The following is a 288,358-nucleotide window of genomic DNA, read 5'->3' as shown; positions in this document are numbered from 1 at the left end:
GTGTCGCTTACGGGCCAATTATGAGGATTCAGACTGTCAGAATCTGACCCAAATACACCCTCGAATCAGGAGAAATGTCCCACACATGTCTATGTACTTGTGGCCCTGATCGAGTGACTGTAACCGTTGAACTGAAACTGGTCTGCCACAGCTGATCTGTAAATCCGATCGGAACGAAAACTCAGCCTAACCTAGATCCATGGTCAGAGAGCTTAAGTCCGACCGCAAGTGGAAAAGGGGCCACCAGAAGTACTCCGTTGGACCAGAACGGTTCATATTTGGATATAACCTAAGTATACCTTGGTCCCGGGGCCATTCCCATCAAACCTGGGTCTATATAAGGACCTTAAACCCTCTCCCTCTCACCCCATACGAATTTGATAAAACCCTAGGAGAGAGAAAAGAGAAAAGAGAAGGGAAAAGAGAGAAAGTGAGAGTGAGAGTTGGAGATTCTTCCTAGGATTCGATCCCGCTACTCCACGCACTTAACCGCCACTCCTGTGTCACTATACGGGCGATACTAATCCCGTTCTTAGGTAAGAAAACCTAACTCTAATCTGTTTTAGGGTTTCAGATGGTGTAAGTTATGAATTAGCTAACCTAATTTATGCTATAGGTTGCCAATCTGTCATAGACAAAGACTTAACTTTAAAACTGAGTTCGTTATGAGTCTACCGGCGAAAGGTGCGGACTATAAACGTATAGGTTATGGCTTTCAAGGCTTTCAAAGTCGGTTAATGGTTTATTACTAATGTGGGTGCAATTTCACATGCCAAATGCGATGTTTGTATCGCGTTTCTGATTTATATAAACTATATTGAGTTTAGTGTATTCCATGTATATGTAGAAAGTATCGTATACGTATGAAATTTGAACTTGTGCTTGCCATGATTAATTGTCGTGTGTTTATGCTAGTTGTAGGTGTAATAACTCCTTGGTAAAAGGATTTGCCCTAAGTCGTGCTATCACCAACATACGGCATGTATGTTAGAATGTGTAGTCTAAGTATTTGTAGAAATGTCTGAATGAACAAGTGTGTAATAAGTTGTACTTTATATGGGCGTTGAGAAGAGATTCTCAACTATCTTAACGATGTGTATGATTTCCTCCATGTAACTTACATCCTGTTTTACTTAGACACTGCTTATGTGTGAATTCATGTTTAAGTTGAAATCCATCAAATGCTCACATGCTTATATGATTGGAATTGTTGATCCATTACTGTTCTGATTAGCTTGTATGATTATCTATTATCATTGAATGTGTTTGGGACTATGGAATAGTCTAGGCAATCGGTAATAAGTTCTGATTTGGTGGCTGAGGTTGTTTCGCCACATAGGACGTGATCAATGAATCCGAGCCGTACTTGGGATGTCGGCAGTGGTTAGGCCACACGGAGTGCTTACGCACTTCATGTCAATCAACTCAACGTGCGCTCGTACTAATCGAGCTCGTCAAGTAACCCGATTGACCCGATGTATGTTCACCATGTATGAACACTACTGCTTGAATCTAAGGTACCAAACTCACCAGTGAAAATCCCTTTAAACCTTGGTACCTCGATCCGCTAAGACTCATGAGCCGGGCATGGTGGTATGGGACACCGTGGTCGAGCTGTCGGCCTACGCTGGGGTGACGAGCCTCCCCGTAGTGACTAGTGAGCAACCCAGACTCGTGAGCCGAATACGGTGGTATGGGACACTGTATTCGAGCTGTCGGCCTACACTGATAAGGTGACGAGCCCTTTGTAGTGACCTCGAGCGTACACTAAGACTGCGTAGAGGCGACGAGCCCTTACGTAGCAACAAGAGTACACTAGGCCTGCACTGATAAGGTGACGAGCCCTTTGCAGCGACCTAGAACCGTATCATCGTATGAGATTTACTAGGACTGACGACCCTAGAATGGATCATTGTTTGGGAATTGATATAAGGGAGGTACCTTAGCTTCCCAATCCTGCTGTATGAAAAGGACTAATAATAACTCAGTAATCACGCTCATTTCATTGCACTGCATGTGCCCTGGGTTGAAGAGCAAAGAGGGAAGAAAGCATGCCACGACCGTAAGATGGTGTCGCACGAGAGAGTATAGGTGAAGGCATGTATCATGCTTACAATTCATCCTTGCATTAATAAGAGTATCTAGGAATGTCTGATATGTCTGCTTTATCATTACTGCTTGACTGAATTGAGAACATGTTAACCTTTGCTTTATTGTTCTACTGAGTTGATCACTCACTCCCATGTTCTGGGACGGTGTTCCGAACACCCACCAGACTCTGTCTTAGTTGCAGATGATGATGCGACTCAGGATGCAAAGCCCAATTACCATGACGATCAAGATGAGTTCTCATATATGCAGTTCTCCGGTAGTTTCGCTTAGGCCATCCGGATCGACAGGGCTACAGGGTTTATTATTGTAGTTGAACTATTTTGAACTATTACATGTATATAGTGACTCAGTGATGTATCATACTCTGGAGGCCGATCGTGATCCTTTTGACTCATACACGTCTATATACATTTTTCAGTCTTCCGCTTGCGTTATATGAATTGATCTGGAGTATGAATTACTATTTTGGTATAATCCCACTCATGATTAATGCACTAACACAGACAACATTAATCATCATTAAATATGTTGCATAAGTGATGCGTTGGAACTCGTGGGTTGGACTTTTACTCGACCCCCGATTTTCAGGGCGTTACATCATGCCACACACGGGCAGAGGTGGAATCCGCTACATCCACTGCGGCTCTACCTTTTGAAGTGCTCCTGATCAACCTATACAAGTTACCAAGTCATTGCGCTTTCATGATTACCCGTGCCCCCTTAGATACTTTAAGAGCACCATCAACACTTGTGTACTTGCATCCTTTTGCCTCAAGTACACCAAGAGAAATCAGATTCTGCTTTAAATCAGGAACGTGCCTGACATCAGTAAAGGTACGCTCCACCCCATCAAAAATCTTGATGCGCACCATACCAATAGCCATAATATTACAGGCAAAGCCATTGCCCATAACCACATGTCCACCATCGCACTTCCTGTACGAAGCCTCAGAATCTTCTCTCTTTGATTTATAATTTTCACAATCCTTCTTCACATGTCCTTCCTTCCCACAATTCCAGCACTTTACCTTTCCTTTGCCCTTGCCATTGGATTTAGATCCAGAACCTGAAGAACCTGTACCTTGTTCAGAATTCTTACCCTTTATCAACAGTGCATCAGAAGATGTCCTTATGTCACCGTTTAGCTTTCTCATTGCCTTCCCTTGAAGGGCTGAGATAACGGTGTCAACACTTAGGATTTTATTTGTGCTGCACATAGTGTCCTTGAATGACTCATATGACTCTGGAAGAGAATTCAGTAACATACGTGCTTGTTCTTCATCTTTCATCACTTCCTCCATATCCAGCAATTTGCAAACTAATTTATTAAAGTTGTTGATGTGAGACTCCAGATCTCCACCCTCTGTCATTTTGAAGTTATACCACTTCCGCTTCAAGTGTAGGCGATTTTTCAATGATTTTTTCGCATTGACATCCTTTAACTTTGCCCATAACTTAGCCATAGTTTTCTCCATCATGAAATTGTAGAGAACCTCATCCGTGAGACATAAATAGATCGATGATAATGCCTTCTTATCAAGAGTATTCCATTCATGATCAGTCATAGTAGACTTTCGCTCCTCAAGAGTACCATCTTTGCCTTGCTTGATTAAGGAACTCATCATCTTGATCTTTCATAACTCAAAATTATTTTTCCCTGAGTACTTCTCAATCTCATACCTAGTGCTTCCCATTATTACTAATCCCTCAGATTCAGATCTGTGCCCCAACGATTGCTCTGATACCACTTTTTGAGATTTTGGCTTGCGGAATCACACAGATCTAGATCTAGGATAGCAATACAATGATACCAAGCAAACACAAGAGAGCACACAGATTTAATGTGGAAAACCCTTTTGAGAAAAAACCACGGCACAAAGCGACAAAATTCTACTATGAAAGCATCAATTACAAAGAGACGGGACTTACCCGATTCGAACAACCTCAAATCTCACCCTTGTTATACACTTTGATAACCCTAAAACTCTTTAGAATACCTTTAGGAAGCCTTGGAATACCTTATAATAGCCCTAGGGACCCCTAATTATAGTTTAGGAAACTTCACTTTCACACCCTTGCGAAACCGCCTCAGATTTCCACAATCCGCACAAGATCCAGACTCGAATCTGCGTAACCTCGACCGGTCGAGCCATCCCCTTGACTGGTCGAGCAGCCCGGACACCAAAAATCTGAGCTCACTGGACTTTGAGTCCGTTCTCGACTAGTCGAGCAGCTCCCTCTACTGGTCAAGCAGCCTTGAAGATTTAAGGCATCAACTCTAACAACATATACAACTCACATCTACAGCATATGTGTATGATAGTCTGAATCATTCATTAGCCAGCTAGGTGGTCCCAAATTGAAAAATATGATTGGACAATTTTACTATATTTCATTTGTATCAATGTCATATGTGTATAAACACTTTCATAGTAAAAAAATCTACCGATGAAAATTGCTTTCCTATGTTTTTCTATGCTATAATGCAAGCGTGAAAATCGGTATTAGGAGCATGCACCACTAGTACATTTTTTATGTGAATACTCATAGACCGTTCATCTAAGCTGATGAAAAAAAAGGGGCCCCACCATACGCTTGTAACATATGTGGGGCCTACTTTTTTTTCGTAGAAAGGGACCTACACCTCTCTATTTGTTTGAGGCAATCACATTCATAAATAGACAATAATTCATGCACTCATAATTCATCCAAACCAACAAAAAATGCGCTCCACCACACACATATAACATATGTGCAGGCCTTTTGGGTTAAAAAAATTAATTTTTTTTAAAAAAAAAGACTTGCACCTATTTATACCTATTTAAAGCAATCGCATTCGAGGAAAAAAGTCACATGTGAACTTGTAATCCATTCAAATCAATTAAAAAATGAACCAACTTGTATATGTCCAAAAAAAATTTGTATCTTGTATCTATTTTAAGGAATCACATTCAGAAATAGAAAATCAGTTATACACTAATAATGCATCCAAAAAATCCCCAGTTCAACACCTTTGACGTGTAAGACCCATAATAATATTGGAACCCTAATTTTGATAATGACATTGTTATAAGAAACTCTCTGATATGATATTGTATCCTATGAGGCTATATGACTATTTGAAGACTACACTTAGGATGCACGTAATTTTCTAGTATTCTCATACCCAACTGACCATAGGACACACTTAAACGCCATGTGCTGTCTCACTTATGAAGCAATGGCATGCTCTAACTTGATCTAAGATCTTAATACACCAGAGATGAAAGACATATATTAAAATTTTTATGCATCGTTTGTATATGCTATTGTGTACTATGCAACATGTTACTTTTTTTTATTCAATCTCTTAATCGAGAGTATTTGCCCAATGAATGTAGTTGAGAGATTATGCTAAATTATGGCCTGAAATGTATTATTTACATTCTCGGCTCATGAGGCAGGTTCCGATCCTGGGATCCTACAAGGAGGATTTTCATAATAGTATAATAATTTTCAATACGAGCATACCTAAGATCTTAGCAAGTACATTTGAGAATAATAAAGACACACATTGCAAAATCCACTATAAATTTGAACTTTTACAATCATCCATAAGGTCCAAAAGGACATACATGAGAATAAAAGTAAAAGAGAGAGAAATCAGCAACATTGGAGTCCTCACTGCTCAACTCTACTCCACGCTCTACTACTACGGTGCCTACCTAGAGTCTCCTGCACGCATCAATCGTGCATAAGCTTATAGAAGCTTAGAGGGTGGTGAAAGTGTGTGTCAATGGTGCACAGAAGAATAGAAAGAGGTATAAGGAGAGAAGCATGATCAATGAGCATATCACTAGCCTTACCAAGGCTTACCATGAACGCAATGCAATGAGTAATGGGTGCCATATCAAGGCAATGCATGAAGGGACTTGTACAGCCAATGCTGATGCAATGCAAGTAATGTCAGTGCTCATATTCAAACCATAAGCCAAGTACATTTTCAATCATAAGAAAATCACCGGGTCCATTACACTTCTAAATGACTGCCGCTCTAGACCCGCATAGCCAAACGAGCGTAAGAGACCTCACTCCCCGCCCGTGGACAACCAATCACCAACAAGGCCTGAAGGTAGCGGACCCATTTACGAGCTGATCAGACTCAGCCTAGCAATGCCTCCTCACACCATGAAGGTAAGGCCACACCCCTATCCAACCGACTACACGACAGTGGGAGTCGCGGCCTAACGGTATAAGGCCCTCGTGCGCTCATGTATTCCACCCGGTCACGGCGTTGGAGCAGATCCTTGGTACCATGGAAGTTTTGAGAATTTCACCCATGGGCATCCTATGCACCCGGTATGCTCAACTAATATTTCCGGTGTCCACACATACGGCCATCCACGAATACCCCTGTGGAGGCAAGGCCCTGATGAAGTAAGGGCGGATATCCACAAGCTATGCAATGCCAGATGCATGAATCACACAATCACCCATGCATCAATTCCAGGCATCCATCTCTTGGGGAGATAGCAACATGTCCTATACAATGACACAGCCATGGCCAATCATACCTTAACCAAGCATGCATATGATGCATATGGGAGTAGCCCATGAAGATGAATAGGGGTGCCAATGAGGTGAAGATGAACTCTCTACCTAACTATGAAGGGTCTAGGTACTTAACCAATTCCTCATAAGGAATACAACCTCTAGTGGGGGCCCATACACCTGGGGTAGCCCACGAGACTAAGGACCTAGACTAAGGACCACGAGACTAATGGTATAGGCCTACATAGATGAAACGGGCCTAGCAAGGGTCTATGGTGGGCCTTTAACCACCTATAGAAGCCCATGGGCCTACCTTAGGGCCACCAATGTGGACATCCAACCACAATTGGTCCCCAAGAGTTAGCCCATCTCTAATTGATCATGGATCAAGGCCCAAGGCCCACGCAACATCAGAAATAAGAAACGGGCAGCCATAATCATATCACAAATACTCATGTTGGGCTTCAGAAAGGCGGCCCAAGGCCTATCTACAACATGGGTCCAAGGGAAACACACATAGCCCAACCCATATATATCATTATGGGCCCAACATAAAGGCCACTAATCCCATATATTGTGGTGGCCTAGTGGGCAGCCCATTGCTCAAACCATATGGGTAAATGTCCTACTCTTAGTCAAGTAAGTTGGGCCTACAACCCGGCCCAAGTATTAAAGTTGATTTGGTGGGCAACCAAGGGCCCATCTACTTGTGTAATCCAGCCCACTAACCCAACACAATAGTATGGTAAAAATGGCCCAAGAGTTCAATGGGCCTATCTGGAAAGTTCTAGCCCAATTGGGCCTAAAGAATTCAACAACCAGCTACATTCATGGACCCGATTAAATTCAACTGTGGTGGACCTCAAAAGTGCATTTATCAAGCCCAACATTTAAGGAACCAAAGGTATAAATTATTCTCTCTAAGATCTTTACAATGTGGTGGGCCCCACTCTTCAACCCAAAGGCCCAAAGGCCAATCATAATTATAACAAGTTGCTGGATTTTTAACCCAACAGGTTTATGGGCTTATTGGAGTCCAGTAATTGTTTCATTTGATTAGGACATCAGCCCAAGTGGTCCAGCTATCAAGTCAGAGGGCCCCACCACATAGGGTTACATCATACTACACAAGGGAGTAGGTGGGCCACACTGCTAGACCAAAGTCCAGCATTTGGCCCAAACTGACCCGAATTTGCAGGCCGCACCACAGTCAGCTCGATTGTCCGTTGGGCCTAAAATTTTGTAGAGTGACACTTCTATAGGTGAGTCACATCCTCACAAAATTTTAGAATTTTTGAACACTTAAAAATATTTTAATTTATTTAAATGAAACAGACTGTCCAGAAAATCGGACTGATCTGGACACCATATTGTAATGGGCCGGTCCAGCCACCACCATGGTGTGTACAGGTGTCCATTGGCTCCCAAATTTTGTAGGTGTGTCATAACATGAGTGAAACACCCCTCTAGAAAATTTTATGATTTTTGGATACTCATAAATATTTTAATTAAATTAGGAGTTTCAATCTATCCAGGAAGAGATGTTGCTGTCCATGCATTGTTTACCCAATAAGGTGGGCCCAACCTTCATCCAAGAGGGGGAAAATGGAGGTTTAGTATTTTCTTCATAAAATAAAGTAAGGTGGGGTCCATAAAAGTGGCCCATCCTTCAGAGAAACCAAGCTGAAGTGTATGTTTTCCCTCCATACATGTGGGTTGGACAGCCCAACAAGGTGGACCGCCCACCCCTATGGGCCTCCTTTTTGGGTACCATATCATGGACCATCTGAGGTATGACCCATCACACCTCATGGTGGGGTCCACACCTTCTCATTACACCCCATACTTATAAAGAAAATAATGACAATCATGATCCAAAAATCCATGCCAAAGATTGAACATGACAATCCATGCAACAATCCAAGTTTTTGGACAGCAATACATGGCTGGACACATCAGCCTATATTTCAATAATCTCAGCCATAAAAAGGGTGTGTAGCCTTCCTCAGTGGGCCCCACATAAATCCAGATCACATACTAGGACTAGGACACTTGCATGCATTGATTAAGGTGTCCAATGATCATGGAGTTGGGTGGTAAGGGCATCCCACCTTGCTGGATTTTTATTTTTTATTTATTTTGGGACATCCAAGGCCCACTAAATGGGCTACACACACATTATCATCCATACATCAGAGAAAAGAGAAGAAGAAAAGAGAGTAATCCGGCCATGGGGGTAGGGCCCCGCCACTAGTGGGCCCTCCCAAGAGTGAATCATACCCATACAACTACATTGATTGTACATGCAACATAAAATCACTACATGCATGATCTATAATTGCTATGGATGGTTGGGATGCCATCCCAACATGATCCTTAGGGTCTAGATGACCTTAAGATGGAGTGGATCATTAAATACATCATGATGGGGTCCATGGAGAATGGCCCCATCATGGATCATGACATGCATGTAGGATGGGCCAAAGGGCCACATCCATGGGATCAAATGGGATCCCCACCATGGATTGGTGGGTCCCACATGATCCATCTAGGAAGAAAAATAAGATCAAAGGATAGAAAACAAGATTAAAAATTATAGTCACCCACCTTAATGGATCCCACTCCAAAGTTACATCAATCTTCTCTTTATGCTCCAAGGGACATGTTTCAATGGGTGAGATGAATTGTTAAAGGTTATATGGGAGGGGATTTGAGGGAGAAGGGGCTGGAGAAGAGGGAAAATGGGGCTGAATTTTTTTGTAAGAGAGAAAGAAAGAGAGAAGAGAGTAGAAAGAAATGAGAGGGAGAGTATGAAAATTTTCTAGAAAAGAGAGAGAGGGAAAGTAATCATCACTCTCTCTCCTAGATAAGAGAAAAATCATCATAGCCTATGGTGATATAAACTATGTTGCTAGGCTAGAGTAGGGATGGGTAGTGTGTGGGTGGTGGGTGGTGTAGGATTTGGGGGTTTAGGTAGTGTATGGGTAGTGTGTGTTGGAATTTGCACAAAAGAGGGTGGCCACCTTGAAAAATGTGCCCTCCACACTAGGTGGGCCACATGATCATGCTCAAAGGCTACAAATGAGATGCACATAACTTATGATCCACACATCGGATGGACACACAAGACGCATTATTGGAACCGCGATGACGATGCGGTCACAATGTCATAGGTCTCAACTTGATCCGAGTTGGGTCTTCACGACTGGGCTCACGAATGACCGCAAACACTATTCAAGGGTTACCGGTCACCGAGATTCGACCAGTAGGATCGCGGGATCAAGATGGACGGAATGCATACTCACACACACATATGCACACCTGCGAACTCGGGTCGGGTCTCAAGTATTTGCCCAATGAATGTAGTTGAGAGATTATGCTAAATTATGGCCTGAAATGTATTATTTACATAATTAATAAAAGCCTTTTAACAAGGAAATTTTGGTACAAATATTATTTCATTAACATGATAATAAAAAACCATACTGAAGTGCCATGCCTAGGAGTTCCAAGAGAGGGAGGGAAAAACGATCCCTATTATTATATTGTAATAGGATACGCAACCTATTAGTAAGTGGCAAGTGGCATATAAGTTACATTTTTAAAATTTTATGAGAATATTATTCTCCTCAGGTGAGACATGATGTAGTAGGCTGAATGCACAGGAACTTTTCCATCAACCTAGCTGAAAATCACAACAATCCAATGGTCACAAATGCTACTGATGAAATTTATCTCTAGCAAATGATCTTTTCAGATGCCATTGATTACATGGTTTGAATCATCCAATCATTATGACCTTTTAAATAGGTATTACGATGAGTGAAGTGGATTTAAAGGATAGTTTTATGGGAAAAACCGATCTAACCAGCCATATGAGTCATGTGGCGAAGAATCGGTAGAGCAACTTTCCTGAGTCCTCAATGCATCAACCACCTAGGAAGGTGAGCTAAGCTTCTATGAAAGACTCGCCTATCGAGCTAAATTGGTCAAGCTGAGAACTTGGTAATGAGACTCACCGACCGACCTGACCATCTTGACCAAGTTGTCTGAACAACTCGACCATGAGATAGAAATATTCAGAGAATATTTCGCATCATACTAGGCCAAGATTGATCCGACGAGATCATAGTAAAAAATTATGCCAATCAAAGCAGAATCGAAGATATTCCTATAAACATATCCCTACTCTAATACAGGATCCTCCAGCATATCTGACAGATCTGCTGAGATACGCAGACTGCCTAAAGAACCTATAAATATGCTCCTCATGTTCCCTGCCTTAGGTAAAAGGTACGGGCAAAATCCTAACTCCAGCTACACCTGTTATAGGCTCATCTACCTTACTTGGGCATTGGAGGGTCCCTGGCCACAACCGACACCCCCATTGTCATTTATTCTCTACTGGTGTAAGTACTCAAGAGCCTACAGGTGAAGTTGCGAGTTCAACCAAATTCGAGTGATAACAATTTTGGCGCCGTTTGTGGGAACGACAATAGAGCCATAACAGTTGCTCCCAACACCACCGATCCTGACCGCCTTTCTCCTTCTCCCATGTTGATGGCTAAGGGAAGAAGAAGTGCATTGGCCGCCGCCGCTGAGTCAGTACAGAAAGAACAGTCTAAAAACCCTCAAGCTTCACAATCATGCCCCCAGCCCGACCCTTCATCCCTACTTTTAGGAGTTTCATATCCAAACGTTTCACTATATTCTGAAGTACTGACTATGACTATTTCCATAAATGCATTATATTCTTTTACATCTTCTTAATCTGATTCATCGATTTTTTAATCAGTTTCAGATTTTAATGATTCAACCCAAGTAGCACTCATGCCTTTTCTTTTTTAATTTATCCTTTTTAGGACATTTTGAAGCAAAATGCCCAAACTCAGAGCAATTGTAGCACTAAGTGTCTTTGGATTTGGATTTTTAATGACTTGAATCTCCCTTTCTCTTGTTAAAAGGTTTTTAAAAAATCATTTTTCATATTATTTTTGAAAATTTTATGAAATTTCTTTACCATTAATACCATATAATCCTCATTTTCCTCATTATCTGAATTTTCATTCATTACCTTTAATTTAGACTTAGAAGATTTGAGGGCATTGGACTTGTTTTTGGAGCTTTAAAATTCAACTATTTGAAGAGATCCAACCAATTCCGCAACCTTCATTTTGTCGGTATCTCTAAATTCTTGTATTGCAATAACTTTGGAATTAAACCTATCAGGAAGTGATCTTAGTATTTTTGCACAAACCTTGCTTTAAGGAATACTTTCACCAAAACTGCACATAGAATTAACTGTGTCATTTAATTTTCTATAAAAGTCCATGAATGTCTCATTTTCTTCCATACGAATTTCCTCAAATTTAGATCTTAGACTTTTTTCACAATATTAGTTCCCTAATGGGTCATTTAAAGTATTCATAATCTTATTTTGTTATATCACATAAAATGATTCTTTTGAACTCATCAAGTGATAGGGCACGAGTTATAGCATTCAAGGATTTTACATTAGCACTACTTTCACCATTTTAAGTACTTGTCCATAGCTAATAAGCTAATTCTCTTATGGACGTGGTTTTATCCTCGGCTACTACTTCCATTGTAGGATGTGACTATTGAGTCACACTGGCTTGTCACACACTTTCATCTATGGATTTGAGAAAAATTCTTATCCAGGTTTTCCAATATGAATAATTTGAGCCATCAAAGGGAGGTGGCCTGGATATGAATAAGCTTTCGAAATTTAACATCTTATAGCTCTTGATCTAGCTCTAGGAGGTGAATCCAAACAAGGGTAACCTCGCTCTGATACCACTTGTAAATTGAAATATAGATGTCCTAGAGGATGAGTGAATAGGACTTAATAAATTTTTAATAATCAATCATGGAAAATAAATTCACAATAACAATAGATATTAAAATATTAATCTCAATTGAGTCGTAGGACAACTTTCACCTAAAATCTTAGGTAGGACAACTTTATTTTATGACGCCGTTGAATTCAATATTTTAAGATAATAAAAATAAGAATAAGATTATCAATTACCACGATACACATAGAGTTATAGTGGTTTAGTGTTTAACACACACCTACTCCACTCCCAAAATTATTACACATAATTTTGGCTTTCCACTATTTTCAAGGTTTTCACATTATCACTTAAACAACCTCTTACAGTTTTTGTGATTTTCACAGGATTACCACAACAGAACTTCAAATGATTTTCATGGGCTTATCACTCCTCAACCCAATGAAATTTCTAGACAATCTAAACAAACCGAAATAGAAAGTAATATACTAAAAATAAAAACTTATCTTCTTGAAGACGTAAGTCAAAGTGAAGATATCAACGGAGTTGTTCGCTTGTCACCACAAATGCAAGGTTGCGATGTAGTAATAACTCGGTGAGACCGAGGTCTTACCCACATGGACTTTCTTTTTGTGCAAATTTTAAAATAAATTAGAACTAGAACTATAATATAAACTAATTACTAAATTCCAGATGAAATGGATCAATTGTAAATAAACAATCAAAGATAAGGAAAACCTAGAGTGCCAATAATCCACTTATAGCCATCTTAATGCTCCTTTACTTGATTCAATTAATAACTCAACTGGAGTCGGAGTCTTATCCTATCCAGTTGGATGATAAAGCGGTTGAAACATTATTCATTCACCAAAATGGAATCAGAACATTCATTGGATTGGTTCCCTTATAAAGAATTCATGTAATGATCGCAATTTTATTTGGTCCTAATCACCCCCCACATAAGCTTATGCGTCTCATAGTATCTTATTCTATGCAATTTCAATTGGTATCAGAGCGGGTAGCTCTTTAGGGGCTTAATCGCCTAGAGTTTATCCAAAAGAGCTCTAAAATGATGTCTTCCTATAAGGGGAAAGCCAAAGTTATCTAAGAAAATGAGCATTTTTTTAATCTTATATGGGTAAGCCTTTTAGAGACAATAGAGAATTTGAACTTGATAATCACACATTTGCCTCTACCTCTACCCCTCCGGTAATCCAAAAGGATTCATCTACTCCGAGACTTGAGAGCCTCTTATGTGCCATGCTTGTGGAGACATCAAGAACTTTAAATTTGAATGTGCAATCTGAAAAGGGGCTTAATCCATCTTGGTCATAAACCAAATCAATAAAAAATTTATTACTAAGAAAATGACACACCAATGGAGAAGAATTCCTGAAGGATCATAAAAAAAAAAAAAAAGATTTTCCAACCCTTCCTAAAAAGACCGATCGAATGAAGATATTGTTATAACTAATTACCTGACTAAATGAGAAACCGAGAAAAATGCTAATCAAGGGCAATGATAATAAGGGTAAGACTAACATAGATAAATCACCTACCGAACATAAAATTCCAACTAACAAATCACCTAAGGAAGATGAATATAAAAAAAATCATTCCTCCTCCCGAACATAGTCTGGGTCCTAGGAGATTCACACTCAAGTAGGTTGTGAAGAGGGATAGGTGACCTTAGAAGGTCTATGTGGGCCAATTGTTAAATCATAAGATTAAGCATCATTTGTTGTACTCAATAGTTAAACCTAAGGATTTTAGTCTCATTTATGAGCCTAATTGGAAAATCTAAGGATTAAACCTCATGAGTGAGCACTATAGGAAAATTATTGGATACCGACCTCAATTTGTGCCTAATAGGTATATTCGAGGATTTTTAGCATCATTTGTTTTTTATATTTTATGTTTTAAAGTTGCTTAATTTTGGCATTATAAGTTTTAGCTTAGACTATCATTGGTCATTCATGTCTTCGATTGGTATATCTCTTGAATGCCCATAATAAACATACTCTATTAAATTAATGTTTATATTGACAATATTCCCCTATTAGTATGTGCTTATAGTAACATGTATGACTTATATAGTTTTTCCATATTATGTGTTTTATTGGTATATTTATTGTAAGACTCGTATCCTAGACTGTGTCATTCCGTATGCTTCTGCGGTTCTCCTGGTCGGATTCCGGCAACCCTCGACCTTTATCCGAAATTTGCACGCGATCCTAAGTCAAAATCTGTATACCGAAGTCAGCTTGACCCGAAACTTATACCCCTGCGACCACGCCGTCGACGAGGTTCCAACCCGCGACTCACGCACCGAACCGATACCCAAGCCAGGAGATGTGGGCCGGCGTTCATTTCAAAGAAAACACCGTGCGTTGCGAGTTTCGATCATGTTCCATCAATTAATCAATCAATCAAGTCAAGTACACTCCAAACCTCAAGTACAAGCAATTCATCCCTTCTCTTTCCCGAGTCAACTCTCTCTCTCCCTATCCATCCCTCTTTTTCCAACTTTCAAACTAAACCTTACCTCTCCATCTCCTTTACTTACAACACTCATCCCATATCATCCCATCACTACTCTCTCTCTCTCTCATTCTCTAGCAATTTTCCCAAATCTTATGAGAGCTCCAACGTCCAAGCTCCTCTCTCCCAAATACTAAGTGTGGCCCACCTTCTCATCTCCCATCTCAACCTTCCAATCACCATCAACCTCCATCAAAAGTAAAGGCAAGGAGTATACTAGTCCAAGGAGCTAAAGAATGAGTGATATAGGTGAGTGATCCACCGTTGATTCCTATTTTAAGGGCCCACTTGTTGTCGGACCCACTTGATGTATGTATTGTATATGAGAGGGGCCAATAGTGGCAGGGTCCCTCCCCTTCACATTTCTCTCCCTCTCTCTCTCTCTCTCTTTTGTGATGCCTTGTGGCCCACCATGATGCAAGACGATCCTAACCGTTCGATCATGAGGCCCACCTTGCAACGGGTCCATTGGACGGCCAAGATGAAGGAAAAACGCAAGTATCAGTTTCATCCAAAACTTTGATGGGCCACGTGTGTGGGACCCACCGTGATGTATATTCCACGCCAACCATCTGTGTGCCTCACTGTCCATGTGGACGTGAGACAGATCTAAATCTTGGTGGACCGCATGTGTGGGAACCACTGCGAATCGACACCTGCACCATCCAGCGTCTAGGGTGTGGATGCTGGGTCCCTGGATGCTGGCAGTCCTCACTCTCTCTCTCTCTCTCACACACACATATATATATTGATGATATCTAATATTATATATACATTATATATATAATATATCATGGTGAGACATTTCCCATGTGGAACCCACGTGAATCTGAACCGGCCAGATCCATCTAGACGGTGGGCAGCCACTCCTTCATTTCATATAGGAAGTATATACATAAATAATATATGATATTATATTTAACTATATAATATATGATATTATTATAATAATATAAATACATGTGGTGGCCCCATGTGGGACCCACCTTTAACGCCTACAAGAGACACCTGCACCGTCCAGATCCATTTGGACGGTGCCATGTGGACGGTGGGATACCACCAGCCGTTCATCTGGGACTCACCTTGGTGAATGTATTGTATATCCACACCCGTCCATCTGGACGGGTGGAGTGAGGCTGTTTTGATGTATATATTAGATCCAAACCATCCATCTATCTGACGTGTCGTGGGTCCCACACATGAAGTCTGTGTAATATCAAACCGTCCACCCATCTGCCATGCTGGACGTTTTCCATCTGAACCGTCCACCCCTCTGCCACGCTCCTAGACCCCAACATGATGCATGTGTAGCATCCATACCATCCATCTGCTGGATGCTGGGCTGTTGGCCCAGTAGTCCAGCAACATGAATGTCAGGCACGGCCCCACCATGTTACGTGTGTACCTGCACTGTCCGTGCAGTGGCCCACCTTGATATTCATATCCTATCGTCCATCCAATTGTGTGGGGCCACCATGATGTATGGGTCTTGCCACACCTCCCAGTACGCTGGACGGGCAAGACCCACCACTGATGTATGTGACATATCTAAGCCGTCCATCCATTGGCTAGCTTGCATCAATGCTTGGGGAAGAAAAAAATAAATAAATAAATAAATAAGGTAGATCCAGTTATCAAGGGGACTACACCACAGAAAAACAGTGGATTGTATGCCCACCATTGAAACCTCTTTTGCGTTCACAGAAGTTTTGGACTAATGTGATATTTAGTTTTCCTCTTAATTCAGGTCTCTTTGACCGTATGATCAGATTGGATGGAAAATAAACGTTATGGTGGGCCCTAGTGATTTTAAGGGTGGAAATCATTATCACCATTGTTATTTGTGGTATGGTCCAGTTAATCTTTCAACCATCATCTCCGCCACTATTTAGGGTGTGGTTCAGATGATATTTCGATATGATTCATTTTGGGAAATGCTCTATGATGATCTCTAAAATAGATGAATGGTGTAGTTGGTGCGACCCCTTTGATGCGCCCCTCTTGTTGTAATTTCTGCCCACTCGTTGTATAGGAAGCCCATTTGTATTGGCTCGTTTGATTCAGCTCATTTGATTCGACATATTTGATCAACCCATTTGATCGGCCCATTTGTATCGGCCCATTTGATTCAACCCATTCGATGTAATTGAGGCCCATGATGATGTATATTAGGCCCTTGTGCTAGGCTATGGACTCCCTATACGATTGGCCCTATGAGCCCACTCATTGGGAACAATGTTGGTTAAAGGTCCACATTGATGGGTAATGATGGTTGAACGTCCACATTGTGACCTTCCCTTAGGCCTTGTTAAGTCCATTCTCATCATTATCTAATGGGTTAACTCAAACGATTTGGTCCTATTGATATTGCTTGATCCATCATCGGTTGTCCACCTATGGGTCCCACCTTGTGTGCAAGGCCGATCATATAGGCCGATTGTCGTGGCCGATTGCGGATTTCGATTATTGGGGTCGAGGCCGATTCCAATTGCCGATTATCGATTTTGATTATCAAGGTCGAGGATGATCCCAATTGTCGATTATTGATTTTGATTATCGGGGTTGAGGCCGATTTCCGATTACTGATTTCGATTATCGAGGTCGAGGCTGATTGCCAATTGTCGATTTCGATTATCGGGGTCGAGGCCGATTTCGATTGCCGATTACCGATTCTAATTATCGAGGGTCGAGGCCGATTCCGATTGCCGATTGTCGATTACCGATTTCGATTATCAGGGTCGAGGCTGATTGCCGATTACCGATTTCGATTATCGAGGTCGAGGCCGATTACCGATTGCCGATTTCGATTATTGAGGTCGAGGCCGATTGCCGATTGCTGATTTGGATTATCGGGGTCGAGGCCGATTCTGATTGTCGATTGCCGTTTTTCGATTTCAATTATCGAGGTCGAGGCCGATTCTGATTACCGATTACCGATTCCAATTATTAAGGTCGATTCTGATTATTGAGGTTGACTTCGATTGTAGAGGCTAGACATTGAGGCCAATTGCTGAGGCCCATTGTGATGTAGATGTAGCCCATATTTGAGGCCCATTATGATGTAGATGCGGCCCGTATTTGAGGCCCATTCTGATGAGCATTCGGCCTCAGCTTGATGTATTTGAGGCCTATATAATGTATGTGAGGCCTATGTGATGAGGCCCATTGTGGTGCATTTGAGGGCCAGGCGATGGAGCCCATTGTGATGTATGTCAGGCTCATGTGAAAGGCCCATCGTGATGTGTATTAAGCTCTTGAGTGAGACCCATGGTGTTGTATATTTGGCCCTTGTGTGAGGCCATGGGTCCACTATATGTTAGGCTCTATGTGGGTCATTCCTTGGGGGCAATGTTGGTTAAATGTCCACATTGTGAGTACGTGACAGTATAGTATCATGATGCATGCTCATATGCATCATCTGCATGTTTGTTATGAGATATAATTGACCATTCCATATGCCATAGTGCCGGTTGTTATGAGACTCCCTGATAGGAGGAGGTTGTCTCACATGAGTGCACGGTATGCGCAGGATTGATGCATGACTGGATTGTATGACTCATGCATCTTGCATTGTGTTTGTGATTACTATATGCCCTAGCGACACCAGGGCCGTAGCCTTCACAGGTATGTCGTGGATGGCTAGATGGGACACCGAAAATGTTTGGTTAGAATATCTGGACACTTTGGATGTCCATGGGTGAAAGTCCCTAAACCTCCAAGGCCAGGAGACGCCCCAACGTCTAGACCGAGTGGATATATGAGCGCCCGAGTGCCGAATACCTGGAGGCCGCGTCTTCCATTGTGTCGTGGTTGGTTGGGAGGGGGTGTGGCCTTACCCGCCCGAGCGTGGGGGCATAGCTAGGCTGAGTTTGACCAGCTCGTGAATAGGTCCGTTATCGACGTACCGGGTAGATATTGGCTGACTACTGGCTAGGTGGATAGTAAGGTCTCTTCCACTTGCATGGTCGCACGTCAGTGGGCGGCGATTTGCATGTAGAGTGTACTAGACCCCGGTGACAATCCCAGAAATGTATAGTACTGATATGTGGACTTATTGAGCAAGAGTTGCATACTCATTCATTCACTATCCACTCGGGCCGGTGGTGCGCAACTATTTGTTACATGTACCTTCGTAATGGCCAGGATTTCAGTTGGGGCGCGCGACTAACCTGAGATCAGGAGTTTACTACATTGAGTTTGACTATCCAAATTTAGGTATGGAACTGGTTTGGATAGAAGTCTCTTGTGGTGGGCCACATAGCTTACTATACTACATACCATCATCCCTGCTTCACACTCCAGCATGATCATTCCATTCGCACCGCATATCGCATCACATCCACATCATATGGCATTTTGGGTTACTATATTTCTGTATTTATTTGGCCCAGATATGACTGATGGTATTCATGAACTCATCAAGATTTGCATATTACGTTGCATCATCGGCATCTGATGTCTAGCTTACCGTCTCCGCATTGCATAGCTGATCTATATTGCTTTATCAGTATATGATATTGTTTTAATTATATTTCTGCATCGCATAGTTTGGATAAGGTTGATGGTATTTATGGGCCTATCAGTACATTTTCGCATTGCTCTGATATTGTATGAATTTTCAACTTGTCAATATTTTCGCTTACTCTGTTATCGTATGATTCATGATCTTGTCAATATTTCTGACATTGCATGATTATGGTATTGCATTGAATACTTGACACTTATCTTGTGCACACACTTACACCACCCTCTAAGCTTTCTATAAGCTTATGCACAATAGATGCGTGCAGGTGACGGTAGAACACGGTCGAGCTAAGGCAGGAGCGTGCGACACAGCTTCTGGGGATTTTATTATATGCATGTATTTTTTCTCAATAATGTGCTCAAATGATTATATTAGATGATATGTGCTAATGATGTTGTTCTTATGATTCGGGTATACTTGTGGTTATGCTTCTTATGAAACAAATTCATATTGAAAATCCTCCTTGTAGGATCCCAAGATCGGATTCTGGCATATGAGCGCTGGGAGCTGAGAATGGGGTACTACGGAGGCTGTCGGCACCGGATTCGGTGATCGAAAAGTTTTGTGACCCGGTTTATGAGTTTGAGGCATGACATTTATGGAATTAACTCTTTGTCAAATACTGACAAAAAAGGGGAGAAAGATCAACTCTCTCCAAAACAAGTTGAATTCTGTTTTGTAGGATTTGTTTGTTATTTCAAGAATTGATAAGATAAGGGGAGCGATTACGAGGGAACATTGCAAGTTTGCATGTCTTAGTGTATCGAGTTATAAATATATTTATTTGACATATAATATTTATAGTCGTTTTGGTATGTTAATAATATAAACCATGAAATTGTCTTGGTTAGGTTTTTGTCGGCTAATCAACAAAGGGGGAGATTGTTAGTGCATTGATTTGTACACTTTATTTGTCAATCACGTGAGTTCATGTGTCATGTAGTCAGTTGAGTCCTTGGAAACTGAAGACCAAATACACAAGAGGACATGGAGCATATCAAGGAGAAAAGAACGGGTATATGAAGTGCCTCGAGGACCCTAACCTTGACCCAAAGTAATCCTTAGCCTCTGGATGATCATAACCCTATAGGTAAACCTTATTAATTATCTTTTGGCCTTAGAAGCAAGATTGAAACATGATAAGTAATGCTATAAGAGATGCAAAGCTGCTACGAAATCATATGCCCAAAATAATAATTTTCAAGTAGTCCTCGATCCCATCGATAGGACTCAACGGAATTGAAGGACCCCTCGATTCGATTAAAGAATCATAATCAGTATACAAATTCAATAGATAAATTCCTGAATATTCTCAACGGGATCGACAGGCTATTTAATCCTTTTGAAGGACCTTCAATTCCATCATTAACTAGCCATTTTATAGTTACTGTAAATCAGTTCCTTATGAAATGACATCCGGTTCTTGGGAAAAACGATGGGTTTTTGGTTTAAATGAAGCTTAGGGATTCCCAACTCATATCTTACATCCTTAACCTTTAAATCCGTGAGATCTAAGTCATCTTCCTTGTGATTCATAATTTGAAAGAAGATTCCAATATCAATGAAGAAGATAGACTTGATCTCCACCTTGTTCTAAATATTAGACTTGAACATATAGTAAAATCATTGTTTAAATCCTCCAGAATACCCATCTAGGTGAATCCCCTAGGAATTACAACATTTACATGAGTTGACGAGATTCATACAACATCCTATCACCTTTGTCACCTCAATAAAGCATTACATGCAATGTGTTTGATCTTGGACTTGAAGCATTGGCAAAGCATCAGCAATAATGATGTGGGGAATAATTAAGAAGCGGATTCAAGCATATGAGAGCTTTGAAAAAGTGACTTAAGCATTGTGTGTTAATGAGCCTCAATTCGATAAGTACGTATCATTTAGCGAGTTCGTACTCTCTATCCTAATGTAGGATTGAGGGTGAGATTTTGTGACTCAAACTCGATAAGTTCTCATGTAGGATCTGTGCTCTTTGTGTATGGCTAAAATCACTGGACATGGGTGTGTATGTGTTAGTCTCCATGGGAGCCTCCGATAGGAGTAAACGTAAGTCTTTAGACTAGAACCGAGGTTGTTGGTTAGCCGATGAAAAACCAACTAAAGTTTCTTGCGTGAGCCTGTGGGAGCGTAAGCTATACAAATTCTTGTATAGGATCGCAATCCTTGTGTAGGGTTATAAAGGTTATAGGTGAACTTGATTTAAAACCTCTGATACTGAAATCCATTACACTTAGGGATGGTGCATATGCTAGGAGTGGAGTACATGCTTGTGCTTGGGATTATTATTTGAGCACCTTTTAATCATACTTAATGTGATTGTTTTGTTAAATTATATGCATGCATGATTACATAAATGCTTGAATTTGAATAGTTAGCACATCCCACACACATAAACTATCAATTATAATCTAGTTACATAATTGGTATATCTTTATTAGTATATGTGATTGTACTCACTATTGGCTTGGAAGCCTTGGAGTTAATTGTCTTGCTTAGTTTAATTAACATATTAGTTTAAGTTAGCAATTGTGTGTTAAAAGGCATAAATTTTATTTAATCTTAATCACCCCCTTTTAAGACATAATATTCATTCTCTAGCTCTATCAAGCTTTTGCGTATCATGGTATCCTATTCCACGCAATCTCACATTTGCCCATTTTCTTTCATTTCTTAGGTTCGAGAGATGGAGAGAAAGAGATAGAGGGATAGGAAGAAGCAAGAGTAAAAGGTGAGAGTGAGAGAATGATCAGGTGTGAATTATCGCATCGGGTTGTTCTTCTTTAGATTTAGATTGTGTGCACTATCTCACGCCTTTCCTAATCGAAAATGTTCGAGCATGAATTAGATAGTCATCGACTAGTCAGATAATAGATCCTCTAGCCATGCGTGCGTGCTGTTTCCCCAAATTTCTAGCAACTTTATGTGAGTTGGGTAAGAATTATTTCTAATCCATCCGAGTTGTAGAAATCATGAAGTTAGGGTTTATTTATGTTAGGGTTCGAGGTCCCTGTAAGTAATTAATGCTATCTAATTGTAACGTCTCAAAAAAATCCGTACAAAGACCCAAGTACCACCTCAGGCAGAAATCCCTAAGGACCGTATTTTGTAGAAATTTAAATGAAAATTAATTAAGTATTAAACTAAATTAATTAGTGAATTTAACTTGAACCACTATTTATACAAATAGCAAGACCTAAAACCATCAAAATCGCTAACTCAGCACTACTTAAAAACCTAGGAAAAATCCCAAAAGCCTGTTGCTCTCGGTAGCACATTGAAACTTCATATCGGACCTGGACCGCACGTCGAAAGTCCGATGACCGCGAAACTATAGGAATATGTCCGTCTTATTGGACTTGATAACCAATGCGGGAATCGAGTCGAAATAGTGTCCAGAAATGCACAACTTGAGCCCTGAGTAAAGTGTGTGAGAAATGCCAATACCTTAAGAAAATGTATTGAAACTTAAGTGAATTGGGCCATTCGCTCACGCATGAAATTGAAGATTTCAAACCGTCAGTTTCTGATTAAACTTCACCCATGGGAAAAGGAAATTTTCCTGCTCATATCTATATACTTATGGCCCCGATCGTGTAAGTACAACCGTTGATCTGGTGCAGGTCTTTCACAGCTGATCGGCCTATCCAAACGCGCTGAAATCACATCCTGGCCTAGATCCATTGTTAGGGAACTTACTCTGTGAGGTAGGTAAGTAATGGACCTCCAGATGAGCCCCGTTTGCCCGAAATTGGCACCCTTTAGTTATAACCTAAGTATAACATGACCCTGGGGCCATTTGCATCAGTTCTGGGCCTATATAAAGCTCTTAAACCACCCTCTCTCTCCCTCATACGAATTTCCTAAAAACCCTAAGGAAGAGAGAGAGAGAGAGAGAGAGAGAGAGAGAGAGAGGATGGAAGGAAGAAGGATGGAAGGAAGAAGGATTCTTGGAGATCCTTGTTGGGATTCTTTCCCACCACTCCACACACCGATTCACCTCTCTCCTACGTTACTCAACCTATTGTCAACTACAATTTGGGTAAGAAATTCAAACCCTAACGCCGTAGTTAAGATATAGAATAGTTGTTTGTTAACCTAACTAACGAATTTTGTGATTTAGGTACTTGTTGTTCCACTTTCGGGAACGTAGGATTCGAACCGAGTTCGAAACAAGTATTCCAATGAAAGATGCCGACTATAAATGTTTAGGTTATGGTTTTCAAGGCTTTTAATGTCAGTTAATGATTTATGACTAACTTAATTGCTGCCATATGATCTTAGCCACGACATTTTCGATATATTATATATGTGTGAATTATGTTGAATACAAGATGCATTTCATGTGTTTGTTGAAATGATTGAATGAACAAGAAATTATGATTTGTGCTTGTCATGACTATAAATCTAGGATTCATGTTTGTCATATGTATTACGATTACTTTGTGTAAGGATTTGCAATAATACATATTGTAACTAATCTGGTTTATGTGATTGGTAATATGTAGTCTAAGTGTTTGATTAAATATCTGAATGAGAAATTGTTAATGAATTGAAATTATTAAGGGTATTGAGATATGATTCTCAATTACCTTGTACATATGTATAGTTTCATTGATATAATCTTAATTGCTGCTACGCGATTTATGGGTGAAATGCATATGTATGGTAACATGTTTAATGTGTTTGATGAAATGCTTAAATGAAGGATTCACTTGAATTGTTTGTTAAATGCTGATATGGTTATCACATGTATTTACTTGCTACATCTGAGTAAGATTGGGACTACTATGTAGTCCAGGTAATCAATAATAGTTACTGTTTGAGTGGCCGAATTAGTCTTGCCACATTTGATACGTTCGATAAATCCGGGTCGTACGACGATTATCGACAGTAGTTAGGCCACGTGGAGTGCTTATGCACTCCATGTTAATTAAGTCAATGTGCGCTCGTACTAATCAAACTTGTCTAATAAACTGATTGGCCTATTGTGTGTTTACCATGTATGGACATCACTGCTTGAATCTAAGGTACCACTTACCAATGTAAAGACCCGTTTCAACCATGGTACCACGATCCGCTAAGACTCATGAGCTGGGCATGGTGGTATGGGACACCGTAGTTAAGCTGTTGGCCTATGCTGTGGTGACGAGCCTCCCCGTAGTGACCAGTGAGCAACCCAAACTCGTGAGCCGGGCATGGTGGTATGGGACACCGTGTTCAAGCTGTCGGCCTACGCTGAGGTGACGAGCTTCCCCATAGTGACCGTGAGTATAAACTACGAATTTTCCTATCGACTGTTTTTTATTAAGGGTAATGCCCTACAACTTGCCTATCGTATGTGATTAACTAGGATTGATGACCCTAGATGGATCCTTCGGTTTGGGTCAATGATAGAAAAGGAGGTACCTTAGCTTCCCAAATCTGCTGTATGAATAAGCCTAATTAAGTACTCGGCTAATACGACCATGTACCGCATTGCATATGCTTTGGCGAGGAAGTTTCACCTTTAAGGAGTTTGTCATGTGCGAACTTGGTTGTCGGAGTCGCTTATGAGGGAGCTTTGTGCGAGGGCATACATCATTACTACATACCATTCTTGCATTAACAAGAGTAATTAGGAAGTGATTGATGTACTGTTTTATCATTACTGCTTGATTGAATTGATAACATGTTAACCTTTGCCTTATAGTACCACTGAGTTAATCACTCACACCCACCCTGGGATGATGTTTTAAAATACCAACCAGACTCTGTTTTAGATGCAGGTGAGGATGAAGTCTATGTAGCTGAGATGGACTTCATAGATGAGGAGGAGAAATTCTCCTATATTCAACTATCAGGCGGGTCTACGTAAACCTTGTACTAATTCGACGGGATCACAGGGTTACATGGATTAGTTAAACACCTACATTTTGGTATTTTGTATATTTTGAAACAAACCTTATATATATTAAACCCTGTTACATTATCACACTCTGGAAGCTGTGAACCGCTTACTTATTTCAATATATATATTTCATACTTCCGCTTGCTAAATTCATTATCTCTGGAGTATGATATGTTGTTTTAGTATAATCTCACTCATGTTTAATACATTAATATCGACAACATTTAAACATTATTATCCATGTTGCATAAGTGATGTGTTGGATCTTGGGAGTTGAGCTCTGCTTGACCCTCGAAATTTAGGGCATTACAAGTTGGTATTAGAGCATGATTTGGATTAAACTGGACCTACGTTATGGTAACACGACGCACCCTGACACACTTTGACTTAGGAGGGGAGCGATGAAACTTAGAAATGAATGTAAGATCCCAAGGTTTTGCCGACGGGCGAAATTGACTGTTGTAATGTAGTCGTACGCGTCCGAGATCATGTGAAATGATCTCAGTCCCTTTTAGGCCATCAATTGACGGGTTTGAACGATAATTCGACAAATCTGAAACTTGAAACAAATCAAAAGGCACGAATACGCGCGAGTTAGATTGAGAAAACACATCATACGGGCATAGGGGCCCAAACCACGAAATCCAGTGGGACCCAGGGGGTCCCCTGTGTGTACACAGCACCCTGAGAGTGGGTCGCCACCGCCCCAGGGCGGAGCCACCACTGGACAGTCCAGGGGGCGTGACGGCGAGCTGCCCGACTCCACAGCGGCCGCGGCGGCCCCGTGGTACCAGCGGTGTGCCGCCCACCGCCCACTCAAGTGGGGCCCTCCCACGTGTGGGACCACTCTATAAACCCCTCTCTTGCCCCTCTTTCTCATTCCATCTCATTTCAAACCCTCTAAATCCTCTAAAACCCCATTTTCTCTCTCAAATCCCCATTCCATACACACATAGCTTCTTCTTCTTCTATATTTCACACCCATCCTCCACCATTTACTCAAAACTATTCCTTACAACTCAGTATCCCTTGGTTTCCCTTCTTTTGTGTCTCATAACTCCTAAACTTTCCCCATTCACTTCAATCTCCAAGCTTTTCATCCTCCATGGCTCTCTTTGAGCTTGTCACCACCATATTCTCCATCTCAACACTCTTTTCCCTTATGGGAAAGAGAAGAGTGGCCCCAGCTGAGGCCGAGTCGAGCCGTCCAACCTGCTCGAGGAAGAAGGTGAGCGCCGAGGCTAGTACAAGTGTCAAGTGAGAGCGAAGATCGAAACGGGACCTCAATCCTCGAATCAGTCATGCGAAACTCTTGATTCTTTATCCCGGAAAAGGTAATTGTTGATTTTCTGAGATAATAATTGTCGATATCAGTTTTTGTAGGTTAACATTGGAGCCAATATTATTACTACGGCTAAACTATTATATGATAATGCTCAAGCCCGAGAGTGTTATGGTAATCAAATTATTGCTACGGCCGAAGGTAAAATAGTTTTGACTGTGAAAATTCTCAAAGAAAATCTCACCCAATCAAAAGGAGGCAAATCAGCAATAAAGATCTAAGACAAAACTCCATGCTTCACCCACAAAGCTTCAATGTAAAGCTTCAATGTAAAACTCAAATGCAAAAGCTAAGCATAGATCGAAGAGTAAAGTTAAGCAACGATCGAAAGAACCACGATACAATATGTACGTTTAAGCTACAACCAATAGCAACTGTTACAAGCGTAACCAATCTCCAAGTCATAAGAATTAACCTGTATTGACTGGAAGTGACAAGTCTTGAGCCAGTGCCGGAGTCATAACTCGTGAAGAAATTTATCGATAGATGGAAAACTTTAGTAGCTTCATGCAGACAGTTATTCGAAGAAAAGGAACGGGTGAAGATGTACCCAAACTTTATGGAAACGGGAATTGTGTTCAAACTCACAAGCGCCAACATAAAGACCTTCTGGGATCTCGCTACAAAAGCACATGTATTGGAGTTAATGGCCAAAAAAATGCTAGCGTTTCAAAACAAAATAGAGAGAATATGATCAAATAAATCAATGATAAATATTGTTGATCGAGAAAAGAAAAGAGATACTTTTCACAACAGACGAGAAACAAGGAAAAGAGAAAACTCGGATCATTACAAGGGTCGTGTAAATGATAAACGACCATGATTATATGAATCTCACAAAGGATATGCTTTCGAAAAAGAAGATGCTTTGTCGATGAAGGAGAAACTATTAGCTGCTGGAGCTATTAAGTTACCTTAGTCAAAATATCCAGAGGAAGTTGAGATGACTAAAGAAAATAATTATTGTTGTTACCATCGTTTCCTATAACATTCCACAAAAGACTACTTTACACTGAAGGATATGTTATAGAAAATGACAAAACAAGGAGAGATAGTAATAAAGAAAAGTGAAGAATGAGATAGAAAGGTAACTGTAAATATGATGTCTGCGAGAGATCTGTCAAATATATGGAAAAGTAAAGAGAAAACTACTACGATAAGGGAATTGTCACTTGCAATACTTCCTGCAATGGGTTTCGTCAAGAATATTCATCATTATTCATGGCTTCCTGAGCCATCTGCTGAAGAAATTAGTCTGAACAATCTAGCTTCTATATGCCAACGAGAAGACGAATCGGTCAAAGAATTCATCGATCGATGAAGAATCCTGGGGGCATCATGCCCACAATTTGCGGAAGAAGAAGAAGAACAAATCAATTTATTTATAAAATGCATAAGACCAGATATTGCTTTGGGTCTTATTGGTCTGAATATACAAACCTTACAAGATCTAATTGAGAAGGCTTGCAATATAGAAAAGGTTAGTACTAAAGTGTTCGATTCTCATATGAGCCGGCTATTTCAAATCTCAAAAGAACTTCAACTGATACTATCGAAGAAGAAAGAAAAATAAAGAATTGTCAGGATGAACAAAGAAACTTTAGTGAAAGAAATATGAGTGATTCCACAACTAAGAAAGTAAATAGAGGATATGAGCGATTCAAGAATTGCGGGAAGTATACATTTGAAGAAGACGAGAGATTTCCTATGATGAACCAATTGTTGGTCGTAGAGAAAATTAAATTGTCATGGCCAAAGTGTCCAAAGGAAATGAAGAAGATAAAAGAAAATGATTACTGCTATTATCATCGTTTTCTCGGACATCGAACTGAGAATTGCTTCGTCTTAAAGAATATTTTACAAAAATGATAAACAGTGGTGAAATAGTCATAAGAAAAATGTATGATATAAGAGAGAAAGTAATGACATGCAATCCCGATTGAAGATAGTCATGATCATTTGAAAGAATAACAATATTCTAATATGGACACGACTCTTCATATTTCTATGATTGGAATGTGGGGTTACAAGTATGCATGAAAATGCTTGCTTCATCAATATTATCCCTAAAGATTGCTGCAATTTTGATTCGAAGATTATCAGTATAATACTTTCCAATCAAAAGGGGGTAAGATAAGCAGAATAATGAAATTATTCTCCTTATATAAAAGGCAGATTCCTAAGCATATCAAATTTATCATTGATTATCGCCAAATGCCAATGAACTATCCTCAATTATCGCCAAACACTGATGATTATCGTCGAACATATTACCGTCAAATTGATATTATCGCCATCGCTATTCGCTGTTGACTACTATTACAAAAGCCATTATCATCGAATTGATATTATTGCCAAGTTGATACACTATTTTAAACATAAATATTAATAAGGATACTTTATCAGCAATGGCAATATATCATTTATTGATTTATCATCTTTTCAGCAGAGTGCTACGCATAAGTCTTACAATAGCGATGACGATTTATCATCTACGGCAGCGGAATGCTACGCATAAGACCTAACACAAGCAGCCACGAAGGCCATCACATGCTTAGACCCATGCAGGCAGCGAAGTGCGCCTATATGGCCAATCACGCATGAAACCAATGCTGTCTGTACAGCTTCCGACAGCGCCACTGGGGAAGGTGAGAGAAATTGTCTTCCCATGAATGGGTCTGACCTGAGAGATGAAGAAAAAGTGAGTTGCAGTATGTGCTCTTTGGCTCGTCCATAAATAGGCCAATCATGCGTAAGACCCCCTAAATTCGTGGTATGATTTCAGCAGAAACTCATGGGGACAAGTCTTCTAAAACGAGTTACCCCCTCATCGATGGACTAGCGGCCTTGGATTTGGTATCCTAAGGTAGCCTTACGAGCCCCATGAACTCTAGAGAGTTACTTGGCCAACCCTGCTCGTAAAACCTATCGAGTTCACTGCCCCGGTAGCTTCACTGGGCCCCTCTAATGGATTGCAATTTGTGAACTCCCCGGCCACGATAAGTCCAGCGAACTCATAAGAGCTACAGAGACCATTTGCGTAAGACTCGACTCCAACTACTTAAGAGTCTAAAAAACTGTGCCTGCTCCACTACTCAAGAGGTTAAACTGTGTGTGAAAGTGTCCAATCAAGTCAAGTCAAGTCCAATCAAATCAAGTCCAGTTAAGTCAAGTCCAGTCCAGTCAAAAGTATATTAGCTCCACTACTCAAGAGCTTAAAATATGTGTAGCATTAAAATGCTACAAATACATATATAATCATCTATTTTACTTAAGATATGCTCAAATATGCAATTTCCTGATATGATAAAATAAATTATGAAAAACTCAAACATTGATTAAACAACATACATAAATGTGTCTCTTGAATCAGGTTCAAATTACAGTAATAGCAAGTTTGTTCAAAATACTTGCTACTTTCTATTCAAAAGTTAAATTGTCATAGCCCAGACCTAATAGCCTTAGAATACCGCTATATCTACCGGATCTGACGCGCGACAAGTCGAACTCCGGGATTGGTACTCAATGCTCACACACACTAAGCCCCAATCTCGGCGTCCGGCAAGGTAATGTAAAGGATAAATCTCACCATTCATACTTCACAAAAGAAACATCAGAGATAAGATAAGTAACATCTGCATACAAGTAAACTGGGTACTACAAAATTTCAAAAGTACAACATCTGTCTGCGCGATACATATATACATCATGTACAATTCAAAAATTTTAAAAGTCAAATTAGTCCCTTGACGTGGCACCTAACTTGTAGTCGCTACTTGTTTTTCTTCTTTAGATCATTTACCTGAGTGGTTAAAAGACAAGTAAGTCTTATAACTTTAACAAGTGCAAAGTTTTCATGGTAAGTACGCAAGATAGGTTAACATAAAAGATATAATTGACAAATGCAAGGTCCTCATGATAAGTACGCAAGATAAGTTAACATAAAAGATATAATGAAAGAACTGTCAAAAGTAATAAACTGTACAAAGCAATGTCTTAATGAATAATGGAGCGTGATCATCTATGAAATGCATGAAATAACTGTATGCTAGTTGTAGAAACACCTGCCAATAGTCCTCTCACCATGGACTTGACCACACTACTCCTGAACATCATCATATCGACTATGATCAATATATTGTTGGAATTTAGGATCATCCAGTGTCGATGCCCATGCGCCAGACACCAGCAATCGACCTCACTACCCACCAATGGGGTTACAACCAACATTGTGTACACTAGTAGCGGACCTCGTTCGCGCTTCTCCTCGTCGGCGGGTCAAACCGGTCCCCATTTGCCACCTCAGCCCTGAGGCGGGTCGGACATACCCCTTCTCAACCTGGCCTCATTTATGGGAGTCAAATCCATGGCCTATGTATGGTGAGGCATCCCAAGGTACCATTGGAGTTTAGGGTCTCTCAACCCAAGGGGCACATCATCCCCTACTATATTCATATTTCCAGTGTCCATGATTTAATATCATCATCCTTATCGTAATACGGTCAATCCGTGATGTTGTAAAGAATTTGGTTACTATTCTTCATCATATATCATGTCATAGAATGTATAGTGATGCGAATGACAAGTAATTCAATGATGACTAGAACTCAATGTATGCCGATATGCAGGGTGAAAGATTATTAAAGAACCGCGTACCTGGGTAACCAATTCCTACGTGATGCTGACAACTTATGGCCTCATAGCTTGATACTTTCGACTACAAAATACTTTTCTCTTCTTTCTTAATCATGATTAATCAAATTCTATTCCTTGTAATTTCTAAACTAGGGTACTTGATCGTAATTTTAGTTATTACTTCTTTCTTTAAATTAACATCCCTTCTTATGTATGAATATCCTACTAACAATCTAATTGCCTACTCCACGGTTTGATCATTGCATTATATTGGGTGATTAGAAGCCTATTATGACTATTTAAGATATTCATGAAATTAGGTCACAAATTCCTGTCATATCGGGTGGCCATAAGTTCAATACACACCGATGTATTCATTGTGGACTTAATGAGTTTTGGATTGGGCTTTGATGAGGAGAACATATAGTTATTAAGAGGCCCAAAATTTAGCTCCACCACATATGTATTATGTATATACACCCTGATCCATAGCTCAGGTGGTAGACTAAGATACCTCATTTCGACACTTAGGTCTTGGTATGGATCCCTAGTGGGAGTGGCTAACAGTGAAGTGTGAACTAATAGTGGGGCGTACTAACCAGCTAACAATTATATATATATATATAGGAAAAGGTTCTATGTGGTCCAACACATGGGGACTTCCCATGAGGTCGACTGTGTGGGCCCAGCATGATGCGTGTCAAACATCTGCCCCATCAGTTAGATGCACCGTGCCATAGTGGGCCTAGGTTTTTTTTAAAAACCAAGTCCATCAGTGACTGGTGACTTGTGCCAACCACACCACATCTAAAGATGAGGGGGGTCACCCTTCATTAAAATGTTCTTAACTGTTTGTTGGGCCCAACAAGATGTGGTTCACGAATCCAGTCCATCCAATATGTGTGTCCCACTTAGTTGAGGGATCAGACCAAGTTTCAGATGCATCCAAATTTCAGGTGGGCCCCAGCAAGTGCCTACATATGTCCTAGCACGTCTTCACATGATTTTAGATGGTGTGGGCCACCTGAGTTCCGTGTACGGCTGATTTTCGAGATAGCCTAATATTTAAAGGGAACCCATCAAATGAACGGTGTTGATGTTCAACATGCATCATGGTGGGGCCTATGGTGGGTCCCACATACCTTACCCTCTACAAAGCAGTAGGACGCTACTTGTTGCAGCATCCTCTGGATGCTGACAGCAACCAGCTCTAGCATATATGTTGGTTTTTTTCTTTGTATTTGATGGTTTTTTATAGATGTGGCCCATATTATGATGATACACTCTATCTATTGAATTCTTCAAGTCATGGGGAGCCTAAAGAGTCCAATATTCGATATGTTTGGACAAATAAAAATATCACAGCGGACCCTAATAGTTTCGATAGTGAAATTCCATTATTACCACTATTTTCAATGGTGTGGCCTACTAGAGATTTGGATTGGCTTCATTTTTTGGCTCAAGGCCTAAAATGATGTGGAAAATTTAACGGACGATGTGGATTAGATACATACATCATGGGGAGAACGTTGTAGGCCCACAGCCCCTCCCCTTCATTTCCAAGCAGCAGCGTCAGCATCTCTACCTGCATCATCTTCTTCTTCTTCTTCTTCTTCTTTTGATGTTGTGTGCATGTGTGTGCATGGGTGTGCATGGGTGTGTGTGGGTTTGGCCAGCCCAATGTGCCACTGCTTGGATGGTTTAGATGGCATATAACATTACAATGGGCCCACGGTGGAGCCTACCACATTCTAATCAAGCTAAAATTTGTGTGATATTCTATCCAGGTCTTTGTGACCTTATGAACAGATTAGATGTCTAACATTATGGTAGGGTCATGATCAATGGTCCCACACAACTTTTTTTAAAAAAATAATTAATTTTTAAGTCCCACACAACTTCGAAATTATTATATTATATATGTTCTTAAGCCATCTACAACATTAATCATATCATTATCATCATTATAATTATTTTCTCCAACAATCATATTGTCTTCATCATCAACACCATCTTCACCATACATAAACGCAAGGAAACCAAAATAAAAATGAGTGAGGAGGGTGTACTCACCTTGATGGATTAGATGGAAGGTTGAGATGGATGGAAGGGATGAAATTGATGGCCCACCAAGATCACTCCTCTCTCACACACACACACACTCTCTCTCTCTCTCTCTCTCTCTCTCTCTCTCTCTCTCTCTCTTGTTGTAGAAAAATGGTGAAAATGCTATGGGGTGGAGGGGTTTATGTAAACAAATGGATAAGAATATGGTTAGGTTAGGCTAATGTGATTAATCTTAGCTTAGGCTAAGATTATGGGAATTTGTACATGATTAAGAATTAATGTGGATTAAAGGAGCATGTGATGGCATGGTGTGATGATGTCATACATGAGATATGGTATGGAGAAGAGTTGACTTTGGGGTGTACATGAGAGAGGGAGGGGTATGGGTGTGTGACATCACACACGTGGGTAGAGATTCTCTCACCCATATGTGGTATGGTACATGTGTGGGAGCATGTGTTGTGCACATGTTATATGGCACCATGCGCACATGATACACCGACAATTCTTCACGGTGTATCTCACTAACGGAGCGTCGCATAGATGCACGGGTGGTACCTCTGCGATCGCGGTGATGTGGCGGTCGATATGGAATAGGTTTCGAAGTCTTGGGGTTCCGGTCAGTTGGGTGTGTACTATGCACGGCCAATTTAGGTCTGGCTAAAAGTGTCGATCATCGTGCACATAGGCATAAAATGGTATGGAATGGTCAGGGTGGTCATCATGGTATCGGTTTCAGTTGTTTATGGTCGCATTATGAGGGGTGTATTATAAGGGGTTCTTTTGAGTATTTGAATTGTTCATACAGGCATTATTGAGTTTTTTTTAGAAGGTGAGTCTCACTTACTAACCAGTCGGTCATACTTATAAGATGGATTGGGTGTTATATAAATTCTTCAAGATCAACTACGAGTCTTCAATTATAATATGTTTATCCTTCCGAAGGGAGTAACGATGTCTTCCTGTCTTTTGCTTTCCTGACAATGAAGGAACGTTATTTCGTAAAATCTGTAGAGGTGGAGAAGGATGAAAATATGAAGAATAATCACTCTTCTGGACGATCTAAAAATTCAGATGTATTCTTTGGATTCTTCAATGGAGCACCAAATGTTATCCATCCTTCAAGGGTATCAGCAGGCTTCATTTTGTAAATATTATCTTCTGAAGAAATCTTTATACAAAGTTGACCTAGAGAGGGGGCATGATCTATTTCTTTAAAGTAATCTATGCATGCATCTTTCTGATAATTGCTTATGCGTGGTGGAGGAATCCATATGGCACAATCAACTGGGCAATAATCTCACACTAAGTAATATTAATGAGCCCACCAACGCATCCAACTATAAGAAGCGTGAATTGGATAATTATAGCTAAGAATTATGAAGCGTGATCCAGTATGAATGTTTAAAAGTTACTTCCATAGGAAGGCCCGGTTATATGGTCCGATGTCATAACTTCTTATTGTTCTAATAATGATATTGCAAGTCTCCAGTACAGTCTGGCCAAATCCAAATTGACGAGCAAATCTGCTTAGATAATATGGTTCGTGCCAAAATGAACTATCTTCCCTCAATGGAAGAGTACTGGACTTGATGGAGATAAGAAATGAATGTTCACTAAAAGAGATAGAACCATCATCAGTCACTTCTCTGTCCTCTAGAATGCTAGTAAATGGAAATTGAAAGAAGTTTTCTCTATTTTTCTAGTGACCCAACCATTCGATCTTTTAGTCATCTTTCTCAGTTGATAATGTTAGAGTGGAAGCCGATAAGGATTTGAATAGGCTCTTTCAGAATCAACAAAGGTCTAAGAAAAAATACTCCAAGCCAACCTATGAAGAAATGATAAGGAGCACAAACTAGAAAAGACTTAGTAGTTGAGCCTTTAGAGCAAAAAATGACATCTCCGAAAGTACGATATAATCAGTAAATAATACAACAAATGCAATGCAAAGCACACTAATAAGCACAAATATGGAATGACCAAATCATTATCATATTGAAAATATTATAATCATTCTAAAACCTTTCAATATATTTCAAAATTATTAATACTTCATGAAACTAAATTGAAAAATTAAGATATCTTGAGATACTAATTCCGACTAATTTGGTACGAAAGATTACCATTCGAAATCCTGAATTATGCAGACTATGAATAAAGGAGATAAATGAAGATAATGTTGTAGTAGGAGCAGCATTAAAGAATAATTCCTTAGCCAAGAAGTTCAAAGAAAGAGTCGCCGGAGTTGATCGAAGAGATTGTTGCAGCAGGAGTAGCATCGAAAGACAGTTCTCTGATCAAGTTACTTAAAGATGGAGTCGCCACAGCTGTTACAGCATCAAGTTTTGATGAAAAGAGAATTGTACGAATAAGGGAGTTAAAACTGTGGAGGATACAATTGTGCCCATGTTCATAGAAATGAGTTTTATCTGATTGACCGCTATGAAGACAAAGTGCTTTCGTTGCTGCCACTATCCTCCCTATTGAAATATTCATTCACTGCTTTTGACTAGGGGCATTCAGTCTTCCATTCGAGCATGGCCATTCAATCTTTTGTTCAAGCGCAATCATTCAATCTTCTGTTTGAACTCGACTGTTGAAGATCTTCATTCAAGCGATCCTTCTTTGACGTGAAAGGATTTTTATGCAGAAGAAGATCGATCCTCTCTTTGATTTCGTAAAATAATCAAAAAAGGATCAAGAGGGCATTTGTTAGGGCACAAAAGACACTCGAGTCGATAGGAGTTTGGTTTGTTGCGCATCAAGGATCTAAGATAGGCAACTTTACCCATTATGTGGCCCCCTCTCTATCATCCCTCTCTAGAAAATCTGTCATGATGAATAGTTGCACGGATGAATAGTTGCGCGGTATGAATAGTTGGACGATAAATAGTTGCACAAATGAATAGTTGCGCAGGATGAATAGTTGTGCAGGTGAATAGTGTTGCACAAATGAATAGTTGCGCGAGTAAATAATGTTGCACGGGTGAATAGTGTTGCGCGGAATGGGGCTCGTGGCACGAAAATTAATGCCCCACACATGTGAAAGCCTATAAATACCCTCTCCCCCTCTCATTTGCATCATCAGAAGTTCCAGAGAGAACGAACCGCGTAACTAGTGTTGTGCATGAATAGTGTTGCGCGGTGAATAATGTTGCGTGGATTTGATGAGTCTGTTGCGCGGTCGTGTAATAAAAAGCCTCCACATCCCTGTGCTTTGTAGTTTTGAGGGTTCCCTTTGCAATTCAATTTTCGATGCATACACCTCTTAAGTAGAGCTGGGCATGTCTGACCCGATCCGATGGATCCGACCCGATCCTACCCGTTCCAAACTGAACTGATGGCCTGGATAGTTGCGGATTGAGTAGGGTCATACAGATTCAATTATTTTTTGGATTGACATCGAGTTGTGGTCAATCCGGACTGATTCGATCCGAAAACCCGATCCGAATAGATCCGGACCGATTCGATCTGACCCGATTCGGAGTGGAAATCAATACTTCTACTTTTTCCTATGGTATGGTCCACTTGAGCTTTGGATATGCATCAATTTTAGGTTCAATCACTAAAATGATTTGAAAAAATAAATGGACAGCATGGATAAACCACATGCATTCACGGTGGGCCCTAACAAAGTTTACTCGCCACTGAGTTACGTGCACAACACGTCAACAGGCAACAGGCAACAGCTATACCACTGAGTTACGTGTTCTACATGTCAACACGGGTAAGCGATGAGACTCCCTATTAAAGTGACATAACTAAGTTCCATGGGCCCCACCATATTGTATGTTTTGTATCCACACCTTCCATCCATTCAAAGAAATCATTTCTGGGCAATATCCAAAGAATGAATTAAATCCAAAGCACCAATGGACCCCAGCACAGAAAGCAGTGGGAACAGTGACGCCCACCATTAAAAACTTCTAAAGGCCACAAAAGTTTTAGATCAACCTGATATTTGTGTTTTCCCTTATTTCTGTCTTTTTCAACTTTTAAATAGGTTGGATTTCAAATAAACATTACGATGGGCCTTAGGATAGTTTTAATGGTGGGAATCACTCTCCCCACTGTTTTCTGTGGTTGGGTCCACTACAATTTTTTTTCTACATCATTCTTTGGCTCATGCCCTAAAATGATATCTCAATATGGATGGACGGTGTGGATACAACACATACATCATAGTGGGGCCCATAGAACTTGGTGATGTTACTTCAGTAGCCCACTCGCTCAACCTATCATCCGATGAGACATAGGCCGCAGCTGGCAGGTGGCAGCTAAGCTGTAGATACGTGTTGTGCAAAGACGAGGGGAGACGTGCCTTGAGCTCCGAGTTGTACGAACGACTCAATTGAGATCAAAATTACATAGGCCTAACAATGACATATTTATTATATCCATACTGTTTATCCATTTTTTGTGATCATTTTAGAGCATTTGAAAAAAATAAATGAATCATACCTAAAGCTCAAATGGACCACACTGAAAATAGCAGCGAGGATAATGATTTTCACCATTAAAAAAATTGATTCGAATCATGCCCAACCCGATCCGACTCGATTTCACTGACTGAGTCGGACTCGGTTTGAGTCAGGCCAACCATGCATCGGATCGGTTCGAGTCAAATGTTCCGGACTCGGTCCCGGATCGGATCGAGTTCGGGTCAGCCCATATAGATTTCGGACCGAATCGAGTTGGACCTAATACGATCTGACTCGGTCCGCTGCCCAACTCTACTCTTAAGTGTCAACTCAAAGTAAAGGATTTTGGACCTGCACAACCCCTCTGTCACTTTAATGGATACCAAATACGTCGAAATGCTGCCGCAATCACTATTGAATTGATTATCCTTTCTTTCATTGCAGAGATTCATTTTATTTTGTTTCATAATCAAGGGAAACATGAGAATGTAATTGAAACTCAAAATTAATGAAATTTATGATGATGAATGTTCTTCTATTTTCTTTGTTAATTATTTGAATGATAAATCTCCAAACCAAATGCATTCGTTTCTTGTTAAAACAATGACCTTGGATATTTGATTTATATACTAAGTAGTGGAGATGAACACGATATTATAGCCACCCAACCATACTAAGGTACCTATGTGACATTATGATGAGTTAATCATATGTTAATATACTAAGAACATGGCATTTTAAATGTGTGACTTAATACTTTGTCATGACATATGATATTTGATGCTTAGCTATATATACTTGAACGTGTTAAAATGTGTAGACTGGTTGGGGTATAATAACAATTGTAGTATGTGATGCCTAGGTGGAATTATATATTATGTAGAGAGCATAAACTTGTATGATTGTGTGCACTTTATATTATTGTAGTAGGGTTACCCGAGTAAACATATGTTTCACGTTGACATTTTGTTACAATAACATGCATACATATGCATCATCGTTGATTTGATGCATTACATGCTTGTATAGAGCATGTGGTAGAGCATATGCATGGCTTTATGATTATGATCACATGATGATCATTTACAAGGACTGATGGCTCATGATATTTATGATGTAGACTATACATGGACTAAGGGGCTATTATTATAATTAGTTTATGTTGACTAAGGCAGCAGTTTATGTTGGATGGTAGGCGAAGGATAACAACCTTGGTTAATTGGGTGCATTATGCATGCATACATACCATGACGTGTCATTGCATTGTTGGCTGTGGATTAGGTATACATGCATTATGAATGATTCATTATACATACCATTATTGTGATGGAGCTGGATTATAATCAGTTGGATGCCACAATTGTATTCGTGGTTCAGGAACATCGGAAATGTTATTTAATATTGGGGATTAATGCACTACGCACGTGGGTGAAACTTTCTAAACCTTGTTGGCATCATTGAGTACATCATCGTGGAGTTGAGAGAACAAATGAGTCATGATGCATTTAACTCCCGCTACCAAGGTCTGGTGGGAAGAGATCTGACTAGCCTGACATGAGTGTATATGTGAAATGGGTTCAGGTTGACCCCCTAGTGAGGTAAAGTACGATAGGGTCCGCCACTAGATACCAGGTGGATTAGCTTACTGGTCATGATGTGTTTGGTCTCACTGACGAAGCGAGTATGTGAGGCTATACATCATAGTGCTTTTGAGTATCGACCCCGGTGCTTTCTATACGGTAACTGTATCGATATGGGTTGGATATCTAGAGGGATATGTTGGATACTGGCCTCGAAGGTGTGGCATACATGGTTGTATTTGTTGCATTATATCATGTACTCGCATCATATTGCATTGCATGTGGGATTCATCACACACTTTGTGTAAGCCCCGTATCCTAGACCGTACGTTCCGTAGACTTCCGCGGTCTTCCCGGTCGAATTCCTGCAACCTTCGACCCTCAATCGGTATTTGCGCGCGACCCTGATTCACTTGCCGTCAACCCGAGTCGACTCGACCCAAGACTTATACCCCTGCGACCGCGCCGTCGCCGCGGTTCCGATGCCGTATCTCACCCGCCGAGACGATACCTGAGCCAGAAGATGTGGGGCCCGTGTTCATTTCGAGAGAAAACCCCGCGCCGTCCCAAGAGAATGTCCCATCAATCGCATCAAGTGTCAAGTACTCTATCCCATCATGTCAAGTACAAACACTCATCCCCAAGCAACCTCTAAAGTCAACACACACTCTCTCTCCACCCATCAAGTACACCTATCCATCACTCACATCTCTCACCTATCACCTCTCTCTCTCTTCCTCATTTCTCTCTCATTTCTCCCAAGCTCCATGAGAGCAACTCACGTCCAAGCTTTCCTCCATTTTTCCACCCACCATGAAGCTTTATACCCCATCATCCAACCTCTAAAATCCAATCTCAACCATTGATTCTTTCTCCTTGGAGCTAGATTGCCCTAGTACGGAAGAAGGAGTAGTAGTTTTGAAGGTGGGTGCTTCTTTCTCCCACTCTCTCTTTCCTTATTTCTTTGTGATGGTGTTTCCTTATTTCTTTGTGATGGTGTTTCCTTATTTCTTTGTGATGGTGTGGTCATATGGCCCACTTGGATGGACCCCACATTGATGTATGTCTTATCCACATCATCCAACCTTGTGGTGGCCCACCTAGGCAACACATCTGTAGGTGGGGCCCACCTTAAATAATGTATTATATTCACCATCCAGCGTCCAGAGACGCTGGACGTGGTCTGTGCAGTGTGAGAAGACGGTGAGTGTATAAAAATAAATATATATATATATATATAAAAATGCATGTACTTTGTTTTTAGCTTTTAGGTGGACCGCCCATACAGGCCCCACCTTGATGCATTGAGCCCATCCAAGCTGTCCATTTCATTCCTTAGATGGTTTTAGGCGTTGAGCCGAAAAATAGGACCAATCTGACTTTCAGGTGGGCCATAGCATAGTAAATAATGTATTAATCGTTGAAACAACCTTCATATTTCTATACACCGAAATATGCTCAATATTGGGCTTATTTTGCTTGCCTTGAGACATGGGAGGCCTTTGGATGGGGTGGATTCACCTAATGCGGGCCCCACACGTGATATACCGCGAAAAATAAAAATAAAAATAAAAATAAAATCAGAGGTGATGCAGCAGCTGCGCTGCTGCTGTCAGAAGGCAGCAGGCGCTGCCTGCCACCAGCGGACGGGCGGGCGGACACCAACCCACGGCTCTAGCCGTGGGCCCCACCTTGATGTTTATTTGTCATCCAACCCGTTCACGAGGTGGGCCACTCTCGGAAGTGGGTCCCCTCCAAATTTCAGCTCCATGTACAACTCAAGTGGCCCACACTGCAGGAAACAGTAAATTGAATTTCTGCCATTGAAACCTTTTTGTGGGCCACAGAAGTTTTGGATCACCATGAAATTTGTTTTGCCATTTCATCTGAGTCCGTGTGACCTTATTAAGGGGTTGGATTACAAATAAATGTTATAGTGGGCCCCATGTGGAACCCACCATTGATGTATGTATTCTTTTCACACCGTCCACGGAAGCTACCCTGGTGCATGTGCTATGTCTGCACCGTCCACAGCACTGGACGGTGGGACCCACCTGATGATGTATGCGTCCTTGCCCCCCGGCCACACCACTGGATGGTGGGACCCACTGTGATGTACGTGTTCTACCCTTGCCATCCAGCCGTCAGTCAGGTGGGCCACCCCGCAAAAGCAGAGTGGATTGCACGTCAACCATTGAAATCCACCCGGGGTCTTCACTGAAGTTTGGATCATTATGTAATTCATCTTTCTTTCTTTTTCTCAAGGTCTGGATGACCTTATTAATGTGGGATGGAAAATAAATGTTATGGTGGGCCACATATGTGGACCCACCTTATGAAGCAAATTGGTTGGCGTGCAACATACCAGCTACATAGCTGGTGTATGTGACGTCACCAAGATATGTGGGCCCCACCTATTGCACCCTCACCGTCCACCTATGGGATCCACCATGATGCATGGGTTGCATCCAAACCGTCCAACCAATTTGAAAGCTCATTTTATAGCCCGGGCTAAAGAATAAGCCAGCCCTATGGTTCAAGTGGATCCCCACCACTGTTATTTGAAGAAAAGATCGGTTGATCTTTTGATATGATATATATATATATATATATATATATATATATATATATATATATATATATATATATATATATATATACTTGTGGCCATCCATTGAGGCCCACCTTGATATTCATAAGGCCCATTTGAGGAGGCCATCTTAATGTAGTTATGGCCCATCCATTGAGACCCACCTTATGTGATTAGGTCCACCTTTATGTATTTGTGGCCTGTTGTTAAGACCCACCTTGATGCACATAAGACCCATGAGGTTAGGCCCATTTGATGCATCCTACGGCCCACGGGATTATGGCCCATTGCAAAGTACATAAGGCCCATTGGCGCGGCCCATTGATGTGGCCCACTTGATGAATATAAGGCCCATGTGATTTGGCCCATTTGATGTATTTAAGGCCCAATAGGATGTACCTAAGGTCCATTGCAATGTGTGATCCCAACATGGTTTATGTAATGATGTTTATGACAGTCGTACCTTGGGAGCAATGTTGGTTTGACGTCTACATTGCACGTTTAAATGTTTGGTTAAACGCCCACATTACGACTCTCCCTAGGGCCCATTGATAAGCCCAACTTGTTGTGTATGAGGCCCATGTGTAGGGCCCATCTGTGATGCATACTAGGCCCAGGTGTAGGACCCATCCATTGTGCATTAAGGCCCATGGGTTGTGGCCCATTGTGATGTATTTCCGGCCCAAATGGCAAGGCCCGATGTTATGTATTCAAGGTCCATGGGCGGGGCCCATTATGATGTGTTCGAGGCCCATGGGAGTGGCCCAATGTGATGTATATGTGGCCCATGGTGATGTATATGTGGCTTGTGTTAGAGGCCGACTGTGATGTGTATATAGGGCTAATGGTGCGGCCCAATGTATCGACTCATCGTGATGTGTAAGCTCACGTGCTACATGTGTGAGGCCCACCTGTGATGACTATTTGAGGCCACTTATTGGATATTTGGGCCCACCTTATGTTTGACTCTATGTGGACTACTGCTTAGGAGCAGTATTGGTTGAATGTCCACATTGATGGGCAATGATGGTTAAATATCTACATCTCTTAGGCCTAGATAGGCCCATTCTCATCGCTCTCTAGTGGGTTAACCCAAACACTTCGGCTCCATTGATATTGTTTGATCCATCATCGGCCGTTTATCTATGGACTTCGCCTTGCAATGAGGTCGATTACCGATTCTAATTATCGATCGATCCGATTGTCGTGACCGATTTGCCGACTCTGAGTATTGATCGATCCCGATTGTCGTGACCGATTTGCCGACTCTGATTATGGATCGATCCCGATTGTCGTGATCGATTTGCCGACTCTGAGTATCGATCGATCCCGATTGTCATGACCGATTTGCCGACTCTGATTATGGATCGATCCCGATTGTCGTGACCGATTTGCCGACTCTGATTATGGATCGATCCCGATTGTCGTGACCGATTTGCCGATTCTGAGTATCGATCGATCCCGATTGTCATGACTGATTTGCCGACTCTGAGTATTGATCGATCCCGATTGTCGTGACCGATTTGCCGACTCTGATTATGGATCGATCCCGATTGTCGTGATCGATTTGCCGACTCTATGTATCGATCGATCCCGATTGTCGTGATCGATTTGCCGACTCTGTGTATCGATCGATCCCGATTGTCGTGACCGATTTGCCGATTCTGATTATCGATCGATCCCGATTGTCGAGGCCGAGTATTGAAGCCGATTTCGATTGTCAAGGTCGATTGTATAGGGCGACTCCGATTGTTGAGGCCGATTCCGAGTATCAATTCCGATTGTCGAGACCTATATGATGTATATGTGAACTGTAGTCGAGGCCTACTGTGATGTATTCATGGCCCATGGGCAAGGCCCATTGTGGTGTATTCTTGGCTTATGGGTAAGGCCATTGTGATATGTATTAGGCCCGTAACGTATGACGCACTTGATGTATTCGTGACCCATGTGTAGGGCTCACATTCCATGTATTTGAAGCCTATGAGCAGGGCCCATCTGTTGTGTATATGTGGCCCTTGAGTAAGGCCCATGGTGTTATATATTAGGTCCTTGTGTGAGGCCATGAGTCTACTATATATTAGGCTTTATGTGGGCCACTCCTTGGGGGTAATGTTAGTTAAATGTCTACATTGTCGAGGTCGATTATCGATGCCGATTGTCGGTGCCAGTTATAGATACCGATTATGAGTTTATGACAGCATAGCATCATGATACATGCCCATACGCATCATCTGCATGTTTGTTATGAGATGTGGTTGACCATTGCATATGACATTGGGTATATTGTTATGAGACTCCCTGATAGGCGGAGATTGCCTCACATAAGTGCACGGTATGCGCAGGATTGATGCATGACTGGATTGTATGACTCATACATTTTGCATTGTGTATTGTGATTACTGTACGCCCTAGCGACATCAGGGTCGTAGCCTCCACAGGTATTTCGTGGATGGCCAGATGGGACACCGGAAATCTGTTCTACATGGGGTGCTATAGATATCCCTGGGTGAAAGTCCCTAAACCCTCTTGGTTCCAGAGGTTGCTCCAACGTCTAGACCGAGTGGATGCATGAGCGCATGAGGGCCGTATACCGTTAGGCCGCGTCTCCCACTGTGTCGTGGTCGGTTGGAAGGGGGTACGGCCTTACCTGCCCGAGAGGAGGGGGCAATGCTAGGCTGAGTCTGACCAGCTCGAGGAATAGGTCCGCTATCGACGAGCCGGGTCCGATATTGGCAGGCGGATAGTGAGGTCTCTTCCACTCACCTTGTTGCGCGCGATGGGGCGGCAATCTGGTCTGGAGTGTAATAGACCCCGGTGATTCCCCAGAGAGTAACCGTACTGATATGTGGACTTATTGAGCAGGAATTGCATATTCATTCATTCATTCCTTCACTATCCACTCGGGTTGGTGGTGCGTAACTATTTGTTACGTGTACCTTCGCATGACCAGGATTTCGGTTGGGCGCGCGACTAACCTGAGATTAGGAGTTTACCACATTGAGTCTGACTATCCAAATTTAGGTATGGGACTGGTTTGGATAGAAGTCCTTTGTGGTGGACCCCGTAGTCTGCGATACTACGTACTATCATCCCGACTTCACACTCCAGCATGGTCATTACATTCGCACCGTATATTACATTGCATCCGTAGTACTTAGCATTTTGGGTTACTATGTTTCTGGATTTATATGGCCTAGACGGACTTAGCAGGATTTACATCTTGCATTATACCCTCGGTATCTGATTTTTGGCTCTCTTTGACTCCTCATTTATATGACTGGTCTGAATTGCGTACTCTGATATCGTATTGACTCATGGGCATACCAGTATAATTCTGCTTACTCTGATATCGTATCTTGTCAGTATTTCTATTTATTCCACTGTCTGATTCATGGCACTGTATTGTATACTTGGCACTTACCTTGTGCACATACTTTCACCACCCTCTAAGCTTTCTATAAGCTTATGCACGATAGATGCGTGCAGGTGTTATTAGTTTGCAGCAGCGTTGAGCTTGGAGCGTGCAGTTGTCTTCAGGAGCTTTGATTTCGATATATGTATTTTTTTTCCTTTCAGCATTGTACTCAAATGATTATATTAGTGGATATGTGATGATGATGTTGCCTTTGTGAATTGGGTAATCTTGTGGTTATGCTTATTATGAGTTAAATGTACAAAAAAAAATCCTCCTTGTAGGATCCCAGGATCGGAATCTGGCGTATGGACGCTAGGAGCCGAGAATGGGGTACTACGGAGGCTGTCGGCACCGGATTCGGTGATCGGGATTCCTGCGAATCCGATTTCTGGGTTTGGGGTGTGACACTTTGAGATAGATATTGGTAAGTTTCATGGCAGTATAGAAAACACTCCACATACGAGATGTACTCACTAGGCTTTTTAGCTCATATCTTCCTTATTCTTATTATTTTCAAGGTAAGGCAAGCAATAGAAGTAGCATGGTTCAGATTCTAATAGAACACTTTAATGTTTTAATATTGTTAGATTTTGAAATGTATTTATGTACTTAGAAATATAATATATGATACTTAGTGGAATAAAAGTTTTTGAGTTGCCCTCTCTTTCATTGATTTTATGGTTATGGAAAATGCTACCACTTGTTCAAAAAAATTACCCAAAATTTCGCTAAATCATGTTCTAACAACAAAGGTTGGGGCCTAGCTCCTTTTTCGGGTGTGATCAACACCAAGGACATATTTTCATCATTTGGCCAAAATTCTCTAATAACCTATCTTTACAATTCCGGTATAGTTTTGGGCAAATTTAAAACTATTTAATTTATCAATATATAATATTACTATAGGGCTATCCAATGGTCCCAAATCTAGCTAGATTTCTAGATTGTTCCATAGGCTAGACTTTGGGTCAATTATGGTGCATTCCCTGGACAAATTCACGTGCTAACACAAGGTCTAACAATGTAACGTCCCAGTTTTTGGAACCCGAGTATATGACTTGTTCTCCAAAAACCCGAGTGTTAGCCTGTAAAATTTAGTGTAAATTTGAACCACATATCATTAATTAGAGTTAGCAACAAATGTTGGCAGAATAAACCATGCATTGTATAAAAATATTCTGATCATCACAAAATTCCAAATGTAGCGACCATATAGGACTTATACAATCCCAAATAACAAAGTTCATTAAATAAAAACAGAAGTCTAGCATCTAATGATGGAGCTCAATATGGGCCGCAGGGACCCCATCTAGCTCATCAGGTACCCGATCTGTTCTAGCAATCCAGTGAACAGCATCGGCTCACTTAACACCTGCATCAACTGATATAGTTTGCTGGCATCAATGGCTATCGGGGTCAGGAGCACCCTCTGAGATTACACACTCATCATTCATAATCCAGGATAGATCGCGAGTCATGAGAATGAACATATTAAATAACGCAATAAATAATTGTGAGCATATATTTAAAAATTAAGTCAATCACGTAATCTCATCATAAGCAAAATATAATAGCAATCGCAATGAAAGTGTATTCATCCAGATAGTCAAATAATCAATCATACAAACTCCGCAAAATAGCTAGAAAATCAAGCTTTAAACCTCTACTTCATTTGGAAATCATATCGCATGTGAATACCGCAAGATGAAAAGAAAATTGATAAGTGAACTTCAACTCTGTCCGAAAATCACAATACGACTGAACATCGCAAGATGAAGAGAGAATTAACAGATAAACATCTACTTCGCCCAAAAATCATATCGTACGTGATGTAACGCCCTGAAAATCAGGGGTCGAGCAGGTACCCAACTCCCGAGTTCCAACGCATCACTTATGCAACAAATATAATGATGATTTGATGTTGTCCATGTTAGTGCATAAAACATGAATGAGATTAAGCTAAATCAATGAATCATACTCCAGGGATAGTTGAATTTTCGCAAGCGGAAGACTGTGATAAGGGGAGTACCATATATATACCATTGTAGGTCCCCAAAGTATGAACACATTGCTAGGTTAAATCGTTACAAGTATTGATTCAAAATATAAAATGTAAAAAGAGTGGTAGTCCTCTACAAGCATGAACCCTGAAGTCCCGCCGATTCAGAACGGTCGATGTAAACTCGCCTGAATACTGCATGTATGAGAATGCCTCCTCGTCATCCTCAAAGTCCGGCTCCGCCTCGCAGGCTGCACCATTATCTGAAACTACAACGGAGTCTGGTTGGTGTGTACAATACCGTCCCGTAACGTGGGAGTAAGTGATCAACTCAGTGAAACAATAAAGCAAAGGTTAACATGTTATTAATTCAGTCAAGTAGTAATGATAACGCAATACAATCGAACATCCCTAAGTACTGTGATTAATGCAAGAATGATATGAAATAATGATGCATGCCCTCGCCTACGCTCCCTCAACGACTTCATCTCACGATCGTGCATGAAACACTTCCTCAGTGCTTGACCTACTACGCTAAACGCACACGTAATGCGGTGCATGCACATGATTAGCCAGGTTGCTTACTTAGGTTTATTCATACAGTAGGACTGGGAAGCTAAGGTACCTCCCTTATATCAATTCCCAAACGATGATCCATTTTAGGGTCGTCAGTCCTAGTAAATGTCATACGATGTTACGGTTCTAGGTCACTGCAAAGGGCTCGTCACCTTATAAGTGCAGGCCTAGTATATACTCTGGTTGCTATATAAAGGCTCGTCGCCTCTACGTGGTCTTAGAATATGCTCGAGGTCACTACAAAGGGCTCATCACCTTATCAGTGTAGGCCGACAGCTCGAATACAGTGTCTCATACCACCGTATTCGGCTCACGAGTTTGTGTTACTCACTGGTCACTACAGGGAGGCTCATCACCCCGGTGTAGGCCGACAGCTCGACCACGGTATCCCATACCACCATGCTCAGCTCATGAGTCTTAGCGGATCGAGGTACCAAGGTTACAGGGGTTTCCACTGGTGAGCTTGGCACCTTAGATTCAAGCAGTAGCGTCCATACATGGTGAACATACATTGGGTCAATCGGGTTATTTGACGAGCTCGACTAGTACGAGCACACGCAAACTTAATCAACATGGAGTGCATAAGCATTCCGCGTGGCCTAGCCACTGTCGTCAAGTGACGTACGACTCGGATCCGTCGAACGCATCTGTCGTAGCTAAAGCAGTTCAGCCACCAATCGTAAATCATTACCGATTGCCTGGACTACTCCAGATCAATATCATTCAAATGTAATAGCCAAGACAGTATGTAACAACACAATTAAATATAGATCCCATATTAGCATCTCAACGAACACATAGAATACATGTTAACATACATAAGCATTTAATTCACAAATCACATAGTAGTAAAATAGACTACATGAAGGAAACTGTAAACCCAGATAAGGGGATTGAGAATCCTATCTCAACACCCTCATTAAGCACATTATATTAAGCATTTTCTCACTCAGGCATTTTATTAAACACTTACACTACACATATTACGTACATGTAATAAATTAGTTAAAACGCACATCGTAGCAAATCCTTCCATATAGGAGTTGCCACATGTACAACCATCATATATCCTCACACATAAATCATGGCAAGCACAAATCATGAATCCATATTCATTCAGTCATTTCAACAAACACTTAGAATGTATTAAAATCAACATAGTTTACATCTATGTGTAACATACGGGAAACATCGTGTCTAAGCATATGAGTTAGCAATCAAGTCAGTCATAAATCGTTACCAACATTGAAAGCCTTAAAAACCATAACTTAAATGTTTATAGTCCACACCTTACGCCGGTAAACGCGTATTGAACTCAGTTTGTATACCGAGTCTGTGTTTACGGCACCACAACAACCTATATCAGGGAATAGGTTAGTTATTTCATCTATTACAATAGTTGGAAACCCTAAAACAGGTTAGGGTTAGGATTCCTTACCCATGTATGGAATCGGAATCGCCTGTATAACGATACAAGGATGGTGGTTAAGCACGTGGAGCGTCAAGGAAGGATCCCGACAACTAACTCCCACTCTCACTCATTCTCCTCACTTTCTCCTTCTCTTCTCTCTCTTTTCTTCCTAGGGTTTGAAAATTCGTATGTGGTGTGAAAGAAGTGGGTTTAGGCCTTTATATAGGCCCAGGTCTGATGGAAATGGCCTCAGGGCCAAGGTATACTTAGGTTATATCCAAAGGAGTTGTTTTAGCCCAACGGAGCACTTCTGGTAGCCTCTTTTCTACGTACGGTAGGACTTAAGCTCCCTGACCGTGGATCTAGGTCAGGCTGAGTTTTTGCTCCGATCGGGTTTACAGATCGACCGTGGCGGACCGGTTTCAGTTCAACGGTCACCGTCATTCAATTAGGGCCACAAGTACATTGCCATGTATGGGAAATTTTCCCTGATCCGAGGGTGTATTTGGGTCAAATTCTGACGGTATGAATCCTTATATTTAGCCCGCAAGCGACACGACTCAGTTTGCTTAAATTCAAATTTTATTTCTAAAGACATTCATGTTTCTCACACACTTTGTTTCGGGCTCAAGTTGTGCATTTCTAGACACAATTAAGACTTGATTTCCGAGGGGGTTGTCAAGTCCAGTAATGCAATCATAGTTGTATAGTTTTGCGGTTATCGGACTTTTGACGTGCGGTCTAGGTCCAATATGGAGTTTCAAAGCGCTCCCAAGAACAACCGGGTTTAGGGATGGATTCTAGGTTTCAGGGTAATGTAGCATCAATGACTCTGCACGTTTCGGGTCCTGCAGATCATATTTAAAGTGATTAGTGCTAATTTCACAGATAAATTAGTTTAGCACTAGTTAATTCCTGCCTAATTTTTAAAGGATTTAGTCCTGTGTGATTTCTGCCTGAGGTGGTACTCGAGTCTTTGTACAGATTTTTTAGAGACGTTACACGTGAACACCGCAAGATTACTAGAAAATCGATAAGTGAACTCACGCTCCACATGAAAATCACGATACGACTGAACACCGCAAGATGAAGAGAGAAAAACATACAAGCATCTACTTTACCCAAAAATCATATCGTACGTGAACACTACAAGATGGCTAGAAAATCGAGTAGCAAACTTCCCGCTCCACCTGGAAATCACAATACGATTGAACACTGAAAGATGAAGAGATAACAATATACAAACATCTACTTCACCCGAAAATCATATCGTATGTGAACATCGCAAGATGGCTAGAAAATCGATAATCGAACTCCCACTCCACTCGAAAATCACAATACGACTGAACACCGCAAGATGAAGAGATAATAACATACAAACTCTAGACTACCCGGAAATCATATCATATGTGAACACCGCAAGATAGCTAAAAAATTGATAAGCGAACTCCCACTCCACCCGAAAATCACAATACGACCGAACACCACAAGATGGCTAGAAAACCGCAAGATATGTGAATATAACCAATATGACACAAAAGGGCGCCAATGTTCCATCAAAGCCACAAAGGTAAATAAGTGATCCAAGCCACGTAGGGCAAATATGCGATCCAAGCCGCGTAAGTCAAATATAGACCGCAAGATGGTAAGTTCAAGACAGGTTCCATTCAATACATCAAATAAGCGAAAGAAGCAAGCATATAGTTTATTAACAAACGTATGACTAAAGATAACATGTTATCATCAAATCATTTATGCTTGCTATATTTAAAGAGACGTGTTCATTATCTAACACAAGAATCAAGTGTGCAACAAATTAGCATTTTCATATAGTAAGATAAATAATTCAATGAGAGAAATCAAGGCATCATATTTGTCTAGATTAATGAATTTAAGTGGGAAGCTAAAAGGGTGAGTCCTCACCTCTTGCTTTAACTAGGAGCTCAAGATCTCAAGGCTTAGCTATAGAGGCTACAACACAAACATGGGAATTAGCTTTTAGAACAACTTAAACAACTCAAAATTTTAAACTCACTGATTTGATTAGGTTTTTACCTCAACTCAGACAAGCTTGATTCCAAACCAGCCTCGAACTCGGCAGAAATCGGCTAAGTCAACTTAGCGATGACTCGAACACAACAACCCTGCCCAAACCCCTCTCTCTCTATCTTCTCTCCTTTTCCTTCTTATTTCTCTTCTAGTTGGAATTACAGCCAAGCCTAAACCAGGCCTAAACCCAACTAGGTCCGAACTCAATCCAGACCCAACAAGTAACGTCTTTGCCTCTTTCTCTCTCTCTTCCTACTTCCCTTCTCCCTCACGTCCTCTCCTCTTCTTCCTCCCTCTCCCAGCTCGTTCATAGTGTCTGGACATGAACCAGACCTGGAACAACGACTTGACAATGAGTCACCATCAAATGACTTGGTCGTGTAGGACAGACTCGGTGCAACCCACTTGACCCTCTCACTCTCTCCTCCTTTCTCGTTATTCACCTCCTTCTTTCTTTCTTCTCCTTTCTCTACCGTTTGGATGCTCAAGGGACTAACCCAACTCAGGTAGCAGCTCCCCCGGCCCGACTTGGTGTGGCAGCAACAGCGGACCATAGGAAAAGAAAATAGCGACCTCTCTCTTTCTTTCTTTGTTTCTCGTTTCTCCTTCTTCTCCCTTCTTATGCTTCCTCTCTTCTTCTCTGATTTCTTCTCCTCTTCCTCTGCTGCTTCTAGCAGCGTCCGGGCTCCACGCGAGACTCGACTCGAGTCGAGCTAATGTGGCATGGAAAAACAATGCCTCCTCTCTCATTTTTCTTTTCTTTCTTTTCAGGTGGGCTGCCCAAATCAAAAGAGAGCTTAAATAGAGTTCTTTTAATCAATTTCCTAATGCTCTCATCCCACTAATCCCAGTTAGTTATATGCTTAGCACTATTCCGAGCAACCCGTTCACATGGCTAGATTAATGCCCCTCGTCTGCATGGCCCTTATCAAACATCAGCGATGAAATTCTGAGCTCCTAGTCCACCTAATGGATAGCTCGGATCGATGAATGGGCCCCATCATCGGGTGATGGGTCCTTTAAACGAACGGAGAAGATGATCTTATCGCTAATGACAGATTGCCATTAGACGGTTGAACCTATGATCTGAGGCATTTAGACGGTGTTGATAGGTCCCATGATCACTGTGGGACCCACCGAATGGATGGTGATTAGCGTTTTTGTTTAATAGGCTTGGGTTCAAGTTTCGACGGCAGCAGGAGAGAGTTTAAGACATAGTTAACATGAAAGCCCTAGCATGGAGGGCTATGATGGATTGAAATAGAAGGTTGGGATCCCAGGAGAAGGTTTGCACGCGGATAATCAGCGTGGAAAGAGGAAGGAATGGAATCTTCCCATTTTCAGCAAATCTACCCGTGTATAGCATTGTTGCACTCAAGTTTGTGCAGTTACACATGAGATCCAACGAGTGAAAGTCTGGGGGTTCGGTGAGAATTTCCTTCTCTGTAAGATGGACAGTTTGGATCAGCCTACGGATCTATGATGGTGGGCCACCATTCGTAAAAAATGGCCGCTGTCCATTTGAATGACTGACGAGTGGGAAAAGCTCTTTACTTTTTCCCACTTCCATCGGGTCAAACCCAATTGACCAGTTTTCCCGATCCGGTGTGACGTTGGTGCACCCACACTACTCGTGTACAGGCACTTTAGAGTGGGGCCCACAATGTTAGTATTTGGAATCTGGCCTGTTCATCAGATTTCATGGGTCCATGTATGACCCCTGACTAAAGATCAGGAATATCAAAAGCTCAGGTGGACCACACTTTAAAATTCCAGGCTTTAATCAAGGACTTTCACTGTTCTGATGGCCTAATCCCACGATCAGAACCGTCCATTTAACTAGAAAGCCACCTAGTGTCACCCTCTATTTTAAATTGATATCTTCTTACATGGATAAGGCACACAATGTGTGAGACCCATATCCTAGCCCGTATCGTTTCATAGCCTTCTGCGGTCCTACCAAGCGAATTCCAGCGACCCGCGACGCGTAGATAGCATTTGCAAGTGATGCTGAGTCGTATCCCGTATTCCTGAGTCGACTCGACCTGAGACTTGTACCTTTGAGACCGCGCCATCGTCGCGGTTTAGACGCTGCATTTCGCGCGCCGAGGCGATACCCGGGTCAGAAGATGTGGGCTCGCATTCAGTTCGAGGAAAACGCCATACGTTGTAAATACCAAGGGAATTTCTACGACACATCACATCAATCCATCAATCAAATGTCAAGTACAACACCCATCCCCAATACAACCACCCTCCCTAAAGTCAACTCTCTCTCTTACAACCAAGTACCACCATCACTCACCATCCCTCTCTCCCATCACTTCGCTCCCATCACCTCTCTCTCTCTCATTCTCCAAGCAACCCACGTCCAAGCAAGCTCCATGAGAGAACTTTGTGTGGCCCACTTCCTATCTCCCATCCCCACCCTCCAAAACCAATCTCAACCGTTGAATCTCATCCATTAGAGCTCTAGAATGCGTTGATGGAAGGAGAAGTCCATGATCAAAGATGGGTGTTCATAGTACCTTTTCTTTTGATTTAGGGCCCACATATGGTGGGACCCATTTTAATGTATGATTGTATCAAGAGGGACCGATAATGGCGGGGTCTCTCCGCTACTCCGATCTCCCTCTCTCTCTCTTGATGTGTGTGGCCCACCCTGATGCACCCCACCATGAAGTATTTATTATATCCATGCCATCCATATGTCAGCCCACCTTGTTGGACCATCCAGCAGCAGGCCCGCTGGCCTGTCCGTCTGGATAGGCCCAGATGAAGAGAAACCACAAATACCTGCTTGATCCAAACCATGGTGGGCTACCACGTGGGACGCACCAGATGTCCTTGTTTCATCCAGGTTGTCTGTCCATTACTGGAAATGGGGCCACTTTGGTGGCGTGCCCCATCCAGATTGTCCGCCTAGTGGGAGTCCAGCACCCCTGGATGGAGTGAAAACACAATTATCAGTTTGATCTAAAAATTCTGGTGGGCCACTTGTGTGGACCCCAACTTGATATATGGATCTGATCCCCACCGTCCATCCAATTTCCTAGCTCATTTTAGGCGTTGAGCCGAAAAATGAAGCCAATCCAAATCTCTGGCGGGCCATGTTGTAGAAAACAATGATATTTATGGTTAAAATCTGTTAGGGCCCACTGCGATGTTTCTATACGTCAAAATATGTTGAATATTGGGCTTATTAGACCCGTCACGAGCAGGAAAACCTAGCGGATGGACTGGATTGTCTCGATGTGGGCCCCATATATGAAATTCCTTAGGAAAAAAGGGACGCTGCTGTTGCCAGCATCCAGAGGATGCTGCAGCAAGCAGCGTCTTGCTGCTTCTAATGGGCAGGGACCGTGGGCCCCACTACTGGCCCCACCATGATGTGTTTTGAACATCCACACCGTGCATTTGATGGGTCCCCTTTAGGCATGGGAATAACCCAAAAATCTGCCGTTCATGGCACTCAGGTGGTCCACACCACTAACAGCAGGAGATTGAACGTTTATCATCGAAATCCTTTTAGGTTAGAGGAGTTTTGGATCTATATGAAATTTGTTTTTCATCTTAATCCAGGTCTTTGTGACCTTATTAACAGATTGGATGGAGAATAAACATTATGGTGGGCCACACGTATGGTCCCACCACAATGGTCGTGTTGCATCCTCACCGTCCAACCTCTAGACGATGGGAGGCTGGGTCCGCTGGAGTACCTCACACCAGCAGTCATAGCTGTTATACTTAGACATCAGCGAGTTTTATGGGTCCCACCATGAGGGTGTGTTCATCCAGGCCGTTCATCCGTGGGGCCTACATTGATGTATGTATTAAGTAGCCACACCGTCCGTTCGTGGAATGGCCAAACACATGGGATGGGACCACTATGATTCATGTATTTGATGTCCACACTGTCCACTGTCTGGATGGTGGAAACCCACCTATTGGACGTACAGGACCCACCTATGATATACGTGCTTCGTTCATGCCGTCTTATACAGGGACGCGGGTTCCACATGCTATGTGTGTTTTATATGTACTGTCCGACCATAGGAGGTAGACCCCACCTAACACATGTGTTGCATCCACCGTCCAGCTCATGGACGGTGGGACCCATCTTAATGTAAGTTTTATATACAGGCCGTCCATCTATGGGCCCGCCTAAACTGTTCGGGCCCATGTATGATATATTACGGCCCATTAGGTGGGGGCCATCGTATATGTGGCCCATATGTGCAGCCCACTGTAATGTTTGGGAAGCCCACTTGATGTGGCCCAGTGCGATGTATTCACGGGCCATAGAATGTGGCCCATTGTGATGTATATTGGGCCCGTGTGTGAGGCCCGATGTGATGTATATTAGGCCCATGAGTTGTGACCCATTGTGATGTATTTATGGCCTTCGAATAAGGCCCAATGTGATGTATATGAGGCCCATTGGTGCGGCCCATTGATGTGGCCTACTTGATGTATGAGAGGCCCTGAAGTGAGGCTCATGGTGATGTATATTAGGCCCCTGTGTGAGGCCATGAGCCACTATATGTTTGACTCTATGTGAACCACTCATTGGGAGTAATGTTGGTTAAATGTCCACATTGATGGGCAATGATGGTTAAATGTCCACATTGTGACCTTCCTTAGGCCAATTCCGATTATCGAGGCTGATTTCGATTATCGGGGCCGATTGTATAGGCCAATTATCAAGGCCAATTATCAGTACCAATTGTCGATACCGATTATGAGTATAGCATCATGATATATGCCCATACGCATCATCTACATGTATGTTATGAGATATGGTTGACCATTACATATGTCATTGGGTAGGTTATTATGAGACTCCCTGATAGGCGGAAGTTATCTCACATGAGAGCACGGTATGGGTGAGACTGATACATGACTGGATCGTATGACTCATGCATCTTACATTGTGTGTTGTGATTACTATACGCCTTAGCGACATCAGGACTGTAGCCTCCATAGTCATGTCGTGGATGGTCAGATGGGACACCGAAAATCTGTTACTAGCATCGGGCCGTCATAGATGGCCCTGGGTGAAAATTCCTAAACCTGCTTGGTACCAGAGGATGCTCCAACGTCGAGACCGAGTGGATATATATATGAGCACATGAGGGCTGTATACAAGTAGGTCGTGTCTCCCACTGTGTCATGGTCGGTTGGAAGGGGGTGTAGCCTTACCCGCCTGAGGGAGTAGGCATAGCTAGGCTGAGTCTGACCAGCTTGAGAAATGGGTCCGCTATCGACAAGTCGGGACCGCTATTGGCATGCAGATAATGAGGTCTCTTCCACTTACCCAGTTGTGCTCTTGATGGGGCGATAGCTGTGGTAGAATGTACTAGACCCCGGTGATGATCCTAGAGATGTACAGTACTGATATGTGGACTTATTGAGTAAGAGTCGCACACTCAGTATTACACTCATTCATTCACTATCCACTCGGGCTGGTGGTGCACAACTAATTATTGTGTACCTTCGTAGTGGCCAGGATTTCGGTTAGGGCGCCCGACTAACCTGAGATCAGGAGTCTACCATATTGAGTATATCTACCCAAATTTAGGTATGGGACTAGTTTGGATAGAAGTCCTTTGTGATAGACCCCATAGCCTGTGATACCACGTACTATCGCACTATACACTACAGCTTGCTCATTTCATTCGCACTACATACCGCATATTGCATTACATTCGCGGCATATGGTATTTTGGGTTGCCATGTTTCTGCATTGATATGGCCGTTAACATTCATGCCTTGTATCGCATAGTCTTGGTACGGCTGATGGCTCTCATGGACTTACCAATATATTTCCACTTACTTTGATATCGTATGATTCATGATCTTGTCAGTATTTCCATTTATTCTGATATTGTACGATCTATGGCATTGTATTGCATACTTGGCACTTACCTTGTGCACACACATTCACCACCGTCTAAGCTTTCTATAAGCTTATGTACAATAGATGCATGCAAGTGGCGTTAGGTCACAGCAGCGTTGAGCTTGAAGCATGCAGCGGACTCTTGGAGCTTTGATTTCAATATATGTATTTCCCTTTCAGCATTGTATTCAAATGTTTATAATAGTGGATATGTGATGATGATGTTGTCTTTGTGATTTGAGTAAACTTGTGTTATGCTTCTTACAAGATAAATATACGTTGAAAAATCCTCCTTGTAGGATCTCAGGATCGGAATCTTGCATATAGGCGCTGGGAGCCCAGAATGGGGTATTACAGAGGCTGTCGGCACCGGATTCGACAATCGAAAATTTTGTGAGCCTGGTTTTTGAGTTTGGGGCATGACATAACATTTGCATTCTTTCAGTTTTATTGCGTATTTCTATCGATTGGACGGTTAGATCACCTCTATGTCTGATATTCGGGCTTCCTATGGATTCCCAGTCAACTCTCGAGGGAACTTAATGGCTAGTTAAGTGCTGATCAGTTTTATTGTGTGTTATAGGTATAGTTTGATCATTGGGTCATTAAGGAGTAGTGGACGATAGATTTCGCAATTTACGACACAAGGTCGATGGTGTATGATTCAATTTTTTAGGATAACATGATGCCCCATATTGGAAATTAAGGGATGGATAAGATGGTTAATGGGCAAAGATCACTCTCAACCGTTAATTCAAGCTAGGGTGAGGTTGAACGTTCAGATACATCAAGTTGTGTTTATACTAAGTTAGGTCCTCATGGTAACACTCGAGTACTGAAAAGTACAAGGTGTTACAATCAACCCCCCTTAAACAGAATTTCGTCCCTGAAATTCAATACTTCTACCTTAAATGGGAGCAATAATCCATTTTACGGTGTCTCTATGCATTTACTAGTTTTCTACTAAATGTATTTATATGCGCAAGTGTTCACGATTGACTACCATGACTGGGTTTGTTACAAACAATTATGTTCTTAATAATCCATTAATAGTTATTTGTAAACTAAATTAAGGGCTAACAAAATAGTTAAGTAGTATTCCATTAAATGGTCCAATTATTGATCTTGTTGATTGATTTAAGGTCCACAAATGGTACCAACACATGGCCATTCGAAGAGTCCAGCGGCAAGCCCTTTACTAATCAGCAATAAACCTTCTTTTAGACTATTAATGGTCTACAAGACGTCAAAACCTTGGGCCTTTCAAAGGGTTCCGTGATGGTTTAAAGATAGATTAGATTTTTTACGTTCACATTTCACAACAAAGTCAGATTTTTGACATTTTAAATGGTCAACAAGGGGATGGATTTGGACAGTTAAATTGTCTACAAAATAGGTTAGATTTGGGTACTGCCTTGCACTCCTAAACATGTTATATTTTGTATATTTTGTGCATGCTCATAATTGTACATATTTGAGTAGTTTCAAAATAAGGAACAACAGACATATTCACATAGTTTGAAAGCACAAAAAAATAGATGCATGATTTTTATGTCTTTTGTGACAAATATATGTGAATATAATTAATGGTTTTGAAATAATAAATTAGATAACAAATTTTACATGAATGAAACATGTTAAACAATTGACAAATTTGAGGGCTTTGAATGCCTAAAAATTGTAGACTAATTTACAAAAGTTGTGCATCAAACTTACTGGTCAATTTTGGGTAAGGACAATGCATTTCCAAACTGGACAAAATCGCATGCTTTTCTGCGCATATTCAAAACTTAACTGGTTTGGATGGTTAGTGTGAGTGGCAATCTATTCATATTGGACGAGTTTGGGGTATCAACATGTAATCAATTTCAGATTGATATTTATGTCAAATCAAAGGTTCATAATGGTCATCTCTATATGCCAACTTGGTGGGTCCTAACGAGTCAATTTTTATGCTCGATCAGTGGATCAGATTGGGTCAATTGGATGTCAAATCAACGATCCAACTAAGCAATTTTGGGATGTCAGCAAGTGATCTGGATTTTGAACTTTTGTATGCTCATTATATTAAGCAATAGAGGCGGCATTTGGACACCCAACCAGTGGCCCAATTTTGCAAATTATGAGTATCTAATAGATGATCATATTTGGACAACTTGATCATCCACCATGAGGTTCATTTTCTACAATGTATGGGCGTCCCATTTAGTGAATAATTATGATTAGGTTGGATGATTTTTGCTTCCCAACTTTTCAAAAGTTACCCTATTTAATTCGAACCTAATTGAATCGTGAAAATTGTTCAAGTTTATAGCATGTTATGATTCAAGATTGAGTCTCCCAACTATGGTTAATTAAAATTAGATAAATAAAAATAATAATAATAATTTATATAAATATTTTTTTACTTATGTAAGGATGTTATTCTCTCTATCTCTCTAAGATTATGACCATTTAAATAGAATTGAAAGATAGAGGATGATTTAAGAGGTAACACTTGTGAGAGATGGAGTTAAGGAGAGGGAATGTGAGTTTTATATTGGAAGAAACTTCGTAAAAGCTTATTTATGGTTTGATGCACACATGGTCTACATGTGTGGGGTGCAAGGTGTCCCAAAACGGTTACGTATCAGCCGTAACAACCGATACATAACGTAACGGTGGTACCCGTTACGTGATACGGGGCCGTATCGGCCAAGTCCCGATTTTGTACACGTAACGGCCGTTACAGGTGTAACAGCCGTTACTGACCCGTAACGGCTAGCTCGTAACGGTCATATAACGGTCAGATTTTTTTACCTTTTTAAGCTCCATTTTTTCATTTTTTTTAAAATCATTTGCTTCCAAACTCTCACTTAATCCTTCTACTGCTATTTTCGACCAATCTTGGCTTAGTATTTGAGATAAAAACACACTATATTACGAATTTTCTTGAATCGAAGCTTGGTCGGCCATTTTTCAGAAATTCGTCAAAAATAGGTATTTATACATTTTTTAGTATATTTTGTTGTTTTAGTCATGCCATATAATGTGTTAATCATAGTAGAACATGTTATGTGCATTTTACAGATTTGGGGTGCCATTTTATATATTTTTATATTTTTTTCTATATTTACGCATTAATTATGACCCTTTTTTTTAATTCAAAAAATTATTTTTTAATAATTTTTTTGCGGTTTTAATCATGCCATATAATGTGTTAATCATAGTAGAACATGTTAATGTGTATTTTACAGATTTGGGGTGTCATTTTACATTTTTTTCTATTTATGCATTAATTATAGCTCTTTTTTTTTTAATTCGAAAAATTATTTTTTAATGATTGTTTTGTTGTTTTAATCATGCCATGTGATGTGTTAATCATAGTAGAACATGTTAATGTATATTTTACAGATTTGGGTTGCCATTTTATATTTTTTTTATATTTTTTTCTATTTACGCATTAATTATGGCCTTTTTTTTTTAAATTCAAAAAATCATTTTTTAATGATTGTTTTGTTGTTTTAATCATGCCATGTGATGCGTTAATCATAGTAGAACATGTTAATGTACATTTTATAGATTTTAGGTGCCATTTTTTTTATTTTTTTCTATTTACGCATTAATTATGGCCCTTTTTTAAAAAAATTCAAAAAATCATTTTTTAATGATTGTTTTGTTGTTTTAATCAAGCCATGTGATGTGTCAATCATAGTAGAATATGTTAATGTGTATTTTATAGATTTGGGGTGCCATTTTATTTTTTTCTATTTACGCATTAATTTTAGCCATTTTAAAAAAATTCAAAAAATCATTTTTTAATAATTATTTTATTATTTTAATCATGTCATGTGATGTGTTAATCATAGTAGAACATGTTAATGTGCATTTTACAGATTTGAGTTGCCATTTTATATTTTTTTCTATTTACGCATTAATTATGACCTTTTTTTTTAATTCGAAAAATCATTTTTTAATGATTTTTTTATTGTTTTAATCATGCCATGTGATGTGTTAATCGTAGTAGAACATGTTAATGTACATTTTATAGATTTGGGGTGCCATTTTATATTTATATATATTTTTTTATTTATGCATTAATTATGGCCCTTTTTAAAAAAAATTTAAAAAATCATTTTTAATGAATAGTTTGCTGATTTAATCATAGAATTTAATGTGTTAATTATAGTAGAACATGTTAATGTGTATTTTCCATATTTGTGGTGTCATTTTATAATTTTTTCTATTTTTGAATTAGTGACTTTATGTTTTTATTTGCTTATATTAGACAGGTTTTGGAGCTTCTTAGGATTTAGTTAGAACTTAGAACATAAAATCATCTTTATTAACATAGGTCATACACTCATACTCATATCTAATTATTTAGTATCTACCTAAACCTAAAGAAATGTCTGGGTCTGGCCAACAACAAGTAAGTGAGGATATTGGATGACAACATTGTGAGATGGTTGGTGATACTAGGCACCAAATGAAGTGCAAGTATTGTGATAGACTAGTGGCTGGTGGAATTACCATTCTCAAACAATATTTAGTATATCGAAAGGGTCAAGTTGTGCCATGTAGTAGAGTACCGAAAGAGATAATGCTTTTAATGCAAGCTAGTCTGGATGAATCAAAGGGTAAATGTATTACTGTACAAAAGAAAAAAGATGATATTTTGGATGCAGCTCGACAGGAGGTGTTTGGTCCTGAATATATGGGCGTTCATGATGAAGATATTATTGATTCTGATGAAGATTTAGATCAGAAATTAACTATAGTTAGGAGAGAGAGCTTGTGTCTACTCGTGAAGAGGAAGAACGTCGCCGCATGTTGGCACGCATGGGTCAGTGCGTGATACAGGGGGGGCAGTGGGAGTGGGAGTGCAACTGGAAGTACAACTGCTTCTGCAGGTGGGGGTGGGAGGGTAGGTTTGGTGGGTTACGATGTGTGTTTGGGAGCCGACGACAGACATCTTCACGTGATGCCCCTATACATTTGGATAAAGAAGTAAATGAGCCTAGGAGACCCTCTATTGATCCAATCCTGTTTAGGAAAGAATCAACTAAAGAAAAGAAGATAAAATAAATGTGGAGTAGAACTCCGTTGAGAAATTAAGTAGAGCAGCAGTAAAGTTATTTATACATGCCAACATACCTCTTAACGCAGCCAATTCTCCATATTGGTAGGTGGTAATTGATGCAGCAGTAGAAGCAGGTGAAGGAATAAAAGCTCCCACGGCTAAGGAGATTAGGGGGAAATGGATAGATACAAAATATGCGGATGTGAAAGCATACGTGGCTACCTTTAAACCTGTATGGCAAACCAGAGGATGCACGATCATGTGTGATGGTTGGACTGGCCCAACCAAACGTAACATGATCAACTTTATGGTGTACTGCTACTTAGGAACTATATACCATAAGTCAATTGATACCTCAGAGGTAACAAAAAATTCTACTTATATTAATGGACTAATGGATAAAGTTGTAGACGAGATTGGAGAGGAAAATATAGTGCAGATTGTGACAGATAATGAAGCATCATAAAAGTTAGCAGGACATATGTTGATGGATAAGAGAAAATATCTTTTTTGGTCACCATGTGCTTCCCATTGTATTGATCTTATATTGGAAGATATTGGGAAGAAGAAAAATGTTAAAGAAATTATCAAAAGGGCAAGAGAAGTGACAATATTTATTTACAACCATAATCAAGTCGCAATAATGAGAAAGTTTACGAAAGGACGAGAGTTATTGAGGCCTACGGCGGCTAGATTCACAACAAACGTTATAACATTAAAGAGTTTATTCCAGCATAGGGGAGAGTTGAGTGAGATGTTCGCTTCCCGAGAATGGCTCAACACAAAACATGGGAAGAAGACATCAGGGACACCAGTTGAAGTTGCGAACACCGTATGGGACAATAAATATTGGAAGATGGTCAAGTTAATCCTAAAGTTAATGGAGCCACTAATGAGAGTACTCCGTCTTGTTGAAACCGACGAAGCACCTACCATGGGCTTCCTATACGATGCCATGGATAAGGCAAAGTTGACAATTCAACGTGATTGTAGAAGCTGGAAGTCTTATTGGAGGATGATCGATAGGAGATGGACAAGACAACTCCATCATGATCTTCATACAGCAAGTAGGTTACTATCTAAATCCTAGGTATAAATATGTCCAATTATTTGTTGAGGATGATGAAGTTCATGTCGGGCTAAAAAATGTGATAAAGAGATTAGAGCCTGACTTAGATATGCAAATAAAGGTGTTGAATGAATTAGATACATTTGAAAATCGCCTTAGTAGCTTTGGAGATGCTCTTGCACAGCATGCAGTATCTAGGTTGCAACCGGCCGAATAGTGGATTAATTTCGGAGAGAGTACGAAGGCTCTCCAAAAAATTACAGTAAAAGTTTAAGCCAAACAACATCTTCATCTAGCTGCAAAAGGAATTGGAGTTGTTTTGTGCTTAGTCATTCAAAGAATAGGAATAGATTACACACTAGAACATTAGATAGACTTGTCTTCATACACTACAATATAAAACTAAGAATGCGACGACATCATAGGAGAATTATAGCTGTCGATGACGGAGACTACTGTCCAATAAACTTAGACAATATTTATGATGAGGATGACCCGCTTCTACCTTAGTTGGAAACAAGGGAAAAACAAATTGAAGAGGATAGTGAAGAATTGAAAATGATGACTCAGAAATACGGAGAGCGCAACAAGAGAGTCATACAGATGTGTTGGACCCAATAACAAGGGCAGCGTTTATGCCAAGTACGGGTACGACTCAAGATCAACAAAAGAGTACAAGCAGTGGTAGCGTGACAGTGTCTGATGATGGTGACGACGACCCCCTGCTCCTGATGTTGGCACTTCTGGTGTTGCTTAGCGCCTTATACAGCCGTCTAGAGATTGCGATGCCGATGAACATCAATGAGGTGGTACATGAGGTCGGACTTATGAGTGTACCGAGTCACGATACAGCCAGCAGGAGGAAGGTACATCTAGTGGTGCACCGGGTCGGGGAGGTCCGAAACATCAGTAGGGTCATGGTCTTGGTTATTATGATGGATATTCTTATGGTCAACTGGATTATGATTATGATGGTTATACTGAACTTGTTCCATCACATTCATGTTGGAGTAGCCCTCCTAATCAATATCCATATGATTATAGATATCCAGATCCAAATCCAGGTTACTCATCACAGCAGACGCACTCTCAATCTCAAGATTCTCAACAGACTGAGTATGGGCACTAGTATGGTTATTCGACGAGCACTGGTGGATATCCTTACTCGGGGTCAGAGTCGCTGCCTAGTCAGGATCAGTCATCCTCTAGTTTTGTTGATCTAGTATTTCCTTCTGGCACTGGATATTATGGATATGCAGCACCTACACCTATTGGATAGCTTCAGCCTGATGGTGACGATGACGAAGATGTGGAGGTCGAGCAACCACAAAAAAAAAGCAAATTTTCATTTTGGTGGTGACTTGTGATTGTGAGTATATATTTGTATAAGGTAAGTATTTGCAGTAGACAGCTCACAGCAATATTATTGCAAGAAGCCATGCAGTCATGCACACACTTAACACTGTCGAACTTGTATTTAAAATAGCTCCTCTGACAACCCATCAAGTAATCCTTAATCAAGTTGTAGGGGAGTATATCAGACACTACTAATTTTTTTTTAATATTCTTGACTTGAGGATGACAGGTTATAGATAGGAATCACAGTCACGTGCACATGTATGTTCGAGAAATTCCTAAAAAATAATTACAAACACCTAATGTAAGATATTTTCATATTACATTCATTCTAATATATCTATCATTGATAGTAGATAGTTAGAAAATTAAATATATGAATTTTGTAGTCAAATTCAGGTTATTTAGTTCATAAATTCATCAGACAGTCCAATACAACTTCTCACCAAAGAGTGGATCGTTACACCACCATAAACATGTTCCAATTTATAAATGAATGTGTATTTGGAATGCTTAGAATATTCCAGATTTAATTCATATTTTTTCATATTTTTTGGCAAAAAAAAATTGCACCGTTACGGGCCCTTATGCCCCGGTATCGCCGTTACGCTCCCGTATCCGTATCAGTTTTGAAGGTCACCATTACGCCAACCGATACCAATACGGGACACCTTGGTGGGGTGTGCACACATGCAGTGGGTGCATATGGGATAGGTGTATGTTTGAGGTGTAATAAGTATGGTGTGTGTATATGAATTTATTTTTTTACATAATGTGTGTCATGTATATAATAAGTGTGTATAAATGTGTAGTGATACACGTGCCTCTTGTGATAAGGGGCGTGTGGTCATAATTACAAAATGAATGGTCAATCATGGTTAAAATCACTCGTTTTTGCACATGTATAACTAAAATTTCTAATTACTAATTAGATTGCGAGTTAAACAGATAAATATGTGTTCTAGTAGTTGGATGATTGATTTCAATGGGAAAGGAATGCATAAGAAGATAAATGAATAAGCATATACTTAAATGTATGGTTTGATAAACCATTTAATGATTGGATTGATAAATAAATAGTTAGTGTCACGCTCCAAACTCGGAAACCGGGCTCACAAAATTTTCGATCGCCGAATTCGGTGCCAACAGCCTCCATAGTACTCCATTCTCGGCTCCTGGCACCCATATACCAGGTTCCGATCCTGGGATCCTACAAGGAAGATTTTCAATATAAATTTGTTTCATAATAAGCACAACCATAAGCATAAGCAACGAACAATAACAAGAACACCATCACAAAATCTACTATAATCAAAATCTTTAAGGTACAATGCATAAGAGAAATATAATGATAAGATCGAAACTCCAAAAGCTCGACTGCACGCACCTACTCCTACTCAGCTACGACTGCGTCCTGGTGTCACCTGCACACATCTATCATGCACAAGCTTATAGAAAGCTTAGAGGGTGGTGAAAGTGTGTGCACAATGTAGAAATACAAGTATGCAATATCAGGGTAATGCAGAAATACTGGTAAGTCCGTGAATGCTATCAGCCGTACCAAGGCTATGTGATGCAAGGCATGAATGCTATCGGCCATATCAAAGCCATACGATGCGAGATGCAACTCAAACATACCAATCCTCATCTGAATCACATATCAAACTAGCTCATCTTTAGAGCATCATATATCAGTACATTTCTCACTCTGGATAATCACCGGGGTCTAGTACACTGTACGCCAGCTTGTTGCTCCTATCCGAGTGCACAACTGGGTAAGTGGAAGAGACCTCACTATCCATCTGCCAATATCGAGTCTGACTCGTCGATAGCGGACCCATTCCTCAAGCTGGACAAACTCAACCTAGATATTGCCCCCTCACTCAGGCGGGTAAGGTCACACCCCCTTCCAACCGACCACGACACAGTGGGAGACGCGGCCTACTGGTATACAGCCCTCATGCGCCTATGCATCCACCCGATCTCGACGTTAGAGAATCCTCCTGGTACCATAAGGGTTCGGACACTTTCACCCAAGGACATCATTGCGCCCTAGTACTTAGAACCAAGTATTTCTGGTATCCAATCCTATCATCCACGATATGCCTATGGAGGTCATAACCCTGATGCCACTAGGGTACATAGTAACTATATCACACAATACAAGATGCATGAGTCATACAATCCAGTCATGCATCAATCCAGCGCGTACCGCGCGCTCATGTGGGATAACTTCATCTATCAGGGAGTCTTATAAACAACCAGCCCAATGACATAATGCTATGATCAGTCACTCCTCATAACAAGCATGCAGATGATGCGTATGGCATGTATCATGATGTTATGCCTCACATACTCATAATCGGTATCGATAATCAGCCTATACATAAGGCGGGGTCTATAGAAGGACGGCAGATCTAAACCATAACATAAAGATCAGTCCTCAACTATGAATAGAGCAAATCTGACATCACAGATCCTACCATCTATGGTAATGATATACTCTCCTCATATCAAGGTTGAGCCTAGGTGGCCTACCTATATTCCTAAGGATCCGGAACAGGCTTACTTTTCCATACTATCATATAGTCCGCTAGATTCCTTAGGGGGCCCAAATAAGTCCTAGGTGAACTCTAAGATTAAAAATAATCCTACTAGCAACCAATGGGGGCCCAACATTTTGGGTTAGCCCAATAAGAATAGATGGATCATGCAAATATCAATGGGGCCCAATGATTTGGGTCAACCCACTTAGAGAAGGATGAGAATGAGCCTAAGGGAAGGTCGCAATGTGGACATTTAACCATCATTACCCATTCAATGTGGACATTCAACCAACATTGCTCCCAAGGAGTGGCCCACATAGAGCCAAACATATAGTGGGGTTCATGGCCTCACACAAGGGCCTCATATACATCACAATGGGCCTCACTAAATGGGCCACATATTCATCACAATGGGCCTTACCAAATGGGCCACGAATACATCACAATGGGACTCACCAAATGGGCCACAAATTCATCACATTGAGCCTAATGAAACAGCCTATAACCCTCATATTAGCTGAAAAATAAATGGGTTTCACTCATATCATCTTATACATCAATATTGGGTCTCTTGGGTCAGCCCATAGCTTACATACATCAAGGTGGGCCACATGGGGCAACCCAAAGCCCAGAAAAATATTGAGGTAGGCTATGTCTAGTATATCCAACATGGTGGGCCTCTTTGGGTAGCCCATAGGCTCCAAAAATATAGTTGGCCCAAGTGTACAATATACTCAACATGGTGGTTTACAAATCAGCCCATATAGTCCACCATAATGGATGGATAACACCTTACTATGAGAATTCTAAGGCTGGAAATTCAGCCCATCTGGCCCATTAGACATCTAGAAAATCTAGGCAATCTGGCCCTTAGACAATCAGATGAAAGGTGGGCCTAACAAGGCATCAAAGGGGCCCAAATTCTGTTCAACATGGTGGTGTATATCATACAAGGAGGTGGGCTTGATGCTGGACTTTTTGAGCCAGCAGCAGCCAGTCAATCTGGCCATTCAAGGGCTGGATGGCTGAGGGCAAAACATGCATCAATTGGGTCACAAATTTATCAAGGTGGGCCTGTGCAATTCAGATTGGCCCCACCAAATGGACAGCTTGGATAAAACACATACAATATGGTGAGCCCATGCACCATCATCCAAGGATGGACAATGCGAATATACAATACATACGTCAAGGTGGGCCCCACCCCCACATGTGCAAGGTGGGCCATGCAGATGGACGGTGTGAATATACAACACATACATAGAGGTGGGTCCCACCGTCCAGAGTGCTGAACTGTGTGGATAAGACCCATACATCATGGTTGGCCCCACATGGCACCGTCCAGAGATGGACGATGTAAATATACGATACATACATTAAGGTGGCCTCCACCCCCACACGTGCAGCACATGTGGGGTGGGTCCCACGTCTAGCTAAATGGACGGACAACTGGGTATAACACATACCTCATGATCAGACCATAGAACTTGCTGACGTCAATATGTTGGACCCACCATCCCTTGCTAGACGGTGTGGGTACACCACATACGTCAACTGGGCCACATGGATGGGGTCCATGTGGGTGGCCCACCAAGGTCTTGGATCAGCTGATATTTGCGTTTTCTCTACCCAAAACCAACCGTCCAGGCGGGACAGCCCTGCTGGACGGTCAGCATGGTTGGGCCCACTGATGGACGGCCAGTATATAAAATACATAGATCAGGGGGGGTTGGTGCTGATGATCATCAAGGTGGGGTCCACATGCATCATCCCAGCACATAAATCCCAGGTAAAATCAAAGTGAAACCCCTCTACAAAGATCAAATGGGCTTGGAGAAAAATCTGGAAAGCAACATGTTGTTGTCCAATTCCAGGCCAAAAGCTTGCTTGAAAAGAATAAATATCACCATGTACATCAAGATTGGGCCACCTAGATGGGCCCCACATACTCAGACCAAGGTCCACATGCATCAGACCATTGCATGCAAGATAGGGCAGCAAGGTGGGCCAGCCTGCGTCCAGTAAATTGGACATCAAGGACGTCCCACCCCGTTGGACAGTCTAGATGTGCTGAGCACATCAGATGGGCCATGATTATAAAAAAAAAAAAAGGAGATGTAGGGAGAGAGTAAAATCTAACCCTAGAGAGTACCCACCTTCAAATCTTAAGCTCCTTCTTCCACCAATGGGATCCTAGTGGGCCAAGGAAGATGTTTTAATGGTTGGGATTGTCTTTGGATGGTTGGATGAGGGGGTATAAGAGCATGCAAGGGCTGGATTTTAAGATAGCTTGGGACGTCCAAGCATTCTCTAGCAATGGAGAATGAGAGAATGAAAGAGGGAAAGAGAGAGATAAGGGCAGAGAGAGAGAGAGAGGAAATGATTGTTGTAAGGCAATCATGACTTGTGTAAGTCATGGGAAAGAGAAAGGAATCATTGCTTGTAAGTAATCATGGGCTAGGGTGACATCATCCTACCCTAGGTAGGCTAGGGTGATGTCACCATCATAATTACTTGTTAGGGAAGCGTGACATCTGGGATAGGTAGGTCCTTACAACGTGCGCTCCACAGCCATTATAATGCGCAGTCCACATCTTATGATCTAAGCGTTGGATTAGCGCACGAGACATGGTGTCAGAACCGCGGAGATGGCGTGGTCGCAATGGCACAGGTCTTGGGTTGAGTCGACTCGGATTTATAGGATGTGACTTAGGGTCGTGCGCAAATGCTTTCTATGGGTTGTGGGTTGCCGGAATTTGACGGGGTGGATCACGGGATCTTAAGAAATGAAATGGTCACTAGGACACAGACTTGACAGGTAGATAGTTCGATACTTTGAAATTAATTATGTGAATGGTTGGATTTGATAAATCGATGCATGATCATGCTAATTGGTGAATGAATGAATGTGTTAGATACAGATGTACGGTTAGATATATGTATGATCAATTAATCCAATTGTCAAATGTTGTTTTTAATGGACAAATCGATGTATAAATGCATCTTATCCTAATTTAACAAATAGATGAATGCTTGAATGCAAAGACGTACAATCCATATCTTTCAAAAAAAATTCTAACCTTAAAATTTAGTGGGATTACTATAATATATGAGCAACAAAATATGTTGCAACAATGAGAATGTGGGTTTAATAGTTGGTCTTTGATTGAGAAGGTGGAACGGTCAACAAGAAGTCATCAGCACTCACAGCGTGTGAGTAGCTAACACATTACAGCAATGAGATTGCAGGCTAGAAGATGGGCCGTTGATTGAGAAGGTGGGCAACAACAATATGGGATACTGACGATGTAGGCTTTATGTATGAAACAATGAGGTGGTCTTCCAATGAATTAATGACTTGGGTCATAACTAATGGGACAACAATTACACTATGTGATATCCACAGTATTAATAATGCAATAGAGGCATGCAGATATGGACGATGAAATCAGCAGCAATGTCCATATGGGCCACAACAATAGGTTGGTCCCACAACTAATAGTAGAATGAGTCACGTAACAGTAGCAATAATATAATAATCATTTAATTGGACACAATAAAGAAGGCAACAATGTGACGCTGGAAGGTAGAACATGCAGATTTCAACATTGAATGATGCGATCAACAATGTTGATTGACCATAACAAGTGATCAATGTCCACAACTATAACAATGCACCGCAACACGTTCCGAGAAATATAGAAACAACATTTAATATCGCTTACGCATATGATGAAGAGATTAGTCCACAACAATAAGCTACGATGATCATTGGCTCAAACCAAAAGATGCAAAGTCATGACTTTGCCTTGGTCATCATGCAGATGAGCGAAGAGGGTGGGCCACAGAGAACATCATATGCAGATAACACAAAAACACAAATTTGTTAATGAATAGGGCAACAGGTGTAGACTCATCTTCAACCAATGAAGATTATGATTTTTTATGAAGCTTCTTTAATTAACAAAAATCCAGATGAAGCATGGGTTACAACTAACTAATGCAGACCCACACACACCAATCATTCTGTATAGAATATGTATAAAGTGATTAATAGCAGAAGATGTAGCACACTATAGTCCAGCGAGGTAGGAGAGTTGCAACACCGTTGCAAAAGTAATTGAATGGGCCAAGTTAATCATAACAATAAATATGTAAGATCTGATATGTAGATCATGGGAGAACGAAGATCATTCACATTAACAAACCATTCCATCATCAATGAATCTGACCGATCTCGTATATAAAACTGATGCCCTAGCAACAAAGGATTCAACTGACTCGATTAAGGAAGAAGACACAACCGTCTTTAAGCCATTAATGGAGATTGGGAGTGCGAAACCCAATTAATTTTGGAACATTAAAAAAACAATGCAATACTCTTACACATTCAAACTTTGTTTGGATGTAGCAGGAAGGGAAAATAAATAGATGAAGATCGGGAGAAGGAGGCATCAAAGAGAACAAGCCAACCATGCTTTGATATCATGTTGAACAATTATATCTTGGCATTCCTAGGGGCCAATGCGGTACAACTAATAGTGAAAACAAGGAAAAGAAAGGTGGGAAAAAGAAATGACGAGAGTGGGGTATAAAATACATGAGGAGAGGGTGTAGGATGTTAACCCTAGCCTACTCTTTTAATAATCGCCTAATACGCATCGGAATTGTTTCCACATTGGGCCTTACATGGGATTTCGACATGGGTCCAATTCATTACATAATATTAACTCCTTTGTGCCTATTATTTACCTATGTAGATGAACCTATCTTGCTATTATTTTATTTTTTTATAAAGTTTTCAGCGTTGGGCATTTAAACCCCACTATTTCCTATGTCATGGTCCATTTGAGCTTAAGATCTACTTCATTAGTCAGCTTATGCCCTAAAATGAGATGGTAAAATGAATGGGTATCATAGATAAAACTCATACATTATGATGGGGCCCACAAAGCATTTCCACTAGCTACCCGGTTAGTGTGGGCTTGGATTTGACGTTGACCCCTACTTAAAAAACTTTGTGGGCCCGTCCATGATATATGTACTTTATCCACGTTATCCATCCATTTTGCTAGCTCATTTTAGAGCACAAGTTTAAAAATGAGGTAGGACCACACCACAAGCCAAGGATGAATTAGGTAAAAGTGTTGATACTCATCTTCATCAAAGCATGATTGGTAGCTTACTTTATTTAACTGCTAGTAGATTTGATATATCATTTTGTGTTGATATTTGTTCTAGATATCAATCCAATCTTAAATAATCTCATTTATCAGTTGTCAAACGTATAATTACAAATATTGCAAGCACCACTAATCTTGGTATACAGTATCCACATGATACGTTTATTCAAATAACATGATATACTGATGCAGATTGGGCAAGAAATATCGATGATAGAAAACCACTAACGGTGGATGTTCCTACATTGGAAACTGTTTAGTCTCCTGGATGAGCAAAAAGCAAAACTCAGTATCCTTATCTACTGCAAAAGTGGAATATATTGTTGCAGGAAAAGCTTGTACTCAATTTATGTGGATGAAACGAATGTTGGTAGATTACGGCATAATTCAATATACAATGAATTTGTATTGCGATAATACCAGTACAATTAATATATTTAAAAATCCTATTTTACACTCTCGTACAAAGCATATTGACATCAGATATTATTACATACGAGAGCTAGTTGAAGAAAATACAATTATGTTGGAATACATTCAAATTGAAAAGCAGCTTATAGATATTCTAACTAAGCCACTCGATAGTGTTAAATTTTATAATTTAAGGCATATTACCGATTTGTGTTTTATTTAATCATATTCTTAAAGCTAATATCTTTTTTCTTTATTTCTTTATCTTTATTTTATTTTGGATTTTAAAAGACAAAAATGAAAAAAAAAAAAAATCTTTTTAAAAAAAAAAGTTATTTGGCCAACCAAACAGTGACTGGATTGTCCGGTCATTCGAACATGATGTTCGGCCAGATAAGGACCACGCTGTCCACTTTTTAAAATTGCAAAAATCTCATTTTTCCCAAAATCTTCTTCTTCTTTTTTAGCTCGCCGGTGCCTCCTTCGATTACTTATCTTCCATTACTTGATTGTAAGTGCATTTGAGTCCATTTTATTGTTGATTTAAGTTGCTCATTGCTTTTTCATTTTGATCCCACCTATTTGCTCGAGTTTTTGAAACCCTTGTAATGGGTTATTTCAAATAGATTTGGTTTACTTGGTCTTCTTATTTTCTTCTTGATTAAAAGTGATTGAACATCGATTTAAACGTATTGTACGCAAAGTACAAGCCGGTTCGTCGTCACGATCTGGTTCCCGTGATATTCATACCATCCGTCTACCGGAGGATGATCCCAAAGATCTTCAGGATTTTATATCAATGAGTATTATCATTGAAAGGTCAGTAAATTTAAATTATATCATTGAATATGGGTTGTATGAACTTCTTTATAAGGTTGGATGGAAAAAAAAAGTTCTTCAATAAGGTTGAAATGCATATCGATCAATAATGCAATGGATGCATGCCTCTATTTATGATCTATATTTAGACAAATGACATACTTTTCAAAGTAAAATTTTAGAGGAAACAATTTCAATTACGCCATTCACCATTGCATTTTTCATGGAAATTAAATTGGTGGAGGATGGAATTCTAATTGCTCCTCTTATGGACAAAATGTAAAATTCTGGGAGAGAATTAATTACCCAAGTTTTATGTGGTTTTGATGCAGATTAGAGGGTGGGCAATGCTCTTCCTATTGAAAAACTCTTTTATAAATACCGCATTCTTCATTGAATTTTTACTTCTAATATTTATCCAAGAGCTAGTAACAAAACCGATCTTACTCCGTTCATGTTTCGTATCCTTCATGCGATAGCTGCTGGAGTTAAAATTTGTCTTCTTACTCTCATTTTTTACTCTATCATTCATCATAGGATGTACCCAAAGCATGGTTCTCTCCCATTCAGCTACCTCATGACATCTCTTGCATTGTTTTTCCATGTCCAAATTCCTTCTATTGAGGCATCGAAATCTGAGCTTCCTTTTAACTTTTTAAAATTACATATGATGAACTTAACTCCTCTACCTAAGCAACAACACATACATGACGATAGGCAGGAAGAGGAAGAAGATGTTAACATGGATGATATTTTCAACAAATTAAAGTAAGAACCAACTGAAGATGATGATGATTCTGACTATCGTCCTTCTTTTTTATAAGAGATTATCTTCTTTAGAGCATAGGATGGATTTGTTGCATGTTTCTCAACAAGCTCTAGTGTTAAATCAAAAGCATAATATGAAGTATATGAAAAGGTGCTTTTATCGTTTGAGCAAGAGCTTGAAGAACATTGATCCTGATATGCTTGCTCTGTCATCATCTGAATCTGAATGATTTGTATTATCTTAAGTTTCTGACTTGGATTACTTGCTTTATATTTTTAGACTTATGATCATATTAACTTGAAATGGTTGGTTAATTTATGAAGTTTGATATAGTTAATGTTTAATATTTGATCCTGATCCTATTACTGCTTCTTATATGTTTCTTGAATTTCATCTTCCTTTGTCAACTTATGACAAAAAGGGGTATAGACGATATATATATATATATATATATATATATATATATATATATATATATATCATCCATGAATCAATTTATTATCCAATTATTTATTCTTTTTGTTATTATTATTTTTTTTAGTATATTTTTCAGGGGGAGCAGAAGGAGTAGACAACATATTCTTCAGAAGAAATCTTGTGATAAAAGTTCATTCTCCATCGTAACCTCTAGGGCTTTTCCTCGAGTTCGCTTTCTCTTCTCCAGTGTATGTCACATATCTAACTTAGTGAGCACGATGATTCCAAAAGTTTGCGTTGGGATGCACCTGCTTCTCGTTGGCCGATCTTTCGCTACGTATGATTCGGGAGGCACAAGCAGGGGCAAGATTGCTTGGTCGCTACCCCCAACTCTATATATTGGTTATTGGGAAAGGATGCTGCCTCTCTACTCTCTAGTATCCTCATGATGTGGTCAACATTGTTGGTCAAGGCTTTTACTTGATTTTCCAAACAGACGAGCTGACTTCTCCTATTATGGGTTCTTTGTGCAATCACTAGGGATGGAGAGTCAGGCTGGGGGCACGATTGTGAAGCTTGAGGGTTTTCAGACTGTTCTTTCTATACTGACTCGGCGGTGGCAACCAGTGCTCTTCTTCTTCCCTTATCCATCAAGGTGGGAGAAGGAGAAAGGCAGTCAGGATCGTCGGTGTTGGGGGCAACTGTAATGGCTCTATTGTCATTCCCACAAACGCCGCCAAAACTGTTATCGCTCGAATTTGGTTGAACTAGCAACTTCACCTATAGGCTCTTGAATACTATACCAATAGAGAGCAAATGACAATGGGGGTGCCGGTTGTGGCCAGAGACCCTCTAATGCCCAAGTAAGGTAGATGAACCTATAACAGGTGTAGTTGGAGTTAGGATTTTTGCACGTACGTTTTACCCAAGCAAGGGAACATGAGGAGCATATTTGTAGGTTCTTTAGGCAGTCTGCATATCTCAGTAGATCTGTAAGATACACTGGAGGATCCCGTATTAAAGTAGGGATATGTTTCTAGGAATATCTCCAATTCCACCTTGATCGGCATAATTTTTGGCAATAATCTCGTCGGATCAATCCTGGCCTAGTACGATGAGAAATATTATCCGAATATTTCTATCTCGAGGTCGAGTTGTTCAGACAGCTTGGTTGAGATGATCAAGTCGGTTGGTGAGTCTCATTACCAAGTTCTCAGCTTGACCAGTTTAGCTCAGTAGGCGAGTCTTTCATAGAAGCTTAGCTCAGCTTCTTAAGTGGTTGATGCATTGAGGACTCAGGAAAGTTGCTCTACTGATTCTTCACCACATGACTCATATGGCTCGTCAGACCGGCTTTTCCTATAACAATGTCCTTTAAATTCACTTCACTCGTTGTAATACCTATTTAAAGGATTCTAATGATCGGATGATTCAAACCGTGTAATTAATGGCATCTGAAAAGATCATTTGCTAGAGATAGATTTCATCAGTGGCATTTGTGACCATTGGATTGTTGTGATTTTCAGCTAGGTGGATGGAAAGGTTCTCGTGCATTCAACCTGCTAGATCATGTCTCACTTGAGGAGACTAATATTCTCATAAAATTTTGAAAATCTAACTTATATGCCACTTGCCCCTCACTAATAGGTTGCTTATCCTATTACAATATAACAATAGGGTTCATTTTTCCCTCCCTCTCTTGGAACTCCTAGGCATGGCACTTCAGTATGGTTTTTTATGCATTATTAGTGTATGACTAATTTTCTATTGTCCCTGAAAGGCTTACCCATATAAGATTTAAAAATATGTTCATTTTCTTAGGTAACCTTGGCTTTCCCCTTATAGGAAGACATCATTTTAAAGCTCTTTTGGATAAACTCTAAGCGATTAAGCCCTTAAAGAGCTACCCGCTCTGATACCAATTGAAATTGCATAGAATAAGATACCATGAGACGTATAAGCTTATGAGGGGGGTGATTAGGATCAAATAAAATTGCGATCATTACATTAATTCTTTATAAGGGAACCAATCCAATTAATGTTCTGATTCTGTTTTGGTCAATGAATAATGTTTCAACCGCTTTATCGTCCAACTGGATAGGATAGGACTCCGATTCCAGTCGAGTTATTAATTGGATCAAGTAAAGTAGCATTAAGATGGCTATAAGTATATTATTAGCACTCTAGGTTTTCCTTATCTTTGATAGTTTATTTACAATTGATCCATTTCATCTGGAATTTGGTAATTAGTTTATATTTTAGTTCTAGTTCTAATTTATTTCAAAATTTGCACAAAAAGCAAGTCCATGTGGGTAAGACCTCGGTCTCACCGAGTTATTTCTACATCGCAACCTTGCATTTGTGATGGCAAGCGAACAACTCTATCGATATCTTCACTTCGACTTACATCTTCAAGAAGATAAGTTTTGATTTTCAGTATATTACTTTCTGTTTCGGTTTGTTTAGATTGTCTAGAAATTTCATTGGGTTGAGGAGTGATAAGCCCATGAAAATCATTTGAAGTTTTGTTGTGGTAATCCTGTGAAAATCACAAAAACTGTAAGAGGTTGTTGAGGTGATAATGTGAAAACCTTGAAAATAGTGGAAAGCCAAAATTATGTGTAATAATTTTGAGAGTGGAGTAGGTGCATGTTAAACACCAAACCACTATAACTCTGTATGTATCGTAGTGATTGATAATCTTATTCTTGTTTTTATTATCTTAAACTATTGAATTCAACGACGTTGTAAAATAAAGTTGTCCTACCTAAGATTTTAGGTGAAAGTTGTCCTACGACTCAATTGAGATTAATATTTTTATATCTATTGTTATTGTGAATTTATTTTCCACGATTGATTATCAAAATTTTATTAAGTCCTATTCACCCCTTCTCTAGGACATCTATAGCTTAACTTACAAGTGGTATCAGAGCGAGGTTACCCTTGTTTGGATTCACTTCCTAAAGCTAGATTAAGAGCTATAAGATGTTAAATTTCGAAAGCTTATCCGTATCCAGGCCACCTCCCTTTGATGGCTCAAATTATTCATATTGGAAAACCCGGATGAGAATTTTCTTCAAATTATAAATGAAAGTGTGTGGCAAGCCATTGTGACTCAATAGTCAAATCCTACAATGGAAGTGGTAGCCGAGGACAAGACCACGTCCATAAGAGAAATAGCTTATTAGCTATGGACAAGTACTTAAAAAGGTGAAAGTAGTGCTAATGCAAAATCCTTTAAAGCTATAACTCATGCCCTATCACTTGATGAGTTCAAAAGAATCATTTTATGTGATATAACAAAACAAGATTAGGAATACTTTAAATGACCCTACGAGGGAACTAATATTGTGAGAAAAGCTTAAGATCTAAATTTGAGAAAATTTGTATGGAAGAAAATGAGACATTCATGGACTTCTATAGAAAATTAAATGACATAGTTAACTTTATGTGCAGTCTTGGTGAAAGTATCCCTGAAAGAAAAGTTTGTGTAAAAATACTAAGATCACTTCCCAATAGGTTTAATTCCAAAGTTATTGCTATACAAGAATTTAGAGATACTGACAAAATGAAGGTTGCGGAATTGGTTGGATCTCTTCAAACATAAGAGTTGAATTTCAAAGCTCCAAAAACAAGTCCATTGCCCTCAAATCTTCTAAGTCTAAATTAAAGGTAATGAATGAAAATTCAGATAATGAGGAAAATGAGGATTATATAGCATTATTGGCAAAGAAATTTCTTAAAATTTTCAAAAATAAAATAAAAAATAATTTTTAAAAACCTTTTGACAAGAGAAAGGGAGATTTAAGTCATTAGAAATCAAAATCCAAAGACACCCAATGCTACAATTGCTCCGAGTTTGGGCATCTTGCTTCAAAATGTCATAAAAAGGATATATTGAAAAACATAAAAGGCATGAGTGCTACTTGGGTTGAATCATCAAAATCTAAAACTGATTCAAAAACCGATGAATCAGATCAAGAAGATGTAAAAGAATATAGTGCATTTATGGAAATAGCCATAGTCACTACTTCAGAATGTAGTGAAATGTCTGAATATGAAACTCCTGAAAGTAGGGATGGAGGGTCAGGTGGGGGGCATGATTGTGAAGCTTGAGGGTTTTTAGACTGTTCTTTTTGTACTAACTCGGCGACGGCGGCAGCCAATGCACTTCTTCTTCCCTTAGCCATCAACCCGTCCCAACCCACCCGACTTTTAGCCCTACCTACATCATGTATATAATATAATGAAGTTATTTTTTGAGTTTGAGTCAAGCCAAACCAAAATGAGTCAATTCGGGGCGAGCTTCGAGTTGAGCTCGAGTAAGCTCAGGCTTGGTTTGAAACTTTTTTCGAGCTCAATAAAATAGCTTGTCTCGGTGTGACGACCTTGGAAATTTTTGTGCTTATCTTTCCTTAAGTAGTTGTTTTTGGGGTAATTAGCGCTATACTCGATTGCTTGTGAAATTCGCATCAATCACTTTAAATTGTATCTGCATGGCTCTAAACTTGTAGATTAGTTAGCGCTACGTTACTCTGAAATCTGGGATCCATCGCTAAATCCAGTTGTTCTGGGGAATTTTTGGAAGTTTTGGATCGGACCTGGACAGCGCGTCGAAAGTCCGATGGCGATGATCTTAGGCTGTTGCGGTCACCGAGTTGGGTTTGACCATCACCTCGAAAATCAAGTCCATGTGATGTTTTGGGTCGATTTGTTTGAGTTCGGAGTGAAGAGTGTGAGAACGGTTGGAAATTTAATAAGCTTTTATGAAATCTGAGTCGTGTCACTTGCGCGATGATTTTAAGCTATCTGACCGTTGGATTCTGACCCAATTTTACCCTCTGATCAGGGAAGGTGGCCCAGGCATATCCTTGTGCTTGTAGACCTGATCGAGATTCTATGACCGTTGAATTGAGTGTGGTCCGCCACGGCTGATCTGAAGAGCCGGTCGGTACGAAAACTCAGCCTGACCTAGATCCATGGTCAGTGAGCTTAAGTCCGACCTTTCGTGGTTATAGGCCCACCAGAAGTGCTTCGTTGGATCGTAAGTGGCTGGTTTGGTTATACCCTAAGTATACCTTGGCCCTGGGGTTATTTTCATCAATTATAGGCCTATTTATAGTCCTTAAACCCTAGCTCTCTTTTCCATACGAATTTCTCTAACCCTAGCTTGGAAAGAGAGTGGAAAAGAGAGAGAAAGTGAGAGAGAAGTTGGTGAATTATCTTGGATTCTTTCCTATTCTTCTTCATCTTTGAACCTTCACTTTGAATCGTTATTCTGACGGTTCTGAGTTCATTTTGGGGTAAGTTAACCTAACCCTAATCTGTGTTAGAGCTTAGAATAGTCTTGGTGTTGTTGTATCTCATTTCTATTCTTGCCTTAGGTTATTCTATCGCCGTTGACGAAGACAACTCGTCTGAAATCAGTTCGGTGTTCTTTCCTTTCTTAAGGTGCGGACTTTAAGTGTATAGGTTATGGTTTTCAAGGCTTTCAATGCCAGTTAGTGATTTATCCTTGTTATGGATGAGATTTCACATGCCAAATGTTGTATTTATGTTGCGTTCCTGATATGCATGTGTTATATTGAGATTTGTGTATTCTATGTGTATGTATAAAGTACCGTATACGTATAAATTATGCACTTGTGTTTGCCATGATTATTTGTCATGTATGCACGCTAGATGTGTGTATGACAACTCCTTGGTAAAAGGAATTGTCCAAGTACTTGTTTTTCAACATACGTCATGTATGTTGTACCATGTATTCTAAGTGTTTGTAGAAATGCATGAATGATCTAAAGTGTAACTTATTACACTAATTGCGAGCGTTGAGAAGTGATTCTCAACACTCCTACTGATATGCATGATTTTCTTCTTGCTAGTTACATTACATGTTATTTAAATTCAAGCATTACTTATGCTTACAATTATGTTAAGTTGATATTCCTCAAGTGCTTATGTACCATGATTTGAGTTGTTGTTTCCTTTACTGTTCTACATTCAATTCATATATCTGTCGTAGTGTAATGTGTTTGGGACTATGCATTAGTCCAGGAAATCGGTAATCGGCCTTAAGATCGTGGCTGAGGTTGCTTTCGCCACGTAGGACGTATTAGACGAACCCGAGTCGTATTAGAGTTGTCGGCAGTGGTTTGGCCACGCGGAGTGTTTGCGCACTCTATGTCGCTCAACCCAACGTGCACTCGTACTAGTCGAGTTCGTCAAGTAACCCAATTGTCCGATGTATGTTCACCATGTATGGACACTACTGCTTGAATCTAAGGTACCGAACTTACCAGTGAAATCCTAATAACCATGGTACCTCAATCCGCTAAGACTCATGAGCCGGACATGGTGGTTGGGACACCGTGGTCGAGCTGTCGGCCTACGCTGGGGTGACGAGCCTCCCCGTAGTGACCAGTGAGCAACAAATCTCGTGAGCCGATTATGGTGGTATGGGACACTATATTCGTGCTGTCGGCCTACATTGATTGGTGACGAGTCCTTTGTAGTGACCTCGAGCATACCTGGATACCGCAATGAGGTAACGAGCCGAACTGTGGAAATAAAGGTATGAAAGGCGTGCATTGATTTGTGACGAGCCCTTTGCTACGACCTTAAATATATGATCGTATGAGATGTCTAGGACTGACGACCCTAGTATGGATCACTGTTTGGATGATGATATGAGGAAGGTATCTTAGCTTCCCAATCCTGCTGTATGAAAAGGACTAATAACAACTTGATAATTATATTCATGTACCGCATTTGCATGTGCTTTGTAGATGTGGCGCACTTTGAGGTGGTGTCATGCGTAAGATGAAGACGCTGAGGGTGTACGCATGAGGGCACGCATCATTTTGCATACATCCTTGCATTAACAAGAGTACTTAGGATTTATTTAAATGTTTTGCTTTATCATTACTGCTTGATTGAACTGATAACATGTTAACCAGTGCCTTATTGTTCCACTGAGTTGATCACTCACTCCCACGTTCTGGGGCGGTGTTAAACACCCACCAGACTCTGTCTTAGGTTCTGATGTTGCAGATGTTGATGCGACTTCTGAGGCAGAGCGGGAGCTGGATGAGGATGAGGCTGCTTTCTCTTATATGCAGTTTTCAGACGGGTTCTAGCGAGCCTTGTTCTGATGCGCGGGACTCTGGGATTATTTTGGGATTTAAATGATGTAATTTGATACTTATAATTTTGATAAGTAACACTTCTATACGACCTGGTTGGTGAATGTACTTCAGGGATTCACACTTATACACATGTATTTCTATAAGCCTTCCGCTTGCTTTATTCACTTATCCCTGAATTATGTCTGTGTTTTGGCTTAATCTATTCCATGTTTTATGCACTAATACAGTCAACATACATCAATCATTAAATATGTTGCATAAGTGATGTTTTGGAACTCGGGAGCTGAGTTATGCTCAACCCCCGAATTTCAGGGCGTTACACTCAGCCTCAATTAAGTTTTGAATCAAATTAAGTCGAGCTTTTTCGAGCTGAAAAGGACCAGTTAACCAAGCTAACTCGGTTTGTGCCCAACTCTAGTTGACGCACAATGCTCCAATTCCTATTATGATGTTTTAGAGGCATTTACTCCTCCAATTTCATGTTAGGATGTGATAGACAAAATGAGACGATGCAAAACCCATGTGGCTATGGCCACACTCACTATTATTAGCTGATCTGTTTATATTTCGGCGGACTTATTCACGAGGTGATTCCCACGAGGATGAAGGGAAAGCAAAAATTGTGCCCAATCCAAAACTTCTATGCGCCAAGCATGCGATCTCCATTGACTTAGATCGAGTGGCCCACCTGGCTTTTGGATCAACCTTATTTTTTTGGATCACATGTTAACATGGGCAGGAGAAACTGATGGACGAAATAAATGTCACGCAAACACTCTGTGGTAGCCCCCACAGAGAGGGGTGTGTTACTCAGCTAACAAGTTACACGCAATCTGGGAGGAGGTGAACATTGTTGAAACTTTGAATGAGGAGAGAAAAAGAGAAATCATTTACTCTAAAAGCTTAAGCTGTCAGAGGGTGGTGTATCAATGTATATCAAGGGATTTCATGACTTCAACACCCCCCGCACGTACGGGGTGAGAACTGCGCACGGGAACATACTAACAAGGGTGGAGGGACACTCACACCATAAATAGGCTGGGCTTGATTTCCCGGTCCCTAAGCCGGACCTGATTTTCGTGTTCCCCCATGGGAGAATAATATTTTAGCGAGGCATATCTACTGCTCTCGAGATTCGAACATAGGACCTTCCTCTCTAATACCATGTCAAACAACCTTTTACTTTAAAAGCTTAAGCTGTCAGAGTGTTGTGTATCATTGTATATCAAGGGATTTCATGACTTCAACAAACAAATAAACCAACCTTCTGAGCAACAAGACTGTCATATTCTTCTTGTGAAATTTAAACCATGCTAGGAGAGGAATCAGATGGAGCCTCCTTAGATTCAGTAGTAGAAAAATATGCACCACGGCCACCGGACAAGCGACCTCGTCCACGAGAAAAACCTCAACGCATTGGAGGTCTGCCATGAAGGATCCAACAGGTATTGACCATATGATTGGTGTGTTTGCAATGAGTGCAAAAAAGAGAATTGCAACCACGACTACGAACTCTAGAACCACTTCCTCGATCAATAGAAGTACGAACATCAGCCTGTAAGGCAAACTGAGTAATTGAGATGGATGGATTCATAACCCGCTTCCTCTTCTCTTCTCTAGCTAGAATAGCATACGCTTGATTCAATGTCATGGACTCAACATTATTGATAATTTGTTGCCTGAGTGTGTCATATTCATCATTCAGACTGTCTAAAAACTTGAAGATTCGTCGTTGCTCTTGCCGTTTCTTGATAACAACCACATCACAAGTACAATAAGTATTCTCCTCGTCGTGGTAGGTGAGTTCCTCCCATAAACTGCGAAGTTTGACATAATACTCCGTGAGGCTCTTGACATTTTGTTGGAGAGATGCAATCTCCTTCTCTAACTGAAAGATGCGGGCCATGTTGTGTGCATCGCTGTAGAGTTCGCGGATAGTGTCTCAAATTTATTTTCTCGTCTTTAAGAAGAGAAGGCCACTCCAGACATTGTCGTTCATGGAGTTCCATAGCCATGACATGACAATCATGTCATCTGATTCCCAATCCGCCTGTTTTGGATCTTCATCATCAGGACGAGGAAGGGTCCCAATGATGTGGCCAAGTTTACGCTTGTTGCCAATAAAGATACGGACAACTTGTTGCCATTGTAGAAAGTTGGTACCAGTGAGAGGAGATGATGTGATATTCAAACCTGGATTCTCAGAGTGTATGAGATCAACATCAAAAGGAGATAAAGTAGAATCGTTGGAGTTCTTCAATGGAACCATGTGGAGAAAAAAATGGACAAAGAGTTTAGGCAGAAGAAGTTAAAGAAAAAAAATTGATTTATTTATTATTTATTATTATTATTTTTAAAGAACCACCATGCTGGCCGTATAAGGGACGGCTAGCCAAACTATAAGAAGCAAAAAATAAAAAAGAGGGGTTGTGAAGGTAGGCAGTAGTAGGGCGGTGTGGTGGTGGTGATGAGAGGTTGAGAGATTAGGGTTTAGGAAGCGAGGGATTGAAATTTCTCTGATACCATGTTGAAATTTATGAGGAGAGAAAAAAGATAATTGAGTAGTACCCTCGATCTCTATATTATTTATACTAAAATACAACCCTTATCTAAGAAGAAAATAAACTAAGATAAGAAAATAAATGAGAGATAAAGAGATAAAGATGAGCTACGTGGAGAGATAAGGACGAGCTACGTGGAGAGATAAGGAAGAGATACGTGGAGAGATAAGAACGAGCTACTTCCCCGATATAATGAGTCCACTTGATCGCTTCTCCTTCGATAAACGTTTCTCCTTGACTAGTGAAGGGTTTAAGTCGTCATACACGTGTGGCACGTTGATGGTCTGAATGATCGCGATGGGGGATTAGCCTGCGACCATCTCTAACAAAAGGCTTCTAATAGGGCGCGGATTGGATACTGACAATGTCAGTAGCCAAATGGCTACTGAAGTGACGTCACCAATCTCCGTAGACCCCACCATGATGCATGTGTTATACCCATACCGTCCAACCATTTTTAGAGATCGTTTTATGGTAATACAAAGAGAATGAGATATCTAAAGTTCAAGTGGATCCCACCCTAGAAAATAGTGGGGACTCTGACATCCAGCGTTCAAAACTTCTTAGGGGCCACGGTACACAGGAGTTTCCGATGAAGCTGATATTTTTGGTTTCACTTCATCTATCTCTGTCTAAATTTACGAATAGGATGGATCTCAAAAATACATCACCGTGGCCCTATAAATGTTTCAACGGTGGGTGTGACGGTTCCCACGGTTTTCTGTGGTGGGTCCACTTGAACTTTAGATTATCTGATTTTGTTTTTATCGCCATAAAACGATCTCTAAAAATGGTTGGACGGTATGATACATCACATGCATCATGGTGGGGTCCACATAGCTTGGTGACGTCACTTCAGCAGCGATTTGGCTACTGACCTTGTCAGTATCCAATCCGCGCCCCTTCTAATCAACTCTTCTGACGTTACGCTCTCTCCCTCCCTTGGCTGCCCTCCGTCTCGCTAAGTCCGTTCCTCTCCCTCTCTCTCTCTTTCTCTCTCTTCAATCTCTTCTCCTTCAGACGCGGAAAATCCAGGCCATCAGTCTCCAAATCAAGATTTCCCACGTTTGGACAGGAAGAATTTCTAGGGTTTATCTACAAGGCTTTGAGGTAAACCACAAATCTTGAATTTGCAATCAGCCCTGCCTTCGAATTTCATTCCTTTTCCATTCAATCTGTTCTGGTATAATACTTGAATGCTGTGTAGGAATTCCTCTGCATCTTCTTTTTTTTTTTTGGGCTTGGCTTCCTCGAAACCTAAATCCTTGCTTGCATTAGATCTTTGCTCCTTTTCTCTTACCCCTCCACTCCACTCCACTGCGTTTTCCTTTTTATTTTCTGCTGGAGGTGGATAATCTACACTGGTATGTAACAAGTACCACACGCCAGTGTTTTGCACAAACTGTGTAGTGGGGTTTTGGTAATTCCCAAACAGCATCTACGATCTTAAGGGTGTCTTTTGGATGCGCAAATGAGTCAAACTGCAAATGTGCATTTACGTAGTCAAGAAGAATGACAGGAATCAATGGCTTCCCCAAGCATTCATGTTGAGGAAGTAGCCATTAGATTGGAGTTATAATTCTTTTGAATTCTGCTTGCAAATTACACAATTCCAGTTTCAAGCCTAGACCCTCTATATGAATCCAAAGGAAACTGCAATTTGTTCGTGTTTGCACTTTATGAGATTAACAATTGCTATTAAGGGTGCAACTTCGGTACCCAGCCTGACCCAACCCACAACCCAATCCGACTGGAATTCCAACACCAGGTGCCCAACCCAGACCCAACCCAAATTCCTCCATACTTGACCCATCTTGACGTAAACCCAACCCAAATACATGTGATTCTTTGCAACCCGACTTCAATTTGCTCAAGTCAAACTCATCCCAATTTCAAATCGGGTTGGCGTTTCCCAACTCAAACCTGACCCAAGGACTTTGACAACCAGACTCAGCTGGACTTGAACTCGGGTTGGGTCAATTGCATCAGGAAAGCACCTATTAACATAGACCTATTTGGATGCGTCCGTTTGCACTTGGTCAATAGAAAATGAGGAATTCTGGCCCTCAGATATGTATCGGTTGCCTTAACCCTGATTCTTCTTCGCGTTCCAATGTGTCACATGTAAGTCCCACCATTTATGCAGCCTGTCCAAGAAGTCTGGCAGATTACCTATCAGGTGGCCAACACATGTATGTTGAATGTTGAGTATTGGTCATTTTTTAACTGCTCATTTTTTCATTAGGGAAAAGTTTTATTTGGCTGTTGGAGGATTGGTTGCTGGGCCCAAATGATATAAGGCCCAGCTTGGCTATATGGTTAGATACTTCTGGACAATCCATTTGGTGTCCTACCATCATAATGAGAAAGTATTCCTCAAGTTGAAGTTGACTTTCTTCAATCTCAACTTTTACAGTAATTGTAAGTTCAACTTGAAAGTAACATAACTGTAAGTTGGTGCTCGGAGCCCACTCCCTCCATAAATGCTAAGGGTCTATTTGGATGACAATGAAAAGGACATTTTTGCAGTCAATAGAGCTGTCAATGACTATTGGGGAAGTTGTTGTGCCTTCCAGATTGACCCTTCTACTGTGGCCATTTGATCAGTGGATTAGCGGGATTTTCAGAAAGCGAATGGTCACATGATGGCGAGGCTAAGGGGTTGTTTGGTTGCAAGCAAAGTTTTGTCCTGAATAGGTTGTCCGTGGCAGATAGCCTGTTTCTAGTTTCACAACCTAGTTTTTATACAGGAACCAAGAAAAAAGATGGAAGGCTACGGGTGGTAATGGGCTGGGCCGGGCCGTGCCTGAGACTGGGCATACGGCTCGAGCCTAACCCAAGCCGGACATGTGCCTAACACAACAAACCTATTCCCTAGCCCAAAAAATTGGTTGGACCTAGGCCTGACTTATGTTGACCCAACATGACCCGGAAATTGATAAATCCCTATTTCCTACTTAAATGTTCCTACTTTATCCATTGATCAAGTGGGCCACATGCGGCGCAAAGAAATAAACACTTAAGAGGAATGAAAACAATGTTCTACATTCAAGTTGCATGGATTGCGTAATCAATGAGTAGAATAAATGAATGATATATTTGTAGGATATTGGACATACATTTGAAGTCAGGTTGGGCCAAGGCAAGTTGGGCTAAAATGACTTCAGCCCCAAGCCTAGCCCTAAAAGTGAGAGGGCCATACATGGCCCACGAGCCGAGCTAATAGGTCCAAGCCTAGTCCAAAGCCGGCTCGGGCTCATTGGGCCAAGTAGGCTGCCCGGCCTATTGCCACCCTTATGGATGGCTTGTTCTAACTTTCATTGTTTACTTAGGAATTAGGATAGCTTGTTCCAAAAAAAAAGGTCTAAAAGTTTGTGTTCCTATTTTGGTATCCATTGGAATATGCTGTTGTATATACATGCGCCACATGTCCCATGGTTTTGCAAAATGCTCATGTTATGGCTGTATTGGTCATTACATAATCTTCTTGGTCACCCCATTGCATGTTACAGGGGTGAAATGGTTGGACTTATCAGCACAATTATACACGAGGCACCCCATTACATGTTACGCCTATAGGACCCATTTCATTTCAAAATTTCCACATCTTTCACATCTTTTCTCCAACTCAAGTGGAGTTCTGTGTTAGATTCGACCGCATGTTGCCCAAATACAGGATCAAAAGAGGGAAGTGACTGCTCATTTGAAGGCCTGTAGAAGTTTTAGTCTGTTTTGGGTTTTCGATAAACCAGCACTTTTTTTTTTTTTTTTTTGGGGTTTTGTTTTGTTTTTCCTGCTTGTTGTTGTTACATTTAAACATGATAGGATCCAATCTATCAAATTATGCTTGATATGTGTTCGATTGAGGCTCGTTTCCTTGATTTGTGAAATAAGGCTCTTAGGAAGATGAATAGTAACTGTGTACTGTCCATTGGATTAATTCCCCCGGGAAGTGGTGTATATAGATTGGAAAATACGCATTAATGGGATGACTCTCATGGATTGCATATAAATTTTGGCCATCTTCGGGCCGTTCGAAGTGCGCCCAGATCTGATCGACACTACTTATCTGATTTTTTCAAATTTTTTCTTAAAATTGCTTAAGAAAAATAGTGTATATAGATTAGAGATATACATTATTGGAATGAATTTTGCTAATTACACAGTTCTTGCCTTTTTTAGGCTGTTAATTATACCAGAATCGACCAATATTATTCATCAGATTTTTATTTTTTTAATTTTCTTAAAATAACTCGAGGGAAATGGTGCACATAAGTTAGAGATATGCATTAGTAGGATGAATCTTGCAGATTGCACAATTTTTAGGCCGTTCGGGCTGTTCAAGTGTATCCAAATTGGTCACAATTCGTTCGTTTTTTTTTTTTTTTTAAATTCCTCATTTTATTTATTTATTTATTATTATTTTAATGGAAACTGTGTATATAGATAAGAGATGCATCAGCAGGATGAATCTCAAGGATTGCACAAATTTTGGGCTGTTTCCATGTCATTCAAGTGTATCTAGTAATCAACTTTAAATAGGCAGGTTGACATACATCATTCTTCCCAAAGAATGGTTCTATGAACCATCAAATACTTGTCAAAAAAAAGAATACATATTTGGGGTCCTTGCATTTTCCTTAAAAAATTCCAATATTTTTTAGATTTGTTCTCCCCAAAAAATATTGGCTGTTATGGACCTGTATCAGCCAATACAGGGGCCGTAGAGGCTGATACGACCAATATCATGTTGGCCAGCAAGTTGGCAAGTATGGGGGTTGATAATGATTTTGAAAACCTTGCATGTTCCCCGAGCCATACACACTTGCCTGTAAGTGCCGCTGTCCATCTTCAAACACCCCACATGTCATATATTGGCCCATCAATCTTCTAGGACCAATATGTGCCAGTGGGCATGTGTTCTACATGTGCCAATGCCCATTCTCAAGCTCTCCTCATGTGGCATGGTCCATCTTCAAACACCCCACACATGCTATTGTCCGTCTTAGAGCATTCCATGCATGCCACCATATCAATCTTCAAGCATCCCACGTGCCACCACCAATCTTCAAGCACCTCACACTGTGCCAATGTTCGAGCTCTAAATGTGCTACATGTGCCAACGTCCATTTTCAAGCTCCCAACATGTGCCACATGTGCATAATCCATTCTTGTTAATCCTGGTGTTTAAAAAATTGTGTCTAGAATAAACTTTCCAAATAACCTGTCGGGTTTTTAGATCTAGGTTATCTTCCAAAAAAATAAAAATAAAAAATCTCCTGATAGGCTATTCAGGACGACTATCCATACAGAACATTTGTTGCATCCAAATGAGCCCTAATGGATTGTTTGGTCCTGCAAATGTGCAACATTGGCACTTGTGCAATTGGGTGGTAAATCACTGTATGATTTTTTTTCAAAAGAACCCAATAGCTATATCTCAGTAAGTGTCTTTCTTACCAGTGAAAAAATGATAAATGGGCACCATCCAAATAGGCTCTAAGGAAGGAAACTAGAATTTGGTTTTTTCCACAATTAGATATACAACTGGGTTTCCATTCGATAGTGCATCCAAAAATACCCAAAAGAGCTTGGCATTCGACATTGACTTCTTTTAAGTGCGTTATTGTTATTAGCACTTGGTCAATCAAATTGGCATGAATTTCATATTCGGGTTGCAACATGAAAATGTGCATATGCAGTCAACAATCCCAGAAGCTCCACACATGCGAACATGGCATGCACGCCTAGTTGTGTGGACTGCCGATTAGGCGGGTCCAGCTGCTAATGTGCCATGGCTTAAATCAGGCTGATCTGCTCATCTGGTTAGGAACATTTATATTAAATGTGGAGTGTTATCTTGTCTTCGCTGTGCATTTTCCATGATGGGGAGGTTTTTCCTTCATTGAGCTGGAGGAGCCAGGTGTTATGGACAATAATTGATGCTTTCACCAGGTGGGCCCTACAATCGATGAGAAATTGTATAAAATCACACTGATGGGACAATCCTAGCTGCCATAAGTTCCAGTTAAATATGGACCACTGGCCTTTTTTGTTTTTAACCATCTATGTAAAACCGTTAATCAGATGAATAAAGTTGTCCAATGATTTGATGTGTACAGTTCCACATCCAGTACAGGTTCCATCTGAACGGTCCATATCATCCATTGAGACAGCCAAGTGGGCCTCATCCATGCCCCATAATGGGTTGTCTAGACAACAGACCATCCATTGAGATGCATCAGAACCAACCTCTTTTTAAATGTTGGACTCACAAGTTGTGCATGTTGGCATGTGTCAAGGCATCTGATCTGGCAACTGCAAGCAGGCTTTGCAAGTAGCATACCTCAATCCCAATTTATCTATCCATAAACCAGCAACCTGTATTGCTCTTCTAAACAGTTCAGCAAATTTTGAAGACTCAAGTATAACAAATCACAAAAATATCAGTTTTGAAATCAGCCATTGAAAAAGAACCGTTAAATTGCAGATTCTTCCTCCCTTCCCCCCCCTGAAAAGGACAAATCAATGTCTGAAATAGAATCATCGTCATCGTGAACCTAACTTCTATAGAAAAATCTGCACAAATGTTCATGTAAAAATGTTATATAATGGCTGTTGATCATTGATTTCTGATTTGAGACTATTACTTGGAAGTCCTGAAAACATGAGTGTCGGAAAGGTAATCACGTATCAGTTCCATCCTTACTGGACCACAGGTCACTGAATTTATTATGAATGTAAGATAAATATTTCTTGGGCTGCAGGGACAGCCACCATTCACTGTATGCTTTCTGGCATGCTTCGGGAGAGGTGAACTCTATAGCTGATGTATTAGCTAAGGAGCCTCGAGAGCTGATATGCATTGGCTATTGCCATCCTTTGACTTAATTGATAGTTTTCTTTTTTCTAGTTCCTTTTCCTTTTAACAACATTCTCGATAGATAAAAAAGACCAATCTTTCTGTCTCTTTCAGATATTTGGCATGGGTGAACTGGAATTGAGCTCGAGTGAATTGGCAGTAAGTTGGCTGGGTATCACCGAGCATACAGCCATCTCAAACCTTACTGATTTTCATGAATATAAAAAGACTTAACCTACTGTGCTTTGAGTGAAAAATCTACTCTGATGTGATTCACTGAGATTTAAATAGACAAAAGATGGCATTTGATGCTGATAACATCAACTTCGAAGGTACATCAGGATGTGATATTAGCTCGTAAAAAGGTTTTATAACGTCAATTATTGGAATCATTCATTCAGAATAAATTCCTGAGCACGCATTCAACAGCAAGTCATTGGTATTGTCTTCAACTCCAATGATATTATGCATAAAAAGATCAATGAGAATAATAATTAGGTCATTATGCTGAAACATAGATCCTGACTGAATAACCACTATGATAAAGTACTGATTAATATAAAACCACTGTTCAAGTGAATCATTAACTTTTTTTTTTTTTTTGAAGGATAAAGATGTAATTTATTAAAAAAGCTTGAGAACAAGCCAAAACAATACAGCAAGAACTAACTACCAATGAATAGAGGATGCGCAATCTAATCATTAGAACTGCAAAAAGAAACTGCCCATTCTCTAACATCCCTTGCAAATTTCCAAAATACTTCTTCCCAAGGGCCCCACTTGTTACGGAAGCACTGAGAGTTATGCTCCCCCCTTATTTTCCATAAAACAGCTAGCATAGATAAATGCTAAACCAGCCAGCTGTTCGTAGGGAACTGTACGCCATGCCACATCTCGAGCAATAAATCTGTTGAAGAGGGCATGACCCAATCTGAACCAAAGGATATGAATACCTAAGACGACAGCTTTTGAACGTGACTACAATGTATAAAAATATGGTCAATAGATTCTGCGTCTCTCATACAAAAAAGGCATGCATTAGGGAGAACCATGCCTCGTTTCTGCAGATTATCTACAGTAAGAATGTGCTTGCGCCTCACCAACCAAGCAAGGAGGCCACTTTGGAAGATGAAACTTATCTTTGTCCTTATTCATGGATTCTAAATCTCTCATACCCAGTCCTCCTCTGGGATAGACTTGCACACATCTTCCCACTTGAAACGATGAAACTTATCTTTGTCCTCCACACCTTGCCAAATGAAATCCCTCCTCAACTTGTCCAATCTATCCAAGACAGATTTTGGACATTTGTATAATGACATGAAGTAAATAGGGGGATTGTATACTGCTGCCGTAAGAAGGGTAATCTGATCGCCCATCGATAAATGTCTTCTATTCCATTTTGAAAATCTCCACTTGAGCTTTTCAATCACCTGATTCCACAAATGCTTAGGAGGAGCACCCAAACATAGAGGGAGATGCAAATAGGTGGATGGAAAGCTTCCGACACCGCATCCAAAAGTATTCACAAAACAACAAACCTCTTCGCTAGAAAGTCCAATACTAAGCATTTCACTTTTGTGAATATTAATTTTCAGCTCCAAAACTTCTTGAAAGCATTCTAGGATTTTTCTAAGATTATCCACAATTGTTGCGTCTGCTTCCGAAAACAACAATGTGTCATCTGCAATTGGAGGTGCGTAATTCTGTCCCCATTTCTTGACCCTCTGAAACCTGATATTAGGCCCATATCTTGGCCTTTAACAAGCATGCCGCTCAAAGCTTCCACCACCACTATAAACAAAAATGGAGAAACTGGGTCCCCTTGCCTTAATCCCCTTGAGCCTTTGAAGAATCCTTTTGGTGAGCTGTTAACCAGAACGGAGAAGGAAGTTGACGAAACGCATTGTTGCATCCATTTAATCCATTTGCTGCCATATCCAATCCTATTCAACATATACTCCAAGAATTTCCATTCCACATGGTCATGCGCCTTTTCTAAGTCTAGTTTACATACCACTCATTTGGTTCCTTGTGTTTAGGACTATACACTCAAAGCACTGTCCAAAATTTGATGATTTGCAACGAAAACACCTTGATTCTCCGCTATTACCAAGGGGAGCACCATCCTAAATTTGTTAGCCAACACCTTAGCCAATATTTTATAGGGGCTTCTGATGAGGCTGATAGGATGAAAATCTGAAAGAGACTTCGCACTATCTTTCTTGGGGATTATGACTAAAAAAGTGGCTAATGTAGGGGCATTTTCACACCGGGCTCGAGTGGGGTAGCTTGCGGGATGCAGGGGCACACTTGGGGTGGGCGGCTTGTGTGAGGCGGGTGGCTCGTGTGAGCCAGGCCCCACTCGTGTGAGGTAAGTGACTCGTGTGAAACGAAATCCATGTGAAGTGGGGCCTACGAGGGGGATTCAGTTGAGGTCCTAACCCCATGGGACGTGGGGCCTGGGCAACGAGATAAAGGGATTAATTCGCCATGCTCGATCAGTTCGAGCTTTTAGAGCAAGTGGTTAGTTGTCCTGTATCAAAGTGGTATCAGAGCGGGACGTCTCGTGTTCGAGACTCCTTATCGGGGGTGATTAATGCAGGGGCATTTTCACATCAGGCTCGAGTGGGGTGGCCTGTGGGATGCAGGGGCACACTCGGGGTGCACGACTCGTGTGAGGCGGGTGGCTTGTGTGAAGCAGAATCTATGTGAAGTGGAGCCCACTAGGGGGGTTCGGCTGAGGTCCTAACCCATGGGATGTGGGGCCTGGGTTATGAGATAAATGGATTAATTCGCCATGCTCTATCAGTTCGAGCTTTTAGAGCAAGTGGTTAGTTGTCTTGCATCAGTGACCCCCATCCCTTTAACAAGTTTACCTCTTTTGTTGAATTGCTGAATGAAACCCATGTCATCTTTTTTATTTTTTATTTTTTAATATCAAGTCCCCAAAGATTTTGAAGAAGGCTATGGGAAAGCCATTGGGACCCGACATGTTGTCTCTACCCAATGCTTCAATCACACACTTAACTCTCATCCTTCGAAAATGGCTTCTCAAGTGATTCCTTACCTGCTTCTGAAATCTGATGAAATGATAGATTATCCAATAAAGGCATTTCCCAGTCTTCGCTTTTTAGAAGTGAGGCATAAAATTTCATAATGGCTAAGCACACCTCATCTTTGTCATCGAACCTGCTCCCCTTAACCATTATACTGCTAATCCGGTTAGTTTTAGCCTGGGCACTCGTGATACCATGGAAGAAGGATGTGTTCTTGTCACCTTCCTTAAGCCATACAACTCTCGATCTTTGCCTCTACTGCTAATCCGGTTACTTGATTTCTTCTTCTTTTAAAAATTTGGGGTACTCCATGGAGAGAATTTACCGCTTGTTCCGTTCATTCTCTAATGGTCCACTCCCTTCTTCTTTAATATCCAGATCGTTGATCTCGTGGGTTAAACTTTCTGCCTTATAGATTGTTTGCTAAAATATTCCTTTTTCTAATAAGTTAATTGGATTTTAGAAGTCTCATCTTTTGCATTAAGCTAAAAGCTGCTCTTTTTGTTACTTCAAAAGATTGCCACCAATCTCGAACCATTTCCTTGAAAATTTCCACCTCTAACCATGCCAACTCGAAGCGAAATGGTTTAGGTTCCCAGCTTTCATTCTCCACTTCCAGCAAAATGGGTCAGTGATTTGAACATGTTCTCGGTAATCCCCGCGATTTAACCCAGGAAATTTCTCCACCCAATTAGTTGACAATAGGAATTTGTCTAAACTAGCTAAAATGGGAATCCCCCCCAAATATGTATGCACACTAATTCATTTTGACAGACCCAATCTTCAAAGTGCCTTATATTTCTTGAGACCCTGCCCCTTGCCTCTGTTGGACTTCTCACGAATAAATTTGACAATATTAAAATCTCCAACTATGCACCATGGAAAATCGTACTTCGATTTAACCTGATCCAGCTCTACCCAGAATAGGTGTTTCCTGGTTGGAATACAAGGACCATATACCGATGTAAATAACCATTTAAACTTAGAGGTGTACACGAGTCGAACCTCGGCTCTGCCACTAGCTGACCCCAGCTCAAACTCGGCTCGGCTCAGTCCTCGAGCCTGATTGGCCAGCTCGACTCGGTTCGGTCAGCAGTTCAGGTTAGTTTGAGTCGAGTTCGATCTAAGATCGAGCCTGTGCGGCATTTTCACAAACACATGGAGTGCACTTTCAATTTCTTACTGTATGTAAAACAAAAACATCTGTTTACAGGTATTTCATCAAACACCTTGTAGGCAACATCAAAATCAAGAAAAAAGGTTATTTGTTTCATATACATACCTTCCTTGCCACCAGTTGACACTTCGTTGAGTCATTTCATCAAACACTTGGTGAGCAACATCAATATCAAAGTAACCGAGTGACCCAACTAGTTCAATCTGAGTTCGATTCGAGTTGGGGTTCGATCCGAGTTGAGTCGAGCTCGGGCAAGCACGAACTCGATTCAGCTTGACTCGGCTCGAACTCGGTTTCGGACTGAGTCGAATCGAGCTTTTTCGAGCCGAGTCGAGCGAGCTAACCGAGCTAACTCGGTTCGTGTACAACCCTATTTAAACTGGGATGAAATATCCTTTAATACAATTAATACGAGGGAGTCATGAATCTTCCATACACCATCGATCTCTATCCTAGGTTACCACCATGCCCCCTACTGATCCTTCTGCATCCAAAGCTAGCTAGCCTTTGTTTTTTACTCCCCAGATCGATCTTAAAGTCTTTTCATCAAAAGCCTCCAACTTGGTCTCTTGTAGTGCCAAAATCCAAACCATAAACTTGACTATTTGTCACCCAAAATCCTAGCGAATGGATTGAGTTTGATAACCTTCACTAGACAAGAAAACCTTGTATAATGTGTGATTTGAATATAGAAGAAAGGAATTAAGTGCTTGATCAAGAGTTACAATCTCAACGTTGCAAATTTCTACAATGAAAACTAGCGAAGAACGGGTATTTTGTTTTTCTTTTGAATGGCATGGCTAAGAATAGACCCATTGTTTTTGTTTTATTTTATTTTATGAAATACGGGGAAATCGGTTGAATTTTTCGATGAAACTTCAGAGGATGTTAAAAAAGGCATCATCACACTTAGAAATCAAAAGATCACAAAATAGGTGCACATAATAAGTTTTCTTTATATAGGGTCCTAAAGTATGCATTGTCCAATAGACGTGATGCAACTATATTCAAACTCAGTTCATATCATTTATAAATCTAAGAAAACATGTATGAAAACACAAACAATATGTTCATAGGCCAAAGAAATAAAAGTATACCTGTGATGTTCCCTTAACGTGCATGTTTCAGTGTGCCTCAGACCCACATAGAGTTACCCGCTGGCTCAAAGTAATAATCTCCATCTCCACGGGTCTGGCCATGGTATTGCTCCATGAATTGACAATACTACACCCAAGTCATAGTAGAATGATACCAATTAATATACTCTTTGACATATCACTGATGCATCCTCTTCGAACTGGATCAATATGCTCATCTGCGAGTACTAAATAATTGTCGCCATATGTGGTTGATATGGATTTGGAGCTGGATATGGGGTGGGTATATATGAAGCTCCTAAATACATTTATGCCCATATGCATACCTTGGATATCCCTGCCCATACGCAGAAGCATTCTCTTTCCTGTAACTACTGGAGTTGCTTGTCGCATTTCCACGAGGTCCACAACCATATGATCCATAGTCATACCGTGGAATCAAGGTGTGCCGTAATTAGAGCTGTACACGAGTCGAGTTAGCTTGCTCAGATCGACTTGGAAAAGCTCGACTCGACTCGGATCGAAACTGTGTTCGAGCCGAGTCGAGCCAGATTTAATGAGCTCGGAACACTTCGAGTCGAGGCGAGTAATGCATTGTCGAATTGAGTTGCATTGTTCGATATACGTTATGCAACTATATTCAAAATTAGTTCATATCATTTATAAATCTAAGAAAACATGTATGAAAACACAAACAATATGTTCATAAGCCAAAGAAGTAAAAGTATACCTATGATGTTCCCTTAATGTGCATGTTCCGGTGTGCCTCAGACCCACATAGAGTTGCCCGGTGGCTCCAAGTCATAATCTCCATCTCCACGGGTCCGGCCATGGTATTGCTCCATGAATTAACAATACTGCACCCAAGTCATAGTAGAATGATACCAATTAATATACTCTTTGACATATCACTGATACATCCTCTTCGAACTGGATCAATATGCTCATCCGCGAGTATTACATAATTGTCGCCATCTGTGGTTGATATGGATTTGGAGCTGGATATGGGGTGGGTATATATGAAGCTCCTAAATACATTTATGCCCATAGGCATACCCTGTATATCCCTGCCCATACGCAGAAGCATTCTCTTGCCCGTAACTACTGGAGTTGCTTGTCGCATTTCCACGAGGTCCACAACCATATGATCCATAGTCATACCGTGGAATCAAGGTGTGCCGTAATTAGAGTTGTACATGAGTCGAGTTAGCTGGTTAGCTCGCTCGAATTGACTCGGAAAAGCTTGACTCGACTCGGATCGAAACTGTGTTCGAGCCGAGTCGAGCCAGATTTAATGAGCTTGGAACACTTCGAGTCGAGTCCGAGTGGGACCTAGCTCGACTCGACTTGACTCAGTATTGAGATGGACTCGACTTGGTTTGGCTCGGATCGACTTGGATCAAGTTTTGAGTCTCGAGTCGAGTCCGAGTGGGACCTAGCTCGACTCGACTTGACTCAGTATTGAGCTGGACTCGACTCGGTTTGGCTCGGATCGACTTGGATCGAGTTTTGAGTCATACATACATACATACATACATATATATATATATATACATACATATACATACATACATATATGTATATATATATATATATATACATACATATACATATATATATATATACATACATACATATATATATGTTTGTGTATATATATATATATATGTATGTGTGTATATATATATATATATATATATATATATATATATATATATAACTTAAAAAAAAAAAACCCTTACTACTCGTTCACCCAACCCTAACCCACTCTCCCCCTTTCGCCCAACCCGTTCGCCCAAATCTTCTCGCCTCGCGGCCGTCCGTTCGCCCAATCCATCGTCGTTCTCTAGCGCCCGACGATTACTCTCCTTCCAGCGTTTGTTTGGACGACCGACATCTGAAAGTGAGTCTTCTCCTCCCCCCTCCATTTTTCCAGTGTTTGTCCAGCGAGTACTGTCCGTCCGATTAACGGACCCCACCCGACAAGCGACCACTGGCCGGGTGGCTCTGGTACAGTCGGACGATGGCTTTGGCCCAATCAGACGGTCAGACGTCTCAAACCTCGACCAATGGTGGCTCTGGTACAGTCGGACGGTCGGACGCCACTGGCCCGATGTCTGTGGGCTGTGGCCCACTGTTTATATTATTATATATATTTATATATAAAAATATATATTATAGATTTAAAAATAATTAAATTGCTAATTTGATGAATGTATTATGGATCATTGTGGATGGTTGGATTTATGGATGATGGATGTATGGGGTGGTTGGATTTATTGATGATGGATGTATGGGATGGTTGGATTTATAGATGGATGTAAGTGTATGGATTTATGGGGGGGATTAGGTGGTGTTGCTGAAGATCATTGTGAGGCCCACTTGGTTGTGTATGACATCCAAAAGGTGTAGCCTGCAATGAAGATCATATGCTCTGGAAATATATAACTCGAACTTGAACTCGAAACTCGGCTCGAACTGGACCGAGCTGTTGGCTGAGTTGCTGATCCAAGCTCGAAGGCCGAGCCGAGCCGAGCTCGAGCTGGCCGAGTCGAGGCAAAGCTCGGCTCGGCTCGACTGCGTAATGGTCCCACCATTACCATTGCATGTAATGGCCATTACGCCCTCGTAACGGTCAAAATTATTTTTTCCGCAAAAAAACTTAGGAAAAATATGGGGAAAATTTTAAATATTTAGAGGATTCCAACTATGTATTCCTTTGTGGTTTTGAACATGTTTATAATGGTGTAACGGTCCACTCTTTGGTAAGATTTTTATCTCGGCATGTCTAATGATTTTATTAACTTAATAGGCTTAGATTGAACCCAAATTGGCCTACAATTCATGTAAGTTATAGCACTTATCCCACTAATGCACATCCCTAACCATTTGACATCATTTCCCTCTAAGAAAATTTAATAAAAAAATTGAATTTAAATTCGGATTAATAATGTCACAGATTTAGGGGCCACTCGAATGCCTCCAAATAGTCTCGAAATTCATGTAATGTATGGTATTCATCCTATTAGTGCATATTCATAAGCATTTGACATTACTCCCTAAGTAATTACAAGAAAAAAATAAAATTAAATTCGGATTAATAGTGTTGTCGGTTTGGGGGGCCACTTGAATACCTCCAAATCATCCCCAAATTCATGCCAGCTATAGCACCGATATGCATGCCCCTATCCATTTAACATCATTTCCCCCAATAAATTTTAAGAAAAAAAATTGAAACTAAATTTAGATAAATAGTGTTGCCGATTTGAAGGACTACTTATACCCAAATCGGCCTCAAATTCATGTAATCTATTGGCCCTCCTCCCACTAATGCAATTGGCCAAAAGTTATGCTTATTTTATCATTTGACTATTAGATCGATGGACATTAATTGGATGGTGAAGAATGAAAACTATCCAATGTTCCTATTTTAAAAAACAAGTGTCTGCAAAACAATGGCTAGATACGCAAGCCATTGGCTCACATGATATTAGATTCGTTTCTTGTGGGGGAGGGCCCACTAAAATAGCTTGCTACTTTGCTTTTGAGTGTTTCCCTTTTGTTGCATTTTTGCATGGCCCTGGCGGACTCCTCATAATAAAAAAAGAAATCAACGGTTAGGATCATTAAAACAATTTGATTTTGGGATTATGACTTAGCTACAACAGGTCTCATAATTTTAATTAGTTAATTTTGAATTAATATATGCCATATGTACAATTTTCTAATTATAGAGTATAATACAAGGCAGAAAAGAGGTGGTTTCAAGTCAAACCGGTTGGGCTACAAGGCACGGTTCACCCAACAGACAACTTTCAACTGGTTAAGTGCACATGAAATTCCACCTTTCCAATAGATTGGCCCCAAAATGAGGGCCACCTAGTGCATATATCATCCATATCTACTCATCAGGTTGGCCAGACCACATATAATAATTTTCATTGATAAATAGAGAAATAAAAGTGTGGTTTACTCGATTGGTGGATATATCTGAGTTTTGCAAAAAGTGATCCTTGTGATGGGGCCACATGCATAAAAGGTTGGAAGTTGTTTGTTGATGGACTGTAGCTTATACTCTAGTTGGCTGGATGGATGATGGGGACATCAGATGACCTACTCAGGTGTATCAAAGACGGAGGTGACCACCCACATTAGCGCAATTTTATTTGTGGATAGGAAATGAGTTCCAGATGGGGCCCGCTGGGCCATTTTGAAGACCCCAACATGCATTGGACATGCATCAGGAAGACTCCACATGCATTGGACGTGCATCAGGAAGACCTCACTTTGGGACGAGGCATGTGGGCTACTTAGGAGATCATTTTAATCATATGATTTTTTTCTCATGTCGATCCGACCGTTGGATATTGTTGATCAGGCCTTTGGGCCCTTGGATCTTTCATATCTGGGCCCCTTGGACTTTGATATTGCTGTTTTTTTTTTTTTAAAAAAAAAATATTTTTTGTTATTTTTAGGATTGATTTGATGGATAAGGTTGGTAATAAGTGTTTTAATTTTCTTATTTTGGATTATGGGCCATTTCACTTTAGTGAGTGGCATAGTTGTAATTATAATTATAAAAGCACCCTAGTGGAGTTAATGAGGAAAAAAAGAAGAGAGAAGCTCTCTTGTGTTTTTGGGTTTGTGAGAAACCCTCAATTCCATTTGAATTGTGGAAGAGTAAAAGCTTGTTTGGTGGTGGATTCCCCAAGCTGCATCGCATCATTCCTCTTTCTCTTCTTCAAAAGGTATTCTTCTTCTTATCTTGTCTTCCTCCTTCCCCTTCCATTACAACCTTCTAAGCCTATCAAAACCCCACTCAATCCTCTTTCTCATTCTTCCCCTTCACCTAGATACGTGTGGACTCGCACGTGTTCATGCACGCACGCATGTGCGGTTTGTACAAGCAGCCATGTGTGGCCCCCGTTTGGGGTTTCCCTATTTGATTTCCCTCCAAAACTCCCTAAACCCTAGATTCTTTGAATCCTTGAAAAAAATCCCATTCCTAGATCTCCATCTATGGATACTTTTTTATTTATTTTTGGTGAAACTTTCCCCAAACCAGAATTTTGCTTCCATCATTATCTATCCACGTGGTTGTTGTACTGACCACGCTAGATTGGAAGTCCGTACTTCCAAGTAGGCCACTCTTGAATTATTTTATATTTTTGTGTACCGCATATGTTATAACGTAGGATTTTCGTGTTATAAATCTGAATTTCTGAATCTATTATGTGGATGTGCTTGATTTTACATGTTAAATGCTGAAATTAATGTGTAATTGATTTCTCATCTTACATCCTAAGATAGTTTCCATCATCCTACATCAACATATAACTTTTTTAAAAGCATGATTCTTGAGAGAGAGAGAGAGAGAGAGAGAGAGAGAGTTACACTTACACACTTATACTAGTAGTAGTAGAAAGGGAGAGAAGAAAAAAAGAAATAAAGGTAGTTAGGTAAAATTTTTTTTTTTTTTTTTGGAAATTGTCGTCACGCCGTCATGATGCAACCTAATGGATCATTAGGTGCATTTTTTCAGGGTGGCCCGTTACATACCTGTATCGTGTAATGGGTCACATCGTTACTGTTACATAATGGTCGTTACGTATCTGTTTTGGAATACCTTATGTGGAATAGAACTGGAGCTACCTTTCCCCCCATGACGTCTATGAACCCCATTCTCCATGCTGAAGAATCCTTAATGCCACTCAATTGCTTCTTACGACAAGTCTTCATCTTGGGTGACATGCTTAAAATCCCTCTCCCCAGTGAATGGGCTAAGATCCTTTTTTACTTTGACTCTCATCACGTACATCATTGCCACCCCCACCCCCACCCCCACCCCCGTCGCGCCACCATCACCACCGACACCACCAGGCTCGCCATTTCCATTGCTCTTTGTATACATGTCATTGTCGAATAGAGTGTAGCTACCACGTGTCTCATGAGATAGTGATCGCTGGCAACCTTCTGTATTCCTTGTTAATGGGCCGAAAGCTTTTGGATCTAGCCTCCTCTGCAACCGCCTCAATGTCGATGCCCTATGATGCTGCCTCCTCTGCTTTATTCGGATTTGGTCGACCATATGCTTGATCTAGGTCATTTGACTTAACCCACTGGTTAAGTGGGCCATCTATATCTTCTTCATGGAATGTATGATGATTGATGACCATTAAATCTAATGGGTCCTCTTCTAATTTTTTTTTGTTGTACCTTCTACTCGTAGCAGCTGAGCCTCTCTAAGCTTCATATTATAGTGGCAGAATTCTAGCTTATGGAGCCTCTCATAACTCAATTTGTTTCGCCTATTCATGTGAATGAGAGTGAATGTGCTCTAATTTCTTTCATGCAGTGATGAAGACATCATCTATCCGAGCACACAGATAGTTAGTTGCTGCAATATCTTGCAGTCGCTCCTGTATGTGGCTCACCTGCCTACGAAAATTGATCATTTTTTTCTTTAATTCCACATGTAATTTTAAAACATGAAATCTGACTTTTAACTAATGCAACAACTCATATCTCATCATCGTCTTCCTCAACTCTCTCACAGCCTTGCACCCAAACATGCCCCTCCGCATACCGGAAGGCGACAACCTTTTTTTAATTTAAGGAATAATTAAAATTTTATTAAAGACTCACAAACAAAAGCTACACGATAAAAGAATACAACAAAAAAAACCCCCTTAAAATTTACAATCTAGAGAAGGAAGATTACAATCAACCACATCTTCCAAAAGGGAGGCCCAATCTATCACACTTCCACCTTCATCTTTACCATAACCATCTCCTTCGAGCCTGCTCTATTCCGAAAGAACCAACTATTTCTTTCTCCCCAAATAACCACTCACATAGTCGAAAGAACGAGATGCCAAATTACCAACTTTCCCACCCCTCACTGTGAAGCCCATAGAAGCTCCCCCATGGATCACGACATAGTCCAATGCATGTCGAATAGAGTGAGAAAGTGCACCAAAACCTTGTACGTAAAAGGGCAATGGGTTAACAGATGATTGTTGCATGCATGAGGAACAAATATTGGGGATGATCATAGGCCTCTTTTGGCGATTGTCTATCATTAAGACCTTTTTCCTGCACACTAACCAAGTGCAAGACACCCCTTAGCAGTTTGCCTCTTTCGACCAAGTTTCCCTCGACCCTTGCCTCCACTTAATTTTTCCTCCTCGAGCCGCTGCGAATATTCCAAAGTTAGCTTCGCACACATTCCTTTTTCTTCCTCTGACAACACACACCCCTCCTTGACATCCAGGCCGTGAATCTCGTTGAGAATTGAAGTAACCTCTTCCTCTCTAGCCCATAAACTTCCTTCTTCCATACTTCTAGTTTTTCTTTCAACAATTTCAGCTTATGATGCAGCTTAAAACCTGTCGATCCTTTAACATGAAACGAATGCCACTAGTCAGTCACTAGCCCGATGAAACCCTCCACCTCCAATCACAATAGCTCAAATATGAAAGGTTAAGGACCCCAACTCTCCGTTACAACCTTTAGCACGATTTGACAATGATCCAAGGTTGGTCGTGGGAGGACCTTTAACTGAACCATTGGAAATCTCTCGATCCACTCCGGTGAGACAAGTAATCTGTCTAGACACAACAAATTGCCTCGTTATGCCCATTTGACCTTGTGAATTTGGCCCCACTCATAGGGATGTCTATCAGATCATGCCTTTGGATCTATCTAGAAAAAGTCCTACATGCTTCTGGTTAAATGGGAGCCGTTCGACTTCTCATAGCTGAACCTTATAACATTGAAGTCCTTGCCAATACACCAAGGCAACAACCACTTCTCTAGGATGACATGCATCTCCTCCTAAAAGCCAGCCCTCTAATCAAGTCTCGCATGGACTATTGACCACCGATAACAACCATCTGAAGCTTGAAGACTTTTCAATTAAGACGAGTGATACTGAAAAAGTTCCTCACCAACTATCCTCTTTCCCTTCGACATCAGAATTCCAGGTAACCATAGTGCACTTGACGAACTAGTCACATCCAGAGAGATCGAACCCTTATTCTTTTCCCCCAAATAGAGTCAAGAAGCTTGCTGTTGAAAGATGAAAGTTTAGTTTCTTGTAAGGTGATGATTTGGGCTTTTGATTTTCTTCACACTTCTTTGATTTGATACTTTTTGGTTTTACATCCCAGACCCTTGATGTCCCAACCTAGAACATTCATTGAGAATTGACCTCACCCTTCTGTTCCTCTGAGAGCCACGGATCTTGTTGCCTGCTTCATAATTGATTGTGCTCTTCATCCTCAACAATTCTCTTCGTCCCTTCGGAGTTAGCTTCATCGATTGTCTGATTATCAGGTTCTGGTACTGACTCCCCCTTTCTCCATTAAACTAGAATAAAGCTACCGCATCCTCGCCGCGAGCTTCAAAGGAAAGACCTAGCAGCCTATAGACTCTGTTAATGATATCCTTAGTCCACTCGAGCTCCTCTTTTGTTAGGTTGTTGCCATTCACCTTAAGATTAGACATCTAGGCTGTTGCAACTAGCAGTTCGTCACTTTTATTTACCTCCCCATTCCTTTCGTCTATGATTTGCAATGTAGTAACATCCAAAGTCTCCGTGAGGTCTTCTCCTTGAAGGCTAGAATCCTCCTTCGACGGAGATTAGCTTTGCCTCTCTGTTTGAGAGTGATATTCTGCTAATGCCAAAGCCTCGCCTTCATCAACTTCGTCGCTCCATTCGTCTCCAAGCTCCTTATCCTTTCCTTGCACGACCACCTGATTTGGACGATGTCCTTCTGAGATGAGGAAATGGCCTTCCTGCATGCTTTCACAAGGCGTTGAGTCTACGCACCTTACAACAGTGATGGACTTTGCAAAAGGGGACCCCTTTCGATCTCTTAAGAGCACTGCTCTCGGCCACCTTTTAAATAAGGAATAAGATGTCTCGGTGCTCGATTTACAAGGTTGACCCCGAACCCATCCCACGTGCTAGAGAAGACATGAGTGGGGTTGGGGGAGTGTTTGTCTCATGTGCCTCTTCACCCATATCGAGAGGCAAAGCATTAACTTCGTTGTCTGTCGTAAGCATCCACGTGTCAAGCTGCGCTATTCCTCTTGAATTAATATGTTGAATCGAGTCGCCACGTGTCTCCTTCCCCTTCTAGACTGGAGCACTTCTCGAGGCCACCACGTGGCTCCAACGTCATAGTTAAGGCGATGCAAGTCTTGAAGTGCCAAGTGGTGCAAAAACTCTCTTCGAGACATGCTCTAGCACCTGAGCCTCACTTGGAACCTCAACTAGAGCCTCCATGTGTGCCCATTCCTCTTCCTGAGCCCGCGCTTCCACCCGACGTTGCTACATGCCCCGTTCGTTGAGTTGCGAGAATTGGCCTCCTGGGCACATGTGCACCAATCTGCCTTGTGCGAAACATCAACACGCACCATGTATCCGTTGGTAGGAGAGTAACTTTCGTTTGCAGCACCCTCAGAATACCCGACACCATAGATTGAGCTAGGCACACCACATGTTCACCTACCTTCTGCCAACCAACTTTGAGCATGACACCCCTCCCTTGTTTGGTACTTTGCTGGTACTCGAAAACGATGCTCCTTCTCCCTTCCTGCCACCTTTGGCCGTGACCAGCTGAGTTGCATCCTCTCTTCTCTTCCTAACATCCTCCCACCTACATGGAGCACCCCACACCCTCATCCTTTCAACCTTTAGCTGCAGGTGTGCCTCTCTGACACTCAGTGTCACTGATTTTGGTTTGTGCAACACCTTCTTCTTCCCGATGCAGAGGCTTACTGCACTGGTATTTTCTCCAGCCTCTGTGCCTTCATCAATGGCTACCACCTCCCTATACAATTTGCCTATAGCCATGAAGACCCCCTTACCTAGTTTAAGAGGGATACCTAGATCATGAGCCAAGCCTCCTCTCTTATGAAGAAAGAACCGTCTTCCTTCTTCCTTACAGAATTTATCAACCCATTGTTGAACAAGCCGCTTGCTGTCACCATTTGATCTAGTTTCATCCCTTGTTTATTATAGATCCATATCTCGTTATTGTTCAGGGGCTTGATCTTGTGGTCACTCTCCTCCAAGGGAGAATATATTAGGGAGGCATAATTGCTGCTCCCGGGATTCGAACACAAGACCTTCCGCTCTGATACCATGTCAAACAACCACTTGTTTTAAAAGCAATGAGCCATTAGAGGATGGTGTATTGATGTATATCAAGGGACTTTAACAGAAATGGGCTTTTCCCGGATAAATGGGAATAACTTCTCGTAGACTTCGTGCAATGCTCTCTTTAAGTTGTTATCCTTGTCGAGTTTACGATTGTAATGGTACTTGGGGTTCAGGAAGTATGTTGAAACTCAACATGATGCACCTTCACATATTAGTGTTAAGAAAAGAACCATACAAGTCTATATTATGCAAACAACCGGTAAGGTATTGAAACAAAAAAATTAACTTGCATACCAACTTTGTGAAGTGGGTGCTTGAGAGTCCCTTTCTATTGGTCATCAATTATTGTGTGCACCCATTGATATGCACTCGAGGCTTTAGCCTTGATGACGTCTTTCATGTACCACATAGACTTGTACATGGAACCCATCAACGGATATATCTTGTTATCCACCGTTGTTAGCACTCTGTATATGTGTTCCAGAATACTCATCACATGACACACGTGATCTCAGAGAGAGTTGCTCAAAGCAATATCCTCGATCTTCCATGCTTCATTTTAGCCACTTTGAATCCATTGTGAGTACTCTTTTGAGCAAAAGAGCTCTCTCAACCCCTGCTTATGGTTTAAGAGGCTTTTAAGGCAATGGAATTTTTAGCGAACGGACCGCCACCCCTTTCGAGGCATCTAGACCAATAGCCAAGTGTGATTGTAGATGGAATTTGTAATTGCCCAAGCATCGACAATCATACTCTTGATTGCAGGTCTATCCCCTATCACCTCAAGCATCAAACCAATGTAATAGGCTGCACAGGGGTTTTGGTTTAGGTTGTACTTCTTCATCAACTCCTTCCCCGCCTTTACAAATGCTCTCCCATTGTTTGCGACAAACTGCACATTATTCCTCCCAACCTCCATGATGTATCGATTCTAACATAATCCTGATGTGCCATGCAACTTTTCAAGTTACTTTGTTAGGATCACCTGTAGATAACGTGCGGATTTTATGTCTGGGTCCCTTAAGCATATTCATCAATGGCTTGCCTTGTGACTCACATCTTTAGCAGAGGGCATATGAGGCCACTGGTAGATGGATATCAGATGTAAATTGCATGACATGAACTCTGTTTGCGACCATTGACATTTCTTAGCACTATTACATTGTGTGCATGCAATTCATTTATATCAGAAAATCATCTGCTTACATGAGTGAAGGAAATACCAGATTCTCATAAATGTTTTTTTTTTTTTTTTTGAAGGATGAATTTTATTGAAGGGCACGAGGCCAAAAGAAAACAGAATCATCAAGTGTTATTGGAATTGGATTATTTTAGACAATGATGAAAAAGTCGCTCCGAACAATTCGAATCAATATGACCATAAATGTATCTTAATACTCATTAAATACTTTTTTGCCAATGTGTATAACAGTAATTGCCTAATTGGTGCTTGCAATGATGGGAGAGAAACCTAGACACTAAACTGAATTTCAAAGAAACTTAGTATCAAGTATCCGTTGAGGTACTTTTCTATGTAGAAGTTAAGCAAACTTCAATTGCTCTGATTTTTTCTCTTGGCAAAAAGTTCGATTTGATCCGTGTCGCTAAACTTGTAATAAATACACCTGAGTGACTTTTCTAGGTAGACGTTAAGAAAACTCCAATGCTCCCATTTTTCTATCGGCACAAACTATGATATGGACCTTGTTGCTAAGCTTGTTATGTAGATAACTAGATATGTAAACAATTAGCAATACTAACAAAAAGGAATTTGAACACCAGTGTGAGTCTTACTTAAAAACATGTCATGCTTATTTGGGTCATCAAAGTCTTGACACTCCATGGATGAAAAGTATCATAATCGTCATCATCATAGCCTTATTTCAGCTATTGGTGTTGCCTTTATGAATCCTGTTCACCCAATCAATTGTATCAAAGGCCTTTGATAAGTGAACAATCCTTTGTCATCCCTTTTGGCGATTACACAACACTCCAGAGGCACATCCCCACTTCATCATCCCAACTCTAACTCTATTGAAAACATCCTCATCACTCCATCCTTTTGAATAGAGCAAGGTACCGACATAGATCACTTTACGGGATCTCTTGGCCATCAATTTTAAGAAAACCCCCTGTGACTATCTTAATAAAGTTGCATTATAAGCACTTTGCCTTGGTTCTACCAATTTTTAAGCCTCTAAGACTTTTAGTGGCTTCCTCCGAATCCTCTCCTGTCTTGTGGACTGACATGACATCATACGGAAACAACAAACACCAAAGGACCTCAGCCTACTCTACTGGTTAATTAATTTATAACCTTGATAGGCACTACTAAACGCTGGACTTAGGTGAAGCGATATAACATTTTTAGTCAATGAGGTATGAGTGTTCATTTAAATCTTATGTAACATTGTGATGGGTACTTTTCTCCATATATTGTTTTTTCTTTTAAATAGAAACTATATGGATGTGCTTAGGTGGGGCAAAATTACCTTAATGCGGAGAACACTCCTAAATCAAATAGATTGAGAAGTAGCTGATCTTGTGTAGGCGTTCAAACTGTATATAGCTCAATGTATAAAGCTGGGAGGAGAATTTTTCATGCGATTTTAAGTAAAATGTTCGCATCTTCTCTATTAACTTAGTGCTTTCTTTCCTTTTTTTTTTTTTTGAGAGTCAACAAAAATTGTTATTGAAAAACCCACCAAAAGGCGGGGAAATAATATAAGAATGCAACACTAACAGCCCACAAGAGAGAGACACAACTTTGGCTACATTGACACAGGGGGCCCAACTTTTTACAAAACTTTTGATAACGCCTATCACACTTTCCATCGAGCTCCCCCCATTCTTGAAGCAGTGTTCACTCCTCTCCTTCCAAATGGCCCAAAAGATGGCCATAATGAGGAGTCTTTAAGCTATTTTCCTAGCTTTTTTGCCACATCCTCCATGCCATGCCCATTGGAGGACGTCAACCAATTCATCCATGACCCAAGATATTTGTAACATGGCTAGGAACGACTTCTATACGAGTAAAAGGACAATGAACCATAAAACCAGTGGTGGGATGGATGCGAAGGGCTGGTGTCACCATCTGATTCTGCCATAGACTTGAAAAATGAACAAGCAGAGAAGTTCCCGGAACGATAACCTTTCCATATTAGGGAATCCTCATCATGAGTTGAAGGAACAACGAGCTTAAGATGCTCGAACAAACCGATGTACTCCGAAGCCTCTGCGTCTGAAAGATTCCTACGACAAGGAGGACACCATACAATCATACTCCTGCAAGAAGAGAAGCATCGAGAAACTGTAATGCCATGATCCGGGGCAAGGGTGGCTATTCTTGGGGAAACATCCTAAAGTGGCCTCTCGTTGCACCAAACAATCGTCCAGAATCTGATCCAATTCCCATTCCCGAGGAGGAAGGCTATATTTCTACGACCAAATGCTCTGTTGACGCTATAGATGCTTTATTTCCCCCTAAAGTGTCACTTTTTTAGAACATCCGGGCCATGTGAAGGTTGGGCTGCATCATAAAGACCATATGGGGCACAAAACCAGGTTGGTCCACTCATCAGGTGGGCCGTTCTGTCGAAATCAATGGACAAATGATAGTATAATTCAAAGTTCCGGTGTCTCCCACCAACGAGTGGGCTTGTCTAATTTTAGCCCATGTGATCTGTATGGGGTGGCTCACCTTTTGCACAACTCGATGTTCTAAACAAGCAACACATTGACGGGAAGGAAACCATTGTATGCGAAAGTCCACAGGGGTGGCAATGGGTCAGGTTCGGGTTGGGTCTGGCCCGTTTAATAAATGGGCTAAGAATTCCAGACTAAACTCTACTTGCAACTCATTACCTTGTGGCTTAAGCCAACGTTCTTAAAATCAATGTTTGCAATATCGATAATATCGACCGATATTATTGATATCACACAATATTATCGATATCGCACCTCAGTGATGTGAAACCTACATAAAGTTGCAGGACTTTTGAATGTTGACAATATTATCGCAATGTATCGATGAATATGATAGTATCATCGATAAATATAAAATGGCACCCCCCCCCCCCCCGGTCAAATCTTCCACTTCTAATCCATTTCTTAGATTTGTAAATATATGAATTGATTTTTAATATAGTTGCTTCTCTTCTCTTAGACACCACATAGTTTCGGACCTTACACAAAGGAAACTTATTATGTGCATGTGTTTTTTGTGATCTTTTGATTTTTTGGTGTGTAATGATGTCTTTTTTTTTTTAAAAAAAAAATTAATTTTAAAAAATTTTAAATCATTACCTTGAAGCTCCATTGAAAAATTCGACTAATTTCCCAATTTTCCTGAAAAACAGCAAAACATTACATGATACATCCAATGTTTCCCATGCGATAACCGATATGTTTCCATATCCTAAGGGTGAGATATATCCGTCGATATTGATATTGAAAACATTGCTTAAAATTCATCAAACCCAAGTGATGCGGATACAAGCGCATTCAAGGTGTACCAACGAAGAAAGCGCCAACCACAAGTGTCGTCCTTGTGGATAGGCGACTATTGAGGAGATGAAGACCTTTCACATGTGATTGGACATATAGAAGACCCCACTCAGGGAAGACACATGTGAAAGAAGATTGGAGAAAGAAGACCGAACGTCCAAACTTTCCCGTACTTATGTTATTTGTGTGTTTTTGACTTAGTTAGGGGTCTTTTAGTAATTTTATGTCTTTATTTACTTATTCTAGGGGTATTTTAGTAATTTTATGTCTTTATTTGCTTATTTAAGTGGGCTAAAGCCCCAAACTCGAATTTCAACGATTGATTAATGAAAAGCAAACCCTTTGGTTGCCTCCTTCCTCTCTTCTCTCTAATGGTGCTTCTTCTCTCCCCTTGATCTTCTTCTTCTAATTTCTTCTTGTTCCCTCCAACTTCTTCAAGGTAATAATTTTCTTCCTTTTATTTTCCAGTTTTGGCTAATTCTTTTTTGATCAAAATTTTGAGAACCGATCTAAACCCTAAATCCCTAATCCGAGAAACTTCTTGGTTCTTCGGACTAGTGATCTTCATTGATCGATTGGGTGTGACCATGCAAGATCGGGAGGTCTCATCCCTCGCCGGATCCAACCTAAGTAGTAATTGAATTCCATAATTCATGGTTGTAGTGATGGCCCGCTCCATTGCATGTTTCCTTTATGATTTTCTCAGTTATGATGATTACTGTTAGAATTTTAGATCATTTATTCCTTTTATTTCCGCTGTTTAATTATCTCCATGAGCATGCATCATAATTAGGGCTGTCCTGCGTCAAATTTGGTATCAAAGCCTAGGCTTGCATGGTTTTTGTCTAGATCGAGTTATCAAATTAGGGTTTCGATTTTTAGGTTTAACTTAGGAAAGTTCCAGGTTTAGAAACTTTTCAATTTTAGAAAGTTCCTAATCTGGAAAATTTCCAGATTTGAGTTGTTTCCTGTTTCAACTTAATTGTGTCAGTTCATAGTAGTTTTGCATTCATCGCATTCATCTTGAAAGTCATAACACCTAGTAGTCTAGTTAGGTAGAGTTTGGTTCAAGTCTTCATTGTATGCCCACGAGAAGAGGTAGAGGTTTCGGACTTCAACCTACCATGAATAACGAGCAGTTATCTGAGCAACTTGCTCAATTGATATAAAAGATAACCGCCCTAGAAGCGGGTCAAAGGCGTGAGTTTGCCTGCCTTGAGAACCAAATTACCACTACCATGACTAAGGTGGAGCAACTAGAGGCGTCCCAAAAAGAAAACCCCGCTGTAGGGGAAGATGCATACTCCCAAGTGGAAGGAATCATTGAAGAACGTGCTGCCACACGTGGTGGTAGTGAGGATAGAGATCGTGGTAACGGTCGTGGTGTGGTGCGAGAGGCACGAGCTACATGTGGTCATCAAGACCGTTATGATCCAGATGAGCGTGCGATGAAGAGTGTGAGAGTTGAGGCCCCGAGTTTTGATGGGCGCTTGGATCCCAAGGCGTTCCTTGACTGGGTTGCTGACATGGACCACTACTTTGAGTGGTATGGCATGTCGGAAAACCGTCAAATGCGGTTTGCTAAGATGAAGCTTGTGGGTCAAGCCAAGCTCTTTTAAACCAACACCGAGCGTAGGATAGAGAGAGTTGGTAGAGCCCCTATCACACATTGGTATGAGATGAAAGAGAAGTTGAAGGAGAAGTACCTTCCTCTCTCATACCGTCAGAAGCTCCTTGACCAATGGCAATCCTTACGCCAAGGGTCAATGCCTGCTGCTGACTGCATCGCTAAATTTGAAGAGTATGTGATGCGATGTGATATCCGAGAAGACCCTCTAGTAACGCTCTCGTGTTTCAAGACGGGCCTTTGTGCGGATCTTCAGCGCGAGCTTATTACTTGGCCCTTAACGGACTTAGATGAAGCATATCAAGTCGTGCAGGAGTTAGAGCAATATCTGAAGGCTCCTGTCATTCGTCGTTTTGAGTCCCGAGACTCCAGTGCTAGATCTAGTTCCCAAGGAACTAGACCTAATATTGGTAGTCAACCTAGGGCACGAGCGACCATTCCGCCTAGGCCTAGGGAGGACAAGGGCAAAGGGGTTCTTGGTGCCGGTCCTAGTAACATGAGCCAAGTGAGGTGCTATGAGTGTGGCAACCTTGGCCACATGTCTAATCAGTGTCCTACGAAGAGTCGTGGGAGAGCCTTAGTTATAGGCGAGTCCCACGAGGGTGGAGATGACCAGGGTGATTATGAAGTTGAAGAGTATCACCCTGAAGGAGGACTTACTGATGAAGAAGACGTGGATGGAGAAGCAACGCTTGCAGTAGTCAGGCGTGTGTTAGCTCAGTCTAGAAGTAGTGCTGACTGGCGTCGAAGCACTATCTTCTACACTTTTGCCAAGTGTGGTGAAAAGAATTGTAAGGTGATAGTGGACAGTGGAAGTTGTCAGAATGTGATTTCCACTAGCACCTTAGATCGCTTAAAACTGAAATCCACACCTCATCCAGACCCATATAAAGTTTCTTGGGTTGACAAGACATCCCTACCTGTCACCCAGCAATGTCTAGTCCCCATCGAGTTTGGGTCATACAAAGAGTCCCTGTGGTGTGGTGTTTTACGTATGGATGTGAGACATGTTATACTAGGTAGACCGTGGCTATTCGATAATGATGTCACGATCTTTGGCCGTTTGAATGCGTGTACTTTTATGTATAATGGTAAAAAGATCAAACTTAATCCCATGCCACCTGAGAATACACTAGGGAAGAAGAAGGATGAGAAGGCAAGTGAGCCTAGAGAAATGGGGAAATCCAAACCTAAGTCTTTACATATAATCAGCGCAAGAGAGTTTGAAAAAGAGGCTAAGGAGGATTCTATGGTGTATGCCCTTGTGGCTAGAGAAATTACACCTGAGGTTCCATCAGAGTTGCCCTGTGAGGTGACCTCGGTCCTGAAGGAATATAGTGATGTATTTCCTGAAGACTTACCGAATGAGTTGCCACCTATGAGGGACATATAGCATGCCATTGATCTTGTCCCAGGGTCTACTCTACCGAACCTTCCTCACTACAGGATGAACCCTGTAGCGCATGCAGAATTGAAGAAGCAAGTTGATGAGCTTCTGCAAAAGGGTTTCATCCAAGAGAGTATGAGCCCGTGTGCCGTGCCTGCATTATTGACGCCAAAGAAAGACGGCACGTGGCGCATGTGTGTGGACAGCCGTGCCATAAACAAAATTACTGTCAAGTATAGGTTCCCTATACCTAGACTTGATGATATGCTTGACATGATGGCCAGGTCCACTATATTCTCTAAGTTAGACCTCAAGAGTTTCGTATATGCCCAGGAGATGAGTGGAAGACGGCGTTTAAGACGAAAGATGGGCTATATGAGTGGTTGGTCATGCCCTTCGGCTTGACTAATGCACCCAGTACTTTCATGCGGGTGATGACACAAACTTTGAGGCCGTTCATGAAAAAATTCCTAGTGGTGTACTTTGACGATATTCTTATTTATAGTACCACTAAGGAATTACACCTTGAACATTTAAAGAAGGTCTGTAGTGTCCTTAGGAAGGAAAAGTTGTACGCTAATCTTAAGAAATGTGCATTCATGTCTAGCCAAGTTGCGTTCTTAGGATTTATAGTGTCATCTGAAGGGATGCGCGCAGACCTTGAAAAAGTCAGGGCCATAGTTGAGTGGCCAGAACCAAGGAACATTCATGAGGTGCGAAGTTTTCACGGCCTAGCAACTTTTTATCGTCGGTTCATTAGGGGTTTTAGCACGATCATGGCTCCCATTACCGAGTGCATGAAAAATGGAGAGTTCGTGTGGTCTAAAGCCGCCGTCAAGGCTTTTAAAGAAATTAAGGGCAAGATGGTGGAAGCTCCTGTCATGCGTCTACCTGACTTTTCTAAAGTCTTTGTAGTAGCGTGCGATGCGTCTGGTGTCGGTATAGGTGGAGTGTTGAGTCAAGAAGGACACCCAGTGGCCTATTTCAGTGAGAAACTGAATGAGGCAAAACAAAAATACTCCACTTACGACAAAGAATTTTATGCGGTAGTGCAATCTCTGAGACATTGGCGACACTACCTCCTACCGCAAGAATTCGTTTTGTTTTCTGACCATGAGGCTTTGAGATATTTGCATTCTCAGAAGAAACTCAACTCAATGCATGCCAAGTGGGTAGCGTTTCTTCAGGAATATTCGTTTGTTTTGAAACACAAGGCCGGGGTTGAAAACAAACCAGCGGATGCCCTTAGTAGGAGAGTGGCGTTGCTCAACTCCTTGAGTGTAGAGGTAGTCGGATTTGAGCAACTGAAAGATGAATACCCCACATGTCCTGATTTTGGGGGTACTTACGCGTCGCTCTCTAGTGACCAGCATATTATGGGTGAACATGTTCTTAAAGATGACTTTCTTTTCAAGGGAGACAGACTTTGTATTCCCCGTATGTCCCTTCGTGAATTCCTCATCTGGGAGCTTCATTCAGGAGGGATAGCTGGCCATTTTGGTCGTGATAAGACTATTGCTCTCGTGGAAGATCGTTTCTATTGGCCAAGCCTCAAGCGAGACGTAGCCAAAGTTTTAGGGCAGTGTCGAACATGTAAGCTGGCAAAGCAAAGAAAGCAAAATACCGGGCTCTACACGCCATTGCCAGTGCCACATGCTCCGTGGCAGGACATTAGTATGGACTTCGTGCTCGGGCTTCCCAAGACTATAAAAAAGCACGATTCCGTTTTTGTCGTTGTGGACCATTTTTCTAAAATGACGCATTTCCTCCCATGTTCGAAGACGTCAGATGCGTCTCATGTTGCTCGTCTCTTTTTTGATGGTGTGGTGCGTCTCCATGGGTTACCTAAAACCATAGTGTCTGATCGTGATGTTCGATTTACTAGCTATTTTTGGAAGACACTGTGGCACATTATGGGAACTCGTTTGCAATTTTCTACTACTTACCACCCACAAACAGATGGTCAAACTGAAGTGGTAAACCGTAGCCTTGGAAATCTTCTACGTTGTCTAGTGGGTGAACATGTTAAGACTTGGGACCTAATTTTACCAACTGCTGAACTTGCTTATAATGGGTCAGTTAATAGATCTACAGGGTTGAGTCCTTTTGAAATTGTAAGTGGTTATGCCCATAGATCTCTTACCTATGTCTGTTACCCAAAGGTCTTCTGAGTCAGCCGATGCATTCGCACGCCATATTCATGATTTGCATGCACATATTAGACAGCGGTTAAATAAAAGCAATGATGATTATAAAGTTTCAGCTGATTCTCATCATAGAGTGCAAGAATTTCAAGAAGGAGACTGTAATGGTGCGAATAAGGCCAGAGCGATTCTCTCAAGGATCTGCAAAGAAATTACAAGCGCGTAGTGCTGGACCATTCAAGATATTACAAAAGGTTGGGTCCAACGCGTATCGTGTTGACCTTCCACCTGAAATGAGCAGTAATCTAACTTTTAATGTGGAAGATCTAGTCCGTGCCCATACTCCCATTGTTGATACATCGTCCCTTTCATGGCTTTTTTTTGAGTTTGCTACCCAACCCCTTCCACCCCCTCCTCCACCCATTACCCATAAAGAAGCAATTGAGGAAATCTTGGATGACGAGATAGTATCCACGAGAGATGGGGGTTTCCAAAGGTATCTTGTCAAGTGGAAGAACAAACCATCGTCTGAATCTACGTGGCTGTCGGGCGACGCATTGCAGGGTATTGATCCAGATCTACTCGAGCGCCACAAAAGTTTCAACTCGTCGGAGTCGAGTTTTTCTCACCCGAGGGGAATTGATGCGGACACAAGCGCATTCAAGGTGTACCAACGAAGAAAGTGCCAACCACAATTGTCGTCCTTGTGGATAGGCGACTATTGAAGAGATGAAGACCTTTCACATGTGATTGGACATATAGAAGACCCCACTCAGGGAAGACACATGTGAAAGAAGATTGGAGAAAGAAGACCGAGCGCCCAAACTTTCTCGTACTTATGTTAGTTAGGGGTCTTTTAGTAATTTTATGTCTTTATTTACTTATCCTAGGGGTATTTTAGTAATTTTATGTCTTTATTTGCTTATTTAAGTGGGGTAAAGCCCTAAACTCGAATTTCAACTATTGATTAATGAAAAGCAAACCCTTTGGTTGCCTCCTTCCTCTCTTCTCTCTAATGGTCCTTCTTCTCTCCCCTTGATCTTCTTCTTCTAATTTCTTCTTGTGTCCCTCCAACTTCTTCAAGGTAATAATTTTCTTCCTTTTATTTTCTAGTTTTGGCTAATTCTTTTTCGATCAAAATCTTGAGAACCGATCTAAACCCTAAATCCCTAATCCGAGAAACTTCTTGGTTCTTCGGACTAGTGATCTTCATTGATCGATTGGGTGTGACCATGCAAGATCGGGAGGTCTCATCCCTCGCCGGATCCAACCTAAGTAGTAATTGAATTCCATAATTCATGGTTGTAGTGATGGCCCGCTCCATTGCATGTTTCCTTTATGATTTTCTCAGTTATGATGATTACTGTTAGAATTTTAGATCATTTATTCCTTTTATTTCCGCTGTTTAATTATCTCCATGAGCATGCATCATAATTAGGGCTGTCCTGTGTCACCAAGCCTGGTATGATCCAATCCATTTAATTGTAATTGGGTTGGGCTCGTTTGATCCAACCTGACCTAACACGACAATGCTTGGGTTTAAGAATGGAATGTGGGGCCAAAAGTTGCGCAAAAACATATGAACATCATGTGTATATATCTATACTTTTCATTTGTTAATTTGTTTTGGGTTTTTGGCCAGGTTCATCTGGCCTAGCCCATTGATAAGCCATATGCGCAGTCGGGTTGGGTATGGTTCAACCCAAGCCCGACCTATCTTAAACGGGCCACATTTTCAAACCTGAGTCTAACCCACTACCCATTTATGCTGGTCCAAACCCACCTGAGAAGCGGTTAGACCAGTTGACCTGATCCATTTGTACCCCTAGAAGTTCACATCCAAGTCCAACACTGTATGCAAACATCTCTCTCTCTCTAAAGTATTTGCATACGGCTCAATACAGATATTTATGACATTTTCGAGCTACAAGTTTTATAAGTCACATTCTTTAAGTGCATATGAGAGATTTGACTAGAGTTTTAATTTATTTGAGCAACCAAGGTTCAATTCAGCGTATAAGCCCCAATTCGTGACATTTAATAATCAATTAAAAAGTAGGCATCAAAGAGTCACAAATCCAGAGAAGCATTTAGGTCTGAAGATATTGAATTATTGATGCCTAATGAGATAATCAGCTGGACTTGTCAATGCATTTCTTGTTTTGTTAGCATACTGCATGCAGGTTTTAAGGAGTGGCATTTAATTGTTTCCTTGTCACATGTCAGTGGATACATTCTTGTTACAGTGTGCACATGACGCAGGGGAGGACGTGTTGAGGTCGATCACCGTCTTTCTCAAGGGGATAATTACTCCGAATCCACGGAGCTTCTCTGGACTCCTCACAGAGATACCTCAAATCCGCGAGGGAAAATAAGAAAATAGAAATAAATTCTAGAAATTCAAAATTTCATTGGGTAGATAATAAAAATGAATTTACAATTTCTTAAATAGTGATACGAAAACTAGGAAGAAGTTTCAAAATCAAACTCCAACCTAAATTCCTAAAATTCGTAATTACTAAAAATAGTAAAATTCCAACTCTAATAAAAATCCTAATTCTAATAAAACTCTTCTAAAGCCTAATTTCTAAAAATAAAAATTCAAAATAAACTTTTACTAGAAGAGTCCTAATATTATTACAAGTTATTTCTTAAAAAGAAGAAATATTAAAGCTCTAAAAAATAAAAAATATTAAAAATCGGAATTACTAAAACTAGGAATTGTCCTTAAAAATTCGTTTTTGAGCTGAAAACGCGTGTTTTTTGACGAAACGGATAGATGCGACCCACGTTGTGGTCGGTTCACCTCGGATGGCCTGTTTCAGTAAAGATTGATTGGTTGTGTGCCCCATAACGATACCCAGATCAAAAGTTATGGTCAATTTACGGTTCACCTTCTTTTGGCCAAACCATGCTAGGAATCAATCTATGACACGTTCTACATCAGTGCATCTTCGTTTTGCTTTCATTTGGCAACCATGTGGAAGGATTCTTAATGACTCGCAGACTTCCTCAGCTATTTGGGGCTGCCTTTACAAATTCTGTTTCGCCAAACAAGATTTGAATCTGACATTCTATTGATTACTGGGTGATAGTTCAGTGACCTTCTGCCAACCTCACATCAACCCTCCTTTTCTGGAACTGGGACTGGCTAATTGGCATCACACTGGGTAGAGTACTTCTCACTAGTATTGAATCTGCTCGCTATTGGCTGATCTCATTAGCTCAATTGGCCATGCCAAAGCAGGTTTTGGTGGGATCCCAACTTAACATGTCTCTACTGTCATTGCTAACAATTAAGGCTGCATTCTGTAGTTCTATCCAGAGCTTGGGTGTTGAAAGGCACAATATTTTTTTTTTGGATGACTTGGGATACCTTAAGTATCGATTCTGACATTTGACAATGTGCTGAGTCAATTATTTGCCCTTGTGTTCCATTGCCCTCTGATTATTTTAATTAGTAATAGTTAACTTACGGAGAATCCATTAGAACTGGCTTCCTGGTAGTTAACCCTTCTTCTTTTCTTTCCATTTCCTTTCTGTTTCTTTTTTTTCTTTTCTTTTCTTTTCTTCTTCTTTTCTTCTTCTTCTTCTTCTTCTCTTTATTTTTTTTTTTTTTTTTTTTTTTTTTTTTTTTTTTTTTTTTTGCAATACTCTTTCAATACCATTAAATAGATTCAACTCAGACAACTAAGTTTGGTTTTTAGTTTTCCTGATCATGACAGTAACATCTGCTTTAGGACTGATTCCCTTTCTTTCTTCTTTGTCATTACCTGCTATTCCTTTTGTATGTTATTGTGTTCTTGCACTTACTGGTTTGTTATTAGGGTGACTCAAATTTTAGCAGTTCTTTGTTTCTTCTCTATTTATTCAAACTATGGGAAGTACTAGATAGGGAGCTTTATGTATCTTTTTCTTGGTTTCAAATGGCTTTGTTATTTTTCTGCAGATCCTGGATTGTTGTCTTCACTATGTGGGTCCGTCAAAGATCTGTTGAACCAACAAATTGTGGGATGAAAAATAGAAGTACATGATATCCTGGGGATTTTTGTATCGAGAAAATGAAACTTTGACCTACTTTTGGTGTTTCAGATAGGAACTTCATGGCCGACTCATCCAGAAAAAGAAAAGCAACATTTCTTGATCAACAAGGTAGGGGAACTTTTGATGGCAACTCTCAGTCGGTTCGGGACAATCTGAGAGGAAACCTTACTCATTTCCTTCTGAAGGAGTCAAATCCAAAACATAACATTGGTTCAGTTGTGGGGATAAATGTGCAAGGAAATGCTCTAGAAGCAGTGAAACAAAACTTTCAGTTTGCAGAATGGTCAAATAATACAAGCTCTCAATTAGGAAAATTCCCATTCCAAAAAGATGCAATAGATAAAATGAATAATTGTTGTGAGATTACAAAGCCTCTTGAGGCCCATCATATTCAACCTTCTCTCTTTCACAAGTCTCCACTTGGAGAGATCCTTGCTCAGCATAATGTAGCACATAATGTGGCCCACCAACATGAAGCCAATAAATTTCAGTCACGTTCTGGTTCGGGCAATCTTTGCATGGAAAAGATTGGTAATTTTCCCAGTTTGAAAGATGGGATGAACCTTGGCCAAAGTAATGTGCTCTCAGCTAATCCTTTACTCAGTGTGCCTTGTGGAAGTCTGACAGCCCTGGAAGAGTCACAACCAAGAACCATTAACAGTGAGGAGTTCGTTCATCATGAAAATGCAAATGCAAAAACCTGCATTCTGGACTTACGTAAAGTTGGATCTTCCGTCAATGTTGAATGGACTGATAAATATATGAATGCTGCAGGAAGTAGAGACATCTCAAGTGTTGAAACTGGTGTCTCTTCCCAACCTTCTGTAGGCACTGAAGGAAAGGAAGCTTATGGATCTTATCAGCATCCTAAAACTGAAGTTAGATCTGGAACTTCTCCTCGAGATACAACTTCAGGTTTCAATGTGACGGATAGTGATGAAGGCCAGCTTGGTTCTTTCACCCCTCTGTTGACAATGCCTACAAAATCCTCAAATTGCGATAAAAAATGTCTAGAGGATGGAAACCTGAATAACAAAGCTCAGGTATCTGAAGATCAGGAAATGAAAATTGTGGATATGCGGTGTGAATCAAATGCAGAGAATGCAAAGCATTCAAGTGCTGGTAGTCCTGTGAGAAAACCTCCTGACCATAGGGATGATCCCTCTCATATTTCACTTAAATTGGATGGAAAGAGTATGCCACATGCTGGAAAAGTAGCTCCAAAGATTATCGAAAAGCTCTGGGAGGGGTCACTTCAGCTAAACACATCTGTAAATGTTCCTGCAGTTGCCTACTTTAAAAGGTTCCTTCAACTACTTTGTGAACTTCAATAATTGTATATGGACTGACTTCCTTAGACCTCATTTGTTGTTGGCCCAGCTGAATTTTATCTAGGTTGAAAAGTTAATTTTATTTGACTAATGCCTTAATAATTAACCATAAGCTTTTTATATGAGATCTCTTTACGAGACTGACATGAAAAGACATGAATGTAAGGAAAGGATAAAGAACAAAATAACTCCACTTATGAATGCTAATGATGAAATAGAGTTCTATCCCTTAACACTCTTTAAGTAGAGTGTGCCTGGTGAAGTAACAAATGACATGCTTTTGAGTCGAAAAATGATCCATGGGAGGTCTTTTGGTTAAGACATTGGTGATTTGAGCTCTCATGGGAAAAAAGGGAACTCTACGTGGTCCTGTAACAAATTTTTTTTTTTTTTTCTGAAGAATGGTAGTCAACTTTTTCTTTGTATGTGCATCTAATTCAACATTGGCAGACATGTAAATAGCAGAATTGACTACCATTTTGTTTGAGAAAAAAAGATATGTGATGGGCAAAGATCATGCTATTTTAGTTCCCACTAAAATGATAGATTACAGACTGTTTTCTTGCACACCTCTCAGACCATGTCATCTGCATGAACCTTAGTTGGAGGATCCTTCTAACTAGCTAGTGCTCCTGCTTCGAATAGCTCTTTGGACTCCTGCTCCCGCTCCCTCTTCCTACCTATTCGTACTTGTTTACAATTTTGAAATAGATGCTTCCCAGCAACTGCACCCAAATTTGTTGCTGCTTCGCTTCACGCTTCCGTGCAACTATAGCATGAACCAGTAGTTGACCTACGATCATCAGGACAAATGGCCTAATGAGCATTACTCTGTGAAAGAATATCAAATGGTAATCTTGAAGAATGAGCAAAATCAATGACCTCCTTCTCTTTTAAGATATGATATAAATATCTGAACAACAACATATTTAGTGCCAGGAACATGCATAATTTGACAAACCAAATCAACCACATGAAATGCTGGGTAGGTGAGGATGGGGATCACTCATAACTTTGCAATAGAGTGACGAATCATCCAGAGGAGAGCCATAAAAAACGTTGATGCTTGATTCCAAGTGCAAATAGGAGTCGTGACAAGCTTGCCATCAACTATCATCATCTTCAAAAGAAGATGTAAGGAATACTTGGATGAGAGGAGTGGCAATAAGGATACCTCACATATTTCTTCTATTAATGAATTATGGTAAAAGACATTCTTGATATCAATTTATTGAATTTGCAAGGATCAGGTAACAACCACAAACAGAATAGTTTGAATTGCTGGCAGCATCATTTATGATTATTATTATATTTTTTGAAGGATATTGCTGTCAGCTTCTTCACTGGTCTAAAATTTTGAAGTCTAAGCCATCCTGCTAATTATACCTTTGGCAACCAGGTGCATCTCAAACTGTTCAATAGGACAATCAATATTACGATTTCCTTATAAACCCCTGTGCTTCCAGCAACATTCTTCAGAGGAGAGTGAGAAACAAACTTTCAATTGCCATTATTCATAAGAGCCAAATACTGATCATCCATCATGGAATATCACCTAGGATCTTTTGTAGCCTTCAAATATGCAAAGGCTCACTATCGACGGGCATAGCCAAGAGGATCTTGGTGTGCTATAGGGACTAGGGAGAGGATGCTGCAGGCAACAGGCTGCATGATGAGTAAAATTCTGAGCATTGGAGTGAATGGCCTTGGGATGACGTGAACAATTTGCATCTTGCTGGTGTGTCATGATAATGGATGTGAGAAGCGAAGACTGATAGATAATCTCCATTGTCCTTTCTGAGTAGATTGAAAGGTATTGAGATATAGAAGATGAGGATGCAAGAGCAGAGATAATTGGGAGGTGCACCTAATACTCCCCTTGATTTTACATGGAAAGGTAACACTCATACCCCATATTTCTGCAAATGGAAAATAATTTGACATCAGCTACTAACAAGAATTTTAGATCTTACCAGAGTCAGGGTCCAGACAACATTACCCCTCCTGCTGAGTACTATAATCCAATTTTAGATTTCAGTGCAGTCATATTGATGGCAATATCTAACAGATTCAAGTAAAACTTGCATCAAAAAACTCGTACAAGAGCATAATCTGCTTCCTAGTTACAATGAATGTTATACAAAAATTTTGTTCTTTAATAGTGGTCTTTAGGTCCTCTTGAATGTGGTAGATGATTGTGGAAAAGACTTCAATGCAGAACCAACTTGGAATTGTATTGAGATGTAGAAGATGAGGATACATGAGCAGAGATAATTGGGAGGTGCACCTAATATTCCCCTTGATTTTACATGGAAAGGTAACACACATATCCCATATTTCTGCAAATGGAAAATAATTTTTCATCATATACTAAAAGAAATTTTGATCTTACCAGAGTCAGGGTCCAGACAACATTACCCCTCCTGCTGAGTACTATAATCCAATTTTGGATTTCAGTGCAGTTATATTGATGACAATATCTAACAGATTCAAGTAACACGTGCATCTAAAAACTCATACAAGAGCATAATCTGCTTCCTAGTTACAATGAACGTTATACAAAAAATTTGTTCTTTATTAGTGGTCTTAGGTCCTTTTGAATGTGGTAGATGATTGTAGAAATGACTTCAACGCAGAACCAACTTGGAAGTTTATTGTGAAATGAGAGAGATTGGTCTCTGCATGATGGTATTTCCATATGGAAATAACATTACACAGGTGTGTGTGCCAGAAGTAAATATGATGACTGAAACCATACTTAGCAAAACAGGAGATCTAATCCATGTATATATGTTTGCCTCTGCCATCATTTGGAAATTTTATTTTCTGATCAAATAGATTGTCCACACTTTCCTTGAATTGAACAATGCACATAAAGAAATCTTATCTCCTGCACTTGATACCACTAATCATTTCAACTAAAATTATCAATGACAACCACATAATTGCATTAGTAAATCACCAGCTAAATAGGAGAGGGAACCCATAAATCATAATGTATGATTAACAAAGGTGAATTGTCAATCATAGAAATGAGAGTTTGCATAGCGTTCCTACTAGCAACTTGGACAAATGATAGAGGAAACATGTCTATTGTTCATAAATGTTTTCTAGGCGGTTTGTGAGCCTCCTTGGAGATGGAAGCTCACTTGTCTTTTTCATCTCTACTATGAGCAATCGGAACTGTCGATCTAGTGGGCTACAGTGGGCCACCATACGCACACATATGTATATGCATACATGTATGTATATTTGTAGGGAAATGATTCAATGGTAACATCACTACCATAGTTATGGTGGTAGCGGTTGAAAATGGGCTGCATGTGATGTATGCATGACATCAGACCCATCCATCAGATGCGTCCCTTGTGTTTTTCCAGGCATCCAAAACTCAAGATGATCCATAACTCAAGTGAGCCACACCAGCAACAATGGTTGAGAGGGGCCGAACCTGAGTTTCACAATGGCCTGAATTTTGAGGTGCCCTTCATATGAGCTTGTGATGTCAGATGAATGGATTGGATAGCATATACACAACACAATGGGCCCCACACACAAATGAATGGTGGGCATTCCCTCTCAATTGTACCCTATGGTGCCCCCACCTGAATTTTGGAAGGGTTATTGGGACACATTTGATGGATGTATTGTACTTGTAGTTGCATGTCATTTATACATCATGTGAGACCCATTTTCAGTTGTTACCATCATAATTATGGTGGTAGTGTTACCATTGAAGCATTTTCGATTGTGTGCATCCGTACTTGTGTGCCTATCTTAATGCTCCCTTGCAAACTGTAGTGTAGGACTTATTATGTGTGATCGGGGTGGTCCACACCATGATGTGCATGCGACATCCACTCAACCATTAGATGTATCAACCCATGTTAGGCCTAGGGCCCAAAAATCGAGTCCGTCCTTGATTCAGGTTGGCCACACCATGTAAAGAAATTGGGAGTGGGATGCCCACCCTTGATTTTGTTCAGGGCCTAGTGTGCTGTATGTGACATCCACTCTGATCATTAGATGCGTCACCCCATGTCAGGCCCCAAGCCCAGAAACTAGTCGCATCCGTGATTCAAGTGGGACACTAAGGGAAACAGTTGGGGGGGGGGGGGGGGGGTTGCCCACCCTTGGTTTTGTACAAGGGTCAACTGTGCTATGTTTGTGACATTCACTCCAACCATCAGACGCCTCACCTGTGTCAGGCTTAGGGCCCAAATATCAGGTCCATTTGGGATTCAAGTTGGCCACACCAAGGGAAGCAATTGGAGGAGTGGGCATTCCCTTGTTTAGCGTTCCCTATGGTGTGGCCCGCTTGAATCACCAATTAGCTTGATTTTTGTCCCTAAGCCTAACATGGGGTGACACATTTGATGGTCGTGAGTGGATTTCATCAACGCATCACAGTGTGGTCCACCCCCCACGCTACAGTTAGAAGGGGAGTGCCAATCTATACATCCCGTGGTGTCAAGAAGAATGGGATCCATCGTGATGAGTTTTAGACATTCATTCCACCCATCGGTTGTGCTCATTGATATTAAACCTATGGCCCAAAATCAGCCATATCCGTAGCTCAGGTGTGCCAAAATAGAGGAACACTGGAAAGGGGATGCTCAGGCGTGCCAAACTAGAGGGAACACTGGAAAGGGGATGGTCACCGTAGGTGTCTGTGTGTGGCCCACCATGATGTTAACATGAGAACCGACCCGTTCATTGTTTGTGCCTCACCTGAAGGAAGGGACAGACCAAACGTTAGGCCATTCCAAAGCTCAGGTAGGATCCACCATGTGGTTTTACAGGCTTTAGGCATGATTTAGCACTGGTCGTTGTGGTTTGTCCACGAGATTCAGATACAACTGATTTTTTGTGGCGTCCCATTTTCTAGGTGGGCTGCATTCAATGCACAGTTTGGATGCCACACGTGCATCACAATGGGCCCCTGGAAAGTTGTATGTACCACAAAGTATCGACACTATGGGATCGATCAAAGGAAAAAGAAGCACCAAGGTTCACTTTCAATGGGGTGCAAATTTCACTGATCATATGACTAGGATTATCAAGCCAACATAATTTTATGACTATGGTTGTTCATATAATATCTCATGGTACTACTAGATCAATGGTTCTGATTGTTGTAAGCATGTGCCGGGTGTAGGGTAGGATGTTGTAGTTGTAGATATTTGTCCCTTCCCAACTTCTCTTATTGACGACACAAATAGATTGGAGCCAAAATTTGCAGTCCTTGGAGACATGACAAAGTCTCTAATGCCACATGGAGGGTGACTGGGGAAGTAAGACTTAAATTGGACCGAGTAGCAGCCATAAGAGCGTATCCTTTGTGAAACATAGAGGTTTCCTTTGGTTTTTGTCCGTAGATCCTTCACGAAATAATTCCCTGGTCTAAAATAAAAAGATTAACAATTATCACTAGTAAAGTCGCCGAGAAATTATGAATTATTGATGTATGGCCCTAGAATCTGAGTACCATTTCAGATTGATTGCAGAGGTGAGGTACTGATATGTTATGGTTGGCAGACAAATACAAGAGATTATGGATGATGATTGGCTGATTAGCTTAATTGAATGAATTCTAGCAAATGCGAACAGAATGCATTGCTTGGCACAAACCTGTCACTAAATCGGCATCAAAGTGGACCTAAGAAGCATGAAATTGGTATTTTTGTAGTGAAGAAATCGGAAAAAGGAGTAGCAAAAGTTTGTCTCTTCGATGTATATGATAGTTTGTTTTTATGTTGGTCAAAATTATGCACAAAGCAAACATAACAAACACCTTTGAAGGTATATTAGAAATTGGATGCTTTTGACTGAAAAACTCAAATAGGAGTTGGTAATTGAGTTATTGGATAGCATGTAGTAAGAATAGACTCAGGCTAGAATGATTTCGGTACCTGCATTCAATTAGGAGTGCTCGAGTGACTTTAAGAAGATGCTTGTTTTTCCTTTTTGCTATTCCATTTTGTTGCGGTGAGTTTGGGCATATTAGCTGGTTTTCAATTTCATATTTCTGCAAATGGCTTTAGAAATATTTTGAAGGACATTGCACCCAATTATCACTTCGAAGAGTTTTGATGTAAACTTGAAATTAGCCAAGGACTATATTTGTTGTCCTTGGCCAAAGAGATCTGTGAAATTGTCCATGAATTTTATTCCGATTAGGATAGTCTAACTCGTATCTACCAACTATATACAAGCACATTACATCCCAGAGGCTGGGAGAAAAAAATGCAATTGAATATTTCACAAGTTGAGAAGTTTGTGGCAAGAATTGGAGTACTCAGAAAACATGCAAATTTTTTTTTTTTTAAGACACTGAGGCCCGAGGCCCAAAAGAAGTTAACTTGGGTTATATGCTTTAGTGAGAGAACCCACTTACAACTGACAGGGCATTTTCCCTCTGGTAATTCATTCACTACCCATGATTTTTCTCTAGTGTGGCCATCTCTTCCTCCATAGCCTCAAGATTATTAGAAGATTATTGGGAAGTTAATTTATCTCACTATCACTCACCCTGATTTCGCACATGTTCCAGTGTATGAATGCTCCTCCCTCGAACATCCCATTTTGAAGCTGCTAATTGTATCATTAGGTATTTGAACTGGTCACCTGGTCATGGAAATCTCTATTCTTCCCATTGTTACCTGAAAACTGAAGCTTATTTTTGTTGATGATTGCACCAAAAATCCAAATGTTTGGTGATTTACCTCTGGTTATTGCATGTTTGTTGGAGGAAATATGGTCACTTGGAAGAATAAAAAGCAATATGTAGTTTGCTTGATCCAACGCTGAGGTCGAATGTAGAGCCATGGCTCATACCACATGTGAACTCTTATGGCTCAAGAAGTTGATGGAGGAGCTAGGATTTCCAATCCACAAATCCATGGAAATGGGGTTTGACAGCTGAGCAGCAATTTGTCTCTCAAAATCCCGTATTCCATGAAAATACTAAAGACACTGAAGTAGACCATCACTTCATCCGGGAAAAAAAGCTCCCTCCACACTTGGAAGTATAAAGAGCAACTAGCAGATGTCTTCACAAAGCTGGGAACGATTGGCATCTATTCTCCAGCTTGAGGGAGAGTATTAGAGTAATGGAGAAAAGTGGAAAAGGGAGTACCCAAAGTTTTACTCCTGCTATGTACCATGTCCGTACTTTGTAAACCATACAAATTAGTGCTCCTAAGGACAACCATACTTAATGATAAGGTTTTTAAGTATAGAATATATGTCTCTCTCCTTTTTTATTATTGTTATTTACGATCGAGTTGTATTATAAGAAGGGATACACCCCTCTCTTTCTTCATGGAATTCAGTTTTCTATTCTTGAAATCACTTATTTCTTTCTTCAATTATTAGGCTCATCATCTGCAAGAATAGGCACCAAGGACTCCTGTGCTGGATGTAAAATGGTTTAGAGAATTTGACCAAATGGAAAGGAAGGGGAAGAAGAGACGTTCGTGTTTTAGATTTTAATCCAAGGTGGAAGAAGATTGATTTTGAAGATATGGCATGGGTGGGATACCTAAATGGAAGAGATTATGGAAGATGATCATCTGACTAATGTAATCGAATAAATTGCTAGCCAATCAGAATGGAATGCCTTTGCCTTGCTTGACACAAATCAGGCACTAAATTGGCATCAAAGTGGCCTGAGAAGCATGCGATGGGCACCGAGAACTGCTGTGGGAAGAAAAATTATTTGGAGAATCAGACCAAATGGAGAAGAAAGAGGAAGAGATGTTCGGAAGAAGACTGAGATGAAGGGCCTTCTTTGTCAACTCTATTCACAAGAGATACATCAGACATCTTTTGTCCCTTCATAAAATGAGCATAAAATAATGTGATCCAATTAAATACCAAAAAAAGAAAAAGGAAAGAGAAAAAGAAAACTAATCAAGAATACAATAATGAAGTTATTATTTGCCAAGTTATAACTTACTCGCGGTATTGCAGTCAAATATCTTCCCACTCCCTTTTATGCCAACTAAGATGTGATTTTCTAAAGTCCTTTTGAAGTGGGTAGTTCTCGAAAGTAAGTTATTTACTGTCACGCAAAATTGAGCATGCTTGTATATATCATTAAAAGAGTGAAAAAATGTATCATTAAGAACTGCTAACTGGTAGAAACATAAGGAGGATTGCAATAAGGTTAGCAATGATAGTTATGTCCCTGATAACTAACCAAAATATTACTGTGGAGCACTTAAAACTAGTCCCTACTTCAGTAGATTCGCATTTCTATCAAGGGGCTAAATACTTGGATGATGTAAAAGATGAGTTTTACAGGCCAGCAACTTCACATGAGCAGAACTGCAGATGACTTTACTCTGTGCTTTGGTCGTGATAAAGATAATTGTTGGAGATTAGAGTCTTTATATTTCTATTGCAAGGTCTGACATGATGAAGAATGATAGCATTTGATCACCCGAAGTGCTTTTAGTTGCAGCTACCTTACTTTTCATGGAGACGATGGCTTTCTTTCCAACATTTGCTTGATATATGCTAACTTCATCCTTGTTTTACTAGTGATCTAGCATTAAAACACTAATAATTATTCATCATCTGAACAAACTCCGCCCAATTTACACTGATCTAATGCACAAACTGCATAAAAAAATCCTAAAGGCAAGACTTTCATATTCAGAATTTTGTTATATAAGACTGCATAGACAAATGCCTAGTAAACACTGTAAATGGGAAAAAAAAACTAGAGGACATGGATATGAACAAAGTAGGTTTCTATGAACACAGAATGGGCATTTCTGCAGAGAAAGCATAAGCCTCTTTTGGTAGCCTTAAAGGTGAGTAGGTACCCCATACATTGTATTAATGGGGATCCTTTTCTGGAGATGCTCAGTAATATTGGATAAGTCCACCAATTATAGGACAGAAAAATATAAAAGATGGACATGTTGAAGCATTTTTTTCTACCTTAGAACTAAGGAAATAATAATCTTTTGAGGTTTGTGAATCATACATATGAACATTTGATTGGATGAGTGATTTTTCTCCCCCTTGCTTAGATGAGTCTTAGGTCATGTGATTTGATTGTTGGTGGTGTTCTCGAATATTCAAATGATCTTATCTTGAAGATGATTAGTGGTTGTTTTCATAGATGAAAGCAGAGGTGGGGCACTAGACAGGTCTGGACACTGGTTGATGCTTAGGCATCAGGGTGGAATGCTCAATCATAATTTTGGCTTTCTAAATCACAAAAATTGTGGACATTCGAAGAGGTTTCGACTGGATTGCTGTTAATGCGGAGGGATCTGCTGTTAATGAGGTTTCGAAGAAATTGTTCTCGTTGCTTGGAAAAGCGAGAGTACACTTCTTTTCCGTTCTTTCTTTGCTTCTGTGCTCTTACAAGATATATCTTCAGGATTTGTGAGTGCTTGAGCTGGACATAATCGTATTTCTTCCCTCATTGTTGATGGGGACAGAACTATGGTCAAGGATAAGATTTGTGAGGCTATTGTCTCCTTCTATAAAAGTCTTCTCTCCAGTGATAGCTGGAATAGACCGTGTCTCAACTATCTCCCTTTCCATATATTATTGGAAGTGGAGGCTGCTTCCTGAGGTTCAATGTTCAACTGAAGAAGTAAGGACGACTATTGATTTGCTTGGGAGTGATAAAGCCTCGGGGCCTGACGGTTTTCCGATAGCTTTCTTTAAAGTTTTTTGGCATGTGATTGAAAAATATATCATGGACTTTATCACTGAATTCTTTGAGCGTAATAGGTTGTCTGTCAAAGTGGGGGCATCGTTCATTGCTCTTATTCCTAAACTTGAAGGAGCAGAACAATTGACAGATTTCTATCCGATTAGCCGGTTAGGGGGTCCCTACAAAATTCTGGCAAAGACCTTAGCACTCCAATTTCTGGGTGTGTTGTCTAAAGTCATTTTGGCAAATCAAGGGACTTTTGTGATGGGTCGACAGATTATGGATATGGCTCTTATTGCTCACAAATGCATCAACTCCAAGTTTAGGTACAAGAAGAGTGGTTTGCTGTTCAAGCTCGATGTTCACAAGGCCTACAATCATGTAGAATGGGATCTCTTAGATTATATGTTATAAAGGATGGGGTGCAACTAGAAATGGAGAAGCTGAATGCGATCATGTGTTGGTTTGGCGTCATTGTTCATGTTGGTGAATGGTTCGTCGAAAGGTTTCTTCAAGGCTACTAGAGGCCTTAGACAAGGAGACCCCCTTTTCTCCGTACCTTTTTGTTGTGGTTGGCGAGGCATTCAGTAGGATGTTAACTAGAGGGGAGGAGCAAGGTATGGTCGGCAGTTTTCTGGTTGCAGAAGGAGGGCCTACAATTACCCATCTCTAGTATGCGTACGATACAATCCTCTTTTGTGATGCCGATGAGATTGCGGTGGATAATATGTGCAAAGTTATTGTATGTTTCAAAGCGGTTTTCGGATTGAAGGTTAACTTGGTTAAAAGTGAAATGTTGGGAATCCATGTTTCTGAAGAGGATTTAGTGTGTCTTGTGAAGGTGATGGGGTGTAAGACCAGTTCTTTTCCTACCTCCTATCAAGGACTGCCCTTATGCATTGGGAAGCCTGCTATTCATCTGTGGGATATGGTCATAGAAAGAATTGAAAGAAAGTTAGCTGGCTGGAAGCTGGCTGGAAATGTCGATACATGTCTCTAGGAGAGAAGTTGACTCTGATCAATTTGGCATTCTCAAACATGCCTATCTATTATTTTGTCTATGTTCAAATGTCTGGCCTCGTTGCTTAATAGGTTGGAAAAATTAAGGAGGTTTTTTTGTTTGTTTTTTTCGTGGAATGGGGCACAAGATAGTTGGAAGTTTCAGCTTCTAAGTTGGAAAGAGGTTTGTAAACCGAAGTCTGAAGGAGCGGGTGAGGATTAGGGGTTTAGGGATTATGAATAACACTCTTATCGGAAAATGGCATTGGCGGTTTGCTTAGGAGACGAAAGCCTTTGGATAGAGGTTATTGCTAGTAAGTACGAGGTTCAAGATGTTTGTTGGTTCACTAAGCGATCTTCTTTGTACTATGCTTCGAGTGTTTGGAAGGCAATAATGTTGACAGAACATTTTGTGCGTGAGGGTATCTCCTTTGAGCTAGGCAAAGGAGATCACACTCATTTTTGGGTCGATGTGTGGTGTAGAGAAAGGGCGCTTCAAGTTATATTCCCTCTCCTCACAAACCTAGCCTCGGATTGCTTCATCCTTGTTTCTTGTTGTTACTCTTCTTTCGGGGGAGCTACGGTTTGGTGCCCTCCATGCTACAAGAGTTTGGCTGATGATGAAACAGGTGAGTTTATTAGCTTGCTAGAACACCTCAAGAATGTGATGTCATCGCCTCTAAAGGAGGATTCGCTGATTTGGAGACGACATAAATCTGGGATCTTCACCATTAGGACCCTATTCCGGTCTATTGCAACTAATTCTAGTCCTCAAGGCCCTTCCTACCCATATCTCCATTGGCATTATGGGGCCCCAATGCCACGCCTCGTGTCACGACTTTTAATTGGTTAGTCAGCAGAAAGAGAATTCTCACAATTGATAATCTTCAATGGAGATCCCTCGTTCTTCCAAACATTTGCTTGATGTGCATGAAAGACGCAGAGACTGTTAACAGTCATGAGATGGTGGGTCTGCTAATGAGCAGGGCCAAATTTACCTGGTTGAATGGTCGGGAACTTGCAGTGTTGTCTTGGCTAGATCGTTATCTGGTGTTGGCTGATTAGTTATAGAAGTTCCCTTTGGTGCATCAACGTGGGCTTACAAGGTTGGTTTCTGATCACGGACCCATAATGCTTGAAGTCTTTGAGGCAGATTGGGGTCCAAAGCCTTTCAGATTTGAAGCATTCTAACTGGAAATAGATGTTTTTCACAAGATGTGGAAGATTGGTGGGTTTCTTTTACGGTTGAAGGATATATGCAGGCTTCAAGTTTTTCAAGAAATTAAAAATGCTTGAGAAAAGGCTAAAATGTTGGAAAAGAGGTTCTTGGATAGGAGGAGGCTGAATTTGACAGGATAGGGGAACAAATTCAAGCACTTGACATTCTAGAAGAAGGGGGAAGCCCTTCGGTTGAAGATAGGGATTAGGAGGGAAAGTCTTTCCCTTAGTCTTGAGAAAAGGGCTAGAGAAGAGGGAGATTAAATGATGTCAAAGATCTAGAATAGTGTGGCTGAAGGAGGGAGACATGAATACTTGTTTTTTTTTCATAGCATTGCTAGTGCCTAGGCTCGCTCAAATAGGATATCTTGCTTCGAGATTTACGGGGCTAAGACTTCGGACTAAGATAGATTCTGTGAGGCCTTGGTTGCTTTTTTCAAGAGTCTATTGGCTGATGAAAATTGGGGAAGGCCGAGGTTGGATAACCTTGACTTTTCTATAATTCCTACTGATGAAGCTACTTTGTTGGAAAGACCAATATCGGAAGATGAAGTGACATCGGCTCTTCGTTCGATGTGTGGGGATAAAGCTCCAGGCCCCCATGGTTCCCCTATCCTCTTCTTCCAGAAGTTCTAGCATGTCACTAAGAAGGACATTTTGGATTTTGTGCCGAATTTTCCTAGCGAAGTTGGCTCTCGTCGGAGCTTGGTGCTTCTTTTATCGCCCTTATCTCAAAAGTTGAGGGAGCCGAACATCTCAAAGACTTCAGACCTATCAGCCTAGTTGGGGGGCCTTTCCAAGATATTGGCCAAGGTGCTAGCTTCAAGGTTCAGGGTGGTGCTATCTAAAGTCATCTCAGAAAACTAATATGCTTTCGTTGCAGGCTGTCAGATTTTGGACAGTGCCTTAGTGTCACATGAATGCATCAACTCTAGACACAGAGAGAAGAAGAGTGGGCTAGTGTCTAAGTTAGACTTTGAGAAGGTGTATGATCATGTTGACTGGGACTTCCTTGACTATATGCTCGACAAATTGGGTTGTGGTTCGAATTGGAGGGGGGTGGATCAGATCTTGTGTTCAATCTCCTTCTTACTCCATTCCGGTCAATGGGCCTCCTAAAGGCTTTTTCAAAACCTCTTGGGGGCTCAGGCAAGGGGACCCTTTGTCGCCTTATTTGTTTATAGTTATTGGTGAGGCTCTTAGCAGGATGCTATGTAAAAGTATGGAAGGCAGATTGTTTAATGGGTTTTAAGGCGTCAAGCGAGGGGAGTCAGATTTGCCACCTTCAATATGCTAACAATACGATGCTATTTTGCGAGGCTAGTGAAGAGGCAATAGATAATCTTCGAAAGTTAACTGTGTGCTTTGAAGTCAGTTTGAAGATTAATGTTGCCAAGTCGGAAACGCTTGGAATCAATGTGGAGGTAGAGGAGCTTTGACGTTTTTCCAGTATCTTTGGTTGCAAGCCTGGTGCCTTCCCTTCTATGTACCTTGGTCTTCCGCTCTGCATTGAGAAGCCGACCAAACGTCCTTGGGAGTTGGGACAAAGTTATCAAGAGGATTGAGAGGAAGTTAGCCTCTTGGAAGTGACATTACCTTTCTTTGGGGGGTCGTCAAATGCTTATTAAGGCGGCTCTGGCCAATATGCCCATGTATTTTGTCTCTTTTCAAATGCTCCAAGGCGGTGGTGGACATGCTCGAAAAGTTGAGACGGGATTTTCATTGGAAGGGGGCTAGTGAAGGAAAGAAGTTCCATCTTCTCAGAGAGGTTTGCAAGCCTTTTAAGGAGGGCGGTGCCGTCATCAAGCCCTTGGGAGACATGAATACCGCTTTGCTTGGTAAATGGATTTGGAGATTTGGGACCAAGTTGGGAAGGCTTTGGAGGGAGCTGATTGTCTTTATGTATGGAACTTACTATAGCGGTTGGTTTGTTAAACAATCCTCTTTATATAGAGCCTCTGCCATTTGGAAAGCAATGGCGTCTACTAAATTCGTTGTCCTTCAGGGTGTTGCCTTCTCGGTGGCTAATGGACATTGAATTCATTTTTGGGTAGATGTTCGGTGTGGAAACCAAGCGCTTGAAGTTCAGTTTTCTAGCATCGCCCATATAGCCCTTGACTGCATTTCAGTGGCGGATTGTTTCTCCTTTTCACGGGGTCTGGTGTTTTGGACTCCTTGTTGAAGAAACCTATCAGAAAGCAATGTAGGAGACGTCTTAGCGCTTTTGAAGACTCTTTCCAAAGTCAAATTCGTTGACCAAGAGGAGAACTCAATTGTTTGGGCAAACAGCTCCAACGGGTCATTCTCGGTGAAGTCCTTATTTAGCCTGATTGGGTTTTCCAACCCCAATTCCCCGTCTCTCCTGTTCCATCATTGGTCCTACGGGGCCCCTCCTCGAGTTATGGCTTTTGTTTGGCTGTTGGGTCGGAAGAGGATCCTCACCATAGATAACTTGCAAAGAAAGGTCATGATTATCCCTAACATGTCTTTGTGTCTGAGGGACGGAAAGTCGATCGATCGATCATCTTTTTATCCATTGTCCCTTTATTGTTAACGTGTGGAGTCACTTTCTTGCTTTGTTTAACACGGCTTGGGTGGTGCCTAGATCTGTGGAGGATTTACTTTGGGCGTGGCATGGTGGAGTAGGAGCCCTCCTTTGTTGGCTCGAAAGAACCAACAAAGGGAGCGGGGGATGGGAAAGCTAGGTGGAGGCTCTTGCTCATGGCAGTGCTTTGGTCTATTTGGAGGGCTAGGAATGAGTGCGGTTTTAAGAATCATTGCATGGATCATGTGGAGGTCATTAGGAGGGTTATTGCTCTTATGGAGGATTGGACTATTTTTGTAGGGTCGGCTTAGGCTGGCCTTCTGGCTTTTTGTGTCTGCTTGTATTTTTTTTCTTGCTTCTTGCGAGTTTTCTAATAAAGTGGCAGTTACCTCTCAGAAAAAAAGTCTTTAAGCATAAGAAGAACAACAATAAGGGTCAGCGGTGATAGTAACACACCGGAGCAATAGCCAAAATATTACTATGGAACACTTAAAACTAGTTTCTACTTGAGTAGATTGGCATTTCTAACAAGGAGCTGGATACTCGGATGATACGAAAGATGAGTTTGACGGTCCAACAACTTTGAACAAAATTGCAGATGACTTTACTGCATGTGCTTTGTTCATGCAAGGTCTGACATGATAAGGAACAATATCATGCACCCAAAAAAAAAGAGTCCTTCCAGCTACCACTCTAGGCACCCACAATTTGCCTCTATGTACATCTTACGAATTCAGTCCAAATCACAAGGTAGTTTCTCAAGAAATTATCTCATTTAGGCCTCTGCAGCATCAACTTTCAATCGGAAAATGTTCACACAGTTATCTTTGGAATACAAGGTGGTATAATGCCACAATTATTTGGTTGTATGGATATTGTCACGATTTTCTGAGATGTTTGTTTCTATTTTGCTTGAAGCAAAAAATTATCCTCTGATTTGTTGCTTTTGTATTGGTTCCTATTTGTAGCTTTAATCAATGACAATCATCCATCCCCATGACAGCACTTGCATCTTCCTCCCAATTTCTGAGACCTTCTGAGGTGGTTTGTTCATCAGTTTCAAGTGCCATGACAAGTAGATTGTGAACCATCATCCGGAGTTGAACTTTTCTATTGATAGTCAAAATCAGTAATTATCCGTGAACTGGATCACATACTCCAATATTGAGTTTCAGAGTGGGCACTTCTGTTAGTTGTGGTGCAATTAGTTTGATTATGTAGCAAGGGAGAGGAATTTGAACCCAAATTAAGACTATAACTATACATACCAATTGTAGATTCAGTCTTCCTTTCTAGATGCTGCCAAAGTAGATAAAAGCCTCCAATTAACGGACTGAAATAAATTCCACTAGTGCTGACTACTAGAACTACAAGAATCACTTCTTGAGAAAAGGAAGCCTAAAAAATGATTTTGTGTGTGGTATAGGGGTTGAATCACATGTTCTCAAAATTGTTATTGTATCGCAAATCATATTAGGGGTTGAATCATATCGGATCGCAAATGGTATTGTAAATTGCAAGATTTTTCCTGATTTCTTAAAAAATTGAAAAATATAAATAAATCAGGAAAAATTACAACTCATCAACTATCTGTTTCCCATCAATATTACGAAGAAAATTAACACATCAAGATATTGGCAATTGAAAACTTGTACACAATATACTTATCCTGATAGTCTTATAGGATTCTTGTCTTTCCTTTATGATTTATCTATCAAGAAATTTAGTCTAAGAAACATACATGTGTTCATTAATAATTTTACCCATTCTTGAGTATAGAATGACGTTGGAAAAGCAGGCATGATTCTGTGGACTGAACAAAAAAGATATTTTGATTTCTTTGTTCTGAGATTTTGAATTGAGTATCAAAATCCACAAATCTCCTCTCTTATGAAGAGTAAAATAACTTGACCTTTTTTAAATGATTCGTAAAACCTCCACCAATTTGAAATCATAAAATGAGAGCCAAATAAAGTTTAAAAAAGAAGAGAACAAGTATAATTTGAATTGTAAATCTCGATTTGAATCGTAAATCGTAGGATTCAAATTATAGCATCATAGGATTCATTTAAAAAGGGATCAAGGTGGGACTCAGAATCATTTTTGTTATTTAAAGATTCAACTCAAATCGCAAATCATAATTTCATAAACTGTAGGATTTTGACAACTACGGTGTAGAGGTCTCACACACAAATAGTTGGACAATGAAGTTATTGTTGAACTAGCTCATAAGTCTCAATGTGCCAAGTGCTACAATATCCATCTTGTACAAAAGTTTGGACCCACCATTAAGTACACATGATGAGAAAATCAGGTTGATCCACTCATCATGCAGATGTCACCATAGAAAACAATAGATAAGCATTGATTTGATCTGATTTACACCTCTTGAGTGGGTCACGATTTTTGCAGCAGGTGGTCTTCAAGGTGAGGCAAAACTTTTGGACCGGTTGAATGTCATTCACACATGAAACATTGCTGTTGCTTTATTGTCCACCTAGTTGCATGTGAGACCTCATGCACACCAGCTCATAAGTCTCAATGTGCCTAGCTTGTAAAACATCCAACTTGTTGAAAAGGTTGGACCCACCATGAAGAACACATTATGCAAAAAATCAGGCTGATTGGATTTGTGGATTCAACAACTAAATTGGATTTGTGGACTCAATAAATGATTAAAGCAAAAATTTGGCCCATTCGGTTGATCTTGTTGGAGTCCACCAATCCATTAGAATCACTCGGGTTTAGCTTTGGATCCTACATGTGTACACATGGTAAATAAATGGCCTTTGATGCATTGGTTCCCCTTGCATGGAAATAACTCTCCCTTGAGTTTTCATTCTTGTGTTGATCCTATGGAGTTGCTTAGGGCCTGTTTGATTTTTCAGCTCAATTGCAATTACCATGTAAATAGGTAATAATTATTTACCTAGGTAATTACCGCATCTTTCCCAATGCAGATGTGACAACTTAACTTTTTCAACACTTAAATCGAGAATTTTATGAAATCAATGTGGGGCCCGTCGTGATGTATGTGACTTATCCACACCGCTCATTTGTTATGTCAGCTGAATTTAGGGCGCAAGTAAAAAAAATGAGGCAGATCCAAAGCTCAAGTGGACTACACCAAAGGAAACATCGGGAATCGAACGCCTACCATAAAAAACTTCTTAGGGCCCTTAAAAGTTTTGGATCAAGCTGATATTTGTGTTTTGCCCTTATCGATGTCTGTGTGACCCCATGAACAGGTAAGATGATAAAAAAGCCTCAATGTGGGCCCAGTGAAGGAAACAACTTTCAATGATGGATGAATTAAGGACACTGTTTCCTTTCATGTGGGCCATTCGAGCATTGGATTTGCCTCATTTTTTGGCTCATGCCCTAAAATGTCCAAATAAAATAGATGGACGGTGCGGATATATCATATACATTACGATGCGGTCCACAAATTTAAGTCAACACTTTTGTATCGATTTTCGAGGTGGAATTACGGCCTGTTTGTTAGCACAATTTTTTCACCTAATGTGGAATTTAGAAAGCATTCGATGTTTAGTGGTGTTTGTTAACGTAGACAAGGAAAGGGCTCCGTCATTTTATGCTGAAAATTTTCCTCGACCAGGGTCTAGCTTAATGGTGAATCAAGAATGCGCTCCATGATTAAAAAAAAAATAATCCAAAATTGCCCTTTCCAACATAGATTTTCTCCTTTATGTAATACACAATCCAACTTTTTTATGTGTGACACTTCTTTGGGCCCACCATGATTTGTGTTAGATCCACAATGTCCATCAACTTTTCTATATCATTCTAAAGCATGATCCGGAAAAAGATGCATGTCCAAAGCTCAAGTCGACCACACCACATAAAGTAGTGGGATTGGAATGACTATTGTTAAAACCTTCCTGATGTCCACCATGAAGCTTATTTGCTATCAAACCTCTTTATAAGGTCACACAGACCTGGATGAAGGAAAAACACAAAAATTAGCTTGATCAGAACCTTCTTTGACCCCAAGAAGTTTTCAATGATAGGCACCCAATTCCCATAGTTTCTTGTACTGTGGCCCACTTGAGCCTTGGATCTCTCTTGTTTTTTATCTTAATTTCTAAAATAATATGGAAAAATGAATGGACAGTATGGATAAAACATATATATCATGGTAGGCCCCACAAAGCCCTTAACTATCTATCTCTGGCTAGATCTTGGTAGGGTAGTCCGCAATCTCTAACCAAATTTGGGTGCGGATTTTGTGGAAAAGCCTTTAGCAGGAAGTTCCTGGGCTGGAAACTTAGGTGGGGCCCACCGTTATGTTTGTGATAAATCTAACTTGTCCATTTGTGTTTTGAGATCATTTTAGGACTTGAGACTACAAATGAGCGGGATACAAGACACAAGGGGGCCGGACTAAAGGAAAAGGTGGGTAGGAAAATTCCTACCGTTGAAACCTCCCCGGGGTCGACAATGATGTTTACGGTGCCATCAGTACCGTTCATAACGTGATTACTAGTGAGATGAACTCAAACCATAAATATTAGCCTGAATGAAAACTTCCGTGGCCCCACGAATATTTCAATTATGGACGTCCAATCCTCATGTTTTCGCCCATTTGAGTATTGGATCTAGCTCATTTTTGGCCCCATGACCTAAAATGATCTTACAAAACGGATGGACGGGGTGGATTTCACACAAACATCACGGTGGGCCTCGCCTAGATTTCCAGCGTTGGACTTCATGCGGAAAACTGTCCCATGAAATCGGCCTCCCATATGGGGATGCAGTTTGGCCAGTGACGCTGCCATTAGCAAGGTGGCTAGTGGTCGGTGCTATGTGGGCCCACTGTGGTGTGTGTGTTTCATCTACACCGTTCATCCATTTTTCCAGATCATTTTATAGATTGTTACAAAAAATGAGGCATATATAAATCTCAGGTGGACCACACCACAGGAAAACAATAGTGATTAAGCGTCACCATTAAAAACCTCTTGGTGCCCACTGTAATGTTTATTTCACATCAAACCTGTTGATTAGGTCATACAGACCTGGATTGAAGGGAAAAACAAATATCAACATTATCCAAAACTTTTTTGGGCCCCAGTAAGTTTTGAATGGTGGGTGTTCAATTCACAATGTTTCCTATGATGTGATCCACTTGAGATTTGGATATACCTCATTTTTGGGATTATGCCATAAAATAACCTTGAAACATGGATGGAGGGAGCGGAAGAAATGAATACATCATGGTGAAGCCCACAGAACATCGGCCAGTAGCCATTGGCCAGTTGCAGGGTCACTAGCCAATCAGCCTCCCTGATCCGGGGAAGCTTATTTGGTGCGACCCCGGATCCACCTTAGTGGGTGGCACCCCTGACTGTGGGGCCTTCTGTGATATATGTGACTACATCCACACCGTCCATCTGTATTGAAAGCTTATTTTAGGGCATGATCCAAAAATAAAGCAGCTCCAAATTCCAGATGGACCATAGTATAGGAAACAATGATGATTGACCATTTAAAAATTCTTGTGAGGCATAAAAACTTTGGATCCAGATGATATTTGTGTCATCTCTTCATCTAGCTGTTTGTGACCTTATCAATGGATTGGATGATAAATAAACATTTTAGTGAAATCCATGAAGTTTTTAAGGGTACGGATTCGATCACAATTGTTTCATATGGGTAAACGTGTCAAATTGATATATTTCAAACATTTCAAACGTTAGTTAACAAACAAGTTGTTCTAGATTCACTACTAGTTTTCCAACTTCAAATTCAAACTTTAGATTCAGATTTCATATTAAGACTTTGGATATCGTATGTAACAAACAGGACCTTACTCTCACATTTTCAAACCAGGTGAAAAAGTAATAATTACTTATTTACCAAGATTTACATGTATCATGGAAAATCAAACAGGCCCTTTAGAGAAAGCGGCAAGAATGAAAGAAAGAGTAGAAGAGAGAAGAAAAGATGGGATTCATGTGACCTCCCTCTTTTTATCTTCACTTAACTAAAAACCAAAAATGGCCTTATTACAAATTACAATGTCATACTCTTAAGTACACATAAGATGTACACAATAAGGCTAAGGGACCTTGAACTAAGGATAAAAGGAAATGGGTCATATGATCATATGACTATCCACTAGGTGGACTACACATTCAACACAATTAATCTGGACTGTGGATTGTAAGATCCAACATGATCTTTATCAACACTCTGTGGCAGTGCATAGATATCATTCATGCCAACTTGTTCTGATTGCTCATCAACTGACTCCTTCGGAGGTCCTCTGTGAAGATGTCTCCAACTTGATTTTGAGACCTGATGTATACTAGAGATCTTTTTAGAGGACATCTTCTCATGGACAAAATGGCAGTCCACCTCAATCTGCTCAGTCCTCTCATGGAAGACCTGATTACTAGCGATGTGAGATGTAGCCTGATTATCACAATGTAAGGGAATGGGTCCTTCAACAGGAAAGTCAATCTCATGAAGTAGCATTTTTAGCCATATTAATTCACATGTTACATGGGCCACAACTCTATACTCAGCATTTGCACTAGACCTAACCACCACATTTTTCTTTTTGCTCTTCCCACTGATCAAATTTCTACCAGCGTATGTACAATTAGCTGTAGTAAAGTGCCTATTTGAAGGAGAACTTGCCCAATCTGCATATGAGAACTCTTCAATGCCAAGGCATTCCTAGTGATAAAGGCCGGTGTAACGGCGTACCGTTCAATTATTACTACCCGAAATGGTTGATTTGTTTTTTTTCTAAGAAAAAAATTGAAAGAAATATTAAAACATTCAAAAACAATTGAGGGGATTCCATATATATATATATCAGTTTTGAATATGTTTATGGTGGTGTAATGGGCCATTCTTTTGTAAGAATGTTGTCTTGAGTTGCCTGATGATTTTATTAACCGAAAAGGCTTAGATTGACTTCAAAACTCCTTTGTAATATCTAATATTAATGGTTCAACATAAATAAGAGTATATGAAGTATGACATTAATAATAAGACAATTATATATTTATATCTAAAAACCATTTTACCATAATTGATCCTAGTATAGCTGTATAGGTCCATAAAATCTTAATGCATGATGTATGAAGTGAACTCATAAGCGATAGAGTGATGTCAAATGCCAAACTTAAATAAAAAAAACCGTTACTCACCATGTCACCATCAGAAAGAAAACTGTGCTGCTTGTGGCTGCATATCCATAATAACCAGAGGGGAAAATCATGTCAATGAAAGCTAAAGATTGTCGATCACAATCATCATTGCTACTAGGCATCTATTGTGTTGAACTTGAATAAGAATGGCTAGGAGGCATAGCCATAGCCATAGCCATATTGGTACTGTTTGTACTGTTGAGTTTACAACTACAACTGTGATGAATGACTCAGATCCGAATATGGATATTTATATTCCCTATATCCTGTTCCATGTGGAACATATGCAAGACTAGTTTAACAAGTGCCTGAACTAGGTGCCCCATCTCTTCCAATCCCACAGATGCTGGCCTCCCCATGATGCTCCTCCCCTAGTTGGTGGTATCACGAATCAGTATGCTCATAAGTCCGACCTCCTCTGCTTCATTGATGCTCATCATCCTCGAACTAGGTGGACCATTGTACCCCTGTGTACTGAGCGACACCATAACCAAGACCAAGTGCATCATCATCATTTGTGTCGGTTTTGCTATTACTCTTTTCTTGGGTCAAATCTTTAGGAACCCTCTCCAAAACAACTATACGACTCTCTCGTTGGCTGCACGAAATGTTGAGTCGTGCATCTCGACTTCCTTATCATCTTCCACTTCTTTCTCCCTTATCATCTTTTACCTTTTTCTCCCTCGGCTCCAACCAAGGTAGAAGTGGGCCATCTTTATTGTAGATGTAGTCCAAGTTTATTGGTCTAAGTCACCTTCTTGAATCTGGTCCACCTCACATTTCACATTCCATTATTACAATTGCATGTTGTAATGCATGTAACCAAGCCAATCTAATGTCTTAGCTTACAATCCATTCATTTTCTCTGAATGAATTAGTGGTAAACAACTCTAGTTCCTCTCGCAGCTAGAGGAAGAAGTTTTCAGGCGTAAAACTTTTGTTGCTATTAGTTTGAGAGCCTTTGCACTTTCTTCAAGATGAAGTCATCAATCGGCTATATAGAAAAAAAAACAAAACTTATGTTCTGTACGTAATAATAATACTATCAAATGCACCACTCTACAACACTAATAAAACATTTTTTACGATTACGCAATACTAATAAAACATCAATTTTGTTCTTGAAAGTGTATAAAAAATTATTCTTTTTACAAGTAGATGTGAGAAGTTCCCATGCCAAAGTCTATATATTTTCAGCTATGGAAAATATACCAAAACATTCATATTATTTTAAGCACTGAAATAACAAAATATGTACCCTATGAATGAATAATGACTAGTAATTAAAGAGTTGAACTCAATTCATTTAATGCTCTTATTTGCATATCCAACTTTGGCTCTAATCTCTCTATCACATTTTTTAGCCCAACACTAACCTCTTCATTCTCAACAAATGAAGTAATATACTGAAATTTTGGATTTGGTTAGTAGGCTACATTACAATAATGAACACAATAAACATTTTAATCATTATATGATAAAAATAACTTAGTAATAATTGCAGAACGACTACTTAGTTGTAATCATAGATGAATATGGTGACTTGCCTTTCCATTTCAGTAAATTTTGTAACTTTTTTCCTTCTTTTCAATATCTTCTAGTATAAGTTCGATACATTGTGTGGCACATGGTGACCAAAATAAATGTTTCCTCTTCTCCATCAACAATTTTCCAGTTGATTTATACAATGCTTCATTGTCGACAATAATTTACACAACGTTTTCCTCCCCAATTTCATTTACCATCTTATTTCATAAAACCAAAAATATAAATTGCATTTTTTGTTTACTTGGATGCATCAATGGCAGTTTGGAGTACCCTTCACAAGTAGCAGTACACTATAAAGTTTATCATGCTTCGTCTGTTGGGCCAGTCCAACCATTGCACATATTAGTGTATCGTCTAATTTGCTATGTCAGTCTAAAAGTGGCCACATATGCCCTAAAATCTCCATACTCCGCATCTGTCCATTTTCCCCAAATCTCACAAGCTGTGGGTGTACGTCGCCTACCTCTAATGCTGCATTTATTACCACTTGCCAATAGAGAAAGTTTGCTACCTTTGGACCTATGTTGCCATATATGGATAGCTTGATTGCCATCCTACCAAGCTTTTCAATTGCAGTTTTTTTTTTTTTTTTTTTGTATTTGTTTTAGTGTGCGCTGCTTTGTTGTCTCTTTTCTATACAAAATGGGTTCATGTGAAGGTTTCTTTGGCTCCACATCCGCATCATCTAAGTCCACAACACAAGCTCTACCTCCTTCAACAACTAAAGGACATATGAAGACTATCGTTGGCTAAGGAACACCGTAAACCACTGAACATACTATGACTCCCACCTCCACCTTACTCCTACTAACACTCACAGCTCCAGTCCCAGTTCTACTACCCCCCTACATCACGAACTTACCCCCTTCTTCCAAATATTTGTTGGTGTTCTTCATGTTCATGAGTAGTGCACAGGCTTCCTCTCCTTGCTATTGTCACCACCCTATCAGAATTTTCACTAGACTCAACATTATCATCATCAACCACACCTATATAATCCGGCCTAAAAACCTCTGCTTGTCTGCATTGAGAGCATCCCGCTTCTTCATCTATGTAATAACTTTTTCCCCTAAAAATCTTCTAAATTATGTCACATCATCTCCCTTGTCTCTTTTGAGATGCTTGAGTGCCCCACAACTTTCCCCTATCCATATCCCAAATGCTGTTTGACATGTGTAATTCAATTATTAATTTGCTAAATTAATTGCATTTTATGGCATGCCTATTCTCACCTACTCTAACAATGTTGCCATCCAATATTTTTATTTCCTAGTTGGGCTGCCAATTTTTTTCTACTTACAAGTCACCAAGTCATGACAACAACTAACCAAGTATAGACTATCAACAAACTCTCCACGTATCAAACCAACTTGTGGGTTGTGGCTGTCAAGTGACTTAAGTCATCAAGCTCAAACTAGTCCTGAAGCGGCACACTCCTACAAAAATATAAACATACAATGTTAAAACAATATTACCTTAAACAAATGCAAACCAAAAATTGAAGTTGAAATTCGAATGAATAGTGATGGGCCGATTTGAGTCCACTTGAACGCCTCCAAAATGGCCTGAAATTCATGCAATCTGTGGAACTCATCCCACTATTGCATATCCCTAACAATTTGAAACCATTTTTCCTTAAGAGATTTAAATTAAAGTAAAAATCAAATTCGGATGAATAGTATCGAGCTGATTTTGGACCACTCAAATGCCCCTAAAATGGGTTGAAATTCATGTCATCTGTAGGATTCATCCCACTAATGCATCCCTAACCATTTGACACCATTTTCCTTAAGAAATTTGAAGGAAAAAAAATAAAAAATTAAATTTGGTTGCATAATGTTTGGTCGATTTGAGACCCCACTTAAATGCCCCCGAGAGGACCCAAAATCCATGCAATTTGTGCCACTCATCCCAATAATGCACATCCTTGACCATTTAAACACCATTTCCCTCAAGAAATTTAAGGGAAAAATTGATAATTAATTTTGGATAAATATTGTTGGCAGATTTAGGACTGCTAGAATGCCCCCCAAAACGGCCCGAAATTCATTCAATCTGTGGAACTCACCCCAGTTATGCATATCTTTAACCATTTGACATTAGTTCCCTCAAGAAATTTGAGGGGAAATGTAAAATTAAATTCATATGAATAATGTCGGGGCCTCGGGCTGATTTGGGACTATGTGAATGCTCCCAAAATGGGTCGAAATTCATGCAATATATGGGATTCATCTTGCTAATGCACATCGCTAAGTGTTTAGCGTTTGACATCATTTCCTCAGGAAATTTGTGGAAAAATAAAAATAAATCTTGGCACTATTTGTTAAAAAATGACCCAAAATTACAAAAAAAAAAAAAAAAGAAGCAAAAAATAGAAAAAGAGATGAAAAATACTTATTTAATGCATGCATACATGAATTTGAAAAATCTACACCGAATATTTTGCAATTTTTTTTTTTTTAAATTTTATAAATTGCTGAAAATTATAAAAAACCACAAAAAATACAAAAAAAAAAGGAATATTATACAAACATGGCAAAATCCAACACAAATCTAGTAAGATTTGGTCGATTTGGTTAGATAATGTTGAACCGATGAATTTATATCAAGAGAACAGTTTTTTTATGCCTAATTTTCTATTTTCTCCAAATTCAGCTTGAGATCTTCGATTGTTTGAAAACAGCTTAAATTTATGTTTTAATCTTCAAGGATTGCACACATTTAGTAAAAAATAGTCCCAAGAACCAAAATTGTCCAAAAATGGAGGAGAAATGGGGAAAAATTGCAAAACAGTCCCCAATAGGGTACATATATGCATAACGTGGCCCAAGGCTGTCATGCGTTGTCATAATGGACTGTTATGGTCCATTTTTTTTAGGAACAGGCCATTAGGACCCCATAACATGTAAAAGCATGAGCCGTTTCTGTGACGTAACCATTTTTTAATACCTTGTAATCAAGACCAACATGTCTATGTCTCTTATATATTATACCATGGCCAAGAGCTCCCGTCAATTACTTTAGTATGCGAATAACTACCTCCCAATAAGATATTATAGGGACCTACATGAATTGAGTTACAACACTCACGACAAAGGTTATATTTGGACGTTTGATTGTGAGATTTATAAGCTTTTCAACCAATCTGCGGTAGTTTGCCTGGATCATAAAAAAAATAAAAATCCCCTAATCCACATTCAGCTTCTAGTTAGGGTCCATAGTAGTTTCTACTAGCTCAGCCCCAAGCGTACCTGCCTTTGATAGTAAATCTCAAACATACTTTCCTTGAGAGAGTTAATTCCTGCCTTGGTGCTGACCACCTGAATGCATAGAAAATATTGCCAGCTTACCTAAGTCCTTGATCTGGAAATGATGCGTGAGATATTCTTGGAGATGATTTCTATGATTGTAATCATTCCTGGTAATCATGATGCCATCCATATATACAACCAACACATTTCACACGAGTCTTTACCCATAACAAATATCGAGTGATTGGCTTCAGTCCTTACTATTCCAAACTCTAACAAAACCCAGATGAGTTTCTTGAACCATGCTTGAGGAGACTGTTTCAACCCGTAAAGTGGCTTAAAAAAAATAATCTTTTACACCATATCTGACTCCCTCTGAGCAATATACCGGTGAGGTTGCTCCGTGTATACCTCCCCATCCAAATCCCCATTGAAGAATGCATTTTTAATGTCTAACTGGTGGATAGTCCAAATTCGCAGCAACGGTGATAACAGTGCAAATGGAGTTCAATTTAGCCACTGTGGGGAGTTCCTGAGTAGTCCACATGTGAACCCTTTGGTGATAAGATGATCTTTTCAAGTGGTCAGCAGAACCATCTAGAAGATACTTAACAGTGTAAACCCATCTATATCCCATAACATGCTTATCAGCAGGTAACGGTGTTAACTCATATGATCCATTTAAGCGTTAAGGCTTGCATTTCATCCAAAGCTTATTCCAATCGCTGTCAGAAAGTGCTTCCTTAAAAAGGAACACTAGACAGAAATGGAGGACAAGGGACACAAAACGCTAAAAGGGAAATAGATGATCTGGAAAAAACAAATATGAAATAGGGTGGAGGGTGTGAGACTGAGTACCTTCATGATAGCAATGGGTTGACCATCAGAGGAAGTGGGTGGGCTTGGATCCACGAGCATGGAAGATGATGGCTCAGGGGCACAAGTGACAGGTAGCTCAACACAACCCTTCTTGTGTTGTGAATACACTCGAAGTGGCTGAGTGGTTGGCAGACCTATCTAAGGTGATGAATCAGGAACAGGTAAAACCACTTGAGGCGGGGTAACTACATCAACAAATTTCTCACACTCAGATGGGAAGAACGGAGTTGATTCAAATAAAGTGATATCCAGATACATAAGTTGTGTTCATAGAGTATGTACAATGCTGTCAAATTGCTTTTGTATTTCAAATCGTAACAGGGCTTGAATTGTATCAAATCACAGATCGTATCATAAATCATAAGATTTTTTCTGATTTTCTTAAAATAAAAAAATCTAGAATATATATATATATATATATATATATATATATATATATATATATATATATATATATGGGAAAAGGTACTATGCGCTCGACCTCACGATAAGCTCTTGTCAGGTCGAGCTGTGTGGGCCCCACCGTGATGCGTGTCGACCATCAACACTGTGCATTTGATGGGTCCCCTCTAAATTATGGGATATCCCAAAAATCAGCCGTATACGGAACTCAGGTGGGCCGTACCATCTAAAAGAATGTGAAGACACCGTTAAAACATATAAAAGCACTTGGTGGGGCCTACCTGAGTTTTTAATGCTGCTGAAACTTGGTCTGAACCCTCATCCAAGTGGGACACACATAATGGATGGGCTGGATTTGCAAACCTCATCTCGGTGGGCCCAAAAAACTGATTATGAATGTTTTAATGGTGCACGGCCCCTCCCCACTTCTGTATGTGGTGTGGCCCACACAAGTCACGGATTGACTTGATTTTTGAGACCTAGGCCCACAATGGAATGGTACATCTGACTGATGGGGTAGATTTTCGAAACGCATCACGGTGGGGCCCACACAGCTCGACCTCATGGGACGGACTCGTGAGGTCGAGCTCATAGTACCTTTTCCCTATATATATATATATATATATATATATATATATATATATATATAAACACAACACTCACAACCACTCAAACCAAATTACTCATTCTAGAAAAATTAAAAGAGTTTCAACCAACGACCTCATATCGAGAGACAAGCACACGTGCTAATTTGTTTTGGGTTTTTGAATATCATAATCCCCATATCTACTCTCTCTATCTTTCAAAACACAAAAATGGGGATTTTTTAATAGGAGATGGCTTTTGCATGTTCTAAAAGCAAAAGAATGAAAAATTGATTTTTTATGTAAATTTGGGACCCATTTATGCGGTTCACATTTATCTTACCATTTATACAATTTGATACAATAAACATACAATTCAATAAGATGCACACAATTCAGTTATATATATATATATATATATATATATATATATATATATTGGGATTTGTGATTTGAACCTACGATTCATGTTGTGGTGTGTGATATGATATGAATCGTACAATTCATATTGCACATTGAAACGATTTTGATAACATTGGAGATGGATGTGAATACTTATAGCTACGTTGAGACGGAGAGTACCCAAGGAAAGTACATTTCAAAAATGAGGATCTAACTTGTCAAATCCTAGTCCTAAACAATGAATGAAACACGTAAAGGTTATTCGGGATAAAGAGTTTGAAATGGAAAATTTCCCTTTAAAACTGAAGTGGATATTGATTTATAAGATAACACGTAATTAATATAGCATCTCCTAAAATATATTTTGGCAAATTCATTTGAAACAAAAGGTCACAAGTTACGTCAAGTGCCGATGCTTGCGTTCAACCACTCCATTTTGTTGATGAGTGTGACTGCAAAGTGGTGTAAAATTCTGTGTTTGTAAGTATGACTGAAAATCATTGGACACTTATTCACCCTTGCTATCACAATGTAAAACATTGATATTAAGCTGAAATTGGATTCTAATGGCAACATGAAACAATTTAAACATGGAGAAATTTCAGATCTTTCTTTCAATAAATATAATCAAGTAGTTCTAGAAAAATCATCCACTAAGGTGACATAAAACCAAGGTGACTCAAGACCTTTATTGGGCCCCATACATCAGAATGAACCAATGAAAAAACACTTCATGGACATAAATCCACGTGGGGTGGAAATGACACATAACTATGTTTACCGTACTAACATACTTTGCAATCAAAATCAGAAATAGACCCTAATTCTGGAACAATTGCGTCAATTTGTTTAAGGGTGGATGTCCCAGTTTACAATGCCATTAGAATAGTGTCACACTAGACTTAAGCTCTATACTTGGTTCACAATCCAGGTAGTCTAAGCCCCTTATCTCATGTCCTTAGCCAATCGTCCTCCCTACTATTAGATCCCGAAACATAGTGAGAAAGGAATGTACATAGCAGTTTAAACTTTTGGTAAGACGACTAACTGATATAAGGTTAAGTGGAAAATGAGGTGCATATAAGATAGATGAAAGTTCCAGTGAAGAAGACAAACAAATAGTACCTCATCCCTTGATCTAGGATGAGGTACCATTTACTATAGTGACAAAAGTAATGGTTGATGACTTTACAAGTTTTGAGAAAACCTGTTAATTACTAGTCACGAAGGAGATAGACAAACAATACCCAATCCCTTAATCCAGGATGAGGTACCATTTACTATAGTGACAGAAGTGAGGGTTGATAACTTTACAAGTTTTCAGAAAACATGTTAATTACTTGTCATGTGGTCTAATGCACCTGAGTCGATGACTTGATGATTGGACTGGGAATGGAGACACACATTACCTGACTTAGTCAATGTGAAGGAGGAAGCTAATTGACTCATGCTGGTTTGCTGAGATGATAAGAAATGACAGTACTCGATGACATATGCCTAATTAGCCCATGTGGGCTTCCCATGAATGTCCCAACATGTGTCCATACAGTGGTTAGGGTGCCCACAATGTATACATTTCTGGGGTCCATGACCTTTGCCACAACCTCCTGTCGCACCACGACCTCAACGACCACCTCGATTATCATTGTCCCCATGACTTGATGTAATAACAAGAAGGGGACAAGTTGATGCAACTTGCAATCGAGACATGTTGAACACGATGAAATGCCGCAGTAACCATCGAGATCTCGCTTTTTCCAAGAGTGAGCACGAACAAGGTCCAATTCAGAATGCACTCTAGAAAGAAATTTTGCAACTGGAAACTTCTCGCATTGCTCCAAGCCTTCAACATAACATTATAGTCCAAGGTTAAGGGCTGATATATATTCAGCTCTTCCCACATACCCCCAAGAATGGAATAATACTCTTTTGCAAGGTATTACGTAATGGTAACGGTGGCCATAACGGCCACCACCGTTACCTTTACAATACGGGCTGTAATGGCCGTTATGGTTGTTACGGTCTCATTTTTGTTTTTATTGAAAAAAGTTAAAACTCGAAAAATGTATATTGGCCCTGTAATGGATCATTTTAGGGCCGTTACGGCCTTGACTGGAGGCATAATGGGCCGTTACAGGGGTTGTAACGGCTGTTACAGGTTATTTTTTCCATAATGGACGTTACGGCTGTTATGACCCCATAACTTGTAACGGTTGCCACTGTTACCTTTATGTAATGGCCGTTACAACCCTATAACGGCTGTTATGGTACACCATGCTCTTTTGTCACCTTGTTTGAGTACAAAAATCTTCTCATAAAGGTCATATGTCCGACTTAGATTTTTTTTTTTTTTCTCTCCTCCCAAATACATTTCTTTTAGCGTTAACCCAAACTTTCTTTAAGGTTTTAAAAACAACATTGACGCTTATGTTGGGCTCCATGTGTTCCATGGAAGGGTGTGAATCTGGGCATCTTCCACCACCCAATCACCATAGTCGGAAGTACCTTCCGTAGGTTTGAAGGATTTATGTACTTCAACTTATTCCAGCCCATCACTTCATCTTATGTCTGCCTGTCAGAAAATCTCCATGGCTGTAGCCCATTGTTAAGTAATTTGTACCATTTAATTTCATGGTAGTGATTTGTAACCCATGAGCCTTAGAAGGTTGCAGAAAAGAATTTTTGGGCCCACCTTTACCAACCATCAAGAAGAAAATAATCCAACTCACTTTCAAACCTCCCCATGGAATGGTGGAGATTCACCTGTTCAAATGGGCAAGCAAGTCCTATTTCTATATTAGACAGTTTCCTCCTTTCCCCGGGCTGGATTGAAGCCTTTCCTATGGTTTCTCAGCACCCTTTGCCTAAAACAGCCTCAAATCATTGCCTTGTGTTGCTCATGGTTGACGAAGAGAATTGGGGTCCTAAACCCTTTAGATTCGAACCAAGCTGGCTTGAAGTGGAAGGTTTTCAGCAAGATATGAAGGTCTGATTGTCCTCCTTTGAAGTTCAGGGCTTCCTAGGCTTCAAAATCTGCCGAACGTTGAAGCTTCTAAAGGAGAAAATCAAAATTTGGAAGAAGGAAGTGCTGGATAAAGGAGATGAGGAAACAAATGTAATTCTTTTGGCTTTACAGGCCCCGGATGCCAAAGCGGAAGAAAGTTAACTGTCAGCTGATGAAGGCTTCTCGGGTGAGTCTTATTCAAGAGTTTGCTTTGAGATTGAAGGAAGATGAAATAAAATGGAGACAACTGTCCAGTGTTCGAAATATCGGTATCGCGTTACATATCGCATCCTTGGGATATAGATATGTATCAGTTATCGCATGGGATATATCGTTTGTTTCGGGTAATTTATTGCACTTTTTGGGAAACATGGGGAAACATTAGGAAAATGGTTGAATTTTTCAATGAAACTTCAGGCATTGTTAGAAAAGACCTTAATGCACACTTTTAAATCATAACATCTCAATAAAGAAGTGCACATATTAGGTTTCCTTTGTATAGGGTCCCAAGTGGTGCGCTGTTTAACTGAAATAATGCAACTATATTCAAATTGAATGCATAGCATTTAGAGTGTATGTGATGATCATTTCGTCAAACACTCCTAAATACTTCGAAATTAGTCTCAATTGACAGCAACCAGTTGAAGGGAAATTTCGAAAAAAACAATATTTTAACAATTTTTAATTAAAAAATTATTTTTATTTTTAAAAAATTGACAAGGACTTGACAAATCAGTAGATCAACCCTTATACATGCTTGATTTCATGTTTGGAGTGCAACATTACAAGCACTTTGGGAGAAATTCAGAAATTTTTTGAAATTTCCCCAAATTGGACCACCTACACTCAAATTTCAAAATTAGAATGTATGTGATGATCATTTCATCAAATACTCCTAAATACTTCGAAATCAGTCTCAATTGACAACTGGTTGAAGGAAAATTTCAAAAAGAAATGGAGAACATGGAGAACTAATGGATTTGTAACCATTTGACACTGATTTAACACAATTTCAACAAAAAAAGGGATTGAAAATTGAAAATGCTCACCAGATCGAGCGTGTAGGATATATCGGCACTACCTATGTGTTTCGTATCGCACAGGTGGGATACAAGATATATCGTGGGGTATGTTGGCCGATATCGTCGATATTTAAAACATTGCAACAGTCTAGGAGTATAGGGGTAAAGGAGGGGGACAAAAATACAATTTTTTTTCATAGTTTAGCTAGCGTGCGCAAGCACTAACAAAATCAACAGCTTAGTGGTGGAAGGAAACCATATAGAGGAGAAAGATTAGCTATTAAAGGCTATTGTTCGGTTTTATAAGGATCTTCTATCTAGGGAGGATTGGAGAAGACCAAAGCTGGATAATCTGTCATTCTAACGCTTTTCCATCAAAGAAGCCTCCTCGCTCGGGTCACCCTTCATAGAGGATGAGTTTAAAATGGCGGTTGATTCCTTGGGAAGTGAGAAAGCATCGGCTCCGGATGGATTTCCGATGGCATTCTTTCAATTGTTTTTGGAGACGGTGAAGGTGGACATCATGAACTTCATGTTAGAAGTTTTCGAAAGGGGTTGTTTATCAAGCTATCTTGGTGCTTCGTTTATTGCCTTAATCCCCAAGGTTTCAGGAGCGGAATATTTGCGTGACTTTAGTCTGATTAGCCTCATTGGAGGCCCTTATAAAATATTGGCGAAGGTGCTTGCGAAATAGTTTTGCAAAGTGATAAGTTGTGTCATATCCGATCGACAGAGTGTGTTCGTCCTTGGTCGGAAAATCCTTGATTGTGCGTTAATAGCTCATGAATGCCTCGATTCAAGACATAGGAGTACGAAAGGCATAATAAGCAAATTGGACATTGAGAAGGCCTATGATCAGATTGACTGGACATTTCTAGATTATATGTTGAATAGGGTGTGGCACTACATGGTAGCGTTGGGTTCGCGAATGTGTGGGATTGGCTTGATTTGTTATTCTTCTTTCCGGATTCCTGAAAGGTTTCTTCAAAAGCTCTAGGGGTGTCCACCATGGGGACCCCTTATTGCCATTTCTTTTCTTATGGTGGTTGAGGCTTTGGGAAGAATGATTGATAAAGGGTAGGAGGAGGGCTTCATATGTGGATTCAAGGTGGAGGGTAGATTATCACTTCCCATCTCTCATCTTTAATTCGTAGACAACGTGCTTCTCTTTTGCGATGCGTCTCCCGACATAGTGGATAGATTGAGAACAATTATCCATTGCTTTGAAGCGGTTTCCAGCCTTAAAGTAAACATCGACAAGAGTAAATGTTTGGGGTGCGCAGGGAAAGTGAAGAGGTGAAGCAGCTTGCCGAGGTGTTTGGGTGTGCGTTTGTATCCTTCCCGGCTTCATTTGTGTGCCTACCCTTTTCTGTGGGCAAACCAGTTATACACCTTTGGGATAAGGTTGTAGAAAGAGTAGAGAGGAAGCTTGCAAGATGGAGAAGCAAATAGCTTTCGCTTGGTGGTCGTATCACTCTCATTAAAGCGGCCTTGTCCAACCTTCCCCTATACTTCATGTTGCTCTTTAAATGCTCGGTTTTGGTGCTTTCTAGACTTGAGAAATTGAGGCGGGACTTTTTATGGCAGGGGGTGGAGGACAAGAAGAACTTCCATTTGTTAAGTTGGAATGAGGTGTGTAAGACCTTTGTTGAAGGTGGCGCGGGAATAAAGGATCTCAAACCTATGACTTTAGCCTTACTTGGCTAATGGCTGGGGAGATTCGGCGAGGAGGATTGTGCTCTTTGGAAGGAAGTGATCAAAAGTAAGTATGGGTGCTTAGAAGGTGAGTGGTGGAGTAAGGAATCATTGACTTATAGAGCTTCTACATTATGGAAAGGGATCTCTTCTGCACAAGCGACCTTCCTACAAGGAGTTTCCTTCTCATAGCTAATGGTGAGCGTATCCGATTTTTGGAAGATGTTTGGTCGGGGACATCTTCCTTAAAAGATGAGTATCATAGGATGTACCGATTGGCTTTGGACTCTTCCATATATGTGGTGGACTGTTTCTTTCGAGAGGGTGGATCATCTTTTTGGGAGCCTCCGTGTAGATGGTTTCTTAGGGATGAGGAAGCTGACAAGCTTGTGGCTCTCTTAGACCATATCCATCTTTATGTTCCTTGCTCCGATGATTCCGACAAGATGTTGTGGAAGGTTTAAATCAGGGGTGTTCTTGGTCAAATCCCTCTTTAATCTTATTCATGGTTAGACGGTTCATTCCGAGGACGGGGCTACTACATTCGTTTAGCGTTTGGCTGGTTAGTGGGAAAGAAGAGGGTCCTCACTATCGATAACCTCCGGAAAAGATCCATGATCTTGCCCAAATATATGTTTATTGTGTATTCACGATGAGCAAACGGTGGATCATGTCTTTGTTCATTGTCCATTTGTGCATCCGATGTGGGTTGATTTGTTCAGCCGGTTCAAAATCGATTGGTCCTTTGTAGGCTCGGCACCTTCTCTCTTACATTCTTGGCACGGGGTGGGAATTGGTAAAGAGAAGACCGTTCTTTGGAGGATGGTGTTAATTGCTCTTTGGTGGGCTGTGTGGGAAGAAAGGAACGCCCGATGTTTTGAAAATACCAGCAAGCCAGTGGATATTGTGTCCCATAGGGTGAGGTCTCTCATAATCGAGTGGGCCGCTTGTATTCCTAAGTTAAGAAACTGTAATCTTCATTTCCTTGGGTGGTACTTTGGTCGCCTTCTTGGCACCCCTTTCGTTGTGTTTTCTTTTGTGGCAATAAAAGTTTCATTATCTTTCAAAAAAAAAAAAAAAAACTGGAAGCAAAAGTTGAGTACAAATAATAACTGATCTGCAATCACCATAATTCTGATAGTAACAGGTATGAAACATACATCGCATCGTATCCAGGCCCTCTCTCAAATTGGATCTATGTATCATGAACAGTGGCACAGGTGCTCATCACATCAAACACATTCTCCACCATAAACATATGTCATATCTGTCTATCACCATCAAATATGCATATTCTATCACACAATCAGGAACATATGCTGCCCCTCTTTGTATGAAACTCAAAAGGGGATGACATTACATAGTTTCAACACCAAAACAGGCACAAGATGTATCAATGTATATCAAGGGACTTTTATCACTTCAACACCCCCCCGCACGTGCGAGGTGGGAACTCCGCACGGGAACATATCGACGAAGGTGGAGGGACACTCGCACCATAAATAGGCCGGGCTTAATTTCCCGGTCCCCGGGCCGGACTTGATTTTCCGACCCCGTGGGAGAATAATATATTAGAGAGGCATATTTTTGCTGCTCTCGAGATTTGAACCTAGGATCTTCCACTTTGATACCATGTCAAACCACCATTTACTTTAAAAGTTTGAGCAGTTAGAATGTGGTGTATCAATGTACATCAAGGGACTTTATCACTTCAACACTCCCCGCACGTGCAAGGTGGGAACTCCGCAACATCCCCCTGCACGTGCAAGGTGGGAACTTCGCACGGGAACATATTGACAAGGATGGAGGGACACTCACACCATAAATAGGCCGGACTCAATTTCCCGTTCCCTGGGCTAGACCTGATTTTCCCGACCCCTGTGGGAGAATAATATATTAGCGAGGCATATTTTCTACTCTCGAGATTCGAAAATAGGACCTTCTGCTCTAATACCATGTCAAATAACCATTTATTCCAAAAGCTTAAGCTGTTAGAGTGTGATGTATCAATGTATATCGAGGGAATTTATCACTTCAACAGACATTACATAGTTTCAACACCAAAACAGGCACAAGATCCCATGAGGAGATCACTGCACATTAAAAGAAGATTTAGAAAAAGAAAAAATCATCACTGCAGGATGCGGGTAAGATTGTAGAAGAAAAGAAGATAGAAATGGGAGAAGAGGAAAATGGATCAGATTTGCTCTGATACCTTGTGGAATTGCTTAGAGAAAGAAGCAAGAAGTAAGAAAGAAGATAGGAAAAGAGGAGAGAGAAGAAAAGATGGGATTCTGGTTGGGCGTCCCATCTCCTTTTTATATTCACTCAAGTAAAAACCAAAAAATGCTAAAAAATGCTCTTGCTTATTACAATGTCATAAGTATACATAAGGCGTGCACGATAAGGTGAACCAAGAACAAAGGATAAAAGGAAATGGGTCATATAATCATATGGCTATGATGGACTGCCCTTTATAGAGTGGAATGGCGTCAAAGGATTCATGTAGCTAACCGCAATTAGTTGAGATAAGGCTATGATGATGATGAAAAAGAAGATGTTGATGATGATATAGATCATTTACCCATGGGATTCAGTATGGCTTCAGTCACTTATTTGGCTTAAGTGGCAACTTATTGAGCAACTCTTGTGATGCCACATTCATGCGACTTGTGCCATCAATGATGACATTACAAAGCTCGTCTTGGTTCTCCACTTGAGTATGGAAAATATTCATTTGAAGCCAATCTTCGTTTTTGGATTCTTTAATTGCAATCAGAATACATCTTCATGATAAAAGTCCTAAAGATCCTCTAGCTCTAGTTTTTCCATGTTGATACTGTACCTTAGGGCTTGTTTGGTTTAGCTTTTACATCAGTAAAGTATTGCACCTTTGAATGGTTACAAATTACATTACACTGACAATTGGTGTCAGTGTATTTTGACCAAAATTGTAATGTGTGGTAAATTCTGGGAATTCCATTTGATGTGACAGTTTAGGCATTTGTTTTCGAATTGTAAAATTGTACACCCTTCAGGCACATCATGCGAAACTCATGGTCTATACACCCACAGATTGTTGATGACATGTTTGGTTACGCATTTTATGAGTTACTCAATCAGACAGAATTGGAGCCACAACATGGGGAGTGGATTAGGTGCGGCCCCTGCCACACTGAAGGCAGTGTGGCCTGGAAGGGTGGGCCCACCGTCATCACAAGTATTGTATATACACACTGTCCATTCGTATTGCCACATCATTATAGGTAATGATGGCAAATGAAAACTGTTTTAAATCTCAGGTGGAACACACCACAAGAAACAGTAGTGATGAACCACTAACAAGACTAACCTGCATGTGCCACAGATGAGATTTGCATTAAGCTGAAATTTGTTTCTTCCCTTCATCCAGGTCTGTTCGACCTTATCAACAGGTTGGATGGCAGATCAACATTATGGTAGGCATTATGGTGGGTGCTAGTTAATCAGAACCGGTGGGCATTTGGGTCGGCCCTAGGCATCAGAAGCATGTAATGTCAATGGTGGTGTTAGATTGAACCCATCTGTGGAATCCTGGGAGGTACTTCACCTGAATATCAGATGAGGTAAAAGTATGTTTAGGGTCTGGAATGCAAGGGTGATTCATCTTCGGTGGTCACGGGAATCAGCAGTGGCGGTGTGGAAGTTGTTTTTTTTTTTTTTTTGTTTTGGTTTTTGGCAGGGGGTTAGGTAGCTTGGGTTTATAAACTCTTGCATGTGCAGTGAACTATCATACCGTGGAGAAGTCTTTTATCCCCTGCCGAAAATCCCTAAGTAGGGAAGTTGCGTTATACTTCGACATGGTATTCGGCAGTAATTGGCTTTGGTATTCAGCCATCAAGCCAGAAACACTGCAAAAGTAATCATTATGACATTACTCGTAATTACAATGGCATTTAGCAAGCTAAACAGTCCCTTATTGCCTTCCTCATAAAACTATTCTTCCTGTTCTCATTGGATTGTAATTCTTCATGGGATGTCCTAATGCAAAAGTTCCTCCACCTTTGCGCTTGAAACAAGTAATGTTCAATCTAATTCTGACCTGCCACAATTGCCCTTCAATTCTTTGGATATAAACCATTGATGGTTACTGAGTTTCATTTGCATAAGTGCTTTGACCATTCCAATGGAGTAAACTTGTGTGGGGTTGAATTTTTCAAGGTAGATTGTGGAGCGGAGAAACCCCTGGCTTGAAATTTGCACCTAGCTTCCTCCTTTTTGTTTCATCTTGGATTCTTAAAGACATTTTGATATGCCCCATCCACATGAGTTCGCATCATTTCTCATTAAATCTCTCCTCATAATCCATTAGAATAACCAACCATTGTATGCCATTAAATTTCAATTACCTAACATTGACCTGTCGAAGCATAGGATTTCTGTGTACTCCATAGTCATTTCCTTGAGCTGGTGAAATAAGATATTTGAATGTGAGCTTCCCATTGTCGAGGGGAAAAAACCCCTCTTTTATCTCAATTCTTATCTCCTCCAAGGTGCTCACAGGCAGTGTTCAAAGTATCAGTATTGTAACAGGTATCAATGACCAGGGATATGAAAACATGTATGGGTATCACAAATATTATCGCCGATGCTAGGAAAAATATTGCTACCTGAGGGAAACATTGGGAAAAAGGTGGAATTTTTCAGTGAAACTTAAGGAGATGTTAAAAAGATACATGTTTTACCCATGTAGGGATCAAAATATGGCAAAAAACAACTATACATATTAACTTTCCATTTTATATGGGCCTAACCATGTGTTGTTGAAAACAAATAGAATAAAATAAATATAAAAATGTGTAGCAAATCAATTGGTTGGCTAACACAGCAATATATAAAATTTCCACATTAACTAACAATGAAGAACACATTTTCCAATATAAAAATGGAAAAATTAGGATTTCCCCAATATCCCCCATTTTTCACTTAAATGTTAATTCTTTTGCCACAAATTCATGTCAATGTATCCGAACCATGCATAGACATGGATTTTTGTTGCAATCCATGCCAATGTTTGAAAAAAAAGGTTTCTATGGGTTTTTCGTAACTTTTGACTTCAGACTTGTCTTTGTTTCAAGTTGATATTTCTCTCCAAATCCAAACTTTAATTTAATAAAAACCTAGAGTGGTTGAAATCGCCTAAATAACAAAATTCAAAATTCAAAATTCACCGAAATGGAGATTTTTTTTTTTTTTTTTTTGCAATTTTCTGTCAATTTTTGCCTATTTATGGATGTTTCCCTGGTAACGGGGATATTACTGATCATGTTGCCAATGTTAGGGAACTTTTATAAGCTTTTCTTCGCAAAGTACCGCTGGTATAGATAATATCACTGGTTATCGCTGATATTTTATACCAGCAATCTTTGCAAAATTTTACACTTTCAGCAGTTTAGATATCCCTGACATGGTGATATCGATAATATCTGTGATATTATCGATAATATCGTCGATATTTGGAACACTGCTCATATGAGGTTGGCCATTTCGCTGCAACTGTGCCTCAATGTGATGCCGCTAGTTTCATGTTGAGCCTTTAAGTTTCATATTTTCAAACCCACTTTCTTCTTGTTTTTCATATTATACCATTCAAAATAATCATTTGGGGATCGTAGCTAGTCTAGAAAGCATCTAAATCCATTGTTTGTGGTATCAATGGTATCAGACGATTCGATTGGTATTGACCTTCCTCGATACAAAATTGCTTGTAAGTTAATAAACTTTCAGGTATCGGTTGATATCTTGGTAAATATAGTAATGTATCAACAATCTACCGATACCTTGCGATATTTTGTTTGTATCTCCATTATGTTCTTTATGTATTGACAATACCATTTGATAGTATCATTGATACATTTTTCATATCAATAGCCCCTTATATCGAAAATCCCTTTTGTATTTTTGGGAAAAAAAATCTCATTTTCTCCTAATCTTTTGCTTTGAAAAAAAAATGAGAAGAAAATAGAAGAATGCACCATACCTCCTTCCTCTTATTCTTCTTTCTCTCAACTTTCTTCCCTTCTTTCTTTCTTCCTCTTTTTCTTCTCCTTGACAATACCATTCGATAGTATCATCGATACATCTTTTGTATCAATAGCCCCTTATATCGAAAATCCCTTTCGTATTTTCGGGAAAAAAAAAAAAACCAAAAAGACCCTAGAAAATCTCATTTTCTCCTAATCTTTTGCTTTGAAAAAAATTGCGAAGAAAATAGAAAAAATCACCATACCTCCTTCCTCTTCTTCTTCTCTCTCAACTTTCTTCCCTTCTTTTCTTCCTCTTTTTCCCTCTCTCTCTCTCTCTCTCTCTCTCTCTCTCTCTCTCGGATGGCTGCGCTTGGTCTTTTTAAAATAAAAGACCCTGCAAGGTGTCTTTCATCCATAATTTCTATTTGAGAAGGTTTCAAGTCCAACCGGTTGGACTATAAGTTACGGTCCACCTAGTGGATAAATTCCATCTTTTCATGTTTCTGGCATCAAAGTCCAATAGGCCGGCCCTATAATGAGTATCACCTTGTGCAAAAGTCTGCCATATCCAATCATTGAGTGGACTACACTTGATTTTTCTATTTATTAATGGCTATTGTTTGTTTTCATAGTTTGGCCCACCTAATTGGTAGATAGGGCTGAGTTGTTCACTACTTGATCCTCATGTTGGGGACAACCTACTGGAAGGGTTGGATATCACATTGACTTGGTAGTATGTTAGCTATCAGCTGGGTGTACCATACCCTGTGCTCCAACCAGTTTTACTCGAGATCATCTTTATTTTAAAGGAGGGATTATTTATACTCGGTTGTGTATTAAGCTTGATATACAACACGTAGGAATGGTATTACGTGGCATATATTAGACTGAATCAAGCCAATTAAATTGTGGATCCGCTCTCATTAAGTTAAAGAGTATAGAAATTAGGTTGTTTGAACAATATTAACCTTTGATTTATGGACACTTGTTTTTTGAAATAAGGCCATTGAATATTGCTCATTTCTAACCATCCAATAAGTACCCAACAATATGCTATTTTGATCACCAAATAAGAGTTAGTTTTGGTCCATGATACATCTTAACTGGTGCCCATAATTTGGATAATTTATTTTGAATTATTTGTATGTCACACAAGCAATTTCTTAGCAATTTTGATGTGCTTGTGTTGCACAGCACGCCAACAACGCAGTGAACCGAGATCCAATCTCCGATCTCACCCACAAACGATAAACTGAAAGAAATATAATCTAGAAGTAGAATTAAAGCATACCAAACAAACCACAAGACAAGATATACGTGGAAAAACCCCAAACAAGGGTAAAAAACCACAGGTGCAAACTTCCACTATGAAGAAAACGAGATTACAAGCTATATACTAACCTTTTGCCTTGGATGTATAGAGAAAACCCTTTTCCTACACTTTAGAATAACTCCCATAACCTTAGAAAAGCCCTAGGGACCCCTATTTATAGTTTAGGCAACTTCCCTTTTTCACTTCTTGCGAAACCGTCTCAAAAAATCCGCAGTCCGTGCAAAATCTGAAAACGAATCTGCGTAACCTCGACTGGTCGAGCACCTCGGACCCCAAAAATCATAGCTCGCTAGACTTTGAGTTGAGCGAGTCCTCGACTGGTCGAGTGGGCCACTTGACCGGTCGAGCAGGGCACTCAATTGGTCGAGCGGCCCTGTCCAGATGTGGCGCTTCATCTCAACAATCTCCCACTTGGAGACACATCACCATAAACCTTTGTCTTCTACATCCGGAGTGCACTACCTCCTCGTCTTCAAGCCTGAAGACCAATCAAAGCCGAACAGAGCTTCAGCTTCTCCCGTGTGACCGCCTTGGTCAGCATATCCGCAGGATTCTCACTTATATGAATCTTCTCCAGAGCAATCGATCCATCTTCCAGTAACGAACGTATGAAGTGATATATGATGTCAATATGCTTGGTCTTTGAATGAAAGGTTGAATTCTTAGCCAAGTGTATTGCACTCTAACTATCACTGTATAGCTTACAATTTGCTTGCTTCTTACCCAACTCTTCCATGTAACCTTGCATCCACACCATCTCCTTGCACGCTTCTGTAGCTGCAACATATTTTGCTTCCGTTGTATTGATAGATACTATCTTCTGTAACTGAGAGACCCAACTGATTGCAGCACTGCCCAGAGTAAAGACATAACCTATAGTGCTTCTTTTGCTGTCGATATCTCCCGCCAAATCTGAATCTACGTAGCCTTGCAGCCTGATTTTCGATCTACCATAGCACAGCCCTATATCCACAGTACTTACTAGGTATTTGAGGATCCACTTCACAGCTTCCCAATGTTCCTTCCCGGGGTTGTTCATGAACCTGCTAACAACTCCCACTGCTTGAGCAATGTCTGTCCTCGTGCTCACCAGAACATACATAAGACTCCCAATAGCTGACGCGTATGGGACTTTAGCCATGTAGTCCAGTTCCTCCTACGTCTTTGCACCTTGCTCCTTAGAAAGCTTGAAGTGGTTGGCTAATGGAGTGCTAGCCGGCTTAGCACCTCCTATATTGAATCGATCAAGTACCTTGGCTATGTACTCTGCCTGTGACAAAACTAGTTTCCTGTTTTCCCTGTCACGCTTTATCCTCATGCCTAGGATTTGTTTTGCAGCTCCTAAATCTTTCATGGCAAATTCCCTAGACAGTTGTCTTTTAAGATCTGAGATGTCCTTCATGCTTGAATCAGCCACAAGCATATCATCAACGTATAGAAGAAGGATGATGTACGACGTATCAAACTTCTTCAAATAGTAACAGTGGTCTGCATGACATCTCCTAAAACCGTTTCCCGACATGAAACTGTCGAACTTCTTGTACCACTGCATCGGAGCCTGCTTCAGGCCATATAGACTCTTCTTCAGTCTATACACCTTGTTCTCCTTTCCTGGTGCCACGTATCCTGTCAGCTGATGCATATATATCTCTTCTTCAAGGTCCCCATGAAGAAAGGCTGTCTTAACATCTAGCTGCTCTAGATGTAAGTCCTCTGTAGCCACTATACTCAAGACCATACGAATTGTAGACATTTTCACCACTGGTGAAAATATTTTAGTGAAGTTGATACCTGCCTTTTGTTGGAACCCTTTCACAACCAATCTAGCCTTGTACCGTTTCGAACCATCATGCTCCTCCAGTTTGTAAACCCACTTGTTATGAAGAGCTTTCTTACCCTTGGGTAGAGTGACTAGCTCCCATGTATGATTAAACTCAAGAGAGTCCATCTCATCATCCATGGCTTGCTCCCACTTAACCCATGTATCTGACTGTAATGCCTCTTCAAAACACTTTGGTTCACCATTATCTGTCAACAGTAGATAATGTAAGGAGGGTAAGTATCGGACCGTGGGTCTCCTCTCCCGAGTAGACCTCCTCATAACCGGTGTCTATGGTTCTGCCTCATAATGCTCCCGTGCATGATCATCCTGTGGCGCTGTAACACCCGTGTCCGGTAACTCTTCCAACTCTACGAATTCTTTCTCCTCGGCCTTGTTTTGCTGCACACTATCCTTATGCATCACTTTTTCATTGAAGACTACATCTTTGCTTCTGATGATTTTCCTGTTTTCTGTATCCCAAAACCTGTAGCCAAAATCATGTTGCCCATAGCCTATAAACGTGCACCTCCTGGACTTCGCATCCAGCTTGTTTCTGTGCTCTGCATTAATGTGAACATATGAAGTGTAACCGAACACTCTGAGATGTGCAAGGTTCACTTCTTTCCCAGTCCACGTTTCGTTTGGTAGCCCACCATCCAATGGTGCTGAGAGACTTCTATTGATGAGATATGCGGTAATATTCACAGCATCTGCCCAAAACGTCTTGGGCAACCTTGCATGTAACCTCATGTTCCTGGCGCGTTCAAGGATGGTCCTATTAAAGCGCTCAAGCACACTGTTCTGCTGAGGCGTCCCTGGAATCGTTTTCTGATGTTTGATTCCATTTGCTGCACAATACTCCTCAAATCTCTTATCACAATACTCTCCCCCGTTATCTGATCCGAGACATTTTACTGTTTTACTTGTCTCGTTTTCTACCATTATTTTCCACTTCTTAAATACATCAAATACATCAGATTTATGCTTTAAGAAATAGACCCACAATTTTCTACTAGCATCATCAATAAAAGAAACAAAATAACGTGAGTCACCAAGAGATAATACCTATGCCGGTCCCCACACATCAATGTGTACAAGCTCCAACAGATGAGTCTTTGGAGCATGTCCTGTCTTCTTGAAACTTACCCTCTTCTGCTTGCCATACACGCAATCCTCGCAGAATTCCAAGTCAATAGACTTCAGCCTTAGTAGCTTTCCTTTTGACAATAGCACTTTCATCCCTTTCTCACTCATATGTTCCAACCTCTGATGCCATAACTGCCCATTCAGTCCAGTTGATGCGATTGCGAGTGCACTATATGATCCCGAAGTCACGTATAAAGTACCTTCCTTCTTGCCTCGAGATATCACCAAGGCACCTTTTGTGATCTTCCAGGAATCACTAGTGAATGTCGTCACATATCCAGTATCGGCTAACTGTCCCACTGAGATCAAATTCCGTTTCAAACTTGGTACATGTCCGACATCCTTCAATTTCAAAGCCGTTCCGTTTTTCTGATTTATATGAACATCTCCCTTTCCAACGATACTGCACGGCTCATCATCACCCAGGTAAACTCTCCCGAAGTCACCTGACACATAATCACGTAGAACTTCCTTACACGAAGTGGCGTGAAACGAAGCGCCCGAGTCTATGACCCAAGACTCATTCCTCGCATCAAGAGACATGATCAACGCCTCTGTGTTACTCTCCTCAGATAGATTCACTGAATCCTTCCCGCCTTGAGAGTTTCTTTCTTGGTTTTTTAAGCGCCTTGCAATCATGTTTCATGTGTCCCTTCTTGCCGCAGTGCCAACACCTGTCTTTGTCTTTCGGTCCCTTGGACTTCTTCCTCAACTTAGAACGTCCATGTTTATTGTCTCATTTATTCAGCAATCTTCCTCTTCCTTCAACGTTTAGAGCATTCCCTAAATCTCCTGAAACTCCTGGTGCTTTTTTTTTAGATTGTTCGCTGAGAATTAGATCGGCCACATCATCGAATTTCAGCTTTGTCGACCTTGAAGAATAGCTCACAACAAACCATCCCAACTGTCTGGTTAAACTGGACAAGATCAATAACGCCCTGACCTTGTCCTAAAAAACAATGCCAACGGATTCCAACTGGCTCGTGACTGTATTGAACTCGTTTAGATGTTCAACCACTCTCCCACCATCTGACATCTTCATGTTGAATAGCTGTTTCATAAGATGAACTTTGTTGGACGCTGAGGGTTTTTCATGCATTGTAGCTAGGGCTTCCATTAATTCTTTTATAGTCTTTACCTTGGATATATTGAAGGCGACGCTTTTAGACAAAGAGAGTCGGATCGTTTCTAAAGTCTTTCGATCCAATAAAGACCATTCATCATCTGTCATCTTTTCTGGTTTCTTCTCTTTTCCTCCTAGAGGAATTTAGAGGTCTTTCTGATACAGATAATCCTCCATCTGCATCTTCCAGATGGTATTTGAACCATCAAACTTCTCAATTCTAGTCTTCCCTTCTTCCGTCATCGCTCCCAATAGAACTAAACCAATAGCTCTGATACCAGTTGTTGCGCAGCACGCCAACAATGCAGTGAACCGAGATCCAATCTTCGGTCTTACCCACAAACGATAAATAGAAAGAAATATAATCTAGAAGTAGAATCAAAGCATACCAAACAAACTACAAGACAAGATATACGTGGAAAAACCCCAAACAAGGGTAAAAAACCACGGGTGCAAACTTCCACTATAAAGAAAACGAGATTATAAGCAATATAATCTAGAAGTAGAATCAAAGCATACCAAACAAACTACAAGACAAGATATACGTGGAAAAACCCCAAACAAGGGTAAAAAACCACGGGTGCAAACTTCCACTATAAAGAAAACGAGATTATAAGCAATATACTAACCTTTTCCCTTGGATGTATAGAGAAAACCCTTTGCCCACACTTTAGAATAACTCCCATAACCCTAGAAAAGCCCTAGGGACCCCTATTTATAGTTTAGGCAACTTCCCTTTCACACCTCTTGCGAAACCGTCTCAAAAAATCCGCAGTCCGTGCAAAATCCGGAAACGAATCTGCGTAACCTTGACTGGTCGAGCACCTCGGACCCCAAAAATCATAGCTTGCTGGACTTTGAGTCGAGCCAGTCCTCGACTGTTCGAGTGGGCCACTCGACTGGTTGAGCAGCCTTGTCCAAATGTGGCTCCCCATCTCAACAGCTTGCGTATAGCACATCATGCTCTACCAGAGTATCAAAGTATTCTGTATTTTAAAAGGGGGAGCTGTATGATACTCTGGCAGTGTGCAACAGTTGATACGCATGCACTAAAAATTGTACACATTTTGTATGTTAACTTAAATTAAACCAATTAAATTGTGGAACCCGCTGTCACTAAGTTACGGTCCCAAAATCAGATTGTTTGAACCATCTTGACCTTTGATTCATGGATACTTGTTTTTTGAAATAGGACCATTGGATATTTTTCATTCCTAACTGTCCAGTAAATGTCCACCAATCTCATTGTTAGATGAGGAAATAAACCTAATTTTTGGGTTATGAGATAAAATTTGGACAATTTAGTTTCAATTACTTGTACGGCACGTGTGCAATTTTTAAAAATAATTATTTGGCTGTGTTTTCATACATGTCTTCTATGATTTATAAATTATATGTACTTTTAATATAGTTGCATCACTTCTGTCAAACAATGCATAGTTTAGGACCCTATACAAAAGAAACTTATTATGTGTACTTGTTTTTTGTGATCTTTCGAGTTCTAAGTGTGTAATGATGTCTTTTTTAACATCCCTTGAAGTTTCATCGAAAAATTTGGCCAATTTCCCACTGTTTCCTAAAATCAGTGATACATCCAATATTTCCCATGCAAAACATGATGTTTCTGTATCCCAAGTGTGCAATACATGCGTCAATACCAATACTGAAAACAGTGTCTTAATCCAGCTTCCCAAGAAATCCAGGATCTCCACGCATAAATGTTTGGATCCATCCTCAACCTGCTTCCATATCCATGGTCAGGGTAGTAGGGTATATACTGCATTGGGCTATGTGGTTTATGCTGTGGATAATGTGTGCGCTGATATTTAGGAGGATGACCATATCCAAGAATGGTATGCTTTCCTCTCTGGCAAATGTATTAAACATGGTCTGGGTAGAGGAGAGACTACCTGTTTCCACAAATCTTTCCGTTTGCGTTGTTCTTTCAATACTCTATTAACTTGTGTGTAGGACTTATCCTTTTCATGTTTCTAGTCACAACCATCCCATAGGATGTCCATGTTCTTCGAGATTCCTTGTAATTGTTGTGTAATTAGCTTCACCATCTCACCATGTTCAATATTTGCCATCTTAGGACTAAAGGATGCCCAGCTACGAGTGCGCATCAAATTCTAATCCAAATTTGGAATGGGAATTGTGCAGGAAGGAGGGAAATTTATGGACTGGGTATTGGGTTAATTAAGGATGTTTGTGGGCTGGTTTTGGGACAAATTATGCCTGGTATTTGACTGAAATGTTGTCTAACAATGTCTGGTTTATGGATAGCTCTAAAGCATGGTCTTAAATATTGGTTTCTCATGAAGTTTCACACCTTCGAGAATTGGAAATTTTGCAGGACATAGGGAAATGTTTTCATCTGCCATAAAGTTCCGTAGTCAGGGGGGAACATTTTGGAGACCATTTAGCAAATTGGTGGAATTCCTCATTGAAACTTCAGGAGCTATTAAAAGCACATGATTTCACATTTTGAACTCATAATATTACAAAAAGAACTACGAGTGTTTTCTATTGTTTAGGAGAAATTATGCCCTATCAACTGTAAACGAGGCAATTGTATCCAAAATGAATTCATATCATTCAAATGTCGTACAATATGAGCAATAAACACACAATACAAACAAGAACAATAAATATAAGTTTGATCTCAGATCCACATGAAGTTACAACGTGCCTCAAAGTCTTTATCCCTAGGGAGCAGTGATATTATGGTAATTTAATAAATGCATTATTGTGCCTGGCTCATGAGGTGTTGTCCATAATGGTGTTGCTCCCAATCATCATAGTCATGTACTCTTGAACATATTGATGGTACTCATCCTTAGCAATTTGAATGGTATTTCCATTAGTGGATACAGTCATTGTAATTGCCACAATCACTCCTAGTGGCGCTGGCTGTTATCGTGGCTATGGGTGGACACGTCTGTACTCGTTTGTATCCTGGATACATTTGTCCACAACCTTACTCCTATTCATATCCATTGACTAATTTATAACCATAGTGATGGTGTAACGTCTCGAAAAAAATCTGTACAAAGACCCGAGTACCACCTCAGGCAGAAATCACTAAGGACCAAATCCTTTAGAAATTAGACGGAAAGTAATTAAGTATTAAACTGAATTACTCGGCAAATTAGCTCGAATCACTTTCTATACGAACTGCAAGACCCGAAACCAGCAGAATTGCTAGTTCTACATTGCCTAAAAACCTAGGATCAATCTCAAAACCCAATTGCTCTCGGGAGCATCTTGAAACTCCGTATTAGACCTGGACCACGCGTCGAAAGTCCGATTGACGCGAAACTATATGGTTATGACCGCCTTACTGGGCTTGACGACCATCTCAGGAATTAAGTTCAAATGGTATCCAGAAACGCACAACTTGAGTCCGGAGCAAAGTGTGTGAGAAACGCGAATATCCTTAGGAAATAGACTCAAACTTAAGTGAATTGGGCCATTCGCTTGCAGGCCAAATTTAAGATTTCAGACCGTCAGATTCTGACCCAACTATACCCTTGGATCAGGGAAATTTTCCAACACAGGTCAGTATACTTGTGGCCCTGATCGAGAGACGATGGCCATTGAACTGAAACTGGTCCTCCGCTGTTGATCCACAAAACCGATCGGATTGAAATCTTAACCTGGCATAAATCCATGGTCAGGGAACTTTCTCCGAACCGTATGTAGGAAATGGACCTCTAGATGAGCTCCGTTGGCCCGAAACAACCACTGCTTGGCTATACCCTAAGTATACCATGGCCCTGGGGCCATTGACATTAGTTCTGGGCCTATATAAAGGGCCTTAACCCACCCCTCTCTCATCCCATACGAATTTCCAAAACCCTAAGAGAGAGAAGAGAGAAAAGAGAAGGGGAAAGTGAGAGAGAGTTGTGGTCTGTTGTTGGGATTCAATCCTGCCACTCCACGTGCCGAATCATCCTACCTGTATTGTTATACCGGCGATTTCAACTCCATTATTGGGTAAGGAATCCTAACCCTAATCTGTTTTAGGTATCTAAATAGGTAAAATGGTGAAATAGCTAACTTATTTCAATGTTTAGGTAGTCGTTGTGCCGTAAACAAAGGCATAGTGTTCAAACTGAGCTCGATACGAGTTTACCGACGGAAGGTGCAGACTATAAACGTTTAGGTTATGGTTTTCAAGGCTTTCAATGTCAGTTAATGATTTATGACTGAATTGATTGCTATCACATATGCTTAGATGCGATGTTTTCCTCGTATTACACACATATATATGAATTATGTTGAATATGATGCATTCCATGTGTTTGTTGAAATGTTTGAATGAATATGGAAATGATGTTTTGTGCTTGCCATGATTACTAATTAAGGATTCATGATTGTTGTATATGTGACAACTCCTTAGTGAAAGGATTTGCCATATTATATGTTATAGCTAATTTCTTACATGTATATTGAATGTGTAGCCTAAGTGTTTGATAGAATGTCTGAATGAGTAATTGGTTGATGAAATGCATTTATTAAAGGTGTTGAGATGAGATTCTCAATTACCTTATCTATACGAATAGATTCCTTCATGTAAGTTACATTCGGCTACGTGATTTATGTGTGAAATGCCTATGTATGTTAAACATGTGCACTATGTGTTTGTTAAAATACTCGAATGAGATTTCTATTCAAATTGGTTGTCACATGCTGTCTTGACGATCACATATGAATACCTGTTGTATTTGAGTATGATTGGGACTAATACATAGTCCAGGCAATCGGTAATGATTTACTATCAGTGGGCGAACTAGTTTTGCTACAATGAGTACGTTCGATGAATCCGAGTCCCACGGTGGTTATCGACAGTGGTTAGGCCACAAGGAGTGCGTATGTGCTCCATGTCGATTAATTCAACGTGCGCTCGTACCAGTCGAGCTGGTCAAGTAACCTGATTGACCTAATGTATCACCATGTATGGACGCCATTGTTTGAATCTAAGGTATCACTTACCATTGAAAAATCCGTTTAACCTTGGTACCACGATCTGCTAAGACTCATGAGCCGGGCATGGTGGTATGGGACACTGTTGTCGAGCTGTCGGCCTACGCTGGGGTGACGAGCCTCCCTGTAGTGTCCAGTGAGCAAACCAAACTCGTGAGCCGAATACGGTGGTATGTGACACTGTATTCGAGCTGTCGGCCTACGCTAAGGTGACGAGCCTCCCGTAGCGACCTATACTATAAACTCGTGAACTTGCCTATCGTATGTGATTAACTAGGATTGACAACCCTAGATGAATCATTGATTGGGTAAATGATTAACTAGCTTCCCGAATCTGCTATATGAATAAGTCTAATTAAGAACTTGGCTAACATGAACATGCACCGCATTGTATGTGCCTTTGGCGTGGGTGTTGAGCACAGTGGGAGTCTAGCACGCGCGACCGTGAGATGATGTCGCAGAGGGAGTGTAGGCGAGGGCATGCATCATTAATACATATCATCCTTGCATTAAGCAGAGTACTTAGGAATGCTTGTTGTATTGCTTTATCATTACTGTTTGACTGAATTGATAACATGTTAACCTTTGCATTATAACTCCACTGAGTTGATCACTCACTCCCACTTTGGGACTGTTAATGATGATTACAGATGGGGACATCTCGCGCACACGCACGCCCCCCTTACGCACGTACGCAAGGAGGGCCCCACCTTTGATCTGGATGGATGACGACATCCATGGAGGGCCTCCAAGTTAGAGGACTGTTTTGGTTCCTTGGGGTGTCCATCATTGAATCTCATGATCGTGGCCCACTACCCTAGGTGACCTAGGACTTTGAGTTTTGCTTATTACCATTATTAGGAACATCATGAACGGTTTAGATTGCATTGATTAGTTGTTATTTTTGATTACTTCGTCTTTAAGTAATAGTATGCACACATAGCGCGGCTTTTGGGATATAGGTTTTTCTTATAAATAGGCAACCCCTTGTAGGGTTTTTTTTCATTAAAGATGATTAATAAAATTCTGTGTTTTTCTACTTTTCTAATTCTTTGAGTTGTGGAAACTTAATTGGGCGCGAAATCCTCCATTCTTTGAAGGGCTAACTGTCGTGGTGCGAAACCACACCCATCCCAAATCTCCCCCATCTCCTACCCTCCATATTCCTCATCTCCTACAGCCATCCCCTCATCAAATTGACCCATGTTTGCAGCTAATCTTTCCCCTACAGCAGATTTCCAGAATCTGGCCCTGCAGGAGTACTGAAACTTCGGCGGACCACCGTGTTCAAACCGATCATCCGTTTGACCTGAAATTTGGAGGGAAGGTGACCCATCCTTGGCCGACCAGGCCCTAGCTGGCTGATTCCAGATTTGTAGGCCCCACATGTGCGGGCCACCATCCACACACGTGCGTCGGGCCGGTTTGTTATCCACACGTGCAGGCTGATCACAGGTTCCCTCTTGTCTCTATTTCACTCCTCTTTCGCCTTGTTTCCATAACCCTAACCCTAGATCATCTCAAATCCCTAAGTTCTATTCCACTTTTGAAACCCTAGGTTTTCTCGAATTGAAACGTGGGGAATCCCTTGGATTGAGAAATAATCTTTTACATGTGTGGATGAATCTACTATCATTTGAGCATTGTTTGGTCTATAATTTTTAATTGATTCAGCCATAACATGTGTAGTCTTGGACCCTCGTAAATTCCCTTTGTCAAATGCTTGACTTTATGTGGGATGTGGAATTATTGTGATTGTTTCTAAATTATTATGAACTAAAGCCTGAAATCTTGTACATTATATCTAATTTTCATGTCTTGCATCAAATCTGGTATCAAAGCTTAGGTTTTTCATAGGGGATTGCATTGCATGTTTATGGTTTAGTCCACTCGCGTTTATTTTGCATTAAATTTCATCATGTAGGGCTATTTAGGACCCATCATTCACAACATAGACTGTTGAATTTTCTATTGTCAGAAATTCCACAATTTTCATTGCTGAATTTTCTGTTAACAAATTGTTTGGACAATTATGTTGCTGAAATTTTAGGAGCGTTGCATAGTTTCCCTCATATAGAGTCCTATAGGAGCATTTAGTCCCATTTAGACGCATATAGTTGCATTAGAGGACCTTTGAGTTGAGTGGGTAGTTGTATGCCTACACGTACTGGTTGCGGTTTTGGGTTGCACCTTGCACTAAACATGGAGCAATTACAAGAGTCAATGGACAACATAACCCAGCAGTTTGAGTCTTTGGGTAGGCGCTTGGAACAACGTATTGGCCAACGCTGGGATCAGCTTAATGTGCGCGTTACCCAACTAGAGACATCTGCTTGGGCAAATCCCGCCATTGGGGAAGATGCCGAATCTCAGGCAGGTGGTCAGGAGGATAGACAAGGGAATGGGAGTGACCAAAGAAACAGACATGGGCGTGCACTCGTGCACCCACCCCGCGAGGGGCATCATGATCATTATGACCCAGATGCACTCTTCAAGGGAGTTAGAGTAAAGGCTCCTATTTAATGGCCACTTGGGCCCTAAAGCTTTTCTAGATTGGTTGGCGGATATGGATCACTATTTTGAGTAGTACGACATATCGGATGCTCGTCGAGTCCGATTTGCCAAGATGAAGCTTGTGGGCCAAGCAAAGAGGTTTTGGGCTACTGTGGAGCAAAAGAAAGAGAGGTTGAGGGAACCCCCAGTAGTCCATTGGGGGGAAATGAAAGAAACTCTTAAGGAAAAATACCTCCCTTTCTCTTATCACTTGAGGTTGGTTGAGGAATCGAAGTCCAAGTTAAGCCTCTCCATATTCTAAAAACCAAATACTTTGAGCGAGAGATTGAGTTAGACTCGATGGTGTACACCCTTGTGGCTAGGGAAAGTGCACCAGAGGCTAGTGCAGAGTTACCCACTGAGGCCATTCCGGTAGTGGATGAGTTTCGTGATGTCTTTCCCGATGATCTATCGGATGAGCTCCCCCTATGAGGGATATATAACACGCCATTGATTTAGCCCCTGGGGCGACTCTACCAAACTTGTCTGAGGTGGTCAATAGGAGTCTGTGAAATTTGCTCAGGTGTTTAGTGGGGGAGCATACCAGGACGTGGGACACTGCACTACCTATCGCCGAGTTTGCATTTAATAGTTCTGTCAATAGATCCACAAGTTTAAGTCCTTTTGAACTCGTTACTGGTTATAAACCTAGGAAGCCTATCGATCTTGTCCTTATGTCCTTGTCCCATAGGCCATTAGAGTTTGCAGAGTCCTTTGCTCATCACATTCATTCATTACATGAAGAAATCAGGCGAAAGATCAATACTAGTAATGAACATTACAAAATTTCCACTGACTAACATAAACGATTCAAAGAATTCAATGTAGGGGACTCTGTGATGGTCCGCATCAGGCCAGAGCGGTACCCTCAAGGAGCCGTTCGTAAAAGTACCCGTGCGTAGCGCTTGGACCATTCAAAATTATAAAACGAAACGGTCTCAATGCATATGTGGTAGATCTTCTACTTTCCATTGGAATTAGTTCCACATTCAATGTGGAGGATCTAGTTGCATTTCAGGGGACCACTGATACATTGTCCAGCCTGTTACGTAACCATCCTGATTCTCCAGACCTTTCCCTTGATCCATGGCCCCCTCCCAACCCGTCTTCCCAGCCTCTACCTCCCATACCTATCCTTCCCACACCTAGAGAGGAGATAAAGGATATTCTGGACCATTAGATAATATCGACATCAGATAGCGGATTTCAAAAGTTCCTGGTCAAGTGGAAGTCACGTTCAGCTTTAGACAGTATGTGACTCATTAAAGAGGAGCTTCAGAGACTTGATCCTGACATCTTGGAGTGGTTCAGGAGTTTTGTTTCGCCAGTGGCGAAATCTTCGTAGCTGGGGAGAGTTGATGGGGACATCTCGCGCACACGCACACCCCCCTTACGCACGTATGCAAGGAGGAGGGCCCCGCTTTCGATTTGGATCGATGATGACATCCGTAGAGGGTCTCCTAGTTAAAGGACCGTGTTTTGGTTCCTTGGGGTGGACCCGATCATCATGTGGATCCCATCATTGGATCTCATGATCATGGCCACTACCCTAGGTGACCTAGGACTTTGAGTTTTGCTTATTACCGTTATTAGGAACATCATGAATGGTTTAGATTGCATTGATTAGTTGTTATTTTTGATTACTTCTGTCTTTAAGTAATAGTATACACACATGGCACGACTTTTGGGGTATAGGTTTTTCTAATAAATAGGCAACCCCTTGTAGGGCTTTTTTTTTCATTGAAGATGATTAATAAAATTATGCTTTGTTCTGCTTCTCTAATTTTCTGAGTTGTGGAAACCTAGTTGGGTGTGAAACCCTCCTTTCTTCGAAGGGCTAACTGTCGTGGTGGGAAGCCACACCCATCCCAAATTGCCCCCATCTCCTACCCTCCATATTCCTCATCTCCTACAGCCATCTCCTCATTGAATCCACTCATGTTTGCAGCTAATCTTTCCCCTACAGCAGATTTTCAGAATCTGACCTTGCAGGAGTGCTGAAACTTCGGTGGAGCACCGTGTTCAAACCGATCATCCGTTTGGCCTGAAATTTGGAGGGAAGGTGGCCCATCCCTGGCCGACCAGGCCCTAGCTGGCTGATTCTAGATTCATGGGCCCCACACACATGCGGGCCGCCATCCACGCACGTGCGTCAGGCCGGTTTGCTGTCCACACGTGCGGGCTAATCATAGGTTCCCTTTCGTCTCTATTTCACTTATCTTTCGCCTTGTTTCCATAACCCTAACCCTAGATCATCTCAAATCCCCAAGTTCTATTCCACTTTTGAAACCCTAGGTTTTCCTGAATTGAAACGTGAGAATCCCTTGGATTGGGAAATAATCCTTTGCATGTGTGGATGAATCTACTATCCTTTGAGCATTGTTTGGTCTATAATTTTTAATTGATTCGCTAACATGTGTAGGCTTGGACCCTCGTAGATTCCCCTTGTTGAATGCTTGACTTTATGTGGGATGTTGAATTATTATGATGGTTTCTAAATTAATATGATCTAAAGCCTGAAATCTTGCCCATTATATCTAATTTTCATGTCCTGCATCACATAGGCATAGCTAGATGATTGCAAATCAGTGTCATAGTTGCCGGAGTCATTCGTACCATTGCCATGTGATCCATATCTATCATGCGGCATGGAAGTGTAGCTCCTCTTCCCATTGTTATCATTTTACTCAAGGCTCCATGTAGTAGCTTCTACATCATGTGCCAACCATTTCTTCCAATTTAGTGTTTGAAGTATTGGTATCGCTATAAGTTTAGCTGGCCAGGGATATGGAAACAATATCGATGTCGCCGATAATATCGCTGATAACCGGAAATACGGGGAAACATGGGAAAAATGATGGAATTTTCAGCGAAACTTTAGGAGATGTGAAAATGTACGTACTTGCATATTTAGAAAATAAAATAAAATGCAAAAAGGGTCTTAAAAGCATGTGTTGTTGTAAGAAATCAGTCCAACCATCCCATCCGGCCTATTCAACCATCCAACCTTCCATTCAAACATCCATCGATATTGCAAAATAACAACAACACGTGATATTTCACCAAGACATCATCAACAATTGGAAAGGAAACGAAAGATTGCGTTCTTAATATCGCGCATGTTGCGATATCGATAATATTGAGATATTATCAATATTATCAATGACAACTTGAACACTAAATACAACCATGCGCCCATGAAAAAAATTGAAATAAAATTTTTTCTAATAAATAAAATTTTGATTATATCAATACGTTGGTGATATTATTGAAATATCTTCGATACACTTATGATACAAGCATTACCTAGAATATATGTAGTTGAAAATATTGGCAATACATTGGCGATATTGATGCATTGGCAATACAAGTGTCACTTAGAATTTACATAGTTGAAAATATTCGTGATTACATTAGCGATATTGATACGTTGGTGATACTTAGCGATACATTGCTAATACTTGGAATTTCTGATACTACCAGCGTTATTGTTATCGCTACCAGTGTTATTGGTATCGCTGAGCTGGAGATAAAGATAATATCAAATATATTTCGATTGTATCGGAGATAATTCGAACATTGTTCCAATGTGATAAACATTGATTTGGCTCTCTTGGCCATGTACTTGGAACTATGGCATGAGCAACATGATTTGGGTCCTGAGTGGCATGGTCAAACTGTGCCTCCTTAGTAAATGGGCTAAGAGCTCTTCCCACAACATCACTGGCACCACCCACGTCATCGTTGTTGTTGCCTTCATCTCCATTGTCTCCTCTGCCATTTGGGGACAAAGTCTGATCGTTACTATAATCATTGCTTAGGCTCAATCCAAGCAATCCTCATTTGACCTTGATGGCTCACCCTCGGATGCTGCTTTTATAGGACGACTCATCAACGCACCAAATGAGTCTCCCTGATCTTGAGACCTTGCATCAATATCCATAACTTCATTGACATCGTAGTTGCACTATCCTTATAACTAGGCGCCTCTCCTATTTTGAATCACGCTTTGAACTTGCACTCCTGAACCTGCTTCTTACCTATTCATACATCAAAACATTTTAAAACAGATGCATCCCTGCTGCCATACCCAAATTTATTTTCACTTCATTTCATGCTTCTTGCAACTATAGTTGATGCTAGTGCTCGTTTTTGCTGCAGCTTTGGGCATCTTGGCATTAGGCGTCCATTTGTTTCATCCAACTTTAATGGCTTAATCCACTTGCCTTGTTTAGTAGTGAACGCAACTCCATTGACGACCATCAAGTCTAAGGTGTCACACTTGGGCTCCTCAATATTTGGTTGCAATCAATGTTTTAAATATCGACGATATTGGCCGATATATCCCACGATATATCTTGTATCCCACTTGTGCGATATGAAATGCACAGGTAGTACCAATATATCCCACATGTTCGATCTGGTGAGCACTTTCAATTTCCAATCCTTTTTTTTTTTGGTTGAAATTTTGTTAAATCAATGTCAAATGATTATAAATCTATTGGTTCTTCATGTTTTACATGAAAAATCATGGAGTTGGAGCTTTGATTTCGATATCCATTGGTTCTTCATGTTTTTCATTTTTTTTTATAAAATTTTTCCTTCAACTAGCTGTCAATTGAGACTAATTTCAAATTATTTAGGAGTATTTGATGAAATAATCATCACATACATTCCAATTTTGAAATTTGAGTGTAGGTGGTCCGATTTGCAAAAAATTAGGGAAAATTCAAAATTTCTCTAATTTCTCCCAAATTTCTTGCAATGTTGCACTCCAAGCATGAAATCAAGCATGTATGAGGGCTGATCTACTGATTTGTTAAGTCCTTGTCAAATTTTGGAAAATAAAAATCATTTTTAATTAAAAATTAATATATATATATATATATATATATATATATTGAAATTTCCATTCAACCAGCTGTCAATTGAGACTAATTTTGAACTATTTAGGAGTGGTTGATGAAATGGTCACCACATACACTCTAAATGTTATGCAGTTTATTTGAATATAGTTGCATTAGTTTAGTTGGATAGTGCATAGCTTAGGACCCTATACAAAGGAAACCTATTATGTGCACTTGGTTTTTTTTTTTTTTTTTTTTTTGAGATGTTATGGTTTAAAACTATGTATTAAGGTCTTTTCTAACAATCCCTGAAGTTTCATTGAAATTTTTTACCATTTCTCCAATGTTTCCTGATGTTTCCCAAAAAGTGTGACAAATTACCCGATACAAACGATATATCTTGTGCGATAAACGATATGTATCTCTATCCCAAGGATGCGATACGTAACACGCTACTGATATTTCGAACACTAGTTGCAACTGCCTCAGTTGCAGCTTTATGTTGTACAGTTGTAGTCTAGAAGATAAGCTTTTGCAGCTCTTTTTACCCATGATCTCCCACCCTTGAAGTCCCAACAACCTACCCACTACTGCCACTAACCTCCATCACCACCACCAGTCTCTTGTCTGGACAGTGGTTCTTTGACTCAATGACTCGTACTGACTTGTTTGGTCCTAAGTCGTGACTCACCTGAGTTTGGCCGACTTGCACTTTTAACTCATGCTATTGAACCAGATCAATCTCGACCGACAGGGTGATACCACTGAGTTAGGCTGATTTGCATTATTGACTCATGGTGTCAAACCAGATTGGACTCTATCAAGTTTGAGTCAACTTGATTGAGGTACATCTGACTTGGATGAGTCATCAACCAATGGTCTAGACCCCCTCAACACAAGCCTAGACTCAACCTGATGCATTTGCTCCCTATTTTATACTATTCACATAGAGTCACAAATAACTTGTTTGCACCAATTTATCCAGCTTTGTCATATAGTCATTAGGGCATGTCATATCATCATCATCATCATCTAGACCCTCATCCACAATTCCATGTCCCCATATCCGATGTGACAATTCTTCCTTGATCCTGTATGTGCTGCCCACTCCTCTCTTTGTAAAATGAGAACATAGTAGCTCCATTTGCGTTCTCACCTCCTTTGGAACATTAGCTCACTACATTACATTAACCTCTTACCAAATGCTCGTTGAACCGAGGCACTCCACTCTTCGATAAATAATCTGTATATTTACAGATGGACAAGCATTTGTTTCTGTCAATTTGCTATCCAGGTTACCAACTGATGTCAGGCTACCTTTCTCCTGACATTCTAGAATAACAATTAATATGATTTTTAGATTATTGTATTTTATAGAGATGCTCATGTCTAATCAGTTGGACCTCTACTTTAAACCTCCACATATTTCCATACTATCATGTTTGTGCAAATGGATCGCCCTATCATCAGCATCACCTATTGTAAAAATCAGCCCAATCCACTCATTAGGTGGGCCAAACTCGTGCCTTTTTTTGTATTTGTTTTCAATGGTGTGGCCTACCTGATGAGTGGATTCGGCTAACTTTTGCACTGTGGTCCTCATGGTGGGGCCAACATATTGGACAGGTTGGATCTCTTACGTGCATGGAAAGTTGGTACTTATTGCTCGCTGGATGGTAATTTATCATCTTAACTGGTTGGACATGAGGTTCTCTTTTCAAAGTAATTTTAATTAATGAAATATTTTTAATAATTAATATGTATATTGAGGAAAATTATCACATAATATTGATTCTGTCCTATGTTATGTTGGATATGTCCTCTATGGGTCCCACCGTGATGTGTGCGGGCGCGCACACACACACACATAGGAAAGTGATCACAGTGTCATCTTTATTGTAAGTTACGGTAGAGATGACCTTTGTGGGTCCCACTGTGAGTCTGTGACATGTATACAAGATTCACACCACCATGAGGTGTGCCCATCAATGTTATGCCATGAGCCCAAATATTAGCATGATTGAAAAATCAATTGGGCCACATTACAAGGAAAAGCTGGGAGGAGATGTGCAGCCAGTAAACATCCTAAATTGTTGTCCAGTCCACCATGTTTTGTAGATGCCATCCAATTCATTCCTTAGATGCGCCTCCTAGGATGATGGAGGCACACCAAAAATAGGCCATTCGAAAACTTAGGTGGTCCACACCAAGTGAATATGGAAGTTTTAGGCATGATTTGCCACTTTTTTCTTAGATGTGGCCCACCTAAATGTCTAATTGGGCCGATTTTTGGGCTCCATGGTGAACTTGAGGCAGCAAACATAATGGGTGGAGTGGATGTGATGCAAATGTCGCAGTGGGGTCCACAGTGATCATCTATACTGTAACTTAGTGGTAGAATCGATTGTATTCAATCAGAATCCATATGTATTTGTGTATATATGTGTGTATGCACACACACAGACACACACATACATGTATGTGGAAAGTATCAATTTCTATTATTTCTGCCATTGTGTAACAGATTTAAAGGGTAAAAACTGAATACCTTTGGATATTCCACTTTCTTGTATTTTCATCTTGAAAACTCAAATTTCTTGGTTGAAATCCATTTCAACGCTTTAAAGTTGTGGTTAGACATCAATTTTGACCATTTCATTGGCAATATGTTGACATAGAAAATGATTTAAAAAGCCGCATTTTTCTCACCTTTGGGATTTTGGTGCAAAATCCCTTTCCAGTATCAATTTCTCCACCAAATCTGTGTTTTGATAACTCAATTGGAGTTGTTAAAACACATCTACAAAGGTATTGGACAAAAATTTCGCCAAAAAAAGGAAAAAAGATTTGTTTTTGGCTTTTCCATGATTTATGGGAGCTTGTCTCAAGTTTCGACCATAGCTGTGCATCTTTCTAACTGAACACATGCCACTATATTGCAATGTATAGCTGTGCATCTTTCTAACTGAACACATGCCACTATATTGCAATGTTTTCAAATTGCGATCTATTGTTATATATCGATGATTTTTTCATTGAAAAATAGTGCAAAAAATTGTATCACGGTGAGATTTTGTCTGCCCACTTTCAAACATGATATTTCGGCTGATCTGATCAAGTGTAAAACCATGCTCATCAGTTAGGGACTAGGTTATGGACTGGAATTGGGTTCAGAGTTTCGGTTTGGGTGGACTTTTTGGGGTGTGGTTATGGCTGAAGTGGGGCTGGAATTAAGGGAGAGCAAGGGGAAGAGGTCGACTGTCTAGGGTCTATTTGTGGACAGTAACATGGATGAGATTAGCATGTGGTTATGGGATGAGTTTAGGCACTGGCTTTGGACTGATTTGGGAGTTAACTGGGATGAAATTAAAACTGATTTCTAGTCACAGGTTCAAGCTGTTTAAGGGGCCTTTAGGGATTTGTTTGGGCCGACTGTGGACAGAAATTGGGTTGAAGTGGAGGACAGCTTGATAGTGGGCTTACTTTTTGGCTGTGTTGAGCTACTATGGGGAGGGTATTTTGGAACTGATATAGGAACCATATGTAAAAAGAATAATACAGGGCTGGGGGCTGCGATTGCAGATTGGGGTTGTTGACACTTACAGTTGGATCTTGGAGTTAAGGCTGTGGTTTGGATTTAACTCTGACTTTAGGGATGTGGTTTGGGGTTTTGGATGTTTAGGTGTACTAGGGATAGGGATTGGGTATAAGTACTCTGTAATAAAATATCAGCCACGGTTGGGTGTATAGAATGTGTAAGACAGTAATGGTTAGGGTTTAGGAGAAAGGAGAAAGAACAAGAAATTCAATTTCCCAAGATTAGATCATTGTCTGATGCCAAAAATTGATGTACCAAGTGAGAGGAATTTTAAACCCATATTAATAGTTGCATTAAAGGACCAATTGGAGAGATTCAATTGTTCTCTTTTTAGATGCCACAACACTGGTTAAGAAACTCTCCAAATAAGGCACTACAGAGTAAATTCCAACAGTCTTCTAGTAATGGCTACTATAAATACAAGAGTACTTTTCTAGATGAGATAGCCTTAAAAAAATCAGTTAATAAAAAAACATAATCTACCTGTTTCATATGTATGGCTTTGTTTATATGAGTCCTCTTTTCAAGCATTTCCAAACTGAAATAAATATATACCCCAATCTTATTGGTTCTAACTTTGTTAAGGATGTGTTTGATTGCACCAAATATCATGAAATTTCATGGCATTTGGTGCAACCAAATGCACGCTAAATTAGGCACCCTTGTACAAGAGTTGGATTAAAGAAGGAAACAAACCAACAAATGCTAATGAAGGGCCCCAAAACTATCAAGCCTACTTAAATCTACTCAACTGTATGGCATTTGAGCTGTACAGTTTGCATAAATTTTCATGACTGTCACTCGGACTTGTGTTCCCCATAGTCCAATTCATTCTTGTATTTGATCACCTGATTGGATCTGTGTGTTCCATAGTCCACTCTGACCACAATTTTGGCCTGTTTGATTGGTCTTGCGGCATCCACATTTCAACTAGAGGCCTTTGGATGGATTCCACCCAGTGTTCGAAATATCGGTATCGCGTTATGTATCACACCTTTGGGATACAGATACGTATCGGTTATCGCATGGGATATATCGGTTGTATCGCGTAATGTATCGTTGTTGTTAGAAACATGCGGAAATTGGTCAGTTTTTTCAATGAAACTTCAGTGATTGTTAAAAAACACATCAACACACTTATAAATCAAAACATTACAAAAAATAAGTGCATATAATAGGTTTTCTTTGTAGGGGGTCCTAATCTATGCGTTGTCTAACTGAATTGATGCAAGTATATTCAAAGTTCATTCATATAATTTATAAATATAAGAAGACGTGTGGAAATACAAGCAATACATTCAAAAGCAAAAGAAGAATCACTAGATTAGGTTACATACATGTTTGATTTTATGTTTGGACACAAGGATTGTAACCGATTTGCGAGCAAGTGGGAAATTTTGAATTTTTCGACTTTCTGCAACTCTGCCCATCTCCTCCAAATCTCAAAATTGAAGTTCCCAATCCATGCTTTTTGATGCAAAACATGAAAAACCATGTATTTGTAACAATTTGACGCTGACGTAACATGATTTACGGAAAAAAAAGGATAGAAAATCGAAAATGCTCACCGAATTGAACATGTGAGATATATCGCACTACTTGCGAGTTTCGTATTGCACAGGTGGGTTACAAGATATATTGTGGGATATATCGGTCAATATCATCGATATTTAAAACACTAATTCCACCTTTAGACCCTAAATGTGTACATAAGAGATATGAATGGCTTGGATACGACAGTCAACCAGTGCAGAAGATGAAGGTAAGAAGAGAGAGAATAAAGTAACAGTGAGATCTTTGAAGAATCTATCCATCGAAGATGACCAACAATGGGGAAGTGAATAGTTCCATTTTGAGGAAGTTTCTAATATTTGGAAGTTTTCTATATCCAGGAAGCTCCTGGATTTGGGAGTATCTTTTTCAGTGAATTTTCCCTTCTTTCTTGTCTGTGTAAAAGATAGTCTGAATTGATTTTAGAGATCAGTAGGTCAATAGGATGTTGACTTAGCAGGAACCTAGGAAAGACTAATTTATTCACTGGATAACACTCACCTTCATTCCAACTTGATGAGTTATATGATTTTCTGTTTTCTCTTTCAGGGAGGGGTAGATATATTTTAGACATAGGTTATAAATTGAGGTTTAAGATTTTGGTTGCGGAGAAAAGAAACGATGAAGTGGAGTGTTGTTTGATTGAAAAGAGAAAACTGTAAAAAACAGAGTTAACGATGCATACTTGAGAACTTCCCAACCTTCATGGGGATGTTAGGAACGTTCCTGAACCTCTTAAATGGCACGTGCCCAATCATGGATCTGAATCGCACATTCATTCATACAACTAGGAGCAAGCCATGGTACAAAAATCATGCCAATCGGATGATCCTAAACACCCGATCAATAGCATGAAAAATGAACAGTCGAGATTGAGTGGAGAAACAAAATAGGTCCCATCATCATTTCGAAACATCTATTTGAAAGATCCCACTTTGTTTTGCTTTCCAAAGTAGCACTTTGGTTTCATGATTCTAACCTTGTGATATATTGCTTGTAAAAAACGAATGGTGGTAACAAATTGGCGCCATTCAAAGGGTTAGGGTCATCTGATTGGCGTGATTCACCATGGGTTGCACCATGTAGTCGATTCCAATTCATTGGGATAGGGCTTACATGATGATGATATCTCTACGTACATGCATGCGAGTTTGGTGCTCCTTGTTTTTTGGTCATCGTACTTTGGGTTCCAGTTGTCTTTTGCCAAAATAAATTGTGCTCTACTCTGTTTTAATGCCTTGATATTCATCGGCCAAGTCAATTTTCAAGGACTTTAAAAGTGTAGATAATTCTTCTCCACATCTTCATGAATTATGGTCCAAGCAACCATATATCATATTCTTTGAAGTTAGAACGTGAAAACAATTTGACAACTTTGTAGATAATGTAATCTAAATCTAGAGTGACATTCAACATCATCCCTATTTTGTCATGAATTATTGTCCAATAAACCCATATATCATGTATTTTCAAAATGGCAAAATAGGAGTTATTTGACGGCCTTGTCAACAATGAATTTCATGTGCAGCGGTGAGAAGGCCCCAGAGTTCAACTGGTCTAAACATGTAGCAGTCAAAGGGAAAGTAAGATTAGAGGCTTTTGAAAAATATATTCAAGAGCTTCCTCGGTCTCGCAACCGTGCGTTGATGGTAAGATTTTTCGTTTTCTTGTCATTCATTAACTTGACCTATTTCCATACGACATGGTTATTGTTGGACTATAACCTATGGTGCAAAATGCATTTAAGTATTGATGGTGGCCTGATATGAGGCATATCCTGCTAGCTATGATTTGGTGAAGCAATGAACAACGAGAAACATTGTTGGCTTAAAACATAAGTGGGTGAGGATATGGAGGGATATTAGTTTTCACTATTTACTGTTAATAACTTATGGAGTTCATAAGGCCTCATAGTAATGATGGATTAGCTAACCGCTAACTGAACCTTGTTGGTGAGTAATGCAGTAATGCTGAAAGAAGCAGAGATGTAAATTGATAAACATCAAGTATAAACTACATATTCTTCCAAAGATGTCACATGAGTGAGAGTTAAACCAAAAATAGGGATCGCTGGTGTCAACGAAAAGACTGCCAGATGAGAAGAAGCAACTCACTATTTACTGCTAATAACTTCTGTAGTTTGTAAGGCCTCATAATAATGATGGATTAGCTAACTGCTAACTGAACCTTAGTTAATGCAGTAATACTGAAAGAACCAGAGATGTAAATTGATAAATATCAAGTATAAACTACAAATTCTTCCAAAGATGTCACATGATTGAGAGTTAAACCAATAATAGGGATTGTTGATTTCAACCATAAGACTACCAGATGAGAAGAAGCAACTCATGTATGAAGCGAATAAGGCGATGTATTCTGTAACATAAGAGCAACAAATGCTGTAAATCAATAACTAATGCAATTAATAATCTAATTTTTCATACATATGACTGTGGTTTTATATATAGCTCTTAAAGTCTTAAAATTCTATACGTAAGCATGAAAAGTCCTAGGCTTGGCAAAAATCTTTCCTAAACTCTCTCAACTTGGTAGTAATAAATGCTCAAAGCCTGTTTGTTTTTCCATTCACCATGGTAAATGTTGGTAAATGAGTAATTATTAATTACCATGGTAAATTCATGCAAGCCGCCTCTGTGATGTTGACAGCTATGCTAAAACCGAGGAGAAACACCGGACACGTAAAATCTTTGGGGCCCACCATGATGAAAAATGATTGATCCACACTGTCCATCCATTTTACCCGCTCATTTTAGGGCATGAGCCAAAAAATGAGGCGAATCCAAAAAGCATTTGGACCACACCACAGGAAACAGTGGGAATTGAACACCTACTGTTGAAAACTTCTTGGGGGGCCACGAAAGTTTGGGATCAAGCTGATATTTGTGTTTTTGGTTCATCCATGTCTTTCTGACCCTATGAATAGGTTGAATGACAGGTACACATCATTGTGGGCCCTATACGAATCTCAGCTTTTAACGGTGGACGTCATTATCTCCTCTGTTTCTTGTGGTGTGGTCCACTTGAGCGTACAATCTGTCTCATTTTTAGTCTCATGCCCTAAAATGAACTGGTATGGATGGCGTGGATCAGACACATACGTCACAGTGGGACCCACAGATTTTATGTAGGCAATCCTGTCTGATGCAATCTCGAGAACCAAGGCATGGTTACTGTCATCTTCCTCTTTTCCAGACAGCTATGAGAAGTAATTATTGTTTATTTACCACCATTTACTGTAGTAAATGAAAAAAACAAACAGGCACTAAAATGGAAACAAATAAAAGAGTCCACATCTTCTCTATCTCCTATATCCTACATATGGGCTGCTAAACACCACCACAGGGCTGTAGGGCTGTATATATGCTATACGATTGAAATATAACCTGTAAAATAGCAACGAAAGGATCCAACTCTCTCTCTCTCTCTCTCTCTCTCTCTCTCTCTCTCTATATATATATATATATATATATATATATATATATATATATATATATCAGCCATATGGCCCTTGTTTACCAACTGTTTGACCATTTATAGTTATACAATTGGAGATGCAGGCTGTACAAACTCCAAAACAGCAATTGGCTCATATAGGCAGTTATCTAATGCCATTTTTGGTTATTGGAGACCCATGAATCAATTAAAATATCTTATATATCTACAATATGGGCTTAGTTATACAACTATGAATGTTGCTGCTATATAGTTGACATTATAGGATGTAGAGGTTGTCAAATTATGTATACAAGCCTCAAAATATGGTCTATACGCCCAATGGTCAAGTGGACCAACATAGGCACCATACACCCATGCTCAAGTGAACCAAGTCAAGCATTATTCACACATGTTCAAGTGAACCAAGTCAAGCATCATTCGCACATTTTCAAGTGAACCAAGTTGAGCATCATTCACACATGTTCAAGTGAACTAAGTCAAGCATCATTCATACATGTTCAAGTGGATTGATTTAAGCATCATAAGCAAATGTTCTAGTGGGCTGATCTTAGCATCATTACCACACATCCAAGTCGATTTATTTAAGCATCATAAACACATGTTCTAGTGGGCTGATCTTAGCATCATTACCACACATCTGAGTTGATTGATTTAAGCATCATAAACACATGTTCTAGTGGACTGATTTAATCATCGTAAACACATGTTCAAGTGGACTGATTCAAGCATTGTAAACACATGTCCAAGTGGACTGATTTAAGCATTATAAACAAACACATGTTCTAGTGGGCTGATCTTTGCATCATTACCACACATCCAAGTGGATTGATTTAAGCATCATAAACACATCTCCAAGTAGAGTAGACTGATTTAAGCATTGTAAACACATGTCCAAGTGGACTAATTTAAGCATCATAAATGCATGTCCAAGTGGAACTGATTTAAGCATCATCAACACATGTTCTAGTGGGCTGATCTTAGCATCATTGCCACACATCCAAGTGACTGTTTTGGGCCCACTAGGCTGTCCTGTGTGTCTTGCCACCTCTTGCCTTGGATCATGCAAGGAGGAGGGAAAAAGTGAGTGAGATTTACTCACTTGTTTTCTCTTGTATAGTGTCCCTTTGATGAATGGTTTGGGTGGCTTGTAGTATGGCTATTCCTCTCTCTCTCTCTCTCTCTCTCTCTCTCGTCTTTCTCTTTTTTCCCCCCCCTCTTTTCCAAGCTTGTGTGTGAAGGGCTAGCAATGGGGGAGTGGGCCTTGCTTATATGGAGAGAGAGGGATGGAAGGTAAGGTGTGATGAGGTAGGAGAGAGGGGAGGGATGGAGAGAGCATGGAAGAGGGATTGGAGTGGAGAGGAGATAGCATGGAAGAGGAGAGGGGGGCCACGGGGGGTAGGTAGGACTCATTGGGGGTGTGAAAGGTCTTGGCCTTGCTTGGTCAAGGTCAAGGTCAATGGGTGAGGTGTAAAGGAGGGGGATGTGATAGTATATGTGGCATGTGGATCTCATTGTCAAAGTCTAGGGTCAAGGGTCAATGATCAACGGTCTAGGGTCAATAGTCAAGGATTAATGGTCTATGGTCAATGATCAGTGGTCAACGGAGGTGTGTGTAGGTTTAGAATGTGAGTAATATTGTGTAATGTGTGTGTTTGTGTGTGTGGCACATGAGTGAGAGTAGGTGTGTTTGGGTGGATGCTCATGTGTGTCGGCATGTGTGGGTGAATGCACATATATGAAGGTATGCATGCATAGTAAAATTCAAGGTTATTACAACATATTGCCCCTGTTTTCAGCAACTCCACTTATAGAGTACTTTCGTTGGGGTGATTATGCAGCTAATTATAATATCTGTGCGTGTGATGATATTCTCACTTTTGTGTGTGTGTGCGATTATATTCTCACCTTTTCAAACAACTTCGCAACATTTTTTTCTTTATAATGTCTTCGAGGATGGGGCCAATATTGTGGACAACGCAGGTTAACCAAAATAAGCTACGTTTCCTTTCCTACAACTTTTTCTTTACCTTATAGGTGGCTCATTGTCGGAAGTGTTCGTAGTATCAATATCGTTACATGCATTAATATTGCTAATATTATCACTGAGACTTGGAAATGTATTGCTGACTGAGGGAAACATTGGTGAAACACGAGGAAATGGTGGAATTTCTCAACTTCACTGGAAAAGTTACCGCAAACCAATCTCTTGTAATAACTTCTTTACACATACATGCGCATGCATTGCATGTGCCATGATTCTATATTCTGCTTATACACTAGATCTTGTCACCACACTTTGCATCTCACTCTTCCATGTGTCTAAATTTCCTCCTATAAATGTATAATATCTAGTTGTAGACTGCCCATTAGACAGAGAACCTACCCAATTGGCATTAGAGTACCGCCAAACTGGAGATGATTATGTAGCTTATATAACATTCCTTAACTTGTCATTCCCTTAAGATATTGCAAAATTTGGACAACTACATCGAATTGTGGAGTTCTAGGAGAACTCATGTACTGACGAACCACACTAATAACATACGATATGTCTAGTCTAGTAATAGTCAAGTAAATAAGTTTTCTAACCAATCTTCTATACCTTTTTGGGTCTTAGTTTATGATTTTGATCCATTGGTGTATTGGTAGGCTTAACACCAAGAAGACCTATTTTCTACAAGTAAATCTAGGGTATATTTTCATTGTGAGAGATTTACCCCTCTGATTTTGCAACCTCCCCTAGGAAATACTGAAGATGACCTAAATTTTTTGTCACAAAATGACGTTGAAGGTATTATATGAGTCCATTAATTACTTTGTTGTTAACCTATCACTACCTGTGACTAGAATAACATCTACATACACAACTAACACAATCAACCCAGATGAACCCCCCTGTATGAAGATTTGAGTGATCAACCTGACTCCTCTGTAACCCATAAGTCATCACAACCTTATTGAACTTGTCAAACCATGCCTGTGGTGACTGTTTCAACTGATAAATTGCCTTATCTTACTCCTCTTGAGCAACTAACCCTGGCAGATACTCTATATAGACAGAGAACGTCTTCGTGTAATCAACTCTGAAAGTTTGTATCCCTTAGCAACTAATTGGTCTTTCAATCTTTTAATTGTTCCATCAGTCTAAAAATTAATGCTATGCACCCACTCACATCCATTGGCACGCTTGCCAACCGGTAGATGAGTCAACTCCTAACTATTAGTATGGTAAAGGGTAGTCATCTCTTCTTCCATAGACTTCTTCCACCCCTCATAAGACAAGGCTTCCTTATATGACTTGGGAACACAATGGGAGGGAAGATATGATGCAAATTTGTGAAATATGGAAGACAAACAATGAAAAGAGACAAATATGGAAATTGGATGTTCGGTAGAAGAACTTCTATGTTTCTTCTATGTAATAGGAAGATCAGAAGAATCATGAGGTATAGGATTTGAAGGCTCGGTAGAAGATGTGATGGATGTCAAAGCCATGGGGAACTTTAATATCTCCCTTCTTCCCTTATGAGTAAACCTCAAGAGTAGGTTCAATTGTAGTAAGAGACTGACTGGTGGAAGAAAGTGGCCGGATAGAATGGACCGAGACGAAGACGGAGGATCTTCCATTGAAAGATCTTTTATCTTTATCTATAAAGAAAGGTGTCGATTAAAGAAGGTAACATCAACACATGATTTGCTTATGAAGACTGACACTGTAACACTTATAGCCATTGTTGTTAAAATCCTAGGATTTACAATGTATAATTTATGATTTGAGATAATCATAAAATGATTTGAATCCCACCTTGAATCTCTTTTCATATGAATCCTACAACTTATGATTCAAATTATGCTTCTTCTCTTATATTTTAACTTCACTTGGTTTTCATTTTATGTTTTCAATTGGTAGGGTCTTTAAGAATCATATAAAAAGGCAAATTATTTTATTTCATTCTCTATAAGAGATTAAATGATAGATTCTCTTCAAGGTTTAATCATAGATTTTTATTTTTTTAAAAAATGATTTCTTGTTTCTTAACTGGTCAAAATACCAAATTGATGTATGACTTATTTGGAATGTTTTTTTGGATGGTTATGATCATGTTGACTTGTATGTATTGTGGAATAATGGTTAGAGATCAAAATATCTTCTTCTTCTTCTTTTTCCATCCATCTCCAGAATTAAATGCTGCTTTTCCTACATGATTCTACGTTCAAGAAAGGTAACAAGAACATAAATTATTAAAGGACCCTTTTATGGTTTTTGAGGGAAATTCTTAGAAGACAAAAAAATAAAGGAAAAATAAGAACCCCATAACAATATTATTGCATGGTACTACTTGATGCATATTGATGGGAAAAGGATGATTGATGAGTTTTTAATTTTTTTTTCTTATCTATTTATATTTTTCATATTGTTTTCAGTTTTTTAAGAAATTTATAAGAAATCTTATGATTTATGATACGATTTTTTATTTTATACGATTCAATCCCTATTATGAGTTGCGATACGGTAATGATTTTGACAACATTGCTTATAGCTTCTCTGTGTTATAGAATATCCAAGAAATATACATTTTATGGCTTGAGTATCTAATTTATCCAACCCTGACAACAATCTATGGACAGAGCACATGTACCCAAAAAGTTTAGGGGGAAGAGAAAATAATGGAGTCCTAATAAACAAAAGAGAATGAGATGATTTACCTGCTAGAATGGTGGAAGACATTCGATTAATTAGGTAGATGTAGTCAAAATGGCATCACTCTAAAAGACTTTTGGAACATTTATATGAATTAATAACGCATGAGTAACTTCCAACAAGTGACGATGTTTTCTTTTAGCCATTTTCTATAGTGTGTGAGCACACGATGCTGGATTTCTCTTTTGCATTGTTAGACTGAAGCACATACAACTTGGAGTTGAATTGATTTTGCATTTCTATGTGAAACATTTTAAAAATGGGAAATAACTTACATTGATCTTTCATTAAATAAAGCCAAGTCATTTGAGAGAAATCATCAACAAAAGCAACAATATGCTTATACCCTGACATATTAGATACTCGAACCGGACTCCAAATATCTGAATGCATTCAAGTAAATGGATTTCACTACACTTTTCCCCATGTGGAGGAAAAGTGATCCTATGGTGTTTACTCAACTCGGCTCAAATTGTAATTTTGGAACACTAGACAATGATGAAAAAATATGCTTTAGACTCTTCAAAGATGGGGGACCAAGACGATATTGCCATTGTGAGCAAAGACGCTTGTTTGCATTGATGCTTTGAATGGCTTACAATTAAGATAATAAAAGGCCACCACATTCATGCCCTCTACCAATCATCTTCTTCGCCTTTAGATATTGGAAAACAATGTGAGGGATATAAGATTGTAGAACAATCAAGAGATTTTTAGTTAGTTTACTAATTGACATAAGATTAAATGAAAATCTAGGGATAGAACATAAGAAAATGAAAGTGAGGGACTCACATGAACTGTAGCCACTCCACATACTTTGGATAGGGTACCATCTACCAAAGTAACAAATACTTGATAATGGTGAGTTAATAGAGGAAAAGGCACTAGACGCATCTATCATTTGCTCAAATGCTTTGGAATTAATGACCCACGTGGCTAGAGATTGAGAAGCTAAATAAGTTATACTTGAGTTTATAGATGTAGCCATAGAAGAAGAAGAGGCACTTGAGGTAGGCAAAGTTAATGCAGGGGCATTTTCACACTGGGCTCGAGTGGGGTAGCCCGTGGGGTGCGGGGACACACTCGGGGTGGGTGACCCATGTGATTTGGGACCCACGGGGGAGGTCTCGTGTTCGAGACTCCTCACCACGGGTGATTAATGCACATTTCACACTGGGCTCGAGTGGGGTAGCCCGTGGGATGTGGGGACACATGGGGTGGGCGGCCCATGTGATTTGGGGCCCATGAGGGGGGTTCGATCGAGGTCCTAACCCATGAGATGTGGGGCCTGGGCTATGAGATAAAGGGATTAATTTGCCACACTCTAACAGTTTGAGCTTTTAGAGCAAGTGGTTAATTGTCCTGCATCATAAGTCTTCAATAAATTTACATACTCATCTTCAGTGAGCTTGACCACATCTTCAGAGGCAATGGATTGTTGAGATGCAGTCATGGAACTAGTTGGACGAGATCCATTTCTCTCTTCAAAATAAGAGGCTTGATTAGCTTAGGTTTTCTTCCCATAGATATCTTAACCCCTCTCCATTGTGTGATTAGTTAACTCACAATCAGTACACTTCTGAGGCTCATGACCTCCTCCAGAATCATCATGGCTACCTCTACCACACTGATTGCCTTATCCACCACGACCTCCTCCTTGTCCAACATACGCCATTAATGAGGATCTGTCATTGGTTCCACTAGACTCGACATTATAACCAAAGGATACATGCTGAAGACGGGCATAGACTTCATTAATCACATAACATCTTTACCACCCAAGATTTTCGAACGCACGAGCTCATATTCCAATTTCAAACTAAATAGGAACTTGGCCACACAAAACTCTTCATGTTGTCACCATTGCTTATCTAGATCGCTAGTAAGCAGCTGATACACATTCAACTCTCCCTCATTCCTTTTGGAGAAATATTCACCTAGAGATTTATCCCCTTATTAGAATGCAAAGATTATTTCTTCGAACAACTCATAGGCATGGGAGATATTTTTCCATGACAAATACATCTCCTTTACATTATCCTAAACTTGTTTTGTCGTATCCTGAAATATCACATTCACTATAATGGATGTTTCCATACTTCTCCACAACCATGTAATAATCTGAGCATTTCTTGAATCCATTCATCATACTTACCATCACTTCCATTTGGTTTCTCCATGGTTGAATATTTACCCTTAGCTGTCAAGAAAACTTGTATGTATTTGGATCACTGGAGATAATTTGCTCCATTTTACTTGATAGAGGTGTGTGGGTGTGTAGTGGGTGCATGTATGTGCATGCGTGCATTGTGTATGTGCACATATGTCCATGAGTTTGTGTGTACGTGAGTTCAGTTGTGTGTGGGTGTTGTGGTTGCATGTTTTTGCACATATTCATGTGGGTGCATGTGCGTGTATGGGTGTGTGTGCGCTCCTATTTGCATTTGGACACATGAGCAGCTAGAGTTGTACACGAGTCGATTTAGCTCAGTCAGGTCGCTCGACTCAACTCGAAAAAGCTCGACTCGCCTCTGCTCAAAATTGGATTCAGATCGAGTCAAGCTAGTTTTTGGAGCTTGAAAAAATTTCGAGCCAAGTTCGAGCCTGCCCAAGCTTGACTCTACTCGGATTGAACCTCAACCCGAATCGACTCAGATCGAATCAGCTCGGTGACTCAGTTATTTTGATATTGATGCTTCTCGCCGAGTGTTTGATGAAATGACTAAACGAAGTGTTGTTTCGGGTGCATACATTCTCCGCAGGATTGGCTGGTGGCGAGGAAGGAATGGATACGAAACAAATCACTACAAAAAAACTTTACATTATAAAATTGTTCTCATATCTTGGTTTTGAAGCTGCCTGCCAAGTGTTTGATGAAATACCTGTAAATTGCTATTACTATTTTGCATTCTGTGAGAAATTGAAGGTGCACTTTGAGTTTGAGAAAATGTCGCAAAGGCTCGAACTGGTCCGATCTGCTGACTGAACTGAGCCGAGCTGGCTAGTCAGGCTTGAGGACCAAGCCGAGTTGAGTTCAAGCTGGGGTTAGCTACTGACCGAGTCGAGTCGAGCTGTGCCAAGCTCGACTCGGATCGACTCGTGTACAACTCTATGAGCAGTTCATGCCATCAATATGGATCCTCCATCTGGTCAAACTGACTATTCATAGGCCTATTCAAAATTCGCTCTAAACTTGATCATTACAGCAACCTCTGGTGCTCCTATTTGTAATACACAGAAAGGTACGGTGCTCCTATTTGCATTTGGACATATGAGCAGTTTGTGCCATCAACTTGGGGCACTATTAAAAAATCACACTAATCTTGATATAACCTCTAGTTCTCATATTTGCATTAGGATACTTGGTAGTTCATGCCATCAATCTAAACTGTAAAATTACTATGGGCCATTGTTCAAAAATCACACCAATCTTGATATAACCACCTCTAGTTCTCGTATTTGCATTTGGATACTGGGTAGTTCATACCGTCACTCTGGACCTTCTATTTGGTCAAACTCACTATTCATGGGCCATTGTGCAAAAATCACTGATATTGGTATTATCTATATATCTGTGTTGGCTCTTTTTTTAGATAACTGCCCATTTTCCAATCCATAGATTGGATTGTGAATGTTAGCTGGCCAAAGTGATCCTTTAGAAACATAACAAATCCAATCGAGACCTATAAAGTTGATAAATTGGATGTTTAAAAAAAATCCCTTAAAAGCTAGCTTGAACATTGATGCAAGATGGTTTTATAACCTAGGATGATAGATGAAATCAGATTTTTAGTTTAAAACATGAGCAACAAAAGTATGAAAATGCAGCAACCTCATCATAAACCAAACAATTAATCAAATAAGCAATTACATGTAATCCTAGGCTACCACATGCTTGTACGAAGGAACTAGTAAGATGTTAATTAGATATAGGCAGTGTTCGAATTAGCTCCGATATTATCGAAATATCTCCGATATTACCTTTATCTCCAGCTCAACGATACCGATAACGCTGGTAGCAATACCGATAACGCTGGTGGTATTAGAAATTTCAGGTATTAGCAATGTATCGCTAAGTATCAACAACATATCAATATCGCTAATGTAATCGCCAATATTTTCAACTACGTAAATTCTAGGTGTCGCTTGTATTGCCGTTGCATCAATATCACCAATGTATAGCCAATATTTTCAACTATGTAAATTCTAGGTGTCGCTTGTATTGCCAGTGCATCAATATCACAAATGTATCACCAATATTTTCACTATGTAAATTTTAGGTAATGCTTGTATCATAAGTGTATCAACGATATTTCAATAATATTGCCAACATATAGATATCATCAAAATTTTGTTTATTAGAAAAAAATTTATTTCAATTTTTTTTCATGGGCACATGGTTGTATGTAGTGTTCAATTTGTCATTAATAATATTGCTAATATCTTGATATTATTGATATCGCAACATGCGCCACTGCGATCTTTCGTTTCCTTTCCAATTGTTGATGATTTCTTGGTGAAATATCATGTGTCCTTAATATTTTGCAATATCAATGGATGTTTGGATAGAAGGTTGGATGGTTAAATAGGCCAGCGAAACTTATAGCGATACCGATACTTCGAACATTGGATATAGGCTCAATGGAATTAAGAAATTCCATCCAAAACATTGGGGTAGAACTATTTTAAAGGCATTCTAAGGGATTCTAGGCTTAGGGAAATTAGGGTTAGGGTTAAGGTTTGGAAATTGTAGAAATTTGAAATTAGGGTTTATCTGAAAGGGGAATCTAGGGTTTTAGGTTAGGGTTTGGTTGAATAATAAGGAAGGATGTAAGAAAAGGGCTAAAGTGAGGTCCACAAAAGAGTTTGTATGGATTGTCCGTACAGTTGTACGAATTTACAAATTCACACGTACAACTGGGCTTTTTGTTCAAGTATAGGTTGGGATGGTTTGGGTTTAAGAAGAAAAGGAAAAAAGATAAAAGAAGAAGAAGATTTGAGAGGAAAAGAGAGAAGAGATGAGAGAAAATACCTTTGGAGCTTGAGAAGAGAGAGGAGATGGATAAACAAGGCTTCACACTAAGGTGTTTTCATTCTTATTCACACTAAATGGGGTTTCACACCACATTCTCATGAGCATAAGAGAAAGAGGAGAGCTTCAAGCTTTTTCACTAACATCACATTAAAAAAAAGGGCTAGGGTTGGATGTCCAAGCCTTTATCGTTTAAAAGTTATTCTTTTACAAAAAAGACCATTAATGAAAAACCTATTTGCTTTTAACCCCTACTTTGTAAATTGCAAATACTCCCCCTCCCCTGTAAAAGCATAAAAACCAATAAAACATGTAAATATAATATCAAAAGTAAACTAAGTGCTCAAAACAAAAATCACTATAATCCTAAGAAATTAAGACTATCTAATTAAATTTGAAGACGTCCATGATCACGCCGGGCCATGATCAAGTCGCATCCAATGGTCTGATCGTGAAGTCCTCGCGATCCAACGGTCTGAAAACATTCTCCATGCAACCCGCATGCTATGTGGGGTCTTCGGCTCCTCCTCGGGACTTGAACGGGTACTCACCTAGCCATAGGGAAACCGGGGCTCGAACTCTTCTCTGATATGTGCATAATGGCATTTGTAATATGATGCCCATATCAACTTTCCCTGGCTGGGAAGAATTTGCCTTTGGTGAAATAAAGCTCTGGTACCGCTTAAGTAAGTCTGGATCGACGCCCTGAAACTCCTCTGTGATCCAAGTACTGTATGAAATCGACCTATTCTTCCACTTCACGAGGAACTTCTGAAACCACGCCACGAAGAAATTCTTAACCACTTCTGTCTGGCCACCAATCTAAGGGCGGTCAGCCGATGAAAATTGGATCCTCGTGCCCATCATGTACCAGAGTGTCTTCCAAAAGTAACTCATGAACCTAACGTCCAGGTCAGACAATGGTTTTTGGCAAACCGTGCAAACGAACTACCTCCCTAAAGAATAGCCTTGCGATATTGGATGCGTGTGAAGTCTTAATAGACGGAAGGAAGTGGGCCATTTTAGAAAAAAAAAATCCACTACAAAGATGACATCGTGCTTTTTAATAGTCTTGGGAAGCCCAAGCACGAAGTCCATGCTAATGTCCTACCACGACCTGTGTGGCACTGGCAAAGGCGTTTATAATCCTGTATTTTGCCTCTTTTTCTTTGCCAGCTGACAAGTACAATGTTGCCCAATAATTTTGGCTACGTCCCACTTGAGACTGGGACAATAGAATCCATCTTCCACGAGGGCAATGGTCTTATCACGACCAAAGTGACCTGCAACTCTTCTGGCATGAAGCTCCCAAACGAAGAAATCTTGGAGAGAGGTACGGGGAATACAGAGTTTGTCACTTTTAAATAGGAAATTATTGTTCAGGACAAAACAATTGCCATTCCTTGACTGGTCATCCAAGAGCGACGCATATACCTTCCTAAAATCTGAGTTAGCAGGGTATTCATCTCTAAGTTGCTCAAACCCATTAACCTCTACACTCATGGACTGTAAAAGTGCCACTCTACGACTAAAGGCGTTAGTAGGTTTGTTCTTGACCCCGACCTTATGGTTCAATACGAACGAATACTTCTGGAAAAACTAAACCCACTTAGCATGCCTTGGGTTTAGGTTCTTTTGGGAGTTAAGATAACGTAAGGCCTCGTGATCAGAAAAGAAGAAAAATTCCTGTGGTATCAAATAATGTCACCAATGTCTCAAAGACTGCACTACCGCATAGAACTCCTTTTCATAGGTAGAGTACCGTTGCTTTGCATCATTCAATTTCTCACTAAAGTAAGTAACGGGGTGGCCTTCTTGACTAAGCACTCCTATGCCTACACCTAAAGCATCACATGCAACTTCAAAGAGTTTGGAAAAGTCTGGAAGGTGCATGATGAGAGCCCCACTCAGTTTTCCCTTTATCACTTTAAATGCTCTAGAGGTTGCTTTGGTCCATGCAAACTCCCATTTTCTTTATGCAATCAGTGATGGGAGCCACGATGGAACTAAATCATTTGATGAACCACTTATAGAAGGTAGCTAAATCATGAAAGCTTCACACCGTGTGAATATTACGTGATTCAAGCCTGAACTCTACTATGGCCCTGACCTTCTCGGGGTCCACTCTCCTATCCTCAAATGAAACTATAAACCCTAAGAAAACGCTATCCGACATGAATGTGCACTTCTTTAGGTTGGTATAAGGCTTTTTGGTTCTGAGGACCCTACAAACTTGCCTTAAATGGTGGAGAGATGTTGTTCCTTGGAGGTACTATAGATAAAAATGTCGTCAAAGTACACAATTAAGAACTTATCCATAAAAAGGTCTCAACATGTGGGTCACCACTCTCATAAATATGCTCGGGGCATTGGTCAAGCCAAAGGATATGACTAGCCACTCATATAGTCTGTCCTTCGTCTTGAAGGCTGTCTTCCACTCATCTCCTAGGCGTATATGTATTTGGTGATACCCACTCTTGAGGTTATCTTCGAAAATATTGTGGCACTGGCCATTATGTCTAGAATATCATCAAGATGCGGTATAGGAAAGCAGTACTTGACCATGATTTTATTGATGGCCCGACTGCCTCCACACATGCATCAAATGCCATCTTTCTTAAAGTGTGAGAAGGGCGGGCACATCGCACGAACTCATACTCTCCTTAATGAACCCTTTCTCAGAAGCTCATTAACTTGCTTCTTTAATTCAGCATGCTTCGCGGGGTTCATTCGGTAGTGAGGAAGGTTGGGTAGAGTCGACCCAAGGACTAGATCAATGGCATGCTGGATGTCCCTCATGAGTGGAAGCTCATCTGGTAGATCATCGGGGAAAATATCACTAAAGTCATTTACCACCGGAATCTCCTTGGATGGCAACTCTACTCTAGCCTCAGGTGTAACTTCTCTACAGGGTGTGCCAAATCGGTTACGTATCAGCCGTATCGGCCGATACGTAACGGTAACGGTGCGAACCGTTACCCGTTTCGGGGCCGTATCAGCCGATACGATTTTTTGTACCCGTATCGGCCGATACGGGCCCATTACGGGGTGTAACGGCCGTAACGGTAACTTTTTTTTTTTTTTTTTCATTTTTAGCTCATTTTTTGCTGTTTTTTTGAAACCTCTTGCTTCCAAACTGTTTTTCACTCATTCTACTACTAATTTCGACTAACCTTAGCTAGGTATTTGAGATAAAAACACATTATATCACAGATTTTTTTGAATCAAAGCTCGGTGGGCCATTTTTCAGAAATTCGTCAAAAATAGGTATTTATACTTTTTTTAATATGTTTTGCTGTTTTAATCATGTCATATGATGTGTTAATCATAGTAGAACATGTTAATGTACATTTTACAGATTTGGGGTGCCATTTAATAATTTTTTAATATTTTTTTCTATTTACGCATGAATTTTGGCCCCTTTTTTTAAAATTCGAAAAATCAAATTTTAATGGTTGTTTTGCTGTTTTAATCATGCCATTTGATGTGTTAATCATAGTAGAACATGTTAATGTGCATTTTACAGATTTGGGGTGCCATTTTATATTTTTTTAATATTTTTTTCTATTTACGCATTTATTTTGGCCCTTTTTTTGAAAATTCGAAAAATCATTTTTTAATGATTCTTTTGCTGTTTTAATGACATCATATGATGTGTTAATCATAGTAGAACATGTTAATGTGCATTTTACAGATTTGGGGTACCATTTTATATATTTTTTATATTTTTTTCTATTTACGCATTTATTTTGGCCCTTTTTTTGAAAATTCGAAAATCATTTTTTAATGATTCTTTTGCTGTTTTAATGATGCCATATGATGTGTTAATCATAGTAGAACATGTTAATATGCATTTTACAGATTTGGGGTGCCATTTTATATTTTTTTTATATTTTTTTCTATTTACGCATTTATTTCGGCCCTTTTTTTGAAAATTCGAAAAATCATTTTTTAATGATTCTTTTGCTGTTTTAATGATGTCATATGATGTGTTAATCATAGCAGAACATGTTAATGTGCATTTTACATATTTGGGGTGCCATTTTATATTTTTTTTTATATTTTTTTCTATTTACGCATTTATTTCGGCCCTTTTTTTGAAAATTCGAAAAATCATTTTTTAATGATTCTTTTGCTGTTTTAATGATGTCATATGATGTGTTAATCATAGTAGAACATGTTAATGTGCATTTTACATATTTGGGGTGCCATTTTATATTTTTTTTTATATATTTTTTTCTATTTACGCATGAATTTTGGCCCTCAAAAATAATTGCAAACACCTAAATGTAAGATATTTTCATATTACATTCATTCTAATATATCTATCATTGATAGTAGATAGTTAGAAAATTAAATATATGAATTTTGTAGTCAAATTCAGGTTATCTGGTTCATAAATTCATCAGACAGTCCGATACAACTTCTCACCAAAGAGTGGACCGTTACACCACCATAAACATGTTCCAATTTATAAATGAATGCATATTTGGAATGCTTAGAATATTCCGGATTTAATACATTTTTTCATATTTTTTTGACAAAAAAATTTTTTTTGCACCGTTACGGGCCGTTACGCCCCCGTATCCGTATCGGTTTTGGAGGTCACCGTTACGCCAACCGATACCGATACGGGACACCTTGCTTCTCTGGCTACAATGGCATACACTGTCGAATCCAACTCAGTCTCTTTTTCAAACTCCTTTGCATTTATAATGTGGAGAGACTTGGGCTAGGATTTCCTCACTTCTTTGGGATCACCTTTTCTAACATCCTCCTTCTCTGGAGTACTTTTAGGCAGGAGAGGATTTAACTTTATCCTCTTGCCTTCATGCATAAAAGAACACGTATTCGAGTGACCGAATAGTGTCACATCTCTATCGTACAACTAGGGCTTACCCAAAATGATGTGGCCCACATCCATAGGCACAACAACACACAATAGTGTATCTCTATAAGATGTGAACTGAATAGGAATAACACACTGTTGCGAAACCGAAATAGAAGACGCATCAACCCATGACACTCTATAGGACTGAGGGTGAGGGATGAATATCAAACCCAACCGGCTAATGGTGTTGGCTGAGACCATATTGGTGCAGCTACCACTGTCAACTATCACCTTGTAGTTCTTTTCTCCACACTTGGTGTAAGCATATAAGATATTGTTTCAATGCCAGTCATCCCTAACCTTAGCCTGAGCTAAAGCTCACCTGACAACTGCAAGTGGCACGGTCTCCACTCCATCATTGGCACCTCCTTCGGCCTCATACACTTCTTCTTCGTATTTGCCTTGGTCATCCGCATCCTCAAAAGAGTCATTAATGAAAAGTGCCTTGCTTTGTTCTTTTGTGGGGCGTTGGTTTGTGTAATGACCAAACTCTTGGCAGTTGCAACACCGCATGGGCCCACCTCCTCTTGCACTGGTACTAGCCATACCTTGATCCTTAGCATCCTAGGGTTAGGTTGCGTACCAGTTAGGGCCTGGGATTGACTCCCAAAGTTAGGCTTAGTCCCCTGAGGGATTAACCTTAACATTGGACTTGCAAGAGTCAAATTGCCTCGTGAACTGCGGTTTCACGCAACTCCTGCACCACCTGATAGGCGTGCTCAAGGGTATCGATGGCATGAGAAATAAGCTCCCACTGAAGCTCAGATCTGAGGCCCATCCTAAATTTGGAAAGGGTGACTAATGGGTGCTTCGGGATGCCGCATTGCATCATATACTCGTCAAACTTCGTGATGTAATCAGCCACGGACATGGATCCCTAATGAAGGGATTGCCATTGATCCAAGAGCTTGTTGTGGTAAGAGAGGGGAAGATATTTCTCCTTCAGAACCTCTCTCATCTCAACCCAAAGGGTGATAGGTTCCTCCCCTGTCCTCGCCATCTTGCGCTCGACATTTGTCCAAAACAGTTTTGCTTGGCTCACCAATTTCATCTTGGTGAATCTCACTCGAAGGGGATCAGACATTTCATACCACTCAAAATGGTGATCCATGTCTGCTAACCAATCAAGGAATGCCTTGGGATCCAAGTGACCGTCAAAACTTGGCGCATCTACCTTCACGTTCTTCATTACCTACTCATTTGGATCATAGCGGTCATGAAACTCTCTGGGATGCTTGCGCATGGTCTCCCATTTGGGACTGGCCATCCTCTTTGATGTTGGGGTTAGTTGTAGGGAGGTTTCTAATTGATCAATGCGGTTATTCTGGGCTGCCAATTGGTTATTATTGGCTCAACATTTCGCCTCTATAGCTGTTAGGCGGGAGTTCATAGCTTGCATGAGCTTGGTAAGTTGTTCTAGACTCATCGTAAGGTGAAGACCATAACCGTGCCCAGATCGCTTGGGCATGTACAAGGAAACCTAATGTGAAGACCCTACATGACCCTGTATGACCCAAGACAACTCTAGATGAACCTATGTGACTCTATATGACCAAGGAGATGGCTAATCCTAAAAATCCAGCAATGTAACTAATGAAATATCCTAGTCCTAAAATTCAGCAATGTAGCAAGAATAATTAATGAGTGTTAGGAGAATTCAGCAACACAATAAAGGAAATAATAGTGCCAGTTTTCCAGCAATAGGTCAAAAGAAACACTGGCACTAAAATTCAGCAATATACCAAAAGATATAACTAACACTCGGAAATTCCAGCAATGCGGCATGTGAATTAACTAGCACCACAAATTTCAGTAGTACACGGTGAAATAACTAGTTTAAAAGAGGTCTCTTCTCTTGGCTCAGTGATAGACATTGTGTCTCATATCTGAGGCCAAGGGTTCGAGAACCCATGGGTGTGTGGGGTGGTAGTGTGTGTGTTTCTCATCTTTAAAAAGAAAAAATAAAATAAAATCAGCAAGATGCAAACTATGCTAAGTATGATTATGAACACCCTAAGTTTAAGATCAATCTACCCTATGTTTAACCTTGCTCTGATACTAAGTTTTGATGCAAGATGTTTTTCTAACCTAGGATGATAGATGAAATCAGGTTTTCAGTTTAAAACATGAGCAACAAAAGTATGAAATTTCAGCAACCTCATCATAAACCAAGCAATTAATCAAATAAGCAATTACATGTAATCCTAGGCTACCACATGCTTGTACGAAGGAACTAGTAAGATGTTAATTCGAAATATGCCCAATGGAATTAAGAAATTCCATCCAAAACATGAGTAGAACTATTTTAAAGGGAATCACCTAAGTCTTAAAGGGATTCTAAAGGATTCTAGGTTTAGGGAAATTAGGGTTAGGGTTTGGAAATTGGGGAAATATGAAATTAGGGTTTATTTGAGAGGGGAATCTAGGGCTTTAGGTTAGGGTTTGGTTAAAGAAAGAAGAATAAGGAAGGATGTAAGAAAAGGGTTGACGTGAGGTCCACAAAAGAGTTTGTATGGACTGTCCGTACAGTCGTACGAACGTACGGATTCACACGTACAGCTGGACTTTTTGTTCAGGTATAGGTTTAAGAAGAAAAGGAAAAAAAAGATAAAGGAGAAGAAGATTTGAGAGGAAAAGAGAGGAGATGAGATAAAATACATTTGGAGCTTGAGAAGAAAGAAGAGATGGATAAACAAGGCTTCACACCAAGGTAGTTTTCATTTGGATTCACACTGAATGAGGTTTCATATCACATTCTCCATAAACACAAGAGAAAGAGGAGAACTTCAAGCCTTTTCATTAATAGCATATTAAAAAAAAGGCTAGGGTTGGATGTCCAAGCCTTTATAGTTTAAAAGTTAGTCTTTTACAAAAAGACCATTAATGAAAAACCCGTTTGCTTTTAACCCCCTACTTTGTAAATTACAAATACCCTCCCCCCCTGTAAAAGCATAAAACCAGTAAAACATATAAATATAATCTCAAAAGTAAACTAAGTGCTCAAAACAAACATCACTATAATCCTAAGTAACTAAGACTATCCGATGAACTCTGAAGACATACACGGACTCCATCGCATCCAACGATCTGATCATGAAGTCCTCGTGATCCAACAGTCCGAAAACATCCTCCACGCAACCCACATGCTATGGGGTCCTCGGCTCCTCGGGACTCTAATGGGTACTCCCTTAGCCATAGGGAAACTAGGGCTCAGACCCTCTTATATGTGCATAATGGAGTCCGTAATGTGATGTCCCTATCAACCATCCAATTTCGAACGATGATTGGTGTTATTTCTTCATGGTAGCCTATGAAGATTGGGATAAAAAGAGTTGATGGTATGAACTGTTCACCTGTCCTAATGCAACTAGTGTACGGAGCATCGAGAGCACCAAGCACACTATCACTTTGTTCACGTGTGTGCATGTGTGAGCGCTTTGATGATAAGAAGAAATATCTGGCACACATGTCCTTTACCTAAAGCAAACCTGGAGTGGGAACATGCCTGTCACAAATATTGACACCAGGAATGCATTGAGTGTATGATGAAATGTAGCCTAAATTTTTATGTTTGTCATTCAATGTGTGAGATAGAGGGTGCTTAGCATAAGATTTTGAAAGCATGAAATAAATTATCTTTAATGTTGAGGCGGGGTGCTTAAATCTTGTGTGCCCAGATGTGGACTATAATAATATGCGCACATACAATGACAACAAGGATACTCTTCATTTTCTAAAAAGTCCACAATATGGATGTGTATCCCATTTGTGACATGATATCAATATATAATTTTATGATTAAATATTTGATCATGTTAACTTCTAGTTTTGTTAAACAAGGTGTTTTTTAAATCTTTCTATCAGGCTAAATTCAATGAAAGTATTAATGGCTCCAAAATTTTTAGTGCACATGAATGCATCTATTTTTTAGGGTGTAAGGGAAAGGGCCACACTTGCACATCTACACTTATACATAATGTGAGGAACCTTTGGGCTTTTTAATCCTTGTAATTAGCCTTGGGGACGGAAAAACCCTTTGGTTTTTTCGTTGGCGTAGCCCTTCAACTAGACGACATGTTTGTCCTTTCAACTCCTTCCTAGAGTAGCCCACACCCACTTCTTGTCTTCTTTGCGTGTAGCTTGCACAAGCGTTTAGGAGTCGGCGACAAAGGCTGTGGGGCCCACTGTGATGAATATGCAACATCCACACATCTAATGTGCTAGTTAATGTTAGGATGTTGGCCCAAGCCAAGACAAATCTAAAGCTCAAGCAGGTACAACACTGGAAAAAGTAGATAGGGGTCACCCACTGTGAAAACCCATCTCGTCTCTCTGCGTAATAACCTGCATGCGTGTGGCTGCACCCTTTCCCCCAGTCTCTCTCTCTCTCTCTCTCTCTCTCTCTCTCTCTCTCTCTCTTTGTTTTTCTCTTTCCCCTACTCTCTCCATGTGCACTGCACATGCCATATCCCTAGTATGTTATGACGAGAATATGAGAAAATGGTTAGAATTTCATAAATGACTATATAATACAATAAGGTTGCATTTAAAAAATTTCTTGCAAGTATCCTAGAGTATCTAGTAGCAGTATTAACAACTTGTCATGTCGGGCATTATATGGTGAGCATATGCAAATACTTGTTGTCATAGATGAAGTCACAAATTCAATGTAAGAGAGCTTATTTTTAGGCCTGAAGTCAATGTAAAAGAGCTTAGTTTTTAGGCTTCTGTGATTGCTTATGGAAATGTTACATGATATCCAGTGGTGGAGATTAATTTATTGTCATAGAGGATCACCGAAGCATCGTTTGGGCTTGTTAAATGAACTAGAAATGCTTGATAATTCACTTGAAGTTTGTGGATACAATCAATGTTTTTTGTATTGACAATATCAACCGATATATCCCACGATATATCTTTTATTCCCCACCTGTGCGATGTAAAACACATAGGTAGTTCTAATCCACTTGTTCGATCCGATGAGTATTTTTTTAATTTTCATTTTTTTTTTTTTTTTTAATTTTTAATTTTTGTAAATCATGTTAAATCAATGTCAAATGGTTACAGATCCATGATTCTTCACGTCTTGCATGAAAAATCATGGATTTGGAGCTTCGATTTTGAAATTTGGGATAGATGAGCTAAGTTGCAGAAGATTGAGAAAAATAAAAAATTCCCAATTTCTCGCAAATTGGTTGTAATATTTGTATCCAAATACAAAATCAAACATGTATGTAACCTAATCTTGTGATTCTTGGTAATTTGGAGAAATTTCAGGAAACAAATAATAAAAAACGTTAGAAATAAATTTTTTTTTTTCAAAATTGCGCTTCGAGCAATGGTCAATCGGCCCCAATTTTAGAGTATTTAGAAGTGTTTGATGAAATCATTTTCACATACACTCTAATCTTGGGATTTGGGGGAAGATGGGTCGATTTGCGGACAATTGGGGAAAATTTGAAATTCCCCAAAATTTTCTCAAATTGGAGGGGATGAGTACCAGCGCTATGTTAGAAATTATCTTCATTGGTATCATTCGACAATGACCTGGGCATAGTATTATTGGTTTTTGGAGGAACAATACTATGTCCAGTCCCGTTGAGATGGAGACGATGATTTTGAGCCACCACACAGTCTATGTGGGTCTAAGCCACATCCGCACACATTATTCACAAATATATTTCTAGTTTTCTACTTCCTCTTTTTCTTTTAAATGTTTTGCTTTTTTTTTTTTTTTTTTTCATATATGTCTTCTTACATTTATAAAATATATAAATAGACTTTGAATATACTCGCATTAGTTCATTCAGACAACACATAAATTAGGACCCCATACAAAGGAAACCTATTATTTGCACTTGTTTTTTGTAATGTTTTGGTTTATAAGTCTGTATTCATATCTTTTTTAACAATCCCTGAAGTTTCAATGAAAAATTCAACCAATTTCCTAATGTTTCCTCATGTTTCCCAACAATAGTGATATCTTACATGTACAACCACCATATCCCATGTGATAACCGATATGTATCTGTATCCCAAGGGTGTCATACATTACATGATAACGATACAGAAAACATTGGATACAGTTGATGTTCAACATTAATGTTGATGTAATATAAATGAATGCATGCATTAGTAGTCTTCACACATGCATTCAGTTAGCGGCAGCTAGCTGATAATATGTAAGATTGTTAAATCTGATTAGTGCTGTCTTATATCTGGAGCTCGTATGCAGGTGTGGGATTTTCGATCACTTCATTGCTGTATTTTAGGATATTAATGATTCCAGGAAAGTAATATCTAGTCAAACTAGATATCTGTTTCTTAGAATAAGCTAAACTCGTTCTTTATATACCAAGATGGATGGAAATCATTCTCTTAGATTGTTGCATAAATCACTTTACGGAGGGTGTCTAAGATGGTCAATATGCTCATACTTGCATTGACACATCATTATTTCTTGATAAACCTGTCCATTGCCATATGTGAAATTCATTAAAAGTGGAATGTATTGTTGGTGGAATTATTGGGTCCTGATGCACTGGGACATGTATAGAGTGGTGATTTATCATGTTCTTACAAGTGGGCCCATGATTCAACAATCCAAACTGTTGATCTGATGGGCCAAACCACAACAAGGTGATGCCCTAAAAATCTTCTTGATTGAAAGAACCTAGACATCCAATTGTTGGCCTTTCTCCTGGATCAATGACGTATATTTTCCTAACCATTATTTCTAGAACTTTGGTCAAACAGTTGGCAACGTGCAGTTCTTGAGATTTTGGAGCCTTCCCCTCTACAGTGGTCCTATCATATCATCTGCATCACTGAACCATGGGTCCCATTTTACAGGGTAGGTTCACAATACATGTCCTGAAGCATCAGGACTCAATAATTGCTTTCCACTGTCACCATTTTACCGTAAAATGTTGTGCTTTCATGCACATGAAATGTTAGGGTACTATAGGAGTATAAACTGCAGAGCTACACAACTACTGTTATCTGAATTCGTGTTTGGGAACTGCTAAAAGCTTCAAATCTGTATTTTCAGGTAATCTCACTTTGTTGGAAAGTTGGATCTTCCAAAACTGGACTGATTGGCATGAAGGAGGTTAGATCCTGAAAGAATATAGAAACAGCATATTGTTTTGAATCAGATTGCAGGTTGTTAGGATGCATGTATGCATCCCAAGTTTGCAAGTGGTTTGAATACTTTGGAAGAAATAGAATGGCTGGTTGCTTTCCACTGTGTTTGGAGTGGCATGGAAATAGAAGAACACAATAGGTGGATACTGTTTTCCCATTCTTGCTCAAATAAATAGTGGCAATCTGCATCAATGTTGATTTGGGGTGGAAAGTAGGAAGAACAGTAGCAACCCACACAATGTGGTTTTCAGTTTCTGTGATGCCCTAAACATATAGCACAGGCTGGATACCATCTGTTCTGCCAAAATATTCAACTGCTTGCTATTTGGGTACATCCACATGCATTCTTGGGAGATCTATAATCACATTCGTCATTGCAATTTGCAGGTTGCAAAAGGCTACAAAGACGGGAAGAAGGTAGGATTTGCACAACTAGGCCCAACTATCGACCTTTACGTCTGTCCTCGCAGTGACACCATAATCACAATACTTGCAAAGTACGGCTTTTTCAAGGGTATGGCAGCTGTCGAAGATGACCAAGATTCCTTAATTGGTTGCGTTGTCTGGCGGAGAAACCGCTCATCATCTAATTCTGTTTCTAAAAAGTCTGATAGAAGGAATGTTACTTCTTCAGAAACGCAACATAATTCCCCCGAGTCTGCCATCTTACGAGGTGTGGAAACCCGTTCTCCGGTGAGGACTGCACAAGATTCTGAAGCAAATCATGGTAATTCATGTATAACGAGATCAGCTGTGGGTCTGCACATATCTGACATGAGATTTTCAACTCTTGTGAGTGAAAGAGATATGGCTGCTGAAAGCAAGAATATCCAGTCCAGCAAGGATCCACTAGATGTTGATGTTTCTTTCACAAACACTATTCCAAAGTCAGCTGCTTCAGTCCTAGATAGTAGCTCTCCTGTAATATCCAAGCTACAACCAGCTGCACAGAAGCCCGATTCCAGTTCTTTGCAGGCTTCGATAGGGCAGCCATCAAAAGTCGAAAATTCCATCATGCATATCGTAGAAACAAAGAAACCTCATGCAGGCTTGGAGCTCTTAGAACACAATCTTCCTGGACTGTCTAAAATGTTATTGAAAGCTGCACAGAAAGCTACTAGCCTTGATGATGATGATCTTCCTGAGTTTGACTTCAGGACTGCATGTGGAGATTCTCAACTTACAGTGCATAAGTTTCTTTCCTGCAGCAACAAGGGTCATTTTTCAAATGCTCCTCCAATTGACAAGAAAGTTCCAACTGAAGGAATCAGGAATATATGTGGCCCTGTGCCTCCAGCACAGCCCATTATGAGGCCTATCGCAGCTGCCAATCAACAAGTATCACCTTTATCAACTTATCAAGGGATTGCATTGGATACCCATCTGGGAGTACTTGTGACGAATAAACCTGGCGATCCGGCAACCCAAGCTCCGCTGTGGCCCACTTCTGGTGGAAAGCCGTCAGTCCTAAGCAGCAAGCTATTAAGCAGTGCCACTGTTGAGAAAATGGATAACACTGCAGCAAGCACAGGAGCTGATTCTCATATACTACATAAGAATCTTTGGGATGATGATGATGACATGCCTGAGTGGTGCCCACCAGATGTAGAGCACACAGCCCAATCACCGTCAGGTGAGATGATCAGAGCTGCAAACATTCCTTCAGTTCCAAAAACCACATTGGGAAAAGTACCATTGGTACTGTCAGGGCCTCAAATGGTGTCCCAGCCCCAAATGTTGTGTCCTCCACCAGCACATCCCCAGCGCTATCCTCATAGGCATCAACCTCGATTGCTGGCTCAGCTCCCCGTGAATAACACAGTTATGCTGCCACAAACAAGACCTCTTTCTGCATCCGTTCAAATGGGTCCGAGATACTCCCCCAGATCTAGTCCCAACCTGACTTTGAGGCCTCCGTCCAGCTTGTTTGAAATCAAACTTAATATTAGACCTGTCAACAGGAGGGGTCGGCGGCCTTGAATTCAGAAGATATCTCATAAATGAAGGCAGTGCTCATCGAAGTGGATGGGGGTGGTTTGTGCTTCTTAGATTGAGAGAATCAAATTGTAAATAGGAAGCTGGATTAGAGATTCATATCTTGGTAGTTTGCGTCTCTGTCCTTCACAAATATAGCCGGTTTGCATAGGTGTTCTGTGACAAGTTTGTGTTTCTATGGCATTTTCAAGAAGAGAAGCAATGTCCTTTATGCCATGTTTGAGGCTTGATACTCTATGTTAGCAGTGTTCTTCTTCTATGGCAAGAGGGAGGAAAGACAAGCTCGCTGAAGCAAATCGGGACTTCTCTAAAGCCTGTGAAAAAAAATGCTATGACTGAGTGCACGCTTCCACCCTCGGTAATGTTTCTGTTGATGTTATTGCGAGGTGGGTTTTCATTGCATTACTGAAGATCAAAACAGGCCAATTTAGGCATTGTTCTAAGCTGTGGTTTCTGTCATCTGAGAATATGCATGCACAATGGTTTTATTTGAGATAATTACCTCTGCGTTTTGCTGTAAAAACAGTCTCAGGGTTGATTCTCTTGCATTCGGATTCAAAGGAGATGCACATTTCTAGTGATCCTCATATGATTATTTATTAGGTGGCCATACCATGGATATGTGATCTGTATTTTTATTTGTGTCCAACCATCTCCCGTTTCTGTCTGTTAATGGCAGTTAAAATTGAAGTAGCCAGTAATCTACATTCCGTGAGTGCAAGTCCTTGGATAGTTAAGATTGTCCAAATCATTGTGAGTTTTAGGCTATATAGCTCTCGACATCCAGATTAACAGTTTGGGTCATGTCTACGGGAGAGGAGAGAGTTCCAATTCACAAGTAATTCTTTTGAAAAATGGGAGGGAGAAGGGGCATATGTTGTTTTCAAATCCCATTTGGGCATTTTGCATATTTCATAGCCATGCCACTGTTGATGCCCCCATTTTCTCAACCTCCATAACCTGATTTCAATGTGGGTCCAACATGTATATGATGAGATGTCATAAAATCAGGTCAGCCCATTGATTAGGCGAATGTGGACCGTTAGCAGCTTTCTTCAACTGACTTTTCTGTGTATGTGCCACTCTTACCTGATTTGTGTTGGTGTAGCCTCACTCATGTATGGCTAACATGGGTGCTTTGGACAACTTTTCACAAGCTGGTAATTTTGCTCAGTGTCCTCGGTCCATTGAAATGCACTTCTCTTCATGCAACCGTTAAGAAGAGTTGTGGATGAAGCGTTGGTGGAAATTATGGAATTTTGTGGACATTTGATGTAGAGCGGGTTGCAGACAGTTTCATGGCCAAGATGGATCAGAAAAGGTCCGGTTGATGACAGAAGTGATCCGGACTGTTGGACTTTAAATCAGGCGTTTCTCGCAATCCGGAACGAGTTATAGGACATAAAATACATGATTTTGGGGGTAGAATGAGCTACTTTAGCCACCCAATCCTGCTACGCCAGGTTGCACAAGCTGGATTTGCGAAATACCACCGAATCGAGGGTCGTTTCTCTTTTTTAATTCCATTTTTACTATAAATAGTAAGTTTTAGTTTAATTATAACTCTTCATCATTGGGCTTTAGGAGTTGTGCCTAACGCGAGAAGTGCTTAGAATAATTAGGAGAACAGCTTGGGGAAGCCAAATAGGACACTTACTATTACCTATAATTATAGTAAGTTTACTATTTATTTTAAGTCTCTAGGGGTTTTAGTCGTAGTTTGATTCTGATCTGTGAGGAGTCCAAAGAAGCTCCGTGGATTCAGAGTAGTTATCCTTGAGGAAGACGGTGATTGACCTCATCACGTTCATCCCTACGTCAATTGGTATCAAAGCGAGGATTCCTCTCGGGCCGATGGTAAACAACGAAGCGTCAATTTGTATTAAAGCGAGGATTCCTCTCAGGCCGATGACAAACAACGAAAGTATGAACTAAAATCCTGTGGGCGGTGATCCAGTGATTTACTATCTTTTGGAAAGAATGTCAGCTTTCCACTAGAAGAGTCAGTTGACTATGCAAGGGCTGCTAACAACCCTCGACTATCTTGCGGACGTACTACTTCCGCCCTGAGCCTTAGGCGATGCTCCACCGCTCGTGGTTGCTGTACGGCAAAACCCCGATTTTCGTAGAGCACTACCAGTGGTAAATCATAAGGTTACACCAGATGATTCAAGTTCTATCATGATAACCTTAATGAAGGCTTTTGCCCGACGACCAATCCATGGAGGTGATCATCTAGATTATGCTGAAAGAGACTATCGAGGTAAGGCCAAACTTCATAGTTTTAATGATTTATTACGCATAAAAGATTTCCTTGATTGACCAGTCGAAGTAGAGAGATATTTTGATTATATAGACGTGTTAGATTATAAAAAGGTGAAATTGGTGGCATTTAAATTAAAATCTGGTGCTTCTGCATGGTGGGAGCAATTATAACTCTCACGTGCCCAACAAAACAAGGCGCCCATCTCATCATGGCCATGAATAAGACGCCTTCTTTGATCATAATTCCTCCCCAGTGATTACGAACGAATATTATTCCATCAATACCAGAATTGCTGACAATGAAATCAGACTATCATAGATTACATTGAAGAATTCCAGCGGTTGGCAACACGAAACGATCTGTCAGAATATGAATCACATAAGGTAACACGGTTTATAGGTTGGTTATGATCGACAATTCAGGATCGAGTTCAGATGCACCTAGTCAAGACCATGGATGAAGCGGTTCAATTGGCAAGTAGGGCAGAAACGCAACTTGTAAGAGTCTCTAATCGGTCTTATCCTTCAACTTGACCCCTCATGATGGGTCTTATACAGGATCTAGTGCTAGCACGAGGAAAAGAACCAGTAAGAGAACGTCTTCAAACTCCTGCAACCTCAAATCGTGATACGGGGAGCGGCTCATCTAGGCCTCAACGTGTAGCACCTATAACAGCGGGCCCGAGTAAGATTTCAGATCCTTACGTTCGGCCAATGTCGAACAATTGTTACCGCTGTAGCCAACTGGGCCACTTATCAAGCACTTGTCCTCAACGTCCTGCAGCATACTTGACCATAAATGAAGGAGGCACTGAATGTGAGGCTGCAGAAGTAGACCCTGACTTTGATGAACATGAACAAGCCATTGAGAAAAGAGCAGATGGTGATGAATGGACTGGCGAGGATCGTAGCGAATCTTTAGTTGTGAGGTGATTACTGTACACCCCACAGAAGGAATTACATCCACAACGACACAATATATTTTGTATACAGTGCATTGTTAACGGCAAAGTCTGTGACATAATCATAGACAGTGGTAGTGGTGAGAACATCCTTCCCCGTACTCAATTGGCTGGATAAAAAGGGTGAACGAGACCAATGTAACTAAACAATGCATTGTCTCATTTTCAATTGGAAAAAATTATAAGGATCAAATACTTTATGACGTGGTAGACATGGAAGCATGCCATATATTACTCGGTCGACCATGACAATCAGACCGTGATGTGACCCACATGGGACGAGACAATATTTACATCTTCGTGAAGGATAGTAAAAAATAATCCTTGCCCTATGGCACTAGAGAACCACCCTAAAGCCTATAAAGTGGAGGGAAGTTCCCTCCTGACCATTTGGGATTTCATGGAGGAATCCAAAGAAATAGGCGAGGTATACGCCGTAGTGGTGAATGGTGAGGAATCAGAGCCCTCAAACATTTCTTCAAGTTTAAGATTATTGCTAAACGAAAGGAAGTTTGGCTTGAAGATTTACTTAATGGATTGCCTTCCATGAGGGACATCCAACATCACATAGACCTCATCCCTGGGGCTAGCCTGCCCAACTGCCCTCATTATCGGATGAGTCCGAAGGAGTGTGAGATACTTTAGGGGCAAGTGGAGGAATTGATCTGTAAGGGTCTTTTGAGAGAAAGTATGAGCCCATGTGTTGTACCGGCATTATTAACGCCAAAAAAAGACGCGAGCTGACGCATGTGTGTCAATAGCCAGGCAATTAACAAAATTACCATCAAATATCAGTTCCCAATACCGTGGTTGGACGACATGCTCGATATGCTACAAGGGGCCAAGGTGTTTTCTAAGCTATACTTGAGGAGTGGGTACCATTAGATTCGTATTCGACCTAGTGATGAGTGGAAGACGACATTTAAGACCAAGTAAGGGTTGTATGAGTGGCTGGTCATGCCTTTCGGTCTATCAAACGCACCAAACACTTTTATGCGTTTGATGAATCAAGTGCTAAAACTGTTCACTGGCCGATTTGTGGTAGTATATTTTGATGACATCCTGATATATAGCCAAGATGAGACAGCACAGCGAACATCTCAGGCATGTGTTGCAGGTCCTACAAGTTAACAAGTTGTACCTCAACTTGAAAAAGTGTAGTTTTTTAATGGACAACCTGTTATTCCTAGGATTTATTGTAGCGTCCATGGGCATCCGTGTGGATGATGAAAAGGTGCGAGCCATTAGGGAATGACCGATCTCGACAAACATTCATGAAGTGAGGAGTTTCCATGGGTTGACGACCTTCTATCGTCTATTCGTGCGAAATTTTAGCACAATAGTTGCACCTATTACAGATTGCATTAAAAAAAGGGTCATTTCAACGGACCGATGAAGTTGACAAGAGCTTTCATGAAATCAAGCATCGGTTGTTCATAACACCGGTCTTGGTTTTTCCTAATTTCGACAAGTTGTTTGAGGTTGAGTGTGACGCTTCATATGTCAGAATTGGAAGAGTATTATCACAGGAAGGTAGGCCAATAGCCTTCTACAGTTAGAAGCTCAACGAAGCTTGAAAGAAATGGTCGACGTATGAGCTTAAGTTGTACACGGTTGTTTAAACGCTACGACATTGGCGGCATTATCTGATTCAAAGAGAGTTTGTTCTGTGCAATGACCATTAAGCATTAAAGTTTATTAATAGTCAGACTAACGTGAATCGTGTGCATGCTAGATGAGTTGCATTTTTGTAGGAATTCACGTTCATTCTGAATCACAAGTCAAGGCAGTAGAATAAGGTAGCAGATGCACTTAGCCATCGTGCATCACTACTTGTTATAATAAGCAATGAGGTGGTCGGCTTCGACTGTCTCAAGGAGCTGTATGCAGAGGATGAAGACTTCAAGAATTCTTGGATGAAGTGCCAAGAAGGTCATCCCAATGACCTACATATATAGGACAATTTCCTCTTCAAGGGAATCGATTGTGCATCCTCCAAAGTTCTCTGAGGGAACAAATTATTCATGAGCTACATGGAGTTGGCCTTGGTGGACACCTTGGGCGAGACAAGACGCAAGCTCTTGTGGAAGAGCGGTAGTACTGGCCGTAATTGGTACGTGATGTGAGAAAAGTTGTACAACGTTATCATGTTTGTCAGACCTTTAAGGGGCAATCTTAAAATACAAGCCTTTACACCCCGTTACCTGTGCCTGATGGCCCTTGGGAGGATTTATCTATGGACTTCATGCTTGGTCTCCCACGAATACAATGCGGCATGGATTCGGTGTTCGTGGTGGTAGATCGTTTCTCTAAGATGACGCACTTTATCCCATGCAAGAAGACTCTCGATGCAACACATGTAGCGAATATATTCTTCAGAGAGGTTGTGTGGCTACACGCATGGCGTTCCCAAGACTATTACTTCTGACCGTGATACAAGTTTAATTGCCACTTTTGGCAGACTTTGTGGACTCGATTCGATACATGAGTTTAGTTCGGCAGCGCTTATCACCCACAGATTGATGGGCAGACCGAGGTTGTGAATCGCATGTTGAAAAACCTCATTCGATGTATTTCAAGAGAAAAACCAAAGCAGTGAGATTTGACCTTGTCTCAAGCGGAGTTTGCATTCACCAACATGGTAAACTGCTTGACATGGAAATCCCCGTTCCAGATTATTTACGGACGAGTGCCTCGCCACACACTTGACTTGGTCCCTCTGCCTAAACTCCCAGGCATGAGCATTACAGCAGAACATATGACAGACAAGATCATGGGCATTCATGCGGAGGTGCAGACCAAGCTACATGCCTCGAACGAGAAGTACAAGGAGCAAGCAGACAAGTATCGGCAACAAAAAGTGTTAGAGGTGGGCGACCACATTATGGTCCATCTACGTAAAGAAAGATTTCTGACCGGGACGTATAACAAATTGAAGAATAAGAAGATTGGACAGGTACCAATCATCCGAAAGATCAATGACAACGCTTATGTTGTTGATCTTCCAGATGACATGGCGATCTTACGGACTTTCAACGTCGTGGACCTGACCGGGTATCATGAACCAGAGCAGGACGAGAACTCGAAGACGAGTTCTTTTGAAGTGGAAGTGATTGATGTAGAGCAGGTTGTGGACAGTTTCATGGCCAAGATGGATCAGAAAAGGCCTGATCGACAACAGAAGTGATCCGAACCGTCGGACCTTAAATCGGGCATATTAAAATATATGATTTTGGGGTAGAATGAGCTACTTTAGCCACCTAACCTCGTTACGTTGGGTTGCACAAGTTGGATTTGCGAAATACCACCAAATCGACGGTCGTTTCCCTTCTTTAATTCTGTTTTTACTATAAATAGTAAGTTTTAGTTCGATTATAACTCTTCATCCGTTGGGCTTTAGGAGTTGTGCCCAATGCGAGAAGTGCTTAGAATAATTAGGAGAACAGTTTGGTTAAGCCAAATAGGACATTTACTATTTTTGGCCAAAGAGCTTGCACGCTAGTAGACATCATGACCGTCTATTGTAAGTTGCGAATTCTAGGAGTTTTAGTTGTAGTTTGATTCTGATTTCTCTCCCATTGCTTGGTATCCCTATTTAAAGGGTTGTGAACTCGTTTAATTCATTCATCAATCAATTTATGAATTTATTAGAATTTGAGAAGCTCCGTGGATTCAGAGTAGTGTCCTTGAGGAAGACGGTGATCGACCTCATCATGTTCATCCCTGCATCAACATTCATTGGAGTATGCCATTCCAAAATCACCATCACTTTTGTTTTGATTCGACTTAAACCGCCTCCGCTTGCGTTACCGAATTTTACTATTTTATATCTTATGGAATTAATTCGTTAAAAGGCAAGAAAGAGAACACTCGAATCTAATTAATATTTTCCATGTTAGGGGGTTTTGTTCTATTATGTGAAGTAATACAGTTTAGACTGTCACATACAACAAGTCCTTGGTTACATCTTGTGGCGGTACATTACGTATCATAAGTCCTTATTACCCTTCTTTTTGAGAAAATTCTTAATTAAAAGGGTGATAACACATTAATTGCATTGCAGATAGAAAAAGATATTGCTAAGATGTGCACCAAAAAACGATGCCATGTCGAAAGGCTTTCATTAATCTTGGAAGAAAAGTATATTCCAGGTTATGGTCAGGCACAATCCTTTAGTTACAAACTAAAAGGTTTCCAAGAGCATATTTCAGGTTATGGGCGGGCACAAGCTCTCAATTACAAACTAAAAGGTAAAAAATTAGAAAGAACTAAACTTTTTTCAATGAGAAATGCAAATGACGCATTGCCTTGGCATATGATCCTCATATGTCCTTGCATATTCCTCGTATGATCCTTGTATTCAAAGTGTTCAGATCTTATGAGTTTCCAAGAACCATGTAGCCTTAGATTCTGTTTCCCATAACCATGCATATACTGCCTTAGCAGATAGCATCAAGCTACTAACAAGTGATCACATGAAAAGGCCTCATACAAACCCTTTTCGTCTACCAGAGCTGCCTCCAATTAAAATTCCTGCACACCACGGGGCTGGATTATCCACGATTAAATGGTAAGGACTCAATACCCTGGCTTAATCAGATTGAGTGATTTATGTGTTTCCGTCAAATTGTTCAAGATTAGTGGGCCTCAGTAGAATGAAGCTTTACTCTAGTACAAGTGGCTGGAGCAACAAATTGAGTATGTCTCTTGGCCTACATTTTCTGGAGGGTTGATATCGCGATTTAGACCCATGGAGTTTGAAAACTATTCACACAAACTCTAGTGCTTGAAACAGACAGGTCCCTTTGTGAGGATCAGGTGAGGTTTGAATGCCTGTCAATAGGATCACTGACATAACAGTTAACCATTTGGTGGGTTTTTTTCGTTGAAGGATTGAAAGATGAAATTTGGTAGGAAGTTATGAGTGCGAAGCTGGTCACTCTAATTTAATCAATCTCATTCTTTGGCCTATATGATGAGAAATATACATTGATGTGAAGAAATCCTCAGCCATTTCTGAACTGCAGAACTACTTTGATTGCAACTAGTAACCACACTCAAGAAACAAAACCAACAGGCTTTTAAGTGTTTCTCTTCAGCTAAAATGCAAAGGGAAAGTGTATATTTATGCTAGAATTGCGAAGAGCTCGAACATGTTTGTAAGGCGAAGCGGCAGTTTTTTTTTTTGGTTTTGAAGTGGGTGATATCCCTCTAGAAGACCTTGATATGGAGGCTATTGAGCACCCATACCTCCAGCGGCGCTGCAACTACCTCAAGATTGTTGGACGTAGGCCAGTGGGGCCCACCGGTGAGCAATCACTAGTGGGTGGGTCCCACATGTTTAGGCATCTTCCGGCCTTTCTCCTTTTCTGTTATATTTCAAATTCAAAATTGAATTTGATTTATGATAGGAGATAGGGATAAGACCGGATGATATGGTCTCATCCAAACTCCCCTCCTTTGCTATAAAAAGGCATGCGCTCTCTCTCGCATAATGAGATATACAAAATACTGAGAGTATAAGGAGAGAGAAACATTGTGCACGAGAGTCTGTCCATCTTAGCTTGTCCTTGGGACGATCTGAACCATAGATCGCAATCCGGGACCACTATATACCGTAGGATCAGAGGTGTGAATAGTTCCATCTGCTCCAGTAGTAGATAGGCGGGCCGTTGGAGCGTCAATCTTCTGCTTTGTAAAGGTTCCAAACATCGTGTAGACCGTCAGATCTTGAGGGCTCACCTTCCGCGGTTTCCAACAGTGGTATCAGAGCTATTTAACGGCGGATCTCCGATAATATTCATTTAAAAAGGTAAGTAACCCATCCTTTTTTTTGGATTGGAATCCATGTCTTACGAATGGTATCAAATCAGCATGTGTACGGTGGATTAATTTTTTGTATACACATATGCCATGTGCATGTAAGCCCGATTATGATGGACCAAGATGACCATGTAGATCTTTATAATTCCATACATCTTAATGTACAACATGTAATTGGTTTATGGAATGGTCCACATATTGTACCCCATGCGTGTACATCATATCCACCAATAGTTGTTTAATAGAAATACATCCACTAATAGTTGTTGTATTGAACTACACCACTTAAAGACATGTTCACCTACGCACCTTTACTCACGTGTCATTGGTGTCGAATCCGAATGGTCAATAAGATGCGGAATCCCACGAAACCTCAGGAGGTGAATTTTCACACTGATCTAAGATTCTAGTGGGCCATAGCAAAGAGAAATTCAAATCGAGGGAAGAAAATGTTTGAATTTGTAATGGCCTACCAAAGTTTTGGTTCAAAGTAAAAATTGGTACCAGGGGATTTCATGAGGTTCTGCTTCATGTGGACCGTTCGTATTTATAAGACTCATCAGATGTGATGAGTTATTTAAAAAAAAAAAAATAGCTAATCTGCAATAGCTTATCTGCAAAAGCTAATGTTGTACACGTGTTGTACACGTGTTATTTAGCTACTATATAGATGTTATATCAGAGCAAATTACTGTTGTACACGTGTTATTTAGCAAATTATACATGTTGTACACGTGTTATACAAGTTAGCTACTGTATACATGTTGTACACGTGTTATTTAGCTACAGTATACACGTGTTGTACATGTTGTACATCTGTTGTACATGTGTTGTACACATACAAGTTAACACGTGCTGTACATAAGCACCATTCTAATCTGCATTAATTGCTGTACATGTGTACACGTGTTGGCTACCATACATGTGTCAGCCACTGTACATGTGTTAGCTGCTATACGTGCATTAGCTGCTGTACATGTGTACACGTGTTGCCTACCATACATGTGTTAGCTACTGTACACATGTTGTAATCTGCATTAGCTGCTGCACGTGCAGTATATGAGCACCGGTCTAATCTGCATTAACACGTGTTGGCTTACGTGTTGGCTTCCACGTACAAGTTAGCTACTGCATACATGTCTAATAGAATCTGCTATACACATGTCTACACGCGTTGTCTCATGTACACATGGCTTTTGTACACATGTTAGTACGTATACACATATCAGCCAATCCGTAGCAATTTTTTTTTTGTTTTTCTAATTCTTCATGAGTAGATCTGTTGAAGGATGATGGACTCATATCAAAAATATAGTTTCCTTTATAATATCTTCTTCACTGATGACCTATTACTCATTAGTGAACGAAACGATCATCAACCATGATGATCAATGTTGATGAAAGGATCCATCATCAACAATGATCATTATCGGTAATGATCGGATCCATCACTAATAGTCATGATCACAGGTGAAGATTGTACTCTCTTTATATCTAAGCACTTAATTTTTCCTTTCTGATGATGATGTTAATATGCATGAAAGTATTCGGCTTGATGTGTTTAGATCTAAGCCCCCTTATTTTTCATTGGAAAATATAGAAAAACTTAGTACTTAGGTACTCCCTATACACAAATAAAGGTTGTGCATAATCTGAGTGGGAGTTTATTCTCCTACACCAAATGATGCATGCAACCATCTAATGGAAGGTTGCTCGTTATATAAATTTATTCTTATAAAAGCATTAAATCTCATCTTAATTAGAGAACTTGATTGTTCTACACTGCCCATTCGGGTATGTGGACTTTCAGATCTCATTAAGATGTGTTAACTGCTTTTATACTTTAAAATTTTATATAACACATAGAAATGCTGATGATTAGTGTCAATACCTTAGATCATAGCTAAGTAGTGATACTCATGCAATGTAGAGATGGCCACCAAAGCGTTAATCGCTGAACAACTAAAAGGACAACATTTCGACGGCAACAACTACGAAGACTGGTCCCGAGCAGTGCGATGCCTTCTAGACGAGGACGACATATCTCACACACTCGATGTAGTTCAAGAGGAACCCATCCTGGCTGAAAACAGGAATTTACAAGAACATAGGGTTGCGATGACTCGCTACAATAAGTGGCGAAAACAAAATCGTTCAGCCCGTAATGTCCTTCTTAGCACTATGCATAAAGAACTCATACCTACGTATGAAGTGCATGAAACCGCTAAGGAAATCTGGGAAGCACTGACAGATGCCTATGCGCAGAAGTCAGATGCGAGAGTTAGGGCAATGGAATTGGAATTCCAGGAGTACAGGATGCCTGTCGACTGTCCCATCAAAGATCATATTCGTAAGATGGAGCAAATGATAGGTGCCCTTAGGAATGTTGGGTGCAAATTGACTGAAAATCAGAAGATTATAGCCATGCACCGTTCCTTGCCTGAATCTTGGGCCCAAATCAAAAGAATTCTGAACCATACTGATTCAATCATTACGTTCAGAGACTTTTGTGGCCACTTGGTACGTGAGGTTGATATGAATACAATTCAGCCAGGTTCGGCCAATGCCTTTATAGCAGAGACCCATAAGCGAAAAGCTAATAATAAACGGTTCAAAGCTCGCAAGAATGCGAAGAAGAATAATCAAGAACAGAAGACCACAACACCTGCTACAAATCTCAAGAAGGGGAATGGAAAGAAGAAGCAGAAAAAGACAAAAATAATCTGCTTTGTCTGTGGAAATTTCGGCCATTATGCTCGGCAGTGTGCCCACAAAAAGACGGTAATTTCTCAGTCACAAGATACTTTGTATGTAGGCGTTTGTTCTGAAATCCTTTCCGTTGATTCTATATCTAACGAGTGGATTTTGGATTCAGGCGCAACAAAGCACGTGACACAGAGTCGTCGAGGACTCGAGGAATTCCAGCCTGTAGCCAAAGGAAGTTACAAGCTGTACATGGGCAATAACGCTGTTAAAGACGTATTAGGGATTGGCGTTCTCCATCTCCGTACGCGCATAGGGCAAACAATAATTCTTCGTGATACTCTTTTTGCACCGGGGATGCGTCGGAATTTAATTTCTGTTTCTAGGTTATTATTTGGTTTTGATATTCGATTTTCTGGGACTAGAGTTTCTTTGAGACTGAATAACCTCATCTTTGCATGGGGAAATTTAATTTTAGATTTATTTATTCTAGACGTAGATTGTGATAATGCCCATATTGCTTTATCTGCTATGTCGAATAAAAATGTAGTATCTGAATCTCAAAAATGGCACGCGAGGTTAGGTCACATCGGAAAGGATCGTATGATAAGACTAGTACGTTCTGGTCTGTTAGACTCCTTATCTAAAGTTGATTTGCCATTTTGTGAACATTGTGTGTCCGGGAAGACATCGAAGAAACCATTTCCCAAAGCGGCTAGGTCTAAGGGCACACTAGAGATAATCCATTCAGATATCTGTGGACCTTTTAATGTACATGCCAGAAACGGATGTCAATACTTTGTCACTTTCATTGACGATTACTCGCGCTATGGATATGTGTATCTCATCTCACACAAATCTGAGGCTTTTGATTGTTTTCTTAAATATAAAGCTGAGGTGGAAAATCAGCTTGAGAAAAAGATTAAAACCCTTCGATCTGATAGAGGTGGTGAGTATACATCTGAAATATTTAAATCATATTGTGAAAATGTTGGAATTGTTCGGCAGTACACAATGGCTTACACTCCACAACAAAACGGTGTTGCAGAGAGAAGGAATAGGACACTATTGGACATGGTTAGATCGATGATGGCACAAGCCAATCTCTCTACCATATTCAGGGGAGACGCACTGTTAACAGCCGTCTACGTCCTTAATAGAGTCCCATCCAAATCCATTCCTAGGACTCCATATGAGATGTGGTCTAGGAGGCCTCATTCTTTAGCCCACCTACGCCCTTAGGGATCATTGGCATATGTTTTGCTACCTACTCAACATAGAGATAAACTTGATAGTAAAACCATTGAATGCGTGTTCATTAGGTACCCTATGCATTCAAAGGGATACGTTCTAGTTTATGAGGACCATGGATGATGGATTGAGATAGAATCCCGAGACGTGACCTTCGTTGAAGATAGATACCTAAGCTGAATGAAGCAAAATGTTCCAATAAAACTTTTTGAAATACCCGATGTATATCAGGAGAGTGGGAGTTCTGCTCCTCAAGATGAAGATGCTCCTATAGTTCATCAGGACAGTGGGAGGACATCTCAGCAGGCTCCTGAGTTACGTCGAAGCGAAAGAGGATTGATTCCCCGAAGATACTTCGATATTGAGGGGCAAACATTCTCTTGCGTTGCAGTTGATGATGATAAACCTGATTCATATCAGGATGCATTATTATCTTCTAACTCGGCCGATTGGGTAAATGCTATGGACGAAGAGATCGCCTCCATGGAGAAGAATAAAGTCTGGGAACTTGTTGATCTGCCTTCCAATCGCAAAGCGATAGGTAATAAATGGGTACTTAAGATCAAAAGAAAGACAGATGGTACAGTGGACAAGTATAAAGCACGATTAGTTGCTAAAGGTTTTACACAGCAAGAAGGCATTGATTACGAGGAGACCTTTTCACCTGTTGCAAAGTTCTCCTCAATCCACATGATCTTGTCCATTGTCGCAAGTTTAAACTTAGAGTTATATCAGATGGATGTAAAGACCGCATTCTTAAATGGTGACTTGGATGAAGAGATATACATGCAACAGCCCATGGGTTATGTGGACAAAAAGCATCCAAAGAAAGTCTGTAAGTTGTTAAAATCTATCTATGGGCTGAAGCAATCTTCAAGACAGTGGTACATGAGGTTCCACTTGGCCATCACCACTTTTGGATTCACGATGAGTGAAGAAGATCATTGTGTATACATAAAACGGTTTGGAAGATCTTTTCTGATACTATCTTTATATGTAGACGATATCCTATTAGCTGGTAATGACATGCAATTATTAATATTGACTAAAGATTGGCTATTCTTGAACTTTGAGATGAAAGACCTCGGTGAAGCCAACTTTATTATTGGGGTAAAAATCATCAGGGATCGCCCTAAGAAATTTTTAGGCTTGTCTCAAGCAACCTATATACAAAAGATCTTAGAGCGGTTCAGGATGAAAAATTCAAAAGCTGTTGAAACCCCTATGGATAAAGCTACCAAGCTAGACAGGAAATCGTGTCCCCAGACTGAAGCCGAGAAATTGGCTATGTCCTCAGTACCTTATGCAAGCGCAGTAGGGAGCTTAATGTATGTTATGCTTTGCACCAGACCGGATATTAGCTATGCAGTTGGCATAGTCAGCCGTTATCAGAGTAACCCGGGACAGTCTCATTGGCAAGCCGTCAAACGTATATTCCGCTATCTCAGAGGAACAAAAGACCTAATGTTGTGTTATGAAGGAACAAGCCTCGAGCTCAAAGGATATTCTAATGTTGCTTGGGGTAATGACGCCGACGAGGGAAAGTCTACTTCAGGATATGTATTCTTACTCGGAGGAGGAGTTATCTCATGGTCGAGTAAGAAACAGACATCCACAGCTCTTTCATCTATGGAGGCCGAGTACATTGCATGTTGTGCTGCAGTTCAGGAGTGTGTATGGGTTCGCAGATTTCTATTGAGTCTGGGTGTTGTACCGAGTGTTCGTCAGCCTATATCACTGAAGATAGACAATACTTCTGCCATTGACTTGGCAAAGGACCCTAAACACCACCAGAAATCTAAGCACATAGAGATCAAGTATCATTACGTCCGTGATCAAGTGAGAGATAAGAAGGTCGCCCTCAGCTACATTCCTACTAAGGAAATGATGGCTGATCCCATGACGAAACCTATAGCTAGAGATCTATTTCAGGTTCACGTCAAGCAAATGGGATTGAAGAAAGCTTGACTGATGTACTTGTTTTGTAGTACCTTTGATCTTTCATTAATGAATAATATATTCCTTTTTATTCAGTATTGAACACTAATATAACTAGGTATGAAGATCATCAGCATTTACCTTAAAATCATGTAGGATTTTTATTTTTTTATCGGCAGGCCGGTCACCCACTCGCACGAGTTGACCAACCTTGAATGTACAAGAGAGGTACATTTAGGGCTATGTTTATACATTGAGGTATGAACTTCCCTTTATTGTGAATAATAAAGGATGAGGATATGAGTGAGTCGTATCTGCCTACAATTTTATAAAGATTGAAGATGAGACTGATAAAGTCGAATAATATAATCGCACCATTCCGTTACATGCGATCAATGTTATGGCCTGAAATTAAAGCCAGGTTATGAGGTTATGAGATGAGTCGTACCTTATGTAGAATGACCTGCGTATTGTAGACCCGACATTCACCTAGTATTGTCTACTTTACGATGTGGATTGTAGCCACGTGCTGGGACCTATTACCTACAGATTGCTTTGATTCGATCTAATCATTGTAACATGCGAGTAGCCAGTCCCGTAGGTGACTCTTTGTGTCCTTAGCTACCCTCCTCTTGTGTATATGAGGATGAGATTGAGTGTTCTACTTTAATATACTATGACGAAAGGTCCTTGATTGGCCAGACTCAGTTACGCTAGGAAAGCAGCTTGATTAATTCCAAATTACACATCTGCGTGGGGAAGATCCCGTGATAGCTACACCAAGTTTCTAGAACTATAAATACGCACTTGAAGACTTATCTGCCGGCAGTATCGAGTTGTTTTTATTAGATTTTTACAAACAGTATTTTTCTTAAAAAGCATATATATATATATATATAAGTATTGCTTTGAATTGGTTTTATTCGAAGTTTGTGAAAAATCAAGTTTTCATAATAACTCGATAAGTTGGATAAGTGCGTATGTTAGCCGAGTACTCCAGGTTGGGAGTTAACTCCATCCGGTGTGGTCATGCGGACTAGGACAGGTATTGCAAAGCTTGGGTTATTGAGTACTAGTCAGGTGGTCACTTAGTATTTAAGCACCTGTGAGAAGATTATGGTGATCCAGCTGGTCCCACGCCTCTGATTCTTTTGATCGCGATGTTTGATCTTTGATTGTTATTAGGCGAGTTAAATGGACAAATTTATGTGCCTATCCCACAATGTGATTGAGTGGGAGATGTTGGACGTAGGCCAGTGGGGCCCACCGGTGAGCAATCACTAGTGGGTGGGTCCCACATGTTTAGGCATCTTCCGGCCTTTCTCCTTTTCTGTTATATTTCAAATTCAAAATTGAATTTGATTTATGATAGGAGATAGGGATAAGACCGGATGATATGGTCTCATCCAAACTCTCCTCCTTTCCTATAAAAAGGCATGCGCTCTCTCTCGCATAATGAGATATACAAAATACTGAGAGTATACGGAGAGAGAAACATTGTGCACGAGAGTCTGTCCATCTTAGCTTGTCCTTGGGACGATCTGAACCATAGATCGCAATCTGGGACCACTATATACCGTAGGATCAGAGGTGTGAATAGTTCCATCTGCTCCAGTAGTAGATAGGCGGGCCGTTGGAGCGTCAATCTTCTGCCTTGTAAAGGTTCCAAACATCGTGTAGACCGTCAAATCTTGAGGGCTCACCTTCCGCGCTTCCCAACAAAGATAATCCATACATATTCTTCCATGCGCTTACTGGAACATCAACGCCACAAACCATGTGGATGCAAGCAATGATCAAATGGCAACCTATTGTCTTATTGATTGACTCAGACAGTATGCATAATTTCTTAACTGTGCGTCTTGTGCGTCAAATGGGGTTCTCTATCCAACAAGCTGGTGAACTACAGGTCACTATTGCAAATGGGAAGAAACTTACTAGCGAGAGTATGTGTCGTCACTTTTCTTTTTAAATTCAACAACATATGTTCATAGCAGATTTCTACTAGTTAGATTTTCAGTGGTTTCAACATAGTTTTAGGGGAACAATAGTTTTCTACCCTTGGACCAGTTCTTTGGGACTTCACCAATATTTGAATGCAATTCCAATGTAAAGGTGATAATGTGACTATAGCCAACATCTCCCAACCTTACCCTCAGGTGGTTGAGCCTGTACAAGCTAGCCGAAGTGTGCCTTGCTCTTCATCCGTCAATCCACGACTGACAAAGAGAAAGCAGTCGACAATCTAGGTCTTCATCTACTCAGCAATTTTGTTGGTTTTTTTGGAGAACCTCAAGGCTTACTACTGCTCCACAACAATGACCATAGCATCAACTTGATACTGGACAACCTTCCGTCAATGTGCGGTCATATCGATATCCCCATTTCGGAAAAGAGGAAATGGAATGGTTGGTGAAGGATGCTGAGTTTTGGTATTGTTTGATCTAGTAATAGTCCTTACTCGTTGCCAGTTCTTTTGATACACAAAAAGGATAGTTCTTGGTGTATGTGCATCGACTGTTGAGCTGTTAACAACATCATAGTTAAGGATTGGTTTCTAATTCAAATGATTGATAAGTTAATCGATGAATTGCATGCGCAGATTATTTTTCTAATTAATCTAAGGGAGGGCTACCATGATGGGTTGCATGGCATATGTAATCCCTTCTTAAAAAGCAATGAATATCTATTGCTTCTTCTTAGAAGTTTGGAGGTTTTGGGCTCTCCCTTATATAGAAATCAAGAGGTACAGATCTCCCTCTAATAAGATCTTTCATCCCTTTTAATTTAGCTAAATCCTCTTATAACGATTAGCATTGTTGCACTTGGTCAGTCAGCATGAAGGAGATTTAGAGAAAAGTTTTTCAAGAGAACCTTGATCTCCTAGTGCAGACTGTCCTTAGTGGGTTGGCTAGTGTAAAAACATATTTGGATAAGCAACCATGGATCAACCCTCTTATGAGCACGGATAACACTGCCTTATTTCCTCTGCAACCTTAGCTGCATTCTATTTTACATATAATGGCACGAATCAAACAAACATCTAGCCTATTAAATGCATCCAGGCAGGCGTTTGCTAGGGTAGAGAAAAAGAGTGTCTGAAAAAGAAATTAAAGACAATCGTGACTGGATGCGGATTGGGTACTACCCCGCCTGTCCCTTGCTGCGAACAAATAGGGACTTCGAGCGACCACCGTGACCGTGATAAGTGGATTTTATCCACACTGTCAGTCCATTTTTCCATATCATTTTAGGATACAAGCCAAAAAGTGAGGCAGATCCAAAGATCATGTAACGCTGGATCCTCCAAATACTTGGGTATTGGATGTCCTCAGGTGTTACCAGAGAATTTTTTGATTAAAATACGCCGCCACCATATTTGCTTGTATGTGAGTAAACTCAAAGACCTAAGAATTATAAGTGCATAACCCAATTAAACTTCGTACATTGATAAACAAACCCACACAATAGCAATTGTGGGATCAATGAATCCCCGGTTCATTAGGCCCTAAGTGTTCAATTGGATAAAAACCAAATTGGATATGCAAGCCTAGGGTAACCTATAGAATTCATAGGATCGATCTTTAGGGCCCAAGAACATTGAAAAAGGCCCATTTTAAGACAAATTAGTGCTTTGTTGGTCCAATCAACCTGAGCAGGTAGAAAATTGAGAGAAACCATGTTCTATCAATCTGACTGATAGAACCATTGGTCCCTGTCGGTCCGACCAACGAGCCACGTTAAGTTGAGAAAATTGAAATTTTGGTTTTACTATTACAAGCGATGCTTGAATATATGGCTAATGTCCTAGAGGGGAGTGAATATGACTTTTTAAATTCCAACTGAATACATCATTCAAGCATTCTGTCAAACATGTTTGCTACAGTAAAGTAAATCATATATATTGTTCATCTAAATATAATAGATAAGAGACAAAACATTCAGCCCATTGTACACGATGTATAGTGGTTCGACTATGTGCATACTCTACTCTTGGTTGACGCACTCTCTCTGCCAAATTTTACTATTTAGATGATTTTAAATCAGGTTCACTATAAACCTTCATAACATACACAAGGTTTACATGATTTTTATCCGTTGATGGCCTACACAAGGTCTTACAAATTCCTACACAAGGATGACAAATGTACTCTCCCGTCGGAGGCCTACACAAGGACTTGCCGAGTTTGGTATTTCAAACTCTAACACTCAATCCTACACAAGGAATAGTTTCCAGACACAACATACTCAAATATACTTTCTTACTTAAAGTTGATGAGCCCCATTAAAGCACCTTGTCGAAGATCTTGAATCATTAAGCATCTTCATCTCCCTTTAATCACAACTGTAATGATGATATGCCTTTGGAGAAGCCGATGTTTGGGTTAAGGGTTTGGTGAATCCTAACTTAAGAATGATGAGTTTTTATGATTAAGTCTAGGATTCTCAAGGCTAAGTATTCACTACTATCTAGCATAAAGGATTTGCCAGTAAATGTGGTTACTAGAGCATTAATGAATGCTAGAGTTCATTATTCAATCCAAACTTTGAATGCTCAATGAATAGCTTTAAGATATGGATTGAATGATCAACTTCATGAGAAAAAAAGAGCCTGGAAATACGAGTATTAACTAGGGTTACATACACGCACGCATAAGACTCTCTCTATTTCTCACAGATTTGCAAAGAAACCCCTCTTTCGTATATGTAGAGAAATTTTGCAATGACAAAAAAACGGGCAGAAAACTGTCAGAATTGATGTCATCGAGTAGTCTTCAATGCCATCAAAGTGTCCCTTTGATGTCATCGAGAAAATCAGGGTTTTCTTCAATATGTTATTGGATAGTTCTGTCAATGTTATCGAGTGACCTTCGATGCCATAGAAGGATATTTAATGCCATCGAGAAAATTAAGATTTTTGACATGAAGTTGTTGGACAGTTTAGAGCTTCTTTCCGATGCCAACGACTAGGCTTCAATGCCATCGAAGGCACTTCAACGCCATAAAAAAATTTCAGATTTTTTACTTTAATTTACTGAATCTTTTGGGCTCCAAGTTCGATGGGAGTTCAATAGGATTGAAATTGAATTATTTTTGTGATTTTCTTTTTGAACAAATTTCTTCCCACAACCACTTACTATCATTTCTTGAACAAGTTTTTCATATGGGGTTTGGCTAAATAGAAGGTCACATTTTGTAAGGTGTGTATAGGATTTTGAAGAGTCCCAACACTCTACCATGTTAGTGCTTTGGACGCATTCGATCTTCGAGTCTTCAATCTTGAATATTCTTTGGGGCTCTCTGGACTTTATGACTCACAACTCACACTAATTGACAAACTAGGGCACTTACAATCACCCTCTTTGTCAATTACGTGATAAAAACCTAATAAGACCTATACAACCCAAAAACATGTAACTTTGCATGACTTGTCATAAGATTTACAAATACAAGATGACTTAAGACATTTACAATGTATGCTTTGTTCAACTACTTTGTATGCACTCTTCATTACTAGGGCACTTACAAAAATCTCACGTGCGAACCAATGATTTAGGGGAAAATCTTTAGGGTATAAATACCTTTTTATTCATTTTGTGCAACCCATGAAAAACCTAGGGATTGAAAGAACAAGAAGGAGAAAATAAGAGAGAAAGAAGGAGAAAACACAAGAGAAAGTGAGAGGGGGGATGTAGATTCACTTATTCAAATTGGTCACGCAACCAATTCCTGTTGTGCGGGCGTGCCAGAGGTCTCCACCCCACCTCTTGCATATTTCTTCTTCTTCTCTGCCTCTCCCATATCACGCCGTGAGATACCTGAAGAAGCTCTCGAAGGATCTTTGGAATTTCTTTAACCTTTTTGGAACTCTTAGCTTGTGAATGAATGAAATGAGAAGGGGTGAGGTATTTATAGGCCTCCGCATGAGTGAACTGTAAATCCGCACAACAGAGTACAGTTGTGTAGTCGCACAATACACCCTTGTCGTGTCGTCACATAACAAAGTGTTTGACCAATCTGCTCAGCTTTACCCCCAAAGCATTATTTTGGCAACATTCTATGTTGCGTGGTTGCACAACAAACTAATCTTCTCAATGTTTAAACTTTGTTCATATTTTTCATGCTCCAACAATTGTTGGGGACTATGTTTTAAATATCGTTATCACATAATGTACGCACCCTTGGGATACAAATAAATATTGGTTATCGTATGGGATATATCGGTTGTATTGCGTATTGTATCGCTGTTGTTGGGAAACATGGAAACATTGAGAAATTGGTCGAATTTTTAAATGAAACTTCAGGGATTTAGAAATTAAAACATTACAAAAAAAAAGTACACATAATAGGGGTTTCCTTAATATATGTGCTTTCCAACTAAACTGTTGCAAGTATATTCAAAGTCTATTCACATAATTTATAAACATAAGAAGACATATATGGAAACACAAACAATACATTCAAAAGTAAAAGAAGAATCACTAGAATAAATTACATACATGTTTAATTTTGTGTTTGGATATAAAGATTGCAACTAATTTGTGAGAAATTGAGAAATTTTGATTTTTCTCAAATTTTCGCAACTTGACTCATCTCTCCTAAATCCCGAAATAGAAGTTTCAAATTCATGATTTTTCATGGAAAATATGAAGAATCATAGATTTGTAACCATTTGACACCGGTTTAATGTGATTTACAACAAAAACATGGATAAAAAATTGAAAATGCTCACCATATCAAATAGGTGAAATATATCGGAACTACCTGTGCGTTTCGTATCGCACAGGTGAGATACAAGATATATTGGCTGATATCATCAATATTTAAAACACTGTTTGGGGCACAAAATCCAAAAAGAAAGGAGTAATGGAAGCATAGAAATTAATGAGGAGATGAGCGGAATTCTTACCCGTGTAATGCAGGGTCATTGTGCGACACGCAATATGTGTATCGCGCGAACAAGAATGTGGTCCTTTGCACGGGCGCACAACGATACTTTGCACACCCATGCAAAAAGGAGCAGTTGTGCGAAAATGGGGGTCTACACATGTGGTGGCCTATAAATACCCCCTCCCTCCTTCATTTGATTCACTCACAAGTGCAGAGCTCTAGAGGATTCTGAAGAAATCCGAGACTTCCCCAAAGCATCTTCTAGGTATTCCATGGAGAAAGAAAGAGAAGAAGAAGAAAGCAGGATGGAACACCTATTGTATGGCCATGCAATAGGCATTCATTGTGTGAGCGGGACATTTTTGTTGCGCGCACAATAACATCTTAAGCAATGGGACAATGATCAAGAAGCAGTTCTTTATGGAATTTGATTACCTCCTTTTCCCAGATTATAGTTTTTTCGTTCATGTGTCATATCCTAAGTATTCAGAGAGTAAATAAAGGATCTTTAAATCTGTATAATCCTTTTGTCACTAAAATAGACATGCCCAGGGCTGAAATGCTGCCAGAATCATTATTCAAGTTATTCTCATTCTTTTGCTATATTCATTATACATGTATTTTGTATTGGAATCAAGGGATATATGAGGATGCAAACGAACTCTAAAATTAATAAAATCTTTGATGATGATTGTTCTTTCATTTTCCTTTATTATTATTGAATATAGATATCTCAATCGAAATACATTTGTTTCTTGTTGAAACAAAATGGCGACTCCACTGGAGAAATCTATCTTTATTCAATACTAACTTCAAAATCATCAAAAGAACTTTCATCATCCAATGTCGTCAAAAATACGCCAAAATGACGACTCTCAATGGGAACATCCTCCTCTTCATCTCCAATACAAAAAAATGTCTCATTTAGTCTATGATGTTAATAAAATATTATCTCTTCTAGGAACTGTAATCCCTTCAGACTACAATGACTTCTCTCTCGAACAACACGATATTCTACTTTACACCCACTGGATTCATTATCGACTATATCCATAGCAAGAAAATATTGCCCAAGGCCTCAAATAAGAAGACCCAGTCAATTTCAATCAAAGACAGTAAGCTGCAAGCAATGACTAGGGTGGTTTCTACATCGCCGATATCACAAAACAATGAAGAATGATGGACTGTTGTGTCGCCCAGGAGGCCGAAAGCCCAATCTCCTCCAAATAGGAGCCCAATTCCACTACAGACAGTTAGAGAGCCCATCACACTAATGCAGTAAGGCGAAACCTTGCGTTAGCTCTGCCTCTGTTATACCCAGGACAAGCTAGAACTATTTACTTTTCCTCGCAAGATTTCCCGATCCTACCGGTAATGGCTTCACAATGGACTTGAAAAGAAAAAGGGAAGTCCCCTTGATAAACGAATTATCCTCTCCATGATTTTTCATGACCACACCATTACAAACATCATCATTGTACATCCCCGTGGCAAAATTGTAAGGCCCATATCTTGATACCGTACCATTCCACCAACTCCCGCAATCCTCTCCATCGAATTCTGGCAACCCGCGACCTGTAGACAATAGATGCACGTGACCCTAAGTCACATCCTGAATATCTGAGTTGACTCAACCCGAAACTTATACCCTTGCGACCGCACCGTTGCTATGGTTCCAACGCCGTGTCTTGCGCACCAATGCGATACCCAGGCTAGGAGTAGTGGGCCCACGTATATTTCGAGGAAACGCCACGTAGAGAGGAATCTCTACCCATCCTTTCACATCAACTAGTCAAGTACAACCATCATTTCAACCCATGACTCTCTTCTCACCAAGACAAGCAACCCATTCCTCTCTTACCAACAAGGCATGGCAACCCATACCTCTCTCATCCAAAAGTCAACTCTCATGTCACTCCTCTTACATAACCCATGCTTTCCATCTCATCTCTTCTTGCACACCACTCCTCTCTCATTTCACTCCATCCCATCTCATTTGTCGACCCAAATCCCTAACAACTAAGAGAAGAAAAATCCTAAGGAGAGAAAAAGAAGACCCAAGCAAGACCCATCTCCTTACCACCCAATCTCACCATCCAACCATCCAAACTTCATCACCCACCATCAAAGTGGAAGCCTAGGAGTTAAGGAGTCCTAGGAGCCAAGAAGACAAGCTATAGGTGGGTGTTTATAGGATTAAATTGTAATTTTGGTGATGGGGCAAGTGGGGCCTACTGGTTAATGGTATGGATCCTATTTGGGACCTAAGGTGTGGCCAGTGGCCCACCATTATTCATATATGTAATCCATGATGGGGCCATTCTCCATGGACCCCACCATGATATTTATTTGATAATCAATATGTAGAGGGTCATCTAGACCTTGATTTTTTGGTGGGGATGGTATCCCCACCTTGATTTGCTGTTTTGAAGGTCCACATGTTTTGGGACCTACATTGATGTATGTAATATAGCTCAAGGGAGCTTATAGTGGCGGAGCTCCTCTCCACTATGCAATTCTCTATTTCTCTCTCTCTCTCTCTCTCTCTCTCTCTCTCTCTCTTTCCCTATTGATGGCCCACCTCGATGCATGAGTTTCATCCATGTTGTCCCATTGGTGGGAAGTCCTTGCTGCCCAAAGTAGGGCCCACTTTGCTGACCATCTTGCTGCCATTTTTGGCTGCCCGTTTTCGGGCAAGCCTGGACAAAGGTAAAACACAAATGCTAGCTTGATTCGAGTGGGGTGGCCCACTTACGTGGACCCCCCACCATGATATGTATATGCCATCCACGCCTTCCGTCCAGTAGGCAGGGCCCGCCTTGCTGCTAGACTGTTCGTCCAGCGGGTAGGCCCACCTGCCTGTCCATTTTGGACAGGCCTATATGAGGGGGAAAACATAAATGTCTGCTTGATTTAATAGTGGTGGGCCACGTACACGTGGACCCTACCTTGACCTATGTATTCCATCCACACCATCCAGCAGATGGGACAGTGGGACCCACCTGTATGTGTTGTATCCCCACTGTCCAACAGATGGGACGGTGGGACCCATCTGTATGTGTTGTATCCTCACCGTCCAGAAGATGGGACGGTGGGACCCACCCTGATGTGTATTTGACCCACACCATCTATTGGCTAGACGCCCGAATAGGGCCAGCGGCCAGCATGGGTTGACCGCTTAGCAGGCATGCCCACCTGCTGACTGCAGAGGGTTGGCGCCCATCATTGAAACCTTCTAGGCCTCACTGTGATGTTTGTGGGAGGCCCAAAAGTCAGCCCATTACCTGGGTGGACCACATCTAGTGAGACCCACCATATATATGTGTTTATCCAGGCCGTCCATCTGGGGAATGCCCAGATAGGGCCAGCGGCCTAGTGGTCAGGGACATCCAGTAGCAGGGGTTGCTGGACCATCCAGTAGCCCACCTGCTGATGTGTGAGGCCCACTTGCTATATGTGATGAGGCCCACGTGATGTGATGAGGCCCACTGTGATGCATGCGGCCCACTTGTTATCTATATGGGGCCCATCTGCATTGTGTGAGGCCCATCTGCATTGGGATGAGGCCCATTGTATGTGTGAGGCCCATTATGTGTGTGAGGCCCATTATACTAGAACTAGAAGAAGAAGGAGATCTAAATCTAAATTCTAGAATAATTGAAAGTGATTGTGAATAAGGTTGGTTAAAACTTGTGAATTTAAAGGTGGGAACTAGGGTGCCATGGATCCACTTGTAGCTATCAAGGTGCTACCTTACTTGATTTAAAAGACACAATTGGAATCAGAGTCCTATCTTATCGAATTGGAAGAAGAGATGATCAAATCTCTACACTTTTCATTGAACTTGCCTCAATGGATGAGAATTGTGAAGATTTGGAAGGGATTCCATCACCCTACCATGCTCAGGAGACGATGGTGAACAACAGGATTTTCCAATCTCACAATCTCAAATAGGAAAAGAAGAAATTCAAAGCTATCGCATTGTCTATTGTAATTTGAGTCACAACAAACCATAGAAAACTGAAAATATTCCTTAAAATCAACTAGAAACCAATGAAGTTCAATATAAACAAGAATAAAAGCAAGATAAACATCTCAATCATGCTCAAGCTTCATCTTTTAGCCCTAACTAAGAGGTTTAGTTAACCATAGACATGATTAAACCAAAATCTCTTAAATAAAATATGAAAAACAACTAAGGAAGAAGAAGAAAAAATGCTTGACGACGGCTCTCCACCCTTTGGCTCCACTCCTTAAACCTTAGATGCTCCTTAGGAATGTCATAGGGACTCCTATTTATAGTTGTGAAGCTCCACCTTACGCACCGACATGGAATTTCTACAATCCGACCATGAAACCGCCTTAATTTACACAGTCGTGTTACGCATTGGTAGGACCGAAGTCGAGACCGAGCTCGGGCAGGATTTTGTTTCATCAGTTACTCGATTTCGGTCGGACTGATCATGGGTTTGGTCAGACCAAACTTAAGTTGTCGGTCGGACCGAATTAATCTTTTGTCGAATCGAATTAACTCCAAAATTCATCGTTCTTCGCTGGAACTTTTTGTACACTTTCGGTCGCACCGGATCCTGCTTTCGGTCGGACCGAACTGGGTTTCGGTCGCACCAAATTGTCTATCGGTCAAACCGAATTAGCTTCTAAATTTTGTTATTGGCTGCTAGACTGTTTTGTGCGATTTCGGTCGGACTGAGCGTGGGTTCGGTCGGATCAAAACTGTCTGTTTTCTGTTGTGAATTCTAAAGTCTTTCAAGTCCTTTCTTTATCCTTTGTATTTGGTTTCCTTGGATCTTTGGCATGTGAATTCTTTTCTCTTGGTTTTCTAAGATCCATCCTTTACCTTGGTGATTCTTGAGTGTCAAATCCATGTTTTTAGCATTCTTTTCAATCTAAGCTCTCAAATTCACCTTGCAACACGAACATGTATAAAATATACCACTAAGCATTATCATGTTCATAAAACCAAGATATAAATAGGGGAGAATATGCAATATTTGACACTAAACAAGCAGCGTTGGCTAGTCGTTGCTCCTCCTATAATGACCATGACAAACGAAAATGAACAACAACAGGAAGGATCACAACCGCCGAGGGTAGGGTCACACAAGTTGGTTCCCACAAATCGAACAATAGCAGAGGATGGCATATGACAAGCAGTGGCAGAGGTTGTCAGAATGGAAAAAGAATGAGAACAGCCTGACAGATTCCTTTTCAGAATGCCATTCCCTCATGAGGTTGAGGATATGCCATTTCCTACAAACTTTAAATACCCATATTTTTAGAAGTTTAATGGAGACAGATCGCCAGAAGAACATTTGATGCATTTTATTACCACTATGGTAAATTTCTGGACAGTCCCGCAATATTGCCTATGATTGTTTGGGTCATCACTGACTGGAAAATCCTTCAGATGGTATTTTAGTTTGGCACCAGGATCCATATGTACTTGGGATCAGATGCAAGAGACTTTCATGACAAATTTCTTTTCGTCTGACTGGGATGTCAACATTACTGAGTTAGCTTTCGTATGGCAAAGGGAAGGTGAACCGGTAGAAAAATTTATTGACAGATGGAAGACTCTAGGGGCATCATGCATGCAACTCCCTGAAGAGAAAGAACAAGTGAAGATGTGGTTGAACTTGATGGAGATAGGAATTGCATTTAGCCTGACAAGTGCCGATATACGGACCTTCCATGACTTCGCTGCGAAGGCTCATGCGCTTGAGGTTATAACTAAGAAAATGCCAGCTTTCCAGAATGAAACAATACGACAAGGGCCGAGTCGACTAGCAATGAATGTCGCCGACGGAGAAAAGAAAAGAGAAGACCCTTGTATCCAACAAAGAACATAAAGAAGAGAAGACAAACTATTATAGAGGCTGAACAACTGACTAGCGGCCTGGGTAGTATGATTTTCATGAAGGATATGCATTTGAAAAGGAAGATGTTCTCCCCATGATGAATCAACTGTTGACTATTGGAATGATCGAATTACCTGTCTAAATGCCTGGAAGAAATTAAGATAACAAAAGAAAAGAACTACTGTCATTATCATTGTCTACTGGGCCACTCGACAAAGAATTGTTTTACATTAAAGAATATATTATAGAGAATGATAAATAGAGGCGAGATCATGATGGAGAAAGAAAATGAAAGAAATAGAAAAGTGACTACAAACATGGTATCTGTTTGGGATACCTCATGCGAGAAGACAAAATATGAAAGAACTAAGCGGGACATCATTGATTGTATGTATGCAATAAATAGAAGAATGAAAATTGTAATGTGATTATTGTCAAATCATCTGATGAACCGATTAGATCACCATTGATGAGTACAAGCAAAGAGGTGGTAGTCACGTTGCGTTCAAGAATGAAAATAGCAAGTCTGCCCCGAAAGCAAGAACTTACAGTGATGCAAAATAAAGCACCAGAAACGTCACAAAGTAGTGAGAAAGATGAAAGGAACAGATTGCCAGCTAATGAGATACCATTAATTGAGAAACTAACTTATGATGTCGTAAGCCACCTAAAAGGTATCCCTGCTTGGCTAAGTATATACGATGCATTACGATTGTCAAAGGATTTCTGCCAAATGTTGATTCAAGCTTTATTAGACGATGGCGTTAGAAAAGTGTTGTTTGTCGAAATGAAAAATATAGAATTGGGAAAAGAAAACCGCCTTTCGCAGGTTGATACGCCCAAAGTGGTAAAAGTGAATAGTTGCATTTCTATTATTACCTTTTCTGACAATGATCTAATTGATGATAAGGAACATAATAGACCATTAATGGTCGTCGGCATATATGTGAAAAATAAGTCAAGCGAATAATGCTGGACAATGGCTCTGCAGTGAATCTATTATTACTGAATATACTTAATAAGCTGGGATTGAATATACTCAATAAGCTGGGATATCACCGTTCGCGTCTACGTTCTAACGGGATGATGATTCAGGGTTTCAATCAAGACGGTCAATGCATATTGGAAAAGGTTACATTAACATTGGAGATAGGCGATTTAATCACAAACGATGTATGCCACGTAATCGATGCGGTAACAATGTACAATCTCCTCTTAGAACCGTCGTGGATGCATCAATATGGTACCATACCATCTACCCTACACCAGTGTTTCAAGTATTGCAAGAACGGGCTCTAGTATAAGGTGATAGCTGACACAAAACTATATACAGAAGCAAAATCTTTCTTCGTAGATGAAAGCTATTACAATGAATTCGCAATAGAAGAAGACAACAAGGAAAATAAAGAAAACCTAATGCCAAAAGATGACGGGGTGCCAGCAATGGCAAAGAAAGTTGTGAAAATAGAATTATCCGAAAAAGCATACAGAAAGAAGAAATTTTATTTTGTGCCAAAACATCTAAGGCAACCCAGCCAACCCCCTCTAACGTTGATGTCACTGGAATAGATGGAGATATTACAGTCAAATTACATGGTACCAGCACCACGAGTTGATAGAAGCAAACCATTCCCTGTTATGCGAAAACGGTTCTATGTACAACCTAATTTAAGCAATCCATAACCAATTGAATTTTATGCTCCATCAGAGAAGGAAATAGAAGAAGGGACAAATGAAATAGTAATTGATGATAAGCTCTCGTCAGAGGATATGAAAAGACACAGCGTGACCAACAGAAAGATTATACGAAACATGGGGTTTGACTGTGATGAGCCGATAGGACTTAGTAATGGCAAAGTCATTCAAGTCCCGATCGGAGTAAATGAAAGAAAATGGGAAAAGTTTCGAGGACTAGGGCATCTCCTATAATGAAAGAAAATGAAGTGTGCGGTCATGTCTTTCATGAATATATACGTTGGATATAATCAGAGACCCATTATGGTTATCCACATAACCGAGGGCAATTTCAATTCCAAATAGGATGGGCCATATATCACAACAGAGGTTTACTATAATAAGGCCTGTCGAGTTGTAAATCAAAACAGATAAAACATCGAAATATTTGTTGATGCTCGATTCATTAAAAATATCATCCTTGATGGATAAAAGTTATGATTGTGAAGATTGTCTAAGAAATCTCACCCAATTAAAAGGGGGTAGAACAAATACAATTCTATAATTGCGATAAGCACCGTAAAGTAGCTAAAAGCCATGTACTCTCCATATGCCGCCTTGAACAAAGAAGAAGTTCACAAGCATATTATAATTTCCAAACCTTCATAAAGTCTTTTGGGTCAACAATTGACAATAAGGTGACAATCAAAGAATCCATAATGATAATGGTGATGTGAATATTAGTGGTTGACAAGCATCTTACTTGCTACTGAAGAATTAAACAATTAACAAGTGTCTTACTTACTGCCAAAGAATTACTACCTTATTCTATCCGCATCATTGCAAATCATTGCCGATTATTGAGACATTGTCAATTATCACCATTATCGTCAATTCAAGATTATCATCAATTATGGAATGTTATTGCAAATCATCACTGAATCGATATTATTGCCGAATTGATATTATTGGCAAACTGATATTATCACTAAATTAATATTATCGCCACCAATTACCACTAAAATAACCATGTCATCGAATCACTTTGTATCATTTACGGCAGCAGTGAGAGCCCTTAAAGACCAACCATGCGTAAGCCTTATATTATCAGCGATGACGATTTATCATTTACGGCAGCGGTGAGAGCCCATGAAGGCCAACCACATATAAGCTCTATATTATTAGTGATGACGATTTATCATTTATGACAACGATGAGAGCCCATGAAGGCTAACCACGCGTAAGAATTATATTATTAGCGATGACGATTTATCATCTATGACATCAGTGGAGCCCATGAAGGACAACCATGTATAAGACCTACTATATCACCAATTCACCAGATATTATGCGGACATTGGTGGAAGCCAGTGGCCCTAAAAAGCCTGTGAAGGCAACCACACGCTTAGACCCATGTGGCCAGTGGAGAGTGACAACGGCTCAAAGCCCATAAAGGCCAACCACGCGTGAGACCAATACTGTCTGTATCCTCTTTGACAGCGTCATAGGAATGGGTGAGAGAAAATGCCCCCTCATAAATGAGTTTGGGTTATGCAAGTGAAGAAAAAGTGGGCCGCAATGTAAGCTCTTTGGTTCATCCATAGATAAGCCAATCATATGTAAGACCCCTTGGGTTCCTAGCTTGATTTCAGTAAAAACTCATGGGGAATGGTCGACCTCTAAATGAGCTTCCCCCTCATTGATGGACTAGCGACCTTAGTCTGTTACCCAAACGGGTAGCCTTGTGAGCCCCGCGAACTCTAGAGAGTTATTGAGGCCAACCATGCGCGTAAAGCCTTCCGAGTTCACCACCCCTATAGCTTCACTGGGTCCCTCTGATGGACTGCAGTTTGTGGACTCCCCAGGCTACAATGGTTTAATGAATTCCTAAGAGTTATAGAGGCCATTTGCATAAGTCCTACTTACTCCAACTACTCAAGAGCTTAAACTATGATCACTCCAACCACTTAAGAGCCTAAGCTGTGCATAGCGCCTTAGATACTAATTAAACTCTAAGGTAGTTCCACCCACTAAAAAGAAATACCACATAGAAAATTTGATATATGAAATTTGAGTACAAATTGATGTATGAAATTATATTTTCAAGATATATTCAATTGGAGTACAAATTAATATATGAAAATTTGACATATAAAGAAATATGTTTTTCATGTTATGTTTCTCAATCATCAGAACATGCAATTGGCATATGAGTATCTGCTACTGTATGACATTCATACTTAGAAATTAGCTCGAAAGTAATACTGAAATTGCATATATGTGAAAACATGGATACATGATAACCATAAAAATATTACAAATCTTTTGAAACACATAAGGCAATCATATACTTTTGTAAATCTTGTTTAAATTGCACCAGGAGCAGCAGCATGATCTTTTTCTATTATATAACCAATACCATGTTTGGGTCTGTAATGCTTGAATCTAGGAGGAGGCAATGTACAAGATGAAATTGATGCACACACCACCGCATCCAGCAGTAAGAACCTTGGACCTGATGATTGTAACCCAAAAGAATGAAGTGAGAACCAATACAGATGACTAAAAGCTGCTTCCATATGAGTGCCCAATTATATGGACTAAAATGGAGAGCTAGTTGGGGGGGGGGGGGGGGGGTGTTTGAAATGCCAAATAATCGAAATAAATGTGAAAAATGTAAAGATTACAAAAATCTCAATAACTTGAGTATTAAAACCTTGATTCCAAATAATTTGTAGGATAACCTTCACCTAAAATATTAGGTAGGACAACCTGATTTCACGAATGTCTTTAAAATCAATCTTCCAAACTAGCAAGAGAATATAAAAGGATTACAACATTCACCATAAGAATGAAATAATAAATAACATCCAATCACCAAAAAAAAAATAGAGGATTCACCACACGGCATAAGGAGTTATAATGGTTCAGTGCTTAAAACAACCACACCTACTCCACTCCCAAAATTACTACCCTCGTAATTTTAGCTTTCACTATAATAAGGTTTTCACAGGGTCACCTTAACAACCTGATATAGTTCATTTTGATTTTTACGGGCTATCATAATAAAAATTCTTTTGTGATTTTCACGAGCTCTTACAAATAGAAACCCCACTGAGATTTTCATAGGCTATCTCAGACAAAACCTCACTGAGATTTTTACAGGCTACCTCAAAAAAACCTAAAAAGAAATACAGTAAATATACTTATCTTCAAATATAGATTTAAAGACGTGGCAAAATCTTGTAGCAGAAGGACTTCTTTCTCGAACGTAGATGAAGGAGTGTTCAATCAGACAGAAAGAGTTAAGGGTTTTATAGATTTTAGAAATGGAAAATCCAAATGCTACTTAATTCAATTCTCCTAGATCTCAAAGAAGATCATAGATTACTCTCTTAGAATAAGACTAAAATGATCTTGAGAAATAGGGAATTGAATAAGCTATAAATTAAAATTTATAAATACCACACAGATAGCTTTGCCCAGGACTTGAGCTTCTCTCTCTTACAGAAGGATTATAGTAATTTTTCGTTGTCGTTTAGAATGAGAGAAAGCTTCAATTTATAGGCAAAAATGTTAGAACTTCGGCTAGCCTAAGACTGGCTTCAGTTGGTCGGAGTTCACCAGATTCGCTCCAACCACTCTCGAATTGCGCAGGATAAGGTTTATCCAAAATTTGGCTGGCCCGAGGACAAGTTCGGCTAGCCAAATTCCCGTAAATTTCAAAAGATTACATTGTTGGAATTTCACCTGAACTTTCTCGGGCTAGCCGAATTTCAAGCTTAAGCTCGCCGAACCAGAACTTAGGCTAGTTGAATTTTTAACAAAAGTTATTTTACTCAGGCTTGAAGTTGGGCTGGCCGAACCAAAAGTTAGGCTGGCCAAATTCCCTAACAAAAACACTTATAAAAACTGAGATAGAGAATTTTTGAAAGTACCTAATCCTAAGGTTTTTCTGGGGTTATATCACCTGTGTTTTAGCAAATACATGTGTCACATTGTCTTGAACTTTGACTTGACCTTGTTTTAAATACGGGCAACAATTTCTTTGAGAAGATGTGTCGATCTTGACTCGATCATAAGCCGATCTTGAGTTGATCTCCAGACATGTAGAGGAGTTATGATTCCATACTTGTGATCTGATCTTTGAAACACTTTTGTCTTATGAAATTTGACAATATATGTTTGCTTAACATAATAACACTTACATGGACCCATTCTGTAACTCTGCATAATCTGAGTCATAGCTTCCCCATCTTCCGGTATGGTCTGATCATAACCAAATTGGCGGGTGAACCTACTAGGATAGTAAGGTTCATGCCAAAATTCACTCCCTTCTCTTAAGGGAAGGCTGCTTGATCTGATACAAATGAAGAATGTTCGCTCGACGGCTCCAGAGAGTCATCATCTATTACGTCCCTATCTTCAGCTTGATGAGATAAAGGAAATTGAAAAAAATTGATAGACTCGGTACTCTAAATCTTATCAATCACCCAATCGTATGTCCTCTTTATCATCTTGTGCTGTTGATAATGCCATAGAGGAAGCCTGTTTGGGTTGACACATGCCTTTTCAAGCTCATCATATGTTTAGGGGAAGTAGACGCCCAACCATCCAGAAAAATAATGTCAGCCTGCATAGGTTGAAGAAGCCTCGACCGCAAAGCTTGAACAATGCGTCGCAGCATCACCAAAAGCCCTATAAAGTGAACAAAGAATTGGGGGAACTAATGAGTACTTCTGGCCTTCTGCCATTGCTTCTGTGGCCACAAACAGAGTTGGTTGAACAATGTCTGCCCATTTGGAACTCGACAATACTACTAAACTAAGCCAATAAGCCAAGAAGGTAGCTAGTTCACCATAGGCATTATAATATGCAAGACCTCTTATCTTATGCTTCAGTGTCTTTAAGTCTTGAGAGTGACTACCTGAAAAGCTGTAGAGAAGATGAGAATGTTAGAAGAAGAAATTGTGCACACACACACACACATGTCCAGAATGTAACAGAGGGGATTGAAGAACGCACCGCAAGTTCCTGGTAAAGTTTGTGAGCCATTGGAGATGTAATATTTTTCGGATATCGGGGAATTTTGACATCTCTCGGAAAAGCTCTGTAGTGGTTTCATAAATTGATGGTTTTCTTTGAGGAGGCTCAAAATAAGCAAATTCCTCATTAGTAGGAACAAATTCATCGAAGAATTGGCCTGTTGTCGGAAGTCCTGCTATTCGATGAAGATCCCATACGGTGATACTAACCTCACCCAAAGGTAAATGGAAAGAGTTGAAGAGTTGATTGTGGGGCACCAATACTTAAGAAAGCCTTTAAAAATCATAGTGTCTTTGATTAAATGCTCAGAGATGACTTCAATGGCATTATACAAGTCAATGTCGATCAATAATTAGGCATGCTTCTTAAGAATGGCCTTCACCCAGGCACTATAATAAGTATGACGAGATAGAAAACCACATGTCTGAAACTCTTCATTACCCCATAGAGAATCTCTGCTACGAAAGTGTTGTTGCAACATCTTGAAGAAGTGCATTGGATAGAGAGTATGTCGGGTTATAACAGGGAATTAGAAAACTCATGGGGGAAATTTGGCCCGTCTTCTGTTTCGATCCTCTTTCCAGCAGGAAACCTTCTAGAATCCGTGGTTCCTTTATAATCCAATTTACAGTATATAGAAGTCTATTCCGTGTCATCTGGTCAGTTGGTTCACTATGAAGGATCGATAGATGTTGATACAGATTCATCGGGATGATGATCATCTGATCTCTGAAAGGGCTTCTGAACTTGATCATGTCTTGTTGAAATTTCATGCCATCCCATGTGTTTTGAAGATGCTTCTTGTTGTGTTCTTTAATCTTCTCTTGCAACAGTTGCCCTTTACTTTTCGATTGCTTCTTCTTCGAGAATGAAGGGGGAGGAGTGGGTTCTCTATTTGTAGGAGGAGAGCAGTCAGTTTAGAGATTGACAGTGGACTTCAGCCAAGTTTCCCAGTCAATTTCACGACCCTCCTTCGGGGGTCTTTCGATGTCCCCGATTATGACTGCATTGTGGATAGGGTTGGCCAAGAGCATTATACGTTTAGAGAAGTCGACAGTTAGAAGGATGGGTTCTTTAAAGAAAGATGGTTTTTTGGTCGTGATCTTTATCCTTTTCTTGGGATGGTTCTCTATTGAATGAGACTGAGGATTTGAGGGTTCAAAATGTTGAGAGGGAGTGGCTTGCTCTTGAGAAGAAACATGGTGTCTCTTAGTTCAAGCCACCAAGGAATTTTGTGAAAATTTCGGCGGAGTTTGGATACTTAGAAGAATTCTGTAGAAGCATAAGTTTGTTATGTAAGTAACTGGTTGCCCGCAGAGGTCTGTTGCATGGGCATCAATTGCGCAAAAGGGTTGTGTTGCGCGAAATGTTGATTGCGCGCAAGGACTTCCCCTGAAAATGAACAAGTGATTGGAGATGGAGTGGACCTTGGCTTATATAGCCGATTGGATCTAACTCCCATTGTGCGGACCCTATAGTGCAATGCTTAAGGCACAAGCGCGCAATGGATCTGAAAAGGAGATTTTGAGTGAAACAACATTTGATCCTCTCTTTACTTTGGAGCAAAATCAACAGAGGATTAAGGGGGATTTGTTGGGGCACAAAATCCAAAAAGAAAGGAGTAATGGAAGCATATAAATTAATAAGGAGACGAGAGGAATTATTACCCTCTCAATGCAGGGTCATTGCGCAGCGCACTTGCATGGACCAGAATGTGGTCCTTTGCACAGGCGTGCAAAGATACTTTACACACCCATGCTAAAAGGAGCAGTTATGAGGAAATGGGGGTCTACACATGTGGTGGCCTATAAATACCCCCTCCCTCCATTTGATTCACTCACAAGTGTAGAGCTCCAGAGGATTTTGAAGAAATCCGAGACTTCTCTAAAACATCTTCCATGTATTCCGTGAAGGAAGAAGGAGAAAAAGAAGAAGAAGAAAGCAGGATGGAACACCTATTGCGCGGCCACGCAACAGGCATTCATTGCACACGCATGTAACATCTGTGTTGCGTGCACAATAACATCTCAAGCAATGGGACAATGATCAAGAAGCAGTTCTTTATGGAATCTTATTGCCTCCTTTTTCCAAATTATAGTTTATTCGTTCATGAGTCATATCTTAAGTATTCGGAGAGGAAATAGAGGATCTTCGAATCCGTATAATTCTTCTGTCACTAGATAGACATGCCCAGGGCCGAAATGCTGCCAAAATCATTATTCAAATTATTCTCATTTTGTTGGTATATTCATTATACATGTATTTTTGTATTAGAATCAAGAGAAATATGAGGATGTAAACGAACTCTAAAATTAATAAAATCTTCGATGATGATTAATCTTTCATTTTCCTTTGTTATTATTGAATATAGATATCCCAACCGAAATACATTTGTTTCTTGTCGAAACAACCATGAGATGACAATAATTTAACTTTTGCTTGTTAGTATGCTTTGTGTGTATTCTCCTTAGTGGTTGGAACTATCTCAAAGTTTAATTAGTAGACCTAAGGTTCCATCTATAGTTTAAGCTCTTGAATATTTAGAGCAACCACAGTTTAGGCTTGTAAGTAGTTAGAGTGACCACAGTTTAGGCTCGTAAGTAGTTAGAGCAAGTAGGGCTTATGCTAACTGGCCTCTGTAACTCTCATCAGTTCGTTGAACCATCGCTGCCTGGGGAGTTCACTCACCATGGTCCATCAGAGGGGCCCATTGAAGCAACTGGAGCAATGAACTCAGTAGGATTTACACACAGGTTTGGCCTCAGTAACTCTTTAGAGTTTGCGTGACTCACAAGGCTAAACTATAGGAGTATTAAGTCCAAGGCCACCAATCCATCAATGAGGGGGGAACTCTTATAGAGGTCACCCTTCCCCATGAGTTACTATTGAAATCAACCTAGGAACCTAGGGGGTCTTATGAATGGTTGGCCTATCTATGGATGAACCACATAGCTCACACTGCAACTCTCTTTTTCTTCACTTATATGACCTGAAACCATTCATATGGGGGCATTTTCTTTCACCTATCCCCATGCAACTACCAAGAGTGATACAGATGGCATAAGTCTTATACGTGGTTGGCCTTCATGGGCTTTGAGCTCCTGGTGCTCACCGATGCCCATATAATATTTGGAGAATTGCTGATACAACATAAGTCTTACGCATGGTTAGCCTTCATGAGATTTAAGCCACTAGCGCTCACCATTACCCGTATAATATTTGGAGAATCGACAATACAACATGTCTTATGCATGGTTGGCCTTCATGGGCTTTGAGTTGTTGGCACTCACCACTTCCTGTATAATATTTGGAGAATCGGTGATACTTTTTATTACTCATAGGGGGATTTTTTTTTGCTGCTTCCCCCATGTAGCCCACATTGCCATGTAGGTCTTATGCATAATTAGCTTATAACGTCCACTGCAGCTTTGTTTGGAACCATCTTTGGTAATTCGACATGATATATTTTTATACCCTGGCGATAATCCTTGTTAATCGGAGATAATTGGTGATATTCTCTGATAATTGGAGATAATACTCAAAGCCTTTTTTGGGTATGTATATAATTTTTTAAGGCCTTTTGAAGGCCGCGGTAATAATTCAGCTGCGGTAATAGTTCTAGCCAGTTGTCATTTTTCAGCATTATTAGCGACAATTATTATCTTGGAAGATTGACGATTATCCTCTTTTGGGATCCAAGGATGGGCAATCATGTCCTCTTGTTTGGAGGAATATATTTAAAGGAATATTTGGAGACCATATTTCTCTGTCTTTTCTTTTTTATTAATCATTCTCCATCCTCATTAGAGAAGGAAGATTCATGAAGATATATGACTGCATATTGTGTTATTACATGACTATTCGTTTCATTGCGTTATTACATGGTTGTACTCGTTCTTCCCCCTTTTGATTAGGTAGGATTCTCTTGAACAAACTTTGCAATTAAAACTTTATTCCTTTAATAAAACGGGTGTTGACAGGTATTCCTAACCCTTGTCCATTCTAATTCACAACTTGATAAGCCCCATTAGAGTAAACCTCTATTATAACATATGGGCCATCCCATTTAGGATCAAATTTGCCCCCAGTTCTGTGAGTAGCCGCGATAGGTCTTTTTAGCATCAACACCACATCTCATTTCTTGAAGGAGGGATATTTAACCTTCTTGTCAAATGTAATGACTATTTGTGCTTGATACCGTTGAATGTCAAATATTGCATATTCTCCCCTATTTATATCTTGGTTTTATGAACATGATAATGCTTAATGGTTTATTTTGTACATGTTTGTGTTGCGAGGTGAATCTGAGAGCTTGAATTGAAAAGAATGCTAAAAACATGGATTTGATGCTCAAGAATCACCAAGGCAAAGGATGGATCTTAGGAGACCAAGAATGAAGAATTCACATGCCAAAGATCTAAGGAAACTAAGTACAAAAGATGAAGAAAGGACTTGAAAGAATGCAGAATCTGTAGCAGAAAAACAGACATTTTGGTCCGACCGAAATCACGCAAAACAGTCCAGTGACCAACGATGAAATTTAGACACTAATTCGGTTCGACCGGCACCCAGTTCGGTCCTACTGAAGGGAGGATTTAGTGCGATGAAAAGTGCACAAAAAGCTCCAGCGAAGAACGATGAATTTCAGAGTTAATTCGGTTCGACTGAAGATTAATTTGGTCCGACCGAACCCAAGCTTGGTCTGATTGAAATCGGGCAATTGATGAAACAAAATTTTATCTGAGCTTATACTTGACTTCGGTTCGACCAATGCATAACGTGGCTGCGTAAGTTGAGGCAGTTTCATTATCGGATTGAGGAAATTCCAAGTCGGTGCGTAAGATGGAACTTCACAACTATAAATAAGAGTCCCTAGGACATTCCTAGATATCTTCTATGGTTCAAGGAGTGGAGTTAAAGGGTGGAGGAGCCGCTGCCAAGAGTTTTCCTTCTTTTTCCTTAGTTGTTTTCATGTTTTGTTTAAGAGATTTTGGTTTAATCATGTCTATGGTTAACTAAACTCCTTAGCTAGGGCTAAGAGGTAAAGCTTGTAGCATATTGGGGTGTTTACTTTGCTTTGATTCTTGTCTATATTGAACTTTATTAATTTCTAGTTGATTTTAAGGAATATTTTCAGTTTTCAATGGTTTATTGTGACTCAAATTACAGTAAACACTACGATAGCTTTAGATATCTTCTTTTCCTGTTTTGAGAGTATGAGATTAGTAAATCCTGTTGTTCACCATCATCTCCTGGGCATGGTAGGGTGATGGAATCCCTTCTAATCATCACAATTCTCATCTATTGAGACTTATTCAATGAAAGTTCAGAGATTTGATTATCTCTTCTTCCAATTAGTTAAGATAGGACTTTGATTCCAGTTGTCTCTCTTGAATCAAGTAAGGTAGCATCTTGATAGCTACAAGTAGATCTTTGGCACCTTAGTTCCCACCTTTCAATTGATAGTTTAAATCTATAATATTCACAATTACTCCCTTTATTCCAGATTTCTAATTTAGATCTTTTTCTATTTCTAGTTCTAGTTATTTCCAGAAACGTACAAGATTAGTCCCCATGGATTCGACCTCGGTCTCACTGAGTTATTACTACAATGTGACCCTACACTTGGGGTTGTGAATAGATATAACTCTAGACGTTGTTGCACCGCTAACCATTTTTCATCTAGAGTATCTAACTCCCTTATTCTTATCTTTGTGTTTTCATCTTCTGTTATTGACTCATATATCACCACCCTGAGTGATGCGACTTGCATTTTGATTGGAAAAACGGCTTCAACCCCATAAATTAATCAGTAAGGGGTGGTTTTTATTACCATTCGATGAGTCGTTCGGTAGGCCCATAAGGCTTCTTGTAATTTCTCATCCCAGTCGCGCTTATTTCCTGTAACAATTTTCTTTAGAATTATGACTATCGTCTTATTAAAAGCTTTCGCCAATCCGTTTATTAATGAGTAATAGGGTGTCGAGAAGGAAAGCTGAATATCAACCTTTCAGCATAGTTTTTCTATGTTTCAATTCTTGAATGGAGTACCATTATCGATAATAATTCTTTTCAGGAATCCAAGTCAATATATGATTGCATGACGGATAAAATCAGTGACATCTTTTTCTTTGACATTGCGTAGAGTGACAACTTCTATCCATTTGGAGAAATAATATGTTGCTACCAAAATATACTAGCGTTCTCACAAAGATGGCGGATTAATGGGTCTAATAACATCCAATCCCCAGGCCGCAAAGGGCTACAAAGCCATCGACTGGTGCAAATCTTCGGATGGCACATGCATGATATCATCGTGTATTTGGCACTCATGACATCAATTAGCAAAATTTATCACATCTTTAAACATAGAGGTCAAATAATATCCCATGTGATGTATACGATGAAATAGAATTCGACCGGCCTAATGAGCTCAACACTCCCCTGAATGGGCTTCCTGCATCACATAATCAGCCTCTTTCGCATCTAAACACCGTAACGACATTTCATTATAGAATTTTCTATATAACACTTCATCGTGCATGATAAATATTTTCAACCTCTATTTAACTTGCAGTTTCAATGACTATTCTTCTGGTAAAATTCTTTATTTGAGATAATCAACAAACGGATGACGCCAATCATCAATTGCAACTTCTAAGCAAGGTATTGACTATACTCTTACAGTCTCTCTTATAAATTTAGGCCATGGCAAGAATCTCCATTCTTCAATTGTCACCTAAAGAGGGCTCTTATCATGACAAGAGAGTGCCACAACCAAACTGGCCAATACATCTAGCTATGCATTTCCGTGTCGAGGCACATGCTTAATTTCAATGTCATGATACCCTTCTAATAATTGTCGCGCCTACTAGCAGTAGGGCAAAAATTCCGTCTTTTGTATTTTAAATTTTGTAGTTAGCTGATTTATCACTAGCTTGGAATCCCTAAAGATCTATATAGCTCAAATCTTCATTTCCTGAGTTATTTCCAATCCTATGACAAGAGCATTATATTCGGCCTCATTATTTGTGCACATTATACTCAATGCAAAGGAGTATAACAACAAAACATCATGAGAATTGATAAAAACCACTTTGGTGCATGCGCCTGACGCCCGAGAGCACCATCAAAATACATCTGTCAATGCTTGGGTGGCTCAACTAGCAACATAATTGATAAAAACCACTCCGGCGCATGCGCTTGACGCCCAGGAGCACCATCAAAATACATCTGCCAATGCTTGGGTGGCTCAACTAACAACTCTTGTTCATCTGGTAACTTATCAAAAATGTCTTTATCGTTAGGCACTGGATGGGTTGCTAAATAAGTATGCGATTGCTTTGGACGGCTCATAAGTTATTGTAAATTCAGAAAGAAGCAACATCCACTTGATTAGCCTTTCAGACAACATTGGTCTTGTCATTAGGTATTTTATTTGATTTGCTCATGAGATTAACGTTATCTCATGAGACAAGCAATAATGCTGTAGTTTATGTACCACAAAAAATGAGGGCTATGCATACTTTCTCAATGGGAGAATAGTTATGTTCCGTCCCTATTAATGTTCTGCTCAGGTAGTAGAGGGTGTTTTCTTTCCATTGTTCATTATGTTGAACCAACAAGGCTCCCAAAGAACTTGTAAGTGCTTATATTTTAGCACATTATAATTTGTCAAATTTCATAGTCCTGTTAAGATCGCAAGCTCTACTGAAGACAAGTTATCAACTTGATCAAGCGTCTGAAAAGAAGACTCAACATCTTAAGACAAGATCATTCATGGTTCGAAGTTCAGAACACTTCGTATGAGTCAACCTTCTGGTGATATAAACCTAGATTGACCATAGGTTAGGTATATTTCACTCATGCATAATTATAACCATATTTTATGTTAAATACACTCAAGTTAGGCTAGCTCGACATTTGGTTCGGCCAGCCTAATTGACTTCAGCCAACCCTACAATATTCGGGTGAAAAGGCAAATCTAAAAAGATTTTTTTGCAGCCTATTCGGCCAGCCCAAGGTGGGTTCGGTCAAGTTTCCAGCAATGGCACATCTTCAAATTTTAGGCAAATTGGGCTAGCCGAACTTGGTTTTGGGCCAGCTGAATTTTTGAAAGGTCTTATCTCGTAAAATTTGAGTTCCGTTGGAATGTAATCTTTAAAATCCGGCTAGCTAAACCGACCCTCGGGCCAGCCGAACTTCCAAAATCCTTGGGTATAAATAGAGGCTCTTACTCTTAAAACCACGAAAAGTGATAGATCTATTCAGTGTTATAAAGAGAGAAACTCCAAGCCTCCTTAAGCTATTTGTGCTGTAATTTTTATATTTGTTTTAGCTAATTCTATTCTTTATCTCAAGTTAGTTTAAACTGTTTTAATAGATTAATCTATACCCTACTTGAGAAATAGAAAGCAAATTTGTAGCATTAGGGCATCATTCATTTTTTTTTTTGAAAATACATTAGATCCCTTTATTTATTTATTTATTTTTTTTTTTTTTTGCGTTGAACTCATATAAAGACTTCATCTACATCCCAAGAAGAAGATTGCTGCATTCAAGCTACAGTTATGACTTTGACTCACCAATCGAAGATAAGTACTGTCTTTATATTTATTTCAGTTTGGGTTTTTTTGAGATAGACAAGAAATCTCAGCGGGTTTGTTTGTGGTGATCTCGTGAAAATCATAAAGTGAGTTTATTTGTGATAGCTCGTGAAAATCGCAATAACTGTATCAGGTTGTTAAGGTGACCCTGTAAAACCTTGAAATAGCGAAAGCCAAAATTACGAGTGTAGTAATTTTGGGAGTGAGTAGGTTGCATTTAGGCACCGAACCACTATAATTATTTATGCATTATGGTGATTAATTTTTATTATTTATATATATCTTGTGCTTCATTTATTCTTGCGATAGTTTGATATTTTGATTTTAAAGACGTCATGAAATAAGGTTGTCCTACCTAATTCCTTTAGGTGAAGGTTGTCCTAAGAACTATTTGATATCAAGAATTCAATACTTTACACAATTGAGTTTATCTGATTTATTATTCCGCATTGAATCAAAATATTTAGCATAGTCCTATCCACCCCCCTCTAGGACATCTATAGCTCGTCCTTTTAAGTGGTATCAAAGTGAGGTTGTTCTTTTTTGGGATTAACTTCCTCAAGCTAGATCCAGAACAATTTGGGATGTCAAATTTCGATAGTTTATCCATTTCCAGGCGGCCTCCTTTTGATGGCTCGAACTATTCCTATTAGAAAGCTAGGATGAGAATTTTCTTCAAATCTATTGATGAAAGTGTGTGGCAAGTCACCATGACCTAATGGGTCCTTTCAATGTTGGAAGTAGTGGCTGAAAATGGAACCAAGTCCATGAAAGAACTAGTTTATATTCTTTAAACTATAGGTCAGAAAAGTGAAAGTAGTGCTAATGCAAAAGCACTTAATGCTATTACTTATGCTTTATCACTAGACGAATTTAAAAGAATCATCTCTTGTGATACAACAAAATAAGCTTGGGATATTCTTGAAATGACACACGAAGGGACTAACATTATCAAAAAGTCTAAGATCCGAATCCTTACAACAAGGTTAGAAGAAATCCATATGGAAAGAAATGAATCATTCATGGATTTCTTTAGTAAACTAAATGACATTGTTAATTCCTTGTGGGGTCTTGGAGAAAAAGTCCCTGAAAGCAAAGTGTGTGAAAAAAATACTACAATTGCTTCCTAACAGGTTCAATTCTAAAGTCATTGTGATACAAGATTGAGGGATACCGATACAATGAAGGTAGAGGAATTAGTTGGATCTCTACAGACCTATGAGCTGAATTTCAAAGCTCCTAAAAACAAGTCCATAGCCCTTAAATCTTAAAAATCAAAATCCAAAGACTCAAATTTAGATAATGAAGAAAATAAGGATGACATGACTACGATAGTTAAAAAGTTTTATAGAATTTTTTAAAATAAAAACAGATTTGATTTTCAAAAACCAATTGACAAGAGAAAAGGAAATACTTGGAAATCAAAATCTAAAGACTCCCAATGCTTCAACTCTTCTGAATATGGGCATCTAGCTACAAAATGTCCTAAAAAGGATAAATTTAAAAGAAGAGGCACGATTGCCACTTGGGATGAATCGTCTGAATCTAAATCCACTTCAAAAACTGACGAATCATACTAAGAAACTGAAAATAATTAAAAGGCCTTCATGACCATAGTTAGAATCACTTCTACAAGTGAAGATGAAACTTCTAACTATGAAGCACCAGGAAGTGACATTGAAAATGAAGAAGATCTTCAAATTGCCTATGATGCCTTATATAAAGAAAGTTGTAGGATTGTGGCAAAATTAAAAAATCAAAAAGATAAATATACTAATTTAAAATTAGAACTTGAAAAATCTGTTTTGGAGAAATTTCATTTTTCTGATTGCTTTGAGAAAACTAAACTAGAGTTGAATCTAAAAATTTCTGAAATTCAAAAGCTGAAAACTGAAAGTGAAAATTTATTATTAGAAATTGCTTCTCTTAAAAATTCTAAAGAGACTTGGATATACACCCAAGGTGACCAGAGACTTGAAAAGCTGCTAACTGTATCTCGTCGTAGTAATGACAAATCTGGCTTGGGATATATCAAGAATCACTCAGAAAAATCTAAAAATTCTGCTCCTATATTTGTTAAAGGTGAATCTTCAAAATTTAAAATAAAAATTACAAAGGAAATAAAGAAGAATAAAAAACCTTGTCGAAATTTTTTTTATCCAAAAACTAAGCCCAACTATCAAAGGAAAAATTATAATCCTTCCCTAGCAGATAAGATAGTGGACTTACTTAAGGAGCTCTTGAAATCCAACTCTAGAACTAACAGAGTAAGAATAAAGAAAAATCTTACTCTCAAACTAATCATGTTATTAGAGATCCTCCTAAACCCAAAACCATATTGAAATGGGTTCCAAAAAATAAGTGTCTTGTCATCCATACAGCTTTCAAAGCTAGTAGCCATTTAAGATGGTACCTGGATAGTGGATGCTCTAGACATATGATAGGTGATAAGGCGATACTATCAGACATCAATCAAATTGATGGTGGCTCAGTAACATTTGGAGATGATAACAACTGCAAAATCAGTGGAAGAGGTATTGTAAAACTTCCTAATCTTCCTGTTTTTAAAGATGTCTTATATGATGAAGGGTTGAAATATAATTTGCTTAGCATATCTCAAATCTGCGATAATAATCAGTGTTAAAATTTCAGATCACGAATGTGAGATAATTAATAATCAATGTCATATAATATTAAATGGTCTAAGAACCTCTAAAAATTGCTATATCATTGATGAATCATGTTCTTCAAATCACTCTTGCTATATGGTCCAAACAGACGAAACTGAACTATAACATCAACGTCTTAGACATGTGAACTTTAGAGATCTATATAAACTAAGCAAGAGAGATCATCTTCGAGGCTTACCTAAGTTAAAAAAAATTGAAAAAGAAAGTATGTGGTGCCTGTTAAATAGGCAAACAAATCAAGAGTACTCACTAGAAGGTGAACTCCTTAACCACATCTGGACCCCTTGAATTACTCCATATGGACCTAGTTGGATCAACTCAAATAGAGAGTAGAGGAGGTAAAAAATATTTTCTAGTTGTAGTTGATGACTACACTGGATATTCATGGGTAGCCTTCTTAAGAGAAAAGTCGGATGCTTTTAACGAAGTCAAAAAATTATTTAAACACATCCAGATGGAAAAAGAACTGTCTGTGAAGAAGATAAGAAGTGATCATGGAACAAAATTTTAAAATAGCAATTTTAAGAAGTTCTGTAATGACCATGGAATATTACATGAATTCTCTGCCCCTAAAATTCCTCAACAAAATGGTGTAGCTGAAAGGAAAAATAGAGTTCTACAAGAAATGAGGACTGTTATGCTTAACAGTAAAAAATTAGCAAAAAATTTATGGGTTGAAGCTGTTAATATTGCGTGTTATATTATTTATCAAGTCTATGTAAGTGTAGGAAAAAATAAAAATGGCTTATGAACTCTGGTTTAACAAAAAACCTTTAGTAAAATATTTTCATACTTTCGGAAGCAAATGCTTCATTCTGTGAGATCGGGAACATCTGGGAAATTTTGAAGCAAAAAGTGATGATGGCATTTTTCTAGGGTATGCTCTAAACAACAGAGCATATCGTGTCTTAAATAAAAGGACCGGAGTGATACACGAATCCATAAATATCGTAATTGATGATCAAACAATCACTCCAGCTCATGATCATGATAATGAAGTTAGAGTCAATCAATCAGAACCTTCATTGAAATCAATTTCAACTGGGAATAGATTAGTCAAAGATCATCTGACTAATTAAATACTTGGAAATCCTCACACTTGTGTTCAAACCAGAAGACAATTGAAAAACATATGTAATCATGTGTGTTTCACTTCTCAGATAGAACCATCAAATATAAATGAAGCCTTAGCTGATGAAAATTGGATTTTGGCTATGCAAGATGAACTAACTCAGTTTGTTAGAAATGATGTTTGGTATCTAGTTCCTAGACCGTCTGACAAACATGTGATTGGAACTAAATGGATATTTAAAAATAAATCTGACGAATTTGAGAATATTATAAGAAACAAAGCTAGATTGGTTGTACAAGGGTACACCTAAATTGAAGGAGTCGACTATGATGAGACATTTGCTCCAGTCTCTCGTCTTGAATCCATCAGATTATTTATCTTCATCGCATGTCATAAAAACAAATTTACCAAATGGATGTTAAGAGGGCTTTCTTAAACGGTGACTTAAATGAATAAGTTTATGTAGAACAACCTAAAGGTTTTGAATGTTCTAAACTTACTAACAGTGTATACCATCTTAAAAAGGTCCCGTATGGTTTAAAACAAGCTCCTAGAGCATAATATGAAAAATTAAGAAAATTTCTTCTTAGTCAAAATTTTAAAATGGGAAGTGTTGATAAAACCTTATTCATCAAAAGAATTAATGAAGATATGTTGATTGTTCAAATATATGTAGATGATATTATTTATAGATCAACAAATGCTAACCTTTCTTCTAAGTTTGCAGACTCTATGAAATTAGAATTTGAGATGAGCATGGTGGGAGAATTGAACTATTTCCTTGGTCTTCAAGTGAAACAACTTGAAGATGGGATATTCATATCTCAAACCAAGTATGCGATAAATCTAATTAAGAAATTTGGGTTTGAGAATAGTAAAAACTTTTCAACTCCCATGACTATAACACTCAAGTTATCTAAAGATGACTTAGGTAAAAGCATTGATCCTCGTCTCTACCGTAGCATGATTGGTAGTTTCTTATATTTAACTGCTAGCAGACCTGATATCTCCTTTAACGTAGGTGTATGTGCTAGATATCAATGTAACCCTAAAGAATCACATCTGGCTACAGTTAAAAGAATAATAAGATATGTTGTCAGTACTATTAATCTAGGTTTATGGTATCCTTATGATACGTCTTTACAAATTTTTGGATACTGATGCTGATTGGGCAAGAAGAAAAACTCAGTATCATTATCCACTACAGAAATTGAATATATTGTGGCAGGAAATGCTTGCACACAATTAATGTGGATGAAAAGGATGTTAGCAGACTATGATATTGATTAAGAAATAATGCATTTATACTGTGACAATACTAGTGCCATAAACATATTTAAAAATCTCATTCAACATTCTCGAACTAAGCACATTGATATTCGATATCACTATATCAGAGAATTAGTTGAAAGCAAGACTGTTATGTTTGAATATATTAATACTGAAAAACAACTTGTAGACATTTTGACAAGACCCTTTGATAGTGTTAGATTTTTTTAATCTAAAAAATGATATTAGATTATGTTGTATTTCTTAACTAATCATTATATATTGCAATTTTATCGTATTTCATTTTGATTGCTTTAATAGAATAATGTTCATATTTATCATTTTTCAAAAATATTTTTTAAAATTTTTTCAGCCAGCGCATAGCTGATCGATTGCTTCGGCTAGCTGAGGACCACACTCGGGCTAGCCGAACCGAGCACAATTTGGGCTATTTGGGGAAAATTTTTTCAAAACCCTCATTTCATCATCTTCTTCCTCGGCTTGCCAGTGCTTCCTTTGGCCAACCCATCAATCTAGACTTGTTGTACGTGTATCTTTTTGTGTTTTGTTCTAGATTTAAGCTCCTATTTATGCTTTATTGAAGATTTCATCATCTTATTTGAATCTAAAGCTCTCTTTTGTTGGATTTTTGTTGAAAAATATGATCTAGATTATTTCATCTATTTGTTGGTACTTCTTTGATAATATCTAGTCATTTTCTTCCATGGAAACTCGGACTAAGTGTATTATTCGACATCCTCAGTCCGATTCCTCCTCCCGCTTCGCCAATCGGGTTGTGCGCACTATTCGCTTACTGGAAAATGATTCGAAGAATATGCGGGATTTTCGTACCCATAACATAATTATTGAGCGCACTGTGAATGTAAATCACATTGCCGGATTTGGCCTCGTTGAAATTCTATCTGAAGTAGGATAGGAGAACATCTTTGCATGGGGTGGTGCATCTTATTGGTCCATTGCTCAAGGGATGTATCATCTATTTGTGACGTCTCCTGTGAACAATTATCTTTTACCATTTAGTTTGTGGAAGACACCGTCACCATTAGATCCTCCATCATATCGTCAATCTTAGACATTGATATGGCAGAAGATGGAATTTCTATTCCACCACTTTTTGAAGATATGTATCTAACGGAAACAGATTCTCTCACTCGGGTGTTATGTGGTTTTGTTGCAACTTGGCGTAACCATAACTCACTCCCCACCTTTAATCTTCCTCCAAAATACCGCATTTTCACTTCAAATGTCTATCCTCGAGGTAAAAATAAGACTAATCTTACTCCCTATATGATGCGTATTTTGCATTCCGTCATTTCTGGTATTCGTATTTGTCTTCCATCGTTGATTACTTACTTGATTATTCAGTATCATCTCCATCCTCGTTATGGCTCTATTCCTTTTGCATTCCTTATGACTTCCATTGCTTTGCGGTATCATGTTCAAATTGCCATGACTGAAGCACCGGAGTCCGATCTCCCTTTCGGTAATGCAAATTTAAATATGATGCAACTTGATTTACGGCTTGAGCAGCGAGGTTATCAGGAAGTTGTTCTTGAAGGAGATGTCAACATGGATGACATCTTTGCTGACCTAGAAGAATCAGACGATACCAATGACTCCGACTTCCAGCCTTCGTAATTTTCAGAGAGGTTGGAGAGTTTAAAGAAAAAGGTGGACAACTTACATGTTTCTCAGGAAGCATTATTTCAGACTCAGAAACAACAAATGAAGTACATGAAAAAGTACTTTCATCGTTTCAATAAAAGTCTGAAGATTAATGATCCTAATATGCCTGCACCGTCCTCTTCTAGCTCTGACTAAGATATTTGTTTAAACACTATGGTCTGTAATAACTTCTAGATTATTTTTATTCTTGCTTCACATACATTTAGATACTATGTTATGGTTATTTTTCAATGCATCTTTATCCTTATGTTTATTGCTCCTATCCTTATATCCTATAATGCCTAATTGATTATTTCTTCCTTTGTCAACTTTTGACAAAAAGGGAGAGAAATATATATTTGAATATGATCATCATAATTTCTCTCACATTTATGAGCACACATTTACATTTGCATGCACACTTTATGGAATTATATTTTCGCAGATGTGACTAAGTGCTCAGGTAGAGTGTTCGTATGCATGATCTCAGGGGGAGTAACAAGATTTAAGCTATCCCTTGTGTCGACTCAAATGTTTTGGGTTATTGAGATGTTGTAATATGTTGTGATGAGTTGTATAATTGTATGAGTAAGTTTTGTCAAAAATTTGACAAAGGGGGAGATTGTAAGTGCTTATATTTAAGAACATTATAATTTGTCAAATTTCATATTCCTGTTAGGATTGCAAGCTCTACTGAAGACAAGTTATCAACTCGATCAAGCATCTAAAAAGAAGACTTAACATCTCAAGACAAGATCATTCATGGTTCGAAGTTCAGAACACTTCGTATGAGTCAACCTTCAGGTAATATAAACCTAGATTGACCATAGGTTACGTGTATTTCACACATGCATAACTATAATCATATTTTATATTAAATACACTCAAGTTAGGCTAGCCCAACATTTGGTTCAGCTAGCCTAATTGACTTTGGCCAACCCTAAAATACTTGGGAGAAAAGGCAGATTTGAAAAGATTTTTTTCAGCCTGTTCGGCCAACCCGACTTGAGGCTCGGCCAGCCCAAGGTGGGTTCGGTCAAGTTTCCAGCAACGACAAATATTCAGATTTTAGGCAAATTGGGCTAGCCGAACCTGATGTTCTGCTAGCCGAACTTGGGTTTGGGCTAGCCAAATTTTCAAAAGATCTTATCCCGTAAAATCCGAGTTCCGTTGGAATGTAATCTTTGGAATCCGACTAGCTGAACCAACCCTCAGGCCAGCCGAACTTCCAGAATCCTTGGGTATAAATAGAGGCACTTTCTTATTCTTAAAACCATGAAAATTAATAGATTTATTCGGTGTTGTAAAGAGAGCAACTCCAAGCCTCCTTAAGCTATTTGTGCTATAATTTTTATATTTATTTTAGCTAATTCTATTCTTTCTCTCAAGTTAGTTCAAACTGTTTTAATAGAGTAATCCATACTTAAGAAATAGAGAATCGAATTTGTAGCATTAGGGCATTATTCATTCTTTAAAAAAACACATTAGATCCCTTTATTTCTTTTTGGGTTGAACTCATACAAGGACTTCATCTATATCCTAAGAAGAAGATCGCTGCATTCAAGCTACAGCTACGACTTCGACTCGCTAATCGAAGATAAGTACTGTCTTTATATTTATTTCAGTTCGGATTTTTCTGAGATAACCTGAAATCTCAGCGGGTTTGTTTGTGGTGATTCCATGAAAATCACAAAGTGAGTTTAATTATGATAGCCCATGAAAATCATAATAACTGTATTAAGTTGTTAATATGACCTTGGAAAACCTTAAAATAGTGAAAGCCAAAATTGCAAGTGTAGAAATTTTGGGAGTGGAGTAAGTTGCGTTTAGGCACCGAACCACTATAATTCTTTTGTGCATTGCGGTAATTGATTTTTATTATTTATGCATATCTTGTGCTTTATTTATTCTTGCGATAGTTTGATATTTTGATTTTAAGGACGTCGTGAAATAAGGTTGTCCTACCTAAATCCTTTAGGTGAAGGTTGTCCTACGAACTATTTGATATCAAGAATTCTATACTTTACACAATTTACTTTATTTGATTTATTATTCTGCATTGAATCGAAATATTTGGCATAGCCCTATTAAACCCCCCCCCCCCCCCCCACTCTAAGACATTTATAGCTTGTCCTTTTAGAACTTTCACATGCGCTGATATACAAAACTAAAGGCTTGTCTTTCACAGGCGCTGTTAGCACTGAGGGCCATTTCAGTAGGTCTTTATAGAATGGAAATCAATCTGACATGTTTTATCCCATACGAACTTTACCCCCTTTTTCATGAGGTGGGCGAATGGTTGGCACCTTCCCGCTAGGTTTGTTATGAAGCGCCAGATATAGGTTAATTTTCCTTACAAGCTTTTTAGTTCTCATAATGCTTTTTGTGGTGACATTTCTTGAATTTCTCTGATCTTTCCTACGTCGAATTCTATTCCCCAATGCCTGACAATGAACCTAAGGAACTTACCAGACAATACCTCAAATGCACACTTCGTCGGATTCATTTTCAATTGTTTTTCTTGAGTCAGCAAAAGACTGACAATAAATGCCCTCGATGCTCTACATGGCTGCATGATCGTACCACTAAATCATTGATGTATCATTCAACATGTTTATGCATCAGGTCATGGAAAATATTATGTATCACTCTCTGATAAGTAGCCTCAACATTTTTTAGCCCGAATGGCATCACTTTACAACAATATATTCCTAGGGACGTTCTGAACGTTGTAGCTTCTTTGTCCGCTGGCGCCATGCATATTTGATTGTATCTAGCATATCCATCTATGAAAGACAATAAGTACATATTTCGTTGTATTGTCGATGAAAAATTTTGTTATGAGCAATGGGAAGTCGTCTTTTGGGCATGCCTCATTTAGATCCCTAAAGTCAATGCATACTTTGATTTGTTCGTTCTTTTTCTTGACATGCACTATATTAGAGATCCATTTGGGATATTTCACCTCTCTTATGAATTTGACCTTATTCAATTTACTTCTTCCTCTATCAGCAGTATTAAATTGAGATGAAAACACCATTGTGCTTGCTTGAATGGTTTCATATCTTTAGAAATGTTGAGCTGGTACATTGCCTCTATTGGTTCTAGGCCAGGCATTTCTGCATATGTCCAAGTGAACACATCTTTATTCTTTTTCAGCAATTCAACATACTGGTTTAACTTCTCCTCTGAAAGGCCAGTGCTTATGTATGTATTCTGAGGTTCATCCTCTATCCCTAGGTTTATTTCTAGTAATTCATCAATGGTCGGTTGCCCCCTGTCTTCTATCTACATTGACGTTGTTTCAGGGTGCTTCACCTCTTCTTTATTACTTTCGCCTATCTCTAGGCTTATTTCCCTACTAATTACTTGGCACGCGTAAGTCATATTTACTTGTGCACATGTAGGGGATGCCCCCAGCCCACGAAAATTTTCTTGTTTTTTCTTATGGACACCAATTGGGATCTGTATACCTCTTTCATTATCCAACCCTGTTTGTTCATCACAGTCGAATCCCATAGCTTATATAATCTTTCAGCTTATTGGGTTGTACCTTTTTAAATCTTCTGGTAAGAGCATTTTGTTGGTCATTACTAGGGCTAAAAGTTGGGCGGGTTGAACCCGACCGACCAGTGACCGACCCGACATTGGGTTGGGCTTGGGTAACACCCTGAAAATCGGGGGTCGAGTAAAAGTCCAACTCCCGAGTTCCCACGCATCACTTATGCAACATATTTAATGATGATTAAAAGTTGTCTGTATTAATGCATAAAACATGAATAAGATTAAGCCAAATCAGCAAAATATAATCCAGGGATAGTTGTAATACGTAAGCGAAAGACTGAAATGAATATGTATAACTTTATAAACCAGTTTAGGTCCTCAAAGTATGTATGCATTGCCAGGTCAATAATTACATGTATTGTTTCAATTTATAAAATGTCAAAATGTAATAGTCCACTACACGTATAACCTCAAGCCCTGTCAATTCAGAACGGTCTACGTAAATCCGCCTGAATACTGCATATATGAGAATGCCTCCTCGCCATCCTCAAAGTTCAGCTCCGCCTCGCAGGCTATACCATCATCTGAACCTACAACAGGGTTTGGTTGGTGTATACAATATCATCTCGTAACGTGGGAGTGAGTGATCAACTCAGTGGAACAATAAAGCAAAGGTTAACAGGTTATCAATTCAATTAGCAGTAATGACAACGCAATACAAGCAAACATCCCTAAGTACTGTGATTAATGCAAGAATGATATGAAATAATGATGCATGCCCTCGCCTGCGCTCCCTCAGCGACTTCATCTTACGATCGCGCATGAAACACTTCCTTAGTGCTTGACCTGCTACGCCAAACGCACACGTAATGCGGTGCATGAGCGTGATTACCAAGTTCTTATTAGTCCTTTTCATACAGAATGATTGGAAAGCTAAGGTACCTTCCTTATATCAATTCCTAAATAATGATCCATTCTAGGGTCGTCAGTCCCAGCAATTCTCATACGATGTTGCGGTTCTAAGTCACTGCAAAGGGCTCGTCACCTTATCAGTGCAGGCCTAGTTTGTACTCTGGTTGCTACGGAAAGACTCGTCGCCTCAATGCAGTCTCAGAGTACACTCGAGGTCACTACCACCCACACCCTACCAACTAGCAGTCTATTTTCGAAGGCTCGTCACCAACCTGACTGGGGACCACAGCCAGGCCGCGTAAGGGTAGGCCGACAGCTCGAATACAGTATCCCATGCCACCGTATTCAGCTCATGAGTTTGGGTTGCTCACTGGTCACTACGGGGAGGCTCGTCACCCCAGTGTAGGCCGACAGCTCGACCACGGTGTCCCATACCACCATGCCCGGCACATGAGTCTTAGCGGATCGAGGCACCAAGGTTAAAGGGGTTTCCACTAGTAAGTTTGGTACCTTAGGTTCAAGCAGTAACATCCATACATGGTGAACATACATCGGGTCAATCAGGTTACTTGATGAGCTCGACTAGCATGAGCGCACATCGAATTGATCAACATGAAGTGCACAAGCACTCTGTGTGGCCTAACCACTGTCGACAACCGAAGTTCGGTTCGGGCTCATCGAACACGTCCTATGGGCGAAAACAACCTCAGCCACCAAATAAGAACCTGTTACCGATTGCCTGGACTATTTCATAGTCCCAACCACATTCAATACCAACAAGAGTTCATGTGAGATAATCAAGCAGTGAGTAATTCAAATTCTACAACCATTTAAGCATTTTATGAAATACAATATAAACATGAATTCACACATATGCATTTCATAAGTAATCAGACAATATAATATAAGGTACATAGAGGGATTTATGCACATAGTTAAGGTAGTTGAGAACCTTATCTCAATGCCCATATACAATACAATTTATTTACCAATTACTTATTCATACAGACAATTTATCAAACACTTATACTACACCTATCGACATCCATGCATATGTTGATTTTTAACATATACTTGGACAAATCCTTCCAACAAGGAGTTGTCACATACACCATCATCATGCACATACATCCCATAGCCATGGTAGGCACAAATCATGATTTCATATTCATTCATTCATTTTAACAAACACTTAAACTACACCCTTCAACATACATGACGTACATCGGTCATAACATGTATTTGGGCAGATCCTTTCACCAAGGAGTTGATACAAATGCAACTATCCCCTATCCATGAAAGATAATCATAGCAAACACGAATCCCAATTCTACACGCATTCAATCATTTCAACAAATACCTAGAATGCACTATAGTCAATATAGTTCATATATATCTGAAATGTGAAGCGAACGACGCATTTGGCATGTGAAATAGCACCCACGTTAGTAATAAATCATTAACCGACATTGAAAGGCTTGAAAACCATAACCTATACATTTATAGTCCGCACCTTTCACTGGTAAACGTGTAACGGACTCGTTTTAGACACTTAGCCTTTGTCAACAGTGGATTGGCAACCTAGCTATAGCATGAATTAAGTTAGCTATTTCATAACTTACACTATCTAAAACCCTAAAACAGGTTAGGGTTAGGTTTTCTTACCTAAGAACGGAATCAAAATTGCCTGTATAGCGATACAGGAATGGCGGTTAAGTGCGTGGAATAGCGGGATCGAATCCCATGAAGAATCTCCGACTCTCACTCTCACTTTCTTTCTTTTCCCTTCTCTTTTCTCTCCTCTCTCCCCTAGGGCTTCTCAAATTCGTATGAGGTGAGAGAGAGAGGGTTTAAGGTCCTTATATAGGCCCAGGACTGATAGAAATGGCCCCAGGGCCAAGGTATACTTAAATTATATCAAAAGGGCACCTGTTTCAGCCCAACGGAGCACTTCTGGTGGCCCCTTTTCCATGTACGGTCAGACTTAAGCTCCCTGACCATGGATCTAGGTTAGGCTGAGTTTTCGCTCCGATCGGGTTTACAAATCGACCATGGCGGATCAGTTTCAGTTCAACGGTCACGAGCACTCGATCAGGGCCACAAGTACATTGCCATGTATGGAACATTTTCCCTGATCAAGGGTGTATTTGGGTCCTATTTTGATGGTCTGAATCCTTATATTTATCCCGCAAGCGACACGACTCAGATTACTTAAATTCAGATTTTATTTCTAAAGATATCCACGTTCCTCACACACTTTGCTCCAGGCTTAAGTTATGCATTTCTAGACACAATTTAGAATTAATTTCTGAGGAAGTTGTCAAGTCCAATAATGCGGTCATAGCTGTATAGTTTTGCAGTTATCGAACTTTCGACGTGCGGTCTAGGTCCAATACGGTGTTTCGGTATGCTCCCGAGAGTAACCGGGTTTAGGGATGGATTCTAAATTTTAGGGTAATGTAACGTCAATGATACTGCACAGTTTGGATCTTGCAGATCATATTTAAAATGATTAATGCTAATTTCATAAGTACTATAGTTTAGCACTTGCTAATATTGACCTAATTCCTAAATGTTTTGGTCCTGGGTGATTTCTGCCTGAGGTGGTACTTGGGCCTTTGTACTTTGTATAGAAAGTGATCCAAGCTATTAAGACCTAACTAAATTACACCCTAATTACAACAGAATAAGGTCCTAGGGCAGTTCTACATCCAAGGACGTCCATTGCCAAGTTGGGAGAAATCCGGGATGTTATAATCCACCCCCCTAAAAAAAATAATTTTGTCCCCAAAATTGTCTAAGGATAATACGTAAAGGTTTTATTATTTCATTTTGCTAACTCTTGTTGGTTTCAGGTTTATACATGTGTTAGGGTATATAATAACTACATCAGCCTAGCTCATATTGATCTACCCCCCTTAAAAGTTTCTACCTTTAAGGTTTGGAAATAAGTGTCTAAATTATTATTATTGTGCTAAGCATTTGATGATAAATTTTACCTAAGGGTGGTATAATCTACTCTTTACGATTGGGCTAATACGGAAAGTCAGTTGTGGTAGGATCAAAACCGATATGTCGATTGCCCGCCTGATCAGGGCAGACAACTCATTGTATCCCTTCCTAATCTTGATGGATCCTGGTCTTCTGCTCGGTCAAAGCAGTGAGTCCTTTGGTAATCACCCAGGATTGAGAATTGAGTTAAGCCGCGAATGCCTCGTAGGGATATGGTTCTGAAATTCTGAAATCTGATAATCCTAATTATTTAAGGAGTATTATAATTCATTAGGAGGTTTAAGCCTTATGTTTATAAGGTTGTCCTTTGGGTCTTGTCCAACAAGAGTTCTTGTTTAACCTACGCTTAACATGGTGAATATTAAGTTCTTCTATGGTGCTCATAGTCGAAAGACTATACTAGAAGGGTTTTCAATCTCTTAAAATTATATTTGTATGTCACTATTTCGATCATATTGTTAGGGGGTAATGGGAAGATTGCACTTCAGTTTCATTAACTTCAGGAGGGAAGGAAGAGTTGAGAGTTCTAAAATATTTCAGAAGTTGGAATGTTAACAACATAAGGCCGCGGTAAAGGAAAGGAAAGGGACATCTCCTCGATGCGGTATGAATCTTGAATTTACAAGGAAATAAGAAACTTATAATATTTTACTGTAGTCTGCCACTAACATGAGCTTACGGAGTATTAAACTATGAAACTCAATCCTACTCAAGGGTCCTAATTTAATTGCACAAAAATAATTAAAATAAATATATGGATAATTTAAATTTTATCACAGGATGATTCCTAGTATGATTACCATTAATTCCTAAATAGACACCAAATACTAAACTTTAATATGAAAAGGTATGACCAGTCTATTGGTAACTCGAAGTTGTAGATTTTTTTTTATATATAATTTTTATAGTAATCCATTGTTAGGCCTATTCTTTCATATTAATTGGTTTAATAGACCCAATGTCAACCAATAGGAATACATGTGTACCTTGAATGTGGGCAGTGACCTCAAAGGTCAAAGGCGCTGCAGTTGCTGACTCGGATGTCTCAGCTGCAAGTGTATGCACACGGGCTTGTTGAGGATGATTTGGTTGCGCTGATTGTGCAGATTGCAGAGGTGGAGTTGCTATAACATGCGGTGGTTGACGGACGATCTTCTGAGGTGGCATGACACCGCTGTCTTTCATCTTGGTAAAACAGAAGGGGTCAGTGTGTCCGCCTTTATTGTAATATGTACACCAACGCTTCGGTCGCCTTTACTGGGTCGGCGGAGCCATGAGCCTAGGAGGTGAGCCTACATGTGGCCTCTTACCTAGGACTGGCCGGTGCTGGGATTCGGGCCGAGGCCTCGGGCCCATTGGGGTACCTATCTGAGAAACTCCATCACCACGTTGTTCAGCTTGTAGAGACATGTTGACTAGCTTAATATAGTTGGAGATGTTAGCGCAATACATCTTAGTGAGAATTTTAGGCGCAGACCATCTAAAAAATGCCACATCTTCATCGGCTCATCTGCTAGGATCAAAGGAGCGTACCTACCCAACTCCGTAAATCTGTTCTCATACTCAGCCATTGTCATCCCTCCCTGTCGGAGGTGAAGGAACTCACTCTCCTTCTCGTGGCGATAGGTGACGGGATAATATTTCTCGTGGAAGCGGGTCTCAAAATCTGCCAACATCCATATGTGTCCGACCGCAACAGTATGGAGGACACTATCCCACCATAAGCTGGCCTCCTTCTCGAACATGAAGGTGACCAACTCCACTTGGTCGGGCTCTGTGCAGTGCAACGGCTTTAGCATCTTAGAGATGTGGTCAAGCCAATACTCGGCCTCCTCGGGTCTGTGAGTACCCGCAAAGATAGGGGGCCGTAAGCGATGAAATCGCTCAAAGTGGTCGCTGGCACCTGCATTCCCAGCAGGGGGTGTAAATGGAGCAGGCGGAGCCACACCCATGCTTTGGGCAAAAAACCCCGCCATGGTAGTCAAAAACTGCTGCTGCTGCTGTGCCTGCTGCTGCTGCATCAAAAACATCATCTACTCCAACCTATGAGTAGGGGAGCCGACCGGGGTATAGATGACGTCGAAGAGGACGCACGATTCTGCTCTGGAATCGGTGGCACAACAGGTGTAGGCCCATTGGTGGGGCTAGTGGCCGGCTGAGAGTCTGGCATAGTGTCAGAGGGAGATGGGCCCGAACTAGGGTCCGTATGCTATTGCTCAGGAGAGGTGCCCCGTCAGACGAATCGTCAAGAGTGAGTCGTGCCGTACTCCATGCGATCATAGGTGGCATTCCCTATAAACAACATAGGGTGCAACCCAGGTCAGATTCAGCATGCCCATAAACTCAACCACACAGCATTTACACACAGCTTAAAGAAACTTCATGCATTTCATTTACCAAAATTGTCACAATTACATGAGATACGTCATAACATGAATCATGACAGGAAACACATATGAGTTATTACAAGTAAAGCTGCAAATGTTAAAACAAGCCAACTAGCACAACATACTTTCCACCTACACTACTACTAAGCCTGCCAACATTAAAACACACACATTCTAACACAGCTACAAAATAAACTACAGGGCGATGGTATGGATGACTAGACATCTGAGTCTAGTGATGGAGGAGGGGCGCCCTTATCCTACAGGCAACACAGGATAGCTTTCAAGGTGCGAGTCACCTTCTTAAACTTGTGCTTCACGAGGGCCCAGACATCGATGATCACCTGTCGCAGGGTAGCCTGACCCTCCTCAAGTCGAGCTAAACGGGCTTCCCTAGCAGCTCGATCAGTGTCATGCCCCGGTGCCGTAGGAGGGGAGCTCTCCTCCGTGTCCTGAGCCTCCTCTTCTTCTTCCTGTTCCTCCTCTATCTCTTTATCACTTCCTCCCTCGCTTTCTTCTTTTAGATCAATACTTTCCTCCCCCCCTCTATCAGACTCCTCCCCATACTCATCGAGTCGGGCTTGACATTGTCAAGGGCCGATCCCCATGTTGTTAAGCGTAACATCGTTTATGTACCGGATCTGTGCAATAGCATCTATGTTAAGTCTATAGCTAACCTTTCTAGCAATCTTACATATCGGCCGGCCGAACGGGAGTGAGACGTCGTTCCTGACAGAGTGTATGGTCTGAATTATCTGAAGTAGGACGAACGTGGGCAGGCACAACTTGTCCCCATGTCCAACCCTGTACAAGAAGTCTACCATCAACCGGGTGCATTCAGTGCAGTTGCCCCACCATGGATACACATTATATGTGAAAATGTAGTGAAGCAAACAGAAGTCATCTTTCAATCTCGTCGATGGGAGGAAATTTTCTTACGTCCAGGGAGCCAGTCGGCCATAGAGGTACTGCGTCTAGTGATTTCTTTCTCGTGCACTCTTAAAAAAATTCTCATTGGCGTGTACCTAACCACGTGGAATCCCCATAATCCAGGCTACCAGATCCACATTGACTGTGTGCTCCTGCCTCCCTACATGAATAGTGAACTGGAGAGGCTCCAATGATGGGTCTCGGATATGGGCGTAGAAAGCATGAACCGTATTCTCACATGCGAGAGACTTACCTTCAAACATGGGACCCCACTCGACGTCCACCAAGCGGTCTATAATCGGGTGTAGTCCAAATAACCTCTCATCTATATGAGCTTCAAGTACAACCCTGCGGCCACCAAACTGACTGTATTCGAAGCCTATCGGTAGTGCTCTCTCGATCGAGGTTTGGGGATCTAGGTCCCGCTTCGACCTGTGCTCACTGGCGATGCTTGTGCTTGCCTCTCGCCCGCTCTCCTCTTTGGACGGGTTAGGCGACTAGGCCCGGCTTCATTCGTAGGAGCCTGCTTCCTTCCCATGTGAGAAAGGAAGGTGAAAATGGAGAAGATGGTCGTAACAAGCTCGAACAGAGCCATTGGAGTGGAATGCTAGGTGGAAAAAGGATGAGTTGTTGAACTTGAAGGTATGTGAGACACAAATAAGGGATTTGTTCACTCAAATTGAAGGAAAAGAGAGACATAGAGAGGGTTTTGATGAGAAATGGTGGAGGAGTATATGTGTTGAAGGAAAATGATGAAATGGGTGGATGGAGGGAAGATTTGAGAGAGAAACAATGACTTTTGAAGGAAAGGGAGAGCTTGAAAGGGTGTAAGGAAGGAAAAGAAGGAAAAAGGGAAAGAAATAGGAGTCTCCACGTGATTTGGTGGGCCCCATATGAGTTTAAGGGTCGGCCCGACGCCGGCCCGCAGCAGCCCGACAGGCCCGGCCGAACTCAACCGAGGTCTGCTGCGGTAGGCACAGTGTCGCCGCCGTCCTTTGGACCCAACGGGGTGCCGCTGTGGTGGGGCGGTGGCCACCCCCTCCCGGGATGCCGATGGTGTATAGGGTCCACTGTGGGCCCCCCTGAACTGCGCCGATTTGGCCCCGACTCTGTTTTGAGTTGTTTTGGGTCCTTTCGAGTGCCGCATTTTCTCAATTGTTGAAGGCTAGGATTGGGTAAATCATGGTCTAAACCCATCGATTGACGTTCTAGAAGTGGTCCGGGGTCGACTCAAGCGATCACGGATGTGTATAGACCCGATCTCAACGATCGTTTTCGATATATATCGTCAATTGGCGAAACTGGACAACCTAAGCTTGTTTTTACATTTTTCTCGCACCCACCTAGGTCTAAACGCATCAACGCATATCGTGTGACCATAACCCAGGTCCTGTTTAATCCAAATCATGCTCTGATACCAATTTGTAACGCCCTAAAAATCGGGAGTCGAGTAAAAGTCCAACTCCCAAGTTCCAACGCATCACTTATGCAACATATTTAATGATGATTAAATGTTGTCTGTATTAATGCATAAAACATAAATAAGATTAAGCTAAATCAGCAAAACATAATCCAGGGACAGTTGTAATATGCAAGCGGAAGACTGAAATGAATATGTATAACTTTATAAACCAGTTTAGGTCCCCAAAGTATGTATGTATTGCCAGGTCAATAATTACATGTATTGTTTCAATTTACAAAATGTCAAAATGTAATAGTCCACTACATGTATAACCTTCAAGCTCCGTCAATTCAGAACGGTCTATGTAAATCCGCCTAAATACTGCATATATGAGAATGCCTCCTCGCCATCCTCAAAGTCCGGCTCCACCTCGCAGGCTACACCATCATCTGAACCTACAACAGGGTCTGGTTGGTGTATACAACACTGTCCCATAACATGGGAGTGAGTGATCGACTCAGTGGAATAATAAAGCAAAGGTTAACAGGTTATCAATTCAATCAAGTAGTAATGACAACGCAATACAAGCAAACATCCCTAAGTACTGTGATTAATGCAAGAATGATTTGAAATAATGATGCATGCCCTCGCCTGCGCTCCCTCAGTGACTTCATCTTACAATCGCATGAAACACTTCCTCAGTGCTTGACCTGCTACGCCAAACGCACACGTAATGCGGCGCATGAGCATGATTACCAAGTTCTTATTAGTCCTTTTCATACAGAAGGATTGAGAAGCTAAGGTACCTTCCTTATATCAATTCCCAAACAATGATCCATTCTAGGGTCGTCAGTCCCAGCAATTCTCATACGATGTTGCGGTTCTAGGTCACTGCAAAGGGCTCATCACCTTATCAGTGCAGGCCTAGTTTGTACTCTGATTGCTACGGAAAGACTCGTCGCCTCAACGCAGTCTCAGAGTACACTCGAGGTCACTACCACCCACACCCTACCAACTAGCAGTCTGTTTTCGAGGGCTCGTCACCAACCTGACTGGGGACTACAGCCAGGCTGTGCAAGGGTAGGCCGACAGCTCGAATACAGTATCTCATACCACCGTATTCGGCTCACGAGTTTGGGTTGCTCACTGGTCACTACGGGGAGGCTCGTCACCCCAGCGTAGGCCAACAGCTCGACCACGATGTCCCATACCACCATGCCCGGCTCATGAGTCTTAGCGGATCGAGGCACCAAGGTTAAAGGGATTTTCACTGGTAAGTTTGGTACCTTAGGTTCAAGCAGTAGCGTCCATACATGGTGAATATACATCGAGTCAATCAGGTTACTTGACGAGTTCGACTAGCATGAGCGCACATCGAATTGATCAACATGAAGTGCACAAGCACTCCGTGTGGCCTAACCACTGTCGACAACCGAAGTTCGGTTCGGGCTCATCGAACACGTCCTATGGGCGAAAATAACCTCAGCCACCAAATCAGAACCTGTTACCGATTGCCTGGACTATTTCATAGTCCCAACCACATTCAGTACCAACGAGAGTTCATGTGAGATAATCAAGCAGTAAGTAATTCAAATTCTACAACCATTTAAGCATTTTATGAAATACAATATAAACACGAATTCACACATATGCATTTCATAAGTAATCAGATAATATAATATAAGGTATATAGAGGGATTTATGCACATAGTTAAGGTAGTTGAGAACCTTATCTCAACGCCCATATACAATACAATTTACTTACCAATTACTTATTCATACAGACAATTTATCAAACACTTATACTACACCTATCGACATCCATGCATATGTTGATTTTTAACATATACTTAGACAAATCCTTCCGACAAGGAGTTGTCACATATACCATCATTATGCAAATACATCCTATAGCCATGATAGGCACAAATCATGATTTCATATTCATTCAGTCATTTTAACAAACACTTAAACTACACCCTTCAACATACATGATGTACATTGGTCATAATATGTATTTGGGCGGATCCTTTCACCGAGTTGATACAAATGCAACTATCCCCTATCCATGAAAGATAATCATAGCAAACACGAATCCCAATTCTACACGCATTCAATCATTTCAACAAATACCTAGAATACACTATAGTCAATATAGTTCATATATATCTGACATGCGAAGCAAACGACGCATTTGGCATGTGAAATAGCACCCACGTCAGTAATAAATCATTAACCGACATTGAAAGGCTTGAAAACCATAACCTATACGTTTATAGTCCGCACCTTTCACCGGTAAACGCATAACGGACACATTTTAGACACTTAGCCTTTGTCAAAAGTGGATTGGCAACCTAGCTATAACATGAATTAAGTTAGCTATTTCATAACTTACACTATCTGAAACCCTAAAACAGATTAGGGTTAGGTTTTCTTACCTAAGAACGGAATCGGAATCGCCTGTATAGCGATACAGGAATGGCGGTTAAGTGCGTGGAATAGCGGGATCGAATCCCATGAAGAATCTCCGACTCTCACTCTCACTTTCTTTCTTTTCCCTTCTCTTTTCTCTCCTTTCTCCCCTAGGGTTTCTCAAATTCGTATGAGGTGAGAGAGAGAGAGGGTTTAAGGTCCTTATATAGGCCCAGGACTGATGGAAATGGCCCCAAGGCCAAGGTATACTTAAATTATATCAAAAGGGCACCTGTTTCAGCCCAACAGAGCACTTCTGGTGGCCCCTTTTCCATGTGCGGTCAGACTTAAGCTCCTTGACCATGGATCTAGGTCAGGCTGAGTTTTCGCTCCGATCGGGTTTACAGATCGACCATGGCGGATCAGTTTCAGTTCAACGGTCATGGGCACTCGATCAGGGCCACAAGTGCATTGCCATGTATGGGACATTTTTCCTGATCAAGGGTGTATTTGGGTCAAATTTTGATGGTCTGAATCCTTATATTTAGCCCGCAATCGACGCGAGTCAGATTACTTAAATTTGGATTTTATTTCTAAAGATATCCACGTTCCTCACACACTTTGCTCCAGGCTTAAGTTGTGCATTTCTAGACACAATTTAGACTTAATTTCTGAGGAGGTTGTCAAGTCCAGTAATACGGTCATAGCTATATAGTTTTGTGGTTATCGAACTTTCGACGTGCGGTCTAGGTCCAATATGGAGTTTCGGTGTGCTCCCGAGAGCAACCGGGTTTAGGGATGGATTCTAGATTTCAGGGTAATGTAACGTCAATGATACTGCATAAATTGGATCTTGCAGATCATATTTAAAATGATTAATGCTAATTTCATAAGTACTATAGTTTAGCACTTGCTAATATTGACTTAATTCCTAAATGTTTTGGTCTTGGGTTATTTTTGCCTGAGGTGGTACTTGGGCCTTTGTAGTTTGTATAGAAAGTGATCCAAACTATTAATACCTAACTAAATTATGCCCTAATTACAACAGAATAAGGTCCTAGGGCAGTTCTACGTTCAAGGACGTCCATTGCCAAGTTGGGAAAAATCCGGGATGTTATAGCTTGGGCAAGATGTATTAAGTCCGATCTCAAGCTTGGGCTATACAAACACCAACCTGATAAATCTTGGGTCGGGCTCGGGTTGAGGTCTTGGGTTGCCCGACCCAACTCGAACCTGATCAATATATAAGTTACTTATAAATTATAATTGAGTGTGGATAGTATGTGTTGAAGACATAGGAAATTCTGATGTTGTTGGGTCTCATTGGTCCACATCATTTTTGATGACTCAAGCTAATAAGAAATGTTGGATTTCTTTCTCCCAAGTAGATTGTATGCTGCACAACACAACTTTTAAATGAGTAGTTGTCCTCTATTTTAGCTTGTTTGTTTAGAATAAATGAAGTTTTTTACAATAAATAACTACATATATAATTAATAAAATTATAAATATAAAAAATAAGACATGTATTAAAATATAATAAACTAATGCAATCATTAAAATATTAGCATATATCCACCCGACCAACCCAGCCAACCCGACCGAACCCGCTTGGGTTGGGCTTCGGTTGAGAATTCCCAACTCGAGGTTGGGTTGGGTTGGGGTACAAGAACCTTGGGTTGGGCTAGGGTTGAGCACCAACCCGACCCAACCCACTCAACTTTCAGCCCTAATCATTACTTTGTCAAGTTCTTCCATTTCCTTTTTCAGTGAGGCGTAAAATGTTATTGGCCTCGGATTAATGGAACTTGGCTACACGCAGAATCTATTTGGGACAACAGAAAATGGTTTGCTCCCTTATAGTCGAGGTGCAGGCAACATATAATTCGACTGCATAATCTTCATCTGCTCTAGTGACAATACCACCAAAGTAGGCTCTCCCGGTTGCGTCAAATCCTTCGGGATGAAATAAAATTTCTTTTTCCTTACCACTATCATGCTCGACTCTTGGACCTTTGACTGTCCTCTGTTCTTTTTCTCGGACAGTTCAACTTGTGCGACCTTTTTTTCTAGTATTTGGGCCTTACGTTCTTTTAGCTTCGAATTTTCCTTATTCAAAATTTCATTTTACTTCGTGGTAAATTCGTCATAGTAACTTGCATCTACAAAGAATGATTCTACCACTGTATATGGCTTTATATCAGCCATAACCTTATATTGAAGGCCGTTTTGATAGTATTTGAAGCATTGATGTAGTGTGGATGACACGATGCCATACTGGTGCATCCAAGGCCGCAGGAGTAAATTATATGTTGTTACTACATCGATCACATGGCATACAACCTTTGTAACCAAATCCCCAATTTTCAGCACCAATGTATTTTTTTTTCCAATGCTCTTTGACTATCTTGATTAAATCCCTAAATAATCATCCCGCTGGTGGGCAAATGTGAGCGGCGATACCCCAATTTACCAAGCATACTTTGAGGTAGGAGATTCACCGCGGAGCCATTATCCAACATTATATGCTTGACTTGTTTCTCGTGGATATAGTTGACGATCATGAGTGGTCTATTATGTTCCTTCTCACCTAACATTAGGTCGTCGTCAGAAAATGTAATAACAGACATATAGTTGGTTGTCTTCATCTTTTCAGGCATGACATCCTATGTTGCATCATCGTCTTTCTTTATTTTCACATTTTTCATTTCGGTGAGTAACGCTTGCCTCATCTCATCATTTGACAGTGCCTGAATCAACATTTGTCGAAAGTTCCTAGATAAACGCAATGCGTCATATATGCTTAGCAGAGTTGGGATCCTTTTCAGTGGATTACAACATCGTAAGTCACTTTGGTAGCTAGTGGGGATTTGTTCGTCCCCTTGATTTTCTTCGTCACATGATGATTCTGTCCCGTAAATTTTTTGGAGCCTTCCTTTGCATTGTTACGAAACTCCACTTTATCGAAGGACCACCTTCTTCCCTGAGCGTAGCGTAACCACCACCATTTCATGGGTGCTTTCTGACAAGGAACCAACTGGCTTTACTACTAATTTCATAGCGATCACGTTATGACTTTTATAGCATCGCTCGACATGTGTGAGCGATACATGTTCATTTGGCTGAATCCTCTCGCCTTTGGCCTCTTTATTATGTGTAACTTGAAACACGCGTGAGCAATACATGTTCCACATGGACACCATATTTTTTGCTACTTTTCTGCTTCTCTCCTTATCCCTCTCCATTAAGATTTCTCCTCGGTTCATCATTTTTTGAAATATATTTTTAATAGTGTATCAGTTTTCAGTTGGATGACCGAGCATACAATGGTAGTGATAATAATTCTTTTCTTTTGTTTTTCTCACGTCTTCTAGGCATTTCAATTGGGGAAGTTCGATCATCCCTACAACCAATAGCTGATTCATCATCGGGAGTACATATCCTTTTCAAACATGTACCCCTCATGATCATTGTATCGTCTAGGCCGCTTACCAGTCGTCCTTCATGTATAACAACTGTCATCTCTTCTGTTGTCCTTCTACCTACTGTGGGGGTCTTCCCTCTTTCTTTCTTTGTTGGTAACATTTGCTGATATCTTACTCCGACCTCGGCGTGTCGTCTGTATCTGAAAGGTGGGCATTTTTCTAGTCATAACTTCGAGAGCATGAGCTTTAGTGGTAAGGTCACAAAAAGTCCATATGTTGGCACTTGTTAAGCCGAATGTGACTCCTGGTTCCATGGAATTTAAACACATCTTTACTTGTTTTGATTCTCTTAGGAGTTGTTGACATGACACACCTAAGGTTTTCCATCGGTTGATGAACTTTTCGACCAGCTCACCTTCCCATTGACACACGAAAGTCAATTCAATCGGGCTAATGTCTCTATCAGATGAAAAGAAATTTTCCATAAAGGCATCTTGTATTTGATCCGACGAACATATAGATTCTGGTACTAAAGTCTAATACCATCGAATGCCTTTCTTGTAAAGGACGACCCAAACAAACATAAACAATACTTAGTGGTTGTAGAGAAGTTCCCTATGGTAGTGATGAAATGCATTAGGTGTTCCTCTGGTGATTTGTCTCCGTTAAACTTTTGGAAATCCAAATATTTGAAATTTGTGAGAAATGGTACATCTTCAATCTCACGAGGGTATGGAGTTAAAAAATGGAACCTTCCTGTATGCTCTCTATCTCTTTCCATGCAAATAGCTTCAGCCACTACCTGTCGAATTTCATCTTGGGTGATAGTGCGAGCAGCAGGTACTGATCCGTGCAATCCTACCTTATACGGCTATGACCCTTCTGCTTGCTACTCATTGCCATTCATGGCAGCCATCATAGGAGGGGTAGTAATTTGGGCTATGTTGCAAGCTAACGTTGTTAATGCCTCTCTAAGGTTTCTACATTCTTCCATCAAAATTGCCCGCGCACATGCCATCTCAGCCAAATTCTCATCCGTGCATAGCGCCTTGGTCTGGCTGATCCCTGCCATGAAAACTATTGCCTTCCCACTTCTTGATTGTCTGGATACTGAAAGGGAGAGAGAATAGGTTGCTAAGGGGACCTTAGAGAGAATGACCCACCACTCGACCCGATAAGGTTCTCCCGTGGTTCTGGGGATTTTATCGATCTTGACCGGGACATGCCCGGTGTCGATGCTTGTGGTGAGGTTATCGCAACAGATTTCAAGGACGACAGCCCATTTGTCAGGCTAATTTTCTCATTTTCTTTCTAGGTCCGCTACGAAGTTATGATTGATAGGGCAGGAAAGTCACGTGAGATGAAGAGAACGATTTGACCTCTTTGGGACAGAGTGGGGGTGGAACTAGTGTGAGATTGCATCTCACAATGTTGTATGTAATCGGCCCTCTTATCACCTGCAACGGGATTGGGCCTCTCGTTGGAGGGGATCGAGTCTTTCCTCTTCTAGATGTCACCATTGTCCATTCCTCATCGTCTTTTTTCACTGTCGATGATGCGGAGATTACCCCAAACATCACTTGCTGTCGTCTGTTTCTAGTCGCAGTTGACTCAGCTCTCCCCATACCTTTTCAGATGGCGATAGAACACTGCCGACATAGTTCGCAATAAATCCATTGGGCTACTATGTTGATTGGAAGAGAAGCCATCATGTTTATATAAGAATGAAGTACTTAAATAATAAAACAGACTATTAGTTATTTAGATTGAATCGAACTGTATGTTGCTTTAGAGATGAAGGGGGGAAGTTCCTGTCGAGAGTCGCCATTTTGGTGTCATTACGACGCCATTTGATGATAAGTGTTATTTAATTATTCTTCAATTAGTATTAAACATATATATTCTAACGAGAGATTCTGGGTTTGATCCTCAACAAAATCGCCATTTTGTTTCAATCTGAAACATGTGTTGGAAATTGGAACATCTATATTCAATAATATAAAAAAAAGTCAAATAATAATCATCATTATTTTATTCCATTAATCCAAATCCTTCTAACATCCCTCACATTGCCCTTGATTCTAAAATAAAGTACACTTAATTAATGTAATTAAAAATAATTAAATGATAATAATTTCGGCAGCATCTCGGCTTGTATAGGATCTGTCATAATGACAGAGAATTTGTGTGGGTTTAAAACCCTTGCTTCACGTCGGTATTCATAAGACGTATACATGGGAGAACGAATCCCTGATGAATCTGCAAAGTTGCATAACATATAGGCCAGTCTTCTGCTCATCGCATCTTCTTCTTTCCTTTCTCTCCGATACATCCCACGGAATACCTGAATACTCTAACTCTTGACTCTGGAAGCTCCTGAATGTTTCTCTGATCTCTCTGATGCTCATTTCTCTCTAGCGTGTCAAATGAGAGGGAGAGGAGGTATTTATAGGCCTCCACACGTGTGAGCTATCCAATCTGCACAATTAAGGGCTATTACGCAGTAAAAAAACATATCCCTGTTGTGCGGTCAAGCAACATGCTTTTATGATTTAGACAATTTTTACTCTTCATCAATTATCCCAACAATCCATCTTCCATTGCGCGGTCATGCAACCCATCTCTATTGTGCGACTGCGCAACAAAGAAATCTTGTGTGAATATCAACTTTTTTATGCTTTAACAGCGAGTATGCCCTACCATCCACAAACATGTGGTCAAGCTAAAGTTTCCAATAGAGAAATCAAACACATTTAAAAAAGGATAGTGAATCCAAATCATAAGGATTGGTCTCTTAAACTAACCGACACGTTGTGGGCTTATCATACATCATATAAAATTCCAATTGGAATGTCTCCTTATAGTCTTGTCTATGGGAAAGCTTTCCAACTACCTATGGAGTTGGAACATAAAGTTTATTGGGCTATAAAGAAGTTCAATTTCAACTTGGATAAGGCTAGTTCACTTTGTAAACACTAGCTTAATGAGTTGGAGAAGATCCGGAATGAAGCTTACGATGCTCAAATTCACAAGGAATAGATGAATGTATTCTATGACAAGAATATCCTTTGGAAATCTTTTAAACCATCACAAAAAGTTCTCTTGTATAATTCGAGGCTCCATTTATTTTCGAGAAAGTTGAAATCTTGATGGATCAACCCTTTCATTGTTAAAAATGTTTATCCTTGTGGGCCTGTTGAGATTGAGAATCCCTTAAATGGCAATATTTTTAAAGTAAATAGATAACGTTTGAAGCCATTTTTGGATAAATTTTCCCTAGAGGAGTCCATCCATTTGAAGGATCATATTTATCAAAATTGATCTCCTAGTCTGATGGAGATCCCTTTCTATGTATATTAGTATATTAATTTGTTTTGGTATTTTGTCTTTTGTTTTTGCCGTCTCGTCGACTTAAAGAATTTCAACACTTATGATAATTCATCCTCTCAAGTAATTCCACCCATTTTATCTTTACTTTTTAGCTACTCTCATGTTGATTACATTTTTCTTTGCATTCATCTTCTTTCAACATTGAGGACAATTTCTCATTTAGGTTGGGGATGGGATTCCTGTGGAAAGTTCTTCCAATTGCTTGTCTTGTTGATGTTTTAAAGAAGAAAGTTTTAGAAGTTTGATTTCTATGTATTTTGTGACTTGAAGGTAGTCTGAATATTAGAATGATGAGGCACTTGGCGACATTAAATTTAAAGCCGACAAACTGGTTGACTTGTAAAGATCAAAATGAGTTCCTTCCATTAATTTTCTAATAGAACATTTTAAACATTGATGAATCATGACTTTCACGTTTCACATTTAGCTTACACTTTTAGGGTCTAAGTTTAATATGGTAGTTGTTGGCTTGATGATTGCTTAGAGTGCTAGAAACCAAGCCTGGTAAACCTTGACTACCTTGTTCACTTGCTTCCCTGAAGAAGAATATTTTCTTTAAAGAACTAGTGAATTCAACCAGGTATATCGAAAAGGGCTACCTATTGTTTCGAAGAGAGAGAGAGAGAGAGAGTAAAAGAAAACAACAAAAAATTTCTAAAGATTGAAGAATGATTGATATTTGGACTTTAAAAGAAAAAGGAAAAAAGAAAGAAAAGAAAAATGAATAGTGTGAGAGTCGTCGCTGTAAAAAAATGTGAGTAAGTTGGAATATCATTAAGGTGAACAACCACAATTCCTGTAATCCTAAATAGTTAGAGAGGTTTTAACTCAGTGACTTCGATTGATCTGATCACTTTTGCTAATTATTGGTGTTAACATTACTATAGAAAGTTGAACCCCATTGGTGTTAAGTTTAGAAAATCACTAAGTACCCTAGTATTCAATATTTAGAATTTTTCTACCAGATGATTAATGATTTGAACTCAAATTGATTGTCTACTGAGTGCACTGAAATGTAGGTAGACATTATTCTCAAAACTTTGTGCCTTAAAATTCTATTATTTGGGTCACTTAAAGGTTATATTAGTATACGGAATTTACTCTTCTAAATAATTTTTAATCTTGGATTTTTTTTAACTCTTTTCACATTCTTTTTCTTGGGTCTAGCAAAATGTTGGTTGGGGTGTGATAGTTGCTTAATATTGCATAATTATCTTCAATTTTGTACTCTTTCCTCATGCATATTAAAGGTAAATTGGCCCTCATTAGATGAATTTTCATTGTGTAGAAGATTGTTAGAAGTCCAAGATGATTTGAACAGTTGATGAAGTTCAAAGCCTAAAAGAAATCAATATGAAATATATTAAAGTTATGAAGAATGCAAGTTTGGATGATCAAAAGAATCAATCACTTTTTCAAGGTGGAGATCATCGATCGTGCACCTTCAATTCAAGTGCAAAACAGAGAAATTTCAATTAAATCGATAGGATTTCAATTTGATCGATGGTGGTCGATTGCTATCGATTTAATCGAGACATTTCCAAAACTTTGAATTTGGTCGTTGGATGTTTATGGGCACCTTTGATTCAATCAACCAAGAGGCTTCGATTTGATCGATGGTCTGTTAATTCAAGTCAATTCGATTGAAGAGTTTGATCGTCGATTTACGTGCAATTACATAAGTGAGAGATTTATTTTTAAGTTGGTCACGACTCCATTTAAACAAATTTTAAGTGCGATTAGGGCATAAAATACAGACTAGGGGGTAGAGAGGGAGAGAGAGAGAGAGAGAGAGAGAGAGAGAGAGAGGCAAATAATCTTGAAAGTGCCCTTGTTTGTCAATATATGTGAATGTTGAGTCCGTCTATCAAGTGAGCCCCATATGAAGACTAAAAGACCAAGACTCATCAAGTTGAAGAAGTTTGAGTGCGCCTTACAAGTATAGTAAGCCTCACTTTCCAAACCAAACCCTATTAGGTAAAAGACCCACTTGGAATACATCAAAACTTACCCAAAACCATCTTTGTAAAACCCTTGGTAAGCTTAGATTAGAGTTGTTTAAAGCCTATGGAGATAGAAGCAAAATAAGAAAATTTCATGTTCTATTGATTGTACTTGAAGTGCAATCGAGACAACTTTGATGGCATCGAACACCTGTTCGATGGCATCAAAACAAGGCCTTACAAGTCCAACAACTAACTATGAAAAACCTAGATATATTTGGATGGCATCGAATGCATTTCGATGACATCGATGTAAGGCCTAATATCTCCAGTAAGCTTTGAAATACTCTAAGTATACTCGATGCAATCGAATAACTTTCGATGGAATCGAAGTAAGTCAGTCGATGGCATCGAACACAGTTCGATAGCATCGAAAAGAGAACCAGTTTGTCAAGTAAGCTTATAAGGAAAATCATATATTCTTGATGGTATTGAAATTCAAATTTTAATAACATCGAATGGTTGATCGATGACATCGAAATATGGATCAAACTGTCTAGAGTGTTTTTATAGGAAAATCTATTTTTCACTCGATGGCATCGAAGCACATTTGATGGAATAAAAAAAGTGCTCAATATGTCCAACAATCAAGTGATATTTTCAAAGAAAAATCTCGATGGCATCGAGCCATTTCTCAATGATATCGAAGGATGTTCGATGGAATCAGATAGAATCTATCCTGCACTTATTTAAAAACCTTAGTGCCGAGAGTCGATGCAATCGCAGAAACTTTGATGGCATCGACAACCACAGATTTCTACCCATTTTTTTACCATTGGGATTTGACTCTATATAAACACTTGAGTTGCTTCTTGGATATTTGAGTGAGTATTGAAGAGAACTTTGAGAGAGTATTCGATCCATGCCTTAAAGGAATTTATTGGTATATCCATAGCGTGTATTGAAGAATGAACTTCATCTTTCATTGATCATCCAACAACACTATGTAATGGCAAATCATTGTGTTGGAATTTTTAAAGGCTTTGCTCATGGGAATCTTCTCTTGATCTTAAATGTAAATCTTTAACTAGAGTAGATCAACCATACCCTAAACCCAACAATCTTGGTACTCGATTGGATCATCTACAAGCGGTTGTAGTTCAAGGGAGCTAAAGACTCTTCACCACTAGGAAGATCTTCAACAACATGTGCTGAAATGGGGCTCACTCCCTTACAAGTAAGTCTAAGAGTCCATTGAGTCTTAAGTCATTTCCTTATGTAGGATTGGGATTCAGAGTTTTAGTTGTCAAACTCGTTAAGACCTTTCATAGGCCTCCGACGGGAGAATATGTGTTTTTGTCCTTGTGTAGGACATAAATGTTAGGTTCTTGTGTAAGAACTTGGCCTATGTGGCCAAAATTTTTTGTCCTTGTGTAGGACATAATCTTTAGGTTCTTGTATAGGACCTTGGCCTGTGTGGCCTAAATTTTCAGGTTTTTGTGTAGGACCTTTGATCTTGTGTAGGGCATAAAGCATTAGGTACTTGTGTAGAACCCTTGTTCCTTTGTAGGGCATAAAATTTAGAGTCCTTATGAAAGGCTATAAAGGTTTGAGGTTAACTTGATTTAAAACCTCCCATAGTGAAATGTGGTACACTTATGATTTGAGTGCGTCCGCCAGGAGTGGAGTAAGCACGCAGCTGAACCACTATATATTGCTGCGTTTGGATGAATGTTTGTGGATGTGTTTTTGTTATTTAATGATATATTTAGATTATACACATTACATGTTTGATAAAATGCAGCTGAGATATATTTCACTATGTCAGTTTTGTTTACACATTAATCTTGCTTGTTATTGTTTAAAGAACTGAATATTTACATTAAGTAGGATTAATAATTATGAAAAGTCCTATTCACCCCCCTTTAGGACACTCAGACATACTTCCATACTTCAATTAGCGGTTAAGCCGCAATTTCAAATCATATTCTTCTTTTAGTTTTCTTGTTCCTCTTCTATTTTAGTTTAGATTATTATTATTATTATTATTTTAAAATATTTTTCTTCTTTGAGTTAGTTACTACTAGCTACGGTTGGCTAATCTCTTAGCTAAGGCTAAGGGGTAAACCTTGTGATCAATTCTTGATGTTTAATTCATTTTAATTCAATATTAGAGATTCGATTGATGAATTTTAATTGAATTGTTTGAATTACTAGATTGGTGAAAGCTTTTTTATCTTTAAAATCCCTTAATCTATTGTTAACTATGGATACAATAGATGCTTGGAATTCCTTGCGATCAACTACTTAGTTCTTCATGATTAGATTGATCAATTGATATTTATATCTTTGTTGGGAATTATAAATTGAGTTACTTGTTTCATCTTCTGATTGGAACGAATCCTTATTTGATACCAGTTGAGTTATAAGGTTGGATTGATGAATTAAGCATTAAGGATTGATTAAAAGAGAATTTCTGGCACCTTAGTTTTCTTT

The 288,358-nt window shown here is 39.9% G+C and overlaps 1 protein-coding gene across 2 annotated transcripts; it reads left to right on the top strand.

Annotated features, from left to right (window-relative positions):
* The first annotated feature begins 85,682 nt into the window (after positions 1-85,682).
* On the top strand, positions 85,683-213,457 carry LOC131258347 (uncharacterized). 2 transcript variants are annotated; one of them, XM_058259609.1, is made up of 5 exons: positions 85,683-85,870; positions 120,740-122,137; positions 187,076-187,196; positions 210,701-210,760; positions 211,183-213,457. In XM_058259609.1, exons 2-5 carry the CDS (start codon positions 120,894-120,896, stop codon positions 212,773-212,775), a joined length of 3,018 nt encoding a protein of 1,005 aa, XP_058115592.1. In that variant the 5' UTR covers positions 85,683-85,870; positions 120,740-120,893; the 3' UTR covers positions 212,776-213,457. The 2 variants fall into 2 exon arrangements, with proteins under 2 accessions (XP_058115592.1, XP_058115593.1); XM_058259610.1 differs by lacking the exon at positions 85,683-85,870 and adding an exon at positions 91,731-91,781.
* The last annotated feature ends 74,901 nt before the right edge of the window (positions 213,458-288,358 follow it).

The sequence above is a fragment of the Magnolia sinica genome, chromosome 10, assembly GCF_029962835.1.
Source record: "Magnolia sinica isolate HGM2019 chromosome 10, MsV1, whole genome shotgun sequence".
NCBI classification, from domain to species: Eukaryota; Viridiplantae; Streptophyta; class Magnoliopsida; order Magnoliales; family Magnoliaceae; genus Magnolia; species Magnolia sinica.
This window is presented reverse-complemented; position numbering and strand designations above follow the sequence as displayed.

Coding starts and splice junctions, on each gene's coding strand:
- LOC131258347 (XM_058259609.1), top strand. CDS start 120,894: ATGGCCGACTCATCCAGAAAAAGAAAAGCAACATTTCTTGATCAACAA. Junction 122,138..187,075: donor GCAGTTGCCTACTTTAAAAG/GTTCCTTCAACT, acceptor TTTCATGTGCAG/CGGTGAGAAGGCCCCAGAGT. Junction 187,197..210,700: donor CTCGCAACCGTGCGTTGATG/GTAAGATTTTTC, acceptor CTGTATTTTCAG/GTAATCTCACTTTGTTGGAA.